General features: G+C 47.9%; 6 protein-coding genes across 10 annotated transcripts; 5 read left to right on the top strand and 1 right to left on the bottom strand.

The window, feature by feature from the left end:
- Positions 1 to 246: 246 nt before the first annotated feature.
- On the top strand, positions 247 to 27,204 carry GDF10 (growth differentiation factor 10). Its single transcript, XM_007069111.4, has 3 exons — positions 247 to 870; positions 10,796 to 11,703; positions 26,113 to 27,204. Exons 1-3 carry the CDS (start codon positions 576 to 578, stop codon positions 26,302 to 26,304), a joined length of 1,395 nt encoding a protein of 464 aa, XP_007069173.2. The 5' UTR covers positions 247 to 575; the 3' UTR covers positions 26,305 to 27,204.
- Positions 27,205 to 33,549: 6,345 nt separating this feature from the next.
- Positions 33,550 to 36,777, top strand: GDF2 (growth differentiation factor 2). Its single transcript, XM_007069112.2, has 2 exons — positions 33,550 to 33,895; positions 35,831 to 36,777. The coding sequence occupies exons 1-2, from the start codon at positions 33,550 to 33,552 to the stop codon at positions 36,775 to 36,777; spliced, it is 1,293 nt and encodes a 430-aa protein (XP_007069174.2).
- Positions 36,778 to 56,732: 19,955 nt separating this feature from the next.
- On the top strand, positions 56,733 to 79,343 carry RBP3 (retinol binding protein 3). Its single transcript, XM_007069136.3, has 4 exons — positions 56,733 to 59,836; positions 67,196 to 67,386; positions 75,256 to 75,398; positions 76,828 to 79,343. The coding sequence occupies exons 1-4, from the start codon at positions 56,789 to 56,791 to the stop codon at positions 77,154 to 77,156; spliced, it is 3,711 nt and encodes a 1,236-aa protein (XP_007069198.2). The 5' UTR covers positions 56,733 to 56,788; the 3' UTR covers positions 77,157 to 79,343.
- Positions 79,344 to 87,157: 7,814 nt separating this feature from the next.
- ZNF488 (zinc finger protein 488) lies at positions 87,158 to 121,793 on the bottom strand. Of its 5 annotated transcripts, XM_037905729.2 has the most exons (6): positions 121,527 to 121,793; positions 110,847 to 111,036; positions 104,074 to 104,222; positions 98,437 to 98,659; positions 91,046 to 91,274; positions 87,158 to 88,570 (listed from the first exon to the last, which is right to left on the bottom strand). In XM_037905729.2, the coding sequence occupies exons 3-6, from the start codon at positions 104,148 to 104,150 to the stop codon at positions 87,405 to 87,407; spliced, it is 1,695 nt and encodes a 564-aa protein (XP_037761657.1). In that variant the 5' UTR covers positions 104,151 to 104,222; positions 110,847 to 111,036; positions 121,527 to 121,793; the 3' UTR covers positions 87,158 to 87,404. The 5 variants fall into 5 exon arrangements, with proteins under 5 accessions (XP_037761657.1, XP_043407879.1, XP_037761658.1 ...); XM_043551944.1 differs by lacking the exon at positions 110,847 to 111,036 and having other exon boundaries at positions 121,527 to 121,740; XM_037905730.2 differs by lacking the exon at positions 104,074 to 104,222 and having other exon boundaries at positions 121,527 to 121,738.
- A 9,862-nt stretch (positions 121,794 to 131,655) lies between these two features.
- Positions 131,656 to 209,109, top strand: ANTXRL (ANTXR like). Its single transcript, XM_007069137.4, has 18 exons — positions 131,656 to 132,334; positions 152,812 to 152,883; positions 153,011 to 153,082; positions 155,162 to 155,243; positions 155,350 to 155,383; positions 157,697 to 157,776; positions 158,160 to 158,228; positions 158,412 to 158,492; positions 158,597 to 158,657; positions 170,361 to 170,459; positions 172,305 to 172,374; positions 175,551 to 175,629; positions 178,806 to 178,901; positions 180,286 to 180,324; positions 182,106 to 182,204; positions 183,770 to 183,937; positions 185,056 to 185,136; positions 203,911 to 209,109. Exons 1-18 carry the CDS (start codon positions 132,078 to 132,080, stop codon positions 204,130 to 204,132), a joined length of 1,761 nt encoding a protein of 586 aa, XP_007069199.3. The 5' UTR covers positions 131,656 to 132,077; the 3' UTR covers positions 204,133 to 209,109.
- Positions 209,110 to 220,556: 11,447 nt separating this feature from the next.
- LOC102936239 (annexin A8) lies at positions 220,557 to 239,206 on the top strand. Its single transcript, XM_037905177.2, has 12 exons — positions 220,557 to 221,161; positions 226,438 to 226,528; positions 226,799 to 226,893; positions 227,807 to 227,920; positions 230,180 to 230,270; positions 230,975 to 231,054; positions 231,690 to 231,749; positions 232,085 to 232,178; positions 234,486 to 234,581; positions 234,796 to 234,854; positions 235,799 to 235,921; positions 238,264 to 239,206. The coding sequence occupies exons 1-12, from the start codon at positions 221,141 to 221,143 to the stop codon at positions 238,321 to 238,323; spliced, it is 984 nt and encodes a 327-aa protein (XP_037761105.1). The 5' UTR covers positions 220,557 to 221,140; the 3' UTR covers positions 238,324 to 239,206.
- Positions 239,207 to 287,194: the final 47,988 nt, after the last annotated feature.

The raw sequence follows: 287,194 nt of genomic DNA, 5'->3' as shown, positions 1-287,194 counted from the left end.
TTACTAGGGCGACTTCCTCCTAGCTGTCTTCCGATGATTCTGTTCTAATCTCTGCTCCCTCCTTCCCCTGGCTTTCTGGAACCCAAAGTGCTCCCCTGTTCAGGTTGGGGCCCCAGCCCTGGCTGTGACATGTGTCTCCCATCAGTGGCTGAGCTCGAATTAATGCAGACGCTGTATTGGAAGCAGAGGGAACTAACTGTAGCGCTCCCTGCAAACTTTCCCAGCCCCCGGAAACCCTCGCCCCCCGGCGAGTCAATTTCGGAGCCGCGCATGGTCGGGTGTGTGTGTCCCTCCCCCCGTGCCCCCAGCCCAGCCCGACCTCCCCCCAGCCCCGGTGCCAGCGCTGCTCACCTCGCGGGCCAGGGGATTGGCCGAGCGGGCTCGGCATCAGCAGCGCGGAGGGGTCGCTCCCACCTCCCCACCCCAGCCCGCATCCCGGGGCACCAGGAGAGCGGCTGCAGCAGGGGGAACCTGGAGCCCCAGCCAGCGGGCGCCGCTAGCCAGGCTGCAGCATCCCCGAGCCGGCGCGCGGCTCCGCAGCTCCCCGCGGGTCTCGGTGCAGCAGGATCCCCCCGATGGCCGGCCGCCTGGCGTGCTGGCTGCTGCTCTGGGCGCTGGGGCAGGGGGGCTGCCACACGCTCCCCGCGGAGGAGGAAGGTGCCAGCCGCAAGCCCAGGCCCCCAGCGGCTCCCCTGGCCATCGCCTCCCCCAGCAGGGACCCCCCGGGGGGCTCTTCGCCCTCCCCGGCGCTGGGCAGCCTCGCTCAGGACGCGGTAGCTGTCCACATGCTTAAACTCTACGAGAAGTACAGCCGGGAAGGCAGCCGGCCTGGGGACGGCAACACGGTGCGCAGCTTCAAAGCCAGGCTGGGTAAGCCCCTTGGGGAGATCCGCGTGTGCTGGGGGGGTCAGAGGCACTGCGGGGATGGGGGGCCCGGGATCGTGGGCAGAGCTCCCGCCCTCCGGTGCAGGCGGACCCCTGCGAAGCTGTCCCTAGCTGTGCGGAGTGTCGGTGACGGGGGCTTCCTTGCCTAGATCATTGAATCCTAGACTAGCAAGGTTGGAAGGGACCTCAGGGGTCATCTAGTCCAACCCCCTGCTCAAAGCAGGACCAAGCCCCAATTTTTACCCCAGATCCCTAAATGGCCGCCTCACAGATTGAACTAACAACCCTGGGTTTAGCAGGCTCATGCTCAAACCATTGACCTATCCGTAAGCAATGCTGGACGTTTCCCTGCTAGTAACACTTACGCTGCCCCGTCGCTTTGCTCCGGGAGCCACGTCCAGTCTCCCTGCGTGTCCAGAAGCCGGCAGAGGACGCATTTGTTTACCAAAAAACTACTGTCCGCCTTTTTGAGAGCAGCCCTTGGCGTGGCAGAAAGCTATCAGCCAGGGGGAGCGGTTGCCCAGAGGGCCTCCCGCTAGTTCAGAGGGGTCTCCTCGCTCCTAAGATCATTACATAGTCCCCAACTAGGATGACAACTGTGCAAACTTCACCGATTTTTTTTTTTTTTTTTTTTTTTTTTGCATCCAAGTCTTTCAAAGACTCCCAGAAGGTGCTGTTAGAAACAGCGCCACCTATGGGACTTTCTCTAACGGTTCGCTCTCTTCCTGCCTTGTGGTACCTAGTATTAGCTCTAAAAAGAATAGAGCGGGTGGGGGAATCTGTCTTCCTTTGATGTGAGCAGCAGTAGGAGGCCGGCTGCATCCAAAACGCTTTATTCTGAAACGCGTTTGATAAATCAATCTAGGAAACTGTCCGTCACTTAACTGAAGAAAAGCCATGTTCAATATTTAGACTGATGTAATTTTTTTTTAACAAAGTGCCAAATAAGCATCACTGACGTTAGTGCCTGGGCCAATGGCATCTTTGGGAAACCTTTTCCAGCACAGGGTTAAGATATTGTTTAGACTAATTAGGAAAGATCAGCAAAATAAAATAAAAAAACCTCCCTTTTGGAATTCCAATACATGTATCATTTTTCTCGCTTCAAAAGAGGCTTTTCATTTTAGTGCATTCAGGATGTTTTAGATAAGCACATTCAAAACTTGAATCTGTGTCAGGATTTCTTAGGTTTTTAAAGACATTTGCATTCTGTGAAGTGCAATGCAGTATGTAAGATTTTATAGTAAGCAGTTATTAGCAAGTCATTGCTATAAAAATGCATGTTACTTACAATGCTGAAAAGTAAGTTATCTGTAAAATGTCATTTAAAATGAACAACATTTTCTGCACAGAGCTGATGCTCAGTTGAATTCATGTAAGGTTAATGTGCACTTCTAGAGTTTTATTAAAAACCCCAGACATTTGGAAGGGAGATGAACCCTCCTGTATCAGAGCATTAGCCAACCACTTACTGACAGGGCCTAGGAAGAAACTTCCCCAATGGCAGATGATTCCCTATCGTCCTACTACAGCATTTCTTGCACTTTCCAGTGAAGCAGTTAATACTGGCTACTGCCTGAGACAGGGTCCTGGACCACTGGTCTGATCTGGTAAGCCTATTCCTTCTTTCCTATGATGTAATCTTACTCATACTCTGGTTAATCTGTTTTTAAAGTAACTTGAATAGACTTGGGTGGCTGAGTTTATTTTAAAACACACACACACCATTTATTGAAATGTAATAGTACTTAGCATTTAAGTAGGAGCATTTCTTACCCACAGTCTCACAGATCAACATAACTTCACAAAGGCGGGTATTTTAATATCCATCTTATTGATAGTCCAGCTGAGGCACAGAACATTGGAAGTAACTTGCCCAGACTCACACAGTGAGTAAACTGCAAAGCCAGGTCTGAAACCAGTGTTCTGACTCCCAACCTAGTGTCTTCTTTACTAGATCTCCTTTCTTCAGCAGCCTGAAAGAGGAAAGCCCCTCCACCAGGCCCCTTGTGGCTGAGTTATTAAGGAAATAACATTCTTTTCTCATTATTGTCCCTGGTAATTTACAAAATATGGATCACTATTTTCTGAGATTAACTATAAGAGTGCCCAAGACCAGTATGGGAGAAATGATCTGATTTTCCCCTTCCTTTCCCTCATGCTATTCTAGAGTTCTTGGAAGAGGGGAAATTTTGGGGGCAGGGAAGCATCACTTTCTTTTAGCAACATACATGAAATTTCTGTTCAGATCACACCTATGGCAACCCTTTACTGTGATAGGCAAAACAATGTGGCAGCTATAAAATCTGTTCATTTCCCTCTTCCAGTGTTAGCTCTAGGTTAAAAAAAAATTCTTGGGTACACCCTTCCTAAGATTCATATGGTCCGCTGTAACATAAGGCCGTTTGCATTAGGATATATCACATTACATATTTAAAAGACAGTTGCATCAAGCACTCTGAAGTTAAGAAATGCCAGAATTAGGGTTGCCCATGTGATCTTAATTTGTCCCCCTGGTACATATACATTATGAGACTGTCTTTAATGACAAGATCACTTACTAATGTTTTCCTCCACCGGATCCCTGCCTCATTCACTGCATAGCATGCATGGTGCTCACTGACTGAGTAGTGATTCAATATTTCTCATCTTCCTCATTCAAATGTAGCTCTGTGCCCTATTTGCTACACACCGTCTAAACTTTGCACCAAATACCAAGTTAACTTCCTCGTGGGCTCATCTGTAGTGCTCCTTGCTGTAATAAGAGTGCTGCACAAAGACCAATGGCATTACCTCACAGGGGTGTTGGACATCCGGGAGGCACCAACCCTATGTTCCAAATGGGGATGTGAGGCAAACATATTAAGGCCCAAATTGGCAAAAGTATCTGCTCACTTCGGGCTCCCAATCTGAGACTCCCCAGGCTTGATTTTTGTTTCCAAGCACTCAGAACTCCATATGTTCAAAGCACAGCGCCAAACGGCTTCAGCTGCAGTCGTGAGTGCTCAGCAGTTCTGCAAATCTGGCCCCAGATGTTTCCCACTGGGCATCCAGAAAGCCGGACGCACAATTTATGACCACCTGTGACTCGCTGAGAATCACCTACGCTTTTGCAGCAGACAGAATTCAGTTCTCCTGGGCAGTATTCAAGAGTGTCTAAACCACGAGACCATCCTTTCCGTTCATGTCTCATTACTACACGCTTCCCAACTTCGTGAACAAACAAAGCAGGGCTCCAACACACACCAGCCTCCTTTGCTACACAACCCCGACTCATTCCCTGAGTACCTCCATCTTATGCACTGAATAAGACAGGGGTCATGCAGATGTGGGAATAGCAATGGAATCATGTACTTAAAGATTGCATCATAATGCACATGCACAAAGAGATCCTAATAAAGGCACAGGCAACTTGGTCTCCTGCCACTTTGCCCACATGGCTCTTCCAGGGTCCCATTCCATTTTGTGGAGAACATCAAAATTTTGGACTTTTTGTCCTGAATTGGAATGAAACCAAATTCTGAAATGTTGAAATCCTCCTCAAAATGCAGCCTAGCTCTAGTCTGAAGTCATGCAACTGCTTTGGAGTCCCCTAGTGGAGTGTCTGCTGAACAGCCGGCCTCCTTCATCTGGACCATGGACCTCTATATTGCCAAACCAATGGCTATGTCATCACAGAGAGAGACTTTTTTCCATGCTTTCCTGAGTGGAGCAGTGGCCACGCCTGGTGTCCAGCAGGACATGGAAGTGCTAAGAGGCTGTTTCTGCTTCTGCTCATGGTAGTTGGTACGGGAAAGCTTGTTGATATGTCTAGCCCCACTTTCCCAGTCTCTAGAGGCTTGAATAAACTGGGGCTACCCAAATCAAACCTGAATGCTGACCCTTTGGAGGGTTACCTGTCACTAGACTCCACCTTGTGATTGTATGACTAGACTTAACCCTTGAGACTGGAGCTGGCTGAAAATTTTCCAGTGGGAAAATTGTTCTGTCGGAAAATGCTGATTCAACAGCGTGACACTTTCTCGGGGATCTTTGGATAAATACTATAAAAGCAATGTGTTGGGTGTAGTGAGTTCATCAGGCCTCTCAGGAGCTACTGTTACAGAACAGTGAACCCTTTTGTCAGGTGGCATTTTGACAGATTCTTAGGTTCACAGACAGAATTTAAATGTTCTGTGAGAATGTGTCAATTCTGTCAACAGGTTCAAAAGAAACCAGCCAGCCTCATTTCCAGCCTGGCAGATGGGCAGGGCAGGCAAGCTGGCTGGCTGCAGGTATGTCACCTGGTAAGCCAACACAAAAGTGGATTGTCTCATGTCATTGGATCACCCCATTTCAATGGAAATTCCACAATGTCAGTGTCTTGTTTTGCCTTGGAACGAAGTGTCACAACTGTGGAATTTCCAGCTAAATGGAAATTCCCTTTTCCAGCCATCTCTGCTTGAAGCACTGTAGCCTTTGGACTTCTTTAAGGCACTGGGCTGAAACTTGGGAGGTCCAGGTTCAGTTCCTGGCTCTGCCACAGGTTTCCTGTGTAACCTTAAGCAAGTCACTTAGCTTCTCCATGCCTCCATCCCCCTTCTATACAATAGGGCTAATACTTCTTCCTTGGTGTCTTTCAACTGTAAGTTCTTTGGGGCAGAGACTGTTTTTTACTGTGTGTGCACCACACTCAGCACAATGGGGCTCTGAGGTTGGTTTAGGCATCCAGATGCTACTGCTGATTAGATGCCTATATTAAAGTGTGAAGAACAGCGGAGATGCTTTGGCTAGCTAACATCAACACTATCAGTTGAAGGCCTGTTTTTCAGCCAGGCCAACTGATGTCAAGGTAGATGTCAATATGATAAGGGGGCAAATGACCCACTACTTCAGAGACTATTGTAAGGCTGATGATGGTGTTTTTAGGGGATGCCATATGTTCTTGGAGCAAGTAAAAAGTTGAGTTTAGCAGGTAAAAGTATTCATTTTGCTGTACACAGCACCAGAGACATCAGATGGAAATAAACCGATTAGGGAGTTTACTCCATCAACCCTACCCCAAGATATATGGCATTGTACCCTACAAGACATTCTCCAGTGTAATGCCCAGTCTTAAATGTCTCCCAGGAGAACAGAGTGGAAGCTGGACTGCTTGAGGCTATTCCATAGCCTAACGGATCTAACAATTAACAACCAACCTAAGCTTTCCTGTGCTTGCTTTCATCCTGCTACTTTTATTTATATTACCCTAGATCATCCTAATTCTTGCCCTCCTTGGCGTGCTACATTCTGTTGTCAGCCGTGTCCTTGGTTTCCATTGTCTTCAGTGGGAACCCTATGCTATGGGACTCCAAGGACAGACTTTCCCTGTGGTGTTTACACCTTTGAGATCCATGCAGCTCTTGAATATGTAAATGCTTTACACCTAGGGCTATGGATAAATTAGAAGGGAAGCTACCACTCTTTTGAGCCTGGAATGCCCTTATGGCTGTGTCACAGAAATAAAAACACCAAGATTTTGTTTTGATATATAACAGATTGAGGGCACGGTCTGCTGATTCTGGTGCCGTTTTTAAACGGCCCTCTAAAACTTGAATAACTGTACCTTATGGGACAATTCAGGGGATGGTTTGAATAGCTACTTGCTCCACGGAATAACAGCACACTGTACAAGTGCTAATTACACAGGTATTTTGCATGCAGAATGTTGCAATGCTTAGAGGTTAAGAGTCAGGTTTGAATCCTAAGGATTAAATCCTGTGTAATAGGAGTCTTGCCACTGACTACAGTAGGACCAGAACTTGGACATATGTGCCAAATCAAAGTAAATTTTCCCCTGTGCATTAAACTAGACCCCCAAATGCTGCATACAGGGAGGAAGCATGGTCTACTGGCTAAAGTATAGGATTAGAAGTCCCACTGTGCCATAGGTTTGGTGGGTGACCTCAGACAAGCTTTATAGGTAAAAATCTTCAAAGGTTAGAGATTTACATCTATTTTAGGTTCCTAAATGTAGAAGTACCTCATTTACAGATATGATGAGTTCCCACTGTCCCGGGTGAAGACAACAGGAGCTGTGGGTACTCAGCACCTCTGAAAATCAAACACCCAAGTTTGAAAACATTGGTCTTAAATAGAGAAATAGAAATGAGAGAATGTATTTGTAAAATAGGGAAACATACTAACCTGACTTATAGGAATATTAGTTTTAGTTCCTATCTAAAATACTCTGGGAACCTCAGATGTGTTTCCTGTTGTCAGCTGCCCTCCCAAAACAGAGAGCAATATTCCACACCCTCCCATATTCTGCATTGCATCTTCCTTAACCTCCTGTCTGATTATTCCCTGGAAATAGTCATATTAATTACCAGTTGATTTGCATACTTACAAGAAGGCCTGGATGAAGGTTTATCTTCCATTCTGTACTGCAACTGGTGGCTCTTTGGATCAGCTGGTCCCACTGGGACTCAAATCAAGAACCTTGAGCATGTAAAGCAGACATAAGCACTACGCTGTGTGCTTGTGGCCGATAGCACCTTACCGCCGATAGTGAGTTCCACTGGGAATCAGCAACTGATGTTCCCCACTGAGCATAACTGATAGGATGGGGCAGAAGGGGAAAGGTAGCCTCAGAAAAAAACTGGGTCCCAAGTAACTTCAATAGGAAATGAACTGGCAGCCAGCACTGTGATCAGTCTGGCCTGGTTAAAAGTCTAGCAGCTTCATTTCACACTAGCTAAAGCTGTTCAGAGGCCTTAACCTCCCCAATCCATTTCACCTGGGTCTCTTGCTACTACTTGGCCACTGCAGAAGGATGTCCAACATCTCTTCAACATCAGCTGTGTGCTTGATTAGTGTGATTATGAATTAGTTTCTGGTGGAGAAGAATTAGCAGAGCCCTGATTTCATGTCCATATCCCTAGTAGTTGGGGGGCGGAGAAAGGGGGTGATGGGGAGAAGGGGTATGAAACTATATTGCACTGAAGTTCTGTGTGTGCACCTGCGGCTATCAAGGCATTTTGTAAACAGTTGCAGCAGAGTCTAGCAGATATCGAACTGGACTGTGAGTAGAACCTGGCTACTAGTCTCAGCTCTTGAGCTACTGTGTGACTGTGACCACTCACTTCCCTTCTCTCTGCCTCTATTCTCCCCTCTGTCAAACAGGAGTAGTTTTACCCATCACTTGTGTAAAGTGCCTTCCGATCAGTGAATGAGAAGAGCTATAGAAGAGCTAAGTATTAAGTCCTGGGAAGTAGGTAAGCACTCATCTCTATTACAGAGATAGGGAAGCTAAGGCAAGGAATATAAGTGACTTAGGCTACAAGTTAGGAGTGTGATTCCCCAGCCCACGTACACATACCCATGGTAGCCCAATGAGAGCTAGTATGTGTATAAATAGTGTAGCCACGTCGAGTACAAACCTGCCTGAACCCTGTGTTGGCGTAGAACCCATATCTCCTGATTCCCAGTCCTACACTCTGGATCAGTAGATTACTTTCTCTGCAGAAGTGGGAGGGTGGGAATGGGGGGGAGGGTTAGAACCTCCACATCCTTATACCCCTAGGACTGAGTGTTCTAGGGTTACACACCTCCGATCTGTTCTCACTGGCCTCTTTTCCCCCTTGCATCTCTCACCTCTGACTCCCTCTTGCTGCCTTGGCCCTCATCTGCAAAGAAGCTGGAGTACAGACAGGCCTCTCCTGCAATGAAGCTGGTAGCCTTGTGCTGCTGCCCCACCTGTTGTGGCCGCCACAGCCCTGCCCCACTGAGCTATACCCATTCCTCCTAAGGAGGGCTCTGCTTGTTTCCTGTTGGGAACTGGCACTGGGGCAAGGGGGAAGCAGACAGGCAGACGAGTTGCCTGGTAAGGGGAGGCAGAGTTGCTAGAACTCACATAGGGCAAAAATCCCAGCTAGCCCCACTACCTAGCAGCCAGAAACCCTCCCTCCCTGTTGGGTTGACTCTCTGGTGGCTCCTCCTTAGTGCCACATAACTGGAGATCCTCTAAGGTACACATGACCTATGAACTACCCAACTAGTAGCCATGGGCAAGCCCCAAAGCTTGGAACTGGCTCCCAACCTAAATATCCCCAAGTCTCACTCGGGCTGGTTCTGGCCCATCTCCAGTTAGAAGCATCTCTATTGCCTCAGTCTCAGAGCTCCATGGGACTTTCCTCGTCCGAGACAAATAGTCCCTTCTTCTTTGCACCGGTGCCCAGAGCAGAGGGAAGGGCGTCCGGGGAGACTGGAACCTTTCACCTAGCAGAAGCAGTGGGGACAAAGCCAGGGATGGCTGAGGGCAGTTATTGGGAACCAGAGGGCCTCTAGGCCAGATGGGGGAAGGAGCAGGAGAGCATGAGGAAGGTCAAAGGGACGGATGGGAGAGCTTGAAGCAGCCACCCAATCCTGTCTCTGCTTTGCACTTCCCCTCCCTTGTGCCCCATCCTGTTAGTCTGCCCTGTCCTCACTGCATTAATACCCAGCTCTGCCTAGCATTCTTCACACATAGATCTCAAAGCATTTTGCAAAGCAGAGCAGGATCCTTGTTCTCATTTAAACTGAGGCACAGAGAGATGAAGTGACTTGTCCATGGTCACCCAGCAGGGCAGTGGCAGAGCTAGGAGTAGAACCCAGGTTACCTGAGTCCCAGGCCACTGCTCTGTCCACTATGCAAGGGGTTCTCAAACTTATTTGATCGTGCCCCCCTTCTTTGTGTCTGTACTATCTTGTGCCCTCCTTGGATGCCCAGCCAGCACCCACCGCTCTCTGTTCTCCCAGCTCTGAAGGCAGAGTGGAGAGCGTCGGCTGTTAGCTGTGCACCAAGCTCTGGTATGGCATTGGAACCCTTACTTCTCTGCTGCTGCTGATGGCAGCGTTGCCTTCAGAGCTGAGGGCCTGGCCAGCAGCTGCTGCTCTCCAGCCACCCAGCTCTGAATGTGCACAGTAAAGTTTTTTCGTAACGCTTTTCGCGTTTCCACCAGAATACGTTCCATACCCACTGGAGGGGCATGCCACCCACTTTGAGAACCTCTGCACTATGCCACTCTGCACGCAACAGTCAGGTCAGTTCCTCCTTCTCCGTGCTAGCTGGGCACTCATAGAGGATGCATTATGAGCACAGGAGCTACTGTCTCGCTGCTGTCAGTGCCAGCATCAGAGTCCCTGGTGACTGGGAAGAACCTGCTTGGCTCCAGCACAATGCACAAGGGGAGGAGTAACTGTCATGGGGGGCGTGGCTGCTTTGTCCCAGCCAATGGGAAGATGGTGACACAGCAGCAGAATGACCCTTGGGCGTGCATGTGTGTATATAGGCTGAAAGCAAATCCTGGGTGCTGGCTTCCTGAGCTCTGGGCTTGTTGGATTCAAGGCTGTTCCTTCTCTCAGGATGGGGGAGAGGACCTGTGGGAGGGATGTAGCAAAGAGAGCGAGGTAGGGAAGGAATAGGAATGAGGAAGCGCAGAAGGAACTGGGAGGAAGGCTGGTCTTTTGGTTAAGGCAGTAGGCCGGAATACAAAAGATCTGGATTCAGTTCCCATCTTTGCCACACACTCCCTGTGTGACCTTGGGCAAGTCACTTAATTTCCCTATGTCTCTATTCTCCATCTATATAGCAGGGATGATCATCTTTCTTTTCTCTGCCTAGACTATAAACTCTTTTGGAGCAGGGAGTCCTGTGTGTTTACACAGAGGCTAGCACACTGGGGCACTGACCTTGTTGGGGTCTCTAGGTGCTTTGAGTCTCCTCTCACTTAGCTTGGTTTTAAGCTGGTGTAACTCCATTGAGCCCAGTCACTCTTGGCCTACCATGGGGTACATGAGAAGAGCATTGGGTCTGTAAGCCCAACTATTTAGCGACACTTCGCATTCATGGTTAATTATATATTGTCCCCGAGTGTTGATCTGTTGGTCTCTCTTCACTCTCTTGCAGAGCTATTGGACCAGAAGCCCCTGTACTGCTTCAATCTAACGTCCATGCAGGACTCAGAGTTGATCCTCACCGCCACATTCCACTTTTACTCGGACAAGCGCCCCCGGCACCGGGAAGCGTTCTGCAAGCGCTCCAAGAACTCATCCTGCCGCCTCCTCCACTTGCCCCAGATCCCACGGCTCAGCCTCGTTTTCCGAAGCATTCTCCAGAACTCCGCCTATGGGCTGGTGAAAGGGAATGTCACAGTGTTCCTCCACAGACGGGGGGCTTGGCAGATGAAGGACATCTCCCACATCATAAAGGAATCTAAACGGGATGGTGAGCTCATCCTTTGTGCGGAGCTTGACTCTAGAGAGAAATACCAGGGCTTCCCCAAACAGCAAACCAATCACTTACCATACATACTGGTTTATGCTAATGACCTGGCCATATCAGAACCCAACAGTGTGGCCGTGACTCTACAGCGATATGATCCATTCCCTTCCAGTGATGGGGAAACCAGCCTATCCCCCAATGCTTCCACAGACACCCGGGTGAGGAGGGACATATTTCTTTCCAGCTCTATCCAGAACAACGAGCTGCCAGAGGTGGAATATAACAACAACAAATACAACAAACATGACATATGGGAAAGTGCCTACAAGTCCCTAAAACCCAAAACCTCACGCAAGGACCGAAGGAGGAAAGGGCAAGAAAACACAGAGCTGCTCTCAAAATCTCAGATGCTACATTTTGATGAGAAAACCATGAAGAAAGCCAGACGAAAACAGTGGAACGAGCCCAGGATTTGCTCTAGAAGATACATGAAAGTGGACTTTGCCGACATTGGCTGGAATGAATGGATCATATCTCCCAAGTCATTCGATGCATATTACTGTGCTGGGGCTTGCGAGTTTCCAATGCCCAAGGTAGTATGAGTCTCTAGTGCTGATGCACTTGTCTTTATTTGCAATAAGTTGATTTAAGATTACTTAGTCCATCTAACTGCTCCTTCTACAGTGGGATTTTTCCCTTCTTCACAATGCTGAAATGCGCCGCCCAATCTAGTTTAATGCAAATAACTAGCTCTTCATCCACAGATCTCAAAGCCCTTTTTAAAGTAGGTCAGTATCACTATACCCATTTTACAGTTGGCGAAACTAAGGCACAGAGAGGTGATGTGACTTGCCCAAGGTCACCCAGCAGGCTAGTGCTGAAGCCAGGAAATAAACCCAGGTCTCCTGAGTTCCAGTCCAGTGCTCTGTCCACTATAGGGTTTCCACCAAATTATTCGGAGCCTATTCTGAAACCTAACAGATATAGCCATTAAGGCATTTTTCTTAATATGAATCTGCAACTTACACTTCATCCCAATATTTCTAGTTTTATGACCTCAAACCACAGGCATACGCAATAAATTAAACTATTATCACCAAATCTTCAACTTGCTTTTGGATGGGAGGGAAGATTCTACATTAATGGGGCTCAAGAATACATCTTACAATAATGTTACTGCAGTGTTCTGAATCCCTTCTATAGAAGTAGATGAAACTTATTAATAAAGTTCCAAGATGAAGTCCTGTGGGAGCTTTGCCTTCTAGATTTGACCCAAGATGTACATTGTGGTTATGATTTCCTGCTTTTCCTCTTCGCTGCTAGAACCCACATATGTCAAAACAATCATCTATCTAACTCCTCATTCAGCAGTACCAGACAAATGAGTTTTCTACACTCACTGGAGATGTCCTTCAACATCCAAATGTGTAGATATCATTTGTTCCCTCAACAGGGCACCATAATACTAGAAAATACTGGAAAGGATAATCTATGGAGTTCTTATGAGATATGGAGAGAATTAATTTTGTAGAGACTTGGATTTTTAAATAACACACTTTCAAAGCAGGGCACAACTTATACAACTTCAGAAACCTGACAAATGTACATTTGTTGGGGAAGAGTCCACATGGTTTTTGTAAAGGGAAATCATGCCTCCCCAATCCACTAGAATTCTTTGAGGGGGTCAACAAGGGTGATCCAGTGGATATAGCGTACTTAGATTTTCAGAATGCCTTTCACAAGGTCCTTCACCAAAGGCTCTTAAGCAAAGTAAGCTGTCATGGGATAAGAGGGAAGGTCATCTCCTGGATCAGTAACTGGTTAAAAGATAGGAAACAAAGGATAGGAATAAATGGCCAGTTTTCAGAATGGAGAGTGGTAAATATTGGTGTCCCCCAGGGTTCTGTACTAGGACCAGTCCTAATCAATATATTCATAAGTGATCTGGAAAAAGGGGTAAACAGTGAGGTCACAAAATTTGCAGATGATACAAAACTACTCAAGATAGTTAAATCCAAAGCAGACTGCAAAGAGTTCCAAAGGGATCTCACAGAACTGGGTGACTGGGCAACAAAATGGCCGATGAAATTCAGTGTGGATAAATGCAAAGTAATGCACATTGGAAAACATAATCCCAATTATACTTATAAAATGATGGGGTCTAAATTAGCTGTTACCACTCAAGAAAGAGATCTTGGAGTCATTGTGGATAATTCTTTGAAAACATCCACTCAGGGGCAATCAGAAAAGAGAACAGAATTTGAGAATCATCAGGAAAGGGATAGATAATAAGACAGGAAATATCATATTGCCTCTGTATAAATCCGTGGTACACCAACATATTGAATATTGCATGCAGATCTGGTCACCCCATCTCAAAAAAGATATATTTGAATTGGAAAAGGTACAGAAAAGGGCAAAAAAAAATGATTAGTGGTATGGAACAGCTTCCATATGAGGAGAGATGAAAAAGACTGGGACTCTTCAGCTTGGAAAAGAGACGACTAAGGGGGACATGATAGAGGTCTATAAAATCATGACTGGTGTGGAGAAAGTAAATCAGGAAGTGTTATTTACTCCTTCTCATAACACAAGAACTAGAGGTCACCAAATGAAATTAATAGGCAGCAGGTTTAAAACAAACAAAAGAAAGTATTTCTTCACACAACACACAGTCAACCTCTGGAACTCCTTGCTAGAGGATGTTGTGAAGGCCAAGACTATAACAGGGTTCAAAAAGGAACTAGATAAGTTTGTGGAGGATAGGTCCATCAGTGGCTATTAACCAAGATGAGCAGGGATGGTGTCCTTAGCCTCTGTTTGCCAGAAGCTGTGAATGGTCAACATGGGATAGATCACTTCATGATTATCTTTTCTTTTCATTCCCCTTGAAGCACCTGGCATTGGCCACTCTTGGGAAGACAGGATACTGGGCTAAATGGACCATTGGTCTGACGCAGTATGGCCATTCTTATGTTCTTACATAGAAAATGCTTGTGTACATGCAAACTGCTTAGATGAGCAGTTAAGCATAATGCACATACCGAGGACTTTTGAGTAGCAAGGTTGTATTACCTCTGTATTTGGCAACCACTTCTGCAATACTGTGTCCGGTTCAGATGTCAACAGTTCAACAAGGATGTTGATAGATTGGAGAGGGTTCAGAGAAGAGCCACGAGAATAATTAAAGGCTTGGAAAACATGCCTTATAGTGAGAGACTGAAGGAGCTCCATCTATTTAGTTTACAAAGAGACGATTAAGGGGTGACTTAATCACAGCCTATAAGTACCTTTATGAGGAACAAAAATTTGATGATAAAGCAATCCAGCAAACAAACAAGATCCACAGGCTAGACAAATTCATACTAGAACTAAGGCACAATATTTTAACCATGAGAGTAATTAACCATTGGGGAAAAAATTACCAAGAGTTGTGGTGAATTCTCCATCACTGGCAATTTTAAAATCAAGATTAGATATTTTTCTGAAAAGATCTTCTCTAGTTTGAAAAGGAATTAATTGAGGGAGTCCTATGGCCGGTGTTAAGCAGTGGGTCAGGCTAAATGATCACAGTGGACCCTTCCAGCCTTAGCCTATGAATCACACAAATAACGGATAATGCTTTACATCAGAGAATCTCCAAAAACTGAAATAGGTGTCATCCCTTTTTACAGATGGGGAAACCAAGGCACAGAGGCACAGAGGCCACCTGTGAAGTCTCTGGCATAGAATGTACATCAGACTCCCAATCCTGTGCTTCAGCCATAAGCCCCTTTGCACCAACAAATCTGGGTTCTTGTGAACAAATTGATTATATCAGTTTTTCTGTGTTAAACCTGCTGTTCCAGGCCAAAAGTAAGTGAATAATTCTTAGTTGGAATACAAAAAAAATCTTAAATCTGAAATATATCATAAATAGGCTAAGTTGTTTCTAGGGTAAGGAACAGCAAACTATAGACGTAGGTCCCTCTAGTTATTCAGGTGTCAAAACAAATCCAGTTTTCATGCTGTCACTACTTGGCCTTCAGAAGTATTAGGCATGTAGATGTATCTGAGCCACAGAGTTGAAATTCTGATAGATGCAGATCCAAAATTTGTGCGGGTTCAGATCTGTGGTTTTGGTTTGGGCCCGTCTCTTGTTATATCCCACTGTTCTGGAAAGTCTGCTTGCTGGCTGCTCACAACTTGTATTTCAGAGAAAATAAATACAATACTGAGATATAAAGCCAAATTTTCTGTCATTGCTTCTAAGTTTGAGCACCCACAATTTGAGCACAGAGAAGGGAAACTAATTTCTTGGATACAATCTTCAGCTATCCACTTCCAAGCAGGCAAACTACTTAATTTCCAGCATTTGGGGGGGGGGGAGGGCGGAGAAATACTATTTCTAAGGGCAAATACAAATGTTGGGACATGTAAAAACATGGTCACCCAAAACGAGGTGGTCAAAAATGTGGGCATGTGATTTTGGATATCATAAAAGTTAGAGGTCAGGGTCAGGCTGCTCTGAAAACTTGTTCTAGACCAGCCAACACGGGAATGGGAGATTGATATACTGTAACTAAAGAACTAAGTGCTCTATTTGTGGAATACAGTGCTGGAGCCATGTGGTACATCTGGGATGCTGAGCATCAACAAATCAGAAGAGAAGTGTTTTCCTTTCTGCTGGGATCTTAATAATGAACTGACTAGAGAGTGAAGTCCTCAATCTATGGCCAAAACACAGGAATCAGCACTGCACACTGATACACGTTGCCCAAGTGCCTCTCCCCTGCCCTGGAGAGGCTTCCTGTGAGGTAAGGGATAAGTCCCTTTTCCATGGCCTGTCAATCACTAGCCTGGCTACCGGTATTGCCAAACAATTGCAACTTCTGATGGTGGCCAGTTTTGATTGTGTGGACGCCTGTCTGCTGGGAATTGAGTCCCACTAACCAGTTCACTTTGATCCCCCCAACAAAAGAATCATAGAAATGTCGGGCTGGAAGGGACCTTGAGAGGCCATCAAGTCCAGCCCCCTGTGCGGAGGCAGAACCAAGTAAACCTAGATCATCCCAGACAGATGTTTGTCCAGCCTGTTATTAAAAACTTCCAGTGACATGGATTCCACAACCTCCCTTGGAAGCCAATTTCAGAGTTTGACTATCCTTAGAGTTAGAAGGTTTTTCCTAATATCAAACCTAAATCTCCCTTGCTGCAGATTAAGCCCATTACTTCTCATCCTAACTTCAGTGGACCTGGAGAACGATTGATCACCATTCTCTTTATAACAGCCCTTAAGATATCGGAAGACTATCAGGTCCCCCCTCAGTCTTTTCTCAAGAGTAAACATGCCCAGTTTTTTTAACCTTTCCTCATAGCTCGGGTTTCCTAAAGCTTTTATAATTTTTGTCAGTCTCCTCTGGACTCTTTCCATTTTCTCCACATCTTTTCTAAAGTGTGGCACCAGAACTGGACAGAATACTCCAGCTGAGGCCTCAACGGTGCCAAGTAGAGCAAGACAATTAGCTCCCATGTCTTACATACGACACTCTTTTTAATACACCCCAGAATTATATTAGCCTTTTTCTCAAAGGCATCACATTGTTGACTAATATTCAATTTATGATCCACTATAACCACCCCTCCCCGGCCCCATCCTTTTAAGCAGTATTACCACCTACCCAGTTATTCCCCATTTTTTAGTTGTGCATTTGATTTTCCTTCCTAATTGAAGTACTTTGCACTTTATTGAATTTCATCTTGTCCAATTCAGACTAATTCGCCAATTCGTCAAGGTCGTTTTGAATTCTAATCCTATCCTCCAAAGTGTTTGCAGCCCCTCCCAGCTTGGTATCATCTGCAGATTGTATAAACATCCTCTCCACTCCCTTATCCAAGTCATTAATGAAAATATTAAATAGTACCCAGATCCAGGACTGAATCCTGCAGGACCCCATTAGATATACCCACCCAGTGTGACAAACAATTGATATTGAGTACGGTCTTTCAACCAGTTGTGCACCCACTTTATAATAAATTCATCTAGATTACATTTCCCTAGTTTGCTTATGAGAATGTCATGTGGGACTCTGTCAAAAGCCTTACTAAAACAAAGATATATTACAGCTACTGCTTCCCACCTATCCTATCCAGTAGGCCAGTAACCCTGTCAAAGAAGGAAATTAGGTTGGTTTGGCATGATTTGTTCTTGAAAAATCCATGCAGGCTATCCCTGATAACCCTATTATCCTGCAGGTGCTTTCAAATTGATTGCTTAATAATTTGTTCCAGTATCTTTCCAGGTATCAAAATTAGGCTGATTGGTCAATAATTCCCAGGGTCCTTTTTGTTCCACTTTTTAAAGATAGATACTATGTTTACCCTTCTCCTGTCCTCTGGGACCTTGCCCATCCTCCATGAGTTCTCTAAGGTAATTGCTAACGGTTCTAAGATTGCTTCAGCTAGTTCCTTAAGTACTCTAGTATGAATTTCATCTGGTCCTTCCAATTTGAATACATTGAGTGCAGGGTCGGACTCTGGGATGGAGTTTGGGTGCAGCAGGGGGTGAGGAATGCAGGCTCTGGGAGGGAGTTTGGGTATGAGGGGGTGTGGGACCTGGGAGGGAGTTTGGGTGTGTGTGGGGGGGGTGCAGGACCTGGGAGGAAGTTTGGATGTGGGAGGGGTGTGGGCTCTGGGAGGGAGTTTGGGTGCAGGAGGGGGTGCGGGCTCTAGTCTGGGGCATGGGGTTAGGGTGCATGAGGGGGTGTGGGCTCTAGTCTGGGGCATGGGGTTGGGGTGCAGGAGGGGACCAGGGGGTCAGTGCTTATCTCAGGCAGATCCCGAAAGTGACCGGCACACCCCTCTGGCAATGGCTCCTAGGCAGGGGGGCCAGGGGGTCTCTGTGTGCCGCTGCCCACAGGCACCAACCAATAGGAGCTGTGGAGTCGGCGCTCGGGGCAGGGACAGCACATGCAGACCCCCTCCCCAGGGCTGCAGGGACGTGCCGGCTGCTTCCGGGAGCAGTGCGGAGCAAGGGCAGGCAGGAAGCCTGCCCTAACCCCACTGTGCTGCTGGCAGCTGCAGCTGGGGGCCCCCGGGCCCTTTTAAATCTCCCGGGCCCCTGGGCAATTGTCCCTTTTGCCCCCCCCCCCCCGTCGGCGGGCCTGCCTTCAGATTTGTTACCAATTCCTCCCTGTTGGTCAGAATCAAGTCTAAAATGGATGTCCGCCTGGTTACTTCCTCCACTTTCTGAAACAAAAAGTTGTCCCCAGTGAATTCCAAGAACTTACCGGAAATTTTGTGTTTTGCCATAATACTTTTCTAACAGCTGTCTGGGTAGTTGAAAGAAAAGGAGTACAGCTCACTAGTAGCTCACGAAAGCGTATGATCAAATAAATTTGTTAGTCTCTAAGGTGCCACAAGTACTCCTTTTCTTTTTGCGAATACAGACTAACACGGCTGCTGCTCTGAAACCTGTCATTGGGTAGTTAAAGTCCCCCGTTACTATCAGGTCTTGTGTTTTGGGTATTTCTGTTATTTGTTCTAAAAAGACCTCATCCAGCTCCTCTTCCTGCTTTGATGGGCTATAGTAAACCCCTATCAAGATATCACCTCTATTTTTCCCCGTTTTATCTTTACCCAGAGATTATCAACTGATTTTCCTCTCACCTCCTTCTGGACCTCAGCACAAGTGAATATATTCTTGAAGTATAATGCAACAAACATCTCCTCCTTTTTATCCCACCTGCACCAGCTGTAGCCCTCTATACCAGTATTCTAGTCATGAGACTTATCCCACACAACTGGAACCCTTCCTCATGCTGGCAAGCAACCTCTCAGTAGGACTACTCACATAAGTGTTCACCATCATCAGTGAGAATTTCACAAATGAGCCTCATGACTTTCAGTCACTCTGGATTCTACTCCACTTACTAAGGGGAGCAGCTCTGTAGCCACTTACCAACTCCTAGGCCATCCAGTCCCCTCCAGAGAGGCATGGTTTATGTCAGGGAGGACATATTGCTAACAACATCTCCAGGACCGCACCCTTGTCAATGTCAACCACCTAGACCTTCTAGTGATGTAAATCATCACTGCTGCATTGACTTCAGTGCCGCTATGCTGACTTACACCAGCTGTGGATCTGGCTCTGTGTCTATAAGCATCTACCTAGCATTGAGTCATTGTGGAAAAATCAGTGCTGTAGTGTGAGGGTATGAACAAAGAGCCACGCTTTAAGCAGCAACTCGAGAACTCCCTCTGCCAAGAAGTTCCTGTGCTTATTAAGCTCCCTTCTACAACATATCCTGGTTCCCTCTGGAGAACCAGGAACTCTACAACCATGCCACATGTGAAAGATTAAAACTTAAATTATAAAACCAACATGTGTACTCCCAACCATTCAAAATAAGCTTATTTACTCTACTGTGTCCTCTTATCAATTCCATGTAAATAGTCCTGAACAGTACTTTAAAGATTAAGCCTTGGAGGTGATCTGATGAATCTCCCAGACTATTTCTCACTTCTGTTGAGAGAGAGAGAGAGTGTGCGAGTGTGGAGTTCCCTGTGTAGGGCACTGGGAAATATTGAAGATGAACCTCTGGAGAAGTCCTTTTAGAGTCTCCTCTAGGTAGGATCCAGGAGTTTCTGCCAAGTTTCAAATGTCTGGATGCTTTTGATCTCCATTTTGTTCCCTGGTCTCCGTTCAGGTAGTGCTTTTGTTATGTGTTGAACACTGATGTTTTGCTGCTGCTCAATTTTTATTTCAGCATCCCATTTTCAAAATTCCTTCAGGTCAGGCCACTTAGGTTCAAGCTTGATCAGTGACACAGGTAAAGCATCTTCAGTCATCTTCCCAGCAGAACTTCTGCTGGAGATAGTCAGGATGTAAGTGGTGGTTGACCAAAATGCCAAGAGTGCTTTATATGGGTCCACTTATTTTGCAGAAGTCTTTTGAAACTCTGCACCGCTCTCTCCTCCTCCCTGTTGCTCTGGGTTATTGTGGACTACTAGTATGTTGTTCAAAGTCCTGTGAAAGTGCTAGGAATGTTTCAGAGGTAAATTAAGGTCCATTATCTGTTATAAGGCCTTCAGGAACTCCATGCTAGCTAATATTGACTTTCATTTCTGGATGACCTGTGCTGATGGAGTCTGTGAAACTATAGCCAAGTCAATATATCTGGAGAAGTAATAAACTATAATAATATATGTATGTCCTTTCCAGAAAAATGAATCTGTGACTACCTGCTGCCAAGGCTGGTCTGGTAGCTTTGTAGAAAGGAATGGTTCTAGTGATTGTTTTATTTTGTTTTGTTTTTCTTGTTTCATATCTTGCAGCCCTAAGATCCGAATTTGCCTACTCAGACCAGGCCACCATATGAATTGTTTTGCTCATACCCCACATATGTTTATACCTTGGTGTCCCTTATGGATTTTGAAGACCACCTCTTTCTGAAGTACCATGGGGATAAGAATGTGGTGTCCTTTCAGAAGCAGGCGATCAGCCATGTGAAGGTTGTTTTGTTCCTGCCTATATGGTGATAGGTCTCTTTAGAGTTGCCTCCTTCCATCGCACCCTCTTTAGCAGAATTGAGTCATTTTCCTGCAAGTCTCTTCCTTTAGTTGTTCATCTCTAATTTGCTGAAGTCAGCTAGCAGATGTTGAAATTGCTGCCAGGACCAGATCAATGGAGACTTTGACATCTTTCTTTAAAGCCTTTTCTTCTTCCATTGGTGGCTGCTCAACTGGGGCTCTAGGTAGCACCTGCTGCTAGGCACGCTTTCCTTGATATGTGTTTAATGTTGAAAGAAAATATAGCATCAGCCATAGTGAAAATCTTTGAACCCTAGGTGGATGATCATCCAGTGGTTTTGAACCCAATGATGAGACTAAGAGTGTTTGGTCCGCTTCTATGTTAAAATTCAAGCCAAACAGTTATTAACTGAGCTATTCAAAAGCACAAGTGATTGCTAGAGCTTCCTTTTCCACCTGAGCATGGTTTCTGTGAGCCTTCTTGATATGAATGCAATGGGTCAGACCAAAGGTCCATCAAGCCCAGTATCCTGTCCTCTGACAGTGGCCAATGGCATGTGCCCCAAAGGGAATGAACAGACAGGTTATCATCAAGTAATCCATGCCCTGTCACCCAATCCCAGCTTCTGGCAAACAGAGGCTAGGGACACCATTCCTGCCCATCCTGGTTAATAGCCATTGATGGACCTATCTTCCATTAATCTATCTAGCTCCCTTTTGAACCCTGTTATAGTACCGGCCATCAAAACACTCTCTGGCAAGGAGTTCCAGAGGTTGACACTGCATTGTGTGAAAAAATACTTTCTTGTGTTTGTTTTAAACGTGCTACCTATTAATTTCAGTTTAATGCCTTCAGTTTGTCTAAGTCCAGATGAATTCCCTGTTTTCTAATTATGTGTCCTACAAATTTTATCTTCTCCTTTCCAAATTTACACTTCTCATTCAGAGTGATGCCAGCTTGTTGGAAGCATCTCAAAACTGCATGTAGTCGCTCATTGGATTCATTTTTATCTCTGCCAAATACCAACACATCATCTCCATGGCAGAGGCCGCCAGGCTAACCTGACAGAATCTGTGAGATTCTCCTTTAGAAATGTTCTGGTGCTGAAGATATGCACAATGGAAGATGATTGAAACAGTACCTTCCAAATTGGGTGATGAACGTAGTTAGCCGTATAGATTCTTTAGCCAGGGTTATTGGATAGAAGCCTGCTGTAGCATATAACTCTGAGAGGACTTTCAATTCCGATAACTGAGCTAATGTCTGATCAACTATGGGAAGCATGTGTCTTTCTCTGCACATGCTTTTTATTAAATTATGTAAGAGCCACACTAATGCAGATTTTGAAATTGGGCTTTGGTACTACACCCATCCCTGCACACCAGTCAGTGGATTCTTCTGTCTGGAACATAACCCCCATATCTTTCATTCTCTTTAATTCTTCTTTGACTTTCCCTCACAAAGGTATAGAGATGCAGCATGGGTCTGAGAGAGCAAAAGGAGTCGCTGATGGCACCGGTTTTATTTTGTACTTTTTGACAGCTTTCCTGGCCCTGTAAAGATACGTGGAAACATCTCCTGTATAGTTTTTGCCATCAAGGCATTCCAGTTTCTCCACTATGTGTAGTCCTTATATTGCTAGCAACCCTAGTAGGGGAGTTTTCAGTCTTTGTTTTACATATATATATGTTGAAGAACTTTCTGTCCCATCTCCAGTTTTCCAAGGAACTAGCCAGAAAACATCCAGTGTTCTAGCCCCACATACAATTTCATATGGTCTTTGAAGATCTCCAACCCGGGATCAATTACAATTTGTATTTGGAATTGCAGTGACTGTTGCCCCAGTATCAATATTCACTTTAAGATTTTGACTGTTTATTTATGCTTATGTACCAAGGTGTTGTCTGTTCTATCGGAGATGAAGTCCCTAGAAGATTGGATTCATTGTCCTCTGATGATAACACTCATTCTTGGATTGTTTCCGCTACTCTTGGTGACCTGCACACTATTGCAAAATGCCCCTTTTGTCGCTTCTCCCATGTTCTTCCTCTTTTGCTGAACATTGTTGCCGTTCGTGGCATGGTGTCTTTCCACAACTTCCACAACTTTTCCAAGCTTCCCTACTATAGCAGTTCTTTGGCCTCCCCTGCCGCAGTTGTGCATTGTTCTTATGTTGTAAATTTGGTCTGACTGCTCCATTCATATACATTCTTTTCTGTTTGCTGTGTCAGTGTTTTCTAATGCAGTCTCCCCTATGCTGCTAGCATGTAAGTCACATTGCTATTTCTTTATGGTTTCTTGAATTCTCACTTTTGCTATAGCTTTTGCTAGTGTGAGATCAGGATCTAACTGAAGCTGTGCTGATAAATTGGTCTTGCTTATACCAACAACTATCCTGGGTCTTATTAGTTCCTCTAACATTCAATATTTGCAATGTTCTGCAAGGCTATGAACTACTATTACTCCAGTAATAAGTCTTAGCTGTTTCCCATTGTTCTGGGCACCACCTATTACATTTGGCCCTTTCATATAGAATATTCTGTCTGCCTATGAAATGGACATCAAAAGCTTCTTTCACTTTGGAGTAGTCTTTCTTTTCCTCATCAGTGACTGATAGGGCACATAATTTATCAGCATCACCCATGGCAAATATCAGGGCATTTACCTGCTACTCTTGTGTTTTTTCTGTTAAACCAGAAATCTATTGGAATTGCTGAAATATCCAGATCCAGCCAGGCCAGCTGCCTGAGTTGACAAAATCAAATTTCTCTGATGGAGCCATTTGCATTATGGGCTCCATTGCTGTGCTGAGATAAGGCTCTGCCTGCTTTCATAGGTCTCCTCTCTGATTTTCCAATTCTCTTTTCTTTCCTCTACTCCTTTAGAGAGATCGATCCACTGCTGACACCATGTAGGGTGAGGTCGTAAACACAAGAATCATGCTTTCAGCAACAAATAGAGAACTCCCTCTGCCAGGAAGTTCCTATATTTATTAAGCTCCCTACTGCAACACACCCTCGTCCTGTCTGGTAACTGTGGAGGACCAGGAGCTTTATAATCATGCCACAAGTGCCTGTCTGTGAGATCTATGGTAGCGAGAGCTTTTTCACTTTCAGCCTTCGTGAGATTTCAAACCCATGAGTTTCACTTTGTCCAAGGCTCAAAGCCAAAAGTGAAACTTTCCTGAAACTAGTTAAGTGTTGCCTGGTTTTTCTGTTTTCCAGGGGAGGGGGAAGTCAAAACCCTAAGATAACACCCAGTTCTTAGGGTGGCGTGAGTCAGGAAATTGGCATAGTAGGTATAATTTCTTACCTGGTGGGATTGTAGAAGAGGAAAGCAATTAATGAGGGTCTGAAGGTGTAAGATAAAAGGTGTGGGGTGGCTACTTTATCTTACACCTCCTGGTGGTTTTTTTTTCCTGCGTCAGCCCCACCCTTCTGTACTTTTAGGACCAAATTGCTCCTGAAGTGGGACTGGATAAGGAGTAAATGAAGACAGAATTTGGCCTGCAGTGTGTAGCTTAAACTCACTACCATGTAACATCTGGACCATGACTATACCACTGCCTCAGCACCATCTCTGCTGTGCCTTCAGCTCTGACTCTTGCAAGCTTTCCTGTAAGAGCATGCACTGGCACAAAGATAAAGCAAAATCTAGCTCACAGTTGCTCAAAACTTGGGCCAGGCTTCCTGCAAGACTGGCAAAATTCTAAGCCTGGACTGAGTAAGGATAAGGCGCTAGACAAGACTTGTTGTAGGGACACTGTCTTGGAACCTGAAGGACCAGCACATAACGTACCCTCATAGTAGAGCCAAGTTCCTTGGTTTAGTTTGAGAACATTTGAAAATTTTAGCATGGCTGAGTTTGTACTGATGTGCAGCTGTAGCTAAAAAGCAGCAAGAGATATTATGTTATGACTGTTAAAGTAAGAGGATCAAACCTGTTCTCCTAAAACCCTTCCCTGTATATAAAAAAAATCAAATGCATGCCAGGTTTTTCATTTCAGTGAAAGCAGCACTGTTCTTGTTATGGCAGGGAAAAACTAACTCTACCTTCTTAAATCATTCTACAGTTTCAGCTGCATGTGGTATTGTTTCTATCCTAAATAGCTGTGTAATGCTGCTGTGTGCTGTTCAACAGCTGCCATGTTCCATCCTAGAGGTTGCTGCATTTCAATAGTGGGTGAAGGGACTTCCTTCATATGCAACCCTGGATTTTCAGATCTGCAGGCATGTGTTTGCGGAAACTGTGTGCACCAATTTGGTACACAATTGTTCATGGCAAATGTTTCCCCATATGGCCAGATCGAGGTTTGACTATCAAATGTAGTGCTAACTAAGATATGAGCATCCCCAAGTTAAGACAAGCCTGAACAAGGAATTGCTGAAACAATTAACTCTTGTTAGTAAATAAGGGAGGCAGAAACTAACAATTGTGGGTATGTTTATAGAAAGCAACTATTGTGGGTATGTTTATAGTAAGCAGAGTAGGAAGGAATACCCTGAGAGGATGAGCTTGCCTTAAATCTGCAAAGCGATTGGTCCTTACATGCAAGAAGTACAGATGTTAGTAGCTAAGAAAGTTGTACGTAAGTTGGGTAGTGTATGACATGAATTGGAATTGTGGTACCACCTTGTATGTAAACCTCCCTGCGGCTGGGCTTGGCCAGCATAGGCGAAGAGCTGTTATGTACCTAATAAAGTAGCTGAGCAGCAAGCCGGAGCTGAACTGCGTTTTTTGGATTGCAGAATACTGGATGAAGTGTGCTTTCAGTACCTGGATCCAAATACTAAGAACTTATTCCTGGCTTATTTTATTACCTTGTACTTAACTATTTCCATTCTGTCATACCTTTTTAAAGTCTCCCCATTGCTGAACATCACTGGTCTGCTGCTATTAGAAAAGCAGTAGTAAAAGTAACACAAGCTGGGTTTAAGTCGTTTAAGGCACCACTATTGCACCAGTTGAACTGCAAACTCACTTCATACCCCTTTTCCTTTTGAGCCAATGGTTTCCTCCAAACATCATGTTAGGCTGCTGGGTGCCAGAGGCCTGCTGAGGGGGAGGAAAAGGGAGAACCTATTGTGAGCAGGCAGGAGCTGGAGGCAGTGAGACCTGTCTACATAGCAGGAGAGGGAATCGCCTCACTCCAGCTGCAAGTTGTAGTAGCCTAGCCATGCCCCCATCCTAGGTCATGGAGTGCTAGCCGTACTGCCAGTGCTCTCCTATATGCACAAGCTAAAGGGAGTATGAGCACTGCAGCATGACTGATAGCTGCCTCTTGGGTAAGAATCCAGTCCAGGTAAGGGGGCAGGGGGTGTCTCTGTGCTTTGCACCCCTCTGGCTCACTGGCCTGAGAGAAGCCATGATCTGGGCTCATATTTTCATTTGTTCAAAAAAGAAAAAAAAAAACCCTACTGTTCTTTTCCAAGCCCATGGGAAAGTGACTTCCCGTAAATGAAGGGGTAATTTATTTCCTTCTCTGTTCCAGATTGTGCGGCCATCGAATCATGCCACAATCCAGAGCATTGTAAAAGCCGTGGGAATCATTCCAGGCATTCCCGAACCCTGCTGCGTTCCTGACAAGATGAACTCCCTCAGCGTCTTGTTCTTTGACGAGAACAAAAATGTTGTTTTAAAGGTGTACCCCAATATGTCTGTGGAGACCTGTGCCTGCCGATAAGTCTACACCAATGCTCCTTTAAGGAGACCAGCGCCCCCTGCCCAGCTACACTGGGAAAGTTGTGAATGGGAAATCAATTGGCCTGTGCTTATGAATGAATGCAAGTCTACAACTCCATCCACAGAAAGAATGAGGAGACTCTAAAGTAATACACAAGCTCCCCTCGAAAGATCTCCCTTATTGTCACCATGTGTCTTGCAAATTAACAGGGATTCATCAGCCAGAATTCCCTCACTTTTAAAAAACAAAAACAAACAAACAAACAAAAATCCTCTTCTTAACCTTGCTAGCTAAGAAATCTGGCATTTAGCGTAATCACTTCTACTTAAACAATTTGCCATAAACGGAAGACTAAGATACATTCTTAGGTGCTATTTTCCTGACTGTTTTATCTCTTCAGCTAACCAAGAAGGTGAAAAATGGACTCTGCAAAAGCAGGCTTACTCTAGAATCATATTTTTTGTACAAAAATTGTAAGGTTTTTTTTGTGCCTAAAACACTCACTTATACCTTTTAATCCACATATTTATACTGAAAAAGAATGCTGTAATAAAAGGCTTAATAAGTACATTTTTCTTTGGGATTCAAATGTAGTGTACTGTATAAGCTTTTATATATACAGTATGTTAATATAACCACTTTTGGTTACCTTTCCCTAATATATATTTTACAAAATTCGTATGTAACTCCTTCCCACAGTCACTTGTTTGCTGGTTAATTTCAGATTGTTAAACATATATATTCTCTGAATAACACAAACTATATAGTAATATGTTTAAATACTAAAAATAACCAAGATTTATATTTTTGTAAGTTATACTTTATATCCTCTAGATCGATTGTTAAATGCTTTTAACAAAAGCTAAATAAATTAAAGGTACAGTAGTATCTAAACTAGTTAAAATGGTTCTCTAAATCTCGTGCATGTTTCATGTCTCTAAATATAGATTATTGCATTGTGCTAATTAGAAGGAAAGCAAAGTTATCTTACTTGGAAAAGCCTAGTTATGCTTGTCATTAATAATTTTTAGTAGCTTAAGCTAGAAGGGACCGTTATGATAATCTCTTCTGGCCTCCTTCATAATGCAGGCCAGAGAAAAATGCCCCAGTAACTTCTGCATCAAACCCATAACTTCTGTTTGGAGCTAGAGCAGGTCTTTGAAGGAGATCTAATCTTGATTTAAAGCCTTCAAGTGATGAAGAATCTATCTTTTCCCTAGGTAAGTTGTTCCAATGGTTATTCCCCCCCCCCCCCCCCCCCCCCCCCCGTTAAAACTGTGCCTCATTTCTAGTCTGAATTTGTCCAGCTTCAAATCACTGGCTCTTATGCCTTTTTCTGCTAGATATAAGATGTCTACTATCAGAAGTTTCTTCCATGTAGGTACAGTAGTTACCTCAGAGTTACGAACTGACCAGTCAACCACACACCTTGTTTGGAACTGGAAGTATGCAATCAGGCAGCAGGAGAGACAAAACAAAAAATCCAAATACAGCAGCACAGTACTGTGTTAAATGTAAACTACTAAAAAAATAAATAAAGGGAAAGCAGCATGCATAGTAAAGCTTTAAAGCTGTATTAGGGTTTGAGTCAATGTTCAGTTGTAAATTTTTGAAAGAACAACCACAATGTTCAGAGTTAGGAACAACCTCCATTCCTGTGGTGTTCGTAACTCTGAGGTTCTACCGTACTCATATACCATGATCAGGTCACCTCTTACCATTCTCTTGGATAAACTAAATAAAGTTTCTTTAGTCTCTCACTAAGTAGTTTTGAGGTCTGGAAAAATCTCTCACCTGGCTCTTTTCCGAACTCCCAAGTTTAATATCATTCTTTGGCAAATGGAGACCAAACAGGACACGGTATCCAGAAGCGGTCTCACTAATGTCTTATGCAGAAGTAATACCACCTCCCTACTCCTACTTGATATTCCCCAGCTCCTACATCCAAGGCTCTCTAAGCCTCTTTTTTAGCATCACTGCATTCCAGAAGACTGACCCCATCTTGTTTCCCACTTCCACTGACTTGCTGTATAGTGAGACTATAGGACCAGGATTGTAGGTTTTGTTGTTGTTGTTGTTAACTCCACCCACTGAAGTCCATGGGGGTAAGTGAGAGCAGGATGTGGCCCCGTAGTGGTGAGATCTCCCGGCACAATCTCCCTAGACTGACTCCTCTGTCAAAAGCTCATGCACCATTTAATTCCAGACTTGTACTGCCCCTCCCCGCTGTGGGGTGAATATTACACCGTAATTCACCGCTCTCTACTGAATGTCCCTGTGTGGAGAACACTGCGGGTGTTGGAGAATGTAAGTAACTTAGATAGAAGGGTAAGATCCAAAGGCTTTTGTTTGATGTGAGTATCTACATCTTAGGCCAGGGTGCTGATAAGAGTCTTACTTAAAAATACAGGGCCTGATTCTCCTCCCACTTATCTTGCTACAAATCAGGAATAACTCCACTGAAGTCAATGGGAGTACATCTGGCACTGCTTCTGAGGCACAGACTTGCTCACCAAATCATGATGATGCAGGCAGCTGTGAGAAACAGCTCACTGATCCACATAAGGCCTGTGGTCTACAGGTAAAAATTCCTCCCCTATACACAATGGGTGCACTTAAAAAGCATGAGACCTGGTCTACACTTACAAGTTATGCATGAAGAGCTATGTCAGAAGCGTGAACAAAAGAAATCACAACCCCTGCCCAGCATAGCTATGCCAGCAAAAGCCCTAGTCTAGGCACAGTTGGATACCTTGCTCAGAGAACTGGTATAAGCCATCCTGGCAAAAGAATTCCTGCCTGCTACCAGCTGCATCTCCATTAGGAGGCTTTACCAGTAGAGATGGACTGGCGAATCTTTTATGTTTTTAAGGCCTAACCCCAGATTTTCAAAATTGATTACTGATTTCTGGACCCTTAATGTTTGGTTGCCCAACTTGAGACATCTGTGCAGAGGCCTGATTTTCACACAGTGCGGAGCATTTGACAACTCAGAGTCAGGCCCCTTTTTCGGCATGTCAAATTTGGCATACAAAAATCACGAGTCACTTGAACATCTAGACCCTAAGCTGATGACCTTTGAGCAATAGCACTGTGAAGGGGAATCTGGAATTGGAGCACCTGAAAAAAAATTGCTTCTGGCAAACACTCTGCTGCTTCCGGTGTACTCAGCTCCATCCCTACCTGGCAGCAGGGTGCTACCCATTCCAGGCTTGAATGAACTCCTGTGGACAGAAGCCATCAAGCATTGCATGCTTCCCATCATTGGCTTCAGATTCTACTTGTTTGCTATTTAAACCCAATACAGCATTCCCCCTTCTACACGCAAGTTTGGGTCAAAATCTATCCTTCAAAATGAGTGATAACATGTGCACACCCATCTCGGAGCAGCACTTGTCCTGTGACTCATTGTGCTCTGCCCTTTCACAATGATGGTGGCCAAACATTTCAATTATTGGTGTCAAAACTTAGGTCCCTAAATCTGTATTTTGGCTTGTAGTGGCCTTACTTTCAAAGATGCTCAGGAACTGAAGCTCCTGTTGACTGCAGAGGGAGTTGCAATTGCTCAGAACATCAGGAATTTATTAAATGCCTAAATATGGATTTAGGAGCTAAAAGCAGCTGTGTTTGAAAACACCGGCTACTGTGCCCGGCATAAGGATCCCCAATCCTTACTGGGGCCTTTGGATGTTACCATAATATAAAAATATTTGCTATTAAACACTTTGGTTTAGTAGGAGTTGGGTCTGAACCAATGAGAGTTGCCTAGATCCTCGTGGCAGTTGACTTTGCTGTAATATGACCATTTTAGCAACTGCACTTGCTCTTAATTTAAGATGTCATCTCTGGTCCATTTAAAATCATTCTTAATGGTGCAGCTGTCACCAGCTACAATTGGGGGAATGACAGCCTTGCTCCTGTTCCCTGTGTCTGGTCTTCTTTTGAAGAGGATTTGCTCAACCCACTTCCATTCAGGTTCTCTTCTCTTGCTAAGAGTATCCCATAAGCCATTTCGCTGATGACCAAATGAACTGAGGAAATACTTTCCAGTCTGTTAGTTACTGAGGAGGATGTTAGAAACTATCTACTGGGGTAAACATTTTTTTATATCAGCAGGCCCTGCAAACTTGCACCGAGTGTATGAAAAGAATTGGATGAGGAGACCCACTGATTTTAACGTTTAATAAATTGTAGAATACCTGAGCAATTCCAGAAGACTGGAGGAGTGCTAATGTTGTGCCAATATTCAAAAAGGGCAAATGAGATGACCTGGGTAACTACAGGCTGGTTAACAGGAAATCAGTCCTGGACCATATAATGGAAAAGTGATCTGTGGTTCAATTGCTAAAGAACAAAAAAATGAGAATAAAGTTATGCCAGTTAATGTGGCTCTATGGAAAATACATCTGGTCAAACAAACCTGACTAGATTCAGATTAGAAATGTGGTCGATAAAGGTAAGTGCATGGATGTGATATACTTGCCTTATCTAAGGTATTTGACCAAGTACCACACAACATTCTGATTTTAATAAATCCGCACTATACAAAAATCAATGGAGACTGTGTTAAATGGATTAAGCTCTAGCTAACTGATAGATCTCAAGTAATAGTTATAAATGAGGAATCAGCATTGAACAGGGCTGTTTTACAGAGATTATTATTAGGCCTGATGGTATTCAACATTTTCAATGATATCTGAGTAAACATTAAAAAAAATCAATGACAATACATTTGGGGATGACAAAGATTGGTGGAGTGGTTAATGATGAGGAAAGGGCAGTCACACAGAGCAATCTGGATTGCTTGGTAAAGTGGGTCCTTTCAAACAAAATGCATTTTAGTACAGCCAAAAGCAAAGTTCCGCATCTAGGAACAAGCCATGAGGTCCATACCTAGAGAATGGTGGGCTGTGTCCTGAAAAAAGAAAAGGAGTACTTGTGGCACCTTAGAGACTAACCAATTTATTTGAGCATGAGCTTTCGTGAGCTACAGCTCATGCTCAAATAAATTGGTTAGTCTCTAAGGTGCCACAAGTACTCCTTTTCTTTTTGCGAATACAGACTAACACGGCTGTTACTCTGAAATGTGTCCTGAAAGTGGTGAGTCTGAGAAGGATTTAGCAGTCAGTGTGGACAAAGAACTGAACATGAGCTCCCAGTGCAATGCTGTGACAAGAAAGGCTAATGTACAGTTAAATGCATAAACAGGGGACTAGTAAATAGGGAGGTGATTTTCTCTCTTGGTGAGACTAATACTGGAAGACTGCATCCAGTTTTGGTGTCCATATTTTAAGACAGATGTTGAAAAATTGGAGAGGGTGCAGCAAGGAACCACAAAAGTTATTTGAGGGCTGGAGAAAATGCCTTGGGGTGACAGACTTAAAGAGCTCAACCTATTGAGTTTATCAACAAGATTAAGAGCTGACTTGATTACAGTGCCTAAGTACCTTCACAGGGAAAAGATACCAGGTTCTAAGGGGACCTTTAATCTATCAGAGAAAGGCATAACAAGAACCAGTGGCTGGAAGCTGATGCCAGTCAAATTCAAATGAGAAATTAAGCACAAATTTTTAACAGAGAGGGTGATCAACCACTGGAATGAACTCCCAAGGGAAGAATAGATTCTCCATCTCTTGGTGTCTTCTGATCAAGACTGGATGCCTTTCTGGAAGATATGCTGTAGTCAAACGCAACCTGTTGGGCTTATCACACAGGTACATGGGTGAAATTTAATGACCTGTGATAGACAGGAGGACAGACTAGGTGATCGAGTGGTCCCTTCTGGCTTTACACTTTATGAATCTATGAACCCCCTAGGAACTGCTGCAGGAACCAGAACCAAGGATTCTAGGTCTGCTTTGAAGAGAAATAGGTGGAAGTAACTGAATTACAGAGAGCTTGCATTATGCAATGGGCTAGATATGTCCTGCGAGAAATCTGAAGAATGACCAGCAATGAGACCTAGTTAGAGGCAGAAACTTTCATGAGTCTTTGCAATGAGATATTTTGTTTAGGTGATCTGAGATCTCATAGTACCAATAAGACAACATAGCACCCAGGCACTAGGGGTTAATTGGTTCTCTAAAAATAATACGCAGATAGATTAGGTAAAATGATTATGTACACTTAGATTAGAGCATTAGAATGATTAAATTAAATTAGATTAGATTAAATATCAGGTAATATTTTTAATATTTTAACTGGAGTTTTTCCTCCTTAAGGCACACAAATATATATCATAATTCTTATTTTTTGCCTTGGCCTATATTCACATGGCACACAAACATATCCTTGGCTAGTCTTCAGTGTCTTCATAGGGACTTTATGTTTCACTCAGGCTTAGTAGGCCTGGCTTTATCTTCAAGAACAACCAGTTATTGTTGCAGTGACATAGGAGTGAACTAGTTTAACCAACGACCTCATGTACAAGAATCTAGGAAAATACATTACATAACATACTATAAAGCCAGATTTTTTTTTACCCCCTCCACCAAAGGATGTAAACTTTGGACAAGCTGGCAAACAATTTGAGGCAAACTTGACACAAAACAGATATTTCACTGTGTACAAATAATAGCTCTTGGATGATAAATGGAAGAAAATTTTAAGGCTGTTTCTATTGTCATGAGATCACAGCTTGCAAAAGAACAGGGTTCCACCAGATGATTGATTTTTGGAGGACATACATTAAGGGACCATGGTATAGATTTGAGGGGTGATATTTGCCCCCGCTAATAGAGCTGTTTGTTCTTACTCCCTATTTTTTATTTTTATGGAGGACTGGGGAAAACCAGTCTTATTCCTCCCTCCCCTTCCCCCCACAAAAAAAGTTCCTCTGAAGCCCTCTCAAAGTTGGCAAAGAAATGATAAAAACATAATTAAGCAATGATGACCCTGAAGTGAAATGTGAATTCTTTACAGTATACAGTGTCCAGCCACATGTGTTTTTTCAGATGTTTATAGAATCTTCATTAACTAAGAGCTTTGCTAGATAACAGAAGCTGAAGCATGGCATCAATGGCTGAGATAAGGGCAAGTGTACAACCAATCTGCTTGACAACTGACAAGAGGCTGGGGTTTGCAACAGACTGCAAGAGAGCTCAAGAAAGTGTTTTGCAAAGGACACTCCAGTTGTTCGCCTTCTGTTTCCCTTTCTTCTGCCTCTAAATGAAAGGAGAGCTCTAATCAACTGGAATATCCCTGTCTTTTTTCCCCCTCCTCCATTGGAAAGTGAACATATGAAATATGCACTATTTTGGGGTGATGGCTGCATTGTCTGTTTTCAACATCATCACTTGTTTGGCAAGAGGCAAGCCCTTGGAAGCCTGGGGCAAATTATCAGCTATGGAGAACTCTGATAAATCCTTTGGTGATCCCGGAGAGGTGGAGGGTGAGACCCATTTCAACTTTAAAACCTTCCTGGAAAACATGAAAGCGGATTTCCTGAGGAGTTTGAACTTATCGGGTGTCCCTTCGCAAGAGAGGTCTAGAGAGGAGCCACCACAATTCATGATTGACCTGTACAACAGATATGCCAAGGACAAGTCTTCCATCCCTGCATCCAATATTGTGCGGAGCTTCAGTACTGAAGGTATGAGATGTTTTAAGAATATAGGCTGGGGTTTTAAGAGAAGCATGAGAGTCAGTTTCAAATCCCATTGAAATTCAAAGGGAGTTGGGAGCTTAATTCCCTTACGTTTCTTTGAAAATCCCAGCCATACTCTGTTTTATTATCCTTTCCACCGCTCCCCATTTTATTATAATTTTCAAGGTCTTAAATCCTTTTCTTTGATTTCTCATCAGACCATCTCCCCTTTCTTCTCATACTGATTCAGTTGAGTCACCACAACTTGGTAACCCAGCATTTGTTTCTCAAAGCTAGAGATTTTGAGCTGAGCTGCACAATTTGGGTCTAGATTTTGGAATATTTGAGGATGTTTGGCTCCAGGATGTTGCTCCAGCCCTTTATAAAGAGAGGAGCTGAGCAGGAAATATGGCTCCAGAGTTCAGTTATGAACACCAGCCCTTGCCCTCAGAGTTCTGGAGTGTTTGGATTTGGGGTTTTGGTTCAGGCCCAGCTCAGTTAAGCCCATCAGTAAAATATCCATCCATCCAGTGCTTAATTTGTGCCAGGGCTTGCCAGGGCTGAGCCCCAGCACTTCTAGGCTTGCTGCATCAGTTATGAATGTAAAAAAATTTTCTTGAGCCCCGGCACCTCTTTCATTACAAACTAAGCACTGCATCCATCTAAGATAACATACAACTCAAAGATTTTAAAAGCCGCATCAAAAGAAGCAATAAAAGCGGGGGGTGCAAGTGTTTTAAGTGAATTTAGTGCTGGCAAAAGGAACCAGCCAAGAAGAATCCAAGCTTCCATTTATTTACAGACTAGACACAGCACAAACAGCACCACAGCCATCTCCACGTTCCCCCACAGCCATACCCAACCCCAATGCAGAAGGACCCTTATAGAGTGCAGTCTCCAGGGACACGTCCTCTGCTCCTCTGGCCATTGTGAAGATGCTTTTGGCAAGGTGGACACTTGTCCATTAGAAACTGGACTGACACCCATCCACTCATATAGACCAGTAAACAGCCATCAGCTGGGGGTAACTTACCAAAGCACAACCAGCCTGATCTTCCAGACATTCCTAGCACCTCCAGCTCCCATGGACTTGAGCAGGAATTACAGGTGCTCTATTTACCTCTGAATATCAGGCCCTACCAATCTGGGCTGGACCTGAACCATAGACTTAGAGGTGAAAGGTTCCATATCTGATTGCTGAGCCACCAAGCTAGCCAGAACCTGGAGCTTCTAATTCAGACTTTTAAAGGATTGATTGTCTTCTCTAATTCTTCCCCAGTGCAAGATGATTTTTGCGCTAGCTGTATTGGGGAACTCAGCTAAGTTGGCCCAGGGGGTCATAAACTAGAGATATAAATTACAGCTCCCTACACCTGAGAATCCCTCTCCATTGGAAGGGGAATTCACCCCAGGGCAGAGTAATGGCAGTGGAATTTGTATTATAAACCTCCTTGGATGCTTACAGCTTTAATTCCTGCCAGTGCTCTTTAGGAAGGCCACATGGCAGAGCCTCTATGGGAAGCCATTACATTCACAACCCCCCTCTCCCCTCCCCAGTCATGTCCCCATTATAAGCCAACACCATCTACTTTTGAGGCAGTGCAGGCTTCTTATGTGTGAGCATGCCACACTCATGCACGCACATACAGAGTGTAATTGAAGGTGTGGTTATTGTGGACCACCGCAACTTGATCCCCGGTGGAGTTGCCACCATTAGGAACCGCCATCTGGGTTTTTAACCCATAACTCTGAAGTGAAGCCAGTCCGTTTAATTTAATGCTAGTGGCCATGGTGTAACTTCACTCCCAGCAGCTCCTAGTAGAGGGTGGGCATTTCTTCTGAAATATAGTATGCAGCTTGCTAAGTGCTTTCGTCCTCCTCATTGGATTAGCCTCTCTTATAGGAGGCAGGGTGACAGCTTTTCTTAATTTCCTGTTGCAGATGTTGTTTCTCTGGTTTCCCCGGAAGAAAACCCATTCCAGAAACACATCTTGCTCTTCAACGTCTCTATCCCACGGCACGAAGACGTCACCAGGGCTGAGCTGAGAATCCACATATCCTGTAATAGGGACATTGGGCCTCTCTCTAGACTGGAAGGCAACATGGTAATTTATGATGTTCTGGATGGAGACCTCTGGGAAAATCCAGAAGGCACCAACTCATTCCTTGCCTCCCAAGATATCCAGGAATGTGGATGGGAAATGTTTGAGGTGTCCAGTGCTGTGAAAAGATGGGTCAGGGCAGACAAATCAAAGACTAAAAACAAGCTTGAGGTTGTTGTTGAGAGGAAAACCCTGGGTGACTTCGCTTGTGGGAAGCTGGACATCAGTGTTATGCCCGACACTAAAAATCTGCCCTTGTTAATAGTGTTCTCCAATGACCGAAGCAATGGGACCAAGGAGACCAGAGTGGAGCTCCGGGAGATGATTGTTCATGAGCAGGAGAGCGTGCTAAAGAAGTTAGCAAAGAACAGCACTTTGCCCGAAGAGGAAGAGGAGGCAGAGGAGAAATCCTTATCCGTCACTGGACTCCACCAGCCTTCATCAAGAAGCAAGAGAAGCACTGGTACGAACCACTGCCGGAGAACCTCCCTCCGTGTGAACTTCAAAGACATCGGCTGGGATTCCTGGATCATTGCGCCCAAAGATTACGATGCATTTGAATGCAAAGGGGGATGCTTTTTTCCTCTGACGGACAACGTGACTCCGACGAAACATGCTATCGTCCAAACTTTAGTGCACCTCAAAAACCCCAAGAAAGCTGCCAAGGCCTGTTGTGTTCCTACCAAACTGGATTCGATTTCCATCCTCTACACTGATGATGCTGGGGTACCCACTTTGAAATATAATTACGAGGGGATGAAAGTAGCAGAATGTGGGTGCAGGTAGTACAGGGCAGCAGCTTTGAGAGCAAGATCCAACCTTTCTGCTCTTTTGTAAATCTGTATATTAACGATGTAAATGTAAATCCACACAGGCAAGCTTTTTTGTTTTTAAAACTAAAGCTTTCCAGAATGGCAGTCACTGTAAATAAATTGCACATAACGGGGTACAATGAAACCCGTGTTACAATATTGTGCAATTGAAAGCCCAATACATTATTTAATAACAGACACCAATTCATCCTGCAGAATCTGAATATGGTTTTCTGTTAATTTAATTAAACCTTGTGATTGCAAATCACAGGATTTGCCAACCTGGTTCCTGATTGTCAGAGCAGCCTAAGGGATTGGGAAGCCCAGTTCATTTTAATGGGAACTGAGGCTCTAAGGCCAAGATCCACAAACGGACTTAGGCACCTACAACCCAGTGCCTAAGTCCCAGTTTCAGGTACCACTATGATCCTAAAAACCCCTGCTCAGCTGCCGCCTAACCCTACAGATACCTAAACTCACTTGGCACCCAGGTTTTTGCTGTTAAGGTTTCCTAGGTGCCTATCTCCCACCTAAGCCCCAAGCAATCCATGAGCCAGGAGAAGACAGGCAGAGGAGTGCCTCTCTCACCCCGGGGACCTACTCTGCTTGGCATGCTCAGTGGCCACCGGAATTCACCCAAAACAGTAGGGGGGAGACCAGGCAGTTAGGCTGCTCAGCTGGGATGTGGGAGACCCTTGGTTCAAGTCCCCCACTCTGCCTGATGAGAACGGATTTGAACAGTGACCTCCTACCTCTCAGGTGTGGGCCCTAACCACTGCACTAGAGATGGATTCTTGTGCTCTCTGGCCCAACCAGTATTTTATAATTAATGTGGAACAACCTCAATAGGAGAGACACCCATCAGAATAGCCCAGTGGCTAGGCCACTCACCTGAGAAGCAGCAGATCCATGTTCAAATCCCTTCTCCCTATCAGGCAGCCCTACGACTTTAACCAGGGTTCTTCCACAACCAAGGCTAGTACCCTAGCCACTGTGGGGAAGGCTAGGAAGGAGCACCTCCTCCATTGTCGTTGTGCGTGGAGCGAACCAGGCACCTAACTCATTCTCACCAGCTGCGCATCACAAGCAGAGACAGGTGCCTCCCTGAAGTCTGGCCTTCGTCACTGAGCTCCATGACAGCACTGGGGATTAGGCCACAACCTTCTCATCAGGATCTCTGATTGGCTGGCTTCATGGGGGAGCTTAGGCAGCCTAGCGTGCTGGCTTTTGTGGACCACATTCTAAGGTGCCCCCCCACCCCCCGAGATTGTATAGGAGCCTTTCTAGCCATAAGTATAGTTAACACTGGAACAGGTTGTCAAGCTGCCTACATCACTGTAGTAACCTCAGGGCAGATTGTTAAGAAGCAGGGCACAAACCCCAGACTGCTTGTGAATTCCATCTTTAGATTTCACCAACCAATTATCAAGTGTAAACTGCTCAGGCACTGTACAGCCTTAACATGGAAACAGACAGTCCCCTTGGGTACTCCAATCTGTCTTGCCACCCAGATACACCTGCCTTGGTGATAGATGGTCCCTTACACCAAGAATCACAGCAATATTCAGGTTACTCCCAGAGGACCAGTCACTTACCCCAGGTCAATTGCAGCTTAGATCTCACACCAAAGACAATGCTTGTAGCCAAACTATATAGAGATGTATTAATAGGGAAAGGAAATGGGAGAGTTTACAAGATTAAAGTAGGTAAACAGACATGCTAATTACAATCAACTTCAAAAAGATAACTGAAGCTTCTATAATCAGCAAGTTCTAGGGCTAACCCAGGCTAAACAACTGTGGACCTCTGGCTTATGCCTAGAGACCTTGCCCTCCAGAGTCAAGGCGGCATGGAGATACTCATTTCCTTCTGCTTGGGGTTTTTATGCCCCTACTGCCATATGCACTGAGCTGCAAACTCAGCTGATGGGCAGAATCCACTTGCATGACTCATCTTCATGGTGGGGGCAGGGCAGAGCAAAAAAGCCTTTTGTTCTGTTTAATGTTCCACAATATAATCTGTCTGGTGTCGATGGGCTTTCCCTTTGGGGCAGGACATAATGCATTTGGTTGCCGATCACACTAATTAACGTCTCCCTCCTGTCTGGTGATTTACATAGTTACGGAGGTTTATAATACCAAGGCAGAAGTATTATCTTACAATAGGAGAAACAGATGTTGCAAGTGAGATTAATGCAGGCAGCAACTCACAAGCATTTCAATAAAGATTAAATTCTTATAATTCTCCTACCGATTTTAACACACAGGTGAGCCAAACTGATTCCAGCTAAGTATTTGGCAGTGTTCAGGTGAGACATGGGGACCGCAGCATGGTCTGCCAGCATCACACAGGTTAGCAAGGGCAGTTGTGGGAACCCCCATCATTGGAGCTTTTTAAGAACAGGTTAGACAAACTTAATCCTGCTTTAGCACAGGGGATGGACCAGATGACCTCTTGAGGTCCCTTCCAGCCCTATATGTCTATGATTCTGACTTATTCCTTGTAAGTGACAATTTGCAGTATTCCAGCTGAGGTTCTCAAGTCTTAATTCTTTCCAGTGGCTCCCTTCTGCGTGTGGCAGGTGCCTTGCTTCAGCTTTCTTATCCTCCATGTCCCTATTTTTAACCCCTTTACCACACGTCCTTGAACGATAAGAAGTGCAGCCTTCCGCCTCTAAGACACGGTTTCTTCGGAGGAGCTGCATCCCTTCTTATCTCCACACACAGATAAAGAGCCACTTGGACCTGCTGTACATTCTTAGTACTTCCGCAGGAAAATATGCAGGCAAACGAGATTAATAATTAGAAGCTGCATCCGGCTCCCATTGACGTCAGTGGAAGCTGTGGAGCATTCAGCACTTTTGAAAAGCAGGCCATCTTCTTCAGTGCCAAAGTGTGGACTTAGAAGCCTAACATTAGGCTGCTGTTTTTTAAAATCTTTGTCATTTACCATCTAAAAGCCTCTCTTCCCTACGTAGAAGCTGAACCATGTTTGGTAAGACATGGCAGCATAAGGGAACATCTCATCATACAATTTTCCTCCAGTCTTTAGGTTTTTGTCCACTAATCAAGGACCCATTCTTGATGCCTTTAATCAAACAAGACTTATTGAATTCAGTGAGTGTTTTCCCTGAATAAAACCAAAGGTGCTTTCAATTGGGCCCAGCTGGTTGGTTTAAATACTGCACATGCAGTCATTATTTCCTCTCCCCACCCCCAGCATTTCTGCTTCTCGTGCAAAGCCTCCCATGAAAATCCTAAAGAACAAAATTCTGTATCTCTAGCCCATAACAAACTCGCCATCTGTTCAAACTGATGTAGCTATCAAGGAGATAAGAATCTGAACAGTAGCTGAATGTATGGCAGGCGGTGTGATTTAAATGGTTACATGTGTTTTAAATCAGGGCAGCCTGAGGATAAGACAAATTCATTTGACAAGAACCATTCCACTCCAGAAACCAATACACAGTTTATTTACTATTGTTAACTTGATACAGAGCAAATTACAGCCACCTCTGTCATGGCTGCCTGCTATTCCATCAAGAGCTTCCGGTGACATCATAAGCCACGAGAACAAAGCTTGATTCACTAGAATGCTGGGATTGATTTATAGCCCTTTTGTTCAGAACTGGCTTGCAAGACATAGATCGGGGATCTGAAGTCATGCGCGCCCATCACCCACCTTCCACCTCGTCCCCCTCTGGGTTTCCATTGTCTCTTCTCTGCTCCCTCCCCCTGTGTCCTGCTATCTTCACTCCTATTCATTATTGCAACTCCCCTCCCTCTAAGCACCCACTGTTCCTGCTGCCTCGGTTTCCCTACTGTCTCCTAAGAGCCTGATCCTGACAGCAGCCTTTCCTCTCCCCAGTGCACACTTCCAGAAACACACAGTAACATGTCAAGGTGCTGGTAGCTGATAGCTCCCATGTGGTTCAAACACAAGGCCTGATTCCATTCCGATTGCAACTGCAGAATGGTGTCCGGAATCAAATAAAAAAGGGGGAGGGAAGAGACACTGTTTTCCTGATAGTAGCTGGGAGAAATGTAATGAGCATCGACATTTCTATTTTCTCTAGCCTGAAGTTATATGTTGATATTTGTTTACAGAGCTCATTGGTCCCAAAGGCCAAAATACACATTTTTGGACCCATAGTCAAATTTCAGCCACCCTAGCCTAATTGCAGAGTAACTCCATTGAGCACTCAGGATTTACATCAGTGAAACCAGTTCATCAAGAAAGACGCAGAGCCAGATCCTGGCCTCTAATAAGGCTGCTAAAGTGATGCAAAACAGCCTGAAAGCTGGAGATTCTTTAGGCATCGTGCAATCCCAAACTGGTGAGGAACTGACATACAGCTAACTGATTTTAGGACGGTGGCATGGCCAGGGGAATACCTGTCTATAGGAATGGCCCCCTGAGAGCTTTGCCTGAGTAAAAATCTCAGGATTTTGTAAAATAATTAAATAAAACAATTAATTAATGACTGATTTTATTAGAATTTTTTCTGGAGTCTCCTTGAGGCATTTGAGAACAGGCATGGTAAAGCACACAACTGTGTCCTCATTGTTCCTATAGATTCACATTTCATCCCAATGTCCAATAATGCTAAATGCGCTTTAAAAACTGATTACCATCTCTACTGAAATGCAGCCAATTCTTTGGCGGAAGGTGGCAAGTAGTTAACAGTGCACAGGAACACAGGGCTACAGATTTTAGGAAGGGAAGGGAAGCCTACCATATCCAAAGGAAACCATGAAGGGCAGATTTAGGTTGGCAGAATGGAATCACCCATTTCAGATTTGGCCAGGACATCCCTGGTCTAGTGAGTGCTATGGGGTCTTTTGCATCTTTTTACACATCACAACATTTTGGGAAGCGGGGGTGGGAGGGGAATTCTTTTACCTCTAATTCATGGCACGCAGTTGAGTTTAGCTTATATAAGTTGCTTCTCCACTACGTATAAGGGAAGGAGTTTTGCCAGCTTCAGAAGCTGGTTTAAGAGGTTCGCCTAGCCCTGAATACTGCCCATTTCCAAGCTTCACTAATCCATGTCTCTATAGCTATACATTCTCCCCCCAAAAAACTTTGATAGCTAGCAGCCGAAGTTGACAAAACTCTAAGCAAGACATCACACAAAGCTGGTGCAGATACTGGGCCATGTCTGCACCGTGCTTGACACAGCATAGCAAAGGGTGCTGCAATTGTGCCACATTTATGCCACCCTGATCCTGACCCAGCCTGGTGCAATATACAACCTCAGGGCTGCTCTAAATTAAATTCATCTTCCCCTTTCCAGGCTGCTATGGCAGCCAGGGAGCCCTGGAGATTAGGAGTGCATATCCCATTCCTGTCCCCTTCCAGTGGTGGCTCAGCCACTTAGAGGTTGATAAACATGTTCCACACTCAGCTAACAGAAGGGGGTGTTTAATTTTCAGTCAGTAGCAGTTCATGCGTTTAAAACCAGAGATCTGGGATTCAATCCCCATTGCCAACAATCCATCCAAGGCACAGATGCTCCAACCACACCCCCAGTGTCGTTCTTGACGTTAAGGTGAGGAAAGCTTGTGTTAGACAAAGAAGTTCTTTTATGCATAACTGTACATCCACCTAACAGCTCACAAACCTGAGCCTGATCCAGCTCTGATCAGCATTCAGAACCCTGTGCGCCTGTGTGAGCAGTGACCCCTGTTACTCTCCAGCCATCCCATGCACACACACACCCTTGCAGAACTGTTACTCCATAATGCCCCCATGCCTGGGCCTGGCTTGGAGTTGAGCTTAGGGTGACCAGGTGCCCAGTTTTCAACCGGAACACCCGGTCAAAAAGGGATCCTGGCGGCTCTGCCATTGACCATCTGGCTGGCGGCGCCGCACAGCGGGGCTGGCAGGCTCCCTGCTAGCCCCCACGCTGTGCAGCTCCCAAGAAGCAGCCAGCATGTCTGGCTCCGAGGCTTAGGGGCGACCAGGGGGGTCCATGTGCTGTCCCACCCCCCGCCCGCAGGTTGAGCTCCCATTGGCCAGGTCACGGCAGGAGACAAACTAAAGCGACTCACAAGCGCGGCTGTTGAGGGGTCTTGGCGCACGCCTCTCCTGCTGCTGCCGGCCCTCTCCTCCTCGCGCTCCTCCTGTGGCTGGGCTTGAGCTGCGGCGCATGCTCCTGTGGCAACCCCGCTGTCTGTCGCCCCATCGCCAGCACCCAGGAGGTGGAGGTATGTATCCCCATCTCCGAGTGCTGGGAATGGGCCTGCTGGAGAAGAGGGGAGGAGAACGAGACGAACCCAGTGCCCAGTCTGCCCTGGCTACCTCTGGGAGTCAGGGGTGGGCCCGGCCTGGCAGCACCACCCCAGCACCGCCTCCACCCCCACAGCACCACCCCCTTATCCTGAGACAGTCCTCCTGAGTCCGCTGCTGGCCTCAGCAGCCCCGGACTCTGGGCAACTCCTCCCCCGCAGCCCTGCACCCCCATCCCTGCATCCCTCCCCATCCCAACCTCCCCTACTCCCCCATCCCAACCTCCCCTACTCCCCCATCCCCCTCACTGCATCCCTCCTTGTTCCAAGCCTCCCACGGGGACAGGGGCTCGGGAAGGGGCGGGGTGTTCAGTTTTGTGGAATCAGAAAGTTGGCATCCCTAGTTGAGTTGCCTCACCTGCTCTGTGCCACCTGTATGCTTTCTTAAGCATTCTGGCTGATTTGCACTGCCAGAGCAACCCCAAGCAGCGGCAGCATCGAGGAGAAATCAGGACCATTGTTTTTCTGAAAAACCCACATGTTCTAAACTATGGAAACAGCAGCTAAGACTAACATATACAACACTGATACCAAACATCACATACCATTCATTAATGCAGCCCCCTGCCCCCCCCCCAGCCTCCCTTCTGCCCCCCTCAGCCCCTGAACTCCCCAGCCTTCCTCCTGACCCCCCCCACCCATCCCACTGCCCTTCACAGCCCCTGCACCCACCTCAGCCTCTCCCTGCACTCCTACCCAGCCCACTGCCCCACAAATCTCCCTGCACCTCCTCAGCCTCCCTCCTGCCCCCCACAACCCCTGCACCCCTCTCAGTCTCTCCCTTCCCCCAGCCACCTCACAGCCCCCTGCACCTCCTTTAGCCTCCCTCCATAGCCCCCTGCACCCATCCTTAGCCTCCCTCCTGCCCCCATCCCCTGCACCCCCCAGCCTCTCACTGCCCCCCTACCCAGCCCACTACCCCCCACAACTCCCCTTAGCCTCTCTAAGTCTACCTCCTACCCTCACACACTCCCTCCATCTCCCTTTCACAGGATCTCTGTGCTCCCCTCATCCCATGTCCTGTCCAGCCCCTTGAGCCCTAGACTGGCAGCCATCTTGTCCATGGGCAGCTTCAGTCTTGCTGAAAAACGGTGGGACATGGCAGCAAACTGTACTAAGGGCGGCCTCCCTTCCCCATGCGGGCAGGCTGTGGGGGATGGTGCCCATCACGCTGGCTTCAGCCCATTGACAATACTAGATGGTGGCCATCTTGAATAAGGGAAAAATTCACACGTTGGTGCCTTTCACCATGTTTTCACGAGGCAGGAAAAAACTGCCTGGAGTGGCTGGAGTTGCAATAAAATTGCAAGCATTAGTCATACTGCATCATGTTCTCTTTCCCAGGCAGGGCCATTGCTTCTGGGGGAACAGGCCCCAACTCTCCCCAAGCTCGGCACCTTTCCCCCAAACTGAGTGACTCGCCTCTTTCCCTCTCTGGAGCTATTTTCCCCTTAGCACGCCTGCAACAGTCCCTGGGTTCCTGGGTGCTGCATCTCCTGCTCTCTCTGCAAAGGCATGGGTCTGCTTTATATAGTCCCCTTCCCCCTCCCCCCACCAGCAGCCTCTTGAAAGGACTGGTTCATGGGAGTCAGCTGTCTGGTTGCTTGTTTTCTCCCCCAGGTGACAAGCCACGTCTCACACACACCTGTGCTTTGTCATCAGCCCAGCCAGCTAGCTGCTGAGAGCTAGTGATGTCACAGAGGCCTGTGCTTTGTCATCAGCCCAGCTAGAAGTGCTGAGCTAGTGACATCACAGAGATCTGTGCCTTGGCTGATCTAGTGATGTCAGACAGGCCTGTCCTATGACATCAGTGCAGTGCACTGGAGTTTGGGAGCCAATAACCGCTCAGAGGCCTACTTCCTGATACCAAACGAACTAGCTAGAGATTCTGTCAACATACATTGGGCACGTTCCTCCTACACCAGAGTGATGGCTAACAGCTCCAAGATCTGTTTGACCTGGGTTCAAAACTGGCAGGCTTTCAGCACGACATGCTCTTAGAATCTGTTAGGCCACAGTCATCTGTGAGTTCTGGCAAAAAAAAAAACCCCAAAGAATATTGGGAGTCACTGGAATTCTCATTGTTTCATGTAATAAGCTAAGAAAGAGAACACTTTATGAGGGTTTAATAATTATTATTTGGCTAACTCTGGCAGTGTGTACCAAACGTTTATGATCTAAACTGGACAAACAAGGGATAGGAAGGTGCACACCAATACACGCTTATTCCCCAGTTTCTTTGGAGAATTACTTGCATCAGGCCCATAATTCAGCATATGGGTCCAAAATTAGTCCAGGTTGTATTGTTGCAATGCATTTTACTTGAAACCCACTTAGAGGTGTCTATTGGTGAGGTACATGGCAGCTCACCTGATAGGGTTGCCAACTTTCTAATGGCACAAAACCAAACACCCCTGCCCCGCTCCTGCTCAGAGGCCCCACCCTTGCCCCTCCCCTTCTCCAGGGTCCCGCCCCCGCTCACTCCATCCTCCCTCCCTTCGTTGCTTGCTCTCCCCCACCCTCACTCACTTTCACTAGGCTGGGCAGGGGGTTGGGGTGCAGGAGGGGAGTGAGAGCTCTGGCTGGGGGTGCGCGGGATGAGGGGTTTGGGGTGAGGGAGAGGGCTCCAGGCTAGGGCAGGAGGTTGGGAGGTGTGGGGGGGTTAAGGACTCCCGCTGGGGGTGCAGGCTCTGGGGTGGGGCCAAGGGTGAGCAGTTTGGGGTCCAGGCTGGGGCCAAGGGGTTCAGACTGGAGGAGGGGGTGTGGGCTCCCACTGGGGGTGTGGGCTCTGTGGTGGGGCTGGGGATGAGGGGTTTAGGTGAAGGAGGCGGCTCCGGGCTGGGGCAGAGGGTTGGGGTGCAGGGGGGTGAGGGCTCTGGGGTGGGGCCAGGGATGAGAGGTTTGGGGTGCAGGAGGGAGCTCTGGGCTGGGGAAGAGGGTTGGGGTGCAGAAGGGATTGCAGACTCCCGCTGGGGGTGTGGGCTTTGGGGTGGGGCCGGGGATGAGGGGTTTGGAGTGAAGGAGGGGACTCCGGGCTGGGGCAGACGGTTGGGGTGCGGAGGGGTGAGAGCTCTGGCTGGGAGTGTGGGCTCTGGGGTGGGGCCAGGGATGAGGGGTTTCGGGTGCAGGAGGGGGTTCAGGGCTGGGGCAGGGGGTTGGGGTGTGGAGGGTGCAGGGTGTACGTTCTGGGAGGGAGTCTGGGTGCAGGACAGGACTCCGGGCTGGGGCAGGGGGTTGGGGTGCAGGTGGGGGTTCAGGGTGCAAAGTCCCGGCAGCACTTACCATGGCTGCCGGGAAGCAACCGCCAGGTCCCTGCAGCCCCTAGGTGAATGGGCGGCCAAGGAGGCTCTGTGCGCTGCTCTCGAGCTGGCAGATGCTGCCCCTGCAGCTCCCATTGGTCACTGTTCCTGGCCAATAGGAGCTGCGGAGCTGGCCTTTGGGGTGGGGACAGAGTGTGGAGCCTCTCTGGCCGCCCATGCACCTAGGGGCTGCAAGGACCTGGCGCCTGCTTCCAGAAGCCACGAGGAGTTAGGGCAGGCAGAGAGCCTGCCTTAGCCCCGGGACCCTGCTGTACCGATAACCAGAGCCACCAGGGTCCTTTTTTGACCGGGTGTTCTGGTCAAAAAATGGATGCCTAGCAACCCTATCACCTGCTCACGGGAGTAGTTTGGCATGAGCTTGTTATATCTGTGCTCTCTCTGTGGCCTACATGAGCTCCCCACGTGCTTCTGATTGCAACACAAAGTCTTGGCTAAAATTGGAGCTGGTTGAAAAATGATGAGTACATTTGGCTTAAAATTTTGAAATTTTCCAACTTTTCACCAAAATATGATTTTTTAAAAAAAATTTCCCCCTTTTTCTTCCTGTTTTCCTCTTCCCCTTTTCCCTTTTCTCCATTTTGCCACTAGAAAAGGGAAGGGAGTAAAAATTGGAAAAATACCCCCAACAAATGGAGGAGGGTCATATTTTCATCAAAAAATTAGAAAGTTTCAAAAAGAAAATTTGTCATGAAAAAAAGTTTCAAACAAAAAATTTCAGCTCACTCTAGTTTTAATCTATAAAGGCCTGTACAGTCTGGGATTTGATCGCCTCAGGGACTGTCTCTCCCCACACAACATCATGACAGCAGAAGACCATTTGCTGAGAAAGCCCTACCTAGCCTTAGTTCTTTCAGGTTGGGATAGTTAAAGGAACCTAGGGGAGTTATTAATTATTAATTAATTATTATTATTATTAATTATTTGTATTACCATAGCAACTAGGAGCCCCAGTCACAGACTCCCATTGTGTTAGGTGCGCTACAAACACAGACAGTTACTGCTCAAAGGAGTTTACAATCTAAATATAAGACAAGAGACAACAGATGGATACAGACCACCAGGACAGTGCTAAGAAATAATGGGATGATATTGGTCAGTGTAATAGGCAGCAGTCTTAGCACATTAGCAGCTGAACCTCTTCCCTGAGTATGTGGGAAGTGTCAAGTTTTTTGTAGGCATCATGGCAAAGGAGAATTTGAAGGAGGGATTTGAAGGAGGAAAATGTTTTGTGGATATTTATGGGGAGCTCCTCCTAAACATGAGGGGAAGCATGGGAGAAAACTAGGAGCCCAATTAATCTTGCCTCCTATTAGTCCAGTCCCCTGGTGATTTCTTTTGCTCTTCCTGGGATTCCATCACTTTGCAATGTTGCAGTTGTGTTGGTCCAAGCCTATTAGAGGGACAAGGTGGGGGAGGTAATATCTTTTACTGGGCCAACTTCTGTTGGTGAAAGAGACAAGCACACAGCTGTTCTTCAGAGCTTCTTTTTCAAGCGGCGTCTCTCAAAAGCTTGTCTCTTTCACCAGCATCAGTTTTGTTGACATTTGAGCACCATGGTGGCCCTATAAATTATCATATCTGACCCATAATCTACTTTTTTTCTATTTAGCATCACGGAAACTCTCATTGCCTTAAAATGACTTCCAAGCACATTTCTGTCTATGATACAATATTCTAAATATAGCCATGCTCATTTTCTCAAGCCAAAATCAGTTTGTGTCAAACGTTTGCCTTTAGCCTCTTGACATGTACAACACAGTGCGGAACGTACCAGACGGAGTCAGTGACTGATCTTTATTGATGACAAAGCTGCTCTTTCTGCCACCTTCAGATGACTCTGTTGCTACTGCAGCTTTGGAATGAACTAGGGTCTTAGGATTGGCCTTATAAGAAAAAGGATAGCAATGTTTGCAAAGAGAAGGAAAGTTCACAGGAGCTGAAAATGATTAAATCTGCCCATTGTGGAACCCGTTGAGTGTATGGGCTGAGAAATTTGGGACAGGTAAAAGGATGTAAGTCTTTCCTGAGTATGTGGGAAATTCATACCTACAGGATGTTAGAGAGTGAAATACTTGTGGAAGCTTTCTTAAAAGGGTCACATAATTTTATGATCTATAAAAACTAGAGCTGAGCTTGAGCTATAAAGCTCATATCCAAACTAGATTAGTTCAGAACTGGGTTTTTGCTTTAGCTTATCATAGAGGTCAGGCTCAGTTGTGAAGTTCGAATAATGGCATAGAGAGTACACTTATAAAGTTTGCAGACGATACCAAGTTGGGAGGGGTTGCAAGTGCTTTGGAGGGTAGGATTAAAATTCAAAATGATCTGGACAAACTGGAGAAATTGTCTGAAGTAAATAGGATGAAATTCAATAAGGAAAAATGGAAGGTGTACTGCAGAAAGGGGTATGGGGGTCATAGTGGATCACAAGCTGAATATGAGTCAACAGTGTAACACTGTTGCAAAAAAAGCAGACGACATTCTGGGGCGTATTAGCAGGAGGGTTGTAAGCAAGACACGAGAAGTAATTCTTCCGCTTTACTCTGCGCTGATTAGGCCTCAACTGGAGTATTGTGTCCAGTTCTGGGTACCACATTTAAGGAAAGATGTGGACAAATTGGAGAAAGTCCAGAGAAGAGCAACAAAAATGATTAAAGATCTAGAAAACATGACCTTATGAGGGAAGATTGAAAAAATTGGGTTTGTTTAGTCTGGAGAAGAGAAGACGGAGAAGGGACATAACAGTTTTCGAGTACATAAAAGTTTGTTACATGGAGGAGGGTGAAAATTTGTTCTTAACCTCTAAGGACAGGACAAGGAGCAATGGGCTTAAAATGCAGTAAGGGCAATTTAGGTTGAACATTAAGAAAAACTTCCTAACTGTCAGGGTAGTTAAGCACTGGAACAAATTACCTAGGGAGGTTGTGGAATCTCCATCATTGGAGGCTGTTAAGAACAGGTCAGACAAACACCTGTCTAGTTCGGCGGTTCTCAAACTGTGGGTCAGGACCCCAAAGTGGGTCACAACCGCATTTTAATGGAGTCACCAGGGCTGGCTTAGGCTTGTTGGGATCTGTGGTGGAAGCTGAAGCCTGAGCCCCATTGACTGGGGCCAAAGCCGAAGCCCGAAAGTGGCAGTGCTTGGGTGGGCTCAGGCTTTGGTCCCCCCTCCTGGGGTCATGTAGTAATTTTTGTTGTCAGAAGGGGGTCCTGGTGCAATGAAGTTTGACAACCCCATGTCTAGTTATTACTTACTCCTGCTTTGAGTGCAGGGGACTGGACTAGATCAGTGGTTCTCAAAGCCGGTCTGCCGCTTGTTCAGGGAAAGCCCCTGGAGGGCCGAACCGGTTTGTTTACCTGCCGCGTCCGTAGGTTCAGTCGATCGCGGGTCCCCCTGGCAGCAGTTCACTGCTCCAGGCCAATGGGGGCTGTGGGAAGGGCTGCCAGCACGTCCCTTGCCCCGTGCCACTTCCCGCAGCCCCCATTGGCCTGGAGTGGTGAACCACGGCCAGTGGGAGCCGCGATCTGCCGAACCTGCAAACGTGGAAGGTAAACAAACGGGTCCGGCCCGCTAGGGGCTTTCCCTGAACAAGCGCTGGACCGGCTTTGAGAACCACTGGACTAGATGACCTCTTGAAGTCCCTGCCAGTCCTATACTTCTATGATTCTGGATCAGGGTACTCAGAAACAGGGCTTTGGTTCAGGCTTTTCTCTAATAAAAGTATTAGTAAGGTACATATGTTAAGAAAAGAGGAAGTCAAATTTTGTGCTTCAAGGCACAAGTGTTCCTTTGGGGTCAGAAAGGATTTCCCCATATAAGTGGCTATGAATATAATGGGTCATTTCACCTTCCTCTTAAGCATCAGGTGTTGGCCACTGCTGGGGTCAGGGCAATGGAACTGATGGACCAATTGGCTGATCCAGTCTGGAAAATCTTCCGTTCCTGTGTCATGGATGTTGAGTTGTGCAAGTTGGGGAATTTTTCATCACCCATCATGTAGAATTTTTATTGCGTGCCCTGTGTGAAACTAGTTCTGCCTGCATGCCGTTACACTCTAATGTCGGGGGGGCGGGGAGGGACAGCGATCTGAAATGAAAGAATCATCCAGACTGAGATGAAAGCAGTGTTGCCAAGTCTTGAGCTTTAGCATGAGTCTCATGATATTTGGTATGTTTCTTAAAGCCCCAGTGCCTAGAGTCATGTGAATATGTGAGACTCTCAACTTCCACTGTTTTAAAGTAACTTTCTAGCCTTGATGGTTGCCCAGAAAAGCTTTCAACATAACCAAAATGCACCCTAAAGGTTAACAGAAGGCAATAAAAAGAACCCGAAATGCTTCTGAGCCAATCTTAAAATTTTTTGGTTCCTGACTCATGACTTTTGAACACATAGAGTTGGCAATGTTGGATGAAGGCATTCAGAACCAGGTAGGACCAGGCCCCAAATGGGTACAGGAAATTAAGTAATCAGTTTAACTGTGGATAGACAGAGATCATGTGGGTTTAGGTTGCTACACAGCACTTATTCTGCTTGGGTTCAGTTTGAAAATGCTTGGCCAATCTCAGAGCACAGGCCACACAACCTCCCATCTGTGTCTTGTTCTGTTCAGAGAAGAACAGGGAGAATCTGTAAACTTCTTTTCATGGCAAGTTGAAGTAGAGCTAAGCCAGGTAAGGTTGCGTCGATGTCATGCTACATTACCTAGTGTCCTCCCGCATCACAGAAGCAGGAAGTGACGGAGCACAATGAGCATAACTTGATGTGACAATGCAACACCTCTCAGATATTTTTGAAAGCCCCGTTCATTTTTTGGTACTTTGTTGTGTTTTAAATGGTGAAGAGATGGGACCTCTCCAGACACCAGGGAACTTTGAGTTCCCCTTGTTGTCATTTAGCGCTTTTACTGCCCTTCCCCATACTGATCACCTATCCCCATATGAGCAAGTCTGCATTATGCACTATGTAGTAAAAGATTTTAAAAAGCCATTGTAAACATGCAACACCATTAATGTTTTCTGGGATGGAAAGGTGGATGCTTGAAGCATTCAGGCTAATGTACAGATGGACAGGAAAAGAGATCGGTGCTGACACATTCTCAGGGACATGGGTTATTGTACTTTTTTTTACTGATTCCTGTCACAATGGATCCATTTTGCAACCCTGCTCTGTGGCTCGTGGGCATACCCTCTTGCAGCAGCATCACTGAAAGAAAGGAAAGAAAGACAGAAAGAAAGAAAACCCAACACCCAACCCCAGGAGGGAAAACATGTTAGTCTTTCATGTTCCGTGTCATTCAGATCACAGGTATTTTGTTCTTAATAATCTTTTTTTTTCTTGTTCATAATCAGCCTTGGCCAACATTGTGTTTTCTTTTTCAAGTGAAGGTAATGCAGGCAAAAGGGGCCATATTGCCAAACCTGGAAACTGACATGCTCTGGCAATTGACAAAGGCAGTTCAATTTTCCCACAGAGTGGGCCTCAACCCTGATCTAAAGGGGCCACATCTAAGGCCGAGAGGTTAAGTTGACCTGCCTCGTTCTCTCTCCAGCCATGGCTATGGGGGCCAGCGTAGATTGGGATAAGGAGCCTAGGAGTGAAGGAGACTGGGACTGGATGCTGGTGGTTGATAGACTGCGTGGGGGAGGCTACGCAAGGAGATTGCAACCCAGGAACTAGGAGGACTAGAACCAGTGGAGGGGAACAAGGAGTCAGATGGCCTTTTCCATCAACAAATAGCTATGAAACCCCCTGCCAAAGCGTGTGCCATGCTCCTCTAGTGCCAGTCAACAATAGATGATAACCTACTATTGCTATCAGTTACAATGTTAGCTCAACGGGTGAAGGTCTATGTGGTGGATCTAAAGGTTCCAGCCCTGCTCATGATCTATGTGGATGTTGATTTGATTTCACATGATGGAATTTCTGTTTGCTTTTTATAAAAACCTAAGAAATTTCATGCATAAAATTACACTAAAAAAACATTTCTAAAGGTTGCAAAGTCAAGCACTCAAAAGTTAGGACGTGCCAGAATTAAGATTGTCTGTGCAACCTTAATTTGGCCTCTTGTGCATATGCATTATGAGAGAGTTTTAATTATGTGATCATGTACTATTTTTTTCCCACAGGTCCCCCTCCCTCATTCAGTACAGTTCTCTAAACATAGTGTTGTGTGTGTAATTACTATTATTATTATTACAGAGATCGGGGGCCCATTGCACTATGTGCTGCATATACCCCTAGAATGAGACAGGCCCTGCTCTGAAGAGCTTACAAACTAAACCGACAAGACAGACAGTGGATGGGAGGGGAAACAGAAGCCCCAAGAGGTTAAATGACTTGCCCAAGGTCACATAATGGGTCAGTGGCAGCGCTGGGAGTGCCATGACAATCTTTTGAGACCTAATCCAGTGCTGTATCCACCGAAGCAAGGTCCCTGGGTATGAAGGTACCATGGTTTTGCCCCACCTCTAAATGCCATTTTTTAAAAGGTATCAGAGAATTCTTAGTTAACAAGCAACCTCTTCTAAGCAATCAGTTTTTGTATCGTTGTGCCAGCCACTCCTGGCCCTTTGGGGTAAGAGGGTTCTGGAGGAGAAAGGGAGCACGCCAGGGGTGGGAAAAAGACAATGTGCTTTGGTGATCATAAGCAGCAGGGGGAGCCATTATCTACCTGCACAATTTAGAGCAGTCTCCAGGAGTGGGGGGTGTGGGTGTGTGTGAAAGGTGACTAAAAGCTTCTTCTGCCCCTTTCCACCAGGAGTCACCAACCCTGCTCTGGCTCACCCAGGCATCTCACCCTACACCATTACTAATAAATGATCAGCAGCAGCTTTAGCCTCATCTCAGTCCTGCCTTTGGTGACCCAGCCGGCTGCCTTTCTGAGAGCAGGACTGAATCCTGACTGACGCTGGCCCAGCTGCTGCCTGAGACAGCAGCAGACAGAACATCCTGTACTCAGCACTTTGGCCACAGAATGTTCCTTCCTTCAACAGCCTCCTGCCCTGGCTGCTCTGCAGGGCTGCAAGCCGTTGGGGTTTCCCCCTTCCCTAGTTAAATCCCAGGGGTGACACTGTGTATTTACGGGAGACGCATCATAACCTTTAAGGAGCGTATTCTTTTGGTAACGGCAGTGTTCTCTATCAGTTTGGATAAACATGGCAGGCCCTGAGTTTCGCAAGCAAACTGAGAGTAGCTCAAAAGGCTAAACTGTTTGAGTCACTCTCGCAGCCTGCAGCACTTCCATTAGCTGTGATTAGGGTTGGCACGTCTCTGAGTGCCACTGCAGCAATAGGCTCGGCCTATATATTGTACGTTTTAGGGCCAGGATCAAAGGGAAGTCCTGACGCTCTTGTGCAATTGGAGATCCCATTGCTTCAGGGACCAGTCAATAGGTCCAGCCCCGCAATTCACTGGTGGGATGAAAGTTAATGTTACATTTGAATAGTTAAGACCCAGAAGGGGTGAATACATACTGGGTCATATCAATCCACTGGGGACCTGGCTCATTGAATCCAATGGGGCGACACTGATTTACAGTGGCTGGTGTAAATTAGCATCGCCCCATTGGAGCTAATGAGCTAGCTCCTCAGCTGGTGTAAATCAGTGTAGCAGTACTAAAGCTGAGGATCTGGCCATTGGAGTTCAGGTTCAGGGTGGAGATGCTTCCTCGGGGTCCAGCTGCTTGTCAGTCACAACCTCTTGAGTCTGCGAAACTGGACTGGAAATTTCATAAGAACATGCTGTCTTGCCAGATTTCTGGCACTGTGATTCTATTTTTATCTTGGGTTCTTGTCTGGCCCGCCCCATCACCACAGCATCTGAGCACCGCACAGCCCTTAATATATTTATCCACACAGCCCCTCTTTGAGGCAGAGCAGTGCTATTATCCCCATGGTACAGATGGGGAACTGAGGCATGGAGAGACCAAGTCATTTATCCAAGGTCACACAGAAAGTCTGTGGCAGAGCCAGGAATTTAATCTGGGTCTCCCAAGCTCGTGGCCAAACCGCTGGACCATCCTTCCCTCCTAGGGTACCGCCTCTTCATAGTATTTCAGTAGTTTCAAGTTGAATCTATCAGCGCTGAGTCCTCAGGAAAAAAAAATTGGCCAAACAGCTCTAGACCTCATGCGTTCATTTCTCAACATGAGCCAAGGTTCAACAGGGAGCCAAGGTCCAAGATACCAATGACCAGAAGTGAAGCTAGACACATTCAATCTGGAAATCAGGTGTAAATTTTTTATAGTGAGGGTAACTGGACCAACTTACCAAGGGTCATGGTGGATTCTACATCACTAGTGATTTTAAAATCAATATTGGAGCTTTTTGAAAAGCTCTGCTCTAGCGCAAACAGAATAATTTAGGGGAGATTCTCTGGTGTGTGTTGTGCAGGAGGTCAGACTGGATGATTACACTGGTCCCTTCAGGCCTTGGGAGCTATGAATCTATGGTTAGACATGGCCAAAATTCTTTTTGCTGAAAAAAAATGGAAAGCAAAAAATGTTCAGAAGAAATTTTCAAGTCTGAAACTCAAAAAATATCTATATTACCAAATGTTGATTTTTTATTTTATTTTATTTTTTTTACTGAAAACAGTTTTTGTTTCAGCTTTTTATCAAAAAAATTTTCATTGGAAATTCCAACGAAAATGACAAAATTAATCCCCCCCCCCAAATTTCCTGAGAGAAAATTATTGGTATTTTTTAATTATCTCAAGCTATTATTAGACATTATCTCTGTCTATGTCTATGAAAATGATTTGCCTCCTTCCCTCCCCCCCCCCCCCACCCGCCCAGCTTACAGCGTGGTGGAGAATTCAAATTTGTGACAAAAACCTCATGGAAATGTTTCTGCATTTTTCTAGCAGCTCCGGTTATTCTATTAGCTAAATCCCCACCCTTACAGCTAATGCACACTCATGTGTGGCATAAACTACATTCATACTAGCCTACAGAAAATGCCTGCACCACTGCCCATAAAGGACACAGGCAGAATATGAGTCACTGGTGAAGCAGATCCCAAGGCCAGGTAGGACCAGTGTGATCATTTAATCTGAGCTCCTGTGTAATGCAGGCCGTAGAACTTCCCCAAAATAATTCCCATTTGAAGTAGTGCTTTGATCAAAGCAGAAGTCAGCTAGAAGTCAGTCACCACTTCATGACACTGAGTGGGGATGGCCAGAGCCCCTGTGCACCCACCGGAACATGGCAACAGGTTGATGCACATTCTTCATTCTGGAAGCAAGTGAAAGGGCTGCAGCTCCTTCTCCCTAGGCTATTCTTGCATCTGCCGCATGGCTCAGAGGATCATCACTCAGCCAGCACTTGTCTCAAAGGTAAAGCCAGAATCTGGCCCCGTCGTGTATCTTTATTATGTCACCCTATAGCTCGGTATGTTGACAGTTCAAATGGATGCCACCAGCAGCTGCATCCCGCTCGTGCTGATCCGCTTTCAAACTCTTAATACAATGGGGTTCCGAAGACATTGGAGAACAAAGTTCTATTTTAGTATATCAAGTCGAATGTCTATTGGCTGGAAGCTGTCGCCAGACACGACCATATGTTACCCAGTGGTATTACCAGTAAATCCTCATTGAGTGCAAATTATGAAGATTAAAGTCACCTCAGATTTAGCTGCAGTATGTTGAGGCAAATGTATTTTACACAGCTCCGTTCAAAATTATGGGAATTGTCACCACTGAAATGAATGGGCTGTTGTTACCTTGCATTTAATAGGCTGTTTCCAAATGTTCTGTGTTTCCAGTTGAGACGCCGTAGTTGCAGACTGTAAATAGAACCTGTTGCAGTCAGTGGGCTGGAAAATACCAAGGACAGAGAATTATAAGTAATCACCAGGGCAAAAATACCAAATAATCTAGCCTAATTCAAAATGTTCCAGGTATTATTTTGCCACAAGTGACAATAATAGATTGGATTATTGCTCTTCTAATTGTGGTTCTCCGCCAAATGGCTCTGCATTTAAATGATTTGAGGTTGATAAGTCTAGACCAGTTTAAAATGGGCAGTGGTGTATTGAAAGCAGTTAACTGTCAGAGGGAGACCGATAAGTCTAACAACTTGGAATAAACATCTCCTTGAGTGTTCTTCATTACTGTTTCATAAGAGGTTTGGAAAGTGGCATGATGCTGAACTTCATCTATTCATGCACTTTGGCTGATGCACTCCAGTTTAATGAGATTAGAGGTTTAATGCAGATAAAAGACTTATCGAGTCGGTACTCCCAGATTTAACACTGGGCTTTCAGTGCTGATTCACAGACAGAGAGGGTCAGTGGAGAGCTAAACGCGTCTAGATCTACAAGCGTCTCTGGTTTCTTATCAAGGTGCAATTTATTTTCCTCCCTCTAATGATTCAAAATGATTGGGGGACCTCTCTGGTTGTTATCAGCTCTGGTTTTCTGCAACGTATGTACTGAGGAAATCTTCCAGCCAAATCTGGTGCTGGACATGGCCAAGGTCCTTCTGGATAATTACTGCTTCCCTGAAAACCTGGTGGGGATGCAAGATGCTATCGAACAGGCCATCAAGAGTGGGGAGATCCTGGACATCTCAGATCCCAAATTGTTGGCCAATGTCTTGACGGCTGGTGTACAAGGTGCCTTGAACGACCCAAGACTGGTGATCTCCTATGAGCCGTTGGCTCCTGTGGCTCCAAAGCAAGAAGATGAGGCTTCCTTCACTCAGGAGCAGCTCCTGGATCTTATCCAGCATGTGGTCAAGTACGAGCAGCTGGGGGGAAACGTGGGCTATCTGAGGATTGATCACATCATTGGCCAAGATGTTGTGCAGAAGATTGGGGCTTTCCTGGTGGACAAGGTGTGGAAGACTTTGATGGGGACCTCTGCCCTGGTGCTAGACCTGCGCTACAACACTGGGGGGCAGGTCTCTGGCATCCCTTTCATCATCTCCTACCTATACGAAGCTGGCAAGGTGCTGCACGTGGACACGGTGTACAACCGGCCCTCCAACACCACCACGGAGATATGGACCCTGCCCCAGGTGCTGGGTGAGAGGTATGGCAAGGACAAAGATGTTGTAGTGCTGATCAGCCGGCATACCACTGGGGTGGCCGAAGATGTGGCTTACATCCTCAAGCACATGCACAGAGCCATCATCGTGGGGGAGAGGACAGCTGGGGGCTCACTGGACATCCAGAAGCTGCGGATCGGTGCCTCCCATTTCTACATGACAGTGCCCGTATCGCGGTCTGTGAGCCCTCTGAGCGGGGGTGGGCAGAGCTGGGAGGTCACTGGGGTGCCGCCATGTGTAGCCAGCCAGATGGAACAGGCCCTGGAGAAGGCACTGGCCATCCTGTCAGTACGCAGGGCAGTGCCTGGCATGATCAGCCGCCTCATGGGCATACTACAGGACTATTACACCCTAGCAGAGCGGGTGCCCGCACTGCTGCAACACCTCTCTGCCTTCGACTACTCCTCCGTCCAGTCTGCCGAGGACCTGGCCACCAAGCTCAATGCCGAACTGCAGGCTGTGTCCGAGGACCCACGCCTCCTGCTCCGGGTCACCATGCCAGGTGAGGCTGCTACCTCACCCATGGAGGAGGAGACCCCGGTGGCTGCTGACCTGCCCGACAATGAGGAGTTGCAGCGGGCCCTGGTGGACACCGTGTTCCAGGTGTCAGTGCTGCCAGGCAAAGTGGGCTACATGCGCTTTGATGAGTTCGCTGATGCCTCCGTGCTGGCTAAGCTGGGCCCCTACATTGTGCACAAGGTGTGGGAGCCCCTCCAGGCCACCGAGAACCTGATTGTGGATCTGCGCTACAACCCTGGGGGCCCATCCTCAGGCGCCGTGCCCCTGCTGCTCTCCTACTTCCAGGACCCCACCACCGGCCCTGTCCACCTCTTCACTACCTATGACAGGCGCACCAACCACACACAGGAGCACAACAGCTGGACTGGGCTACTGGGCCAGCCCTATGGGGCCCAGCGTGGCATCTACCTGCTCACCAGCCACCGCACGGCCACTGCCGCTGAGGAATTCGCCTACCTCATGCAGTCCCTGGGCCGCGCCACTCTGATCGGCGAGATCACAGCGGGCAGCCTCTCACACACCCGCACCTTCCCTCTGCTGCAGCCAGAGGAGGACATCACCCAGGGCCTCAGCATCACCGTGCCCGTCATCACCTTTGTCGACAACCATGGAGACTGCTGGCTCGGTGGCGGCGTGGTGCCGGATGCCATTGTGCTGGCTGACGAGGCGCTCGAGAAAGCCAGGGAGGTGCTGGCTTTCCACCAGGTCATGGGAGCACTTGTGGAAAGCACTGGACAGCTGTTGGAGGCTCACTATGCCATCCCAGAGGTAGCTGGGAAGGCCAGTGTCATGTTAAACACCAAGCAGGCCCAAGGTAGTTACCGCTCAGCTGTGGACTTGGAGACATTGGCCTCCCAGCTCACCAACGACCTGCAGGAGGCCTCAGGGGACCACCGTCTGCACGTCTTCCACAGCCACGTGGAGCCCACCGCCGAGGAACAGTCCCCCAACAAGATCCCCACTCCAGAGGAGCTGGCCTACATCATCGATGCCCTCTTCAAGGTTGACGTGTTGCCAGGCAACCTAGGCTACCTGCGCTTCGACATGATGGCCGAGGCAGAGACAGTGAAGGCCATCGGGCCGCAGCTAGTGCGCCTGGTATGGGACAAATTGGTGGGCACTGATGCGATGATCATCGACATGAGATACAACATGGGCGGCTACTCCACCGCCGTGCCTATCTTCTGCTCCTACTTCTTTGAGCCCGAGCCCCAGCAGCACCTCTACACCATCTTTGACCGCAGCACCTCCCACAGCATTGAGGTGTGGACCGTCTCCCAGGTCACTGGCCAGAGGTACGGCTCCCTGAAGGACATCTATATCTTGACCAGCCACATGAGTGGCTCAGCGGCCGAAGCCTTTGCCCGCTCCATGAAGGATCTGCACCGGGCCACGGTCATTGGTGAGCCCACCATGGGCGGCTCGCTCTCGGGGGGCATCTACCGGGTTGGCAACAGCTCCCTGTATGCCTCCATCCCCAGCCAGGTGGTGCTCAGCCCCCTCACCGGCAAAGTGTGGAGCGTGTCGGGGGTGGAGCCGCACATCACCATCCAGGCGAGCGAAGCCATGGCTGCAGCCCAGCAGATTGCCGCCTTGCGCGCCAAGGTGCCTGGCATGCTGCAGACAGTGGGGAAGCTGGTGGCGGACAACTATGCCTTTGCAGACATGGGGGCCGACATGGCGACCAAGCTTACTGCCCTTGCCCCCAAGGACACTTACAAGATGGTTAACTCTGAAGAGGAGCTGGCCAAGAAGGTGGCAGCTGACCTGCAAGCCCTGTCTGGAGATGCGCACCTGAAAATAGCCCACATCCCAGAGCCCTCCAAGGGCCACATTCCGGGGATCGTGCCAATGCAGGTGAGTCTCTCACACGCTCAGCTAGGGACTCGCTACCATCTGTCACGTGGGTTCTAGGACTGTGTGCAGCGAATTAAGGACCCCAGCTACATTCCTGGCCCATATTTCTAAACCTCCCAGGTTTCCCAGGTTCCAGCACAGAGGCGAAGGCCCAAATGGGTATAGGGCACGCAGGGCTTTGTAGGGGGACCTTGTATGGCCACTGCTCTGGGGCTGCTGAGCTGAGCTCTCCCATGACCAGTGAACATGGAGGGGTTGCTGGGGGTGGGGGGTAGGGAGCGTACCACTGATTACATGGAAGATGTCTCATACCAGGTGACTTCTGACTTCTTCTCAGATGCTCTAGTTTTGCCATGTTGTATTATGTTGGCCTCAGTAAGTACATTACTTGCATGACCAAGCCTGATGGCATCGATTTTTCGATCTGAGACGAAGTGGTTGCTCTAGGGGTCTTTAACAAGAGACATGTGCATGCATTTTGTAATCTACCCTTCTGCACGTATAAGATAACCTCACCCACCATCTCATTTTCTGTGACTCCCAGGATTGTAGGGAACTCCCTTATATTGACCATCCTCTCCTAATGGGTCTCCTAATCAACATTAGAGAGCTTGGCCGTGCTTTGCCTTGAAAACGTGGCTGGATAGACGCTAGATGACCTCAAAGAGAATTTGATTTTTAATAATCCACTTTTGCCCCCGCTGTGCGGTTTGCCTGGCAGTGCTTCTGCGTCGTTCTCAGCTGAGCTGCTCATACCCGTGGAGTGCCCCAACAAACCCTTTTCTTTGATGTGCTGGAGGGAGCTCCCAGGAGTCACTTGTTAAAATTCCATCACAGATGGACTCAGCCCCTCCTTGGTTACTGCTGTAGCATCCCTGACCCAGACAACTTACCCCTAGGGCTCTTAATGTTGCCTTTGGAAGAGCGCCTTATTTTGCTTTTGGAGCGGACCACATGGTCAGGCATCTTCCTGAGGAAAGAGATCCCTGAGCTTCTCCCTGTGAGGTCTTTGGCTTGTACAATTTATCCTGGGGGGTGACCCTGTGCCATGCTCTCAGCCTCTGTGCCTGGGGATCACGATTGAGCATTTCCAGGGAAGCGCACTTGTTTTAGGTTTGTTTGCCCAGAGGTGCTGCCCCTGTCCTTGGCTGTGAGAAAGAATTTGTGCTAAAAATGGGGAAACTAATCAATGGATTCTCCGTTCCATTGCTCACCCACCTCCCAGTGGTACTGGGGCATGGGGCATATCCCAGGCTAATGGGGAACTTTTGTGGGAGCTACTTGCTAAAATATGGGCTACACCTTACTGATGATCTGCTGTCAGGTCCGTAAAAGCGCCATCTAGCAAGTCAATCCCCCTACCCCTGCATGTAATAGTTATTTATGAGTGTCTGTTATTGCCTGGTGAACGCTGATTGTTGGAAGCAGATTCATAGGATAAAAATCTAACTTAGCACCTCATAGGTGAAATTCCAGCCCCGTGAAGCCAGTGGGATCCCACACTCAGTAATGCTTCTGTTCAGTCCTGCTTGTCCAGGGCAGGCATTGGAAGAGGTAGGATGGCTCATCCGTAACAGTAGAGGGGGAGAATGGAAAGGGTCGGTAGCCTCCAAGAGGGAACGCATATCTCAGGAGCAGGGAAGGTGTGACAGTCAGCAACGGGTGGGGAGCAGTCTGGGAGCAGACTCTCTCATGGTAGAGTACGAACCAGGAGAGGGATAAGGGCTGGATAAGGGGAGGCTGGGCTTGGGGAGTTTCCAGAGCCGAGAGCAGGAGTGGACTAAGAGGTGGAGGTGAAAGCCTCAACCTGGTGACAGAGAGAGAGCAGCAGAGGCTGGGGACACTACTGTGCGGAGCACTGGGGCAGCAAGAGGGCCCACGACGCGCCAGCAATGTAGCCTCTTCTCTCTTTCCATAGCCAACTACAGCAGCTGGCCAAGTGCCAGCAGTGAGCGGGCTCAGCCCAGAGTAGCACCATCGCCCCACAACTCAGATGCGGCCCCCGCTCCCCTCTTGACCCTCTTTGCGGGACGGACATTGGCCTCTGCCTTGCTCTAGCTGCCACAAGGGGGTGCTGTATATGCATTTTTCCTGAGAACCCCAGTGCCACTGTCCAGAGAGCACATACCTCAAGGTCACGTTGAAGCTCGCATTCCCAAGTGGCAGACTGTAGTAGATGAATCTTTCCCAGGGCATCTTCATTCACTGCCATAATAACCCCTCCAGCTTACTGCCTACATCCTTCCTAACACGAAAGGCACCAACCTTCAGAGCCAGCCAGTCCCTCAAAAGTGGGGTTTGCTTTAGCTTGACCCTGATAATAAAGCAGAAGAAAGTGATGGTGTGCGGGCGGAAGAAGGGGAAGGATGCAGGTGACATGCATGTAGCCCTGGTGTGGCCACCCCATTGAAATAGCTGCTAAACCAGCATTTAGCGAGTGAAGAGATCTCCTCTGTGACAGCGGCAAGGTCAGTGCTAGCTGGAGTTCCCTGGTGCAGAAATGCTAGTTGCCCCAGTCAGGTTTCCCAGGGGCTAGCATTATGTAGGCGTTTGCTGTTCAGAACATAGCCCACACTTTTGCTGTGAAGCAGGGTTCCATATGCTCACAGATGCCTGCTCAGCAACCCCGGCTCCAACTCCCCAGGCTTATCCTCTGGGCTGATTCTCTCGTCTCTCTCCCCCACCCCCAAACCACAAAGTCTCCAAGGACTTTTCCCTTTGCGTACTGAGACGTCCATGTGAATGAACACCCAGGCCCTGTAAGTTGCATGGGGCTGGGGCAGAAAGGACATGCTGCCCAATTTTTTCACACGTGATGCACTAAGTTCAGATGACAAGGGTCACAGATGGGGCCCTTGCCTCCAAGCTCCCACTAACCCCCTACATTTGGGGTTTAATTTTCTGAGTCTCCAGCTGAGAATAGGGCCCCTAGTAGCCTCCTCACTGCACATCTCTAGTAAGCAGGATTCATTTTAAACAGCAACTGTCCTTGCATCTCAAATCTTCCCTTTCCTAGGTAAATATTACATATGCACAGTCTCTAACCCCAGGGGTGCTTTCTGGGGTATTGTCAGTATTTGGGGAGAAACGAGGGGGTTTATGGACAGTTCAGTGCGAGTGGGGAAGGGAAGCTTATGTCTTTTTGCTTGGCTACACTAATGAATAAAGGCATAGCACTTTGCTTAAAGGGACAGTGTCAGGACAGGGGTAAAAAAATCAGTACCTATTGTATTACCAGCAGATGAAAGAATTTAACTGTGGGCCCAGTTCTCATCTGATGTATACAAGTGTAACCCCATTAAAGTCAATGGAACTGTGCCAGTTTACACCATCTTAGAATCTGGCTCCTATACAAATCTAATGGACTCTTTGCTGTTTATTTCCTTTTCACATTTCGCTTGGGCTGGACCACGGCAACGCATTGACCCAGATCTCCAGAGCTCTCTTCCAACCCTAATCTTCTGTGATTCTATGTCCCTTGCTTTTGCCTCTCTCTGATCCTCACACACTAGCACAATGCAGTTACATGTAGGATTCACAACAACGCAGCCAGAGCCATTTTTTAAAAAAGTAAAAACACCACACACAGTCTGTTTAAAAGTGCCTGTTCATTTTTGGGTTTTGTAAAACTGATTTTGAATGAAATCCTAAATTTGGCTGCCTACAGTGTACTTGCAAGCTTTCCTTTCTATGATAATATGCCACTGTATCTGTCTGGAAATAAAAATGTTGCAAACTAACTCCAGCCAGAATATTAATTTACAGGACACCTGTTCAAATAGCTCTGTAGCAGTGGGCCGGCTAGTGTGTTTGTGCACCACTGCTCCCTGCTGGGTGGAATTAGAACAGCCCAGTTGTGTGTTTTTCTTGACGCTCTGGCTGGTAGAGTGCTGTGATGACATGAGAACCTCAGTTCTCATTTTAAAAAGAAATAAGTTTCTAGCCTTGCTGGTTGCAGAGAAGACATGACCTGAATGTAATTCTCATGGTTTAAAAACCACATGCAAGAGAAAAAGAACCCAAAATGTATTTTTTTAAAATCTGATGATTTTTAAGCCATCAGGATTTCAAGGCCGTATGGCCCATCATTTTTGGATACCTGGAACTGGCAATGCTGTTTGTTTATAGTACAGAAGCACCTAGAGGCTCTGAGATCAGAGGCCCATTGTGCTAGGTGCTGCACAAACACATAGTAAGAGACATTCCCTGCCCCAAAGACAAGAAAAGAGTGGGAGAGGAAACTGAGGCAGGGAACAAGGAAGTGATATGCCCAAGGCCATAGAGATGATCAGTGGCAGAGCCAGGAATTAACACCTACTCTTTGAAGGCCAGGCTGACATCTTAATCCTGCATCAAGCCACACCATCTCATTCGCGTAGCATTACTATTGTGTGCTCAGTGTTTACAGCACAGGGCCCACAGACCCTATCCTGTTAGTTAACAGCAATTCTTCTGTCACTCAGGTGGCATGGGCCTGGTCTGTTGGCACGGGAAAAATCTCCATTCTAATCCCCACTGCTTGCAGTGTTCTTCTTATTAAGGCCCAGAGAGCTTATATGTAACAATTCAACCCTTTTAATTTAACCATGCTGTCATGAATTTCCAATTGTGTAAGAGGAAATAACTCACTACTGTCAACCACCCATGTTTAAAAAACAAAGCACGCATCAGGCCACTCCAAATCATGAGATTTAGAAAGAAAGGAAAGAAAAAAAGCTTTTTATTTGCCTTCCAGCTTTTGAGCCATTGGGATACCCATATTTTCCAGCTTTTCACTGCAACCATCAAGGCCAGGTGGAGATACTCTCCTGTTCACATGACTCCAGGAGCTGGGGCTTTAAGGCAAACACCAATTAAACACAAGACTAACAATAAAGTCAGGAGAGCTGGTGACACTTCTAACAAGTGTGGCGCGCCGAAATGGGCACTGATTGGTTACAAGCATGTTCAATGAGCGGGTAAGAAGCTAGATCATAAACCACATAAGTGTGAACAAATACAGAGCTTATTTTTAACCAACATGCTTAGGGGCAGTGGGTCATCCCTGATATAGAGCAAGGCCCCACTCTCAGCTCACTCTTACTTCTCCCAGATAACTTGTTTGCAGTCCAAAGTACTCACAGTAACATTCCCCTACCTAGCATCCAATTTACAGAGTCTCGAAATATCCAGTTTCCTCTAGCCCTTCCCCCCAGCTAAGGGATTCCACAGCCTCCTTTCCCAGGGCTGTGATATAGCTCAAGCCAGCTTCCCCAGCAGTCACATTCCAGCCCCACTTCATAGAGTTTCCCTTCCAGCAAGTCAACTAACAGCTAGGTTTTGATCCTGGTCAGGTGATACCTCTCTAATTACCACCTGGTCCCATTCACTAGCTGGTCCTCTCCTCCCTCAAACACCTAGTCCTTAAAGGGGCCATGTCATGGAACAGGGTGGGCTGGCCCAGAGGTCCCCCTTACTCTCTAATGGGGCCAGAACATTGTGAAGGTATATTCCAGGGATCTGTGCTTACGGATGAAGTCTTATTTGTAGGGTAATTCTTACTGAGAAGAAACACATCTGTAGATGGGGTTTTTTCTGACCTCTCCATTGCAAGCAGGGGTTCAGTATTTCTGCACCAGACCAAAGCAGCATCAGAAAAATGCAATGAATGCTGGCTTTTTTCTTTAAACCCTGGGAAAATCAAGTTGCATGGCTGTCACAGGCATGAGTGACAAGGTCAGCAGCGTTGAACTGATATGTCTGCAGCCCAGACAGCGGGGTTGTTTTCCAGAGGGCACAGAGAGAAAGAGGGGCAGAAAGGGAATCCACTAGGCAGCTCTTGCATTTAGGTCAGTAGCTGGTACCAGCAGGGACTCGGGATCAACAGTCAAAGTTTTGGCTTTGCAAAAGGCAGTGGGATGGTGGCAGCAAATAGCTTCAGGAGCAAAAAGGAAGAAAAGCCCTGGGCCTCCAAGTAGCACTGCCTAATGGGCTAGCACTCAGGAGACCTGGTTCATTTCCTACCTTGGGTGACAGGTTTCAGAGTAACAGCCATGTTAGTCTGTATTCGCAAAAAGAAAAGGAGTACTTGTGGCACCTTAGAGACTAACCAATTTATTTGAGCATGAGCTTTCGTGAGCTACAGCTCACTTCCTCGGATGCATCAGATGAAGTGAGCTGTAGCTCACGAAAGCTCATGCTCAAATAAATTGGTTAGTCTCTAAGGTGCCACAAGTACTCCTTTTCTTTTTACCTTGGGTGAGTTACTTCCCCTCCCTGTATCCCAGTTTTAACATGGGAATAATGATACTCCTTTGTGATGCAGGTGGAGATATACTGCTGGGAAGGGGGCATTTGTACTTGCAGAGGCAAAACCACGATCAATAATGTACATTTACCTTAAACTGTTGGGCTGCATTCAGTCTGGGCAGGCTTTTCTTATCACTGCCATAGCTCAGTGTCCCATCAGCATTTATAAAGGGAGCCTCTCAGCTCTCCGGTAGGGTGGGGACGTTTAATAGGGGGAATAAGGGATTTGCCCAAGGTCACATGGACACTGTGGCAGAGCTGGGATGTGCATCTAGGGACCAAGGACGTTGTTCCATTCTCAGAGGCGTGCAGGCAAAGCACTGAAGTCTGACTGGAGGAGCAGGCTGTGGCCCCACTATAGACGGGGTTACAGGGAGTAGAGCCCTGCCCCCGAACCCGACAGGACCCTACAACAAGTGTCGAGTCTGGGCTATGCCGGGTGGGAGAACAACTGGATCCTGTTGGACCCGACTCAGATCAGCTGACCTCCTCCTGCCTGTGGGGTTGTTGTGCTGGCATCTGCATGCCCCGCTCCTGCCAGCCATTGCCACCTAGTTGTGCTGCGAGCGTGCCGAGGAGTGCTCTAAAATTAGGCCCAAGCAGACCTCACCCACGGACACAGTTCTTCTACTCGTTGGCTACACCTTGTCTTTCATTATTTGTTTTCTACGTTTGCCCTGGAACATCCAGATGAACAAAATAAAGTTAATCACTGCCCTGCATGTGAGATTCCAGACATATGTCCCACATAGAAGCATCTTAGCACAAGGGCACCACATGATATTCCTGACACATGTACCACGTATAGGAATCGTAGTACATGGCCACCACATGATACTCCTGACACATGGCCACCACATGACATTCCTGACACATGGCCAACATATCAGCCTCTTAAAACAAGTCTCCTACATGACATTCCTAACACATGCCCACCACATGACATTTTTAACATAAGATTCCTAACATATACCCAGCATGGGCTAAACCTGACACATGTGATTCCTCTCCAATCTTATGCCAAGAGTGCAGTGCCAGATAATGATTTTTTTTTTTTTGCAACTCTTTCAGATCCCTTCCCCAGAAGTATTTGAAGATCTGATTAAATTTTCTTTCCGCACCAACGTATTTGAAAACAACATTGGCTACCTGAGATTCGATATGTTTGGAGACTGCGATCTTCTAACCCAGGTGTCTGAGCTGCTGGTGGAGCATGTGTGGAAGAAGATCGTTCACACAGATGCATTAATCATAGACATGAGGTAAATTCTGGACAGAAATTCACCACATATTCTGTTTAAGTATCATTTTATTTGAAACAGTGAACTCACAGATTCCAAGGCTACATAGGACCATTGTAAAAAGAAAAGGAGTACTTGTGGCATCTTCAAGACTAACAAATTTATTTGAGCATAAGCTTTCGTGAGCTACAGCTCACTTCATCGGACCATTGTGATCATCTAGTCCGATCTCCTGTGTAACACAGGCCAGAGAATTTCCCCAAACTATTTCGTAGAGCAGAGCTTTTAAAAACACATCAGATCTGGATTTAAAAATTGCCAGTGATGGAGAATCCACCACGACTCTTGCTACACTGTTCCAATGGTTAATTACTCTCCTTGTTAAAAATGTACACCTTAGTTCCAGTCTGAATTTTCTTCAGAACTAGATTTATGTGGTTCACTGTCATGCCATGTCAGCTAATACTGGGGATGAAATGAAGAAAAGGAAAATTCAGGGTGAATATCCAAGGAAAATTTCCTAACAGTGAGATCTATTAGCATATGGAATGATGTCTCAAGGGAAATTGTTCCATCACTTGGGACATTGAAAACTAGATCGGAAAACTAGGAAATATACCATAGGACAGCGTTTTTCAAAGTTCGGGTCGCGACCCAGTACTGGGTCACGGCATGTCAGGCACTGGTTGCTCTGGTCAGCACCGCCAATCAGGATGTTAATAGTCCCGTTGGCAGTGCTGCCCAGCTAAGGCAGGCTAGTGCCTACGTGCTCCGACACCGCGCTGCGCCCCGGAAGCGGCCAGCAGCTGGTCCGGCTTCTAGGCAGTAGGGCCATGGGGCTCTGCGTGCTGCCATTGCCCCGAGCACCGGCTCTGCACTCCCACTGAGAGCTGGAGAGGGGTGGTGCCTGCGGGCGAGAGCCGCACAGAGCCGTTTGCACGCTTCCGCCTAGGAGCCGGACCTGCTGCTGGCCACGTCAGGCGCAGCGTGGTCCGCGGTGCCAGGACAGGCGGGAAGCCTGCCTCTGTACCCCAGCGCCGCCGCTGACCGGGAGCCACCAGAGGTAAATCCGTGCCCCAATCCCTGACCCAGCCCTGAGCCCCCTTCCCCCCCAAACCTGGAGCCCCCTCCTGCACCCCAACTCCCTCATCCCAGACCCCACCCCAGAGCCCGCACCCCCAGCCCAGAGCCCTGACCCCCTCCCACACCCCAACCCCCTGCCCCAGCCCTGAGCCCCCCAAAGCCGGAGGCCCTCTTGCATCCCAAACCCCTCATCTTCGGCGCCACCCCAGAGCCTGCACCCCCAGCCCTGACCCCCTCCTGCACCCCAACCCCCTGCTCCAGATCAGAGCCCCCTCCCACACCCTGAACCTCTCATTCCCAGCCCCACCCCACAGCCCTCACCCCTGCATCCCAACCCTCTGCCCCAGCCCTCAGCCCTTCCCACACCCCCAAACCCCTCATCCCCAGCTCCCTTGGATTGCAGGCATCAACAATTATCTTCAACTGGATCCCCAGAAAAAAAGTTTGAAAAGCACTGCCATAGGAAACAACCCTGAACTGACACAGCGCTGGGACCTCCCAGCTGTTTTCCATCTCTGATCCCTATACAAGCACTGACTGTATATGCCTTTGTTTACCTGCATGTGTTGGTTAATGATATATTTTATTATAGGTGATGGTCAAGCGATTCACTAGTAGAACAATAGATACTACTATGGGCTGCACTAAGTTACACCAGGGGATCAGTGCAGATTGGTCCAAGAGTGAGGAGTACGGAGGTGGCCCACCCACCTCCCATTAGCCCTCCGGAGCCCGGTTGCAGCAAGGCACTTAATCACATGCCTAACTTTAAACAACAACTTTACTGAGCCGCCCAATGTATGAAAAATGGTACATGTTCTTAAGGGTGAGTTGCTGCTGCTCTTTGTCTTAGCAACCATCTACAGAGGTGCAAATAGTTCACTTTTACACAGCACTCCCCTCGGTGGTTTTCTTGCCTCAGCCCAGAGCTACCGTATATGAGGCCCCAACACAAGTGGCAAATATTTACCTAAAAAATAAACCCAGTGTCAGAAACGGTTTCAAACTCTCAAGAAATGCACACATCAATTACAGTCAGGAGTCTCGCCGTGTTCGGCATTTTGCTTAAAGCCTCAGCCTCTGGAGTCTGGTGGTTCTATGAGAATCATCTCCGCTTTCATTTTTTAAAAAGTAGATTTCTAGCCCTCGTGGGCGCAGCGAGAAGCTGGAAAAGGAGACACAAGCACACGTCAGGGCACAGAATCCAGTACAAAGGACCCAATGTTTATTATAGTTTTAAAATCTTGTAACTTTTCAGCCAATCTCGCGTTTCTTTGAGGGGCCCAATGTCTGATTTGTGAATGCTGGGGACTGGCAATCACATTGTTATCTAGGTCTGGCCCCCATCCCTGTGCTATCTGAGCCCCTCACCATCTTTAATGGATTTATCCCCGCAACGCAGAGCTGTTGTCACCATAGTGCAGACAAGGAACTGAGGCACGGAGAGACTAAGGCCCAGATCCTCAAAGGCCTCACTCCTTTTGATTGGGACCTAAGTGACTTGCCTCCCATCATACAGGAAGTCTGCGGTCAAGCAGGGACTTGCACCCAGGTCTTGAAAGTCGTAGACTAGCGCTCAAACCATTGGACCATCCAGGCTGGATTTTCCACCGCAGCTCATATTCCTAGAAGCAGGACACATGTACAGTTAGACACACAAGGCGGGGAAGGTGATATCTTTTATTGCACCAACCTCTGTTGGTGAGAGAGCTGAGTAGCTCAAAAGCTTGTCTCTCTCACCACCACAGGCTGGCCCAATGAAAGCTATCACCTCCTCCGCCTTGTCTCTCGGATATCCTGGACTGACACGGCTACACCACCACTGCGTATAGACAGTTAGTGCTGCTGTATTATTATTATTGTCTTGTCAAAACACTCATCATCCCAGAGCTCTCAACAGTGGGCTAGAAAATTTGCAGCGTCCCCCCCCCACACACGGATTTTCACAGACAGGAGGCATTTGACATTTTCTGCTCCTTCCATGTCCTGTAGACTCAATCAACTCAACACCATGTGAAATCCGCACTGCAGGGCAGGCAGCTGCTCTGTCATCTCACTGCCTGGCTTCAGGATGGCTTTGAAGCTTTGTCTCTTTCTTCCCCAGCCAGCTGCTCTAGATTTGCATTCTGGGGACTCTCCTTAATAGCATCCTGGTGAGAAACGTTTGTCATCCTCCCTACCCGAAGAAAGTGACCTCAATGATTCAGATAGTCAAAGATCGGAAGGGAAACGGCCAGGGATCTTTGGCTGAATTAAAGTGGTCTTGGATTAATGGCATATGAAAAATAATCACTTTAATTTACAAAGAGGCGTTCCTACACCAAAGGGCTTTACAAGCTGGTTTCAAGGATCACTTCCCCTCTCTCTGAAAGGGGCACTGCCTGTGGGGGGAAAGCTTGTAACTGTTTAACAACACTCAGCAATGCTACGGGGCAGTTTAAGACAGGAAGTGAAGAAGATTCTCCTGCAATTGTAGGGGGAGTTTAGGCAGGCAGAACGTAATTGCTTGAGATAGACTGGAACCAGGGATGTTAGTGAAGAGGTTCCACTCACTGCTGGTGCACCTCCGTGAGGCTAGGTGTGGGATTAGCTCTCACCCCCTCCTGTCAGTTGCTCATGCTGCGGCCCTTCTCTCGCTCTGTGTGACTCAGGGTGCTCTCTCTTCATGACTCGGCCCTCTGGCCAGGTCACTCTAGTGTCCCCCCCACTTGTGGGGTAACAAAGTCACACCAGACAAGCTGTCTCCGGTGGTCTTTTGTTCCATATTGCCAGGTCCTGTGCCACTTTCCCAGTGGCTGGTAGGGGAACCCAGGCCCACCCGCTACTCCGGGTTCCAGCCCTATGACTAGCAATCCAGATCTGCTCAATCTCTGTTGCAGTAGCTGTGTTCCTGGGCTCCTTCCTACCCCATTCTTCTCTCTCCTGGCCTATCTCTGGCTTTACCACCAGAGATTCCTCTGCTCCCCCTGGCTACTTCACCCCTCTCAGCTGCTTGTCAAGTTCCCCAGTCCAGGGCAAGACCAGCACTTACTCTCCCCCTGGAGCTTCTCCTTGTTCCTGGCCAGATCTCTTTCCCTCTAGGGAGTTTCAGAGTAACAGCCGTGTTAGTCTGTATTCACAAAAAGAAAAGGAGTACTTGTGGCACCTTAGAGACTAACCAGTTTATTTGAGCATAAGCATCCGATGAAGTGAGCTGTAGCTCACGAAAGCTTATGCTTAAATAAATTGGTTAGTCTCTAAGGTGCCACAAGTACTCCTCCTCTAGGGAGTGACTGCAGACCTCCTCCCTGCTCTCACTTCCTGGCTTTACACTCCTAGCCCTGCTCCCACCCCAGCTGGGCTTCACCTGTCATTAATGCTTAGCAATCCCTGATTCCCTTCCAGGTGCAGTGTCTAAGGTTAACTGGCCCATCCTGGTCCACATTAACCCGCTCAGGGCTTGTGTGGGGTAGACACCCCATCACTCACCCTTCCTGCAAAGGGATCAGAGGACACCAGTTCTCGCTGACAGCACGTTTTGAGGCTTCAACTTTGTCTGGGTTCCATACTGGAACAAAACCAAACCTGTCTGCATTAAAGCAGAGCTGGGTCTAAATGCCTCAGCGTGGGCAGTCAGGCATCGGCACATGGGGAAGTCCAGGTTCAAATCCCAGCTCTGCCTGATGCAGGGCACAATTTTTCATTCCCAGATCATGCTGATTCCAACAGAGAGATACTTGAATCTGGGTTTCCTATACCCCCAGGGCAGCACCCTACCCACCACCCTAGAGAGTGTGAGAGATTCCCTCGCTCCCCAGCCTGACAGTCTTCAGCAAAACTGAAACATCTCGGTTCCAACATTTCATGCTGTCAGAAGTGGTCTGACCCGCCCAGCCTCACCCTGGCCAGCACCTCTAGTAGTATGGCTCTGCGCTCAGGACTGCTGTACACCTACTGACGAGGAAAATGGCATGTGCTGAATTACCAATATCCCTTGCTGCAGCCACGATGCTCTTTAGTGTGAGTTCCTCAGTCCAGCCCAGCCTAGCCTGATATAGAGCAAAATTCTGCTCTCTGTTACACTCGTGTAAATCTGGAGTACCTGCATCGGAGTCAGCAGAGTTATTCTCAATTTACACCGTTGTAACAGAGAGCAGAATTTGGCCCATGATTCCCCTTCCAAGCCCTTTCTCATTTCATTGTGGGGGGAGAGAGGGGGAGCTCATCTCCTGCCCCCAGCTGGCAGTGAGCTCGTAATGACAGTCCTGCAGGAAAGGGACCGTGACTGGAGCCCAGTGTGGTTCAATGGTGTTCATGGTGCATGGCTAGTGGCAAGCTAAGGGTCCGGGCTTATCCGTTCACATCCATTAACCATGGCATTGCCTCCTGCACCCCATTCAGAACCTTCCAGCACTCTGCACACCCCTCATTACAGTGACAACTGCAGCAGCTTGGGCTGTGACAGGTACAGCTGGATCCCTGGGATGTACTGGCAGCAGAGCCTCGCTCTACTCTTCCCCAGCATTTTTCATCCTTAGATCTCCACATGCGTTACAAAGGAGATCGGAATCATTATCCCCATGTTACAGATGGGAAAACTGAGGCACAGAGTGACAGAAAGTGACTTGCCCAGGGTCACCCAGCAGGCCAGTGGCAGAGCCAGAACTAGAACGCAGGTCTCCTCTGAACCCCAGTCTAGTGCTCTGTCCACTAGCACGCAGGAGAACCGTGTCTCAGGCTGATTTGGCTATCACTGACTCCAGCATGAGTCCACTGTGGCCGTTCCCACATTGCGTAGGAAGCTGGGCTGATTTCCCTGTCTATGACGGAGTCACCCCCCTGGATTCTACTAACCCCTCCCTGGGCTGGAGAGCCATTTTTTGCCTTGGGGTTTGGCTGGATTGCACTAAATATCAGTTACCGCCAGACCCTACTACAAGGTCTGTGCCTTCCCCCGGATGTTAAATTACAGCCCGGGAACACCTTGCCCTCACTAGCTGGGGAGCAAGGGCTAAACATTTCCAATACAGTGCACCAGACAGTGTTCTGATTGAAAGGGGAAAATAAATTAACTCATTCTCCTCCTCTACACCAGCATGTTGAAATCGGCCCTGGGATGCAGGGCAAAGGGGAAATACTTGTAGCAGCCTCTTGTGACATCTCTGTAGCATATTACATTAATGTGTGTATACGTCTGCTGTGCATGCTGTCAGATATACAGATTAGAGATGCTCCGGACTGCCCACTCGGGGGCGCTTTACACCACAGCACATATGGCATTTATTTACAGGAGAGAAATGGCTGGTGTCATTAATGGGGACGTGTTTAAAAGGAATGGTGTGTCTTTGCGGCAGGAGCTCCATCTGGGGTGACACATCTATGACTTATATCTTGAGCTGCTGATGTAGAATTAAAAGGGAGACGCTTAGTTTAAAAATCGTGGGCCAAAATTCTCAGCCTTGCATGCCCTCAGTTAGGCACCTGCATGAATATTTAGATACCCAAATACGCCGGCTGATTCGATGTGGTGCTGAACACTCACAGCTCCGATTGGCTTTCGTGGGTCGGGCAGGGGCTGAAAATCAGGCCCCTTATTCTGGTGCCTAAAAATGGAATCCAGCGTCTAGATTTACACAGCCAAGTTTGAACGGATTGGCTCATTTTTAAAGGCCTTTGCTTCTGCTAGTAAGAGCCTTAGGTTAATAAACCCAGAGAACTATAAGAATGTCATGTCCCCATTGACGCTGCTTGTTTACTTTGTGCATTTTGGGGCCGGGGGGTGACCCAGGAAAATAAACCTAATGACTTTCACTTCTTGTTTCTGGTCAGGTTCCCTTTCAGATTCTCAAGGGCCAGCACAGTTCTGCAACGTTAGGGGTGCAAAAACTGCGGGGCAGAATGCACTATGTAAATGGAAGCCATGACGTCTAGGCCATATTACTGGAGGTGTGCAAGCAGTTGCATTTGCTGCCACAGCACCCCCTGCCATCAGGTCAAGGTACTGCAGGGGTCCTCACCTCTAGCACACCTGTTGCTCACCTCTTTGAGCGTTTCTGTCCACAGCTTAGCCCTCTGGCTCAGTCACCTGTAGTCCAGCTCCTTCTGGGGCAACAGAGAGTCCAAACATCCCAACAAAAGACCCTTTCACCCTCTGGAGCTACTCCTCCAAACACCTGTCCTGAGCGCTGTCCTCAGCCCCATTCCAGGTACAAAAATCCTGGTGGAGGAACTCAGACCCACCTTCTGCCCTTGGTGCTAACCAAGCTAGGTCTGCTCCTTCAGATATGCTGCTGCTTCCATGGGCCACATCCTACCTCCTAGCCCCTTACACTGCTTCCCCGCAACCTGTGGTTCACACAGTCTCTCTTCTGGCTCGCAGCCCTCTCCACCTTTTCCCTGGGTCTTCTCAGCTCCATGGTCCTCCCCTGGAACCCAGGACTGCCCCACTGCCTTTGCCAGGGCCCACCAGAGGGACTAGGTCCATCCCTGCAACCCTCTTCAGCTTATCTTCACCATGCCCTTCCCAGAGAGGGGAAACACCCTGCCTCTTCTGTCCTGGCTCTCCTTCTACTGACTGGGTTCTCGCTCTCTTTGTAGTCAGCCTTGACCCGGTCACAGCTGCCTCACTAATGGTAATTAAGCCACCAGATCAGGCTCAGCTTGGGGGTAGCTTAAAGGGCCAGCCAGCCAGTGACAAGGCACTACAAAGCAGACGCTTGTGGGAGGGAAATGGGCAGGGCAGGGCAGTTGTACTATTTGCCACAAGTTTTCAGTTATGTCCTTACATGCTTCTGATGAGGGGTTTTTTTTTTGTTTGCTTTTAAAAAGGTACAATATTGGAGGCCCCACTTCCTCCATAGCAGCCCTGTGCTCCTATTTCTTCGATGAAGGGCACCCAGTTCTCCTGGACAAAGTCTACAACCGACCCAATGACACGATAAGTGAGATCTGGACCCAGCCGCAGCTCGCAGGTGAGTTATCAATTGCTCTTTGTGAGAGCTTTTCCTTTCAGGTGACGACAGGTACTCTCGACCTATTTCCCACACCCATGGAATGCTGGTTTCCTAGCAATCCATCAGAGACAACGTTCCCCTACCACTAATGGCCAAGCCTGTACGGAGAATGGAAAAGCAATGAGCAGAGGAAAATGATATACTCCAAAGGTCTGAGCTCCCTGAATACTGATCTTCATGTTAAGGGGGGAAATTGCAGACAGTGCCGGTGCAAGGTGCTGCACTGTCGGCCATAATTAGACATGGTGAGCGCTCTGGAGCAGCGTGAATTGGTGACTGTTTGAGCATGCTGCAAACCCCGAGAACGGACAGAATCCCATTGACTTCAGAGGGAGTTGGATCCGGCCCTACGTATCCGCTGTGATGACTGGGGATATCTTCTGGGAGGTGTTCGTTTGCTGGTGGCACGGGTTGTTTTTAAAATGAATTCTCTAAGAGAAGCTTCGAGCATGAGGCGGCCCCCTTGCTTATCGCTCAGAGCTGGCTATCTAATAAGCTCCCAGGATTTTCACTCTGTGCGTGGGTCACGCTGACGTCTAGAATGTCTGTACGGTCCACGTGAAGCAGCTACAAGCACTGCCGAGAGCTTTTTGTTCAGAACATCGCCAGGTTCCATCATCACTGGGTTTGGCGACCGTTCCCGACCAATTTGCATGTTCTCTGCTTTTTCTTTACACTTAATGAATTTGAGCCATGCCACAGCCTGGGCTCTCGCCTAATCATTAACTATAACACCATGGGCACCTATGACAGACAGATACTTAAAGAAGCTTTAAAAGCTTTAAAAAGACCGGATTTTTAAAGGAGCTTAGGATCAGATTTCCAAGTGCTCAGCTCCCCTTGCAACACCTAGAGCTTAGCACCCAACCAGCACTCAGTGTGCTGAACTATTTTGAAAATCTGGCACCAAGAGAAAAATCTACTGCTCCCATCTGGTTATGTAAGGGACACAGCCAAGTCAGTTCAGATCCCAATTCCAGATTTTCTATAAAAGGGTTTGGCAAAACCTCTGATCAATGGAAATGTTGTGCCTTTTTTTTTATTGTGTTTGAGCTCCACAGAAAGCCCTGTGAATGTAAAACATGTCCCCCCTCCCCCACATCCCCGTTTTCAACTCAAGCACCCTGGCAGTCTTGTTACTGCAGGAGAGCTGGAGAGGGAAACTGACTCTGCACCACAAGTGAAACTGACCGGCCTTGCTTACCATGTGTCATTTGTGGGCAAAAAGCAAATTCATACCCTTCAAGCTAGGGAGTGAGTGAGGGTTTCAAAATTCTTTCAGGGGCTGTAATGCAAGGTGGGACGGGAAAGGGTCAACCTTTAATTGTGCCTCGGCAATTTTTTGAAAGTGGAACTTTGTAAGGACACTTGCTCTTGCCTCTCACAGGTGAGCGGTACGGCTCGCAGAAGGGCTTGATCATCCTCACCAGTGCTATGACGGCTGGGGCAGCCGAGGAGTTTGTGTATATCATGAGGAGGCTGGGCAGAGCTTTCATCATTGGAGAAGTGACCAGCGGCGGCTGTCACCCCCCTCAGACATATCATGTGGGTGATACTGGCCTCTACATCACCATCCCCACCTCCAGATCCGTGACCTCTGCTGATGGCACCTCCTGGGAGGGCGCAGGGGTGGCTCCGCACCTGGAGGTGCCAAGCGAGACAGCTCTCATCCAAGCAAAGGAAATGCTCAATGCACACCTGCACAGCTCCCAATAAACTGGCTGGCGCAGCGAGCTCCCCGCCAGAGGGATCTAGGTGGCGCTTTTCAAAGGCGCTTAAGGGGGTTAGGTGCCCAAATCCCATTGATTTCCTAACTCCCTTCAGCCCCTTTGAAAATCGCAGCCAAGGCTCACCGGGGGCGTGATGCACCCCTCTATGGTGGTGTTTGTGCGTGTGTGACGAGGACAGAAAGTCCATCGTGTCTGCTTTGGAAAATAACATGTATGTTCCCCCTCCTGTGTCCTGAAGAGGAGTGAGAAATAGATGCAAGGGCCCAATTCCCAGCTGAGTTCATCTCCCGCCTGGCTCCTTGTTCACGTGCTCCAGAAGGACCCTTCTCCATCAGCCCCGGCACAGCCTCCCTGTATTTCTGGAGTTGCATTCCTAGTACTCACTCCCCCAGCTCACAGAGAGATGGGTGGGGAGTGGGCAGGGAAAAGGCAGTGGTGTGACTCTGCCCCCAATGTGCCAGCTGGCATAGCTAAAGCAGCAGGTCAGGGTAGGAAGAAAGTAACCACCTTCTAGTCAAAGCCAAGAGCAGATTGTGCCCAGCCCAGGGGCAAGGGGGAAAGTGGCGAAGAACCTACCTTGCCAAGGCACAATTCCCTCGCTGGGCTCATCCTGGGATGGTGCAGTTACATGCTTCTCTTGGCCCGGAGTTAGTTAAGGGACAAGCGAGCCCATAGCACCCAAGGATGGTAACTGACATGAGCCCCAATCAACTCAATACATCTCTGAACTTCAGGAACCCTCTGATCTAGTAGTTTGTCTGCCTGTGTAGGGATTTATACATACCCTCCGCTCACTGCGATCTGGGTCTGAACTCTGTTGCTCAATCCCATCTCCACTAAATACCTGTTTGAAGGCCCTGAAGGAAGTAGATGAGCTAGCGTAGGCACCCAGGTTTGGAAACTGGTCTTCAGAAGCTGAGTTAAACGTCGCCTTTCTGCAGTATGTAGTGGTTACACGTTGGGTTTGTTGAAACTCAGCGTGCAGATTTAAAAAGAAAAAAATGCTGTGTTTTAAACACTGAATCACAAAGAATATATTCAAAGATTGACCTGGAAAGAGTTTTAACCATCAAATAGACTTTGTACCATTTCTGTGATGTTCACCTTTTCAACGTCACTCAGTGAAACCAGACTGCTCAGACTTCGCTTTCCATTCATTTTCATGGCTGGGTTTCTAGACGCTGCAGGGGGCTGTTTAAATGGATAAAAGTTTGTACAGGACCTTAGCTAGTCAAAGCACTATATAAATGACAAGTATTAAAAACACTAAATCTGGCAATGCCCACAGTTGTCAATGCATTCATAAAAAACACCATGAAAATATTTGTATCCGTACTAGGTTTTGTAAAAGCCCCTTTAAAGTCTAAATGAGCTAGCTTTGCTTCTTTTGTTTTCCGAAACACAAGTCTATATTTCCATGTGAACAAAGGTCATCAAGTGTGAATGCTCCTATTTGCTGTTACTTACTGGCTATTTATTAATTATTTTCATGTTTTAAAAATTTCAGTCATCCAGTCAGGGGCCAGAAATTCTGCCATGTGACTTAAGTGACAGCGCTAACAGCAAATAGAGTTAATACTTCAAAACACACCCGTGGACCAAAATTTGTTCCCATGAACTACATGGTGATGATTTACAAATGACAGACACATGACAGAAAATGGGATCAGTCTGGGAAAAGAAACAAAAAAGTTGCATTTTCTAAGCTAATCTATTTGCAATGGATAACTCAGCCAGCTCTGCTGAATCCCACTGGATTTGTCTTCACTAGAAAGTTAGGTCATGTGAGAACGTGACCTTGAAGAGTTGTGTTAACTTACACAATGTTAATCATGATTTAACACTTAATGGACACAAGTACAATTGTGTTTAACACCCCGTCAGCTAGTCATGGTTCACCTCTACAGGGCTTAAAATGGACCAGCTGATGGGGTGTTAAACATGGCTTGTCCCTGTCTACACTGACTGCTAAGTCATGATCATCATCATCTATAGTAACACAATGCCCCAAGGTCGTGTTCTAACATGACCTAATTTCTCAACAAGAAAGATGAGGGCCATTGAAAACCATTTGTACGAAGAGAGATTGAAAAGGCTGAGGCTGTTAACCAGAGAGAAGAGATGAATAAAAGGGGATGTGATAAAAATACTCAAGATAATGCATGGGGAAGAGAAGGTAGCCCAGGAGCTCCTGTTTCCCATCTCATAATCCACAAACAATGAAACTGAAAGGAGGCAAATTCAAAATAGAGAAAAAGGAAAGACTTGGAAAGGGAAGCCTGTGGAACTCATTGCCACAACATGCCATTGAGGCCAAGAGCATAGCAGGATTCAGAAAAGGACTGAACACTTCTATAAACAATTGTAACATCAGGCGTTATAATGGTAAATACTAAAAAAACTTTGATGTAAACTCTAAAGATGGAGGGTTTAGATCCCATCCAATCTCCAATGGCTGGGAGTCAGAAAGAAGTTTGTCCTGGGGCAGGTGTCCCACAACTGGCTGCTGCAGGGACCTTGAACCTTCCTCTGAAGCATCTGGTTCTGGAGACAGGATACTGGGCTAGTCTGGGAAGTGCCATGTTCCTCGTAGAGAGGAGCCCTGGGTGCAAAGGCACCGCGCAGGGTTGTCTCCCAGACAGCGATGGACATCCGAGAGCACACAACCCCATCCTGAGCAGCGCGTGCCCCAGGCGGGGTTTGTACCATGGGGGAGGTGGGAGAGAGAGACAGGAAATGGAAAACGGAGTACCCTAGGGGTTGGTCTTGGGGCTGGTTTTGTTCAACATCTTCATTAATGATCTGGATGATGGGATGGATTGCACCCCTCAGCAAGTTTGCAGATGACACTAAGCTGTGGGGAGAGGTAGATATGCTGGAGGGTAGGGACAGGGTCCAGAGTGACCTAGACAAATTGCAAAAAGAAAAGGAGGACTTGTGGCACCTTAGAGACTAACCAATTTATTTGAGCATGAGCTTTCGTGAGCTACAGCTCACTTCATCGGATGCATGCTGTGGAAATCGCACAAGACATTTTATACACAGACACCATGAAACAATGCCTCCTCCCACCCCACTCTCCTGCTGGTAATAGTTTATCTAAAGTGATCATCAAGTTGGGCCATTTCCAGCACAAATGCTGGAAGTGCCACAAGTGCTGGAAATGGCCCAACTTGATGATCACTTTAGATAAGCTATTACCAGCAGGAGAGTGGGGTGGGAGGAGGTATTGTTTCATGGTGTCTGTGTATAAAATGTCTTGTGCGATTTCCACAGCATGCATCCGATGAAGTGAGCTGTAGCTCACGAAAGCTCATGCTCAAATAAATTGGTTAGTCTCTAAGGTGCCACAAGTCCTCCTTTTCTTTTTGCGAATACAGACTAACACGGCTGTTACTCTGAAACTAGACAAATTGGAGGATTGGTCTAAAAGAAATCTCATGAGGTTCAACAAGGACAAGTGCAGAGTCCTGCACTTAGGACGGAAGAATCCCATGCACTGCTACAGGCTGGGGACCGACTGGCTAAGCAGCAGTTCTGCAGAAAAGGACCTGGGGATTACAGTGGATGAGAAGCTGGACATGAGTCAACAGTGTGCCCTTGTTGCCAAGAAGGCTAACGGCATATTGGGCTGCATTAGTAGGAGCATTGTCAGCAGATCGAGGGAAGTGATTATTCCCCTCTATTCGGCACTGGTGAGGCCACATCGGGAGTATTGTGTCCAGTTTTGGGCCCCTCACTACAGAAAGGATGTGGACAAATTGGAAGAGAGTCCAGCGGAGGGCAATGAAAATGATTAGGGGGCTGGGGCACATGACATATGAGGAGAGGCTAAGGGAACTGGGCTTGTTTAGTCTGCAGAAGAGAAGAGTGAAGGGGGATTTGATAGCAGCCTTCAACTACCTGAAGGGGGGGGTCCAAAGAGGATGGAGCTCAGCTGTTCTCAGTGGTGGCAGATGACAGAACGAGGAGTAATGGTCTCAAGTTGCAGTGGGGGAGGTCTAGGTTGGAAATTAGGAAACAACTATTTCCCTAGGAGGGTGGTGAAGCACTGGAATGGGTTACCTAGGGAGGTGGTGGAATCTCCATCCTCAGAGGTTTTTAAGGCCCGGCTTGACAAAGCCCTGGCTGAGATGATTTAGTTGGGGATTGGTCCTGCTTTGAGCAGGGGGTTGGACTAGATGACCTCCTGAGGTCTCTTCCTACCCTAATCTTCTATGATTCTCAGGGGCCAATAAGGGCGAAGGAGAGAGACGAGGGAAGGGATGAAGCAAGTGGGGGAGTGAACACGCTGAGGAGATGGGCTCAGAGGCAGGCAAAGGGCAAACCAGAGGCAGAATGTGTGGACGGACAGGGGGAGGGGAGTGAAGGGCTGGAGAGAGAGGCTGAGGGGAAAGGAGGGAATGGGAGCAGGAAGGGGAGCGAAAGGGGCCACACGGTTTCAAGGAAAATGGCAGAGCGGGGAGGAGAGGAGACGGACCGGGATGGGGGGCAGCTATCACTGTCTCACTTGGGCACTGCAAGTTTCTCTCTTCCTGCACTATGAAGGTCATGGGCCAGATCCCCAGCTGGTGTAAATCAGCATTGCTCCCATGAAGCCTGTGCAGCTCAGCTGGTGCCCGCCAGCCAAGGATTACAGCTGGCAAGGCAAGTCGGCCAGAGTAGCCGCATTCAGCGCCGACAGCTGCCGGGGCTTAGGACAGGACGCATGCTGCAGTCCCTGCATCTCAGGGCAGGGGCATCCTGCAGCTCTGGCGGAGATCACTGTGTCACAGTGAAGAGCCACTGCTCCCAGCGGGGAGCGGGTCCCCTCTCACCCATCCTTCAGATTCCCTGCCTGGTAGTTTCCCTTTTCTTGGGTCCATCTGACTCTCGCTGCTCGGGGACGCTGGCCCCAGGTTCCTTGGCCCGAGCACACAGGGCAGGTGACAGGAGCTGTGTTTTGTGGGCCCGGACAGGAAGAGGGACTGTGTATGGATGGCAACCTGGAGCAGTGGACAGGACGCTGGGCTGGAGGCAGAAGATGCAGGCTCCATCCCCAGCTCTGCCATTGACTGGCTGGAGGATCCTGAGCAAGACACTTGTGGCCACATTTGCCAGTGGCCTCCGATTTGGGGTGCCTCAGTTTCCCACACTGCAGCCATATGACAGCTCTGAAATGGAGCTGTGAGCTGACAGTGGGGACCCCTCAGGCCTGAAGAGCCCCCCTAGGGCCAATGGAGACACCGGAGATCTCCCACTGCAACCCCAACCACCAGCACTTGTTCAGAGAGCTCTGCCTGAGCCTACTGACCTCCATCTTTGGGCTCCCGTAGTGCCACCCACTTCCAAAGGGGCTAGGAGCCCTGGCATGTTACTGGGGTCAGCAGCTCAGAGCACAGGGACTGGTCTCCCTGACCCCCACCCCTTCTGAGGACCACAGATTTCCACCAAGGAATGGCTGCCGCTTGATTTATTAGCTCTTTGCAGCTATGGACAGAGACAGTCTCATTCCCTGGATAGTGACCTTGGTGCCTCCGTCTCTGACCACAGCACAACAGCCCTAGGATCACACCTCCCAGCCAAACACCAGCTAATTCACTCAGCCTCCCAACTCCCCTGCGACTCGCATCTCCCAATTGACTGACTGAGACAGAGAGGCCCAGGGAGGTAGCGGCAGAGCCGGGGCGGAACGCAGAGCTGCTGACCTTCGGTCACAGCCTTTCTTCTCCAGCTTAAAAATCCTGCTCCTTTCCTCCTTCACTCGGGCCTGAGGGGGATGCACAGAGCTGCACTGGACTTAGTCCTCAACCCCTCTGTTAAGTCCCTCCACCTCCCCAGCCCCTTCTCTGCTCCCCGGAGTGCCGGCTGGATGTCCTTTCATCTGCACCAAGTTAAATGTTCGGACTCCTAGATGTGGACTGAAAACACTTCCCGGGTGATACGCTTGTAAGAAGTTTGTTTTTCTTTGTCCCGTTCGGCTTTCTCCTCCTTTCTCCAGCAACAGCTGGTTCTGCAAGAAATCGAATCCCTCCATTCTTGGGCGGACACACTGGATTATGTTAGCAGGCTGAGACGAGAGGCTCTTTAAGCATGGATGCGTGAGGAAAGATGTGGTCCCTCCTTGCACTGGGAGCTTTATGTGTAAGCTCATTGTGCGTCCTGGGGCTTCACCAGTGCTCTCTCTTATCAGCACAGGTGGGGCTGACAACTGAGCTGGGACCATCAAGTCTCTCATCAGTCAATGGTTTGTGTGCATTCCAGCCCTGCTCAGGAGAGCACTGCTGCTTCTGCTTGAAAATAACCATGTACTTTGGTTGACTCAATGTCTGAGATATTGATCACTATTTGCTCCAGCTGCCAATAAGCAAGGGCAACACAGCAGAGATCTGCAGTCTGGGTCCTCCCTATGTGCAAGAGGAAAACTCGCAATCCTCACATGCCAGGGGGCTGCTTTCACTCACCCTTTCACAGGGGAGAAGGGACACGAGGAGTAAACGCTGACCAAAATCACCCTAGCACTTGTTGGTTTTAAATTCTGGACTGCAAGCTGCTTCTGCCACTGTTCAGATCTGGTTCTATTTTCTATTGGTGTGTCTAATATAGGGTGACCAGATAGCAAGTGTGAAAAATCGGGACAGGGTGGGGTGTAATAGGCGCCTATATAAGAAAAAGCCCTGAATATCGGGACTGTCCCTATAAAATCAGGACATCCAGTCACCCTAGTTTAACAGATGGCACTTTAGTGGAGCCATATTCTACCAGACTGTGCAGTTCTGTTGAAATCTAACAGCGTTGTGAAATTAGGTCAATTTCACCGGAATTCCATTGAAGGGAAAACAATTTCCAACATCCCGGTTCAAGATCTTCAAAATGAACCATTTCAGGTTTTTATTTAGAAATGACTTGTCACTTCAATTGTTTTTCTGTTGTATCATATTGCATATTGTACTGCAATACACAACATTTTTAAAAGTTAACATGGCCATTAAATATTTTGAACGACTCCAAATGCTTTTTTTTCCCCCTGGAATTTTGAAATTGCTGGGTTTTGTTCTGATTTGGAACACAGCCAAATTTCAAAACTTCAAAGTCCTTCATAAAGTGGAACTTCTGTCTCCCCCCAACCCCCTTCTAATACCGGAGGTATTTACACAGTGCTAAAGGCTGAGTTCCTATGGGCAAGGGATTCCCACAAACGGGTTAGCTAAAATATGATTTTTCTCCTCAAAGAAAATAACGGCATTGCATAACCTGTGAAGAAAAGTCTTCAGGGCACCCAAGATGCAGGGCCTTACAGAATCTGGCCCTTTGAGCTGGTATTGAAGCAATTCCCCAACACAGGGGTAGAAAGCAGTGTGCCGCTGGAGGGGCTGACTTCCATGTGACATGCAAGACCAAGGCCCTAACCACATGGTCACTGAAGATCCAGGATTTTTTTTTACAAGAGCGTGAGAAAATGTTATGTCACAACTGCATCAAATGCCCTTTGTCTTACTTATCCTGGGCCGACTCTGATCTCAAAAGATGCAGATGTCAATCTGGAATAGCATCCTGGATTTCAGAGGAGTTATTCCTGGGTTTGCACTGGGGTGAGATCAGAAGCCATAATCCTCCTCATATGTGAACGCTTCTACTCTACTGAGTTCTTCACTATGCTTTATGGATTTTGACTTCTCCTTGACAGGCCAGCTCCCAGCTAAAGCCAGACAGAGCTAAGTTTGGCCCAGAAAACTTAGACATGAATAAATTCCTTACGTGATAAATTTCATTGGACACAGACGTTAGAGGTGGAAAAGATGCAGGGGGCGAGTGGCTGGGGGGGAAATCACATCTCGCCCTGCCCAATGCAGGATTATTTCTTGCACTGCGTGTTCAGTTCTAAATGACTCCAGGAACAGAGCTTCCACCACATCCCTTGGAAGACGGCTCTACAGTCCAACAGACCTCCCAGACTCAATTTGCTTCCTCTCAGTTCTAGAGCATAAGCCGCAAGCTGTCACATGTAATCATTCTCTTGCCTTATCTTGGGTAAAGCCTGGGCCTGTCTAGCTTGGTTTTTGGCCTGCATTTCTATGGATGGGAAACTTCCACCCATGAATGCTGGGAAAAAGACACCCCGATTCATGGAACTCTCTCAAGAGCTGACAGGGAGTGTAATAGCGCATTGGATCCAACTGCCAGCCACCTAGGCCTTCACAGGTGTGCTCCTGACCACTCCAAATTTCCCAGTGACATCAAGGGAGATCGACTGCTGAGCCACTTGCCCTATATACTTCAGTGGGACTCCTTCAGTTAAGACACCAGGTGCAGCTCTGGTTCCCCAGCTCCCGCAGACTATAGTACAAACAGAAGGGGTTCAGAGACAGACAGCCAGAATTAGGGGCCTGGAAAAGTCACCATCTGAAGAGAGACTGAATAAGCTGGAACTGTTTGTCTTAGAAGATGAGTAAGAGGGGACGTGATAAAGGGATTCAACATCATGCGTGGTATAAAGAGGATCGAGCACTTATTTTTACCTTTGGCATGATACGAGGGCAAGGGGCCACGCAGTGAAACTGAAAGATGACGGATGTAAAAACTGATCAAAGAAAACGCTTATTTTAAAAACACAACATACCATTAGCCTGTGGAACTCACTGCTACAAGATAAAGGTCAAGAGCTGAGCAGACCTAAACATTGACAGCCTATAGTGAGACCAGCCACAGTACCATGAGGTAGCATTTCTTTTCATACGGGACCTAGCCCTCATGTTTCAGGGAATAAACTGAGCACTAATTGATGGGGGCTGGAATAAATTTCCCCAGCAGCAGGTTTTTCCATAACTGTCCATTCCTGGGAATTTAACACCTTCTTAACAAACAGCTGTCCCATGTCGGAAATGGGCTATTGGCCTAGATACTCTGCTCCAGTACAACAATTGCTATGTTTCCTTATTACTTTGCAAAAGAACTGCTAGCAGTAGAGGGCCCGTAACTCAGAACTGAGCAGTTCTGATTCCATCTAGCAGAGGGCACTGGTGATACATTCACCCTGGCCAGGGCATTAACATGGCCAGTAGTGAACAATGGACCAAATTCTGCCTCCATTGTATCTGTACAAACCCAGTGAATTTCATGGCTGAATTTGGGCCTGTGTCTATTTGGTAACAGTGAGCACAAGCCACAACATAGAGATCTGGATCTCAGTTTAAAGAAAGACGTTTCAGAGTTTGCAGAGTATGAACAGAACCCAGATCTACTGATGTTCAATCACATCCTCTTCTGAATTTGGTTTGGTCCATTACAGAAGAGGGGTGTTTACACAATTCAGACGGTGTTTGGATCACAACTCCCTTCAACAGCCCTGGGGCAGGCCAGAGTCGAGGTTTCGTTTCAAGCCGATCACTGTAATCAAGTATGTTTATTCCCTTTACACAACCCAAGCTAGGAAAGTGGCACCCTCTAGAGTCTGGTCCACAAAAGAGGATAAAAGTCTACTACATCTGTCAGCAAATGGTGTTATTCCTTTAGTTTAAGTATTTGAGTCTGAAGCTTTTTAATGCTGAGTGTCCCAGGTTCAAGCCTGCTGGCACTCAACCAGCCCCTGTTACTAGAGGTGGGTGAAAATTTTCTGTCAAATACTAAATTCACTGAAAAATGGAGTTTCGGTGCAATCAAAACACTTGACAAATTTGGGTTGAATTCAATGAATAATTTTGGCCAAATAAAAAATGAGGAAACATTTTTTTCAAAAAACTCAAAACGTCATTTCAAACCAACGTTGGAACGTTTTGTTCAACCCAAAGAAAGCATTGTCATTTTTTTGTTTTGGGGAGAAAAATGGGGAAAAAAATCAGTTTGGATACAAAACTAATTGATTTTTTTTCAGATGATTAAAAAAAAAATCAATTATTGGCTCAGCTCTAATTGTTGCGTATGCATATAACGGCACATCTCACATGCGGCTGCAACAGATTGTTGTCTGTAAAGCAGCAGCTTCTAGCCTAAATTAATAAAACATTTCAATTAATTTCATCATTTTATTTCCTCAAAAATATACCAACAAGCGCTTGGCTGCATTTTCAAAACCGCCGACCCCTTGGTCTCATGTAAACATATATTTTTTGTGAAGCATCGATTATAAATTATTGTAAACAGCTGTTTCCTATAAGAAATTAATTTAAACACTGGAAAAAATAATAATGATACCAACTAATGTTTTCCCTCCCCGCCCCCCCAAGCTGGTCCTACAGTCAGATCAATCTACCCAGCTCTAATTATGAGAGGTCATGTGTCGGGATAAATGGTGCCGTTCCCGAAAGTACTCGTGGCAGATTGGACATGTCAGCGCCTCCTCCCGTCTCCTCTTGCACTGAGACTCTGCCGAGGAGTAGTCCTTTTTGTGATGGGACCGCATGTGGAAGACTAAGTCGGACGTCATGCGGAAGGAGAGGTTGCATTTTGCGCACCAGTTCTGGGCGGCCACCCCGAAGGATGTGAAAGTGGGCGGCAGGAGAGTCAAGGAGGAAGAAGAAGAGGAGGAGGTGGTGGTGGTGGTTTGCAGCTGCCCCCCAGTTGGTTTTGGCCACGGTTCTGAGGTACATGGGAAAGTGTTGCTCCGGCTGATGCTCGTCTGCAGTGCCTGAGAATTACCCAAGTCACCGACAAAGAACGTGGAATTCAAAAGGTTGCCATAGCACATGACATCTGCTGTGGTGATGAAGCCAGACAACTCCCCCAGGCTCTTCGGTAGCTCGTTCATGAGATGGGAAGAATTCCCGGCAGGCTTGTCCACCAGACACTTGGTTGGCTTGCTAAAAGCACTTTTCTGTTCCCCCCGGGCTCGGGTGGGCCATACGAAGGAGAACGCACTACCTGAGGAGTTCAGTACCACGTCCTTGGGCATCTGCTCTTTGCCAAACTGGCCCAGGCCACCCCCTTGCTCCACCTCCTTTGCTCTCTCATTCCTCAACCGGTCCTTCATCCTCCTGACCTCGGTGAAAGCACTCTGTTTCTGCTCCAAGGCATCCTTCTTCGCCGACAACTTCCCTGAGCTGAGCTTCCAGACGGGGCCAGCCAAGGCGTGTTCCCCCACCGCCTCCTCCTTGCCCCCATAGCTGTGAGCTTCCCCCAGGTTATTTGTCTTCTCCAGCAACACAGATTTCCTGCTCCTGTTGTTCTCTGCCTCTTCCGACTTTGTTCTCTTCTCCCCTGACAGCCCACGGGGGTCATCTCTCCGCATGGCTATTTTGACCTCCAGATCCCTTGCCAGGCTGTGGAAGTTTGTGGCCTGCTCAGGCAAGTGGCCCTTCCAAGCCTTCTGCTCCTGCAGATTTCTCCCCGGCGGGGCGTTCTTCTCTGGGACACAGAGGAAGCGGACATGGGCCAGATAGGAGTGCCCGCCTTTAAAGGCCTGCTCGCATTCCGGGCACCTGAGCTCTGCGGAAACAGAAAATAGCCATTGAGTTTTGCGTAGTCAGAGTCCCGCCTGCTCCTAAGGCCTGGCTGCTCTCGCTGACACTAGTCTAAACCAGGAGCAACTCCATTGCTGGGTCACTGGGGTCAAGCTAACTGGAGTGCAGGGTCAGGTGCCATCTTGCTACAGGAAGCACCTTGCATACATTTCCTTCCACACGCTCCACAGCCCGATGCTGGCTGCTGAGTCATGTGCTCACAGCAGACACTGGCCTGAATCGACGCTTCAAACTCTGTGGCAGCTCAAAGCCCAAAACCCAGATCTGCGCCTGATCTTGCCAACAGCCAAATCATCTTTACAATGGTCTCAATGAGAAACCCAGCTCCAAGCACCCTGTGGAACCAAAACCAGAATCCAAACGTGGCTGCACCTCTCTCTACTCCATAGATCACTCGGGAAGCCTGCGTACAGGGGACAGCCCTACTAGTTATACGGACAGAGTTATGCCGGTGTTCTTAGAACACTCCTATTCTGGGATAAGAGGCCTTTTTTCTATTGCATTTACATCCCCTCCAAAGTGACATAAGCTTAACTGATAAAAAGGCTGTCTTATACTGGATATCTATGTGGGAGGTGGTTATACCAATATAACTCTACTGATTTAAATTCACACCTTAGGTTATATCAAAAAAACGTTCCCACTTTGAGTTGGTGTGATAGGGCCCTCAATGGCCGCGAAGCCTAGTGGCTAGATCGTTGGTTGGGGGGCTGTAGGGAGACCTGAGCCCTCCTTCTCCCTCAGGTCCTGGCCCAGGGTCCTGTGTTGCTCAACTTCTAAACAGGGGAGATGGCTCTTTCTCCCAGCCGTGGCGGGGGGTGTTCAGGGCCTGTTTTCCTGGCCTGCTCCCTATGCAAGTCCTTTTAGTTTGGGGCGTGGCCCCACTAGTCCAGTTGCCCAGGGCCATCCCTACCCATACGCAAAGCACGCAGCTGCGTAGGGCACCAGGAAATTTGGGGCACCAAATTTCCTGATGCCCTTTGCAGCTGCGTGCTGCTCCAGCCCTTGCTTTGCCTCTTCCCCGTGGCCCCGCCCCTGCTCCACCCCTTCCCTAAAGCCCCTTCCCCTGCTCTGCCCCAGCCCCACTCCCACTCCCCTGAGGACTGCAGCAGGCGTCGGGCCTCCACTCACTGGCAGCAGTAAGGGCAGCGACCCGGCCCCAGCCCGCTCCCAGCCGTGCCACTGGTGAGTGCTGGGGGGTGGTTCCCTCCTTCCCCCCCAAGTCCCAAGCCTGGGACCCATGGGAGCAGAGCGGAGCGGGCTGGGACCGGGTCGCTCCACTTTCCGCTGCCCGGTGAGTGCAGGGCCGGCGGGGGAGGTTTCCCCCCTGCCCTCCAAGCCAGCCCCCCACGGAGGCTTGGGACCCCATACACCCACACGGGGCTGCGTAGGGCACCAAAATGACCTTGACTGAGCCAAGCTCCCTTCTTTTCTCCCCCTCCAGGCCTGGCATTGGCTGCAGATATAACGGGGCGGGGCTATTTGAACCCAGAGGTTTTCTTTAACCCCTGCTATGCCCAGCAGCAGGCTTTCTGCTCCTTCACAGTTGGTAAATTTCCAGGCCACTATAACCAATTTTAAACCGCTCTAAGTGTGTCTACACACACACACAAGTTGCACTGCTTTCACTAAAATCAGTTTGAAAGCAGACTGGGTGCAGACTCCTGTGTGGACACACTTCTATCAGTTTAAAATGGGTTATAGCAGACAGCGAATTTACTAACACAAGCTATCCTGCTACAAGCCAGATTTAAATTAATTCAAGACCCTCCACACTGGGTTTAGCACCAATTTGACAAAGTCCATTTAAATATCACACCATAAGTTACACTACAGCCTTGTGAGTAGATGTGGTGTGAAGCTGTCAATCTTTCCTTAATGCGCAGTGTTTCTTAAAAGATTGTATTGCTTTCTGTGTTACTCATTTTCAAAGCAATTCATGGCGTATAAGTGAATCTCTCCCAGCCAAATGTGTTCCCAAGAGCCCCTGAGAATCAGGACCATCTGCACTTACCCAGGTCTCAGCTAATTTAAGCAGACTGAGCTGTATCAAGAAGTGTTCAGACCATGAGCTGTTTTCTGTAGCCCAGTTCAGTTACATCATTCGAGCTCACCTCTGACCCTATGGCAGCACACCTGAACCCCTAGGCTCGAGCGGCTAGCCCAAGTCTCCACCGGAGCAGCTATCCTTAGTGAGCTAGCTCAAGCCCTGTTAGCACAAGACTGTCAACCATGGCTGGAAGACTCCCTTCATTGACTCCAGCTCAGTGCACCAATAAAAAGATTTGCTTCTAACTGCCCAGCCCTGAAAGCCCAGCCTGGGATCGGAGAGTCAAGCTGGTCTCTTCCCCGCTTGCCCAGCATCACCTGTAACAAAGATCTTGCTCTCAGTGATACCCGCACAACCTCAGCGTCTGGCAATTTTCCCTTCAGTACTCACCAGTTTGGAGAGTCCTGGCTTTGATGGCGCTGAAACCCAGGAGCCTGGAAAGCTCCTCATCGTACCACACAAGGAGCTCCTCATTTTTGCCTATTTTCCTAGTAGATCGATAATACAACTGGCTGTTTTTTAAGTAGGCTTCCAAGTTCTGTTCCTTGCTATTGGCAGCTGCTTGAACGAGCCTCATCCAGGGCAGTCCAGCGGGGCTATGCACCGAGGTGACATCTACCTGTTAGACACAAGGCAAAAAGGGAGACAATAGGGACCAAGGATGCATAAATTCATCAACTCTCTCAGCAAAGGCTGTCCTTTCTTGTCTTGCACATGATCCATTATGTAAGGGCCATGGCCCTGACGCAGCAAACGCTTACACAATGGGCCTGATCACACTGTCTGCAGCCTTCCTGAACTACACCTCGCGCCCATGGGACCACAGAGCCTGCAGCTGTGGGAAGGCTGGCGAGATGGTGGGGCCATCTGCATCAGCCCACGGAGCAAGACAGAGACACCAGAATGCGGCAGACGGCACCCTCTTAAATGACGGAGAATCCTGTGCTGTCCTGCTCAAAGAGTGACTCACCCTGCCCCGATACCCACCCTCTCTCCCTGCCCTGCTGCTCCCACTCCGCCTCTCCCCAGTCTTCCTCTGCAGCATATGTGCTCTCAGCCCTGACACAGTCATTTGGGAAATCTCACCTGCCCACTTTCCTCTCTCCTCGGGCTGCAAAGAGAAGGAGCCTCCCCAATACACACAAACACACACGCACAAGGTTCTTCCTCCATAATTTCAGTATCGCCCCATCTCCAACAGGCCATGTCAGGGCAGGGCTGTCTTCAAGTGATTGTGACACTGCTGTTAGTTTGCTGCTCTGGGACAGCAGCTCTTTCCAGACCTGACACACTCACTACACCTAACACACCGTTGTCACAATATATACCCATAAGGTGGCATGTAATATATCACTGGATAACTAATAACTCACTGATCATTAATATTCTTGAATGGTACATGTAGAGGGTCTGTACAAAGAGTTATGGATGTGTTCTTGGATTACGTTATTAAAATGTGTTTGGCAAGCAGTGCGTAAGTCCAGCCTGCGCTAGACAAAGGAATAAGTATCTGATTGACAGGCAGGGAACACAAAGGTATGTTTAAACAAAGCCATCAGCCTCATGAGTGTGGGAGATAGCCTCCGGATTATAAAGTCAGGGGGCCTGAACTTCAGCTGAGAAGTAATTGAATCAGCTGATTACACACAAGATTACTGTATTATAAAAGTGCATCAAGTCAGGTCTTTTCTGAAAGCTAATGACACACTGGTGATTAATATCACTTTGAAATGTCTGTATTAACACTCCATGAGGAATTATGGCTACTCACTGATATTACGCTTTAAAGTCTGTGACCACAGGGAGAAACAGGCTCTCTTCCAGACAGGAGGCAGGGAAGGCATCTAGCTACCTATCTCCAGTGAAATTAAGCAAGCCCCATTTCCATACAAATCAGCAGGGACATGAGAAGTTCACAGGAAGGGAAGCGCTGAGTCTGGAGACAAAACAGGGAGCTTGAAAGAACATAAGGAAAGAGAAGAAGCCATCTCAGTATCCACAAGGGGCCAGACTTCTTGCAAGCAGAGAAAGACAGGAAGCTGAAGTCTCTGCAAGACTTGCTATCACTTAACCTAAGCCCTTTTGTTAATAAACGTCTTTTATTTTTACTGGAACCCAACTCGGTGCTGTGCTAGCAGGGCAGGGTGTATTTTCCCCAGCTGTAATGTGCTTTTGTCACTTTAAAGGAGCAACAAACCGTATTCATTCTCGTAGTGCTCCAGTACAGAGCTGGCAACTGCAGGACAAATGGTCTGGGGGAAATTCAGGACTGACGGGTGTTGGGGTCCCCCAGCAAGTAGTAACCCAGGCTGGAGGAGAGCAGAGCAGGGCTGGGCTGTTGTGCTGTAGACAGGCTGCTGGGGTCGGAGCGCTGAACCAGGGCTGCATGGCACACAGACACTCAGGGGACTGCACGCTTGTCTGCTGGCTGTCGGCATCCAGGTTGTGAGCCCCCGCAGCAGAGCACTGAAGGCACCCAGGGTTACAAGGCTAGCAGTGACACTCCCCCCTCACTGGTGTGGGTTGCCCCCCCCACCCCGAACGTCAGCCCTCCAGGCCCTGTGATGTGCGAAGAGCTGCCCAGAGCAGCTACCTGTTCCTTCCCCTCCCCTGGGAGCCCCTCTCCCCTTGTGCCTGGGGTGCAGCGTCTGCCAGCCAGCGGCACACACAGGTAATTCTAACCCAGCCACTGCCCACCCTCCCAACTGGCAGCTGGCTCCTGCAGTCCCCATGCCAGTCCAGCTTCCAGCTTCCTCTGTCCATCCAGCCCTCCAATCTCTCCTGGCCAGCCTTGGCCATTTTACTCAGAGCTCCCTGTGCTTCCTGCTCCCCACCTGGCTGGCCTCTCTCCTGCTCTCCAGCACCCACTCCCCTGGCAGCATTCAGATCCCCACCGCTACCAGAAATGCAGAGTTCCCTGCCCCTGCAGAGCTCCTTCCCTGAGAGGCTCTCGGATCACCACACTGCCCAGTCATTCAGCCTCACTCACACCACACCTGCCCACCCCAAGATAGGCCAGGACCGTTATCCTTGTGGTACAGATAGGGAAGCTGAGGGAGATGAGGTGACTTGCCCAGGGTCACCCATCGAGTCAGTGGCAGAGCTGGGAACTCAAGATTCCTGGTCTGCTCTCTAGTCAATAAGCCTTGATCCGGAAAGCATGAGTATGGTATACCAGATAGAAACCAGAAACTCCATTACATTGTTCTCTGTTGTCAATTCACTCCAGAAGAGAAAGTCATAGAGAAATTAATGTAAAATGATAGCCTCTCCCTAGGCTATAATGAACAAGCCTATAGAATTTAATAAATAACTAGATCCCTGCCCACTGAATCCTATAGGACAGTTCAAAACCCCTACAGAAATTATCTCATTCTCCATTAAATTGTGGAGGGCTTCAGAATTATTACTGCAGAACCCTATTAAACATCTGTAGAGTTCTTTGGATTTCATCTCTACTAATGTCTACAGGGCTTTTCCATACAGGATATTATTAAATACAACTAATAAGCACTTATACCTTGCTCTGCAGCTTCAGAAATAGTGCAGTTTATTCATATTTTTGCATCAAGTAAAAAATTCAAATTTATTTCAAGGTATCCATAAAGGACAAGCACTCAACAACTGAACACTGCAGACTCAATTATTTCTGAAATAATGTAGTATCGCCTAGTGGTTCTCAACCAGGGGTCTGGGGCCCCCTGCCGGGCCGCAAGCAAGTTTCAGGGGGTCTGTCAAGCGGGGCTAGTCTTAGACTCGCTGTGGCCCAGGGCAGAAAGCCGAAACCCCACTGCGTGGGGCTGACGCCTGGGGCCCTAAGCCCCACCAGAAGCCTGAGCAACTTTGCTTCGCAATGCCCCCTGTGGCATGGAGCCCCGGGCAATTGCCCTGCTTACTACCAGCTAACACCGGCCCTGGCTTTTATATGCAGAAAAACAATTGTTGTGGCATAGGTGAGCCATGGAGTTTTTATAGCATATCGTGGGGGCCTCAGAAAGAAAAAGACTGACAACCCCTGGTATAGCCGGTAACAGCTAATTATAATATACGTGCAATATTACATACAACCCCCCCGCCCAAAATAAAAAGAATTATATTTAGGTTACAAAGTCAAGCACTCAAAAGTTAAAAAATGCCAGAATTTAAGGTATTTAATGTTACCTGTGCAATCTTAACTCCGCCCCCTTGCACATCTGCATTATGATACGCTCTTTAATTACATGATCCCATACAATTTTTTCCGCAAGACCCCAGCTCATTCAGTGCACAAGATGGACGATGCTCTGAGAATGACACAGCTATTCAATATTACTTTTATCCTCATCGCTCTATGTGCGGCCCCTGCCTTATTCACTGCATGCCATTCTAAACTTGCACTGAATAGGGAATTATTAGTTTCCTCATGGGCTTTCCTTTGGGGCTCATCACAGCAGTATCTAAGCCTAACGAATATTAATTGCAAGGTAGAGAGGGTTTCCACAGCTTGCAAACAGAGGCACAAAGCGATTAAGGACATTTGAAAAAAAAAAAGTCTGCTAATTTTTGAGCGCCTCAGTGGTTTTGAAAGAGAGAAGTTTGGAAATGAAGCATATTTAGTAATAAGAATGATTTTAAGTTTCACCCCAAGTGATTTCTCTCTCGGTTTCTCCACTAAGTGCCTCGCAGCTATGCCATGGGGTTTTGTAGGAGAAACAGGGTTTTGGACATCGCTGCTCTGTTTTTACCCCTTGGAATGCAAGCAAAAGTATGAGCACATTAGCAGCTTGGCCAGAAGAATGAACTATTAAGAGACAAAAAGAAAAGGAGTACTTGTGGCACCTTAGAGACTCACAAATTTATTTGAGCATAAGCTTTCGTGAGCTACAGCTCACTTCATCGGATGCATTCCTCATGAAGATGATAGATTTCCACTCCATACGGCTAAATTCAGTGCCTTGCATAATGACAGGTTTCAGAGTAGCAGCCGTGTTAGTCTGTATTCGCAAAAAGAAAAGGAGGACTTGTGGCATCTTAGAGACTAACAAATTTATTTGAGCATAAGCTTTCGTGAGCTACAGCTCACTTCATCGGATGCATTCATTGAATGTAGCTCACGAAAGCTTATGCTCAAATAAATTTGTTAGTCTCTAAGGTGCCACAAGTACTCCTTTTCTTTTTGCGAATACAGACTAACATGGCTGCTACTCTGAAACCTGTTAAGAGACCATTAAGGTAAGAGTTAATTAGTGTAAGGGAGAGAATAAATTAGCATGCCCTGCAACTGGTTCTCTTTAAACTATATGGTACTTAATGATGATTGACAAATATGGAAGTCTGATGCCCCCCGTGGTTGTAACTAATAGCTAGGACAAAGGCTGTCACTAATTAAGGCCTTATTGTCAGAAGTGCCCAGCACCGACTTCCCACTCTGAGCACAGTCAACGGATGCGCAGGATCTCTGGAAATTAGGCCCTAAGAGAGAGGGCTGAACACATGGAAAGGGGACAGGGAATAAGTGAGAGCACAGGACAGAGCAGAAGAGACATCAAAGCCTAGCTCAGGGTGTTTTGGTCTGCATGTGGACGTACTGCAGCGCCCAAAGCCCAGCTCCTCTGCTTATGGGTCCTTTGGACAGTGTGTGTACCTCCCTTGTGGAGGGAAGGGGAAGGCGTCAGTGGCCCAGAGAGGCTCAATCGCAACTCCACTATAAAGAAGTTTGGCTTTCAAGGCCCCTCGGGGAGGGAAGAGAAGGGACCTTTCAGGAGAAGGCAGCTGGCAAAGGACACTGTAACTGGCTGGGCATGGGGCAGGTTGGGTTTAGCAGGCCTGACTGATTTACAGATGGCTGGGAGGAGGACATGGGGGAGATCAAGTTGAGGGAAACCTGTTATTTCTTAGGTCTGGGGTGCAGAAAACATCAAGGGAACTTGTTAAATTGAGGGTCCTGGGACTCCATGGAGGTGACCCACTGAAAAAAACAGCAAGGGGAGAAGAAAAGCATATTCCCTTTGGGACTCAGAGCTAAAGGCTCTCCAGTTGGATAGTCACTGGGCCAGAGACTGAGCGTGAGAATGACTCCATAGCCTGATGGGTAGGGCACTCCCCTTGGGTACAAGAGACCCACGACACAGGCCTCCTGCTCCAATAGCTATTTAATTGTTTAGATACAGTGGAGCAGCTCCAAGAGAGAGAGTGAGGAAGCCCTCACACTGGAATACCCTATTGCTCAGTGATAGGGCACTCATGTGAGAGGTGACAGAGCCTGGTTCAAATCCCTTCTCCCCAGGCAGAGGGAAGAATTAAAGCCAGGTCTCCTCCACCCTTTGTTTCTTTTTGCTTTTGTCCAAATGCACGAAAGTGGAAATGTCTCAGCTTCCAGAGGTTTGGGTTTTGTGACGCTGCAAGGTTCCGATTCACAATTGGGTGGCAATTTTTGTTTCGACTTCTCGCTTCGCTGGACTATTTCATAAAACACTGGTTTGGGTTTGACCCAAATGATTTGTTATTTTTCTAAACTGCCAGCGAAACAAGAAATCCCTTATTCACCCTGCGCCTCTCACAACTCCCAGCCAAAATGCCCACGAAGTGTAACCCCTGCTAGTACTATGCGGCTGTGCCACCCTCTAATAGCTGGTCCATGTAACTTAAAAGCCTACTGCACATTGTCAGGAACTCAGCCAGAGGCTGTGTGTGCACTACAGGAGTGGGTGAGTGAGGTCTGTGGCCTGCAATGTGCCGGAGGTCAGAGTAGATGAGCTTGATGGTCCCTTCTGGCCTTCAAGTCTATGAGCTAGCTGCTACGGGAGGGACTTGTTCAGCTCAAGCAGTAGCAGCTTGCATTTCGGGGGCTGAAGGTGCCAGGTTCAACCCCCCCACATCCCCCCCAACAGCACAAAAGGGGCTGGTTATGCAATGGGGAACACCCTGGCTACACGTGGAAAGGGAGGTGTGTTTAGCCCAGGTGTGTCAGCTGACATGGTTGCTAAGAGACAATAGGGCTTTAAGAGGCCTCTCTGGCCGTACAGTCCAGAGCTGAGCCTCACCCTGCCAGCCCCAGGCCACTCCAGGGCATCTTTCTCCAGACAGCCCAGACTCCCCTCTGGGCTCTGGTGGCAAAGTCCCAAAAAGCAGCCTGAGGGTCTGGTCCTAGAGTCCAAACACACGCAAACAGCCCTGACTCCTCCCTCCTGGTGCCCAGGCTCCCTCCAGAGATCTAATCTGGCCGCTAGAGGCAAAAGCAAAGGGGAGGAGACCCCCCCATGGGGCTGCAGCTCCCCCTGCGGTGCAAGGAGAGACAGGGTGGAGAAGCATGCTCTGCTCACTCCTATGCTCTGTCTGGACAGGAGCAGCCAGGGCCCATACTCAGACTTCAAACCACGGCCCCAGAGCCACTCGCTCTCCCTTGGGGATGGCAAGCAGTCCCTGCAATGGGATAGTGTGACCCCTCCTCCGCCTTGCCAAGCCCTCTTGGATGTTCATCTCCGAGTGAAGACATGCCCCTCATTCCCCCCCATCCCAGATCACTTCAGCGGCAGGTCCAGGGTGTCTCAGAGTGGGACGGTACTCATGCTTTGGGCTCTTTCCCCCACAGGAACAGTCCTTGCTGGGATCCCCTCAGAATCCAGCCTCCAGGTCAGCACCACGCTGGGCCAGTTTCCCCTCTTGGCGGAGCTATTAGCTGTGCCAAACCAGGGATAAAACTATATCCCATGCCAACGCCACCGGCCGAGAAGAGCAATCCAGAGCAGGCGGGGAGAGGTGACAGCCTTTCCAGTACAATATAAAATACCAGGCTCTCCTACCTTAAATACATAATGGATATTTCTTCTCTCGGAGCATTTCAGGGCAATAAAAGCGACAGTGTCCAACAAGGTGTTCTGCAGCATACACGGTCCGAAACTGGCTTCCTCTGGGATGTCTTGAGTGGTATGGACAGTTGCAAATACATCTGGGAAATGATGATGCAGGAGCTTGTTGTCACTCGTCCAGAGGAGTTTAGGCCAAGATGTCAGTTCCATCCTCAGTCTGCAACAAAGCAAGGAATCACTTACACTGGGGATAGGAAATTGAATGGGGGGAAGGGGTTAATACCACAAAGGCTGTAAGGAATTGGAATTGAATTATAACCGGATGGGATCTTTAAAGCTACTTTAAAGCTACTGGGGACCAACGCATTGGCATTGGTGGAGATTGCCTGGCACATGGGAGCTTGCGGCTTTATTGATATTCAGCCCAGAAAGAGACAAGCTATTCCGCACTAAAGCAGCAATCTTAATCTGGTGAATAAACCAGTCTATTTTTTCCAGGGCGCTCAGTCAGCTGCTCCCACGGCCCAGTAGCTCCCACAATGCTGACCGCTTATACCCAGGATCATGAAGCTTTGGGCACAGTAGGGAAAATCTCCAGTTGATGAAAAGAAAGCCAAGCTAGTCCACCCTAATCTCAGCCCTGTCTATTACAGGATCACAGGCTGTCGGACTTTCTCAAGACACAGTCATTGTCTGCTTCCGCCCCCCAAAATGGAAATGCTGGGATTGTTCCAAACACTTGTGGCTTTTCTACATCAACTGAAGATTTCTCCCACTGTGTGTGCTGCCTTTTATGTCTTGTTTGTACTTTGTAGGGTGTGAGCCCCGGTGTCCTGGCCAGATTCCAGCTGGGGAAATTACGGTCCATTACCTAAGATGCCCCTTTCTTTCCTGGCCTGCTTTGTTGAGCCTTGATGCTGTGTGCTCTTAAATGGCTGCCGTGCTGCACCCCTGAGGTGGCTGCATTTCAATTTACATTCGATTAGTTAGTAAATAAAGTGATTTGAGATCCTTCTCGGTTAGCGTGAAAGGCACGGTGTAAATTAGAGGTAGAGAAGCAGGAGTGGGTTTTGGTTTGGCAGAACCTCCTCAGTCCAGGTTTGGGTTTTGCAGAACCAAACTAGGGATGGTTTAGATCCGAAGTGGGCAAACTATGGCCCACGGGCCACATCCAGCCTACAGGACCCTCCTGCCCGGCCTCTGAACTCCCGGCCCGGGAGGCTCACCCCTGGCCCCTCCCCCACTGTTCTCCCTCCCCCGCAGCCCCAGCTCACTGCTCCACCAGTGCAATGCTCTGGGCGGTGGGGCTGCGAGCTCCTGGGGCAGCACAGCTGCAGAGCCCGGCCTGACCCGGTGCTCTGTGCTGCACGGTGGCGTGGCTGGCTCCAGCCAGGCGGCGCGGCTGCAGTGCTGCCAGCCACTGGTGCTCCAGGCAGCGCGGTAAGGGGGCAGGGAGCTGGGGGGGGAGGGTTTGGATAGAGAGCAAGGGAGTTCGGGGGGGCGGTCAGGGGGCGGGGGGGTGGAATGTGGGTAGGGGTCCCGGGGGGTAGTCAGGAATGAGAGGAGGGGTTGGATGGGACAGCAGGGGGCAGTCAGGGGCGCAGGGTCCGGGGGCAGTCAGGGGACAGGGAGTGGTGGATGGGGCAGGAGTCCCAGGGGGGCCATCAGGGGGCGAGAAGCAGGGGGGTTGGATAGGGGGCGGGGGCCGGGCCATGCCTGGCTGTTTGGGGAGGCACAGCCTCCCCTAACTGGCCCTCCATACAATTTTGGAAACCTGATGTGACCCTCAGGCCAAAAAGTTTGCCCGCCCCTGGTTTAGATCCAGATTGCTTTCAATCTGAACACCCAGAATCCATGAGGCTTGGATAAAAGGGTTGTTTTGTCGCATTTTATTCTGATTCATTTGTGGCAGTTATGAAGGCCCGGGCAGACTGTGACTCCTCTGCCTATGTCCCGACATGGCGATCTCAGACATCGCTAACAATATAGCCGGGGCAGTAGGTTCTTGCAGTTCAGCTGGCTTGCAGGGATTAGTCAGTGACTAGTGGGCAATGCTATTAAATGAATCAGAGCTCAGGGGCTCTCTCTAGCACCTTGGGGCTGGACCTGGGAATTCCACACATGGTTAGGTTGCAGGATTGGGCCCTTAGCCGTTTCAGGGTTCTGTGGGTTATTTACAGAGACACAGCTCCATCAAGCTCCACTGAAGGCAGTGCAAAGATCCTCATTCACTCCAGGGAGAGCTAGATCAGGTCCATAAAGCAGAGAGACTGAAAGAGAACAGTAACAAGCCCTGAAGAGCTCTTGGCCTTAGAAATACCGAGATGGAAGGACAGATGAGCCAATCTAACCTCTCTCACTTTGTGCCAATGGGATTGTTTTGCTACAATGTGATTTAGAGCTTAAGCTAACGGGATGTAAAGCACTCAATACGCAAGGGAGCGGCACTGACCCAATTCCGGTTCTACCTCAATTTAATCAAATCAGAACAGTTTTCTCATATAGGCAAGGTCTGCGTCCCCGTCCTGCAAAGATTTTGCGCTTAATATAATGCACTGTGAGTAAGTCTTTGCAGGATCTCGGTCTAAACAGACAAGATGCTAAGACAGACAGCAGATGGGAGGGGAAACAAAGGGACAAGGCGGTAAAATGCCAAGTGCCCACAGTTACGTGGCAGGTCAGTGGCAAGATGGGACCAGATCCTAAGTCTCCTGACCCCCAGGGCCAGAGACAACTCACACTGGTGCACGCTGCCTCTGGCTGCATTACGCGCCTCATGGCTGGTGGTGGAGCCAGACTGGACAGTTGTGCTTTCAGCTGATCAGTTTCACTTCCTGGTTCCCAAGTACTATCCCATGCCCAGTGCTGCTGTGTTTGTGTGACACCCCCACTGGGATACTATATAGCTATAGAATTTCTTTAAACACTGTTTTCATTTAAATGTGTGGGAGGATGGGGTTTACTTAATGAAAACATTCTGCTCACATTCGTTTTCAGAGAGCACTTCAAAAGAAAACAACAGAGCATAAAAATTTTGGCCTAAATTACTAAAAAAAAAAAAAAAAATCTGTGGGAATAAATTGTGGGCCCTGGCCCAGATCCTTTGTCTAGCAAGGTTACTCCCTTATCAAGGCAGGTAAATGCCACAAGCTGGGAATGGTGTTGTCTTCCTGGTATTATTCCATCTACCTACCTAAATTCTTAGAAAACAGCTCCCCTCCCTGTAACTGGCCAGACCAGTGAACTGGCCTGACTAGTACAGTGTTGTTCCCCTTCCCATGCAATGCAGATAGCAGAGTAACCCTCTCGTGAGGAGTAGGGGCATTCCAGGGCAAGCCCGCTCCCTGGTGGAGGAATGTCACAGGCTGACTGGCCCTTTAAGGCAAGAGAAGCTCAGCCTGGCCCCTGGCCTAGCAGCAACACCCCTCTCCCCTCCCCTGCAGCTGATGGTAATGTGGCAACTGAATGATAATTAGTGAGCCCAGGTGTGAAAGGGGAGGACCAGACTATACAAGCTGAGGGGGCAACCAGCTAGGGGAGGGGCTTGGCTTGTAGAGTGAAAAGAAAAGAAAAAAGAAAAGAAGCGAAGCAACGCAACGCAACGCAACGCAACGGGGCATACTGGTGTAGGTGAGTGGGAGCTCTGAGACAGGCCTAGGCAGGACAGACCGACCCACAGGGTGCAGATCTGGCTTCTGTGCAGGAAGCCCTGGGTGAGGGCCTGCAAGGAGCAGGGGGATCCCCAGTGGGAGGGAGTCAGTGAGGGAAGCCCTGCTGAGACAAGAAGCAACAGAGGGAAAGCTCTGCGGGAGCAGGTCAGGCTCCTGTGGGAGAGGCCTTAACATAGGGTCAGTAAAAGCACTTCAGTGGAGCCAGGGTGGGGTGCAGGAGGAGAGTTACTAGCTGGATGTTTAGCTTTGACTTTCAGTTGGACCTTCTGTTACCCTGGAAGGGAACTGAGCTTTGTGTGGCTTGGTTGGAGGGCTGAGCCCCTGAAGACCTGGTGAGATGCAGGCTGGCCAGCAGGAGGCCCCGGAGACAAGGACCCCTTGGAGCATTGCGCCCTGATACTAGGGGTGTTGAGAACGCTATCTTACAAGGAAGAACCACTGAAGCTGGGTATATTTGAAGTGTAACTTGCTTTACTTCACACAAACACACACACAGGTTCTGGAACAGAGGTGGTTGCAAACTGCACCCAGACAATACCCACTTCTGGAAATCTCAGCCCCTGCACCAATGACTAGTTCCCAGGAAGCTTCTCTGTCCTGAGAATTGCCTCCAACTAGGGCAAAGCGTAAACTGTCTGCTACCTGCCACTTCTCTTCGCTTAACTTTTTCTCCAAGGACTATATACTACATCACAAAACCAACAACCTGCAAGCCTGTCTGCCAAATACTGAAAACTTGCTCATGTGGTAAGAAAAAGAGCATGTGAGGCTGTGTAACAGTGCCATCTGGTGATAGCTGCCATAATATATTTCCCCAAGACCTGTGCATATCTGGAGTGGTCCACAGAGGCACAAGTCAGTCACATGAAGGCTCAAGGCCTTAGCAGTGCTGCCCAGCCTCTTCTTTGACGGCCCCCCCCCAGCAGCCATGCTGCTGGGGCACCCCACTGAGTAATGCCCTCCGGGTACCCCCAAAAGGGGCCTTTCCAAACTGCATAGGGAAAGTGGGTGTCCTAATACTGACAGCTCCACAGCGTGTGTGTGTAGTGATACAACTTCTGCCACAGGCCCAGCCCATCTCCTCTCCTCCAACAAATCCCAACCAACCACGGAGGGTTTCCAGAGGTTTTGGGTCAGAGGAGGGAACTATGTCACGGAGAGCGCAATCCCTACTTCTGCGCCCACTGCCCAGCAGAACCTGCTGGCTGCCTCCCACTCATCTCTGGCCATGGAGGGGAAGGGAAGTATGGCCCCTTGTTAAAGGGATCGTATTGTCACACACACGGCTATAGGGAAGGTTGCTGCAGTGTTCTGTTACTACCCGGGATGACTCCATCTTCTGTAACGCTGCACTCTCTCTGCATGACGGAGCATCAGGGAACGAGGATTGATTGGGAATCTCAGCTAGTATCTCATTAGCCCATTTTCGCCCCATCCCACCTCTAGCATCTCTCCAATGCAACACGCCAGCTTTGTTTGCTTGTTGCTCAGTGACTGAAATATCCAAAGATCAGTGGCAGACAAAGTCCCCATATCCCGCAGGATTGGATGCCAACGCCTGTGAGTGACAGCTACGGCTGTATTCATACACTGTACAGAGAAGCTGGTTATGTGAAAAGCGGGAAGGGTACTGTCTGTATATAGGAAACAGGCTTGTTGTGGCAAGTCTTGTACTGCCTGCTGGTGCTGAAAGCATCCAGCAAGTGAAACTCTTTAGAAGTTGAATAATTGATTAAATGCACCACCTAGTGTTTTGCCTCAGCATAACACCGCACTCTGAGATAGTCACAGCAGGGCAACCTTCTAGTTTCTGTAGTATACAGGTTCTTATCCTGCTCTCATCACCATGGTATCTGAGACCCAGATCCACGAATCTAAGGAAGATAGGTGCCCCTCCACCTAACTCATCTGTAGGGCATCATCCTGTGGATGGCCTCTGAACATACCCACTGGATCTGACCTGCAAAGACAGATGTTCCTCCACCCATCTTCTCCTGGTTCGTAGATCGCTCTGGGGCTTAGGCAGGAGATAGGCATCCGGGTGCCTACAGGGAGCCAGCAGCGTCCAAGCCCAGAGACTGGAATTTAGGCACCAAGGAAACTCTTATCCTGAAAACATAGGCACCAAGTGAGTTTAGGCACCTACAGAGTTAGGCGAGAGTTTTGTGTGTTGCAGTGATGCCTAAATTGGGACTTAAATGTCTACGTGCCTTTGTGGATCTGGGCCAGACCTCCTTCCACTAGTGCATTAAGCAATGTGTCTAACATCTATCCCATGTGGTTTGTTCTCTCTCATCCTCTCCCTGCAGGGAGAATTGTGTGTGCAGTGGGGTGGCTTATTGGCGTAGAGTTTTGGTTTGTGGGGGGAGGGGGTATGTTAAATGTACATGTGGTTCTGGGTTTATGTTAGAGAAGGCGGCTGGAACTTGTTGCAGAAGATGGGGAGATCTCGGATGGTCCTTCATTCCTGGGGGAGTCTGTTCCGCAGTCTGGGACTGGCCCCTCAGAAGGCTCTGTCTCCTGCCCAGACGAGCTTTACTCTTGTGGTAGAAAGTTCCACTGTACCTGAGGAGCAGCATTATCGACCATGAACTTATGCCAGGGCTACAGGCTTTGAGAGACCTGGTACGCCTTGAAGATAAGGACCAAGACCTTGAACCTGACTTGATAGTGAGAGACTGTCTCCTCCTTGACCTTTTAACCACCCTCCCCTTGAGAGATAAAGGTAAAGGAGCCTCTGCAAAGGAATTAGAGAGAGAAAAGAGGGCTAGAGGAATAGTGTTGAGTGATGGAGAGGAGCCAGACCTCTATGGACGCTTATCAGGCATCGTGGACAGGAGGTGGGGCAGGGTTTATCTGCTGGGAGAACGGCAGTGAATAGAGGGACAAAGTTACACTTTAATGGAAAACTGGCTTTTTTTTTGTCTAAACCAAATTTTTTTTTTTTTGCAAAAAAAGTGTGGCTATTATTGAAACCTTTTGGTGGCATTTTTCATAAGTTAAAAAATGATAAATACCATTTGTCATGTACAGAAAGCCACACTTTGCTGTCTGATAACCCTTCCAATCAACATTTCTGGTTGTTGGGTTTTTTTAAAAAACACACAAAAATTCATGAAACTCCCAAATTGGGGCCATTTCAAACCCTGCGAAACACAAACAACTTCAATATGTTTCATAAACTTTTGTTTCCATTATCTGAGCAACTCTAGCATTGAGGGGGAGAGGAGGAAGAGGACTAGGGTGGAAGACGCTGAAGAATGGAGAAAGAAGGACAAAACTCCATCATGGCTGAAAGAAACTAAGTCTCTGGAGTCAATTCTGCCTCAACTAGCCCAGTGCCGCCCCAATGGAGTCAAAGCACTCAAGTCAATGATGTGACAGAATAACTCTCCTTAGGGATGGGCTATTACCAGCAGGAGAGTGAGTTTGTATGTGTGTGTGGGGGGGGGGGGGGAAGGGTGAGAAAACCTGGATTTGTGCTGGAAATGGCCCTACTTGATGATCACTTTAGATAAGCTGTTACCAGCAGAAGAGTGGGGTGGGAGGAAGTTTTGTTTCATGGTCTCTGTGTGTATATAATGTCTTCTGCAGTTTCCACGATATGCTATGCATCCGATGAAGTGAGCTGTAGCTCACGAAAGCTCATGCTCAAATAAACTGGTTAGTCTCTAAGGTGCCACAAGTACTCCTTTTCTTTTTACGAATACAGACTAACACGGCTGTTACTCTGAAACCTCTCCTTGGAGTATGAACACTGGACTGCTCAGGAGCTAATCAGCCCCACACTTTTCCTGTTCTCCCACCACTCCTTCCAAGTCCAAAAAAATACAAACAACTAAGGAGCGGACGTCTGCAAGGTCAGAACTGACTGCTGTCACATAGGGATCTGCTAAATTCTCTGGAGGGGTTTTCAGCAGGTATGTGACTCGTCTATAGCAGAGTGTGATGATCTAATACAAAAAAGCTGCAGCCTAAGAAATGCAATGCAATGTGACAGCTTAACATTGCAAATACACACCGACCCTTATTTAGCATACACACTAGAAAGAAAGGAGCCTAACGGTAAGGTGGTAGAACAAAGTTCATTGTTAGGGATGGGCCAAAATACGGAGCTGAAATATAAATGCCTTTAAATCTAACCTTCCACCAAAATTAAATTCCTGGATATGAACCTACCTCTGTGGGTCTGATTTGCGTTTGGATCCAAAGCCAAAGGGAACACCTGAGTAAGTCTTTGCAGGATCACGGTCTAAACAGACAAGATGCTAAGACAGACAGACAAGATGGGAGCTTGAAATAATCTCAGACCTCAACCTTGAACTTATTCAGCCACAACCCCAAATTCTGAAACACCCTAAATCTCATTTGGGTCCTGATCCAAACCTGGTGTCCTCAGCAACAGAGTCAATACTGATTGAGGAAAGCCACCATCATTATTAATTGAGCACTTTCTATGGGACCATAATTAATGAAGGAGAAGCCCTATTCAGACACCTAACTTCTCTTGGAAACCAAAGTAGGTGTATTGTTCAGACGATACAGTGATGAGCACAGGAGAGAGAGAGAGAGAGATCTTGTTCTCTGTGGCTTTGTCTAATCTAGCCTTAGCTGACTCAAATGCTGGGACCACCACCACCACCTTTACATGGGAGCTATTTCCTGATATTGAACCATCCCTTCTCTTTGCTCACGACTATCCCATTATTCCCAGATATACCCCGTTAGAATATACTGAACTATTCCTCTCTCACTTTCTGGCACTTACACCTGTCAAATACTTGCTGATGATTATCAGCGTCCGCCTTACTCTTTGTTTGCCCAAGGTAAACACATCTCCTTCTCCTCATTAGTTTCTCAGAAGCCAAAGCTTCCAGCCCTTAAATCAGTCTGCTTGCCCTTCTGTGAAGTCCCTCTGGTACGGAAGTGCCTACAGCTGAACACAGGTTTTCTGACTATGCTCAGACCTAGATACTGCATTGCCAGATCTACAGATAGATGGGAAGGAGTTCAGGAAAGAAGAACACAATTGAGCAGGCAGCCAGAAGGAGTGATTTGTAAGGAAAGGCAATGTGGCTCATTTAGTGAAGTGACAGCCAAGAGGTGGCATGTTAAGTCTCCAAATAGCTGAAGGCATGGACACCAAAAATGAAGGAGAATTATCTAAGGTGGTAGCCAGGGATACAACTAGCAGCCACCAGTTGAAATTGAGAGGTAAATTGTAATAGATAGAATCTACCTCATACACAGCACACTTCATCAATAGATCTCAAAGCACTTTACAAAGAAGTTCAGTATCATTATCCCCTTTTACAGATGGGGAAACTGAGGCACAGAGGGTGAAATGACTTTCCCATCATCACCTAGCAGGCCAGCGTCAAAGCCAGGACTCAAACCCAGGTGTGTTGAGTCCCAGGGCAGTCTGCCCTCTTAGGGGTCAGCCATCCCAGTCACATGGCATGGCCCTTTAAGATTCTGGGAGGTTTTGATGTAGCAAAGACCTAGGAAATAAAAGGTATTGGTGCAGAGGAAGCGGTCCGGGGAATAAGTAGCTCGTGGAGAAAGTCAGTTCCTGTTTCTTTAAGGTCCTGTGGCTAGGAGCTTTGCAGAGCGCTGAGCTGGGAGAAGGGGACGGGCATATATGCTGCTTCATGCCTCGGAGCATCAAAGACAACTGTAGGAGATGACTGCCTTCTGAGGCTGAGGACCAGCTGAAGGAGAAGTTGGCTAAGGCCCTGGAGGTGGCCTGAATTATAACGCAGCCCCAGGGAGAAAGGCTGGGGACTCGCATCTCATGGAGAGGGACTGTTGGAAGCACAAGTTGGCTCCTGGAGGAACTGGGGCACAGAAACCTATTGGGGCTCTTGTATGGACCCAGAGAGGGCATGAACTGGAGCAAGTAAACAGTGAGTGAAGCACTGAAGAAAAGTTGATAAACCAGCCCCACCCCCAGGGGACAGATGTTCTGAACTAAGCAGGTCTGGCTGGCTGACTGAAAGGGCACTAAAGACAATGCACCTGCAGGGCTGCAAGGGGGTGTGTGTGACTGCAAACCCCCCCACCCTATAGAACTCCCCCCAGAGGCTGAATAGCAGGACAAACTACCTGGCCATGAGTTCTATTAAGGCCATGCTGACGCCCCTCCCCAGCTTGGGCAGTGCGGGAAGGAAACAACCCTGCAAGGCCCCACACAGGCACCAGCACTAGATCCTGTGGTGCCCCCACTTCTCCTGCTGCAGGCATGAATTGCAGTCTCCCCAGCAATCCTGACCTGTGCCCCCTTCGATGCAGTTACGTTTACAGAACCTTGTGGCATGCCTCTTGCCACCTCGACAGTGGCGTGCTTCGGTCCAAATGCCACTATTGGGAATGTCCTCACCTCCTGGAGAGACAGCCCTCATGCGACAGCACCCTGCCAGCACCCTTGCTCCTTTTGTATAAGCAGCTCCCACCTCCCTGTGCTCTCTCTTCGCAAGGGTTTCTCCACCAGTGGGACAAAATGACTATTGACAGGTACTCTCCATACTATGTCACAACTGAAAGCTCTTCATGTGGATGAGCGTAGGGGCTCATTGCTTTATGGATTCCTTGTCCCCCAGAGAGTATCTGATACCCCCGTGTCATGTCCCTGAGTATAGATTTTGCATCTTGATTTTGGAGATAACTGACAGATCTGTCAAACAGCCAGTACCTGTAGGCAGGCAGCTCCCGATGGAGTGTGCACCTGGGGACGTCCCCGTGAATTCTTCACTAGACTGTGCACGAAATAGATGGTGCAGGACCAAGACAACTGCTTGCTCACACTCCCAAGAGCTTTTGTTTGTTTCTTGTGGGCCCAGTTCTGCTACCCTCGTTCACAAGACAAAGTAGCCTCACTGGAATCAGTGGGGCTATAGCAGGGTAAGTGAAAGAGATTCCTCAGTGAGTAAGAGTGGCAAAAGCCAGCCCCCAGAGCCAAGCTCTGGCTGTATCTATTCAGTGGAGCTGCCTTTCAGCTATGTCATCTCATCTGCCCTGGATCTGAGGTTCCCTTAGTGTCCCAGGTAATGCTACTCTAAGCAGCCTGGGGTGATCGAGTGTGGTCATGTTTGACATGGATAACACTATACCTGGCACTCACGGAGCTAGTACTTTCCACCCACAGATCACAGTGATTTACAAGGCAGTGCCACTATTGGACACACAGGAGAGTGGGGCTGCACACAGACAAAGTGGCTTGTCTGAGGTGGTACAGCTCGTCACGGTGGCAGAGTTGGGAACAGAGCCCAGGTCAAAGCACCTGACTGTGTTGCCCTGTATCTAAGCACTTAACTGCCCTCATCACCCCAGGACCGGAGCCCCTGTTTGCATGAGATCTTTGGAAATTAATAATACTGTACATTGATTTGGCACTTTTGATCATAAATCATCCTAGAGGGCTCTACAGACAAGAATGGACGAGCAAACTACATGCAGGGATTGCTTTGTCTACGCCAGGTGGTGAAACCGGAACAGCACTGAACGGCCGAGCCAGTTGAAAATTTTCCAGTGGAACAACTGCATCAAAAAATGCTGATTCAAAACGTTCCACAGGAATGTGTCAATTCTATTGAAATTTCCTATGGGAACCGGGCAGGCTGACCGGCCAAGCAACCTACTTGCCTGCTCTCCTGCCAGTTCACCTGCCCACCCACTTCCCTGGGCTTTCCAGCTCCCTGGCATCCCTCTGGCAGGATCCTGGGCTCTCAGACTCCCTAACAGCCCACCTGGCAGTCTGCCAGCCTCCCTGGGCTTCCTCCACAGCCCACCTGGTAGGCTGCCAGGGCTTTCTGGGCTCCCTGAGCAGCTTGCCGGGCAGGCTGCTGAGCTCCCCAGCTGGCAGGCAAAAAGATGGGCTCCCCAGCTGATGGGCTCTCCGATGCTACCTGGCTGGCCAGCTCCCCAGCAGATGGGAAGCCGGGGATCCCTGTGAGAATCTTTCATTTCAGAAACCCCAAAACGTTCCTACCAGCTGGGCCACCCCTGGAAACATTCTAGGGTGGGTTTGTTTGTTTTTTAAACTTTTTGTCCTTATTCAAGATGCATTTTCCCCCCCAAACACTCAGTTTTTCACAGGATAGAAATACATTTCCTGGCCAGCTGTGCTGAATAGTCCCCACAGGGTACACTACACAGCAGCACTAGCCCATAGGGCAGAGCGTGAAGAAGTATCCCACCTCCAACTGAAGCTGCAGGGCGAATTTAAAGCAGCTTGAATCCAGTTACATACACTGGATCCTGGGTAAGACACCAAAGCTTTAATGACCACAAACAAGGAGGAGTCACGATCTCAATTCTAACACCCCAACCAAAAGCCAGCGTCTTAAGCACTCGACCAGGGGAGTGACTGTACACACTCTATGGAAGAGTCCCAGATTATCCTGCTGAACACAGCAGGGCTGGAGCTGTCCGGGAGTCATTGATGGCTCCCTGATTCTCCAACTTCTACTGGCTACTCCAACTTCTACTAGCTGGCCACCGTCCGTAGAGGGCCCATACACTAGCTGAGCATAGCCAGAGTGCAGTATGCTATAGCCACACCCCCAACATGCACCCTATACCAGATCCAAAGTGTAGGGAGAAGTGGCACAAGGGCTGGCTATGCCAGCTGAGAGCCCCCTGATGCTGGGGGAGTTCTCAGCAAATGAGCTGGAGTGCAACCAGGAATCTGATCCTGAATTACCAACACCACTGGGTTTTCCTTAGAGGACTCACCTCTGCTTCCAGACCTGACCTCACTTCTGTTGTGAGAGATGACAGCACAGAGTCAAGTGGCTGGCAGACACTGGGGATAGATTTGGCCCATTAAGTATTTCCACTGCTGTATTTACACCAGAGGTCAGTCAGTCAGTCTTGTTTCTATGACTTCCTTGCTTTCTCTCAACAGTAAAGGGATGAACATAGCCTGCAAACAAGGAAAGGCAATGATCACAACCACTAGGCCAAGTTCTGTTGTGAGTTAGTGGTGTAAACAGAGTAACTCCACTGAAGTCAGTGGAAATTAAACCAGTGTAAAACTGATGTGTGAGAGAGGAGAATTAGGCCCTCCAACTTGCTGCCCACTTTTGGCCTTCGAGAGACAGAGCACCACATGGAGCGGGTGTGGGTTTCATCTGAAGTGTTCAGGGAGCAGGAGAAGTTGGCAGATCTCCTTTGAGAAGGAGAGAAAAGGACCAAAGAGAAGACAAAATGTTAAGCCCAGAACTAAGACAATACTTTGGTCTGCAAGGCGAATTTCATGCAAGGATCTCATTGAACTTTCCAGGCAATTACTTAAGACCCACTACAGCCTTATAGAACAGATCAACATTGCTACCCCCATTTTACAGGTGGGGGAAAACTGAGGGGGTCGTGACTTGCCCAGGATTTCCCAGTGAGTCAGTGGCAGAACTGGGAATGGAATCGAAGATTTGAAACCCAACCTAGAGCTGGGAAGTCAACTGCTTCCCCGATTTTCGGCCCTTTGCACAGGTCAAAAGCAAATTCACAATCTACTGGTTTTGGGTTTTGCTTGATGTTTTTTCTAATGCGAGGCTCAGCTGGAGGGGAGATGATTTCATATGAAGCCCATAAGCAATTTGTCTGTGTTAAGACACAGCCCTGTCACTGAAACATTTTAAAATAATCATTTTCCTGACTTCTCTCATACTTCAGATCCCAATCCAGGTAAGCCAGCCCCTCTCCCAAGGCAGAACACTAGTGCAGATATTTCCTCTCTCTCTTGTAAATGTCTACATTTCCCAGTTCTTGCATTTCCTTTACTCCCATTTGCTAGGAGAACATCTTGGGGTGGCCTGGGAATTTTTCAGGTTGTTCCCTGAGAGATGAGCAAACGCTTTCTCCCCCCTACCCAGAAAGGGGAAAAAACAAAACAGTGAATTCATTTTCTGTGCAGCCCTGACTTTCCAGTGTTTGACCTTAAGATGTCGCTAGTAGCTCTTGGAAACAGCCTGACTTCCTGCATTTCATCTGTGGGCTTAGTGAAATAGCAAGCTAGAGGCAATCCTAACAGGCGTTCCCCCACCCTCCAGCCTTCATAGAACTTGTCATCATGAAAAAGAGAATAGAGGCAGTTTACTTATTTATTACAGGGAGGGCTGATAGCACCACCTATTAAGTTTGCTCGATGCTTCCCATTATCAGACCCTGTTTTCAGTTGCTTATAACTTTTTCAAACTTTAACCATTTGGGCTGAAGTTTTCCATGCCAGGTGTCTACCACAGGCTGAATTGCTTTGGATAACTTCAGCCAAAATGGTTCAGTTGTTGCCAAAAATGAAGCTAAGGAAAAATACATTGTTTCACCCATGCTATAATCTTCCGGTGACTTTTTCTTTGAAAAGCTCTAGCATCCCTGTGCTTTGGAGCAGGGATCTGAGACATGTGGCAGAAGGTGACATTTGTGACAGGGCTGGGCCTTTTGCTGTCACTGTGAATGTCTGCCCAAATTTGGCCAAGTTACAAGCCTGGTGGGAGGGGGGGAAATGTAGTTTGCACATGCTCTGTAGACTTATTAGATTTTAGTAGCTAAATTCCCCCAAGATTCCATCTGCAATGGGCATGCTCCAGCAGAGGGCTACAATTGCAGTTCTGGGCTGCTGAGGGCCTTGCTGGGTCCAGGGTCTGAACAGAGAACAGGGAGACTGGCTCTCCCGCGCTCTTAATGACCTTCTGCTGGGCCCACGCAGCGCAGAGGAAGGGGCTGCCTGATTTGAAAGTGGATGGGAAAAAAGCCAAATCTGCAGTGGTGTCAGAGGGAGTAGCGTGTGTGGTGAAGACGCACTATGCTGATGTGACAGGGCTCTCCCATCGGCATAATTACTCCACCTTGGCGAGAAGGAGAAGCTATGTCAGCGGGAGAGCATCTCCCACTGGCACAGCGCCGGTGTGGACAGCACAGAACTTGCATCACTCGGGGAAGGGAGGGGCTTTTTCACACCCTGAGCAACGTAATTTAGATCGACTTAAACAGTAGTGTAGATCTGCCCTGAGTCTCACCATTCCTCTGATGTCAGCAAATATCAGTGAAACCTACGGGCAAAGTGTTCTATCCTCCACCAGTGCTGCTCCACATAAAGGATGAAAACCTATCAATTCCTTTGTTAGCTCATCTGGCAGAGATCTGTGTGGTGGATTGAAAGGTCTCAGCCTTGCTGATGATGCATGTGAGTGTCAATATAATGCCACATTCTGTCTTTTAAGTTTGCTTTTTTAAAAGCCTACATCTCTCACACACAAGTCTATGTTAAAGGTTGAGAAGTCAAACGCTGAAAAGTTAGCAAATGCCAGAATTAAAGTTGTATATGCAACCTTAATTCAGCCCCCTTGTGCAAATGCAATATGAGGCAGTCTTTATTTACATGATTATGTAGGACTTTTTCTAAATTAAGGTTACATAGGAAGTGCCAGAATGAATATTGCCTAATGTTTGAGTTCTTGGCTGTGTAACCTTGATAATGTTTTTTAAGCTTAGGTTTTGTGTATATATAGTATGTAACAGGCAGTCTCTGCTCCATATAAATGAATACAATTGTCTCTTCACACTGGGGTTTGAGGAAACATAAATTTAAAATAGAAAGGAACAGGTTTCTGAGAGTTTATGTTTGAATTTATACAAAACTATGAAAAAGTCTGCCACCTGATTTTTGTGTTTTTATTAGCGGCTGTTAACAGTTGGCTACCCCCATTCTCTAACCACTAATAAAACTCTTAGAGGGCAATAATAGTGAAAAGACCAGGATTTGGAAAGCTGACAAAAAGGGTAAAGGTGAACTGATTGATCGAACTGGTTACTTTGTCACTGTAATAAATTAACACTCCAAATCACAGAAGCACTTAAGCACATGCTTAACTTGAAGCCCATGAGTAGTCACGCTGAAGTTCAAACAGTGGTGATCACATGTTTAAAGTTTAGGGTGACCAGATGTCCTGATTTTATAGGGACAGTCCCGATTTTTGGGTCTTTTTCTTATATAGGCTCCTATTACCCCCCACCCCCGTCCCGATTTTTCACATTTGCTATCTGGTCACCCTATTAAAGTTGCTTAAAGTGCTTTGCTGAAACGTGGCCTATTAACCCGTTATAAGAAACATGCACTGTTAGGGCCCAGATGAGCAGTGGCTGTATTAAAGAACTTATTATAAATCCCTAGAACTGGTCAGAAAATACCAAAGATTATTGAAATTTCAACAAAAAAGAGGGGGTGGAAAGCTTTCCCCAAAATTTCTTTTTTCCATCCAGTTGTGTAAAATTTCATTGAAATTGGAGGAGGAAAACTCTCAGTTCCCTTCCTTTTTTTCAACCAGCTCTAGGAAATACCCCTGTGACCCATGATGTCAACTAATATTGGGCAAATCCAGCCACAAGTATTTAAAATTATCCTTGAGGATGAAACTTGCCAGTTAACTTTGCTGATATTCACAAACACGTTAATTCCCATTCATAAACAGGTAAGCAAATTTTGTTTGCAAGAAAGTGCAATGGAAAGCAAATTCATCCTGGATAAATTATTGCTCATATATTTACACTGGCTTTACTTTCTGCAGTCATTTTGAAAACTTGATTATTCGCATCGATTAGTCAGATAATTTTGATTGATTGCAGATAATTTGTGAACAAAAAAGGGACTTTTGTTTATAGAGTGTTGTTAGATTTGTTTCAAATACTGTGGGGGAAATGTTTATATGCAAATAACTATTTCTTAAAAGCAGGTTGGAAAAGGGAAATTCTGTCATACAGGAAATTCTGAAATGCTGATACTTGTTTTCATCCTGAATTGGGACAAAAACTTGAAATAGCATACTTTCATGGAATGAAAAGTTCTGAAAAAAATCTATTTGGAAATGTCTAAAATAGTGGACCTTATTGATCAAACTAAATGTTTTGACATTTCAAAACAAAATATTTCATTTCAAAATGACAATTAAACAAAAGAATTCATTTTGAATTTGCGCTGTTGTTGTAGCCATGTTGGTCCCAGGATATTGCCCTACTATAATTGTAGAGTTATTAACTGCCCACTTCACCCTTGAATGGTCTTTTACAACATGTTAAGTTAACTCCTTATGCTAACAATCTGTTCTACCTTGTTTTTAGGTGTGACACTCTGGGAATGTCTACACTGCGTGCCCACTGACTTGGGCTGTTTCATTGCACTGTAGACTTCCAAGCTGGGGCTTCAGCCTAAGCTCTGGAAACCTTCCACCCTGTACGGTCCTAGAGCCCGGGCCGCTGCCAGAGCCTGAAAGTCTCCACTGTAGCTAAACAGCCCAGCAGTCCAAACTCTATGAGCCTGAGTCAGCTGACACGGGTCAGCCACAGATGTCTAACTGCAATGTAGACATACCCTCTGAGTACCTTTCCCAGATCTGGAGAAGAGCTTTGTGTAGCTCGAAAGCTTGTCTCTCTCACCAACAGAAGTTGGTCCTATAAAAGATATTACCTCCCCCACTGTGTCTTTCATTTTGAATTGATATTTTGACTTAAAATGACTGTCAATATTGATCGGAAACAAAATTTTTCATTTAGATTTTCCTGACAGAAACATTAAAAATTTCATCAGTCGACATTTTCCTATAGAAAATTTCAATTTCAACTATATCACATTCTCTGATGAGAAAAGCGTTTGGTCAAAAGTTTCAAACAGCTCTACTGTTCCCATTAACATTTATGGGGGGCAGGAATCATGAAAACTTATTTACTTTAGATTTTATAAAAACTTTTAGCAAATCCTTAAATTTGGGTCTAAACTACTTGACACTCAACTTTACTTGAGGCACTGAAGTAAATGGGTACATATTGTGCCATCAGTTCTTAAGCATAACTCCCCATTGACATAAATTGGAATTTATGCTTAAAAACCCTTGGCAGCATATGTCCCAAAGTACATACAACCTCGCTGTCTCACCCTAATCATTTCTCCAGGGCCTGGTGGTTCTTTATCAGCCGAGCCCTGCCTGGGATGTTCTAAGCAAGGCCAGAAAAGCACTTTATGTAGCGGAATCTTCATTTCCTTAGCCTTTGAACTTATTCCTCTAAACTTAAATGTACTGGCTATACATTCCATTTTGCCACCACCCAGCTAAAGGCCTGTGCCCTGGCCTGTTAAGTCCACAGTACAGCTAAATGGGATTTGAGTGCTGTGTCTGTTTCTGTTGACCCCATTGCACAGGTGTGAATCCTAATCCTACCCTTAGAATCCAATCTTTCAGCCTGCCCCAAATCACATTAGAGTCAACTGAAGTCTTTCCATTGACTTCAGTGGGCCTCTTTTGTGTCCCCATCATGGTGAGAAGTGCCCTGATGAGCAGACAGTCCTGGCAGATCCACAGCACGGCCAGCCCAGCTGTGGTGACTGTATTGTTTGTTGGGTCCCAGACCCCCCACCTTCTTCTCCCCACACACATTTGGGACCTAGGCATAGCCCTAGTTTGCCTATGTGATAATCCCCTCTGGGGGCAGGTGAGGAGAAAAATGTGATTGAACCAGCCCTGCTCACGAGAGTAGCTGTTCCCAAGGGATCTCCACTATTCCTGTCTCCCCAGCTGCAGCCACTTACCACTGATTTGGCAGCTTCCCTAAAAAAGGCAGTGGAGGTAGCAGCTGGCTGGCGCAGCCAGGTGAGACATGGAAGGCTTTGAATAGGGGCCCAGTTTGCACTTCAGAACCTCGGGAATGGAAACTGACTGGACAGAAATTGGCCTGTCTGGAGGGGATGGGATCCAGTCCGGATCTCTTATTCCAGATCCAAACACCTCCAAGCCTCGGCGGGGTTCAGACTTTTTTAGAGCTATGATGTCATCAACGTCCAGCCCTGGAGCAACTGTGGATTGTAGACCCCCCCCACTTTTTAGTCAGTCTCCATTCCCCATATGCCGCAGTACACACCATACAGTCAGTTGGATTAGGATGAACCAGCAGATCTCAGCTAGATACGCAGCACAGTGACCCACAGTCAAGTGGAATCTCCCCAGAAAACGGTGCGGGGACCGCCACCCTGGATCAGAGTAGGGAGGTGATCTCATGGACCACCGCAAGGGAGCAATTTCATCTGCTGAATCAGAGCCGGGCAACTCCCCCACTGAAGCCCAGAAGTGACATTTCTGAGACTCAGCACTGACATGCGGCTAGGTGAACTGCCTGTGATGCTGTATAAATAGTGAGCCGTGCCCATAAATTCAAAAGGCTGGGATTTGAAAAGAGCCTAAGGACGACGGCACCCAACTCCCATTGGCTTTCAAATGGAATTGGGCACCTAACTTCCTCTGGTTCCTTCGAAAACCCCAGGTAGAAACTTTACATGGTTTAAAAAGAGTGAATTCACTAACCCAGCACATCGTACCGAACGGTTGTCTCTTCCCCGACCATACACGACTGCTAGAGCTGACTGAACTATTAAATGGGAACAATTTATCCACTGGGTTTGGCCCTTTCCATTCCAAGGCCTATACACCACCTAAGACCTCAAAATAGAGCTTAACTGGGATTTCACATTGGCTTTGTGCCGGCCCCATGCCCTCCATGAATTGTCTATTAACATATCTTGAATTTTATGAATTGGTTTGTTATTTCTAAGTGAGGGACGAAGGCTTTTTGTGCACGTATTTAGTCTCTGGTGGTTTGCAAACTATTCAAAGCAAGTAGTCCAGAGTATCTGAAATTCAATATTTGAGCTGTGTGCCTGGCCACCTCAGTTGCCTGGTCTGGTTTCTGGTTACCCTGTTAAGCTCGGATAACCCGACCTCTATGAACACAACTGCCTGACTGCATCTTTGGGGTGCTGGATCACTCGAGGAGGGGAAACAGCAGGTCTAAGAACTGTCTATTAGCATTTTAAATCTTTTCTGTCCCCTTTTACATGAAAAAATATATATATATCTGGCCAAATACATGGACCTTAGCTTTTTAAATTGCCGAGTTCTCTGGCTGAGGGAGAGAGAAAGCTATAGCCTTGATTTATTCCCCGGCAGAGAGAGGGGAGGGAGGGAGGGAGAGAGAAAGTTACAGACAGTCCCTTGAGTCGCTTAATTGAGAGTCCCGGAGCTCTGGCCAGCATGGTTTGGAAAGCTGCATTCAGCAACACAAGCCACTTTGCATAATTGCCAGCTGCACAGAGTGAATTCACTACTATGCACCACCATCGTGTGTAGCTTGCGTGTTATCAGGCAGATGACTGTATGGTCCCAGGACCATCTGCATGATTCCACAGAGTGATTTTCCTCAACATTGACTCTCCTCTGTCTAACTGGCCCATATATCTGGGTAGTACCAGGAACAAGTGCAGAGTGCCTTCGGGCAAAGGATCTGTCTGCTGTTTGCGCATCCCGCCACCACCCTCCCTACTCCCCCTCTCACTTCTGCGCATGTTGAGAGATTGCTCAGTTGTTTGCATGAAAAAGATCACTGACTTTCTCGTTCTCCTGCTCCCACACAAACACAACCACACAAGCAGACAAGGTGAGCGCTTCCAGGACCAAGATCCTTGTTCTCACAGTTATGTATGTTCACTCACTAGACAAACTGAGCCTGGAACGAAGATATAAATTTTTAATAGTGAGAGTAATTAACCATTGGAACAATTTACCAAGTGTGGTGCAGAATTATCGCTGACAATTTTTAAATCAAGATTGAGTGTTTTTCTAAAAGATCTAGTCTGTTCTAGGAATTATTTTGGGGATCTTCTCTGGCCTGTCTTATACAAGATGTCAGACTAGAATCACAATGGTTCCTTCTAGCCTTGGAGTCTATGAATAGCTAGATGCACAAAAACATCCGCACAAACAAAAATCAGTTTCATGAATATTCAGAGAAAAAAATGATCAAAAAAGGTACTAACAAGGTCAGATTCAACCAAAATTTGTAACTGGTGAAAATGGTCACAAATCATTTCCTTTCACTATTCATGCAATTATAATCCAATTTATAATCATCTCTTTTTCTTTTCTTTTTTTTTTTTTTGACGTTAAAAGGAATTTCATCCTACCGGTTTACAAGATTTTTAAAGCACATTTGTGTTGAACAATATTTGTAATAACCAAGAGCTACCAAAGATACCAGGATTAATATTGGGTTGGCTGTGTGTCTGTTCCTTTCTGAAAGTTCCATACATAGCTATTACATCCTTGGCATACATATATACTTTGAATATTATAAATTATTCTCATTTTCTTGTTATGATGGGGGATATCTGAAAGCAAACATCACTCACTTTTAGGTGCCTAATACTGAAGTGATGGTTGAGGTGAATACTACTATGTAATGTGAAGATTTGGTGAACAAGATAAATACTGAGTTTAAATTACTATGATGAGCAACTTTTATTTTCCTATGAAAGATTTATTTGCAAGAAGCTATGAATAGACTTAAAATAACTTATGATACACTATTTGCTTTTTCCCTCATGATATTCTAAATAACTTCTAAAATAAGCAGTATATCACGGTGTCATGGGGACATAATTGTACTTGTATTAACAAAAATATCGTTACAAACATTAAAAAAATCTACATATAATATGCTAAGATTTTAGCTAGCCGTTTTCTTTAAAAATTAATTTGTTTTCCTATTCTCTTGTTAAAATAATCACATTCAATTAGCAGAATAGAGTATATTTTGACTTTGCATTCATGTAATGGTAATAATGCTCAATCCTCTTTTTCTATAGGATTTTGGTTCCATTTTGCAACACACATGAATTGTCTTGAAATACTGTAAGTCACTTAAAGCCAATCTATTTTCTCTTTATGATCCAGTTTTTTATTTGATTTACTTGCGCACAAATGACTGACCCAAAAAAATCTCAATATTACTCTCACAGTCTTCATATTGCCTAGAGAAAAATCTCTCTCCCACTCTCGCCTTCTGTGGTACCAATTATTTTTATTAAATGGTGACCAAAGCTGTCAAGCACCATATTTAGTAATTTTTGTGAAAAAATTTTGTGAACACAAGGGATATTTCCTGAGTGATGGCTCACATTCAAATACTGCATTAACTACAACTGTAACTGATTTTTTTTGGACAACTGAGACCCTAAGAAACAGCTGTAAATTCCCTCTATCAAATGTCTATTGACATCCGTTTCAAGCAGCAGGTGTTTGATAACAGAAGACATTATTCAAACGTTTCACACACCCATACTAGACTGTTTTCTACCAAGTAAACTCTTCCATTGAAGGACTGGGAGATTTAATGGGGGTTTTTTTAATTGACAATGGAAACAGATTCTTATTTATTTGGCCAGGAGATTTTTGCTAAATGGATTGAATCAGATTTAGAGGTCAATAGGAAGTATAGTTGACCTATGCCACAGAAAGTTCATCAATACTAAATGGCAATTAGTCTCTAGATAAAAGTGTCTAAACCATGATCCTATTGTGATAGTCGCCAGACAGTGTTTTGATGAGCTATTGTGGTTGTAAGGGTGACAAGAAAAAAAAGGGGGAAATGATTATTTAAACGGCTCCACTAGAAAACAGCCTATGGGGGGGGGGGGGAGAATGAGAATTGGTTAAAGATTCATGGGGGGGAGGGAGTTAAGATAGGTTGTTTTTGTGGGGTAACTTTCCCAAAGTGCCTTCTTTCTGCCCTGCCAGAGGAGAGAGGAGATCTTCTTTGCACAGAGAGATGTGCTATAAAAGAAACACGAAGCTCGGAAAAACACTCCCAAGTGTTAGGGAGGTAAGCTAATTTGATCGTCCTTCTCTGATCATTTTCCCTGCTCCCCACGAGTCCCACACATCTGCCCCTGTTGAGATCTTATCTGAGGTGCAGGAAGTTCTCCCCCACCCCCATCACTTTCCTTGGCTTGAGTTAAACGGGCAGTTCCAAGGAAAGGCCGAGCGAAGGGAAAAGTCTGAGTCCAGGAATGCTTCAGAAGAGCAGCTCTCTGGGACCTTCCTCACCCCTGCTCTGTGCAGGGAGGCAGGGCTCGTTCACACGCTGCCCACAGCCCTTCCCAACCCTCCTGGAAGACCAGGGTCAGTCCCCCGAGGAAGGGGCACCACAAAACCCCTCCTGATCCCGCAGTCCCAAGTGCGGGGGGAGTTCACCCTAGACTCCCTGCTGCTCTGGCGGCTCAGCCGGGCTGCCGCCTCCAGCCCTGCGAGCCCCAGCCAGCTGCCCTCTCCAGCGCCGGCAGCGAGCGAGGCCAGCCCCAGGCCAGAGCGATCAGCTTTCCCAGGTGTCCCAGCGGGCTCCGGGGGCTGATCCCTGCCGCCCGCCCGCCTGCTGGCTGAGCAGCTGCTCCGCACCCGCCCATCCCATGGGGCACTGCCAGCGCGGGGATGCGGGAAGGGCCCCGGCCCCGGCCCCCGCCAGGCGCGGACACACGCTGCCATGCCCCGCGGGGAGCCCGGAGCGCAGCGCAGCGCCCGCCCCCTCCGGCCGCTCGCTTACCAGCTGCCGCCGCCGTTCCGAGGGGGAGCGGGCGGGCGAGGCTGCCACTCAGCAGCGCATCCCGGCTGCGGTCCCAGCCGGAGCGGGAAGCGCCTGGGGGAGCTGGGCGGAGCGGGGCCGCCGGGCGAGGGGCCAGAGCCAGCTCCGGGCGGCGGCTGCAGCCTGCGGTGCCTGCCCCTCGCTCGCCCTGCGCCGGGCTGGCGGAACTCAGCGGCGTGACAGCCCCGGCCCTGCGCCCGCCCTGGTCCCGGCCCCTCTCTCCCGCACACCACCTGCTCCCCCGCCCGCCTTGGACCCGCCCCCCACGACACAGCTCCACCCACAAGTCCCCTGCACCCGCCCCCCTACGGCACACCCCTTTCCCCCCTCCCTTCACTGCATCCGCCCCCTGCACTCCACTCCCCTGCACACACACACAGCACAGCCCCCCCCGGCACACACCCCAGCTTTCCCCTTGTTCCCCCCTCCTTCCCCCAGCACATCGCCCACCCTCCCCCTGGTCCCCACCTCCCGGGCACATCCCCCTCCCATCTCCATCCCGCCCCCCCATGCCACACCCACAGGTCCCATCTCCTGCTTCCCTAAATCTCTTCCTGCCCCCATCTGTGGTTTCCATCTTCCCCTCTCCCTATGCTCTGTGTCTGCCGTGCTCCCAGCCCTGTCCTGCCGCTTTGCCCCCCATCCCCAAGACCCAGTCACTGTGCTCCCCATCACCACCTGTGCCCCTCTCGTGCGCCCCATCTCCACTCCCACTGCATCCCGCCCTCGCCCCCCCGAATCCACTCTCACCCATCACAGCCCCTCCCCGCCTCAATTCCCCCCCGGGCCGTCTCTGATTGTCTTTGTGCGGGAGGCGAGGTCCCCTCTACAGTCTCCGGACAGACACAGGATCACCGGGGCAGACAGATGCTTCCCAGCGAGTGATCGCTGCAGTTGGTAGCCTGGCACTATCATCGTCTCAAGGAGTTTGATAAGCAAGGAGATCCTCCGAGTGCCTTCCTGGCCTGATCCCCCTGGAATCCTGGGATTCGCCCTCCCCAACACCACACCCCACTGGGAACCCCTGCCCCAGAAACACTCCCACGAGCTAGGGATTTCTCCCCCATACTCCCCTCCCCAGGAACACTGCAGCCTTCTCACCAGAAATGCCTTCTCTCAAGTCACCCCTTCTTCTCCCAAGAGACACCCCATGGAGACCCACCTCTCCCCCCAGGAACTAACTCCCCTGCCGGCCCCCCTTCTTCAAAGAAACTGTACCCCAAGAGCCTGGGGGAATTCTGCACCATTGTGCATGCACAGAATTTATGTCCCTTGCAGATTTCTTTGCTTCCCTGCAGAAAAGTGACATTCTGAAATGGAACCAAAGGGAAACCACAAGAGCAGTCTTGTGACCCTTCCCAGCAGTATGTTTCGGGGCCCAGGGCAGCCGGCAAAGAGATAAATCACTATGATGCAGGAGGTGGGACTGGGGAAGACCCAGCTGGTGGCTCCGATCCTGCACCGTGCTCAGCTGCTAGTCCAGGCTGGGCTGGGGAGGATGGGACTGCCTCTTCCCTTGCACAGCATCCAGGGCCGGGTCAGACTCACTCCCAAATTTCTCCCTCAGCTGAAGGAAGCTCTGCAAACTCCGGCCTCGCTTCCTGCACCCATCGCTCCTCAACTGCAGGGGGAGGGATCCCTGCACAAGGAGCTGCTCCCACATCCACTCAACCCCTGAGCCTCCACACCCCCTCATACCCAGACCCTCCCACCAAGCCCCACCCCCCTGCACTCAGACCCCCCTCCGATGAGCCCCACTCCCCCCTGCACCTGGACCACCCCAACGAGCCACCCGCACCTGGATCCCCACTCCACCAAGCCCCAACCAGCTGCATCTGGATCCCACACTGAGCCCCCCACACCCATACCCCCTGCTGAGCTCTATCTCCCCCCAGATCCCCCCCCACTGAGCCCCAACCACCTTCACTTGGACCCACTGCAGAGACCCATTACCATTGCACCCAGAACCCTACAACAAGCCCCTGTGCATCCATATCCCCCCACACTCGGATCCCCCACTGAGCCACCCACACCCAGATTGCCCCACACAGAACCCTCTCAAGCCACACCTGGATCCCTCCACACTTGGTTCCTGCCTTGCTGAGCCTGCCTGCCCACACCTGGTGCACCTGGAACAGAGGGGCAGAGCCTTGGGGTGTTTCTGGGGCAAGCCCAGTCCTTGCGCTCTGCCAGGGTTGGGTGAGGCCTCACCGCTGAGTCCGTGTCCCAGGGGGAGCTGCACAGTGATCTCCCACCTCTGTGCAGCCAGTGGCCTGTGCTCCCCAGTGTCATGCTGGAGCCTCCACATTTATTTGACAAATAAAATTTGCAGAATTTTGCAGAATTTCAAAATATTGTATACAGAATTGTTTTTATTTTTATGTATTTATTTATTTGGGGTGCAGAATGCCCTCAGGAGTAGCCTTTGTATATTACAGGAGGTCAGCACAGCCAGCCTTCCAGAGCAGCTCGGGCCTGTGCTGTCACATGTCCCCTGGTGCCATTGCCGTTCCCAGTCCTGCACTGGTTAGACTGGGTCCTAGGCACACACCTGGTCCTGATTCTGGAAAAGGTGTCAAGAGCTTAGTGGAACTCCTTGATGAATCGGAATGCACTTCTGATGAGGAATCCTTTATCTCACAAGACGAAATGCAGTCATTTATGGCAAACAACAAGTCTTTTTACAGCAATAGAGAACAGTACCGACAGCGTCTGAAGGAGAAATTTAATAAATACTGCCGCTTAAATGATCACAAGAGGCCCATTTGTAGCGGTTGGTTGACAACGGCTGGAGCGAAATATATACAATAAAATAGCTCTGTCTTTCATTGACATCCTCAAGATGACTACTGCGCCTTCTCTTTCAAAAACTTAATTTAGTGACTTATGGCAAAATTTTATCTTAAAATCAATGTGATTCTTTTTCTTTTCTTTTTTTTTCTTTTCCTTTTTTGGTGGGGAGATTAGTGGAGGTGATTTTGTTAATTTCACCCCACTCTCTTCCAGTCTGCAGAAGATTAAGGGGGTTAGAAAGCAGGTGTTTATTAAATAGTTAGGTGCTACTAGACACGCTGCTCAATTCCTCTGGATGGGACTTGGAAAAGAGGTTTCCTTTGGGGCTTTCTTAAAAATGTTCTGTAAATCAGACCCCCCAATCTCTGACTGAGTGCTCTGATTTACAGGGCTAGACTAGGGATTGTGGCGACGTCTGGTCTGATGGTAAAAAATGTTTGACAATAAAATAATCTTTGCTTCACAGGAGGCACTCGCAGGAAAGAAATTATGGATCTATTTGGGGTATCAAACGATTTCTGAAACAGCTGGTATGTAAAATAAAACCATCAGCTGTCTTGTCATGATCAAATATTCCCTAAATCTGGGCTAGCAACATTGCTTTTGAAAGATGTCGTTCCCTATAAATGCCTTTAACGCCTGGTAGAAAATTCTTGTGAACATGTTGACAAATGAAATAACCCGGGTTATTTGATTAACGTCCATGTAATCTAAATATTGGCTTGTATTGAGAAAGGAAATGTCAGCTTTGTAATGCTTTTGAAAGGAGGGATTTTCGCAGCAATTCGAGAGTAATTTTATACCAACAAAACCTACACTACGCGAAATATACTGAAGGGATTAAAGAGAGGATAGAGCAGGGATTTTAACTTTCTATAAGAATTCCGATCATGCAGAAAGGAACATAGATAATCTGGTAATGGGTCCAAACATTGCATCCAGCTATTATTCCAGCGGCTCATCACCAATCAAGGGATGGGTTTATCTGGTGCTGCGGCCTTTTAATCTCTCTTTGGACACGTTTTCTGTAATTGGATGTATGCGGCCGATAAATGAGATCAGCAAATTCCCATTGCCGGAGCTGTTTGTTTATATTTCTCAAATTGCATGCAAATAGGTTAATAATAGACAGGGAACTCATTAAAAAAACACCCCAAAACCCCGCCCTTTGCATTAGGGCGCGGGAACCATTACAAGAACCTGTGCTAAGATTATTTGTGTCGATTCCCTGATGGAAACAGGATCTAGAGAGGTTAGTGTCAGATCAGCTGAGGGGATTGGATGCAGTTGGTTTGGTTTTATTTTGAGCAATGCATGAGCAAATGAACACAGGCGTTCTTGTCATTTTCAATCGTGCAGCTCCCCACCCCACGCCCTGTCCCCTCCCGCCCCTGCTACCCGCCGCGCGCCCAGTTTGATTAGACAAAGGGGTTAGACGCCATCTCACCTACTCACCAGTCAGAGGAGTTGTCAAGTTTGCACAGGGCATGAAGCAATGAACCGGTCATCTCTCTATGCTGATGCTGATTTTATACTCAGAACGTGAACCCTGGAAATATCAAAATGTGAAACAAAAATATAAGCTCTGCAGAGCTGGAGTGGAGCAAGAATTAAGTCAAAATCTCCCCTAACCACTGTGCTGTGCCCTGGCACACATTGGTATTTAAAGTATGAAGAAATCATTACCGAGTAGTTCTGTAATATCTGGACACAGCAAAGGGGGGTGGGGTGGGGTGGGGAGTAACAGACTTTTAATTCAGACAGTTCTTGATTCTCAGCTCAATAATTATAGTTGCATGATTATTACACTATCCCCAATTTTATACAGGCCTTCAAGTATGCCCCACTGATGCGCTGCAGGGTCCCAAGGGGCATTAATAGATAGTCGCTGGGGTGTTCTGTTTACTGTCTCTCTGCACGTGTACCCCGTGTATATACAGGAGCAATGCAATCGATTGTTTATGAGGGAGCCGGAATGAAAAAGTGATACCCTGCAGAACGGGTAAGAAACATGGTGAATGTGCACGAGCCACTTAAATGTCAAGAGATACGCGATGCATACTCCGGTTTATTCCAGGTTGAAAAGCACGGTGTGGGGTAATTATACCTGCAACACTGACAGGACCCAGATCTTTGTCGCGCACCAAAGGGATCCGAAGCGATGAGCATTTGGCTTTGATTTTAAAAGGCAATTTACTGGATGGATTTCAATGCATGCAGAGGGGTGGAAATCTGTTTCTGATCTGCCCTTGGCACATCTGCGCTTCGGACACGTCTGCAGCAGCCCGGGAAAGAGACATTTCCCTTGGAAAGGACGCCTAGTGGGAGGGGATTCTCACTGCCCTGAAGTCACTTTTTCATTTTGTGTGTGTGTCAACATATAGGATGTGGGTTGCTTTGATTTCCGTCTCCATGATTTAAGGGAACCATTGGGGCTGAAATGGCCAGGGCAGCAAAAGTGGTTAACACACTCAGTGCATTCAACTTCCGACGGGCATGGTTTACACCGAGCACATTGTCTGCTAAAACCATTTGATCCTCTTTCTTGCTGACCCGCCTACAGCCAGGGCGGTCGGATTTTCTGAACTGGGTCCAGTGAGGAAATGTGAAACGAAATCGGAGCCGGTTTGCTTGTAGCTTTAACGTTGGCTCAAGATTTTCTAGCAGTAACTTACCCAGCAGAGAGGGGAGGTGTGCGTCTGCGCCCAGATGTGAGTGTGATTGCCTATCCGCGTACATGGGAATGTGTGTGCTTGTGTTGCAGGTGTGTGTGTGTGTGTGTAAGCGGAAAGACTGTGTGTATGTGAAGGCTGTGTGTGTCTGTGTATATGGGGAGGGCTCCAGGTCTGTGTGGGAGGGCTGTGTGTGGTATTTGTGTGTGTAGGCAGAAAGGCTGAGTGTAGGTGTGAGGTCTGTCAGTGTGTGTGTGTTAGTGGGGGTGTGTAGGTGGAAGGGCTGTGTGTGCAGGTGAGTGTGTGTAGATGGGAGAGCTATGTGTGTATTTTGTGTGTGTAGGCAGAAAGGCTGTGTGTATGTGTAGGTGTGAGGACTGTCTCTCTGTGTGTAGGTGGGAGGGCCGTGTGTGTATTTTTGTATGTGTTGGTGGGAGAGCTGTGTGTGTGAGAAGGCTGTGTGTATATGGGGAGGGCTGTGTGTGTATTTGGGGAGGTGTAGGTGGGAGGGCTAGGGCTGCGTGTATATGGGGAGGGTTGTGTGTGTATTTTTGTGTGTGTTGGTGAAGGGTTGTGTGTGTATTTTCGTGTGTGTAGGTGGATGGGTATAGGTGGGAGGGCTGTGTATTTTGCATGTGTTGCTGGAGGGCTGTGTGTGTGAGAAGGCTGTGTGTACATGGGGAGGGCTGTGTGTGTATTGGGGGGGTGTAAGTGGGAGGGCTGTGTGGGGGCATTAGTGTGAGGGGGTTGTGTAGGAACAGTTGTGTGTGTGTGTGGGGGGGGATGTAACAGAGCCTCGGGCACTACGTTCCCGAGCCCCAGTCTGTATCTGGGCAGTGAAGTGACTTGCTGGCCGCGTCTCCCAGCCTGGCCGGGCTGCGGCTGTTGGCGAAGGGGCCCGGCGCCCGCCGCCTTAGCTCGCTCCCTCTCTGCCCCGCCCGGCCGGGCCGGGCCGGACCGCGGGAGCCCGCCGCGAAGCTGGGGGGAGGCTGTAGCCATCCCTGCGCAGAACTAGTGCTGCGGAGCCCCGGGACCCGCCGGCAGGGGGCGGGCGGCGCGGCCTGGGACAGGCGCGGCCGGTGCCGTGTGAACACATACACAGCTACACCCCACATACAGACACACAACAAGCACAAGACATGAACGGCAAGATATGCACAGAGTCCTGCACACACACAACACACACTCCTGCACATAACACCCCCAAATGCAGACACAGTCACACAGCACACATACACAACACTGAGTCCTGCACGCACACAACACAACCTCCTGCACATGCACACGGTACACACAACACGGTACACACAACACATGCCTGCACACGCCACACATACACAAAGCCCAGCCCTAACACTACATCTACACACCCTTCCAAATACAGACAGAGACACAACACACACTCCTATGCACACCATACACAACATTCCTGCATGCACACCCCACATACACACGCAACACACACACCCAGCACACATCCCTATACATACACAGAAATATACACACACACTCGTGCACACACACACAACACACACTCCCACATGGTCACACCAAACACCTTCTGCTTCCTATCCATAGGCACAGTCAGCCGCAAATATACACACTCTCTTGCACCCACGCACCTCACACAGAAATACACATAATGGTGCATAGAGGCAGCGGTCATAGGTACACAAACACAGCACATCCATACACATTCACATACCACAGACATACACCAGGTTCATATATTCACTGGCAAATCTGGCCCCAACACACACACATACACACACATGAACGGCACACTGAGACAGCGAGCAACAACACAGAGGGAACCTGCCCTGCTTAGCTTCCCTATAGCAGTGGTTTTTGACCTGTGGTCTACATGGACCCCTGGGGGTCCACAGACTGTGTCTAAGATTTCCAAAGTGGTCCACACCTCCATTTGAAATTTTTTAGGGGTCTGCAAATTAAAAAAGTTTGAAAACCCACTAGATCAGAGGAATCTTTACCTTGGATCCCACAGGATTGGAGGTGGGAGGACCAGACTGCCCTTCTGATAGTTTCAGCACTAAAGAGGCAAGCATCAAGGGATCAGGCTACAACTGAGAGGGATTTAATTCCCACCCCAGTGCACACTTCAGCTCAGAACTTTGCCTCTGGCGCTATCTGTTGTGCGACCCCAGGACAGGAGATGCTAATGTGACACTGTGAAAAGGTTGCTTTGGAACTTAGGAAAGGCCATACTGGGTCAGACCAATGGTCTATCTAGACGGCTATCCTGTCTTCTGACACTGGTCAATGCCAGGTGCCCCAGAGGGAATGAACAGAAGAGGTGATCATCAAGTGATTCATCCCCTGTTGCCCATTCCCTGTTTCAGGCAAACAGAGGCTAGGGACACCATCCCTGCCAATCCTGGCTAATAGCCATTGATGGACCTATCCTGCATGAATTTATCTAGTTCTTTTTTGAACCCTGTTATAGTCTTGGCCTTCACAACATCCTCTGGCAAGGAGTTCCACAGGTTGACTGAGTGTTGTATGGAGAAATACTTCCTTTTGTTTATTTTAAACCTGCTGCCTATTAATTTCATTGTGTTATGAGAAGGAGTAAATAACACTTCATGATTTACTTTCTCCCTACCAATCATGATTTTATAGGCCTCTATCATATCCCCCCAGTCGTCTCTTTTCCAAGCTGAAAAGTCCCAGTCTTATTAATCTCTCCTCATATAGAAGCTGTTCCATACCCCTAATCATTTTTGTTACCTTTTTCTGTACTTTTTCCAATCCCAATATGTCTTTTTTGAGATGGAGCGACCAGATCTGCACACAGTATTCAAGATGTGGGTGTACCATGGATTTATAGAGAGGCAACATGATATTTTCTGTCTTATTATCTATCCCTTTCTTAATGATTCCCAACATTCTGTTCGATTTTTTCACTGCTGCTGCACATTGAGTGGATGTTTTCGGAGAACTGTCCACAATGACTCCAAGATCTCTTTCTGGAGTGGTAACAGCTAATTTAGACCCCATCACTTTATATGTAGGGGGTTATGTTTTCCAAGGTGCATTACTTTGCATTTATCAACACTGAATTTCATCTGCCATTTGTTGCCCAGTCATCCAGTTTTGTGAGATCCCTTTGGAACTCTTCAGCGTCTGCCTGGGACTTAACTAGCTTCAGTAGTTTTCTATCATCTGCAAATTTTGTCACCTCACTGTTTACCCCTTTTTCCAGATCCAGACTCCTCTTTGTCACTGAGAGCAGGGAAACAACCAGACCCGCTCCTGGTCCTCAGAAAGAACTTTGCTCTCTGCAGGGGGGGGCGATCTCACTTGGGGTTGTGATGAGAGGCCGGCTAGGAGTCTTTGGGACAATATAATTGCAGCAATTTGCCTTCCAACCCCCACGATCGCTCTGGGTTCACTCTCTGACAGTGAGCCTTCCCCACCAAGAAAGAGCAATGTCCGTTCCCAGCTCTCTCATCCAGAGTGACTACTCGCATCCTTCCCTGTGGCTCTAGGCATTAACCAGGTCATATAATCCCAGTCCCTTCTCAGGAACTGTGACTGGTGGGGGATTGAGGGAGAGTTAGTTCCCTGCTTGGAGATGGGCGGCTGGAAACTGCTAATTATTCAGATTTCATATGCAGCATCCAGATGAATGCGGGCTTTGGCCAGTTCTTTAAGGGGCATTTTTTGGGGGGGAGGTCCAGGCTGTGTGTTGTGTGGAGAAATCTTAATTCAGTGATTTATTTTAACCGTACCAACACTGCCCATCCGCCCCCGTATATAACACCCACAATACATAAGTCTCTAGGTGTGTGTTCGTTTGTATCATTAGAAGAAAACATTTAAGCGTGGGGTGGCATGACGGGGAGAAAGCAGCAACCTGTACTGCTGTACAACCGGGCATTTTCCTTTGCACGCGGATGGAAAAGGCGTGTGGCAGGGGCAAGGTGGCTTGATAACAGCGGCTGAAAGAGGCACCGATTCGTTATGTTTCGGAAATCGCAAGGCTGCCTCCCGGGCGTAAAATGTTCCCCCTCATCCGCCTCCCTGGGGACTCTTTCCCCGACTGGCAATCGCGAGGCACAGGGGGTAATGAGCAGCTAGGGAGCGGACGAGTGTACTGTTATTGACCAGAGGCGTTTGGGCGACTAATCCATCTGCGGCCCAGCCGGATTGTTTTAAAAGCAGCGCTTTAAAAACAATCCATAGCTCGGTAGGAGCCCGAACTGTTTTCATGACACTGGTGAGGGTGGCACCAGTGTTGATTAAATCGATTCCCCTTGAAACAAAAGGGCAGCAGCTGAGTAAACATCCGTGGAGCCAACAGCCTCTCTGCACGACCCGTTCCCAGTGCTGGGGTCCAGACAGATCGCTCCAGTTCGTTTGCCTGCGGTCTCGACACATCGCTGCCATTCTTCCTCCTAGCCCGTTACCTGTTGCATGATTCCAGAACGGAGCCCCGGCCGTGCCCATGGCACAGCGGTGACCGGTCCTAGTTGCTTTAGGGTCCCTAAACACAGAGCATGGCTGTGAAACCAGCTGCCTCCGACGGGAAGGGGGAAGCTGCAACAAGCCTAGAGGGAGAGACTTCTAGATTTGCCAGCAAACGAATCCAGAGCTGACTCTCAGGGAGGGAGACGAGGCAGACCCGAGCTGTACCCTGGGCATAGCTCTGGTGTTTGGTGTGTGTGTGTGTTGGGGAGTGGGGGGCATCTCTTGCTAGTTTGCAGCCTTGCTCTCCTTTCCCCGCTCTGGAGCCCGGAACAGGAAAGTCCCAGCTCCGCTTCCCCACCATAAGATCCTGTCTCCCCCTCCCTACGAATCTGTTCGCTCCCTATGGGAGGAGGCACGCAGGAAATCGGGGCTGAGTTGCTACTCTAGCAACCAAGCCCAGCCTGTTAGCGCGGGGCGGGGGGATGGGGCTTTAGGTACCGTCCGCCCGGACCCGTATCCAAGCCCCGCTTCCACCCAAAAATCTCCCCCACCCCCAGCAGCAGCTCTGCCCTTGCATGGACCAGTGGGGTGGGGGAGCCGAGATCTGGTTCTGCGCATGTTTGAGAGGAGATCGGGAACTTTTCCTTTGCTTCTGGACAGACGCCGAGGGCTGCGGGGCGGGGGAGGGGGGCAGAGACTGAGGAAGAAAATGGCGAGTCGTGGGAGTTGCGTGGAGAAAGCGGCTTTCCTCTGCGCCTTCCTGCTGGCCACTTGCAGCCTGGCGTCCTGCGCCCAAGCAGAGCCGGAGGAGGAAGGGCGAGACGACCAGCGCTCCTGTCACGGGGCCTTCGATCTCTACTTCGTCCTGGATAAGTAAGTGACAGTCCCATTTAAAAGCGGTTATTCACCCTTCACTGCCTTTGCGCTGCTGCTCCTGCAGCGGGGATCTTTGCTGGTCTCTGGGCGGATCGCCGGGGCATGCCGGCCTCCCACGCTGCCCGCGCCTTGTGCACAAAGGGGGCACTGTGCAAAGCAAAGGCACCCCCCAGCCAGGGAAGCTACAGGTCACACCCACAGGGGCCCCGGGCTTTTCAGCGCCTCGGTGGCCCAGCAAAGGCAGCCATGCTCCGGAGAGCCCGTGAATGCCGCTAATCCGCGGTTAAGTAGCGCATCATGCGCGTCTTGCGTTATCTCTGGGCTGTTGAAGGATTTGGTGGGCTCTAGGCTGTAACCCGTTGCATTTACTTAGTTCTAGGCTTAAATCCAAAGAATTTGCTTAGTTCTAGGCTATTACCCATGGCCTTTGGTTAATTCCAGGATACCGTAGAGCCTGTGCAATCTGGTTAATTTTAAGAATCCAACCCGTGTTTGTCCCCATTGCTTACAGCCTTACAGGCATGGTTTAAGGTATTTTAAAACGTGTTAGCTGGTCATGGTTAATATCTGAGGGGTTGTCCACACTAGTGTTTAAAATCTGTTAGTTAAAACATGTTGGCTAACACATTTTTAGACACTATCTGTTATCCTAGTTTAAACATCACCTAAGGTATGTCTACACTGGAATTTGTAGATATGTTTTAACACGTGGTACTCAAGTCAACTGTAAATTATAGTGTGGACACTACACAAGTATTAGAGGACATGGGTGCTCGTTCCTAGTTGTGTTTAACTCTAGCAAGCAGCCTAGGGTTCAACATGACAAGCAAGAAATGTTTGTGTCCCGTCTACAGTAGAATTTACAATTGTGCTAGTCAAGATGCTTTAGTTAGCACATGTTAAAACATGATTAAAGATTGGAGCTTTTTTTCAATGTGAATCTGACCAGGTGATGGCTCTCTCTCTCTCTCTCTCTCTCTCTCTCTGTGTCTAGCAGGGGAATTGTTCACTCTGTCAGGCCTTCTGCTGAGCTTTGGGCCAAAAAGCACCTTCTCAAAAAAAGATGGTGACTTTGTTTTGCTCTGAAAGCAAAAGGATGCAAAGACTTCCTAAGGCAGTTGTTGTTGTTGTTTTGTAGCAACCTGCATCACAAAATACTCTACTTCCTACTAAGGTTTATTACAAGGCTTTCTGACTCCAGCATCAAATGCACTCCTAGCAAGATTTTGAATTGTTATTATCAATGTTGTCATGCTGTTCTCCAGCACGTAATAAAAAAACTTTCAGTAAAAATGGATATTGGTGTTTGGGATTGGGGTACTCTCTATGGCAGGATATGGCATGTGTATAACTTTATACAATGTAATTTCCTTGCCTTAAAATGTCATTGGTATATGCCTAGTCAAATCTAAGGCTTTAGATACTGGTTAAGGTACTGTCAAACCTATACATTGAAATTGTGTTGTAACTTGATCCCCAGACTTGATTGTGACTGTGGTATGGATGATCTATGTGTAGGGTCCAGTCCTGCTGCTATTAAAGTCAATAGCAAAACTCCCATCCACTTCAATCATAGCAAGATCAGGCCTTGAAAGCCTGCAAGAGAATAAAAGCCGAACTGTTTGGAATGAAAAAATGCAAAAGAGGTAATTTGGCCATTTAAGTTGAAAGAGTTTCTTGTGGTTTTAAGGTCTGAACTTGCTCCCACGAAACCAATGGTGAAATTCCTGTTGGCCTTTTGGGAGTAGGACTGTTACAATCTGCAAGGATTACGTGAAAGCACCACAGTCTATGGGCTATGCGCTGCCCTTGCGTTGTAGCAGAATGTCCAGGGATGTTGGTGGGAGCTGTGCGTACAAACTGAAGTTGTATTTGGCCCTTACTGCTTTTCTATGTGACTGGTGGTATGGCAGCAAGGGGGTTTCTGAGGGCAGATCTCATGGGTGGATGGACTCTGGCTCTTGGAACAGTTTAGCCAGATGGAGCCAGATAATAAGTAAGAGTTGACAGGGTGGGGGGTATCACTGAGTGTCGGAAGGGAGGATGGCCAATCAGAGGGGGATGGGTGAAACTGAGACTGTAACATTCACATTTTTGGAATCATATTTATTCAGATGTGAATCGGGGAGCGTTTCTGGTTCCAACTTCTAATGGAATAACCCCCAGCAACAATCAGTGCTAGACATTGTGGTGCCAAGTGGTGCCATCACATCCTATACAGCACATTGTGGATTGCCTTCCTCCATTAAAAGAAAAGGAGTACTTGTGGCACCTTAGAGACTAACCAATTTATTTGAGCATAAGCTTTCGTGAGCTACAGCTCACTTCATCGGATGAAGTGAGCTGTAGCTCATGAAAGCTTATGCTCAAATAAATTGGTTAGTATCTAAGGTGCCACAAGTACTCCTTTTCTTTTTGCAAATACAGACTAACACGGCTGCTACTCTGAAACCTTCCTCCATTGTGCCTGGCCAGTTCGGAGTTAGAAACATTCAGCCTTAATTAGATGGATAACAATGGGGTTGAAATGTTGCCATTAAGAAATGTCCCGGCTTGAGTCCTATGGCCCTGTGAGGCCCTCTCTGAATGAATGTCTGAGAAGTCAGCCTGGGTGAACCAGAATGACTTTGTCCTCTCTGTTGGTTTGCTCCCTTATGGGAAGATGTTATCTCACATCAAAAGCAGGCAGACTGAAGGAATACAACACGTTTCTTCCCTTATTGGTGCAGGCACTGTACATTACTGCAATAACTTTGTCAGGGCATGATTTTCTTTTTCATCCCGCCATCTGGCGTCTGCAGGGATCAAATGCTCAAGACGTCAGCCAGCAGAGGGGAAAAGATCATGCACTGGTGAAGTTATTGGTATAATATATGGTGCCAATTAGAAAGAGAAACTTGCTGAGTTTGTGCAGTTTTTCCTCCTTCTGATGTAGATTACGTCTTCCTGTATTAACTCTATGGAATAGGCAGCTTCGGAGCAAAGAGACTGAACTGTGGGTATGTGAAGGCTTGACATGGGAAAAAAGCAAAGACCTATCTCAGACCTCCTAGATGGTGTCATGCCACACACAGCAGAAGGTCAGGGCAAAGCTCTTATCCCTGCAGACAAACCTCTTGAAGCTACCACAGGTAGATACAGTCTGCCCTCTGGGTTCTGTATTCTTACCATGGTATGTTGTGCTGGAACAGCATTAGCCTGTGTTGGTTCTTGGAGGGGACACCTTCAAGTTATGGACAGTGGTGCTGGTGATTCAGAAGGTAGGGCTCTTCTGGTTCAGACTGATACTAGGGGGAATGTCGCAAGGGTAGGGCTCTTAACTCCAGTGTGCTGGTTACAGGGGGCTAGGGGACTCAGAAATCAGAGGGCTGATCTCCAATTGCACTGATGTTTATATAGTAATGCCCTGGTTTTCAGAGATGCTGAGCACCCACAGTTCCTGCTGTAGGCCATGGAAGCTGTGTGTGCTCAGGAGTTGACACTGGACTGGTGCTTAGGTTCTGCCGAACCCATTGCCACAGGTCCCTCAAGTTTACAAATTCACAGCTTCTTGGGGTAGTGGCCTCCTGGCTGCTGCTGACAGCCCTCAGGCTGCATAAGAATCCAGCTGCCTGTCTCTGCACTACATCTTCTGCTCAGGGGTTTGGTCACTTGACTCTGTTCAGATCACATGGTGACATCCTTATGCTGTGTTATCCCCCTCTCCTCTGCTACGTTGTTGCTGTTGACATCCAGCTCTTGTTTGCCACTGTGTCAAAATGCACTTGCAAAAAACCAACTGACCTCTAGTGTTTTCTAATTATAGCGGCGCCTGATAGCATCACTATAATTGTCTATCAGTGCAGCAATTATAAGTCCTTAATTTAAAGGGGTTTCTAACTCTGCCATGAACATCTGCTCCTGGCTAGTGCTTGACATGACAGGTCTGAGCCACGTAGCTATGTGTATTTTTATTTACTGAATGTGAAGAAATCCTTTTGCTTATTTTTGAACTATGCGGCTGGAGAAAGAAGGAACTGGAGATTTTTGGATATATTTTTGCATTCCTCTAACTGGGGGGTTTCACAAAGATAATTTATATTTTAAGCAAAATTGAGTGGGGCAGACTTGGGGGTTTCAGACTTCTGTTTATCCACAGGACAGACAATGGCTGTGCAAGCTACCCCCGCAGTGTTTTTGCCAGTGTGCATCAACCCTGCTCTGGAAGTGCACTTTCAACAAGGAGACCAATTAGTCCTCTGGGGAAATGGATTAAGACTCATTGCATCCAGGCCACACAGTCACCAGATGGGAAGGTCTTTCTGTAACTATTGCCCTTGGTCAGTTTTGGACTGATGACCTAAAGGTTCCTGCAAGCTATTGCCAGTCTCCACAGTCACCCAGTCCCTACACACTGTGTGCTTTATTTTCAAAAGCCCAGGTTGGCAAGGACATTGTATGTGCCAGGAAAGCCAAGAAAACCATCGTTTTGTTTCAAACGTTCCGAGTGAATGTAGTATTCACAAAAATGATGGACTACGGGCACTGGCTAGAGCAGGGGTGGGCAAACTTTTTGGCCTGAGGGCCACATCGGGTTTCCAAAATTGTATGGAGGGCTGGTTAGGGGAGGCCGTGTCTCCCAAACAGGCTGGCATGGCCTGGCCCCCGCCTCCCATATAACCCCCCCTCACCGCTTCTCGCCCCCTGACGGCCCCCCCCTGGACTCCTGCCCCATCCACTGCTCCCTGCCTTCTGACCACCCCTGGATCCCCCACCCCTGACTGCCCCCTGCCGCCCCATCCAACCCCCCCTCCCATTCCCATCCCCCCAGGACCCCTGCCCCATCCAACCCCCCTGTTCCCTGCCCTCTGACTGCCCTGACCCCTAGCCACACTCCCGCCCCCTGACCACACCCCCAAACTCCCCTGCCCTCTATCCAACCCCCCCTGCTCCCTGCCCCCTTACCGCACCACCCAGAGCACCGGGTCAGGTCACGGCTCTGCAACTGCGCTGCCCGGCTGCCCAGAGCGTTGTGCCGGTGGCGTGGCGCACTGAAGCTGCGGGGGTGGGGGGACAGCGGGGGAGGGGCTAGGGGCTAGCCTCCCCAGCCAGGAGCTCAGGGGCCGGGTAGGAGGGTCCCGCGGGCTGTAGTTTGCCCACCTCTGGGCTAGAGCAAATAGGAGCTGTGCAGGTTTCCACCCGCAGTCCTCTCTATGAATCTTTGCCCGTCTTGCAACATTCCCACTGCTCTGGTCCAAGAACTTGACTTCAGCGCAGGGTATTGATCTGTCTCCGGTGCGTCTCCAGCATCTCTCTGCAGGGTCTCTCTGCACTGACTGCCGTTCTGTGTACTGCTTGTGTGCACTGGATCAGAGGGAAACCCACTAGGTTTAGGTAAAAAAATTTAAAAAATGGATGGCTAAATCCAGGCTTGGACACCTAGGAAAGTGGCTAATGGGAGATGCTGGGCTCAGCACATTTGAAAATCACACTACTATTTTAGGTCCCACACTATGGACTCAGTCACCTAACGTTAGCCTCCGGTTTTGAAAATCTTAGCCTCATTTCGCTCATGGCCTATGTTAAGATGGGATCAACCTATCTAGAAGCCCAAACATTAATATGCCTAACCCTAATTCATCAGCACATCTGGGATCTGATCCTCAACACTGACGCAGAAAGATTCCCACTGAAATCTATGGGACTTTTCATGTAAATAAGGCGAGCTGAGTTTGCCCCTTCAACTTAATTGATTATAGCAAGTTTAAATTTCTGAATATGGATCTATCTATCTATCTATCTATCTATCTATCTATCTATCTATCTATCTATCCCCATACACCCTATCCATCCATTTATCAGCATACACCCAGTCCATCCATCCCCATCCACCCCATCTATCTATCCACATACACCCTATATATCCATCTATCCATCCCCATCTATCCATCTATTGATCCCAACAAACCCCATCAATCTATCCATCCCCATCCATACATCTGTCTTTCCTTATAGACCCTATATATACATCTATAGATCCCCAACACCCCATCCATCCATCTATCCCCAAACACCCCATCTATCTGTCCCCATACACCCTATATAAATATCCATCTATCTGCATACACCACATCAAACTGTCTATTCCCATACACTCAATCTATCCATCTATCTATCCCTATACACAACATCCATCAATCTATCTATCCCCATAAACCCCATCTATCCATCCCCATACACCATCTCTATCCATCCATCTATCCCCATACACCACATCTATCTATCTATCTATCTATCTACCTATCTATCTATCCCCATGCACCCTATATATCCATTCCCATGTACCCCATCTATCTATCCCCATACACTCTATGTATCCATCTATCTCTCCCCATACACTTAATCTATCCATCTATCCATCCTCACACACCCCATCAATCTATCTATCCATCCCCATCCAACCTTTTATCTATCCCCATACACCCTATATATGCATCTGTCTATCCCCATCTATCCCATCCGTCCATCTCTCTATCCCCATACACCCCATCCGTCCATGTATCTATCCCCATCCATCCTATCTCTCTCTCTATCTCTCAATCTGTCTCCATACACCCCATCCATCCGTGGTTCCTGGCCAATGGGAGCTGCATGGGTGGTGCCTGCGGATGGGGCAGCATGCAGAGCAGCCTGGTCACTCTTCAGAGCAGGAGCGGGGACATGCTTCTGGGAGCTGCTTGCAGTATGCACCGCCCGGAGCCTGCACCCCTGAGCCCCCCCTGCGCCCCAATCCTTTGCCACTGCCCTGATCCCTGTCCTGCCCTCCGAACCCCTCAATCCCAGCCCAGAGCTCCCTCTTGTATCCCAAACCCCTCATCCCCAGCCCCACCCCAGAGCCCGCACTCCCAGCCAGAGCCCCCCCCCCATGCCCCAACAGCTTGTCCCATCCCTGATCCCCGTGTTGCCCTCTGAATCTATTGGTCCCAGCTCGGAGCACCTTCCTGCACCCCAAACTCCTTCATCCCTGGCCCCACCCCAGAAACCGCACCCTCAGCCGGAGCCCTCGTACCCCAACCCCCTGCCCCAGCCCTGATCCCCCTCCCAACCTCCAAACCCCTCGGTCCCAGCCTGGAGCTTCCTCCTGCACCTTAAACCCTCATCCCCAGCCGCCCATCCACCGCCCCCCCCACAGAGCCCTCAGCCCCCCCCCCCCCAACCTGGAGCCCCCTCCTGCACCCTGAACTCCTAATTTCTGGCCCCACCCCAGAGCCCGCACCCCGAGCCAGAGCCCTCACCCCCTTCTGCACCCCTATCCCAATTTTGTGAACATTCATGGCCTGTCCTACAATTTCCATACCCCGATGTGGCCCTCAGGCCAAAAAGTTTGCCCACCCTCTGTCTATCCCCATACACCCTATATAGCTATCCATCTATCCCCATATACCCCATCTATCTATCTATGTATCTATCTATCTATCTATGTATCTATCTATCTATCTATCTGTCTATGCCTTTCTCTCCCTCAGCATAATGTAACCTAGTCATTTATACCAAATTTATCACTATGTCTGAGGTCAGATTAAATGATCACAGTGGTCCCTTAAAAATCCATGACTCAAGGAATCTGAGTGCCTGCAGGTAATATTATGCATTATTATCCAACCCTGATCTGACGGTATTTTTTCCTATCTGCCTTTCTTCGCTGGGGTATAGTGTAGCTGATGTTTAGATTTTATGTAACCAGGTACAATGGCTGGAAAGTTTTGCTGCAAATGTTTGCTTTGTTTTGGACATAGCTTTGTTATTGGAAGCAGGTTGTGTTTCTTTGTACTCTATCCAATATTACACAAGCAGAGCTGCCTTTTGGCAAAAAGAAAAAAACAATTAAATCCAAAAAGAAAAAGCATAAAGACAGTACAAAGCGAACCAATGAACAGTGATTTTGTTAGATGGCACATGTATATTTAAAAGGGTGAGGAAAAAGGCATAGCAGCATGTCAGCATCTTATCTGCAATATTTAAATAAGGGCATATATCTGTATGGAACTGCATTTAATATAGTAAGAGCCCGAGCCCTACCCAAGGAAGTAAATTGAAAGACTCCGATTGACTACAGTGGGTTTTGGGTCATGCTCCATAAGCATATAGTTGTAGGGAGTAAGTTATCACTTCTGGGTGTGAGCTTGCATGCCTGAATCTCACAATGTGAATTTGCACAGGGCATGCGAGGACTGGACCCTTTATGCACAAACGGCGAGAAGAAGCATGGTTCTTGCGCATTACACTCAGCAGAAGTGCCTGTTTCCTGGTCAGCAGCAGTGCCTCCTGAGTGACGGAGAGCAGCGGGGAGTAAGGGCCTTGGCTTTGCTGAATAGAACCAGAACTGCTTAACTGTGTGTCCGAGGCCCTGTACTGCGTATAGCAAAAGTTCTAAGAGTAGTGGGCTGGCTGGCGAAATTCCGTGTCTGGCTTTGGGTTTCCTTTCCCCGCGTGCTGCCCATTTCTGTGGGTAGATGTTGGGGAAGTTGCAGGAGGGAGCTGGCTTGGCTGCATGGTCAGACTGATAGTGATCAGACCAGTGACAGTGTTTCGAGGGGGGCACAGAGAGTAGATAACAATGTGGAGCTGGGAAATTTTACTGCCATTTTATTTCATGGGAGAAAAGCTCTCTGCAAGGGAATAGTGTCCTGGCCTAGCACTGGTTCCACTCTTAAAACCTTTTGGACTCAGCTACCTTGAGAGGCAGTGTGCATCAGCAGCTAGCCTGCTGGACTGGGACCTAGAAGATTTGGGTTCTAATCCTGACCCTTGGTGAGTTGCTTTTCTGTGCTTTTGTTCCCGCCCCCATCCTTTGTCTTGTCTATTTATGTTGTAAGCTCTTTGGGGCAGGGCCTGTCTCCTACGTTATGTTTGGACAGTGGCCAGAATAGCGCAGTCGGATCTCAGCTGGTGTGTCTAGGTGTTATTGGAATACAAATGCTGGTCTCTCCTACCTTGGTGATCCATCCACAAAGGGTCCTTTCCAGGCCAGTGCTCAGGAGAGGAGGAGTCTTGTCACTTCTGATACTCTGCTGGCTCAGGAGAACAGAGCCGTGGGATGGATGGATGTGTATGTGCATGTCTGAAACCATAACAAACTCCGTGCCCTGAGGCTTTGCTTTTATTCCAGAGCCACTAATACCGACGTGCAGAATTCCCCTGCTGTCTAGAATGTGGTTGTGGCTGCAATTAGGTCTCGCCAAATAACAACCAAGCTCCAGATTTCAGTGCAAGGGGCCCTACTCAGACACATGTTCATCCCTGTGACGGGCTGGGCCAGCTTTAGCCCCGGGGTAAGCAGGTACTGCACTCTGGGAGTGCAATGGCCCAAGCTAAGCCCAGCACATCTATAGAACAATGGGTTAGAACGGTGGAGTCCATTCTTGCTTTGAGACCACCCTGGAATGCTGCCTTCAGCTTGGAGCGCCTCCATATCAGATAGGCAGGAACTCAGCAAAAAACCTGCTCCCCCACCCGTTTTCAACCTCCCCACTCTTTTCCCACTCTCAGTAGGGGACAGCAGGTCTTTGGCATTACCACCTATCTGTCCCCAGTTGAAGCACTGCCGTTTACATGTATCTGTTGGCTGTAAATGCAGCAGAAAGAGGGACCCTTTAAAGTAGCACAAAAGGGGGTGTATCTAGGAGCAATGGGATGAAACGAATCAAAGGAAACTTCAGGCACAATCTTCGCGGCATTGATATCTATTGTGTGGTGGAATGAACTCCCCATGGAAATCCATTGCTTGGGACGTTTAAAACTAGCCTCCATGAAGCGCTGAGAATTATATGCCTGATGCTGCATTTACAGAGGTCAAAAGCAGATTAGGAATGGATTTTAGTGGCAGCAGGATTGGGGATGGAATAGATGATCTGCAGAAACAGTCCCTGTTCCTAAGTGTGTCCTATTTGTCATAGGCGATCAGATGGTATTGGAAATAGTTACTAGCTGGCAAGACCCAGGGCATCCACTTTCACTGCTAAACTATGGAGCTCATACACACTGTACCCTGTTGATCTACTTGGTCTCTTCAGGGCAGCCCCTGCCTATATGTTGAGTCACATACGTTCCAGCGCAGATTCTATGCTGCGCCTCTCAGGAGATGCAGAGATAGAGGGGGGCAAAGATGGCTTTATGGAAAGGGGGTTGGGGGCTGGAACAGAGATCATCCTGCTTTCTGCACGTTGCTGTAAATTGGCTGTGAATGATACCTCTTCTGTGCCAGTTTTGCCTGCCTGGTTTCAGCGGGTATCGGCTTACGCCATTCCTTGAGGAGTTGCGCTCTTGTTGTGATCCACTCAGTCTTGCACCTGATCGTCTCACAGACATCCCTAAGGACAGGACAGGCCGGACTGTGATAACAGTCACCCCAGCTGTGACACAGATATAAAACTCCATTGAGTTAAAAGGAGTCACTCCTGGTTTACTAAGGTGGAAGCAGGGGCAGAATCAGGCCCTGCCTCTCACAGTTCTCCCTTTCCACCCCCTCAGATGCTGATTCACCTCAGCCCCGTTGCCCCAGAGAGGCATCAGGGGGAAATTCAGGCAGGCAGCTGCTGCTCAGGGCTTTCAGTCCCAGATGGGACAGGGAGTGCATTCTTAGCCAGGCTGTGGTTTGCTGACTCTTCTTTTTGTGTCTTGGATAACAGAACTGCACTCCCAGCATGGGGAGCTCACTCGCAATGCATGGCTTTTGTGGGTTTTGCATTCATTGGGCCTGATCCTGATCTGGTCCTGGCCGCTTCAGCCTGTGATTGTATTGGGATCACTCTGGATTTACAGCAGAACCTGACCTGGAATGTCTCTTCCGGCACGTCACTGCTCACAGCAGCTGCTTGCTGCCTCATCTTCTGCTCCCCCATGAGGATGGGATGGCATGGGGAGGGGCCCAACACATTGGGTAAAGTGTTGCCTCCTGGCTGATAGGCTGCTGCTGAGGGTGATGGCGTGTCTCCTCCCCTGCCCAGAAAGGCAGTGACATAGGCGCTCGGGGTGCTACTGCTACCAGCTGGGGGGGAAGGGGGGCACTGCTGCCTCCCTGGGGATCTCCAGGTGCTGCACATAGGGGAGGAGAATGCTCTGGGCATGCGGTAGGGGAGGGGGCAGACCAACGAGCCAGCTCTGGGGGCGCCATCGGGAGGGAGGCCCGGATGCTGTATCTAGTGGTGCAGTGCCGGGGGAGGCCCGGATGCTGTATCTGGTGGTGCAGTGCCGGGGGAGGCCCGGATGCTGTATCTGGTGGTGCAGTGCGGGGGGAGGCCTGGATGCTGTATCTGGTGGTGCAGTGCCGGGGGAGGCCCGGATGCTGTATCTGGTGGTGCAGCTGGGGGGGAGGCCCGGATGCTGTATCTAGTGGTGCAGTGCAAGGGGAGGCCCGGATGCCGTATCTGGGGGCGCCATGGGGGTGGGGAGATGCCGAGGAGCCGGCTCTGGGGGCATCGTGGGGGAGGGGGCAATAGTGGCCTGGGGAACAGCATTGTCACTGCCAGGTCTTTTTTACTGATGCCATGAGTATCACAGATACCGTGAGCCACAGAGAATATCAACTTACTGGGTCGCCACAGCTCCCTGTGGGCAGTGAGGGGGAGTCAGTCAGGTCTGAGGCCTGACTGATGTGACCACGCCACCTGGGCTGACATGTGAGTGAACCAGGGACCTTCCGAGCCAAGAGCACCAGTCTACAGCTTGAGCTGGAGAGTGAGGCTGTAACAGACTCTTATGCTCTAGCTCAAGCACAGAGAGGGACCCAGACCACTCTGAGCAGTGCTCTGCAGATGCACTGTATGATCCACCACCCATCCAAATCCCCAGGCCAGGGACCAGCAGGATTTAATTTCTGCTGCATCTCCGCATGCCTTCCACGAGGGCCTGTGTGGGACTCAGGACTGCATTGTTCAGCGCTGCCATCCGTTCTGCACTCTCAGCATGGACTGGCTCCATTGCCAGCGTTCAGGAACCTGATTCTGTCATGGCTCTCTCCTGTCAGAACTGTGTGATTTTGCTGATGGTCTGATGCTTGGACAGGCCAGGAGCTCTGCCTTTCTATGCGGCAATTGTGGCTCAGGCATCGGAAGACAGTCATAGAATCATAGAATATCAGGGTTGGAAAGGACTGCAGGAGGTCATCTAGTCCAACCCCCTGCTCAAAGCAGGACCGATCCCCAATTAAATCATCCCAGCCAGGGCTTTGTCAAGCCTGACCTTAAAAACTTCTAAGGAAGGAGATTCCACCACCTCCCTCGGTAACGCATTCCAGTGTTTCACCACCCTCCTAGTGAAAAAGTTTTTCCTAATATCCAACCTAAATCTCCCCCACTGCAACTTGAGACCATTACTCCTTGTTCTGTCATCTGCTACCACTGAGAACAGTCTAGAGCCATCCTTTTTGGAACCCCCTTTCAGGTAGTTGAAAGCAGCTATCAAATCCCCCCTCATTCTTCTCTTCCGTAGACTAAACATCCCCAGTTCCCTCAGCCTCTCCTCATAAGTCATGTGTTCCAGTCCCCTAATCATTTTTGTTGCCCTCCGCTGGACTCTTTCCAATTTTTCCACATCCTTCTCGTAGTGTGGGGCCCAAAACTGGACACAGTACTCCAGATGAGGCCTCACCAGTGTCGAATAGAGGGGAACGATCACGTCCCTCGATCTGCTGGCAATGCCCCTACTTATACATTCCAAAATGCCATTGGTCTTCTTGGCAACAAGGGCACACTGTTGACTCATATCCAGCTTCTCGTCCACTGTAAGCCCTAGGTCCTTTTCTGCAGAACTGCTGCCGAGCCATTCGGTCCCTAGTCTGTGGCGGTGCATGGGATTCTTCCGTACTAAGTGCAGGACTCTGCACCTGTTCTTGTTGAACCTCATCAGATTTCTTTTGGCCCAATCCTCCAATTTGTCTAGGTCCCTCTGTATCCTATCCCTACCCTCCAGCATATCTACCTCTCCTCCCAGTTTAGTGTCGTCTGCAAACTTGCTGAGGGTGCAATCCACACCATCCTCCAGATCATTTATGAAGATATTGAACAAAACCGGCCCCAGGACCGACCCTTGGGGCAGTCCACTTGATACCGGCTGCCAACTAGACATGGAGCCATTGATCACTACCCGTTGAGCCCGACAATCTAGCCAGCTTTCTATCCACCTTATAGTCCATTCATCCAGCCCATACTTCTTTAACTTGCTGGCAAGAATACTGTGGGAGACCGTGTCAAAAGCTTTGCTAAAGTCACGGAACAACACGTCCACTGCTTTCCCTTCACCAAAGAACCAGTTATCTCGTCATAGAAGGCAATTAGATTAGTCAGGCATGACTTGCCCTTGATGAATCCATACTGACTGTTCCTGATCACTTTCCTCTCCTCTAAGTGCTTCAGAATTGATTTCTTGAGGACCTGCTCCACGATTTTTCCAGGGACTGGGGTGAGGCTGACTGGCCTGTAGTTCCCAGGATCCTCTTTCTTCCCTTTTTTAAAGATGGGCACTACATTAGCCTTTTTCCAGTCGTCCAGGACTTCCCCCGGTCGCCATGAGTTTTCAAAGATAATGGCCAATGGCTCTGCAATTACATCCGCCAACTCCTTTAGCACTCTCGGATGCAACGCATCCGGCCCCATGGACTTGTGCACGTCCAGCTTTTCTAAATAGTCCCGAACCACTTCTTTCTCCACAGAGGGCTGGTCACGTCCTCCCCATGCTGTGCTGCCCAGTGCAGTAGTCTGAGCAATAATCCAATAATCCAGCCTCGTCTGCAGCAGTTATCCAGTGTTCATTTGCTGCTGATTTAACCTACTCTGATACTGGCCTGAGTGATTTTAAGGGACTGACAAAAACAGCCAAGAGCAACGACATTCCAGTGCAGGTTCCGATGGGCAAATGTCCATTTATACCCAGTGGAGCTGGAACATTTTTAGTAGTGGGGGTGCTGAAAGCCAGCCCCCTTGCCCCGTCTGCTGTCCTGGGAGCAGGGCCATGTCTCCGGGAGGGGGAGGACCCGGACAAGGGTAAGAGGGCCGAGGCTGTGGCCACAGCTGGGGGTGTGCGTGGGGCCAGGAGCAGAGCCCCGGGCAGAGGCCGGCAGCCGGGACCCCACGTGTGGGGCCAGGAGCAGAGCCCCAGCTATGGGGCCGGGCGTGGGGCCCTGGGAGTGGAGCCCTGGAAGTCGGGGGCCAGGCACTGGGCCTCAGGAGTGGAGTTCTGGGAGTGGGGGGGTGGGGCTCGGCACAGGGCCAGCGGCCAGGGAGTGGGGCCAGTGGCCGGGACCTGAGCCCCAGGTGCTGTATTGGGGAGCGGAGTGTGGGGCACAGAGCCAGAGGCTGGGGAGCGGGGCTGGCGGCCGGGGGGTGGAGCCGGTGGCTGGGGAACAGAGTCCCGGGCGAAGGGCTGGGAGCTGGGCACTGGGCGCGGAGCCATCGGCTGGGGAGTGAGGTGTGGGGCCAACCCCCGGGAACCGAGCTGGGAAGTGGAGCCCTGGGCCTGGGGCCAGCAGTCCTGCCTGCTGCAGCACCCTCCCGCACCCTTACTTCCTGCGCGTATGTTTATACTGCAGTACTCTCATGGATTCATAGATTCCAAGGCCAGGCGGAAGCACTGTGATTGTCTCGTCTGCCCTCCTGTATAACACAGGCCCAGAGAACTGCTCCATTATAATTCCTAGAGCAGAGCTTTTAGAAACACATCCAGTCCTGATTTAAAAGTTGTCAGTGATGGAGAATCCAGCACTCTCACTGTTAAAAACATACACCTACTTTGTGGTGCAAAGCATCTTTCAAAGGCCTGCCACCTTCTCTATCCTCGGGCATCAGGAGATGGGTTCAGAATGGGTTTTGCCGGCCTTAGACAGACACGCTAGCTAAGGCTTGCCTTGCAGTTGTTAGATGCTGATAAAAAAGTCTCAGTGATTCTGCAGAAGTAGGGCCCCAAATCTGGCAGCTGCTGAGTACCACAGTAATTTCAGCTGGAGTTGAGGGTGCTTAGGTCCTCACCGGAAGCACTCAGAACCTTGCAGAATGGGGCCTTAGTGCATAGTCTAGCAAATGTTTTACTGTTGTAAGCCCTGTTCTTAGTTGTATTAAAACTGTCATTGATGACAGTGGTGCAGGATCAAGCCTTTAGGGCAGAGGTGGGCAAACTACAGCCCGCGGGCCATATCCGGCCCGCGGGACCATCCTGCCTGGCCCCTGAGCTCCTGGGTTGGAAGGCTAGCCCCCAGCCCCTCCCACATTGTCTCCCCTCCCCCACAGCCATGCCGTCATGCGGGCAGTGCGGCTTGCGCCCTCCCACCTCCCAGGCTTTCCAATAGGCCTGTCCTGCCGCTCTGAGCGGTGTGGTAAGGGGGCAGCGGGGGGGGGGGGGGGCAGCCAGGGGACAGGGGGTGGTTGGATGGGGCCGAGGTTCGGGGAGGGGGGCGGTCGGGAGATAGGGAGCAGGGGGGGTTGGATAGGGGTGGGGTCCCAGGGGGGTCAGGGAGTTCTGGGGGGGAGACAGGGAGAAGGGGGGGTTGGATAGGGGGTGGGGTCCTGGGGGGACAGTTAGAGATGGGGGTCCCGGGAAGGGGTGGTCAGGGGACAAGGAGTGGGGGGCGGAATGGGTTAAGGGTCCCGGGGGGGGGCTGTCAGGGGGTGTGGATAGGGGGCAGGGCAGTCAGGCGACAGGGAGCAGGGAGGGTTGGATAGGGGTGGGGTCCTGGGGGGAGTGGTTAGGGGTGGGGGGTCCCAGGAGGGGGCGGTCAGGGGACAAGGAGTGGGGGGGTTTGGATGGAGCAAGGGTTCTGAGGGGGGCAGTCAGGGGGTGGAAAGTGGGCGGTGTGAGGGCAGGCTGTTTGGGGAGGCACAGACTTCCCTACCTAGCCCTCCATACCGTTTCGCAACCCCGATGTGGCTCTTGGGCCAAAAAGTTTGCCCACCCCTGCTTTAGGGTAACAAATAAGGATATATATATATATATATATATACACACACACATCTATATGGACTTATATATGTAAAAGCAAAAAGACATGGCAAAAACAATGCTATATAGGAAACAAACAGGTTCTTACCTAGCCCGGCCCTTGCAGACCAGCTGTCTGCTCCAGTTGGATTTTGGTGGGTCTGGCATCACCAGTGTAGTCCATACTGGGAGAGGGATAGCTCAGTGGTTTGAGCATTGGCCTACTAAACACAGGGTTGTGAGTTCAATCCTTGAGGGGGCCATTTAGGGATCTGGGGCAAAAATTGGGGATTGGTCCTGCTTTGAGCAGGGGGTTGGACTAGATGACCTCCTGAGGTCCCTTCCATCCCTGATATTCTATGAATCTATCACACACAGCAAGAGATGACAAGTTTGGACTCTTAGGGGCAGGGTGGGGCAGGTCCTTTGATGTTAACTTTGTGCTGAACACTCCTCTGGCGCTGTTTATTTGGAGGCATCCACCAGCTGATTTTCAAGCAGTTGGATTTCCTGACATCTATTTGCAGCCAGCCCTAGCGGTGCTTTCCAGGTGGGAGGGATGGAGTAAGGGATGCATTGTATGGAGGTTTCAGAGTAGCAGCCGTGTTAGTCTGTATCCGCAAAAAGAAAAGGAGTACTTGTGGCACCTTAGAGACTAACAAATTTATTTGAGCATAAGCTTTCATGAGCTACAGCTCACTTCATCGGATGCATACAGTGGAAAATACATTGGGGAGATTTTATATACACAGAGAACATGAAACAATGGGTGTTACCATACACGCTGTAACAAGAGTGATCAGGAAAGGTGAGCTATTACCAGCAGGAGAGCGGGGCGGGGTGGGTCAGGGGGGAACCTTTTGTAGTGATAATCAAGGTGGGCTATTTCCAGCAGTTGACAAGAACAGTGTGTGTGGGGGGGGAATAAACATGGGGAAATAGTTTTACTTTGTGTAAAAAGAAAAGGAGTACTTGTGGCACCTTAGAGACTAACCAATTTATCTGAGCATAAGCTTTCGTGAGCTACAGCTCACTTCATTGGATGAAGCGATGCATCCAATGAAGTGAGCTGTAGCTCACGAAAGCGTATGCTCAGATAAATTGGTTAGTCTCTAAGGTGCCACAAGTACTCCTTTTCTTTTTGCGAATACAGACTAACATGGCTGTTACTCTGAAAACTTACTTTGTGTAATGACACATCCACTCCCAGTCTTTATTCAAGCCTAAGTTAATTTTATCCAGTTTGCAAATTAATTCCAATTCAGCAGTCTCTTGTTGGAGTCTGTTTCTTAATTTTTTTTGTAGAAGAATTGCCACTTTTAGGTCTGTAATCGAGTGACCAGAGAGATTGAAGTGTTCTCCGACTAGTTTTTGAATGTTATAATTCTTGATGTCTGATTTGTGTCCATTTATTCTTTTACGTAGAGACTGTCCAGTTTGGCCAATGTACATGGCAGAGGAGCATTGCTGGCACATGATGGCATATATCATATTGGTAGATTTGCAGGTGAACGAGCCTCTGATAGTGCGGCTGATGTGATTAGGATTATAACATTCAAAAACCAGTCAGAGAACACTTCAATCTCTTTGGGCACCCTCCTCCCCCTACTTCCCCCCGCTCTACTGCTGGTAATAGCTCACCTTTAATGATCACTCTCGTTACAGTGTGTATGGTAACACCGATTGTTTCATGTTCTCTGTGTATAAAATCTCCCCACTGTATTTTCCACTGAATGCATTCAGTGAAGTGAGCTGTAGCTCACGAAAGCTTATGCTCAAATAAATTTGTTAGTCTCTAAGGTGCCACAAGTACTCCTTTTCTTATTGTATGGAGGATGCCCCTCAGTGGCAAATCCCACCTGCTGCCTTTTGAAGTGTCTCCAGCCGAAGGGTGGTAAAGCACAGGGATCTGGCGCAACCCCCTTTCGGAGCATTGCAGATTCTCTGGGAGCACCAAATATAAGGACTCCAGCCCACGACAGATCTCAATTGCTTTTCAGACGTAATCCTCTCTCCCTCTGTATGAATCTGATCACAGTCATTTCCATTCACATGCCCCTAGGTGTGCAAAACTCCAACTGGTGTTACACGCTCATATGAATTCCAGAACTAGGGCCTTCACTATAGGCAGAGCACATAGCAATGCCTAGCACGAAGGTTGCCTTGCTTAAGCATTTCTATTCTAATGGGCTATTTTCAGCAGCTGAAACATTTCTCCAGCTTTCACCTTCCAGGCTGATATTTATAGGTCTGTTCTCTGCCAGAGGGTGAATTTTTCTTTAAGATTGAGCAAAACCAGTTCAGCTATTTTTGAGTAGGCAGTGGGTGAAAAAGATACATTTTTGGCACTGTAAAGAAAACCTGTTGCGACCATTGTTTTCAAATCGCAGTAACCCCTCAGAAACTTAAAATCCAGCTCAAAATAGTCTCTGAATTGGACATGTGAATAATAGCAGGGATCACACTTAGCTCTTAGATGGTGCTTTTCATTAGTAGCTCTCCGAGCACTTCACCAAAGAAGGCAGGATCATTGTACCCATTGTACAGATGGAGAAACTGAGGCCTGGGCAGGCTTGTTCCTTGCAAAGACCCATTGGAAATCTTTTTTGGGTTTAGCTGAGCTATCACGGCTCAGAGTGGATTTTCAAAGGAGCCTAATGGAGTCGGAAGGACATACTGCATTTTTTAATTCACAGGAAAGGGTTCCTCCACTAGCACGACCCCACTGTTCTGGGGGCACTGCACATGCATGCGGGAGCGGGTGGAGTAGAATTTCTCTTTCGGCATGTAGGTGCCGTGTGGAATCTGATCTCGGAGTGTGCGCCAAGGCAGAGCTCCTAGCTTGGGAGGGCGTGCCTCATTGCAACATGTGTTTGTATCCCCACTGTACAACGCGGTGCCTGCTGTTTAGTACATGGAATCTGATTTCTGCAGTGAATGAGGCAGGGGTCCCCCAGAAAACAATAGCCTGTGATCGTAGGGGCAGGGCTAGATAAGGAGTCCCGTTCTGTCTATCTTAGGTAGTTATATGGCCCCATTACCTTGATAATGGATTTGTCTTCACATCACCCCTTTGAGATAGGACCAGACTATTCGCCCCATTTTACAGAGGGGGAACTGAGGCATAGAGAGACCAAGTGACTTGCCCAAGATCACACAGAAAGCCTGTGGTGGAGTGGGGAATTGAACCCTAAATCCTACGCGAGCACCCAAACCACTGGACCATGCTTCCTCTGTCAATGCCTGCTTTTCCCATGTTCTGGCAGAGCACAATGGCTAAGGTCAATAAGATTGGCACTTAAGGTAGAGAGCAGTTTATCATGTCTTGCTTGGTGCTGGTTATGCTTTAGTTTGGTTACCTCCTTGTATTTCCCCCTTGCATAGCAGAGGAATTCACATGGTTTAATAAGCCCTTGCTCTGTGATCCTGTGGCAGATGTTGTTTGTTTATGTAACTTTCTCCCTGTGGTTTGCATCTCCTCTGCTTGTGATTCAGTGCTTGGGACACAGGACACATGAATTTGCCCGGCAAAGAGAGCGAATCCAAGCGTGATAGACAGTAGAGTCCAAGGCAGGGCTCCTAAACACTCTGATATCTCACCCTTCAGAGACTTTATAATAGTCTGAAAATGTTCATTGCTACAACATGGGGTAAAATACTCCTCTCTGACCCACACAGTGGAAGTGTACTTCTTATTTGCTTTACAGTAACACCTAGAAGTCCCGCTGCGCTAGGTGCTGTACATACACTTAGTAAGAGACAGTCTCTGACCCAAAGAATTTATAGTCTAAATGGATGAGACACTGGAGGTAATATTATCCCCATTTTACAGATGGGGAACTGACGCACAAAGACTTTTAAGTGACTTACTCAAAGTCATATAAGAAGTCTGGGGTAGATCCAGGAATTGAACTCAGATCTCCTGGGGTCTAGACCTGCACATTAACCACAATATTAGCCTTCCTCTCCATATTACTTTGAAAGTCCACTCTACCTAAATGAGCAGGAATCCATGGATATTTTCTCCCATATATGCTGGGAGAGCAGAAAATCAGAGCTGAGATTCTTCAGTGCAGCTCTGAGAGCAGAATTGCACCCTGGGAAAGCAAATCCTTCATTTCATCACAAGTCTTAGCAAAATAAAATAAAAAGAAATTACAGTTTAAAGAAAGGACAGGAATTTTTACACTGTAAAAATGAATAAAAACAACTGGCAGAACACTCTCTTCACGTGGCTTAAAATACGCTATGTACAGTAAAATAATTACGACACAATCCTGCTTCCCTTTAAGTGAGTGGGGAGTTTGCAGTTGATTTCAATGGGTACATGATTGGGCCCACTGTTAAAGTTTAGAATGGAATTGTTGTATTAGGGTGGTATTTTCAAAGGAGCTTCAGCAAGTTAGTTGCCCAACTCCCACTTATTTGATTCTTACTGCCTTAGAATATCCCATCCTAAATATGCAGTAGGTTGCAATCAATTCCACTGAAGGGGGAAATTAACCTAACTGGTTATAATTTGCATTTAGGTCTGGAAGTGTCAGAAACCACTGGACAGAGATCTACTCTTTTGTCGAGAGCCTGGCTGAGAAGTTTATAAGGTAAAGTTTTCACAAGCGGAGACTTCAATTACAATATACATAGTGTTTCACCTGCTGCTTTCTTAGAGGCTGCCAAATATGCTGAGACGATCTTGCGTGTGACGTGGATTTGTTCTGTCTGTTTCAGTCCAATGCTGCGCATGTCCTTCATTGTCTTTTCCTCGCGAGGCACTACCATCATGAAGCTAACAGAAGACAGGTAAGTACTTCACCTCCTTCAACCCAATAGAGCTAGGGACTCCTTAACTACTTCAAGAGCTCAGGACTGGCTAACGTTAGCTCCTGTGCCTATTGGAATCAACTGAGGCGCTCCCATTGGGAGCAGGATCGAAGGTCATATGCAGAACAGCCCTTTGGTATCCCATTTGCAGCCCTGTGACAAGCAGGTAGCTCAATGCGCTGGTGCTCTATCAAGCAGCATTTCTAAGGCAAGCCCGGCACTTGCAATCCTGGAGCCAGTTGCCCGCTTTAGGTACGGCAGCGCCACCCCACTGATTTCAGAAGGGCAGTTCTGGGGTAAGAGAGAGCAGGCCCTGGCACTGTGTGCAGAAAACACGGTGTGATAAAGTGCTGCAGTGTTCTCCAGGAGCGGTCCAAAGCATTTCAGCAACCAATCCTGCATGGTTCTGGACCACTGCTAAAGGATATGGCTGGATATTGTTTTGCAAGAAGTGCTTCCTACTCGCACCATCTGCTTCGAATGCCGTGCCGCTGCAAAGCCAGCCAGAGGAGAATTCCATCCTGTGCTCCAGTGAGAGAAAGGGGAGAATCTGAGACTGCAGCAAACCTCCTTTTTCTGCCCTCCTTTGCAACCAGATTCACTCTCTGTTGATTGACTTAGGGCTGAACTTTTGCCCTCACACAGTCTGTTTCCCTCTCCCCTCCGCTATGTCTATCACACTGGCCATCTCTTCCTATGTGTCTGGTGCTGGTAGTGCTGTGTGCCTACGTCACTCTGAAGCACCTCTTAAAGGGAGGAGAGGGGAATTGGAATGGTCTAACCAACATCTGGAGACAGCCTCTCAGATCCTTCTTCTGCAGATTCTGGGGCCTGGCCCTGAAGCCAACTGGAGTGTTTCCATTGACTTCACTGGGCTTCGGATCAGGCCCCAAGTGGGGGTCTAGAGGCCGGAGCTAGCTTGTGTTTACCTTGCTCAGGTGGATTTGCCCTTTGCAAGGTGAAAGGTCGATGCTAACCCTGTGGCGATGTTGGAAACTGGCATTAAAACAGTCCCTGATCTAACCCCCCTGCCATATGCCGTTCCCCAAGTGCCATTTGAGCTCGTCCTACACTTTGAAAGGGCAGAATGCACTCCTCGCCCCAGGGACATCCCTTCTCACAGCCTCAGATTTCACCTCTGTCCCACAAAAACTCACACTGCCTTGCTGTTTATTACTGTGCTGCCCAAATGGCTGGATCACCAAACAAAGGCTGGGGAGAATGTCCCGGGTGTTTATGAATGTTTCTCCACAGCATCTGACTTTTGGCCTTCCTAGGTCCTTCCTTTGGGGTCTTTGTTCCACACTGTTGTTGTTAGTGGCCTCAAGACAGGATCAGGGCCCTATTGTGCTAGGCGCTGTACATACACAGACAGCTATGATTCTGATACCCTCAAGTTGAGTGGTACCTTCCATGAGTGGACTTTGAGTGAACCTTCATGGAATAAGGTGCTATTCAAGATAAAAGTGACAGTACCAGAATCTGTCCCATGATAAGGAACAGTTTGTGCCCCAGATGTTTATCGGGGGAAAGAGGGTTGATCACTTTTCAGATTAGGAAACCCACAACATTCGGATGCTATTTTCATACACTTTGGCCTCTTATCGTTATTTTGGGTCAGATCATGACTCAAGATTTAAGCCCTGAGGGCTGTCCAAATCATGAGTTTTGGTTTGCACTTTATAGTGATTGGGGCCGTCGGATTTTCAACCCCGGCTGAAGTTTGCCAGAATTTATATGTTTGTTTTTTTTAATTTGGTCCGATCCCTAATTACAATATACCCCCACTGCAACCACAGAACAGAATCCTTCAAATGTCTTTGCCATGACGTTATATCTTGGATCCATTTCTATATGCCATTGGGTGCAGGGCAGCTTTCAGAATGTTGGGTTGTAGTGATGCTGTTAGTTACTGACCCTTTGGCCCATGTGTCTGTGGTGGTGCATTGTTCTATTCTGATCAAATGCTCTCAGGGGCTGCATATCTTGCTGGGTTTCAGGAATGTCTCAAAGCAGGAAAATGAGATTTTTTTTTTTTTTAATTCTTCTCTTTTCAAGGGAAGCCATAAGACGGGGGCTTGAGATTCTTCAGTCTGAAGTGCCTGGAGGAGATACATTCATGCATGAAGGATTTAAAAGGGTACACACTGTGGAAACTTCTCGCTTTGATTTATACTTCTTAACTTCTGCTTCTTTTGCCCCTGTTTACCTAAAAAGAGATAATAACTTTTTACTCTTTGTTGCAGGCAAATGAACAGATTTACCATGAAAACTATGGAGGTAGGGACACTTATCACTGCCATAATTTATTTTCACTGAGAAGCTGGGGAGGATGGGGTTGTCAGCATGACCTGTAATTAACCCGTGGAAGAAAGAAATGTTGGGGGAGGAGCTAGTATTACACTGTCTTTCCATTCCAGCTTGATTAAAGCCCTGCTTTCAAATTCATAGATTCTAAGGCCGGAAGGCACCACTGTGATCTTCTAGTCTTGACTTCCTGCATAACACAGGCTGGAGAATTGCACCCAGTGCTCCATGCAGTGAGCCTAGTAATTGCTCATCTGATTGGACGCAGTCTAGAAGTATTGGGCTTTACATGTATCATTCCATTTTGAAGCATCCAATCTTGTCTGCCTGATGTACCCCAAACTCTCATTTGACTGTCAGCATTGCTGTGAGTGCGATCTGACACCCATTGCATTCAGTCGGAGATGTCCCATTGATTTCACTGGGCTTGGGATCAGGCTCTCCATCCTTCTGAACTTAAAAGTAACCTAAAGTAGGGGTGGGGGAGTATGTTTGTGTCCTTTTTTGCTTCTGTGCATAAAGGTGGCTTAACATTTAAAGAATGTCTTTTTCCTGCTTGCATTTTACCTTGGCTATATCAGGGATGTCAAGACTTTTCTTCCCTATGTTGCTGGAGGTCTCCTGGAAGGATGCAGAGATATGGGTTAGGCACTCGCTAGGATCCTAATTGAATTAGTGGTGAAGTTTTAACAAAAGTGCCCTTCTCCCAAGAGTTTCTCTGGTGTTTGAGTTAAGTAGGTGTTAAGAAAAACAGAATTCTGAAGAGCCTGCATAAAAATGGCCTCTCCTTTCATTCAGTCAATGAACCTACTAGTTTTCCAGGGAAAAAAAAGAGTCGACATGACAAAGTAAAGTACGAAGAAGAAGAAAAATGTAAAACATAAAATAACAGCAACGATCTTCCCAGCCTTCTTCAACTATTAAAAAAAAAAAAAAAAAAAAAGCGAGGTCAAGACCCATTTTTCCCAGCTGCAGGTCACCTTTAAGGCTTCATGTTTGTGGCTATGACATGACATGGCAAGGACTGCATGGCATAAGAAACCTGTCAAAACTCATCAGGCTCTTAAATTTCCGGTAATACTGGAAAGACATTTGAAACAGAAAGAAATTATTTTAAAAAACAACATCCCTGGTCTCCCCCAATGCTTGTATTTTAACTGCTGGACCTAAGAAGTGACATCAGATGTGTGTCTGAGCCACAATTTACGTACTGGTTGGAAGTAATTTTTCTAGAGCGCTATATTTGGCTGTACATTGCTCTGCTGTATACTGGGCTACTCACTGTGGCTAAAACTCATCTGGAACAAAGCCGGCGCACCCCTTAAGACCTATTTTGAAGATTTAGGTGGGATGTAAGGGGTGCATCAACCATGTGCTGGATCGCCACGCATGGGTGAATTTTATCCCCTCGGCCTGCTCCTGCATTCTTTGCACACCTGGAATCCCCACTGACTTCAGTGTGCATTCTTGCACAAGGAATGCAGGAGTTCTCACACAAATCCTGCTCACTATACTCACCTTGGTGGGGGGGGGGGGGGGGGAAATTGCTCCCCTCTGACCTGCAGGAGGAGACATTGGGATGGCTGGATGCATCCCTTAGGGAGATCACCCCAGCTTGCTCTGTCATGGCACAGGAACTGGCATCCCCTTCTATGAATGAACCCCCTGAACCACAGATCCCTGCTGCCTTTCTCTGCAATGGTCACACTCAGAAATGCTTGTCAAGGGGCGATTCCCCCCTCCCTTCTCCCTCTGGCCTCACCCCACCACAAGGTTCACTGGAGGATCCTCAGTGGGATCCAGGCAGGAAAAGGGGTGACCTGAGGCAGCAGGCTTCTGGGGAGGTCTGTGCATGGATGCTGCTGGAGCAGTACCCTCCCGACCCCCACTGATTCCCTTAAGGAAAAGGAGTACTTGTGGCACCTTAGAGACTAACCAATTTATTTGAGCATAAGCTTTTGTGAGCTCTAAGGTGCCACAAGTACTCCTTTTCTTTTTGCGAATACAGACTAACAAGGCTGTTACTCTGAAACCATTGATTCCCTTGTGCTGCTTGTATGATGAAGATGAGCAGGATTTGGCTCATAACACTCTGTTCTGGGTCAGATCTTCAGCTGGCATAGATTGGCATAGCTCCATTGCAGTCACTGTACATCAGCTGAGCTTCAGAGCTCTGTATTCATTTGTCAGCAAAGAAGGATGCATTGCCTAAACTTATTTATCCATTGCCAAAGCTTCTGTAACAGCCATACCTAACCCCAGCCATTTTCACTCTCGCCCCTGCAGGACTCCGGACAGCTAGTGTGATTATTGCTCTGACAGATGGGGAGTTGCAAGAGGTTCAGTTTTATTATGCTGAGAAAGAAGTAAGTCCTCATTGAGTTTACCCAAGTAGCTAAGGGTATGTCTACACTGCAATTAGACACCCATGGTTGGCCCATGTCAGCTGACCTGACCTTGTGTTCCTGGGGCTATTTAACTGCGGCATAGACGTTTGGCTTAGGCTGTATCCCCAGCTCTGGGACTCTCCCACCTTGCAGGGTCCTAGAAACCGGGCTCCAGCCTGAGCCTGAACGTCTGCACTGCCATTAAACAGCCCTTCGCCCGAGCCCAAGTCAGCTGGCATGGGCCAGCAGCGGGTTTTTAATTGCAGTGTAGACATACCCTAAGTGGTTCGTGTCAAACTTGTGAGTATCTGCTCTTGGTTCCAGTTTATGTGGCTTTGCATGTAATGGTGTCTTTCATGTAGGCCGACAGAGCCAGAAGCCTTGGAGCTATCGTTTATTGTGTTGGAGTGAAAGACTTTAATGAAACTCAGGTAATTTGGGAACTTTTTTTTTTTTGTTCTCCCCACCCATTCACAGCATCAAATGAGGTCATTTACTTAATTACCGGTGCATAAATCCATACCTGTCAGAGCTCTGCCTGTGAGCAAATAGGCTCGGTTTTAGATGCTGCAATTTTGTTTGTCTTGTGCATTTATGATGGTCTTTCTTTGCAGCTGTCGACAATTGCTGACAGCATTGATCACGTTTTCCCGGTAACTGGCGGCTTTTATGCCCTGAGAGGCACAATTGATTCGGTGAGTGGGGTATTCCAAAAGCGAGAGAAATGCGCCCTTTCCCACATTCATTAAGTGGCGAAACAACACCAATGATCAAAAATCCCATTATCTTCATCTCTTAGATTCTGAAGAAATCCTGTATTGAGATCCTGGCAGCTGAACCATCCAGTGTCTGTGCAGGAGGTGAGCTTATATTGAAATCAAATGATATGGCAAATGAGAGTGGAATTACAAAAATGTCTGATAGCTCCCTACAAAAGCACCAGATCCAAAGCCCATGGAAGTCAATGGAAAGTCTCCCACTGGGCTTTAGATAAGGCCTAGTGAGTCCGTGCTCAGCTCAAGAAGGAAGCTACAAATGTAAAGATAGGGTCAGCTTTTCAAAGCCACTGAAGGGAACTGAAATTAGTAGGAATTGGGGTAGTGTTTTCAAAAGTGCCCAAGTGACTTAGGAGCCTATCTCATTTTCCAAAGTGACTCATGGCTGGATTTTCAAAGGTGTCTGGGTACCTAAAGATACAGAGAGGCACCTAGGCACAGATCCTCAAAGGGTTTTAGGCTCTTTACTCCCATTGGCATCCCACCTGCATAGGTGCTTTTGAAAACCCCACTAGATGCCTGTTTGTATCTTTAGGCACCGATATAGCTTTGAGGATCTGGTCCTTAGGAACCAAATTGTAAGAGAAAGGCAATGGGATTTAGGCTTCTGGGTGGTTACACCATTTTGGGACCTAGATTCCTATATCCCCAAGCCAACTTTGAAAATTTCAGCCATTTATTACAATATTAGGCTCTGCTCTTATAGCCCTTGTATAGATAAGCAATCTTTACTCACGTGAGTAGTCCCAGTGACTTAAATTGGACTACTCAAATGAGGAAAGATTGCTTTGTCTGGGTTTAGAAGCCACACCCATCACTGTACTAACTGAGTAGTTTTCAGGCTGCTTGTTCCTGCTAGCCCATTTCTGGATACCTCCCATCCACAGTCTGACGTAGGCCCAGCCTTGCTTTGCTTGAAAATTAAGCATGAGTAAAGCACAAGGTGATATGATTTTGCATGCATCAGGGGAAGATATTTACTCGAGGAAGGGTTTGCAGAAACAGGGGCATGCTCAAGTGTTACAATCATGGAAAAGATTTTGGAAAGTACTTTGCATGAAATTACAGTATTGTGTGGCTGAAATTCAACAGTCCTTACTCAGGAAAAATCTCCCTTGAAATCAGTAGGCGTTATACCTGGCTAAGGACTCCAGAATGGAAAGTATTAAGTTGGTTATGAAGGTCAAAAGATTGTGAGCCATTTTCCAGAAATGTTTCCTGATTTATTATTTTTTCAAATTCAAAAATTGTTGACCAGCAATATAACTGGTCAATTAACATAAGGAAATTTAGTGGCAATTTTGTTTACATTTTTCCTGATCTTTTCCCAGCATACTGAAATATTGTCAAAATTTCAAAATTTGGAAAATGATGACCAGCTCTGATAATAATGACAGGTTTCAGAGTAGCAGCCATGTTAGTCTGTATTCGCAAAAAGAAAAGGAGTACTTGTGGCACCTTAGAGATTAACCAATTTATTTGGGCATAAGCTTTCGTGAGCTACAGCTCACTTCATCGGATGCATGTAGCTCACGAAAGCTTATGCTCAAATAAATTGGTTAGTCTCTAAGGTGCCACAAGTACTCCTTTTCTTTTTTCTGATAATAATGAAAATAATAATGAAGACACCTCATATCTTGCCTTTCATCTGAAGAATGCCAAGTGCTGCTTATTTTCTGAACAAAAGACCCACTTAGTGTACCAATAGATTTGCAACCTGTGTCACAATGTTCAGGAAATATTAGAGTGTTTGGCTCTATTAGAAACTGCAAGCAGTCAAAGCGATGATTTTGTAAAACACACACGGATGTTTCAGGTTTAAGGAAAGGTGATCGGAGCTTTACTGAAACAGAAATAATGAACTGCATAGACCAAGATACCTGGTGGTTTGTAAAGTGTTAGCATTTTGCATATTCGTAATGAAAGAATTGCTAGTGTGTTTGGTAAATGCAAAGTATCCCCAGGGGAGCTGGTGCTAATGACATGCCTTTCGTGTTTAGTATATTGAACATGTAACCCTTCTGGTTTGTGTTAGCAATTCATTTGCTGTGTTTTTGTCTGTTTAGAAGACTATTGCAGCAGAGTAATAATGACACCATAAGCTTGCTGTAAGGTATAATTTACAGCATGGTTATTTAGAGCTTATGCTACCGTCTTGCATTCATTTGCTTATCCATTACAAAAATGAGCACATATAAAATAGCAATGGTGCATGAAAGCTGATTCCGAGCATGTCAGACCAACGATGTAATTTGAGGAAAATCTAGTAAATATTGCAGAGAAGAGAAATTTTTGTTCAGTCTTCATTCCCACACGTCAATTGCTGGAGGATATTGCATTACATATTTCATTTTAAAACATCCTCTGGTGTTTCCGCTATTCTTCTGAATATTCCCAAAGGAGAAAAGGCGGAGAAGATATTTGCCACAAGACATTATCCGTGAATTATTAAAAATGGAAGCTTACTGATTAAAAAAAAATCCTAGTAGAGCTGGTCAAAAAACAGAGGAAAAACTTGGTGAAAAACCACAAAATTTCAAAGCTGTTTTCAATTAATAAGGGTTTGAAATGGACCCATTTTTTGTTTTATTTATTTGGCAAACATTTTCAATATAAATGTGTATGGAAATGGTTATCAGATTTGTTTGTTTGCTGAAAACCTGGTTTTGTCAAATGAAAAATTTCAGTAACCATTTCAATAACATGCTTTTATACATTTTGATAAAACAGTTATGAAAATTTCATGAAAAATGAAAGATTTTGCAAAGTTGATAATTTTTCTTGAACAGTTCTCTCTCTTCTTTTTTTTTTAAAAAAAGCCATATTTCAAGAAAAATTTTTTCCTGTTCCTCTTCCTGGTTTATTAGTTCTACAACTTTCCCCATTTTGTTGACGGAAATAGATTAAAAGATTAACTGAAATACATATGTGACTTTCGAGGTGAGCAAAATGTTTAATTCGAGCCAAAATGTTTTTTTTTTTTAATTTTTTGATTTGCTGAACATTTCTGAAAAATGTTATTTTTGGGTCAGCCCAAAACACTTTAAAATTCAATCAAAATTCAGCAAAACAATCAGTTATTTGCACAGTGCTGGTGGGTCATTTCATTGAAGCGGGGGCCACTGCTCATGGTTCTGTATGAGCTCTGTGCCTATTAATAAATATTTGGAGGATCCAAAAACCTTGATAAAGTGGCAAATCCTTACCTGCATCAATATCCCTGGACAACAATATACAGTTGTTATTTTGTTTAAATGCAGTGTAATTTATACAGTTTATTCCTTCATCTTTGTTAACGTCTAACTCATATATGCACACACACACACAGAGATATAGTACAGACAGTCAGATATATAGATACACACACACACACACACAGATGTGTACATATAAATTCCTATCTCTAGATCTTTTGGAAGTTTCCTTAAACCAACAGTAAAGCTTGTTTGTTTTCAGCGCTGAAATATGCACATCCTGGAGCCAGCCATGCATTTTGCATGAAATTCACCAAAGTGGGGGCGTAGTGGTTAATTGGGGGGTTATTCATAATTCTCACTGACAATTTTTAATCTTTATTCTATAATGCCAGATTCTGTGTTACTAAGTCAATGGGACTTTTGCTTGAATAGGGACCACAGCAGGTTTTGCCTGTTCATTATGAACAATAATTACCATTATATGTGTATTTACTATTTAGCAATGATCTCAGATTTGCTTTTGAGGTGCCAGTGGTTTAATAAATTGCTGAGGAAATGACTGCTACGTGGCGTTAGCTGAATTCTGACTAGTTCCAGTCTGGGGGCTGTATGTCTGAGATGGAGCTGGCTGGTACATCCATTTACAAATTGATCTAGCCGGGTTATGACAGCTCTCTGATGCTTAATTCTTTTTGACCCTGCAAATTTATAGTTCCTTATGTGGGGAAATGTACTTAGGTCTTTCTGTTCCCTCTGATTGAAAGTGACCAAGACATGCAGCCTGTAAACAGGCGATCAGTGTGGAATTGGAGGTGCTGGGTCTGCTGTTTGACAGCATCATTGCTTTGATTAGGCTCTCGGTACACAGATGTGATTGAAAGGTTTTGCTGGATGTGGCATCCTACTGGCCCCGTCAACTCCCAGGTGTGGATGCAAGCAGTCAGCTCCTCATCAGAGTCAGAGAAGCGAAGCCGACAGCACAGCCACGGCGCACCAGCTTCAACCCACCATCTCGCTGCCAGCGCTGCCCAGTTATTTCACTGCTGACCTTTTTCCCTTCGCTGTCTTGTCAAAAGCAACAATCTAGAATCTGACAGTAACTAAGAAAGAAAAGGACGCAGCCAGAGCCAGGGCCCAAAATTAAATAGAATTAGCCATTTCAACAGGCCATCATCCCGAATATATTAATGCTCCATAGCATCTGAAGGGGGGACTGCTCAATAGCAACAACACAATCCAGCCTTGACTGTTTACATTTCCATACAAGACTGTTATTGAAACTATATTGTTCCCCATGTGCTCATGTGGACAGGTTATTATGGGGGCTCTGGGCTGCTGTAGGAAGATCTGTGCAAAGTTGCAGTGACAGTGAGAGGAAGGGCAGGACGGATAAACTGTCTTGACAAGATTAAACTCCCAGATGAGGCCGTTACTGTGAACATTTTGCATTTAGAGTCCTCTGTATTCACAGTGATGGTGTTTTTTTAAAAAAAAAAACCCACGAACATTAATAGTAATTACACCTTTGTGGCTGCTGTATTTGAAAGCCTGTTCCTTCAGCAAAGCAAACAGCTGTTTCATTTTAACGTGTTGCTTTTATGTACGGACAAAAAAAATATTATCTTGCCCAGATGGTGAGATAATTTTGAAGTTAGCGGCTGAAGAAACGGGTCAGAGGGCAAGACTTGGTATGCAAGGATATACATGTACAGCTGCCACTAGAGCGTGCCATGGGCCGAGAGGGGAGTGTAACCCACGTCCACATTCTGGGTCAAACCCTGCTGTCAATTACCTTGGTGTCAAGGAGCAGTCTCTGATTCTGATCAAGAGTAACTGCAGTGAAGTAAGTTGGTTTACGTCAGTGTAAACTGGTGCATGATATGAATCAGGCTTGGAGTAACTCGATTATCGTCACTGGAGTTAATGCAGGTTAATACTGGGGTAACAGATAGTTAAATTTGGCCCTCAGTCTGTTTTAATTTATTTTAAGGAGCATTGGGTGCTGATGCGAATCATGACATAATAAACAGGCCCACTTCTGTGCGTTCAGCTCCCTGATTCAGACCATCCATCTGCAGTAAAGCACCAAAGCACATGCTTAACTTTAGGCAAGTGCTTGAGCCCCACTGTTTGAAGCACCGGTTTAAACTTCAGCATGTATTTAAGGAGGAGGTTTTCCAAAGTGCCAAAGGGATTTAGGTGCATCAGTCCCATTGGACTTCTGCATCTAAATCCTGTAGACACTCTGGAAATCCTCTCTCTAAGTGCTTTGCTGAGTGGGATGGGTTTAAGCACATGCTTAAATTGGGGCCTGAGAGTACAATTTTCAAAGGTGCCTGAGTGACTTAGGGATCTGTCCCATCGACTTTCAAAGGGATTTGGGCTCCTAAGACACTTAGACGCCTTTGAAAAATTTGCCTTGAATGACTTTGCTGGGAGCAGAAAGTGAGTAACTGATGGTAGAACACGGGCTACATGCGTTAATACACAGCACTGAAGCTGCTGCAGGTATTTCCCGTGTGCAGCTCTGCTTTTGCAGATGGGCTGTTCACTACAGGAGCTCCTTTTTCTCTCCAAAATATCTTTCCAGCTCTTCACGTTCCCCTAAATCTTGCGTTGTCTCTGTAGAACACCATGCCAGAAAACCAGTGCCCTCTCCTAGCATGCAGTCTTAGATCATGGAGTACTGATCCACACAAACTCTTAGCAGTCACCTGAGCCACTGCCTTTGCAGATCCAGATGGAACTTGGTAGTAAGCACAGGAGTACATATATGTCCATAAGGAAGCGTGTCTTTGGGCCTTAACCTTTTGGTTGCAGGGCTAACTTGCTGCCCTAGCTGAGGCCCATTTGCATCTGTAGTTCTTAAGAACTTTGTACGATACCACATTTGAAATGTATTTTATGAGACACCGGAGTCCCATTGCCGCATTGCAAAGCCTTAACTGAGGACAGGAGGGTCTGATCCTGCTCTTGTTTGCGCTGGGGTCACTTCATTACCTTCAGAGGAGTCACTCCTGATTTACTCCAGTGCAAGTGAAAGCAGAATCAGGATGAGGCCCCGTGAGTCTGGGCTGAATAAGGAGAATGGCTTGGAGCATGTACGCTGGTTTGCAGTTGCTGAAGTAAATGTCCTGAGGAAATTGTTTAATCCATTATTAAATGTGGTAAACAAAGGTATCTTGGGCCTGATTCTGATCTCACTCAGACTGGGGTAAATCAGGTACAACTCCACTGAAGTCAGTCGGCCTGATTCTCATCTCATTTATGCTGTTCTGTCCCAGGGTGACTATTGGGTCCCATGGATTTAGCCCTGATTTATGCCAGTGTCACAGGAGAATCAGGCCCACTGATGTCAATGGAATTCTACCCTAGTGGCTACGGCGCAACCTGAGCCTGGCAGGAAGATTCCATCCTCACCCCTCACCATGACACCCCCTGGGCCACTCTTGGCTATCGTGGCACGGTACCACTTCCCCCAAGGAGTGTACCCGAGAGGGGGATGAGCTAATGACGGGTTGGGGATTGGAGCTCCTGGGTCAGACTTCACCTCTGTTCGGTGTGTAGGAGTGAGTGGCAAACCATGGTGTCACAATGGGAATGGTTGGAGACTCGAGGGAACAGTCTCCTCCATGTCCGTTTGGCTGTGGTTGTATCTGATCCATAGGCCCTGTGCATTGCGTCCTCCCTGTCACAACCGACAGCTCCTCAGATCTCCAGCCATTGCAATTCCAGCAGGAGTGTAGACTAGTAAAAGCAGAATTCCCATCTCATCCAGGTTGATGTCCGTGCCAACCTGCTACACAGACAGGGGAGTATGGTGTGGCGCTGGGCCTTTCACTTGTTTGTTCTATGGATGAGGAGTATTTGCCATATTGGGTCTTAGCACTGGGCTCCTGCCTCTAGCAATGGCCTGTGCTGGATGCGTCAGAGGAAACCCCAAATCACCCATTTACAACCATTGGGGAAGAACCTCAGCTGGGGTAAACCAGCATCATTCCAATTAAGTCAGTTGAACAATGCTGATTTACACCAGCTGAGGCTCTGGCTCTGAAAGAAATTGTAGCAAACTGGTGCGTTTTTTCACCATGGAAGCTGGTTGCGTTTGAGTCAGCTCAGACACTGAAGTGTCCCGGTTGGTTTCATGTCCTGGCTCGCAGGCAGTTACCCTGCTGGGTTTCTCAGCACGGCAAGGGAATGTTTGGGTGCATACCACTTCAGCTAGTGTGGAGGGCAATGCCAGGGGTGGGCCACTGAGGGAGCTATGGGTTCCACAATTAAAAGGATTGAGGGGCCCTAACACCCCATGCTAATGGCACAGGGAGTTGCACTACAATCCTGCATCCTGCTCCTTCTCTGGGAGTTGCATTGCACCCCTTGAACCTCATAGATTTTAAAGCCAGAAGATAATACAGGCCAGGGAATTTCACCCAGTGATTCCTGCCCCAAGCCCATATTCATCGAGTCATAGAAGCCATATCTTGGTGTTTGAGCCAGAGCATATTTTTTTAGAAAGAAACATCACATCTTAATGTAAAAACTCCAAGTGATGGAGGAATCTTTGTTGACAAGTTTGGGATTTTAGCTCCAAAGTCAGTTTCCATGCTCATAAGAATGGCCCTACTGGGTCAGACGAAAGGTCCATCTAGCCCAGTATCCTGTCTTCCGACAGTGTCCAATGCCAGGTGCCCCACAGGGAATGAACAGAACAGGTAATCATCAAGTGATCCATCCCCTGCAGCCCACTCCCAGCCTCTGGCAAACAGAGGCTAGGGACACCATCCCTGCTCATCTTGGCTAATAGCAGTCCCTAGCAGACCCAAACAGCAAGCAATAGGGTTACACTATTAGGTGGGTCTCTCATTCCTGTTTAGAGGCCTGCTCTCCCCATAGAACTTGCATTGTTATTATAATGGGGATTAATTTTCTCTCCTTCCGAGTGCACAACAGTCTATGACAATAAGAGTTTTGTGTGCCCAGTGAGAGCAAAGCGGCCCATTGATTGTGCAGTCCGTAAGCAGCTTCCATTTCCAATGCACACACTGTGGGCTGGTCCCGTGTTCAGTCGTGCTGTCCTGTGGGTTGAAGGTTTAAACCACTGAAGTGGGGGAAACATAAAAAGAAAGACTGAAAAAATCTACCCTTCTTTTCCACTGAATTTAGGCAAGAGCACTAAGAAGTAGAGATGGCCACATGCTGCGGAACTTAGATGCAGAATTTTGGACATCCCAAGGTTGGGGAGGGTTCGGCTGGAGGTCTTGGGTCAGTGCCTTATAGGGGCCACTTGCAAGATTCAGAACTGTATGTGCAGCGGGATTACAAACATCCTCCGAGATCAGGGGAGTTCAGGCTACGGGTGGGTTAGAAAACCTGACCTCTGAGGAAAGGTTGAAAAACAACTGGTCATGTTTAGTCTTGAGAAAAGAAGACTGAATGGGACCTGACAACAGTCTGCCAATATCTTAAGGACTTGTATAAAAGAGGACAGTGATTAATTGTTCTCCATGTCCACTGAAGGTAGGATAAGAAGCAATGGGCTTAATCTGCAGCAAGGGAGATTTAGGTTGGATATTGCAGAAAACTTTCTAATTCTAAGGGTAGTTAAGCTCTGGAATAGGCTTCCAAGGGAGGTAGTGGAGGTAGTCCCCATCACTGGAAGAGTTGATCAAACCCCTGTCAGGAATGGTGTAGGTTTACTTGGTCCTGGCACAGCGCAGGGGGCTGGACTTGACTTCTCGAGGTCCCTTCCAGCCCTGCATTTCTATGATCCTATGACTGGGTTTAGCCCATTATAAAGACTCGGGCTGTCTGATGATCTAGGGTTCCCATTTCAAACACGTCAAAGTCTGTGTGCCTTTCCGATCAGGCCCTGTTAGAAACAGAAGCTGTTTCTTATTCCCATGGGATCTAGTGGGGAAGTTTGAAATTTCCGCTGCCTTCGAAACCAGGTTTGCTAATTGATGAAGGCAACCCCCCTTTCAGTTCCTCATGTCCCTCACCACTGGAGTGTCTGAGCATCTCCCAGTCCAGTCACTGCTGTGAGGGAAGTACAGTCCCCATTTTAGAGACAGAGAAGCGACTTATCCAGGATCATGCCAGCAGCTTGTTGCAGAGATGGAAATGATCCCAGGCCCCTAAGGCCCAGTCCAGTGCTCTGTCCACTAGACCATCCTTCCTACCTTCTTCTCTTCTGTGCTTGCTTAGGTGACAGGTGGGGGCAATTGAGCTGAAAAGCCTGAAGAGGCATTTCCTGCTGACCGGAGCAAAACACAGTTACTTATGAAGGAAAAATATCACAGGTTTTTGTTTTTTTTCCCCCTTCACAACAGAAGCCGCACAAGCCAGAGCAGCAGCTTTAACGCTTGCTAGCGCTCTGACCAGCAGACAGCTGGGGAGCATCTGATGTGGCCAGCCTTTTCCTGGGCCACCGTTTGTTTCTGCTGGGGACAGGGTGCGGGAGGGAGGGAGAGAGAGCGTGAAGAAAAATGGCAGCTGCCAATCTCTTTGTAACTCCCACGAGGCTCGCACAGGTTGGCCCTTGTGTGGATAGAAAGGTCATGTTTCACCAGGGTTTGTACCAAGGCAAAACTCTCCTCTCTAATCCGCATTGTGTGGGGGAGGAGTCTCCACTCTGCCATTTCTCTGGGAATGGAGCTGCTGCTGGGATAGAAGCATACTGGTGAGGAGATCTCCCATGCGGGTCTGGGAGGAGTATTGTGCCCTGAGTTGTCATGCATAGTTGCCTGGTGCCTCCCTTATTCACATGGGTGTCAACCAAAGTGGAGTCACTCAGGAGGAAATCAGGACTAGTGCGAACCGAATCAGACCCATCATGCTATCATAGCATCTTTCGTCTAGGCATATGGCAGAGCCACACTTTCAAAAGTCACTAAATGCCAAACAGTTGGTCTTGGTACCTGGGGCTGGCCTGCTACAGGGTGGCCCCGGCCACTCCTTCCATAGAATCCTGGCCCTTTAAAGATCACCCTCTGGCCTCGCGGGCTGAACTCCATTGCATAGCACTGAGATCCTGTAGAAGGACCCTCCCATCCTGGTTGTAGTGGCTCAGAAGAGCGCCACCTACTGACAAGCCAGCACCACTTCCTCTAGCACCCAAAGGGGTTGTTTTCTGGAAGGTTGCCCATTCAAATACTGACCGAGGCCAGATGCTGCTTAAAGGTCTGACAAGGCCACGGTGGCAAGGAGAGTCAGCTGCTTCTGAGGAGTGTGCTTGCTTGTCCTGTCCATGGACAGGAAAGGAAATGATACTGGGATAGGGAGACAAATAGCTGCTCAGCTTGGCTCAGCGTCAACGCTGCATCCTGGGCAGCCAGACCTACCAGTCAGATCCAGAGTCCACTGTCAGCAGTCAAGAGTCAGCTGGGTCAGGATACCAGGGGTCAGAGGCAGGAGCCAAACCAGAAATCAGAACTGCAAGTCAGAGGTCAGGAGCCTTGTCAGGTCAGGACGCCTGGAAATCAAGCTGCGGGAGCAGAAGCAGGAGGCACCAGGTACATAGTCCAGAGCAGGGTAAATCCGGGGTGTTTGGACAGCTTCCTGTTGCTGGCTTAAGTAGGGCTGACGGGCCAATTGGCTGCTTTGGGACTCTGCTAACAGGACATAAGAGGCGGAGCCTCAAACTGGAGCTGGGCTTCATGCATCCTGGGTCAGCAGACTGCCAAGTGGAGGGCTGACACATGGCTACTCCTCTGGCCCCGGGTTTGAGGCCCGTGAGTCATGACAGTCAGAAAGATGAAATAGGTGAGGAGCATCCATCTCCCCTGACTCAGGAGGATCTAATTGCCCATGGCCACCTTCTGCTGTGAAAAGGAAACAAGTTATATACATCCATCCACTAAATGAAATACTCAGCCCTCCTCTGCTGTGGGACAGAACTATCCTCTAGGTCTCCCCAGGCATTCTGAGTCTAATTAGCATCCGCTGGCTTAGACTGTCTGTTCCTTGGGGCTTGTCTTGTACAAGGTCACTTCACACCACTCCAGCAGCACACAGGGGCCTCCGTGTAAATGGGGCTCAGGCTTTGTGTGTGCTTAGCTAATAAGGATCTGGATGCAAATCCCACATTTTGGATGAATATATTATAGGCCAGCTTCCCAGCTGGTGTAAATCAGGGTAGCTCTGTTGATGTCAATGGAGCTGTAGCAATTGACACCAACTGAGGATCTGGGCCTGTGTTTGGACTGACATATTATTTTGATCTTGAAATATTGGGGAGGAACAAACCCTGGGGAAATGAATTCGCAGGAGGCAAAACATGACACTGTTGAGAATGTTACAAGCAAATATCCCTTAGGGGACTAAAAAAAGTCCTCCACTCTTCTACAGCAATGGTCCATAAACAACTAGTTTGCACTAGCGACCCTGCAGTGCTTTGGGCTATCACTGCAGAGTAGTGTAGTCGTTTATAACAACAGGGTCAGAGTTAATCATTTGATTCAGACAGAGCAAGATTCAGCTGCTGTCATTTCCTACTTCAGATCCCAGTGGGATTAGACGGAAACACAGTCTTTGAGAGAGGAGGGGGAAAAGGTCAGTCATTTGTCATCATTCATTCTATTTACTCTTGCAGAATCCTTTCAAGTTGTGGTCAGAGGCAACGGCTTTTATCACGCAAGAAACATCGATCAAGTTCTCTGCAGCTTCAAGATCAATGACACCATAACAATCAGTAAGTTGATGGGATGGAGGTTTTATGCCCTAAATTGCGCAAGGATCCCGACCCAGCTCCTCTCAGAGTCAATGTGAGTCTTTGCATGGACTTTGGTGGGCATTCTTTAGGGCCCTAGTCCCATACTATGGGTCAAATTCATCCCTCTGCAATCCCAAGATCTGGGAATCACTTAAGTCATACTCTGAAGGTAGTGCCCAGGCTTTGTGCTGGGTCTTTCATCCTCACTGCAAGAGTGGAGATGGTTTGACTTGCTGTCCACACAGATACAGCCTGTCTGGTACTGTGGGGGGAGACGTGAAATTGCCCGCCACTCTCGTGTCCATTAATAAAACAGACTGATGCTGTCCTGATCCAGGGATGCTGTGCTCAGACACACGTCAGTTTCACTGGCTCAGGAGGGAGTGACCAAGTGTCCCTCTGTGAAATGAGTTTGTCTAAAGTATCATAACACAAAACCCAGCACAACTGTGCTAAATTGGGCCCCTTGTGGGCAGTCTCAGCACACAAACTAAGGCTCGAATGGGGCAAAGAGACGCCCCTCTCCCCACCACGTCTGAGAGCTGCTCCTCTCTCAGCCCCAGACGAGTAGGGTGTGGCACGCTGGCCAAGGGACGGTGTGGGGAAACTCACACAGCTGCTGCTTCTGGGGCTCACCCTCCCCTATGGACAGTATTTGGCCTCCAGGATTGGTATAGGCTGGCACCCCATGCTAGCCCTAAAATCACACCGGGTGGGAGCTCCCCTGGGGCCGATGGTTGGGCTTCTTTCTAGCCAAGCCTGGTTCCCCTGGGTCTCTCTCTGGCCATACATCTCAGCTGCTCCCTGGGCCCCTCTCCTAGTTCTGAGCTGAAGCTCTGTCTGGGCTTGCTGTGCACCTGCAGACAGCAGTACCAAGCCACCTTTTGCAGGCTCCGCCCAGCCCAGCAAGCCCTCTTCAAGGGTATACCTGAGCCAGCTGGCGCACAGCAGACCAGGTGGCCTGTAGCCAATCATCTGTCTTCACTTGGGTTGGCTGACCTACCCTCCGTGGAGTGACACTCCCGCCCTCCAATGGGGAGCTGCAGGGAGTGCCAGATCACTCATCAGCTGCAAAGGAGGAGAGGATAGCTGCTCTCCTCTGGCCATCCTCTCACCAGTCAGTGCCGAGGGGGCAGAGCTGGCCCCATCACGGGCATGCTTTGCATGTGGAGTGGGGGCTCCAGTCACAGAGCCACCAAAACATGGAACTGGTATCCTTATTCTGCTGCATCTACCACTGCACACACCCACTGGGTGGTCACTGTAGGACGGTGGCTAGAGACTTCTCTCTGACAGCATGGGACTCCTCAGAGTGGTACTGGGCTAGAAAACAAGAGGATTTGATTTGGAGGAGGCAGTTAGATGGACTTTGCAAGCAGACAAGATGCTCAATAGAGAGACGAGGGCGGTGAGGTCCCATCTTTTATTGGACCAACTTCTCTTGGTGAGAGAAACAGTCAAGAGATTGTCAGTAAAAGATGTGCCCTCGCCCACTTTGTCCCTCTAATATCCTGGGACCAGCCCAACTACAAGAACACTGTGTCCAATGTATACAATACTAAGCCAAACATTTAGGTGACCCATCCTGAGGGTGGCCTCTGAATGGTTTGAGCCGGGCGATGTCACAGCTGGATGTCACAGCTGTGACATGGAATGACAGGTAAGACAGCCCCTAAAGACAAGGACCAGCTCTGAGCCATGTCCACACTGGGCCTGATCTGGCATCTGCAGTTCTCACTGACGTCAACAGCACCCCTCCGGGTTGAGCCCGTTCGGGAGACGCCGCTCTTTCCGTACGTTACAGTCTGTCTTGTTTCCTTTTAGATGAAAAACCGACTATTGTTCAAGACACCTATTTGCTTTGCCCTGCACCAGTAATAGAAGACATTGGACAGTAAGTACGGCTCTGCAGCCTGGGCTGAAGGGGAGGGGGCGTTGGCGGTGGGATCAATAGGCATTTTGCCTAAAAAGGACTAAGCAAGGAGGTCAGGCATGTGCAGCTTTTCAGAAGTTCATTGGCAGGTTCAGCGCCATCCTGATGGACCAGACCCTCCCCTGGGGCGGATCAGCATGGCTCCGTTCAAGGCTGAGCACACTTCAGCGTGGGGCTCCTGCCCCCATTTGAAGTGGTGGTGGTAGGGGCTGCAGCCAGCCCCTCCGGCCTATATTCCCTAACTTGCCAGTGCACTTAGTCGTCGTGATGCCTCCTTGAGGAGCTGGGCCCTGCAGTGCATCATGCAGGAGGGACAGGGATCAGACTGTGCGATGCTTCTCCCAAACACATGGGCAGAGCATTGCATCTGGGTCCGCTGGTAAAAAGAGAGTCAAAACCAACATATCGGGTGTCACGGATCCACAGGGTCAGTGCTGCAGCCCCAGCTTTGGAACAGTCAGTGGGAGGAGCCCTGCAGTGTGCCAGACCCTCTGGGGGTCTCACTCTTCCCCCAGGGTAAGCCACGCAGCTTCACCGCCTCCTTAGGTGGGACCTCAGGGCCTTCAGCACTCCTGCTTCACACCAGGAGCTCAGCAAGTCCCACTGGGACAGACCCCTGAGGAAGACTTGTGCAGTCTTAGGGAGCAACATACACCTCCTCTGCTAGCACCTGCAGGGACATATCCAGCATTGTTATACTGCCGGGTTTATTAGTCGGCTGGAACGCACATAGGAAGGCCTTGGTTAGCACAGAAGAATGAAGGTTAAAGCACAGTCCAGAGTACAGCCAAGCTGCAGTGAACCCCACTGTTCAAGCTGTCTCCCCGTCTGTCTGACATGTGTGCCCCGGAGCCAACGCTTAATGTCCACCTCATCCCCTGCTCCCCCCTAGTCCTTTCTTCCTGACCTGAGGAGAGGCGGCTCAGGCCTCCCTGCTGAGAGTTGGGGCAGTCCATATCTCTCTGGGTCATTGGTTGCTAGGTGTCCATGTCTGGGCAAATGGCTTTTCCATTGTCTTCTCAAGAGCTCCATTGATATGGGACGTGAGGCCCCAGACAGCTAGGCCCTATTCCTACCTATGTCTTAGCCTGATCTGAGAGCAAACATGCCCTTTTCACCCAGTAGGTAGCAATGCCGCATATAGGGGAAACTGAGACACACATATTCTTCATACAAATATTCCAAAAAAATTCCCGCTTCGTCACATTGGGTTTGAAAGTTATGGCTTCCACATCAACCCTACCATAATCGGTTGTGCCACATTTCCATCACCACACACAACTTCCTGCTGTTCATGGGCATGCGGAATAGTATGGATGCATGAGAGGGCTGAATTTCTGGGCATCCTTCTGCTCTCATGTACATTGGTGTAAATCAGGCGTAATGAATGAAGTCTCGCACTAATGTGGAATCTGTGCCATGGGGCGTAGAATAGTTGCGTTCAGGAGCTTGGATCAGTGCCTCGTAGTGAGTTTCACCAGGGCAAAGAGTGGGTGTGAAATGCAGCCATTCTTACCTGGTGGCATGTTACATCCACTCTGCTTAGGCAGAAAGGACTACACAAGGTGCAGGGCAAGGGGGGGATTGAGCCCTTTGATCCTTTTTGTGCATTGTAAATAAAATCCCTACAAATTCACACCAGCCTAACTGAGGACAGAATCTGGCTCTCTGACTACACTGGCAAACGGCCACATTCTCCTCAGTGCAATGCGATTGATGGTAGTGGTGCTGCACCAGGAGATGTGAGTTCCAAGTCATCTGAGCAGGATGTAAAGCTGCAGATCTCAGAGGTTCGCTTTGTAGGGACCTGTACAGACTTTTCCTTCAGCTTTTCTTTGGGTTGGTTCAAAAGAAATCCGAAAGCAGAAAACTCCCAAGTATTATTTGGTTTGACCCTGCAACTGCAAATTACACAAGGTACCACGGGAACCACGTAAATTTGTCCATGTCTGTGAACCTTTTAGCGCATTCTGGGCTAGGCTTCAAATTTGCAACAAAGCTGGCGCTAGGCAAACTTTATGTGGTTTCAGGTTTCATCTCCCGGAGCTCTAGTCAGGCATTTCGTCTGTCTTCCTGCTTCATGGGAGGTTCAGTTTAATTCTCCCTAAACAATCTCTGGTAGCCGAGAGACTAGTCTGTGTAAACAAGACTACTGAGCAGAGAAGGAGGAATTGCTTTAAGTGTTGAGTATGTGCTCCATCAATTTTGAATATCGGCAATTCTGAATGTCAACTGAATGTATGTGATGTCCCCTCCTCCCCGCATTTTGCATCTAACTCTAGAGCAGATTGAGATTGTATTGAATTTCAAGCAAATTTCAAATTTTAACACCCCTCCCCCCCAAAAAAGAGGGGGGATGGATTTCAAGTGTCTTTATTTATGAATCAAATTTAGTTTCCTGTGTTTGGATCTTCTCTGCTCTCGCCAATGATGGTGACTCCTCCACCCACCTCAGCAACTTCCTTCATGACCCAACCCCCTGTTAAAGTTAAAGGGTTGAGTTGTGCCCCGTTTTATCCCCCTGCAATCCCATTGGGTGCTCAGATACTATAGTGGGGGTGGGTAGATAAGTATTTAGATAGCTAGGTGGGGTTTAAGCCAGAGCAGAATTAGACTCTTAGGGACAGGTGCTAAACTGGTGTACACCAATGACAATGTACACCAGCTGAGAACATGCCGTCTAACCTAAGGCCAGATTCTGCTCACAGCTACCCTGGCGTAAATCCAGAGGAGGTCTGTTAATTTCAGTGGAGATGCTCAGGGTTCATCCCTGTGAAAAGGAAAGCCCATTGTGACCCCACAGTATTCCCTGCTGCAGCTTAAACCTGTAGCTTCCCGTTCTAGCACAGGTCGTATTGCAAATATCTGAGCCGTAGCATTCTAAGTCACTGAACTAGTGCCCTGTACCCCCAGGGAGAATGGAGTCTCTTAATAAAGAACATATGCCCCAACTCAATTTAGCCAACGTAACAATGTTGGCTTTTGGGCAAGCGAACAGTCAGATGCAGGTGAGCACCTGCAGTCACATAACTGCATTGACTAGGCAGGACATGTGTTCAGGAGCCAATGGCCAGGAAGAAGGGGATCAGTGGGTATAAAGATGACACTAAAAATAAATGTATCTGTTTGTGCTTTAGGGTGGTTTTCCTCCAAGTCAGCATGAACAGCGGGCTAACATTCATCTCCAGTTCTGTCAGCATCACCAGCACACAGTGTGTAAGTATGGGATGGAGCCACCTTGAGAAGAAAGGGTTGCTCTCCGGGGAAGGCCTCTTCTCCATCGCGATTGCAGAGCCGATCCTGGCAGCACACTAAAAAGCAGCGAGGGCTGGCTGAGAGCAGTTCATGAGTGATTGCAACCCATGCATGGATCGCGACTGATTCATAAGTGCAAGAATATCCTCCCAGGAAAGAGAGAGAACTGCCGGTCTCAGACCTGGTCTGGGAGGGGCCCATGGACCCCCCAGAGGAAGCCAACCCCCCAGAAAGTATTGGCAGTCCACCAGTATTCTTCTTCTGTTCCCCTGTCTCATTCCCATTCATTAGGGGGTGGTGTTTGCCACTGGAATGGGGTAAGGGTTGGCCTTCCTGGCATGGGGAGGACCATAAAGGGACAGTAGCCCCAAGTGCTGGGATGAGCTTTTCCTGGAGGGGTTGTTCTGTCACCCAGCCAAGGGAGAGCTTTCTGTGCCGCTGATACTGATGGGAGAGGGGGAGAGAAAGGGCTGGGCTATGCGGCGGCTCCGTGGCTGGCATCTGTCTGCCATGGGGGAGCAGGACAGGAGTCAAGAGCCCCAGATGACCTTTTAGGGAAGATTAACTTTAGAAGCAATCAAATAATCCAAGCTAAGCAGCCAACTATGATGAGTGATCTGCTCACTGCACCTCAGGGGAGAAAATAGCCCACATCCCCAGCTGGCATAAATCAGCAGAGAAACAGTGGAGCTACATCAGTTTACACTAGCTAAGGATCTGTACCCATGAGTTGAAGTGACAGGAGGTTTGCCATAATAGCTGGATACCAAGCATTTTACACCCAGGTCATGGGTGTCAAGGTGAGCTTAGTTCTGGTCAGTGTCCGTGCCGCCTGAAGGCTATTGGAAGGGGTTGATGGTCTCAGGCTATGTCACAAAGCTGTCATCACACATGGTATTCCTTCATTGGGCCCCTTTGTGGCAGCGTCAGCGCAGAGGCCATGGAAGGAATGGGTCCCGAAATCCACATGGCTGAGGTGTCTGACTTTTTCAGCTACCACGCTGGGAAATTTAATCCCAGAGCTGTGGGAAAGTCACAGTGTTTAGTCACTTGGAATTGAGCAGGGATATTTTTGCTGTTTCACCTGGTTTCAAAACCCCCTCCAAACTTGGCAAGAATTGCAATGAGAAAGGGATTTGACACCCAGACAGCAAGCATTTTACACCTACGTCCCCTTCAAAGCCATCCCAGGCTGCTGCAGCAAAAGCTTTTGCAATGATAGGCCCGGTTTTGGGTCGGTAACGGACCGTGAATTTTAACTCGCTGTGTATTTGGTTACCAGTGCTTCACGCACTTCTAATGGAGATTGAACTCTTAGCTCTAGCGGGGGTCCCTGCAGGTCAGAGCTCAGCCAGGCTGCTGGGGAAGGCATGCATTGCCATTGCCTCGGGGTAAACAGAGGACTGCAATCTCCAAGGCTGTCAATCTGGCACTTTTCACCAGCCCTTCAAGTCACTTGTAGCTTCAAAACAAGCAAGAACAGGGGCCCGATTCTCAGCTGATGTGCAGCAGCCTAGCTCCATTGAAATCAGATCGCACCGCTGAGGGTCTGGCCCACTCTCTGCAAATATGTTTTCAGGCTTGTGCGGAATCTCATGCATTCAGGTCTTTCTTTATCGTTTTAGAGGATCCTTCCGTTTCCTTTCTCTCCTGTTTCCTTTGCTGTGAACAGCAGCAAGCTGGCCTCCTCGGCCCTCATTCTCAGACGGTTCCTCTGTCCTTTTCTGTACAGTAAGTGTCTTTTCTTCCCCTTCCTCCTGAGGTTTCCTCTCCGGCCCCTCCACCAACCTATTTCCAGCCTTATCTTACCGATTTCCTAACCATCTTATCTGATCGGCTCCTAGCCCCTCCTCCATTTCACTCCCAGGTTTTGCATCTTTTCAGCTGGCTGGCCCTGTTACCTTTGTGACACTGAGATCATCCAGCACAAACTTTGACATAATGTAACTGACTCTGAGAAGGTTTCCATTAGCATGGATAATAGGATCATGAGGGCAGCTGGGCTAAAGTTTTACTGCTAGTTCTTACCATCACCAGCTGGCCTGATGCAGCCCAGGGAAACTACAGATCCCATCATGCAACATTCCACCTTGTAGCAAGGGTTGCTTTTTGTAGAAAAGGCTCTTTGTTCCTTGAAGAGGTTGTGTTGGGCTGCAGGCTGTGCACAGGGGCCTGTGTGGTGTCACTTAGGGTGAGTGTTTTATTACAGAAAATCTGCAGAGGGATACAGCTAGTGATTGGTTTCACAAGACTTTCCAGATTAACTCACGAAGACCAGGATTTTCAGAAGGGCTCAGAACTCACAATCCAAAGAGCTCGACTCGGATATAGCCACCAAAACCAGCGGCTGTTTTTTCAGAAGAGCTCCGTGGCTTTGGGTGCATGTCTGCTTTGAAAATCTGGTCATAAGTTTCACAGTGAGAGCCTCTGGGTGTTGGGTGCTTTTAAAATCGTAGCCCCGGTTATGGGTGCTGAGCACTTGACAATGTGGCATTAAATGCCAACCAGGCTAGAACATTGTCTACACCAGGAAGCAGTTTGAATACAAGAGGCAAGAACTTAGTCTTTGTTCCAAAGATTGGCATAGTATGGATGTCAGACATGTCACCTGCACCTAATTTATTGCCCCATGAATGAGAGTATTGTAGCAAAATGGCCCATTAGCACAGTTAAGGGATCGGAAGATACAGTCAGTCATGGCTCGCTGCATGCCTGAGTATCCATAGCAAGATCCTGCAGTCAGAAATCAGGCAAAACGCCCCACCACAGACACTGGGGAATGTTGTCTTCAGGATCACATCCTTAGGTTCCAATTCAGCAAAGCACTTACCCACGTGCTCAAATGCCATTGAAGCCAAAGAGACACAAGCATGTGCATAAATGCCCTTGCTGAACAGGGATGCTATCCTGTATCAGGGCTTGAAATATTAACTCTTGTCCCTGAGCGTAGAATCCAGTCCCAATGACCATAATGATAAATTCTCTTTTCTTTGTATAATCTGATTAAAACCTGTAGTGAAGCAAACCAGCTCCTTTTCTCCAGGTCTAACAGCGCAGCCTTCGGGTCTCCTGCCGGTGTTAGCCTGCCAAGCTTGTGCCATATTAAGGTAACCTGGAAACAACTGTCTTGTTTGCAGCTCAGTGGGACGATCCTTTTCATCGCACTCTTAATTCTGTTCCTGTTGCTGGCCTTGGCGCTGCTTTGGTGGTTCTGGCCTTTGTGCTGCACGGTGGTGAGTATGGACTTTGATCTTTGTGGCTTAGTTTCCTCTGCTCTCTGCCGGAAGCTGGAGTTAAAAGCCTGGAGAGACGTTCAATAGACAACGAGAGGAGCAGACATGAATCTTCATCTTAGGATATAAACTGATCTATCTGTAGGGCTCTGATTCAGCAAAGCACGTAAACCTGTGCCTTCTCCCATTGACTTCAATGGGACTCACGGACACGCTGGAAGTTAAGCAGGTGATGAAGAGCTTTGCTGAATCCGAAGTGAGGCAGCAGGGTCGGTTTGTTAGAGTATAGGACTAGGAACCGGAAGATGTGAATTGCATCTGCAGCTCTGCCACCAAGCTGCAGGGTGACGTGGGCAAGTCACTTCCTCTCTCCGTGCCTCCATTTCCCACCTGCGCGGAATGGGGTTAAAGATACTGGTTTTCTTTGTAGAGTGCTGTGAGATCTAGGGATGGAAAGCGCTAGCTATGATGAGGATGCGTGTGTGTATGCTCTTACTTTCATTGGAAATGCATTTCATACGATTGACATTTCAACTCATGGGTTAATGTTTCGCTGTAGTGTTGGACTCAAATGACCTGTACAGTTAAGGGAAAGTTTGAACTCACAAAACCTGAGTCTATATTATGGGTGATTCAATCTGGTGTATAAGCATTGGGGACTCATCTACTCCAGTTTCACCCCAGTGCCACTGCACTGGCTTCAGTGCCATTATTCCTGACCGCTGGCCCGGGGGAAGCGAGAAGCAAGTCAGGCCCAGTAACGTGCCAGTCTAGATGGATAGGGCTGGCTGGTGGTAGCTTAGTTCATCAGCAGGCAGGAGAATCCCTGCGATCCCGTCTCTACCAGCTGTCGGAGATCACACGTACCACACTGCATGCCAGCCATTGTCCCAAAGGGAAGGTGCCAGCTATCCTGTTCTGCCAGCTGTCTCCTGCCCGCTGATCCATTCAGTGGCACAAAAGGTCACTGTCCAGGGAATGGTGTTGGGGGAGGCAAACAATTGGCAGGGGCCAGACAATAACCCGTTAATGACAGTTCACATTGAGATTCAAATTGTTAAAGCTTTATAACCACTAAAGCACAACTTGTCAACATCACAAGTCAAAATATACAAGGTAAATATCCTTAAATCAAACTCTCCGGCAGCATTGTTCTCACTTTGTCTATCTGTACATTTCAATGATTATCAATGGAAATATTTTTTCACCGGTTTGTGTGCGCGCAGTGAAACCGACGTTTACTGATAAAATTCAATCCTTCTGCGCCGACCTGTAATGTGAGCCTAAGGGAAAGAGAAGGACCGAGTCCAAGGGGACAGAGGCAGTGACAGGGATATAAGGTGTACCTTTAACTCTGATTCTTTGCATTGCCTGCATGTCGTAGGTCATCAAGGAGCCTCCGCCACCACCGCCCCCAGAGCCTGTAAGTATTTTATTTTTCAAACCATAATACTACTGTCTGCAGCCACTGCAATGTAACACATTGGCTAGGAACTTGGTGGGATTCATAATGTCAACTCTGAAGCTGTGAAAGAATGTTTCCTGGGATAGGGTTAGCCGTGCCTTCAGGTCCATATATATGCACACAGATGCTCTTCATCCATGGAAAAATACCTGCATAACCCCCAGCGAGATGCCTACAGAATCACTTTTTTAGTCAGACCGATATTTTGGTCCATGCTGCTGAGCATCACGCACGAATGAAAAACCATATTCCCAGACACTGTGCTCAGTGCTGCAGTCCTGGCTCAGGCAAAATTGCCATTGTTCTCAACGGGAATTTAACCTGAGGAAGGAGTAAAGGTTAGAGTCCATCATCAGGTACAAGGCAGTGTGGAGGCTGTTGTCTAGTGGATAGGTCACTGGGCCAGGACTCGGGAGACCTAGAGATTGTGTGCCTGGTTCTGCTACTGATGTCACTTCCTCTCTCACCCTTTGTGTGTTTCGATTGGAAGCTCTTTAGTGCAGGGTTGTGCCTCGCTGGGTGTGTGCACAATGGGGCCCTGATCTCAGGTGAGGGGGAGCGTCCTGCCTGTTTCCACTCCTTACACGCACACACAGAGTTAATCCATGGCAAAAATAACTGCCTAACCCACACAAGCAGGCTGCAGTTGGCTGCTAACTTGCTGTAACTAGGCATCCATCTGAGGAGGGAACCACAGCTGCCATTTTGAAGTTGCCAAAGGCCACCATTACTGTCTTTGGGAGCCTGTGATTTGTCCCGAGCAGCAACTCTGTGGCAATTTAACGTGAGGCCTGGGGGTGGGGGAAGAGGTTCTGTGGAGAGACCTTCTGAGCCCTTCTCTGTGTCATATGCATTCTGTGCACCAGCAGGTGTCGGGGTCAGACCTTCAGCTGGTAGAAATCGGCCCAGCTCCACTGAAATCAGTTCAATGCTCCGCAGGTGGAGTAAATTGAATTGGAGGCAATGAAGCTCCACTAATTTACCTCAGCTGAGGACCCTGCAACATGTCTCCCGGGGTGTCGGTGCAGGATCATTCACCAGCACTGAATTAGGTTAAGCAAGGAAAGAACTATGGCTCTGAAAGAGAACCAAGATCTGGACTTCTTCACATTTTGGGTTTGCTAAAAAACCAGCTCAAATCTTTATAATGGGCCAGATCAAACACCCCAGATCCAAGCCCCCCAAAGGTACAAAATCCAGTGCCTGATCTGAATGGTTGCAGCCTGAGCCCGTCGCTGCAAAGAACCAAACAGGGCAGAGGAGCCGGGTACAGCTGCAAGGAAAGAATGCTCCGACGTGCGTGTTAGTGAGCTCACAGGGATTGCCTTTTCTCCTGTTAGCAACGTACCGTTCTCAAAGCACAGCTAAGAAAGGGTTTCATTTGGTGAAGTGTTGGACATAGTCTATGGAACATAGCAGCAAGGCCAGTATAATGTGCAATTCATCTCCACTGTGCCTTCTACCCCCTTAAAAGGCAGTTGTGATTTTTGAAGCTTTATGCATATTTGACCATATATAAAAGCAGCCTGAAGAGACGAGAAGAAGGGAACAGACAGTCGGCTTTGGCTTCTCTAGGAAAAATTGCAGCTGCAGAGACAAGAGGCTTTTGTTCGCTGTCAGCACATAAATATAACATACAAAGCCACATAGCCAGGGATAGGGCCATAGGATGTTCGCTTGTTTACATCCCATGCTGTGTGCATGAAAACAACAGAGATCACTCTCCTTCTTTCCCGCAGGAATCGGATGATGAAGATGGATTGCCAAAGAAAAAGTGGCCAACCGTGGATGCATCTTATTACGGAGGCCGAGGTGTTGGTGGAATTAAGAGGATGGAGGTATCAGGCGCTTTCGTTTCCTGCGTTGCAGTAAACAATCAGAACCTTTTTAATTGAAAACCACGGCAAGATGTTTTAAAATGCTTTTTACAGAGTTATCATGATGGAATAGGGAGGCTGTTTTTTAATTAGGACCCATCTACCTAATCACACCTGCCAGCCCAGGAGTCAGCCATCAAGCTGCCATCGTTTGCATCGTGCAATTAATTGTGTCTGGAAGTATTAGTGAGTGCAAATTTGCAGATTGAGGAATGGGATGAGGACCAAACACTTTCACTTTATTGTATCAGATCCTCAGCTGGTGTAAATGGGTCTCACCCTATAACTTCAATGGAGTGAGGCCAATGTATACCAGCTGAGGGTCTAGCACTAATTGGCCAAATTGAACAGAAGTGATTGCTTCTTAGCCCCAGAGGCTGGGATTATACAATCAGGCACTGAAACCTGATGCACTATCAGTTTGGCATGGGAGATTCTGACTCTTGAAACCAAGTGGCTAAGCAGCTGCATAGGGTAAATCCTGCCCTGGGATGCATTCACACAGCTCCCATTGAGGTCAGTTGGAACCCAGGGGCAGAAGCATAAAACTATAGGGTTAAAAGGGACTGCAAGTATCATCTAGTCTAACCTTCTGCCAAGATGCAGGATTTGTTATGTCTAAACCACCCAGGACAGATGGCTATCCAGCCTCCTTTTGAAAACTTTCAGTGAAGGAGCTTCCATGACCTCCCTAGGCATTTGTTCCACTGGCCGACTGTTCTTACAGTTAGGAAGTTTTTCCTGAGATTTTAAAAAGGTAGTCTTCTATTATTGATATGAATTGAAATGTATTATTAGGGGAAATCCAGCCCTCTCCTACGCAGCTATGGAGAGTCCTTTGCTGAAGAACACAGTGTAGTGAACTAGGACTAACTGCCCACCAAGTCTGAGAGCCACTGCTCAAAAGAACCCTTCAGGGCTTTTCCTCATTCCTGGATACTTTTGTCACCTCTGAGTTGGAGGGCTGCAGTGCCCTCTTCTTGGGGCTATTGGTGGAGACCACCCAGGAACGTTAGCTGCTCCCCTACCATGGGAGACCATTCGTGGCATTTGTGTTGCCAGAAGATGCAGACTCTAGCAGATTGCTGCCAGGCTGTTTTCAGTGGAGGATCTTTGACTCTGGAACCTTGATAGACCATGTCTGATGACCTTCAGGGTCCAGTGCAACATGCATCTGACTACCCTGGGTTTTTCCCAAGTAAAGATTTGGATGGGAGGTGCCTGCTGGCTAAAGAGCTAGCTGGGAAATTGGGTGGGGAATTGATTTTTTGGAGTTTCCTCTTTACAGTGATGGTTCATTCGGGGATTTTCCTTCTTCATTAGTTGGTGGCTGCATGTCGTGATGGATTGTTCTGACAGTAATTTTGCTTTCAAGGAGGTCACTTCTCCCAGAGGCATGAGCGATTGGTGCATGTTTCACAGACACTGATAGAAACTAGATTAAATAGTAGAAGTGTCTAGTTAAGACATGTGCCAGCACTGCTCACCAAAGCTTCTGCATCCACGATGTGCTCTTACCACTTCAGGTGAGGTGGGGAGACAAAGGATCAACGGAGGAAGGGGCCAAATTAGAGAAGCCCAAAAATGCCGTCATCAAATTGCCAGAGCAAGAGTATGAGCCATGGGAGCCCAAGCCGAAGAAACACAATGTGAGGAAGCCACCTTCCCAAAGGAAATGGTACACTCCAATCAAGGTAACGCATCTGCATATCAGCTTTAAAATGTGGGTCATTTATGCCAGGCATGTTACCACGGACAGGTTCCTGAGCACATTTCTCATGGTTGGCCGTGGGGTGGGAGAACTATTGTAGGGGTCCCCATTTCTGGGACCAGACATCTCAGTAGGCAGCAAAGGCTTGGGAACTTCTTTCACCTGTTTTCCTGTCCCTCTGCACTGATTGGATTCCAGCAGAAAATCCCAGGATCTGTTCTCAGTACAGCACCGGCTCGGTGATGCACACCCAAGAGAGACAGACGATGTAGAGGAGGTGGGAAGGATGGCCGTGTAGTTATGGCCCTGGATTGGGACTCATGGATTTCAGCTCTCGTCTCACCCAGCTGTGCCAAAGACGCAGTGTGCACCTTGGCAAAGCCAGTTAGGGTCAAGTTTTTAAAGGTCTTCAGGTGCCTAACGGTGCAGAAAGATACCTAGAAGGCTTTTCAAAAGTGCCATTGAAATCAGTGGGAGTCAGGTGCCTGTCTGCATCTCTAGGTCTCTAAACACTTTAAAAATCTTAACCTGTCTCAGTTGATGCTGCTGCTGATAATGCATCTTTATCTCCCAGGGTTGGTTCACCGATGTCCGTGTCATACACTGAAATCCTCGATGGGAGCAGCCAGTGAAGTTCAAAGTGTTATGAAAATTGACTAAGCGATCCGTCTTTTGGATGCTTATCTATGCCAAGTCTGCTCTCTTCTCCTTTATGGGGCCACCCATCATTGGACTTCCCACAAGCTTCTTTGGTTCTTCAAGTCTTTTCTTAACGCTGTCTAACCCCGTTCACCTAACTGCACCTGCTGGTCTATGTTAACTGTTCATAGTAAGCCAGATGCATCCTTGATGTGACTCCAGTCGGATGGATTTGTTCCATTGTGTGCAATGGCTGGTTCCCCTAGGCACTATGTATTACAGTGATGGGCATGCTATAAATACACAGACAGATAATAATGAGTATACAAAGAGCAGCGGCCTCCGGGCCAGCCTGTGTGCCGACGGTTAAACACACAGTAATATCACAGCAAGTCGACTGTCGTTTAATTTCACATTGTTCTCTCAAGCATTGTTGGTCATGTCACGTATGTTTGATTCCAGGGCAAACTTGATGCGTTGTGGGCTCTGGTTCGTCGAGGCTACGATCAAGTCTCTCTTATGAGACCACAGCCAGGGGATAAGGTAAGTTGTCATGGACGCACTGTCATGTCGATTCTTTGTGGTCGGCAGTAATGCTCATTTTTTTCCCTCTTCTTGAGAGCTTGTCTCTCTCTGGATTACCCTGAGGCTAAAATCCATCACTAGATCCTGAGGTTTAACAATGAGCTAAAATGTTTGCAGTGGCATCTGTTTAAAAGCATTGCCCCTAATGGTCAATCACTGTCTCTCTGGTGCTGTCCTTTGATCAGACGCACGTAGAGACTGGGTCATTTGAAGATGCCGATTCATCTCTTGACTGAAGTTACTTCTCCATGATGCGTTTCTTGCCTTTACTTCTGTAAGCAGAGATGCACTGGAATTAGGGGTTGGGTTTCTTCATTTGTGCACTCGAATAGATTGCTGTTGTCTAGTTTCGTATAGAATAGTAAGTGTTAATAGATATTGGATCCTGCATACCAACGGCTCACAAAATGTTTTACTCATTCAATAGCAGAATTCAATGACAGGTAAGAGAAATCATAAATCACACAGGGTCCCATCCTTCTGGGAAAATTCCCTGGAATTGAACAGAGAATAACCTTCCTGTGGGATTCTAGTGCAGGGCTGTAATCTGCACACAATCCATACGTGGGCTTTAACATTCTAGAGAGAGGATCTCCTGCTTTATTCAGTTCCATGGGCCAGATCCTCAGCGGGTGTGAATCACAGGTATGCCAATATGCACCAGCAGAAGATCTGGCACGATAGGATCTATAGAGTGTAATTTCTGAAGGACCCTGTTGGTTTCACCCCTGTTACATTCTGTAGGACTTTTCCATAAGGCAAGCACTCCTCTGCAGGAATGATCCACACAGGGGATGTTAGGTTTCAGAGTAGCAGCCGTGTTAGTCTGTATTCGCAAAAAGAAAAGGAGTACTTGTGGCACCTTAGAGACTAACAAATTTATTTGAGCATAAGCTTTCGTGAGCTACAGCTCACTTCATCGGATGCATTCAGTGGAAAATACAGTGGGGAGATTTATATACATAGAGAACATGAAACAATGGGTGTTACCATACACACTGTAACGAGAGTGATCACTTAAGGTGAGCTATTTGCACTCTTAGGTTTTCCTTCATGTGCAAGTGACAGGGAGCTCCCATCCCCAGATCTTGCCACCAGCCCAGGTTTTTGACACAGATGCCCTGTGTCTGCATACTGCCTCCTGATTTCCTTGGCAGCAGTTCAGTCAGGATCCAGGCACCATCAGGACCTAATACAGTAATACCGACTCTGTCAGGGATCTTCTGAGGGGAACCGTTGCCCAGATACTGGCTGATCCTTCCCTGGGCCCTCCCACCCTCTGATCTGGATTTGTGCAATGGAGATTTAGATGGGCTGCGCGGAGAAGACTGTGAAACTATTTCTCCCCGTTTCTGTGCCCCTCTCGGGCCAGCGGCCCTGGGTTTCAGCACCCCGGCTCTCAGTGGGAGTGTCTGGGTGGGAGTTGCCGAATCCTGCAGCAGAGTTACATCCAGTACAATAATGAAGTGCCTGCCACAGGGGCTGAAGTGGCCTTGTGCTGGGCTTCCACACCTGGGTGAATTTCACCCTTAGTAACCAACAGAAAAGGTGGCTCCGATTTTCTTTTAAAGCCAATTAGGTGCATCACTCCTGCTCATAGCAAGACGCTGCTGTGCCCTGGACCAGGAACTCTCCCGCATCAGTATTTAGTCTTCAGCATTCTCCACTTTTCCTTTTACCATAAATGCAACTCAGCTTCCTATGCTGCTCTGTAAAATTGCCTTTTAACTGGTTTACCAGGCTGCGTTTCCTTAGGCAGCTGCACTAGAGTCACTTATTTACTTCTTAAGCACGGCCCTGGGCTTCTGAATAGACCATTGAGGCCCAGCTGTATTTTGATAGCAGGCACATTGTATAGTAGGGTTCTATCCTCCACCTTTCAGTCGCGCTGCTGGTAGGTTTCTATCCCTGCAGAGCACAGTCCTGCCACTGTCAGAGCAGTCAGGAAACATGCAAGGGGCTGACTCAAAACAGGGATTCTCAGTTACTTGCCTACAACCCTGCTGTGTGCAAAAGGAAAAGAAACCAGCAAAGAGGCTATTTAAAATGGAGCGAGCTGAAGGATTGTTGTATTCAGGGGAACATTAGAAAATCAACCGTGCATCTGGGGAAATAGGCTGGAAAGAATCTCATTGAGTTACATTCAGTGGAAGAATAAGGGTCATCTCTGTTCTATGGGCTGTGAAATTAACTATCGCTGAAGAATATTGAAAGGGAAACAAGAAAATGACTGGGCACGGTTCTGTTTTCTGAAAAAGGCACTGGCGGAAGTTGCATCTCAATTCTTTTATTCCATTGCAAGAGCCAGCATTGCAGGGAGCAATATTATTGTATATTATTTGTATTCCAGTAGCTCCTACGAGCCCTGAACGAGATGGAGGTCCCGTGCAAAAATATACACCCAGCCCCTGACCTGAAGAGCTTACAGCATTGCAGGACTTTTCATGTTGACAGAACCTCTACCAAGCAAGCTAAAGGAGTGACACAATTAGTTGTGAGTCAGTAGCAGGTTCTCAACCCCACCAAAGTCAGCCTCTAGAGGGAGACATGGTCATTCTCTCACTCGTATGCACACTGACAGTGCTAAACCGATTTTCTCATTTCATGCTCCTCCAGCTCGTAGGGTGGGCTTACCAGGCATCACAGTTAGAGCTGATCTGAATTTTCTAAATTTGGAATTTTTCACAAGAATTTTGACAGATCCCTGTTCCCTCCCTCCCAGGATTTTGCCGTGTTGCCAACTCTCACGGCTTTATCCCGAGTCTCACACTATTTGGTGTTTTTCTTTAAGCATCAGCTCCTGGAGATTATGCAAGAATCTCGGTTTTCTTGTTAAAAAAAAAAAGAATAAATTTCTAGCCTTTGTGGTGGCAGAAAAAAGCTTGAAAACATGAGCCCTAAAAGCTCAAAACCCAGCAGGCAAAAAGAACACAACATTGATTATTGGTTTAAAAAATCTCATGATTTTTTTAGCCAGCCTTGTGATTTTGGGAGGCTCGGGGTTGGTAATGCTGTGTTTTGTGAGCAGCTTGAATCATGATGTGTCTCGAATGCACAAAACCAGCTCAGACTTTGAAGGAAGATTGAAGGTTTCTGTCCGTCAAAGATCTAACAGACAGCACAAGGTGTGAGTTTCTGGCCACTGGGGTGTGTGAAACACAGGGATTTTTTTTAACTCAAAAAGGAAAGTTTTTTGCATTTTGTTTTAAATTTTCAAAAAGCAGCCAAATTTCTCCCTCCCTTCCAAATCCTTTTCTTCATTGAATTTGTAGGGTTCTGTTGGGGGGTGTTTTGTGAAATGATCTTGTGTGGTCCTTTTGTTGAGCAAAACAAATGTGGTTTTCCAATGTTCCAATTCCGTTATTCCTCTTAGGCTTTGCCTGCACTTGGAGCCGAGCGTGTCATTCCCAGCTCCCATAGATGTACCCACAGCAGCACTGCTCCACCTAGTGCGCTAAAGCTAGCAGTGGAGCTGGGGGGAGCACAGGCGGCAGCTTGGGCCAGCTGTCTGAGCTGGGGCAACGGAAGCTGCCTAAAAGTGCACAGTCAGCGCACAGTCAACCTGTGGAACTCCTTGCCTGAGGAGGTTGTGAAGGCTAAGACTATAACAGGGTTTAAAAGAGAACTGGATAAATTCATGGAGGTTAAGTCCATTAATGGCTATTCGCCAGGATGGGTAAGGAATGCTGTCCCTAGCCTCTGTTTGTCAGAGGGTGGAGCTGGATGGCAGGAGAGAGATCACTTGATCATTACCTGTTAGGTTCACTCCCACTGGGGCACCTGGCATTGGCCACTGTCAGCATACAGGAAACTGGGCTGGATGGACCTTTGGTCTGACTCAGTATGGCCGCTCTTATGGTCTTATGTCGGGGAGTCACCAGTGCCCGAACTGCTTTTCGACTCAACAGAAATTTTCTTGAGGAAATTTCTATTTTCACCCTCATTGTTTAGGGGGGTTTTTTTTGGAAAAACTGAAAACATAAAAAATGTTTCGGCTTTTTCATGAAAAGCTACAAAAGGTTTTTAAAAAGAAACGCTGATTCCCTCCCTCCCCCGGAAAATACACTGCATGTTTTAATGAGTTCATGGCTTTTTTGCAGCTTGTCCTACAACTCCCGCAGCATAGAGGGTGCCCGGGTCAGCAGGCTCAGTCTTGCGAGGCTCGTGCTTAGCTCTATAGACGTCATAGCTTGGGCTCTGAGGCCTAGGGAGGGGGCTGGGCTCAGAGCCAGGCTCCAGCCGGAGTCGCAGCTTAAAAGTGCCATCTACACAGCTGTGTTTAGTGCCGACGTGCGAGTCTGTTGAGCTGGGTCGGAGGCTCGCTGCCGCTGGCTTTGTAAACGTACCTGAGGGGAGCGTATTAGGCGTCACCCCTGGTTGGCCTGTTCACTGTCCCATCCACGTGGCCCTCTTCCTCTTCTCCCTGTCCTGGGAACGCCGGAACCCCCAAGCAATTACCAGATCGCCAGCCCCAGGCATTCAGAAATCATGAGTTGGGTCACGAGATCAGCTTACCATACAGGAGATTTTTTTTAAAATTAAAAATCTGTGGGAGGTAGGTTTATTTGCCTGGTCTCTTTTGAGCCTTGTTTGGGGAAGCTGCCCACATCAAAGTGTGCGTGAGCATCTTGAGGGACAAATTCAAGGTGACAGAGAATTCAGAAATTCAGAGCGCCCTGCTGGCTGCTGGGAGGGGACTTGCCGCCTCCTCCTCTGACAACCCTGCTGCCTCTCCACTCTCCTCCTTCCACACTATCCAGTCTCCCCGTCTGGCCCAGTCCCTACAGTCACCTGCCCCCACATTTTCCCCTCCCTTTCCCTTTACAGTATCCTACCCCTGACGCTTTCCCTCTGCCACCCCCAATTCCCCTGCAGCCTCCTCAAGCAGCTGGGTGCCCCCACTCCCACCTGGGCTCTCAGATCCCCTGCCAAGGTTTGCTGGGGGGGCGAGCCCCGCCCCACAGCCCTGCCCCACAGATATAGTTCCAAAGCGGTGGCTCTAGGCCGGCCCTCTGCAGCCGTAGCAATAGATCACATCTGTGGGAATCAACCCTGGCCTCTCGGTACTGAACAGGTTTCGGGGCGTCCCAAGAGGAATCAGCATCTCCTTAAGAAAAATCCAATGGCGCTGGGTCAGACCCATCCCTGCTGTAACTCCACAGACTAAGACCAGGGATGAATGTATCCCTCCTCTCCTAAGATCAGTGAGCAGAGTGGCACAGCCCTGGAATGACCACATGGCAAAATGCTGAGTTTGCTGCCTGGGGAGATGAGTGATTATAACACATCCCCGTATTCCAGTAGCACCAAAAGGCTACAGCCGAGATCAGAGCCTCATTGTGCCAGGCACTGTGCGAACACACGTTGATCCTCAGCTGGTGGGAATGGTCATAGTGAAATGGAGCTATGCCCGGGTCCACCAGCTTAGCCTCTTCTTCGGAAGGAGAGAGAGCCCCTGCCCCGCAGAGTTCACAGTCAATATAGAGGAGGCAGGCAAAGGTGTGGCAGAAAGGAAGAAGTATCCCCATTTCACAGGTGGGAACTGAGGGCCCCTCTCCCTGAAGCATCCGTTGCTGAATGCACTGCTCACCCGAGTTCCCTGCCAGGAGCTCCTCTTCCCCTAGGGATCAGACAGTGAGGGGGAAACACACACACAGCGTTAACCCATCATTACCAGGCAGGCCGTTGGTTGTGGGTGGTTCTCTAGAGGCAGAGGAGGGAACAGAGTGTGTGTGGCTTGGGTTCACTCTGGGGTTCTCCTCAGCAGTCTGGCCACAGAGGGACCCTGCTGCTGGGTTTGTAGTTATGTTATTTTAGTGCTGGCGAAAGGTGCCGGCTTGATAGCCGTGGGGACCAAGATCCTTCTGAACTACACAGCTGGGAGTGCCAGCAGGCCTTGTCAATGAGGAGGTGGCATGGCCCTGCAGATAGGGCATCAGAGTCAGGGTGCTTGGGTCCTATTCCTCACTGTCATTGATTTGCTGTGTGGCCATGGGTGGCTTGCTCTGTGCCTCAGTTTCCCCTCATATAGTATGGAGAGAAGGACACCCCTGCCTTTGGAGAACACAAGTGTGTGTGTGTGTGGGGGGGGTGTTACATTAATGTCGGCAAAGACAGAGAGCACTGTCTCCCCTGCAATTCACACATACTGCCCTCGGTCTGCGGGAGGAGCATTCTGAGCAGCCCCACAGGTCTGATCCTCCTTGCTCCTTGTGTGCTCGTCTACACCAAAGTGGGTGTGATACATCATGGCTGGTACAAGGCGGGAGAGGAGGGGGTCTCCTATGGGCTTTGCACAAGTGTCCAGGATGCCCCAAGGTGGGGAAGAATCTAGACCCCTGGGAGGAATCCACTGGTCTCCTTTGGCATGGGGCAGCTGATGGAAAGGGGTCCCCTGCAGGCGGCTTCCCATGGGACCTGCAGAGCCAGCAATGGTGACTCTGATGTCCCCGCTCCCTCCTGGAGGAGATCAAAGTGTGTGGGGCTGGAGGGGCAAGTAGGTGGAGCACAGTACCTCCCCCCCCTTGCTCTCCTGCATCTGGTGCCATAGAGGCCATTGCAGGAGGGGGGTAAGTTAGAGCAGCCTTGGGGGATGCCGTAGCCTGCCACCAGGGGTCACACCAGCTCCCAGCAGCCCCTGGGTAGGGGAGGAGCCAGCCATGCCCCCTTAACCCCTGGGCTGGCATCATGGGTCTGCCTTCCTGAGCTGCGATGTTACAGATGTTGTCTCCCCACCCCCTTTGCTCTGGGATGAAAGTGAGGTGCCCCGTCCAAGGGCCGGCTTAGTTGCTGCTTTCAGCAAATCCACTCTGGTTTGCAGTTCAGCACATACTGTGCCAGGAAATTCTCCACTGCTCGGTTTACCAAAAACCTCAGCTGAAAAAAAAAGAGACATTCTTTTCCCCCAGCTGAACGGCTTTGGTTTACTTGAAGCTTTTAGAAAATTATCTTATTTTTGTCTCTGAAAATTACCTGCAAGGAGGTGAGATCTTACACTAGACTGGCCGCATCCTGCTCTCACTGACACCTTGGGTGACCCCAGTGCCTTCTGCTGTAAGTCAGTGATCCTTCCCCAGCATTAGCCAGCAGTTTGCACGTTCAAGGTTCATCCCAGGGGAAAGGAGTTAGCAACCAACTTCACAGGAGAATCTGAAAGCTGCATTTAGCCTGGATTTTTCTCATTCCTCAAAATCAGAGGAACATTTCACAGGCATCAAAGGCTGGCCGGCTAGGAATATAATGGGCAGCCAGGACTCCTGGATCCCATTCAGAGCTTAGCCATTGACTCCCTGAGTGAACTCGAGTGAATCACTGAGGCCAGTATTTTAAACAGTGGCCTGAGATCTTGCGAGTGTCACTAGTTGGGTCCCTGACTCTGTCCACCTTGGGGCTGGGTTACAAAGGGGCTAAGCCCCCCACTGAATTGGATGGAGCGGTGGGTGCTCAGCATTTCAAGGCCTCAGGTGTCGCTGCAATTGGGCTGTTGCTTTTTTAAAATGCTGGCCTTAACTGCTCTGTGCCTCAGTTTCCTCACCTGTAAAATGGTTACGGGATGGTGGCAGGCTTATTTAGTTAATCGCTATCAGGCACTTAGGACCCATCAGGTGAAAGCTGCTATAGAAAGACAAAGGATTATTAATTGCTAATAATTATTTCCAGGCTGCTACCCACAGGTGGTCAGCAGGTTGGATCCAGCCTGTGTCTGGTGGCAGCACATGCCCGTCAGGCCTCGCTGGCTGCCTGCAGGACAGTACTGTTTGGAGCTCATTCTAATTAGCTCTTTTCAAGTCCCAGAAATAGCCTCTAATAGGATTGGAGCCTGATTTCCTGCCCCTTGCTGGGAGACATGCTGTAGCCACCCCAGTAGCGATTGGCAGAGCTACACGAGGTGCTGGGACTGCAGAGTTTGCCTCTTTCGGACCACATTCGTCAGAGATCTCTGCGTGGATCTGGGGCTTGCTTTCTTCCCGTAACCCTTGCGGAGCCATTTACTTTCATAAGCTGCTGAAAAATTCAAGAGACGGGACGCCAGCTGCCACGATAGGTGATCTCACGTTGTCACTTCCAATGAGCATGTAACTTTTTGCCGTGGTGACCGATGTCTGTAACGCCGGGCTCAGCTGTAACAGGCACCGTGGGAAGCAAAGATCCACAGCACATGGCCAGTTGCCCAAGTGCGGCCACAGCTGTGCAGATGGGCTGAGCTCACAGCTGGAAACATCTCATCTGTGACCTAAGGAGTTTCCTGTCCTGCAGGGAGCTCCCACGCCGGCATCGCTTCTCTCAGGCCCTCTTGTATGATTTCTGACTTGGAAAAGGAATACACAAGTGGGCTTGGCAGCATCTATCTGTCCTGGGTATATCTAGGGCTAGCCAGCTCCAGAGCCCAAAAGCTCTCTCCGTAATGACAGCTCACGGATGAACCTGCTGCCTGCATTCTAGGGCCAGAGAACAGAACCAGGGCTGGGTCTACACTAACAGCAGCATGCCCCAGGGAAAGCAGCGGCTGCATCCACACTTGTCACTGTGGTGTGTGGCCACACGTGGCAGTGAATGGCTCTGCCAGGGCAGGCAGCAGGGAATGGCTCAAAATAGCATCGTAGCTGTTGGAGGCACTGCCTGGGCGTGTACAGAGCCGATGTAGGATATTTGTCTTGGGATTCAGAGGCATAGGGCATCCTACTCCCCTGGGCCGTGCCTCGCCATCTACACTGCTAGCTGGGCCCAGCGCGGCTATACTCTGCACACCACCGTCAGAGTAGACGTTACCCAAAGCACAAGCAGGAAGGGAGGAGCTTGTGGCTAAGGCGGTGTGCTTGGAGACCCCAGTTCAGTTCCTGGCTCAGCCACAAACTCCCTGTGTGACCTTCACTTCACGCCTCTGTCCCCCCTGGCGGAACTGTGATAATAAAACATCATCCCATGGAGAATGTTTGTAAGGCACTCGGTTACTTCGCACAGGGGGCATGTAAACTGCGAGGAACCTCGGCCTGGCTTTTTAAACCTCTGCTAGCGCAGTGATCTTTATAATACCCAATGAGCCTCACTGTGAGCAGCTGGCAGACCACAGTCTGAATGCCCCCAAACAGCTGGGCTGCAGAGTCAGACGGTCCCTTATTAACTAGATCCCCCCCACTTTAAAACGTCTGCCAGCATCGAGAGCCCCCAATAGCTCATTGGGTCTCAGCAGGCCTGCACTGCAACTGTACAATCTTACTCCTGCCTTCTTAAGTGCAGCACACACCAGCAATAGTGAGTCTGATCCAGAGCCCATTGGTATCAATAGAAAGACACTCCCACTCCACACCACTTGACTATAGTGGGCTTTGGAGTGGGCCTATAAATCAAAACACTCCGGGTCCTGATTTTTAACAAAGCTAGGCTCACAGATGCATGTGCATCTGCGCACCACATGCAGATCAGGTATTGGCACAGGGATATGGCCAGTTATGCATCTCACTGGTCACGCACAAGTACCCAGCACAGATGCACAGTCCTAGTAATTACACATGCAAATTAGGTACACAATTGCACCTGCATTCATATGCATACATTCCAAATGCAAAAATACCCCTCAGTTTAGAATGACAATCCCGCATAAACTGAGCTCCATTTACATCAGCAAGGCTCGCCTGTGGGTGTCTTTTTCAATCCACTGCTGGGGTTGCAAGTCCCTAAAACTTGGCTGGCCAGTTTTGCATCCAGGCTGTAAAACTAAATAGACTGGTGTGAGCTGAGGTCGTATCTATAGCCTGAGTAGGTGACAAATGCTGTCTGATTTTTGTTTGCATTTCTGTGATGCCTTCCAGTTGAGGATTTCAAAGTACAGTGTGGCCTAGTGGCTAGAGCATGGGAGTGGGATTCAGACAATCTGGGTTTTATTCCCTGCAGGGGAGACCTTGGGCCAGTCACATCACGACTCCGTGCCTCTGTTTCCCGGTATGTAAAATGGGGATAATGCTATCAACCTCCTTTGTGAAGCAGTTTGAGATCTACTGATGAAAAGCTCTAGATAAGAGGTTTCTAACCATCAGAACAGTGAAGTTCTGGAACATGTTTCTAAGGGGAGCAGTGGGAGCAAAAAACCTAATTTGTTTTAAGACAGCTTGATAAATTTATGGAGGGGACAGTACCATGAGGTTGCCTACCATGGCACATGGCCCATCCATGAAAGTTATTAACAAATATCTCCAGTGGCCAGAGATGGGACACTAGATGGGGAGGGCTCTGAGTGACAACAGAGAATTCTTTCCCTAGTGTCTGGCCAGTGGGTCTGGCCCACTTGCTCCGGGTCTAACTGATTGGCATACAGTATTTGGGATCAGGAAGGAATTTTCCCCCAGGTCAGATTGGCAGAGACGCTGGGGGCTTTTCGCCTTCCTCTGCAGCACAGAACACGTGTCACTTGTTGGTATGAACTAGAGTAAATGGTGGATTCTGTGTCTTTGGAAGCCTTTAAGTCATGATTTGAGATCTTCAGTAACTCCCCCAGAGGTTAGGGGTCTATTACAGGTGTGGGTGGGCGAGGTTCTGGGGCTTGTGACGTGCAGGAGGTCAGACGATGAGTCTAGAGAAACTGGGCCTGAATCTCCCAGTGATACTTAGCTGTACCTGGGCCCAGTTTTATTTATTTATTTGGACTCTTCCTGGCAGTTTTGCCACTTTACTTTCCTGTTGATCTCCACTGGCCAGGGAGCTTCCCGCTGGGCCTGATCCTCAATCACCTGAAGGCAGCATTGGGCCCTGTATTTCAGAATCCTGTGTGATGGTATGAGGCACAAGGAGGAAAATGACTGCTCCTTTGATGTTAATAAATGGAGCAGCAGCACATGACCTCTACTGGAGACATCAGCAGTACTCCATGAGCAGTAAATAGGGAAGCCAAGCCGTCCTCTGCGTTCTGGGGAGTGGGCCTCAGGCGAGCTGGGTCCAGTTTCCAGTATTGCAACAGCCCTCGGGCCAGTCAATTTGATCTCTCTGTAGATGGGGGGATAATGCTTCCCCCACCCTTTATCTCTTTAGGTCCTGATTCGGGAAAGCATTTAAGCATGTGCTACCCAGAACACGGATGCGTTCCTGAACTGGTGCCTTAATTATAAGGCAGGATGGTCTCTTACTATCTAGGGCATGTCTAGACTAGGACAATGGGGTGTATTTTGAAATGCGTTAGACTAACAGACGTATTGGAGCATAAGCTTTCGTGGGTGACGTCATGCATCTGACGAAGTGGGTATTCACCCACGAAAGCTTATGCGCCAATACATCTGTTAGTCTATAAGGTGCCACAGGACTCTTTGTCCCCCTCTACTGTAGTATTTGAGCTCCTCGCAATCTTTAAGGTACTTATCCTCACAGCACCCTTCTGAGATGGGGACCTGCCGTTATCCCTGCTTGTGTTCTGTGAAACCAGCTCCATTCATATAGGAAGAGGCCCAAGAAGAGAACAAACAGTTAAGAAAGAGGTGAAATGGATTTATTTTTCAAATGCCTGGGGGAGTGAGGGGGCGCAGGTGGAAGAATCACATCTTCCTTGTTAGATATCAGCACCTACTTTAGCTTTGGTGTTTAACATTCCCTCACTCTGGTCCACTTCTGTTTATCATACCATTTCATAATTTGCAATTGCAATGGCCAGGAGCCACCTCCCCAGTCATTAGAAAATCATTATCCAGGAGAAAATACTTCTTACATTAGGAGGTATTTAAAATACCCAACCTCTGGGTGGACAGGGGGGAAAAAACCCAACCATTTGTGGTGATTATTTTTAATGCTCCAAGTTGAGACGTAAAAACTGAAAATGCAAAAAAATGATCAAAAGCTCAATCAGCAATCAAGTTGCAGCTATTTTAAACCTCTCACATTTCCCTTTATGTTTGATAAGCTTTTCTGTCCTTTAAATACAAAATCAAAGCCCCAGCCATGAATGTAGCAGTTTTCTTTAGTAAGAGTTTTTCCAATCCTGCCTGACGTCCAGGCGTACTTGGTTCAAGTGACAAGGAGTTTCACTGCTCCACTAATTTCTAACCCTAATGCTATGGGCTAATCACTGCAATTGCAGGGAAAGCGGGGAGGGTTTTAATGAGCCTTGGCATGTTCAGCACACAGTTAGCATGAAGCGATGCAGTGCAAGGAAGCTTTTGACAAACACTGATTTGAATAGATTGTGGTTCCTTGAAACCGCACGTTATCGGCCTGATCCTGATGCCATGCCTAGGCAACGTGAACAGCAGATGTTCAGCACCTCTTTGGATCAGCTCCTTCCCCGTAAAACGATTACACCCAAAACGGTTTTGGTGTCTGATCCATGAAGTAATCAATTTAAAGCAACCCGTTGATCAAAATGGACTTTGGATCAGGCTCCGATTGTATATTCTGAATTGAATTTTTAGGGAGCAAGGTTCAGATGCTGCCAGCTGGAGGGTTCTTGTTCCCTTAAATCTCTGTTCACTAAAGTTTCCGAAGAATTAATGTCTTAACATTAACTTAGGACCCACAAAGGTCAAATTGCTGAGACCTCCCATTGATTTCACTGGGCTTTGAATTCGGGCTTCTGGTCAGTTCAGTTGATTCTGTGACTCAGCTTATGCATCCAGTCTCAAATATCTCATGCTTTGTAAGTTGACTTGTTCATTTTATTTTTAACAGCGACCTGTGTTCCTTTTCTTTTGGGTTGGTAGACAATATTGAGTCGCTGTTTGTATTCTTTCGACCTGCCTATCTGTGCTTACAAACAGAAATATCAATGACATTTTATTTTTTTAAAGCAGTTTATAGAGAGTGAAGATGAATGTAGACCTGCTGTGCATATAAGATAAATGTACCCTCGGTAAAAACCTATTGACCTCAATGAAGATAAAATAGTGATGAATTTGGCCCATTTATTTACAGAGACCCAAACGAAATTACATTATTCTCAGTTGTTAATTTCTTAAAAATAACATTTTGGTTGGTTTTAAAATTATATTTATACAGATATACCAACAGATTGTTTTATTCTAGAGTGACCAAACTTTAAAGGGATGTTTTCAAATAAAATTTTACCCTAAAATTTAAAGGCAAAACAAGATTTTATAAAGTCTACGCCCCTCAGAAATGTCCTCAGGGCTTAAAACAAAAATTCCGGTGGAAACAACTGAAACAAATGAAAAGGAGTACTAGTGGCACCTTAGAGACTAACCAATTTATTTGAGCATAAGCTTTCGTGGGCTACAGCTCACTTCATCGGATCCGATGTAGCTCACGAAAGCTTATGCTCAAATAAATTGGTTAGTCTCTAAGGTGCCACTAGTACTCCTTTTCTTTTTGCGAATACAGACTAACACGGCTGCTACTCTGAAACCTAAACAAATGAGTATTCCCTTCCCCAAAGTCAAAATTGCAGTACTAAGAATGTTTAAGTGAAATTGACTATAAATAAAAATTAAACTGACTTTCTTTGCTTTTCATTGTGCAAACTGAGAGTAATGCAAAAAGTCTACAAAATGGCAAATGGAGTAGACTTTTAACCATCCCCTTTTAATAATCAAAGATGCTGTTAGTACCATAAGGAAAGGCATTTGGTTGTTTACAAGGCATGATTTTTAAGTTGTTGGTGTCCCTTTAAATAGTGCTTCCTATTTTATTGACGACTTGTTGCAGATGAAAAAGGGTTTGAAGCAAAGGGTTGGGAATCTAAACACTCAGCACTATGGTGAAAATGACCAAGAAACAAGTTTTAGTGGCTTTCAAAAGTTTTTCCCCCCCTGATAAACCACAGACAAAAAACACATCCTAGGTGGTCAAAGAGGCAAAGCAATTGAATTACACATGTGATTGTTACACTGGGATAAAAGCTGCTTTGAATTGCCCTGATTGATCTGGCTAGAGTCAAAACAAGGGCACATTCTGCAGCTTCAGTATTTGTACCTATGAAAAGCCAATTTGGCGAACAGCGTAACAAGAGACTAACAAGTGGATAGACATATGGGAAGGCAAAATAATAGTGTATTATAAATACTGTGTAGATGGGAACTGAAGTAAGGGCATAACTCCATATGGCATATTGCTGATCTGCAGTTGGTCCATGAATGACAATAAAGATTTACGGGTCAGACCATCTGAGCAATTTCATGCCAGCAGTGAGGGTGGAACCAGACAGAACTGGATTTATTCAGATCACTTGCTTCTTAGAAAACAAAAAAGCGGCTACCAACAGCTGTCGAAGTTGGGATCTTTGTGGCATTACCACAGTTGACAGCTCTGATACCTTCCCTTAAAAGATTTAATGCTGCCATACTTAAGGGGAAAATAATGATAGTTCCACCACTGGTGTGATTGCAGCTGTCAATCCTTAGTTGATCACAGTCCCTCGATCATAGGTGTGTGTGGGTAGAAACCTGAGGAAGGAATGCAAAAGCTGTATTTAATTTAATCTTTATTCAAATGCACTTTGCAAGCGGTTGGGGGGAGGAATACTTAAATCAAATGTAGGGTATGAAAAAACCCTATAATTTCTGTCTCATAATAAATGGGCTTTTTGTTACTTAATGTATATACTAACCCTGGGCTGCTATAGGACTGTGTAACAAACACAAGGCCCTGCAGCCCTTACTCACGAGCATAACCCTTGCCCACAGAAGTAACCGTCTTGGCACCACTTGTTTGATTACAGCTTGCAGGATGTGGCCCGTAGCTTATTGCAAGGCTGAATTCCTCAGCACCGGTAAAGCACTTTGACATCTGAGGAAGGTGAAAAGCATGACTGATCAGTCGTGATTATCTGCTCCTCTGACTCTCTCTGTAATCCTAATGTAAGGCATCAGTTCAGCTTTGATTGATCAGTGGCTGCTGCGGGTGCTCGGAGGAATTTGTTTTAGTATTAACCAATCGCTTGTTGCCATATGAGATCGGAGCCGTGCGCCGATAATCTGTTGTGAGGAAATGTCACAGTATATACATCGATCATCCCAATTGCGCTCTGTCAAACTCCAAACCCAACTTTATTTTTCATGACACAATGTGAGGCCTGGCCTTTAAATTACCCAGCTGTCTGACAAATCCAAGAGTGGGGCAGAACCTGGCAACAGTTTGACGCCGCCTATCGCTTTAACTGAAGTGAAAGTAATGCAAACAGATTTCTGGGCTCCCCTTTGATTATACACTATGAATACATTTGAGACTAATGGTTGGGGTTGAGGAAGGGCACGGGGCAGGGAAGACTTGCAGGCAAAAATACTGATGTGCATTTGAGGCTTTGCACTTACAGAGAGGAAGGGTTCTTTTATTTCATTTTGTATCTGACTTTTTCTATAGGTTGAGCAAATAGACTTCACTCACAAAGTGATTCTTCTAAACCCCTGGCAAATGCACAACCTTGTAAATGCAAAGGCAAAAGCATTAGTGTACTAAAGTGGATTTGTGGGGCATGCTGCATGGCTGTAGATCTTGGTGGCTTTATCAGGCATCATTTACTAATCTAGCAGGGAGCAGATTTTGAATATAAAGGAAACCAGTGGAAAAGAAAACAAGTGGCCCTTAGAGACAAAGAAGGATGATGCAATGGTTTGGGTGCTAACCGGGGACTCAGAAGACCCGCGTTCTATTTCCTGATCTGCTACAGGCTCCCTGTTTGATCTTGGGCTTGTCCTTGCTGAAGAGTAAAGCCAGGCTCTTTGCTGGGTGTTGCTCCTGTCCATCTACAGAAACCTCTGACCCAAGTGTGGTGGTGTTTCAACATGGCTACCTGTCTTGGTGGGGCTATAGAGTAAAGCCTGGGTATTGCTTTCACCTGGCCACTTTGTAGTTAGGATGCAGGCTAAACCACTCAGTGCTGGTAGCCCTCCAGTGCCTTCCCACAATTCCCTTGGGTGCCCAGAAGGGCAGGAAAGTTCTCCCACAATTCTCTGGGAAAGAATCACAGGGCGGCTCAGCTCAGGGCAGCACAAACAACTGAAGTCCTAGCACCTCCTCTGGGTGAGTACAGCACAGTGTGGCTGCTCGCCCCCAGGCAGGACCACCCAGGGTGCAGATCCCCTCCATTAACTCTGCAGCGCAGACATAGCCTTAGCCTCTCTGTGCTTCGGTTCCCCAGCTGTACAATGGGCATAATATTCCCACTCTGCCTCATCGGGTTCACAAGGATAAACACAGTGGCGATTGTGCGGTGCACAGACACTCTAGCAATGGGGGTCCCGGACAGAGAACTATATGTGTATACGTTTAAACATAGCTGCCAAGTCTTGCGCAGCTCCGGGTGTGATATTCAGATATTTCATTAACTAATTGGCATAGAACCCTAAACTTCAGCTTCAAACGCTGGAGGCGTTAGTATCAGTGAAAGGCATTAGTCCTTTGTCTGTCTACAGGATAGCAGCCAGGCAGGCTTCCCACATGTGCTGCTCTCAGCCCCTGGTCTGGGAGTAGGGGTTCGTCTAAAGGTAACAGGTGCAGACCAGTCTCCACAGCCCGTTCAGGACTTGGCCTCTCTATTCCCTCGGCCACTTAATGCAAAGCCTGGTGGTGAGTTTGTGACAAGGGAGCTGGAACTGAGACCCACCAAACTCATCTCATGCAGGGGCTACCTGGAGTCCATCTGAGGGGAGCAACTTTTAATCACTGTTGAGCTGGGCTGGATTACAGGGCTCGGAATCTCATTAGGAAAGCCTGGAGCCAGGTAGGCAAGTGTAACATTGCCCCGTTTGGGTCATCGGCAGGGATTGAGCCTGGGAATGTACACACCTCCAATGAAGCTATACCCTAACTCTGCTGTCCCGTGCTTGAGTTCCATCCGGGCTCTAACGGGTGATTTCAAAACCCCGCCAGCAAGATGGTCGTGCAGATCGCTTCTTGAACAGCCGGGCAGTGGGCGGAGCCTGCCGCGTTGAATGTTCTCAAGCCTAGAGCTGGGCGGGAAATGGGTTTCCCATCCCACGAACATTGCTGAGATTTCAAAAAACAAATTCCTGTTCTGCAGAGGGATGGCACCGAGGCCTTTTCTGTGAGAAAACAGGGAATGAATGACATAGCCCAGTGGCTAGGGGACTCACATGGGAGACCTGGAATCAAGCCTCTCCAAAGCAGACAGCTTGGAGGGGGTGAATCTGGGTCTTCCACAGCAAATCCTGAGTTGGAGGGATTTGATCCTGGGTCACCTACATCCCAGCTGAGTGTCCTGACGGTTGGCTACTTGGAGCGGGGGCTTACTTTTCATACTTATGGGCGGTGTCACTCCTGCATTTTCAAAGAGCCATCATCTTTAGCCTTTTATTTGCTGGTGAGGAGTGTGGCTCACTCTCATAAGCACAGACTCTTGCCACGGTTAAAGCAACAACTTTGCTGCAAAACTCTCCCTCCCTCCCTGCACCACCGGGAGGATGCAGGGCCAGATCCACACCCGCCGAGTTTAGCAGACCAACCTGGGACACTGGGAATCTGCAAAGGATGTAAGGAGTTTCCCCAAGCTGCGGCAGGGGTAGGATGGGGAGCCATGCAAGACTTGGCAGTTGCAAAGCTGGGCAGGTCAGGAGGTGGGGGAGCGGCTGGGGTGCTGGCATGTGTCTGGGATTGCTGGGTGGGCTCTGGTGCTGGCTGGGTGCTTCTTTCCCTCTTCCTCTCTGGAGCTTGGCTTGAGGGAGCCCAACAGAGCTCTGTTTTGGCTGGGAGAAGCCCGGTTGAAAATATGTGTAGCCCTTAAAGAAGTAGGACATCCTTCAACATTTCCTTCTGTTTCCTCTTTGTTTCCCCACGCACTATGGTGTTGAAATGCCACTTAGGCAGCACCCAACAGCCCAGCCCACACGATAGGACACACCCATTTCAAAATCCCCTGAATGGGGAAACACGTTACGCTATCACATGACTTGCTGATGTTCTCGGTGTGGGACTGGAGGGCTAAGGACCCTAGGCCATGTCCTGCATAACTGCACCAGCAGGCCTCTTAAGGCGGCTGGTTTGCAGTCCAAGAACTGTGTTGCTTTTGAATGCTAGTGCGTGTGATGTGCATGCGCCCCATAGGGGTACTTTGCCATACCGTGGGCCTTGTCCAAAGCAGGACTTGGACTAGTTTTGGGGCGTTGCCTTCTGCCAGGTCAGAGCTATCGTGCTTTCTCCAGCAGTCTCTTGTATGCACAGAAGAAGGGTCGATGTTAGTGTAGATCTAAATGGAGAAGCAAGGCAAGGTGTGGGACTCCTCTTCACTGAGCATACATTGACTTGTCCTGTGTATATCACCAGTCCTGAGACACAGTGAGGTCTAGTGGTTAGAGCAGGGGCCTGGGAGTCATGAAACCTGTGTTCTGTCCCCCGGCTCACTGCTTTGCTTTATACAAGTCTGCCCCCGCTCTGTGCCACTGTTTTCCCAGCTGTCAAATGGCGATACCTGCGGGAAGGGCTTTCAGATCTGTGGCTGACAAGGGACAGTGGAAGTTCAAAGTACTGTAGCATGACTGTGGCAGAGCCACCCACTCAGAGACCCCTTTTCCAATCCCCGCTGGGAGACTTCAGCACAGTAGCTGAATTTCAGGGTGGGCCTTTTTCTCACTAAGAGGCTCAAGCAAAACCTGCGTCAGAACCGTCCCGTGTTTGATAAAGCAAAGGGCTGAACTTTGCTGGTGGGGGCCCAATGAATGTCCAGTGGATGAAGATCGACAGGCATTTCCATAGCAAAAAACAGCATTGCATCCCTTTGGCACTGGGCTTGCTAGCTGCTGCAAAACACATGGAGGTTTTACAAATAACTATTTTTCTTTTAACCAGGGACGATGCATAAACTTCACCCGGGTGAAATCAGACGGAAGCACCACCCCATACCGCCCGCCGCCGAAGCACGACGCCACCCCCCTCAACAACGCTCTGAGAAGTGCCTCGCCTTCGGCCTCTCTGCAGCCTCCTTCCAGGCAGCCGCCTCCTGGACCTCCCCCATCCCGAGTGCCCCCGGGACCTCCTCCGGCGCGCCCGCCCCCACAACCCCTGGCTTAGAGTGCGGCAAAAACCAAGATTGCTCTCTGCTGAGCATGGCATATTTATTGAGGCTTGGTTTACAGTCGAAAGATAGAGAAATTTGTTGCTGGTCAGCAAAAAAAAAAATTGCCAAGTGTCAGTTTTACTGTATAAATATATTTATGCCACACGTGCTGAGTAAACATTCAGTGGATAATTCTGGAGCTACTGAATGTAGAACAAAACCAAAACAATCATCTAGACACAGTAGCAGTGTTTATATAGACAGACACACACACACACATTCTTCGGATTTATCCACACATGACGTTTGTATGACATTATATGTCCTATCATACATGAAAACCCAAGCCAGATACACATGCATCAGTCAGTACAAAGGTGCCACCTGCAAATGAGTTGGGTAAATTGAAAGTCGCTCTTCTCCCCACAAACACAACGCAAACAGGGAGCAGTGATTACAAGGGAGCATTCGCCTTGCTTTGTTCTGCAAGGGGAATTTCCTGGGTAATGACAACAGAGCAAGGTGAGGCTATGCACCATGCAGTTCCAGTGATGTAGGGTGTGGAATCTGCCCTGTGGTTTCTTCCCCCCCCCGCCCCCCGGAGAAGATCAGTATTGAAACCAAAATCTTTGATTTAACTAGATTTGGCCTTTGTTCTTAATTTCCTCAGACACAAGCCATAAAAGCTAATTTGCGGGTCTGAAAACCTCAGACTGGGGCAGATCTTTCCAACGTTCAGGGGAATGTGGAAAAAAGTTTCTAGGTTTTTTTGCATTTTTAAATTTTCATTTACATAGAAAGGCCTCCCACATGGCACAGACGTATATGTCCCTTATAGGTGACTGCTACTGTATATAAGTAGCATGTTTGATACACCAGACATACGTGGGAACACATAGGGACTGATCCCACGTCTGTTTCCCATAGACTTCACTGCTAGCAGGAGCAAAGGATCGAGCTCTTTTGTGATTCAGATGAAAACACATCTGCGTCCTTTTTTTTCACAGAACCTCCCCGTTTCCCCAGTATGGAACATTACTATTTATCTGTGTGTACAAAACACACAGCATCTGACTTGTCAGCATGGGCTTTTCTTTTGTTTTTTCTTCATGCCAATCCTGTGGGACTCCCAAACATTGATGAGCCTCAGTTGTGCCTGACATTAGGCAGAGACATAAGTGCACGCACGTAGGTTGGAATATCTGACGTGGGATTACGGGGTGCCTCATGACTGGGGCTTGCTAAATGCTAAAGCCTGAGTGGGTTGTATCCAGCTCATCCCTAGTGAAGCAAAATAACTCCTGGACTTACATTGCTGCCCCCATCCTGTATTATTCTGCATCAGAAAGGGTGTCTGCAGATCCACATGTAAATGGTATTACTGTAGTCGTAGAGAGGATGTCCATGTTGCATCATAGAATCATAGGACTGGAAGGGACCTTGAGAGATCATCTAGTCCAGTTTCCTGCACTCATGGCAGGACTAAGTATTATATCTTATTGGAATGGTCGGTCTATTTGTGTGGGGGAGCAGATATAACCTTGCACCTGTTCTTGGCCATGTAATCCCAAGAGGAAACTGTAGTAATGCCTTGCATTTACTCTCGCTTTATGGCATGTGCACTCCTGGTGCGACTTAAAGAGGCCAGATCAGGGGATGATAAAGGGCCCAACAAGGCCTAATTGGTAAAGACACGCAGCGCTATGGCATGCTATTGGGCCGTAAACTCAGCTCACAGGAATCAGCATAACTCCATTGAAGTCAGGGGAGCAGCACCCATTTACACCAGTTGAGGATCTGGTCCCATTGACTGCAATGGAATTGCTCCTGATTTAGACCTGAGACAGCAAAGCACTAAAGAATGTGGTTAAGTTTAAGTCTGTGATTAAATTTCATTGAAGTCAATAGGATTATTTGCATGCTCAAATTGGGGCCTCACACTGCACTGAGAGGAGAATCAGATACATTACTTATAGCTTGGTCCAGTCCTACCTCCCTTACCACACATGAGTGCGGTGTGCTGGGTTGGCCTATAGGTGGCAGAGACAGGGGGAATGGCTTGTGGGGGGTTAACATCTCCATACTTCTATCTGGATTGCTCCCCCTCCATTTAAAGCATTTGCTTTGAGAGCAGCACTCCCACATCTGCAGCCAGTGTGACATCTAATTAGTCATCAGTTGTTTGTTCTCACTGCTTTGAGTTGAAAGGCAAAAATAATGTGTCTTACTCTCCATTTTAGTTATGGCAAAACTCCACTGTCTTCAGTGAACGGGACTGGATGAGCCAGGGGGAAAGTGGGAATGGGTTGCCAAGTTTTCCATGGCAAGACCATCCATTTAGTCCAGACTGGGAGTGACTGGAAGTTGGTATTGCCTGATATCTCTTTGGAGGCCTTTGTGGAAAGAGTTTGGTGGGTCTCAGCCCAGCCCCTAGCGGACAGGTGTCTACATCACAATAAGCAGTTGGCATTAACCGCCCCTCTTATTGGCAATCTCAGCGGAGGCCGATAATTGAAATGACAAAGGACACTGAACATCCCTCCCAGCCTCAAGCGCTGTCATCGAGATCTGGCACATGGGTGGCGAAGCTTGTGCGGCTACTGCCTGTGCATACAGAAAGGACATCAGGGCTGTCAGACCTTTCACCAACACTTAATTCACCACCGGGGGGGCTGAGGTACTAGCGAGACCCACAGTGCTGGGAGCAGATAACGAGCAGGGAAAATTAACTTACAAAAATAGGTTCCATTTATAACGTTTTTCTTGACTGGCCAGGACTACTTTTAGCCAGTGATTAAAGCAGGGTGCCAAATTCTGTCATCGCTTACTCCTGTGTAAATCCAGAGTAGCTCCAATGACTTATTTGGAGTCACTGCAGATGTACACCAGTGTAAATGCCAGTGGAGTTTGGCCCAGGGATCTGTGTTACATATGCCAATGCCTAGAGGTTTTTCACAAGCTATTCAAACAGCTGACTCATCTGCAGATTGACAGGTATCACAATACCGTTACCTTTGCAAAAATGTGTCTAGTCTTGGCTGTGCAAGGAATCCATCTTCAATAAACTCAGGTGCACAGCTGGGATCACAATTGTTTGGGATTCCAGTTGATGAGATCTGTTCGCAGTGCTAAATTCACCACTGCATCACCCAAGCTTTACACTGCTCTGACTCCATCTCTTCTAAAACTATCCCAGCATACGACTGGAGGAGGGCAAGGGGTTTCCATGAGTATCAATAGCTAGAGAGTTACATTCCCAGGAAGTCAGCTTTCGGTTTGTATCGCAAACCTGCCCCTGCAGTGTCTGCCACCCAAGCACTACAGCACTGTGTGAGAGCTGGGCAGTGGAATTGGTGAGAAGCAAAAGTGAAACTGACCAGTCTATTTTCATCCTTCAAGCTGAACGCAGCACTAAATGTAAACCTAGGGCACTGGCTGCAAAAAGGACATTTGGACTCGTACAAATCTTTTCCATTTTTATTATTTCAGGAGTTACAATAACACGGGTGTTAAGCAATTTGGGCTTTTTTTTTTTAATCTATTTCATCAGATCCTCGGCTGATTTAAATTGATGTTGCTCCATGGACTTCAATGGAGCTATGCCACTTTGCACCAGCTGAGGATCTGGCCCAGGATTTTTAACCTGACAGTGTGCCTTTCACTGGCCTGACAGTTGAATATGCTATTGTTGTTTTCATCTGTATGTTTGGCCAGTTGTGATTACAGTGCTCCATAGCAAACACTGTAAGGAAGTGTTTAAAAGGGAATGATTCGCCAGTACCTTGGAGCCTCCCATCTCATTTTCACCTGTGCACCGTGAGTGTCTAATGCTTTCCCTGGCGTGAGTGCAGAATCTGGATTTGGGAGCATCTGGCACATACTTAACACTGGTGTAAACAGTAATGCAAAATGCAAAGCAGTGGAGAATCAGACTCCAAGTGATCAGGATTCATCCAAGATCACTGTGGTTTAGCCTATTAAGGGCTCCATACCAACCGCAGTTCCTGATGCATCAAGATCAAGGCTGTGGGTCAAACAGTCCTAAATTTACAAAGCTTCAGCTCCTCTTATTGGTGAGTGAGCTCAGTGATGAGTAGATTCATGAACTGTACCAGTTCAGATGCACATGCACCTGTTGTTCTCTAAGCCTTTGTATTCTTGTGATGGCTTTTGTCAATGTGATCGGTACCATCCTTTGACTTTTTCATTTAAAAAAAGCATTTTCCTGAGAAAACAGCCCAGCTTCTGTAAATATAGAGAGTTTAACACAGAGGAGACAGGACACTTCTGGACTTTACTGCTGGACAGTTAGAGTAATTTATTAAAAGGGACTTAAGGTGAATAAATACAGGTGGCCCAGGATGTTATGCATGTGAGTGTGATAATAAGGTATGGTATTCTCAAATTGTTCTCTTGTAGCTTTGGGAAATGGGAATTATTGGGTACTGCCTAGTACATTTAGACATTTGTTACTGACCTGATGCTTTTGAGTAATGCAAAATGTAGTATAATTAGGAAAACCAGGAGATTTCTAACCTTTAACAATGCTTGAACTGATATGTAGATAATGATAGATTTACATTTTGGGGAAGAGAGAAATTGCTTGGTTTATAAGGGAAAACAATGTACTGTACAAATATTTTCTAGAAAGAGGTACGCTCTCAGAAGTAGTGGGGATGTGGGCTGACATGACAGCCATAAAACGCTGGGGACAGAGGAAGTTGATGGATTTCTTATTGCTAAAGTTTAAGGGGGTTCTTCATGGGGGTTTGTTGCCGGTACATGTGGTACAACTTTCTGTAACTAACATGCTGCTTCCATGTTATAATTGTATAACTTTTATGCATTTTGTGCGCCTGCTCCATTTCTCTGAAAAACCCTGCAACAATAATATCTACATGCAAATGTGGGAAATGTAGCCAAAATCTCATAATCCAACGTAATGTAGTCTTAATGGATTTTAAATCAGCAATAAAAGTGCTTAACAGTTACCCATTAGAGCAAATGATTTCACTCCAAGGGACATTTTAAGTGGCCGCAAGTTTATCTGACCCTTTAATATACTGTTCCTCATTAGTACATTCATGTTGTGGGTAGAGCAAGGAACTGGGAGTCAGGGCTCCTGAGTGCTAACCAGTGCTCTGCTGCTGTGCGAAGGAGTGTCCTGCCTCTGAATGGACAGCCAGGTGCTCACAACCACAACAGGAGATTCCCTGCTTCACCCTAGGGCTGACGTATTTAAACAAAACCAGGGAGCTAGAAGCTATGCAGGTTGTCGGGTGTGTGTGAGCTCCCTCTCCCTGGCTACAGGAGACTAACCCAAGCAAGCAGAGACTTTCTCTAAGGACTTGGGCAAGGAGCTTTGAACCTGAGGCCTCCGAGCTGTGACTGCAAATGCTCCTGCCATGAGACTTTACTAAAGGAGACACACCTATTTTGGTTTTTGTTTTTGGCTTCCTTTGGCCCTGATCCTTTACAGAGGGAATATTTTGATGCACCAACTGGAAAATAAGGTAGGGTTCGCCTGCAGTGCCACACCTGATCCCACGGGGATGTGCAGGAGGGGCCCATCCCTTTACATACTGACCCAATGAGCAGCTGTGTGCCAGCTGCTTGTTCTATGACTCTCTTTTCCCATTCCTGAATGGGAATGACAATCCTTGCCTATCTTGCAGGGCTTAATTACTTAGGACCACGTTTTGATCTCAGGTGCACGGCTGAAAATTCAGAGTAATTCCACTGAAGTCAACCGCCACATCAGTTCACACTCAGGTCACAATTGCAAGGGTATTTTGCTACCTTGAGGGCTTGAAGTATATTTAAAACAAAAATGAAAGCTGAGATTCCAGAGCATAATTCTGCAGCATGGAGCAAACTCTAGGGCAAATTCTATAGCCGCGGGATCATGGGACACACAGGGCTCTTCCTGTGCGGGAGATCTTGCATTTCTTACTCAAGCAAAGCTCCCACTGATTTTGGGAGTCTTGCCTGTGTAATGACAGAGGGATTGGCCCTGTAATTTCCCATCCCACGCAGCCTAGCAAGCCCTTTATTTTCTTGCTGGGAGCATTTCCTCTGAACCTCTCTGCATCCCCATGGGGATAGAGACACGGGCTTTAGCAGAGACGCAGTGGAAGTGGAGAGGTCATGGGGATAGGCCACAAAAATCTCCAAGCCAGGCAAGCCACAATGACTAGCAACCAAGGCTGTGGCAAAGCTGCACACGGTCCGCACGGCATGTCAGCCACAGCCCCGTATGGAATGAGAGTGGCCAAGAAGCTGATGCATGCAGATCTGAGTGGGCAGATGCAAGCACGCAGCCAGCTGGACAATGCAGAGGCCACAGGGAGGGAAAGCCAGGGAGCACAGAGAGCCAGATTCATCCCTACACTGGCCTATTCAGGGGCTGTTGTCTTGCTTCACAGTCCAAACAGGGCTTTGCTGGGGCACAGAATCCTGGGGGGGGGTGGGGGCGGGAAGAGAATGCCCTGACCACACCCTCTTCCCACCCCTTCTACCCCCCACCACTCACTGACTACTCTGGCCCTCCCTCTGCTTCTGCAGAACACCTGGGTGTAGAGGCTCTGTGACCCAGGGGAGGGCTGGACACCTGACCTAAGATCCCTTTGCACTGTGAAGGGGTTGCAGGCTAAGGGTCAGTCAGGCTCAGGAAATTGCATCACGCCTAAACCCAATCCTGCTCCCCAGGAAAGCGCCTGGAGTTGGCTTAGTGGATCTGAGTGCAGCATTAAGTCCTTGCACCAAACCAGGGGCAGGCTCAGGCAGGCAGAGCCTGTGCTGTGGCCAAGGGCAGGGGCCGTTATTCTGTTCGTCCCTTTAACCTGAGTCGATAGCTTTTGCCCCAGGAGCTCATCCCTTCATCAGCAGCATTGTTGTCTCTGACAAACAGCCTGGCCCAGGACACAATTCACCCAGTTGGGCTGCATGGCCTCCACTGTCTTGCCCAGCTCTAACTAACGTTGTGCCGTTGGGGTATTATGGGAAAGGCAATCCTGAGCTCTTGAAAGAGTTCAGATGCACAAATCTCTCCCAGAGCCAGTAACAAAAACCAGATGCTCGCTGCAGCTGTTGCTGGTTAGTATTCTCATAACACTAGCTACAGGCCTGAGATGCAGAATTCAGCTCTGACCTGAACTCCTCTAACCATTTGGCTCCAGGGTTTTGGTTCCAGCCTCTCTATAAATAACCTGTTATGCTGATTTAGCATCTTCCAGCCCAACATACAAAAATGTACCCTAGCCTGCTGCCTCTGAAATCAATGGCAGGACCCTACGGGGTGCAGCATTTGGGGCCAGGAGGTATGCTGCCCTCTAACAGGCAAAGCCAGGTTTTACACTCTGACTCCTATCACATAACCTTCTCTAGAGCAGACTGTGGGGTAAGCGACCATTGAGAAGCCTCAGCCTCCAACAGCCTCCCAGCCCCCTGTCTGCTCTTGCTGATTGCAGCTGTCCCTCCCTGAAGTAACCCACTGAACATAGGTGGGAATTGGCTCTGTTGCTGTGTAGCTGGCCCTTTAAGAGGGAAGTGGCTTCAGCCCCATCTGTGACACTGCCCACTCTCCCCCTAGGAGGGAAAAATGAAGTTCATGGGCCCCAGGCAGACTGCAGGGGTAGATATGGGAGAGGCTGTGAGGGGTACAGCAGGGCCTGCTGTGGAAAAGCTGCTGAGAGGAAGAATGTAGCCAGTACATACATGGTCTCTGGAGGGCTGTGGAAGCCCTGCTTCAAGGGGACTTATTTTGGGAGTTGGCCTAGTAAAGTGAATTACATCTGCCTTCCCCCACCCTGCACACTTGTGGGGAATATTGTTTTAAAGCTTCTTTGCTGTGAGTGGATTATTTCTGGGACCCCTGGAGGGAAGTTGAAGTGGGGGGGCTGCAGGGCTGCTCCTGGCCATGCAGGAGGTGCTCTGAATGTGGTAACCCTCTTACAAGCCCATTTCCTTCTATACTTAGCACTGAGGAGTAGCTTGTGTGCTCCGGCTCCAAGGCAGATGATCCCATGAACGGAGAGGGGAGCTCCCAGCAGGATAGTGTCCTAAGTGACCCCAGGTTGTGGGGCTGGCAGTACCCCCTGAAGGATAATGGTTTTGAGGTGATCCTGCTTGGGTGGTGTTTGCTCTGGGTTCTTGGATAAATTTCTTTGTGTTCCTTTATTAGAGGCATTTGCATAGGCTCCCTGTTCTGTAAGGGCCTGATCCAAAACCCATTAGAGCTGACAGATAGAAGGGCTCCCGATTCAACATCAGTGGCCATCTGTTCCTACCCACCTGCTGTTGCCTCAGTCCCTTGGGTGGGGCAGTTCTGAGCGGCAGGGCCTGGCTCACACACTGCATGAAGCATAAGAAGGACCAGCTAATAGGGAGTCAGGGCTTTATCAATGCACTGCACACGCTCATCACCCCCCCCGCCCCACAACTTCCACTCCAGCCAGCAGGGGCTGTGTCAGCTCAGCACCCTGATCCTTGGGTCCCTTTAATTTGGGCATCAGAATGTGGATTTAGGTGCCTCGCTGCAGTGACCTGGGGGGTGGGCTGCTGAGTGCTGATCCCAGTTCTGGCACTAATGTACTTCATGGCCTTGGTCAAGCTGTTTTTTGAGTGCCTCAGTTTTCCCATCTGAAATGCTGGGCACTCCAGCCTGAAGCTTTGGGCCCTGGTTCTCAGTGCTCAGCACTAGACACTGCTGCCTCTCCCAAATAGGAGGGTTCCCAGCAGTGCTCGGTGGGCAGCAGCAGCTCTTGGGGTTCACTCAGGGCTGGGTTCCCTGGGGGTGGCTCATGTGTGGCACTGCAGCAGGGACTAAAATGATATGTAAATATGGCCTGTATGTGTGTTTGGAGCTAAGGAAAGAGCCTGGTGTATGCCTGCTTTCCTGGGCTTTGCTATCCAATGCCTGATGCTTTCCCCAGCAGGAGGCTGCAGCAGTCTGGAAAACATGGGGGTAACATGCTGAGGAGAAACACTGACCCCCATGATCCTGCTGCCTCTGTCTTCTCTGGCTCTGCTGCGGAGGGGTAAATTTCACCCTGTTGCTGCAACCTGCTGACTCTGGGTTTGTTGGCCCTGCGCTCTGGGCTGGACATGCTGGTTTCACATCTTTGTTATTCAGTCCAAAGGAGATGGAGGAGACTGAATTTCTCTCCCCCCCCACCCCAAAACAAGGACTGGGGGTGGCTCTCCGCACCCTCTCTGGCTGCTCTTCCGGGCCCTCAGCTGGGAAAGGGGCCATAGCGTTTCACGTTTCTCATGTGGCTAGGGTGACCAGATGCCCTGATTTTATAGGGGCAGTCCTGATATTCAGGACTTTTTCTTATATAGGTGCCTGTTACACCCCCCACCCCCCTCCCCGTCCAGATTTTTCACACTTGCTGTCTGGTCACCCTACATGTGTCTGGCTCAGATTAATCACTGACTCAGTGGTCAGACCCTTGTCCCATCCCTCCTGCCAAACCCTCCCTGCAATGGATTCTGTGGGGCTGATGTAGCCCAGCTCTCATGGTAGGCTTTCTGTGCCCTACAGTGCATCTCCTCTCCCCATATTGTCTCCCCACTCTGCCATCTGATGTGTGAGGGGCTAGATTTAGTCTGGCAAGGGGCCAAGTTTCAGAATCCAGGAATTGCCGGATTAGGGGCATCTAGTCCAGTATCCGGTCTCTGACAGTCACCAATGCTAGCAGCTTCAGAGGAAGGCTCAAGAAGCCCTGCAGCCGGGAGTTATGGGATCTCCCCATCCCTGGAAAATTCCTTCCTGACCCACAATAGCCAGCTGTCCAGTCATGACCTGAAGCAGGTGGATTTATCCCTTCCAGAACTCTTGAGTACATTTTAGTCCTTACTCTGGATATTCTTGTTATCCCTATAAATGATGCGGGTGGATGGCTGTTTTAGTTGACTCAGTGCTAGCAAGGGGTTGAGCAGAGGGCCTTAAGCAAAACCCCCCATCTGAGCATAACTGTGGTGATGAACCTTTGGCCCCTGTGGCCAACACGGACTGACCCGAAATCCTAGATCTGACCATCCGGCATCTCTGTGGCTCAGGCTCCTCTTATGATCAAAGCTGTGTGTTCCCCTCTTCCTAACAGCGAGTCTCTATGCCTTTGGAATGGGCTGGGCATGTCTCTGTTTCCCAGCTGGGTTCCTTTCTCTGAATTTCAGCAGATGCTGGCCTAGCATCAGAAATACTTTACAGCCTTAAACCGCCCCAGCTACATGGCAAATTCTGCCCTCTGCTAATAAATACATAGGTGCAATTCCTATGGCCTTCAGTGGAAGTTGCATTCCTTTCGATAAGGACAGAAATGGGCTTCTTAGGTCTGGGACACTGATGAGTGAAACAGTGCTATTTTTAGATTAGCCACTGGAGGCCAGTACATGACAACGTATTTCCATTAAAGGCACAGCAAAGCCCTGATGTTGTGATTCATAGATTCCAAGGCCAGAAGGGTCCACTGTGATCATCTAGTCTGACCTAAACACCTGCCGGAGGCACCGCTGGGATCTGAATCTTGGCTCTCCTGTTTATTAGGCAGGCACCTTAACCAACTAAATCACAGCACCCTCTAAAAGTGCTTCACTGGTTGATTGTGTGTGGAGGAGGCGGGGCAGCCAAACAGAGACACAGCACCTACCTGCAGCTTGTGTCTAGGAGAGCAGTGTGCTGCTAGAAGAACTTGTTTCAATTTATTAAGACTAACTTATTGGAATTACAGCAGCTCACAGGAGCGCCAGTCATGGACCAGAATTGTTGAAGTAGGTGCTATGCAAGTACTAAATACAGTCCCTGCCCCAAATAGCTTACAATCTAAGCAGAGTCAATATTGCTGTCGGCACGGCAAATGTAACACGATCTAGAAATAGTGTGCTGACATGCAATACTAGTCCAATTAGAAAGGGACCATGCCACCTGAGTAATGTGTACCACAGACCACTGGTGACCTGTGGTGTTCGGAAACCCCCATGCTATCCCAGGCTGTCGGATGTGCTGTGCCTTGCTAGAATGAGTATGGCTGGGTGGAAGGTTTCCAACAATGTTTTTCTGTTGGAAAATGCGGATTTGATTAAATGGACACACGCGGCGGGCATGTGTCGATTTCAGTGAAATTCCTCTGGAAACCAGGCAGATTTCTGCCTGCCAGACAGGTTTGCAAACCTACCTGGTTTCTCATAAGCTCACCTTCCAGATCCTCAACAGCCTTGTTCTCCCAGGGCTTCCTGGCTCCTCAGCAGTCCAGAAGCCCCAAGAACCTGTTCCCAGACCCCTGAGCTGTCCTGCTCTTCACCTAGTGGGCCGCCAGGGCTCCAGGCATCTCTCAGGAAGCCTTGGAAACATTTCAACGGGGAGAAAATGAACTGTCGGGTTTTTTTAAACAAAATCTTGGAATTTCTTTTCTTTTTCGGTTCCATTTCAGAACAAAGTGGCTGGTTTTGTTCTTTTTTTTTTTTTTTTAATTTTGAAATTGCCCACTGAATGGGGTTTCCAGCCACTCTAATAATGATCTGCCCTCTTCCGCGAGGCAAGCATTTAATGAGAGATTGTCAAGGGGTTTGGGGAATCCAGAAACAACGGTTACTCCTCCATGTTTTTAAAACTCATGGGTGCTTGCAAATAACATATTGCCTCACCAATACTTCCCACCTCTGTGCCACCATGGCAGCACACTGAGAAACAGGGGTTGTATATGCTGGGTGGTTGTTGTTGTGTTGCTTTATGTAATGAATGCTAGATATAAGGAATCAGATTCTCTGCTGGAGTCATCTGGTGCAGTTCCGCTGAAGTCAGTTTCTCCCAGCCCACGCTTCTACAGGCGTATCGTCTCAGAGGTGCGTTTATAAGATGCATATGTACTTAAATACATCTGTACATGTCAAGAGAAAGTATTGCTCTTCCTTAGTTGTGGCCAATTTATAAATCCCCTTGGCTAAAAGCTAGGGGAATACTTGTTTTCCTTATGTGGCCTTATGAAGCAGCCATTTTTTTATTTTTTATTTTTTTGGGGGGCGGGGGGGGGGAATAGGCTCCTTGCTTCACTCCCACAGGAATCGCATTCGTCACTGAAATCCGGCGCTGTGGGTCTCAAACGTCTGAACAAGCGGAACGTATCAACAATAGCAGGCTTTACAGATGCAACAAGCAAGAGTATGCTGCTCTCCTGCAGTCACCGCAGTGACTCGGCAATGAAAAAGAAAGCGACCATCTCCTTATCGTTGGGCAACATTTCCAAATGTGGATGCCCACACGTGTGCATACAAGGCACCTCAATCAGAGTGGTCTGATTTTTTTTTTTTTCCTTCAGGGCTGTTCAGCTCCTGGATAAGCTAATGAAGTGGGAGGTGCTCGGTACTTCTGATGGTCTACATGGGGAAGTTCACCAGCAGAAGGACACTGGGCTAATTATACCGCTAGATTTCAGAGTAGCAGCCGTGTTAGTCTGTATTCACAAAAAGAAAAGGAGGACTTGTGGCACCTTAGAGACTAAGTGAGCTGTAGCTCACGAAAGCTAATGCTCAAATAAATTGGTTAGTCTCTAAGGTGCCACAAGTCCTCCTGTTCTTTATACCACTAGAGTTATAGCATATAACTCCCCAGGTGGACACACACTCCAGAATAAGTGTCCACATCATACGGCACTCTACCAGTATAACTTCAGCAATAGAACTATCCCAGTGTAGTTCTGCTGGTCACTTTTCCCCATGTAGATAAGCCTTGAATCTCAGGCCACTTTTATTTGGATGCCTAAATATGGATTTAGCCTAATTTTAGGCTTCCGAGTTTGAAACATTTGGCCATTGTGTACAATACTTGTGATAAAATTAGTGCTGAGACAGTCACAAATTTTTTTCCCCGTTTCCCATTACTTTTTGCAATTGGTGGAATTTTTGCAACCCTTTCAAACTGAGTAAGGCTGGGGGTCTTATAGCTAAGGCAGTGGGCTGGAATCCAGGAGATCAGGCTCTGATTCTTAGCTTGCCCTCTGATGTTGTGAGGATTGATGTTTGCAAGGTGTTCAGATATTATGGTGACAGGGCGCTATAAGGATGCACAATTTATGGGAAACTGGATATTTTTTTTTTACTTTTTTTTAGCAACAAAGCCACTCTTCGCTTTTGCAGAAGACTTAAAAAACTTCACTTTTTTAAATAGCATTTTTGGGGACCTATTTTTCCTTCTCACTGGTGCACAAATTATTTGTGCACCATGGCAATTCCCTGCCTCCTCCCAATCAGTCTCCCCCTTTTTGTTTTTTGGTTTTTTTTTTCTTTATTTGCAAGTTCACAATAAAATGTAAAAAACCCTGTATTTCAAGTAGTTTTGTATTTGTCCAGACAAAAACCAGTACTCGAGTTGCCTCAAACAGGACTGTCTGGATTTTTGTTCTACAAGCAAGCGTCCATGTTATCAAGAGATCTACCATGAAGAACCACCCGTACCTTTGAACTGCAGGTTGAGCTCACGGTTCTGCTGTGCTGGGCCTACTAAGTAGAAAATGAGCCCTTACCATTGCAGGGCCCAGTTCTCCAAGCCTTGTTCATATCAATGAGTACTCTTGCCAAGTGTCAATGGGACAATGGTCAATCTGACTGAAGTGAGGGTTGCAGATTCAGCATCAGAGAGAAAGCAGCAGCATGTGTCTATTTATTCCTGCCTCCCATTGCCAAAGGCTTTTGAGAATGCTATTGCCATGATCTGCAGAACATCTAAATGTATAAAACTGGAGGCTGGATTCTGATCTCCGTGTAAATGGGGCATAACTGCACTGACTTTGATGAAGTTGATCTGGTTTTCTAGCGATGCAAGTAATGGAAATCTGGCCCCCAGAGCTTAGTGTCTGGTCCAACACCCTTTGAAGTCGGTACTTCTCTTGACTTCCAGGGGCATTGGATCCAGTCCTCAGTCAGGGAACATGAAGAAGTAGCTGCTAAAACAAGTGATTAAGTAACCTGTCTGTAATGTTTAAAAAGGCCTGTTTCTGCTGCTGAAGACATGATTTTATATAGTATCTTATTACGTTGTCTCTGCCCCACAGAGATGACAATCTTTTTGTTCTGTGTTTGTACACCACCTAGTGCCTTTCCTGTTCTACTTATAAGTTTGCCGTTGAGTTCACCATTATCCTAGGCTACTGGACATAGGTACTCCACTTCTGTATCTTTGGTAGTGGCTAGCGCCACAATGCTGGAGTTAGCCCCTATTTTTACCAAAGGAATCCTCAGTGACCACATAGTCTTGGTTTCTCCTCTCATCTGCTTTATTATAGACTGTTACTGATTAGTGTAATAAACCTCCTGGCTTATTACTACATGTAACAGTAACTTGCGTCCCCATGATCATTTACAATGTATTAATACACTATTGTTTCATTTCCAGTATCTTTTTTTAAGGTTCTCTCTTTTCAGATGGATCAGTGCAAATGTAAGAGATGCTGCTAGATTGCATTTGGGTTTTGTAGAAATATCAGGCTAATTCGCTTCCCACTTATGTCAGTTTACATTCATGGCTAGCCATTGACTCGCTCCTAATTCTCACCAATGTGAGAGTGGAATCGGGTGTCGGGATTTTACTAAGCCTTGGTTTCCATGCTTTCTGAACTTTCTTCTATCCTGTTTGCTGTCCTAACACAGCAGTGTCTGACTAGCCTGTTGCAGTAGCCCAGGAAAGTGAATGACTAGAGATAGGCCATGAAAATCTTCACTGTGAAAAATGCACAAAAGGCAGAAGAGAAGTGAACAGCATGGATGGTGGAACGGAGGTAATCTGAGTTTTTAAAAATATCATTACACTGAAAATTTTTAAACATGACAGCCTTCCGCAAGCTACAGCCAGCCCTGTGTGTTCTGCTTTCTGCAGGCCAAATCCTCCATTACTTCGTGCAGAGACACCCACATCCTTACATAGCAATGACAGCTACTCCACCCAATGATCTCAGGTGCTCTTAATATCCAAGGTAAGGAAAGTTTGTTTAAAAATGTGGTTTGTTGGGTTTTTTTTGTTTTGTTTTTTTTAATGAATGACATGTGGGGTCACATCTTCCCATGCAGCCAAATAGCTAAGTGGGCATTTAGGGCCACCTGGTGACACAGGGGATGTGGAAGGGGGCATGACTGTGCTGTCCCTACACCCTAGTGATTCTTCATTGGCTTTGGTATCTTTCATATTGTAGCAGGCTGGACCAGGTCGAACAGAGCAGCTCTAAGTTTGAGAGGGCAAAGGTCTCTTAAAGCAGCCTTAGCACCTTCCTCTCCTGAGGGCCCCCACTTTAAAAAATATATTTTAAATCTGTGGAAATTTGAGCAAACTCTTGTCAGTCATTCTTGAATTCCCCAAAGCTGCCAGTGGGGAAATCAGCACAGAGTTTAAACACCACAACCCCAAACCTCTGGCAGTCCTGACAGCAGAACTGAAAAAACTTGAGCACAGATCTGACCCCAGGGGTGGCCCAGAACTCCAGAGACCCCTGACAATCTGGGGCAGCTTGCACAATAGGCCAGACTCTGGCAACTTCTGCATAATCCTGTGATCATCATGGGGAAACAATGTGAGGGGTGGAGCTGCAGCTGGCAGTGTTGTTCGCTAACTCAGGGCGTGGATGTTGGTCTCCAGAAAGGAATGTTACTGAGACAGTTATTGACCCTGGAGAGCTGGGCACCGCTCCGGGGCATGGGAGGAACCACTCCCTTACAATCTGTCTTTCAAAGCCTTGCAATAACTGCAATTCCCCCATGGCAGCTTGAGCACGTGGTGCCTGGGCCCAGTCTCTGAAGGGGAACAGGGTCTAAAGCGGAGATCAGTCTCTCCAGGTTGGGCTGGTCTGCCTAAGTCAAGGTGGCCGAGGCTGAGGAGGTGGGAGGGCTGAGAGGAGTAGCCGCTAGTCCCTCACTAGAGGGGCCTTACAGTTCACAGTAGTCCAGTCCCTGATTTTCATTGGGCTGCCTGGCATTTTGAGAGCTGTGGGCCCATTACATCTGTATCCATCTTGCTCAGCATGGGCTGATTCCCTCCCCTTTCCCCCCCAGGAAGGCACATGTAACCAGATCTGTGTATCCCACCGAGGGATTTGGAAAAGCCCCAAAGTTTGGCCAGCTTTAGTGGGAGGGGGGAGGGCTCATGAGTCCATCACCCCGAGCGTAGGTGATAGCAATGGAATCTCCACAGGGCTACATCTAGTTGCTTTGGGCCTGGCTAACAGACCACTTCCCTCCTCATTCAGGTGCTGCTGTGATTGTCAGAGGCCCTTGAGTTCCCAGACCTTGCTACGACAGAGAGGGTGCATCTCGCAGTGCCTTCTCCACGTGGGGCTCTGGAACGCCCTTCCCTCCTGGGTCTTCACAGCCTCAACGTAGCGAGCTTCAGTGCAAGCTGTAGGGCTCCTTTGTTTCTCCTAGGCTTTGCTGGGAGGGATGGGGCACTGGGTGGGGATTAGCTGACGGAATTAGTGTCTTGTTTTGTTCGGGTACAGGTAGAGAGAGTCCTTTAATAATTAGAGAGCAATTGATCTGAGTGTTTTAGGTGCTCTGGGCCACACTGGTATCTTGACATTATCTGGCTGTCATTTCCATGGTGCACAAGCCCCTGGGGCTAAGGCAGGCACACTGCAAGAATCAGAAGGGGAAATTCAAACTTTAGTCAACCAAGTTTGAAAGTGAGGCTCTTAACCAGGGAAGTCCTGTTACTAAGCAACTGCATCTCTGCCCGTGAGATCATATGTACAAAAACCGGTCGAACCATGTCTTTAAGGTGTTGCCTTGTGGGGTGTATAGAAGAGGAAGGCATATATTTGTACATTTTTTGGTGCAGAGGTGCCAGTTAGACCCTGCAGCGGCCAGTGTGAATAGACCTCCAGAGAGCAGAATTTTTTTTTTTTCTTATTTTCTAGTGGTGAGTTTGCAGGAAACTTTTTTTTGTCTTTCCAGTTCACACATGCTCAAGACCTTTAACTTTCAAAAGATCCAACATGTAACTTCCTTTATTTACAGGAGAAAAGAATTGCTACCAAGTGTACCATGGCATGGTGGAAGGGCTGGGTAAGTAGAGGAAATATTGGTGTGTGAAATTCTCTGTACATGATTTTAGAGGCGCATTGTCATGCCTCAGACAATATATAAATTCTATGTGTAGAGACAGAGTAAAATCCTTCCACTTACAAACTGACCACACCTGATGCATGACCACTCTGTGTGCGTGTGTTTGATTATGAGGAATTTGTTAAATATGTGTGCTGGTTTTTAAGCAACAGGCTAGCACTTTTATTGGCTGTTTGCTTATGAGAAGGGGTTAGGTGGGTGGAGACTTTACTGAAGGACAGCTAAGCTGAGGAAATGAGTTCTGCATTTAGTTCTGAGAGCTGTGAACAACTTGGTCAGTCTCTTCCCTTGTAGGAGTGAGTTACATAGTCTAGGTCCAGCTCCTGCAAACATTCGACCTCCCATTGTCATCAGCCTCTCGATTGTCCACCGGGTTGATTGCTCCAGCTGTGGTGGTAGATCCTGGTCCTGGAAGGAGATGTGGTCTCAAGTAGCTATTCAAAACCTTCCATGGCAGTGGCCTATCAGTACGGGGAGCTGGACTCAATGGGGAGCCAAGACCACAATGTTCCTTTAAAGTTCACATTACTTTGAAAATGTACATTTCAAATCTGGTCCAGTGGCTGAATGGCTTTCACTGAGGCAGACCCATTTTGTACCTGAGGTCAAAGTGTGGAGGGCAGCAACTGATCAGGTGTGTAATTTAGGCCCCACTGAAATTAATGGCAAAATTCCTGTTACCTTCAGTAGGTTCAGGATTCCACCCTGAGACTTTGTACTGATTTACCAAGAGCTGGAGATAAAGAGGAGACCTAGATGATGATGATGATGATCTGGTTACTGGGAAAGTGTTTACTTCCTGAACGCAGTCACCTACCAGCCACCAGAGTTACCAGGAGCCCCGTCCACAGTCGAGCGGGTCAGAAACATTTTGATGACACACTTTCATTTGTTCCATTGGAAGCCTGGCTGGCTTCCTGCCAGCTGGGCTGTCCAGCACCTTCCAGAGCCCACCTGGCAGGCTAATGGCAAGCCAGGGAGATCCAGCTCCCCAAACTATAAGGCACATGGCTCTTAGGCAACCTGGGTTCTTGGAGCTTCCAGGGTCTCTGGCTCTAGGACAGCCCATCAGGCAAACTGCCCCAAAGCTGGGCAGAAAATAATTCCCTTCTGCAGAGAACTTCAGAGCTTTGGCTTTTGTTCCAAACTGGAATGAAACCAGATTCTGAAATCTCAAAATCCTCCACAGAATGGTGTTCCAGTTCTCCACCCAGCCGCATTCCAGACACCAGCGCCAAACCGTCATTATCCTGATGGGGTTTGTTTAGCTGTCTTCCATTAACTGTTTTTGTCCCAATGCTGCCTCCTCTTTGTATTGCCCGGTAGCTGGACTCTATGGTTCTCATGTGATACAGATGGTGCTTTTACTCTAGCGAGTATAAAATATGGAGAACAGTGAGGGCCAGGATTCTACTTCAAGTGGGAAAAACATTTTGCTCTGGTTTTTGACTGAGAGCATTACTGGTAGAGTTGGTTTGAAAATAGACAAACCATTTCATGAAAAATTTCAAATTTGAACCCTGTGAAATGGAAACAAATGAAAGTTTCCTGTGTGGTTTTTTTTAAATATTGTCTCATTTTGCCCCCCTCCTATTTCTGCATGAAACTTTTGAAATGTCAGCATTCCTCTTCCACCCCACCCCGTTTCACCACCAGGTCCAAGAAGATGAATAATGGGGGGGGGGGGGCATGACTTTTTTTTCTTTTAGTTTTTAATTTTGCTGCTCTGTCATTCTTCCAAAATTGGAGACACTTTGAAAAATGAGAGTGGAAAGAGGAAGCAAAGCACAGAACCACGACCACTCCAAAAGCCCTGGAGATTGTTCCCCCTCCCACACTTTTTTTTTTAAATGGACTAAAGTTTGAATTTTCTTTTGCTTTTTGAAAAACAAAGTGAACATTTCAATTCAAAATTTTGAAAAATGAACATTTTGTGAGAAACTTTCCATTTAAAAAAATCCAGGCAAAACCCACATTTTCCCACAGAAAATTTAGGTTTTGGACAAAATGCCACTTTTTCGTGAGAAGAAACTTTGTTTGGAAAATTGTAACTAGAGATAGTCAAGTAAAAAAGCCTAACTGAGGAGCATGTCAGGTGGAGTAGATCCCGCTGCATGCCTGTCTAATGGGGCTTGTTCGCTATGGCAGTGCTGCATATATGGACTCTTTTCAGTCAGCTACCTCTGAGGAGTCACCTGGAAACAGAAAGCCGGATGAGTCGCAGCTGGATTCCTGTCCTAACCTGATATGGCCACACCTTTCTCCCTCCCTCTGCTATGACAGCCAGAGAACACAAATAGAGGACTTGTGTGGCTGTGAGTCATGCCTGATTCCTTCTAGCCAGAACTGACTCAAATCCCTGATTGGGATTTTTTTTTCATAAGGGTCATTTAAATTTGTGTGCCTTGCCCCAAGAGCCCTATAAATTAAAACTCACCTTTGCACTTCCCCAATCTCGGAGTCACAGTGCACCAACCGAGAGCATTCCCCAGGCTGCTCTAACTCACACCCAGGCTGCAAACAGTCTGCAGGGACTGAAGCCGCAGCCAACAGTGGGGCATCCCAGTCTTCCCTCCTTTCTTCATCCACATCCCCTCTGCCAGGAGCAAGGAGTGAGTGGCATAGGAGTCTTCATGTTGATTATAAGCAACAGTGTGGTGATCCTTCCGGGGTCAGGAATGCCAGCTGGACCGCCACCTTTCACTGGAAGTAAAGCACAAAGTGGCAACACCTCACTTGAGGATCTGGCCCTTCACATGGTTCCGGAGGAGTGTGAAAAGGAGGACAATGAATTTGAATTTCATGCAGTGGAGAAGTGTGAGTGGGAGGACTGGGGAGACAATGCAATCAACAGGGAGGAAGATGTTTAGCAGGGCAGCTAACTTTGGGTGCTCATACAGGGATTGATGTAAGTATGAGGATAAATAAAGACAAACAGGAATAAACCTAATATTCAAACTATGGGCTAAGTAAACCTAACCCTAGTTAACTAAATCTAGACAGAGGAACTCTATAGGCCCATAATATAGAAGGAAGCAAGCTTCACACACAAGAAAAACTATGCAAGTAACTCTCACTATACCAACTGCTTCCTGTCCTAGGCTGTGTGTCAAAGGGAGCTAGATATAGTAGCATGGACATACGCAGACAACTTTCCATCCACACAGATGTTTGCCTTTGTTTCTTTTGCATAGAGCTAGGCCACCCCAACAGCTGCTTTCAGGCAAACATAGTCAGTTGGCAGGAACCTTCGATTCATAGAGAATAAGGCCAGAAGGGACCATTATGATCATCTAGTGAGTCTGACCTCCTGCGTGACATGGGTCATAAGCATTTCACCCTGTGGTTCCTGCTTAAGTATGAATCCCTTCTGCTATTGCCACTGGTGCAGCCTTGGACTCCATGCCTCTTTTCCTAGAGATTTACCAAGTAGTCCAAGTTCTTCCCACACACAATCCCTCTTCTGCCCACATCCTTCCACCCCATGGCCGTCTCCAAGTGAGCCTTGCCAGGTAGAAGAGCTTGAGAAAGATTCCTCCAGGAATCGCATGCCTGGTTTCTAGTGAGATTTTGCAAGGTCACCAGCATGCAGCTCTGCCCTACAGTTACTATGGGCATAGTTCCCATCTCCTACCTGGCAGGTAGACCTAACAAAAGCTGAGTAGGGGTGACTATTGGTTCCATTAGCTCTTCATTGGAAAACGGAGTTCAGTGTTGGCAATTGCCTCTCATGGAGGAAAAAGAATGTCAATAAATGCATTTGACTAGTCAAAGAAGAATGCTGACTTCCCTTGTAAGGTTCGGGATAGGCGGGAAGGAAGATGATCTGAAAGTCTAGCAAGATACGACATGTTGCTTTCACAAAAGCAGTCTCCTAGGCCTGAGTCCAGCTGATCTGGAGACTTTGGGGTCTTCTAGATGGGAAAGTTTCACCCATTATATTGAGATGGCTATCCTATATGGACTCTTAGTCTGGCATGAGTGCCTTTTTCGGGTTTAGCGTCAACCCCTTCGCAAGCAACATAAACTCACCTGAAAAGGCCCTCTTATACTGGAATAAGGCTGTCCACTGGGGGGTAATACCAGAACAACTGTACTGGTGTAAGTTCACACGTTAATTTGTATCAAAAATCTTTCCCAGGTAGACAAGGCCTAAGGCCCCAAACTATTGGGAGTTGGTGGGTAAATCCAAGCCTGTCCCCAATTAGCTACATTAGGTGAACCCTACACTGCAAGGCTGGGTTTGGGATGTTTGCATCACAAGGTTGGGATGTATTGAAATGCTACCACTTAATAAACAGCACAGGGAGGAGAGGGCTGGCCATTTCCTTGCGGCTTGCCCAGAGACCCCCCTCTAAGTCAGGACCCCAGGCCGGGGATGGAGGAAAGAGATTCTCGCTCAAGTTTGCTAAACCTGAACGTCTCCAGTTTCATCCACCCTTGCAAAATACACTGGTTCCTCTTGCTTGGCCTGTAGCTCTCCTTTGGGATGCCACACCCTGTGAAGCCAGTCGCGCCCAACTCTACCTCAATCAGGAGCCAGGCATGTGAAACTACAGTACAGAAAAGCCTATGTTTTCAACTGGGATATGCCATGGAACGAATGAAGTTATGTATAAAACTACCCTGCATGATAACACTCTGGTTATAGCAGTAATGTAGTATCACACACAAATACTCAACTGTATTAAACTGTGTTTGTGATTTACGTGGTGCTTGGAAAACTGTGTTTAAAATGGCAAGTGATCACTTTAAGATCGAAGGGTTTCTAGGTCTTGCTTGCAGGCTAGGTAGGGAAATTTGTGATCTGGGGCTTGCAGAATCAGTCTGCAAAAAGGCAGCCTAGAACAAAGTGGGGAGAGTTGTGCCTCTGTTTTAGGGAGCAGCCTGCTTTGTCTCTTTCTGTTTTGGGTTCTTGTGTGTTATCATTCTGGATTCTAAGAAATAAAGTTGTTACATTGCATCCTTTCCAGCAAGAGTATTTTGCATGTTTATCTAACTTGTGCGTGTATACGCCACGAACATAACAAGATACCACCTTTCAGGGCAACAGGAAAGTCCAGTTTCGATAGTCAGGTCTTTCTGCTGGGACTGCCATTAAGGAGTTAATCAGCACCTATTGCAATAGTGTAATCTGTGCTCTAAGTCCACTGGGACCTGGACTGAGCCCCATCAAACTAATTTCACATGGGATGCATAGTTGCCTTTTCTTACAGCGTGATGAAGATGGCAGCTCAGTGAAAGGCGCCCTGAGCTTTGACCCCACACCCGATGCCCAAGTTCTGTATAAAGCCATGAAAGGACTCGGTGAGTTGACTCTATCTATTACCAGCCATGTTTTTAAAACATTCTACACTTCGGTTATAGCATTAGCACAATTCCCTACAGAAAACCACAGCCATTTGTGCCATCACATGGGAATTCAGAATCCAAGCTGCTCCAAAATGTTCCTAAATCCCCTCCTTGTGAGGGCAGTGAGTTTGGGAAGGTTGGATGGGTAATACCCTTGAGAGTTTGACATGTCTTGCCTTATTCTCCTGCACAGTGTGTTTACATCCTATCATCGTTTGTTTCCAGGGACAGACGAACAGGCTATAATCGATGTCCTCACCAAAAGGAGGAGCGCACAGCGTCAACAGATTGCCAGATCGTTCAAGGAACAGTTTGGACAGGTTATCCAGAGAAAGGACATGTTTGATCAATTTTCTCTTTGCACTGCATGATGCTTTTCCTGAGAAGGGAGGTGTCAGAGACCATGGGAGCACTGCCCTCTGCTGGACAGAATGTCAGATGTTGTGTGTTTGTGTCACCCATTGGTCTATTGGCACTGGTGTTGTAGCTGTGTTGGTCCCAGGATATTAGAGAGACAAGGTGGGTGAGGTAATATCTTTTATTGGACCAACTTCTGTTGGCAATAGGGACAAGCTTCCAAGCTTACACAGACCTTTTGTCTCTCCCCAATAGAAGCTGGTCCAATAAGATATTCCCTCACTCACCTTGTCTCTCTCTAGGTATTTTATGGAAGGGTACAGAGGTTCTGGGCACTGACAGTACTATAACAGTGCAAGTCTACCTTCTTAATGGAGGTCTGTGTTCTTGGGACCCAAGGTTCTATCTACTGCACGGATGCAGTGTAATTAATGACCATGATATTCTGCAGCATCCAGATTTCTTGTCCAACATCAATCCCCGGATTTATTACCAGGCCTGGGCTGGCCAGGGCATGTGTGCGTGAAGAGCAGAGCCAGTTGGAAAGCCACAAACTTCCCTATGGGAAATTTCAAGGATTTGGGTTTGTGGAAGGGTTGTGGGGATGAATTCTATAATGTTTGTGAAGTGCCCAGCTATTGCAGTTATTGGAGGAGGCACTACAGAAATACCTAGACACAGTCCACTCATAAGGGTGGCCCTCCTGATCAGCCCCATAGGTGCTTGTATAATAAGCCAGTCAACATGACACTGTGCATCAGCTTCATTGCTGTAGCTCATCATGGGGGTTACAAATGGAGATTCAGGGAAAGTGACGTGCAACGCAGTGAGCATTGGATGCACTCTTCCCTTAATTAGATCTTTCGTCTTTAACAGGATCTTATTGCCAGCTTGAAGTCTGAACTGAGTGGCAAGTTTGAGAGGCTCATCATAGCCCTTATGTACCCACCGTTCAAATACGATTCCAAGGAATTACATGATGCCCTGAAGGTAAATCAATGACATGCTGCTTATTAAGTGGTAGTAGGAACACTGTGTTAATTTCCTGTGCTAATACAAGTGCTTAGTAGCTGAACTGGATGAACCCTTTCCACTGTATTGTTTCTCAGCAGGCCAATGTTTATAGCAAATATTTGGCTGGATAAGCTATTACAGCACGTCTTTGGTGGAAAGGGCACCCTTTAAAATATTATTTATGCCTTTGACTTGAGGTCAACAGCAGAACTGTGCAAAACTCCGTATTTCTGGTGAAGAATGATTGAAAAATACAGATCTCTATTGCCACTTCTTGCTCTATAAAATTCCAAAGTTCCTCTTCTTTCTGCCCAGACAGCCACAGCTCTCATCTAGGCCCTTCTCTGCTGTCTTGACAACTGTAACCTCCTCCTCTCTTGGGCCTCCCCAACGAAATCAGGTCCCCACAAAACACAGCTGCTAAGATCATCATCCTCACCTTCAATGACCACATCACCACCTTCTTTGAATCCCTCCAAAGGCTCAAGTTCGAAGTCCTTTTCATCCCCTTCCAGGCCCATCACATACGAATGGATATACTGGGTCACACAAAGGTCCATCTAACCCAGTATATTGTCTTCCGACAGTGGCCAATGCCAGGTGCCCCAGAGGGAATGAACAGAGCAGGCAATCATCGAGTGATCCATCCCCTGTCACCCATTCCCAGCTTCTGGCAAACAGAAGCTAGGGACACCATCCCTGTCCGTCCTGGCTAGTAGCCATTGATGGGCCTATCCTCCATGAACTTATCCAGTTCTTTTTTGAACCCTGTTATAGTCTTGGCCTTCACAACATCCTCTGGCAAAGAGTTCCACAGGTTGACTGTGTGTTGTGTGAAAAAAATACTTTCTTTTGTTTTGTTTTAAACCTGCTGCCTGTTATTTTCGTTTGGTGACCCCTAGTTCTTGTGTTTTGTGAAGGGGTAAATAACACTTCCTTATTCACTTTCTCCACACCAGTCATGATTTTATAGACCTCTATCATATCCCCCCTTAGCTGTCACTTTTCCAAGCTGAAAAGTCGCAGTCTTTTTAATCTTTCCTCATATGGAAGCCGTTCCATACCCCTAATAATTTCTGTTACCCTTTTCTGAACCTTTTCCAATTCCAATATATCTTTTTTTGGGATGGGGTGACCACATCTGCTTGCAGCAGTCAAGCTGTGGGCGTACCATGGATTTATATAGAGACAATGTGGAATTTTCTGTCTTCTTATCTATCCCTTTCTTAATGAGTCCCAATATTCTGTTCACTTTTTTGACTGTTGCTGCACATTGAGTGGATGTTTTCAGAGAACTATCTGCAATGACTCCATGATCTCTTTATTGAGTGATAACAGCTAATTTAAGACCCCATCATTTTATATGTATAGTTGGAATTGTGTTTTCCAATGTGCATTACTTTGCATTTATCCACATTGAATTTCATCTGCCATTTTGTTGCCAAGTCACCCAGTTTTGTGAGATCCCTTTGTAATTCTTCGCAGTCTGCTTGGGACTCTCAGCACATCCCCTCCCTGCTTGTCCCCTGTTGTCTACTGCAGCCTACTCATCAAATTTGCTCTGCAAGGGAGGCCATCCTCAGCTGCTCATTCATCAGTTTCTAACACCAACATCCCTGCACCACCTCTCAACCTGCCCTTTGTGCATGGGATGCCCCCCTTGGACCAACCCATAAGGCTACTCCCCTCTCCTCTTTCAAATCCCTAACCTCTGACATGAAGCCCATAAGAAATCAGCCAGTGATGATGGCTGGAGGGGCAGGATGGGCTGATGTCTTCTTCCGGGTCTGAAGAGGTTGGTATGGGATGTTTGCATCCCAAGGTTGTGATGTGGGACTTTATTTCTCTACTTCTAATTATTTGCAAAATTACAAGTGGAGAGAAGCTTATGAAAATTGTATGTAGATGGATAGATTTGATTGCATCATTCTCCTCACACCCTTCTAATGCCACTTGTCACTGAAAGCCTTGATGAATGCATTGTACATGGGCAGAGCCCCATAAAATCAACCTCAACTCTAGGATTGCTCAGAGGAGGAGTGAGCCTTAGCAAACAAATCTGTACTGAAACTGAACAAGTTGAATGTGGTTCCAGGTTTCACCGTGACAATTTATCACAGCTCGGCACACAGCCTATGACAACCCTCAGACACTTGAGGGCTATTTTTCTAAAGATAGCTTTAATTGCATGGCAAAGTATTTTCTCCCACTCTTTTTTCCTTTTTCCTCTTAAAGGGTCTAGGAACAAGCGAAGGGGTCATTATAGAGATCCTGGCATCACGGACAAAAGTGCAAATTAAAGAAATAATCAAAGCTTACAAAGAAGGTAAAGCAGCTTACACTACACTGTGTGTGACGGAAGCACTGTGAGGGGGTTTCGTGGCAATTGAATGAACTGCTAACATTTTCCTTAGTAAGGCGGGATCTTCAAAAGAGCTTGGTGTTGGCTTCCCAATGGAGTCAACGGAAGTTGGGCCAACTCTGGCTGCTTCTGAAAAAATCCCACCTTTAAATGTCCCATCTAGTAACGGGCAAACCTCAAAGGTGTCATGGGTTTAGTTCATGTGGGTAGCAAGCAAACCAATGTTGGTGTAATGGAATCTTCCTGTCAATGGAGCTGTATTTGTTCACCGGGTTTTGCTTTACTGGGACATGCCCCAGTTGGGACTCTGTCAAATTTATGTCCATGCCCATCCTTTAATCCCTTCAAGGCTCCAGGGCAGCATTTGGCCTTGAGAGAGGGTTTCAGAAAATAAGGCCCAGATTCTATAAGGTACTTAATTAAATACATGCTTGGCTTTTGAGCATATGCTTGGCCCCTTGACTTAAAATTAGAAACCCTGCTGACGCATGTTCCTGAGTCGGGGCTAAGTGAGCTGCTCACAGCCATGTGTTTCCCTCAGGTTACCTTCTTGGGGCCTGCCAAGCATTCGTTTGGTTCTGGAAGGCATGGTGACACCTCAGTCATTCACTGTGCCTTTCAGTGAACATGTCACCCCCCCTCTCTTCTTGGTCCTCTTTCCCTTGCAGAGTATGGTTCTAACCTGGAAGAGGACATCAGATCGGACACAAGTGGCTACTTCGAGCAGATATTGGTTTGCCTCCTTCAGGTAAGGTTGTGATGAAAGAATGGGGATCCAGGACTCTTCATCTCCCCTTCTTCTGATTGGGACTAGCAGTGAGTACAGGCCTCTTATCGCAAGCCCACCTGCTGCAGGTAGCCATCAGAATTACGAGATAAATCACCCGCACAGAGAGACCCCTTGAACTAGATCTCTGCTTTAAAAGCTGATGCAGAGTCGAGAGTTCCTTTAGGCACTAGTAGTTAGCCTCCAAAACTGTTTCTGTGAGCTCCGCCACTGGGGGCACCATCCTATACACCATCCATTCCTATACAGCAACCAGGGCATTGCCCTCCAGCTAGTTTCAAAAGTGATGTACCCCAATTGCATTGTGCTCCCTTTCTATACCCTGCCCCACAATCTTCAGAGAGCATCTCCATGCGTCAGAATTATTGACCTGAGTTAAGCAATAGCAACTGATCGGCTAAAACCACTCATATGATGAGGCGCCAATCACCAACAAGGATTTTTCTCTTGTATTGTATGTCACGATAAGGCTTATCTACCTGGCAAGGATGAAGGGCTGGGAGGATGAATTCATCCGTCTGTAAAGTGCTTTGAGATCCTCATGCGGGCAACACTGTAGGAAAGCAAATAACCGTGTTTCCATTGTACCCTCCTAGGGCGAGAGGGATGATCCAAGATGCTATATGGATTCAGCGACGGTGCTTCAGGACGCACAGGTATTTCTATAAAGTGACCGGTCCTTTACCATAGCACTGATTCTTAGGGTGTGACCTGAAGGCCCTCGGTAGGGAATGGAATTACTCACCCTGCTGTAACAATTAGCTACTATCCCAGTTTAAACAAAGGCAAGGGTTGTGGTGTGAAAGGGTCTAGCTTGCCTGGCAGCAAGTGGCATGGTAAAATCAGTTATCCAAGCAATACAAGCAGTGCCCCAGCACACATCCAGCGGGAGCGGAAATGCTGCTTTGCACCAAGCCACATGAACCCCTCCCCTGTGAGATCCATGCCTGGAACGTCACTGGGAGCTGTAACCAATGTGTTTCAATCACAGGCTCTTTACGATGCTGGGGAGAAGATACGGGGCACCGATGAGATCCAATTCATCACCATCCTGTGCACCAGGAGTGCCACCCACTTGCTGAGAGGTACAGAGCAGGGGGTGTATTTTCACGCACGGCAGCAGCTTCCAAAATGAGAAAGCATCCTCCACAGAAAGCAAGGCCGCCCAGGCCAACCGGGACACCCAAAGTTAGGCAGCTAAATCTACATTTAAGCACCTGAATACGTGCCCTGACTTTTTTTTCCAAGGTGTTGAGCATCCAGAAGCTCCCATTCGCTTTGGTGGGAGATCTGAGCACTCAACACATCTACAAATCAGTCCATTTACTGAAGAGTTCAGATACCATAGAGACTGGCGTGTTAGACAAAGATGGCTGGAGAGAAAGACCAGGTGGGCGAGGTGATATCTTTCATTGGATCAACTTATGGTGGAAGGCATAAGTTTTTGAGTTTCATAGAGTTCTTCCTCAGATCTGAAGATGGTAATCGCCGTGTCACCTTCTCCAGGCGTGAGGAAGAGCTTTGTGATGCTCAAAAGCTTCTCCCTTCCACCAACAGAAGTTGGTCCAATAAAAGATATCACCTCAGTGAGAGACAGAGAGAGTGTCACTTTCTAAAATGCATTACAACATGCTGTTCATACTTGTGGCATGGTTTTATGTTGAAGAATCACAACACACCCAGGTAGAATCCCTGCACCATGCTCCTAAGAACATGATAGATATCAGTGACAGAAGGAAGTACGACATCAGACCGTCCCATGAGCTGCATAGAGCTGCCGATGACCACAGACTGTTCAGCCAAACAGGCTTTGTTACGTTGGCTGTCGTGCCCGTGTTCATAATAGGCCAGTCACCTGGTGCGAAGTCAGACCATGTGCCTGCAGCAGGTGAACCTGAACTTTGCTTCTGTGGCCTCTTGCTAGGAATCTGAGGCCAGCTCCCTCTTACATTTCCAAATGTAACCTCACAGAATCAGTTCAGTATTGCTGACCTCGAGAGATCAAAAATCATGAGGCAGACCCCCCCCCCCCCCAAATCATGTGTTTTAAAAAATGTTGATCAAAGAAGGGCTGGAGGGTAAATAGTTTGAGATCCACTCACCTAATTAAATGTGTCATGATTCACATGCACACATGGCACTTATATTACTTTTTAAGGTCATATTAAAGAACATTGATAGAGGTTTAATCATTCAAATAAGTGATCATGTCACAGTAAAAACAATATGGGTTTGGTTTAGCCTTTTGCAAGAAGCAGTTCTTCCCTGATTTCCCCCCACCGCTCTGAGAGCGGAGTAATGGTATCTATTTAAAATTCAGTTTATTTCAACTCTGTTCCAGCTAAACTTATTTCTGATACAGGCCTGAGCTGAGAAGCTCATCTCCAATCTGTTAGTGTCTTTCACCATAGTATCTAAGCACTGAGGTTAGAGGAGATAAACTTGAACGCTGCCCAGATTTAGATTTGAAGCTCACTGTGTTACATAGAACCACAGGGTTAGAAGGGACTGTAAGGGTCATCTAGTCTCATCCCTGCCAAGATGCAGGATTTGTTGCATCTCAACCATCCAAGACAGATGGCTAGCCAGCCTTGTTTTGAAAATCTCCAGTGAAGGAGATTCCATGACTTCCCTAATACACAGGTCTTCTTTAACGGCTAGCTCTGTGTGCAGGTCTAGAAGTCAAACTTGAGTCTTAATAATTCCTCACTTGCAGTGTCTACACTCTACCTAGAGAGAAAACAAATCTTCACTGCTGTGGTTCAATATGAACTTTCTACAGGAATCTGAGTAAATCCAAAGATCTTGGAATTTACCTCTGTATTTTTGCTTATGGTTTTCTCACTTAGTGGTTTTTCTTTTTGCAAGGAGGAAAACAAGAAATTTGAGCTTCCCCTGGTGTTTTTCCCCCATCCAAAAACTGAAGGGCCACGAGCAGCCCAGATCTTGTTAGTTCAGTTTTACTTCAGTTCCCTGAGCCAGTGACAGCAGCAAACACAAAACTGAATGCTAGAGCCATGCAGACCCCTCTGGAACCAGATATAGATCAATAGTCAAACACAGGGATTAAGGGCCAGATTTCCAAATGAACATGCAATGAGCGAACCTGTACTTCCAAATGTAAGCCAGTAATTACGTACACTAGTGCCCATCTTCGTGCATACTTACCCATCATATGCACATACAGAAACTTACTTGTGTTTGTGTGGTGCCAGTATTTTTGTGTTTCACATTTTTTGGACCTCACCTGAAGTCAATGGGAATCAGGCCATCCACTTCTGTGGGCTTTGGGTCAGGCCCCTCAGAAACGCAATCAGTGGAAAAAAGGCACAAAATGCCTGGGGAATTGTTTGGCCTGGATTTAAAAGTCCTTCATTTGTTGTTTCCCATAGTCTTTGATGAATACCAGAAGCTCGCCAGTAAAAGTCTAGAAGACAGCATCCAGAGTGAAACCCACGGCTCACTAGAAGATGCCATGCTGGCTATTGGTAAGGGACACCGGACTCCCTTACTTTTGTCTACGCTTCTCTTCTACTGCGGTAGTGGGCTAAGCACATCCATCCCATAATACCAGGGCACTTCTTAGCCGCCATGATCTCATGGGGAGGTTTAGGGAAGACGATAGGGAGTTGAATTACTATAATCTGCTGTCCCTGGGTTAGACTGATCCTGGGCACTAACTGAATGTTCTCCTGTGTCTAGTGAAATGCACAAAGAACATCCACAGTTACTTCGCAGAGCGGCTGTACCATGCCTTGAAGGTAAGACTGTTCTACTTACGGGCCTACTTCTCCTCTCACTTCAGTCCGAAGCGCTGAAGGGGCAGTGGGGTAAAACTGGTGCAAGTGAGAGCAGAGTCCGGCCCAGCCCCTTTGGAAGAAGAGGGACATGTAGAGTTAAAGTCCTGAAGGAGCTTGCTTCTGTGGAGTTGAGACTGGCACAAAGAGTCTAGTTCTACCCTCAGCTACATAAGTGCAACCCCCACAGAGGTCATCGGATTTGCACTGGGTATAAATTAGGGCTGGGTTTTGTCCCTAGTGGTGGTTGAATTGTTCTGGTACCAATAAGTTTCCTGTTTTTTTTAGGATGCATTTTTTCTCAGTGACATTAAAATAAACAAAAGAAGTCCAGGGGGAAGTACATGGAAATCCCTGAAGCCTTTGGGGCTGAATGTGTCAGCGCTAATGGGGATCTTTAGCCCACTGAGCATAGATGTAACAAAGAAATGTGGGGCCTATGCAGTCTCCTTCCCCGGAAGACTGCAAATGAGAGACGCTTCCCCCAAGTGTTTTGCAACTGATGAATATCCCCTTCTTAAGGGTAAAGGACTAAATGGATTGGCTGGAGTCCTGGGCAGATGCTCTGTAAAGCTATCACGCTTAGCTGTGCTGTATGCACCAATAAACCTCCGTTCCTGCTTGCAACCCTGCAGGAGTTTGCTCCAGAGTTTTTCATGCACAAAGATTGGCAGTCACACCAAACTGCAGGATGGGTTTTGTCACATGAATAGTGAGGCAGGATGAGAGGCAGAGATGTGCTAAGTTCATTCCCAGCAGCATCTGAAACCTGGTCTCTTCCATCTTGGACCAATTTGCAAACACTAAATCTGCTTTCTCTTCTCCCCACCCCCCTCCCCCAAAAGAGAGAAAATTAGATCATGCCAACACTCGGTGGCACTGCCAAAGTGATAAATGTGTCATTGCAGGGGGCAGGCACTTGTGATGGGACCCTCATAAGGATCATCGTTTCCAGGAGTGAAATTGACTTAAATCTCGTCAAGGCTGAGTTCTTAAAGATTGCAGGCAAATCCCTCTCCACCATGATTCTGGTAAGCAGTAGCTTTGTTGTTATGAATCACTGACATGCCTTTCTGGTACATCCATCACCGTGGTGTCTGACGACTGGGTGAAGGACTACCCCCCCAAGTAAGATCGTGAGTCTCCCCCGTCCATAAGTCCTCTGAAAAGAGTCGAAGTCCCGAGGGAGTTGGGGATCCCTCCTTGCCCATTATGGAAACACCTGGCTGAGCAGGTGAGCCATGGAATGTCAGCTGCAGGTGACAGGACTTGTGCTCAGACTAGTTGCTGATGGAAGCTGGTTCTACTGCCATAGGCTCTGCACCAACCAAGCTCTGCTCCCACGTGCTTTGAGCTCTGCCAGCTGAAGCTTCATGGTGGAACACAGTCGCCGTCCGCTGTCCTAGCTCCCTTCCCAGCCCGTGTGATTCAGCACACATTGCCCATTCTGCTCTAGTCTCTCTGTCAAGCTGAATGCCACCAGCAGGCCTAGCAGAGCACTTTGGAGCCAGCAGGGGCAAGACAGTCACCCATTTCATCTCTGAGGTTTTGCAGCCAGAGGATGGAGCCAAGCGCAGAGTTTTGCAGAGGGCCGTGGCCCTGTTTGGGTTGGTCAGAAATGTTGCAGGCAGAGCTTTCTGCCTGTCCTCTCCCACGCAGAGCCAAGGGGCATGAAAATCTCTTGGACCAACTCCTCCAGGGGGGAACATCCATGTTGTTCTGTCACAGATCCTAGTGAGCACCCCGTCCAGCCACTCTCTGGGGCTGCAGTGAAGGGAATGCCAGGCTCTGGATTGCCCAGAGTTTTAAGCCCCTGGAGCCTAAATAGCGTCCAGCCATTGCCCTGATGCTGGATTCCGTAGGCACACTCTCGGGACACAGATCTTCTCTCTGGCACCTCCTGTGGGGAGCTGGAACCGGCTGTCCCATTCCTAGCCCCTGGGTACAATGGTGACTCCTCAGACTCCAGAGTGTTTGAACGCGCCCTGTCCCAGAACTCCACCCCAGAGGTGTTTGGCTTAACTCACTCAGAGGCACACGGCAGCTGTGAACATACACTTTGCACAGTCTAACGCATTGACACTCTTATCCTTAATCATGTAAAGCACAAGAGGGCACTGATCATATAAAACAATAAACACCAGATGCCGGTCCCTGCCTGTTTCCTCTCCACTCTAGGGTTTTCTTTGGGCTGGGGGAGAGACTCTTGCATTGTCCAGAGGCCTTTTGGGTGGACTGGAGGAAAAATGGCTACAGTGAGTTACAACTGCCGGGGATCTGGCCCATATACTGTGTGTGAGAGATCTAGAAACTGAACATTTTCCAACCCCCTGTCCCCCCACGGAATACTTTGGAGTTGGATTTTTCTTTTTTGGTTTCCAAGCTGGTTGCTCATCCCTAGTAAAAAGCCACATTCTACAGTGGAGTTGAAATCCCAGCATTCTCCCATTCTATCATTCAGGGTTGTTCCGTTCCCCTGTGCAAATGGCACAGAGGCCCCTGTATGAGCAGTCCCCTGGGAAATCTTTCTGTAATTAAGGCCCCTTCTTCTAATCTACATTGTCAGTATCTGTCATGTTGATTAATGATCGGTCGTCGATGGTCCTGACTGAATAATAATTCCTGCTGAAACATTGCGGAAGGTCCCCCAAAATATCCCGAGAGGATGAAATGAGCATCTCATCACTTTCTCGTTAACACTCCCCTCAACAGAGACTGAGAGATTTGTCTGTTTCCTAAAAACTTGACTTACAAAGCACATTAACCAAGGAAGAGTTCTACACTGCCAGCGATCAGGGGGGCATTAAAACTTTGGTGGTGCAAGGTGATAATCAGTGACGGACGTAGATTGAGCAGCCAGCCAGACCATTTTAAGGATGCTCTGTAGGCCCTTGATCCGTAAGCAGCAATACTCTATGCCCCTTTGGGAGTTGCGGCAATGATGATACCAATTTGATGCTTCACAGTTAAGTGCTCCACTCATTCTTCGCCAGTGAGTGGGGAGAATGGTGCGTAAATGCTCAGGCAGTTTGAACCTTGAGTACAACTGGCTTGAGTCTACTTTACTTTTCATTTACATGATTTTTTTTTTACTCCTGAGTTACTCCATTGACTTAGTGGAGTTAGTCCTGATTGGTTGCAAACCAGTATAAGTGAGGGGAGAATTGGGCTCAATATATTACACTGAGGGGAAACCCTATTAGGCCTGTTTCTCCTCTCACTTACAACGGGGTGTAAATCAGGAATAAATCCATTGAAGTCAATGTAGTCTGTCTTTCTCAAAGCCCCTGTCGGATGCGAGTGCATTCTATGGGGCTAGAATGCTAGCACGGTCCTCCACCTTCCATTCTATTTTTGCTCTTCCCTCTGTCAGGAGGACACGAGTGGTGATTACAAGACAGCCTTGCTGAATCTCTGTGGCAGTGATAAATGAAGAAATCTGAAGGGAAAAGGCAAGATGTTGAAATGGAGGCACGGAAACCGTTGGCAGTGAATAAGTGTCTAGGAATGGATGTCTAGAAAATCCCTAGCACTGAATAAATAGAAAATGGAAAATCTGCTTTAGAGGCTAAGATTTTTAAAGGAATCTATGTGATCTGGGTACCCAACAAAGAGCTGCTCAGGAATTTTTCAACAAATCATTTTTCTCACAGGAAAAGGCCAATTTGTCAAAGTTGAAACGGTTCACAAAACAGTGCCCGTTTCAACTCGATAATTTTTTAATTTCAGAATGATCAAAACATCCCAGTTTGACACTTTCTGAACAAAAGTTCTGGCGTTTTGGCTTGAAATTGCTTTTTTGTTCATTTTGAAATTGGAGTAAATTTCGCCTCAAAAAAAGGTTTGAAATCAAAATGAAACATCTTGGAAGGCTTCAGCGGGGCTGCTCCCAGGAATAAGGGGTGCAGGAGTGGGTGGGTGCTGAATTCATCGTTACAAAACCAATGGAGCTGATTCCTCCCTTGCTGACACCAATGGAAGCCAGGATAACTCAGCTGAAGACAAGGGAGTTACATCCAACTAGTGCGAGATCAGAACTGGGCCCGATATGTTTCCTGTGAACCCACGTTTAGCCACGTTCTGGTCTCAGTGGGCCTGATTCTGCTCCCGCGTACGGAATCGCTCCATTTATCTCGGTGAAGTTCTTCTGCCTTTACTCTGCTGTGACCGAGAGCACAAAATGTGGCTCAGGAGCCAGACAGTGGCGCAGGGAGAACAAGATGAAATGTTCCTGCAAACTCTGTTCTGCTCTGACCAGCAGTTCACCCCTCGGCTCCTTCCTTGTTCCAAGCAGGCAAATTAAATGCATAATTACCAAAAGCCATTATGTGCAACCTGGTGATTTTTCTGATGGGGCAGAGGAATCTGCCTGCGGAAGCCAGTCTCCCTTTTTTGCGCGCCTGAAATTAACAAGGATATGTGCATTTAGGATGGGGTGTTCAAAGCGTCCTAGATCCCCTTGAGCTGGGCCTCCAACTCCCTTAGGAGCCTTTGGTGATGCCATCCTGATACATGACCCTTCCCCCACCCGGACATCCCCAAGGTGGTTGTGCTTGAACATATTCACGTAAGTCACATGGACTGCAATGAATCATCACAGTCTCCCTCATTGTAAGGTTTCCATCTAGTTTTACAAGAGGGAGGAGAGTCAGGAGGATAGGAGGATGTGCCCCCAGCCAGGGTGACAACCCCACTTCCTCAGGAAGCTCAGCACCACCTCCAAGCTGTGTGAGCATCGTGTGACTCGCAATCCACACTACGCACCATTGGAGCGTGAGCAATCACACAGGTGTTTCAACCTGTCGGGTGGGGGGCAGGGAAGGTCCTCATGACCTGCCAGCCCGCTGCAGCTGTGGCAACATGTCTCTCCTCCGCAGATATTTCCCTTCCTTGGGGGAAACACTGTGGCAGGAGATCCGTGGGTTTGTGTTCACCCTTTGTGTCACGGGAATGCCTGAGGGGTTTGCCAGCTGGCAGGGATTAGAAGTCAGGGCTTGCTTTCAGGGGGATGCGTGGAAAAATCTAGAAGGGGTGTGGATGCAGAAATGTTACCCAGCCCTTGTAGGCGTCTCAGTGTGAAACTTTTCCTACCCCGTGGCAACAGGGAAATGAAGAGGTTACACAACTCTACCATTAGTATATAGCAGTTGGTAACCCATCGCTTCTACTCTGCTCTCCTGGTCTAGAGGTCAGAGGTTGCGGCGGTAGCGGGGGCGGGGGTTGTTAGACCAAGAGCCCTGTGCTCTAGCCCTCACTTTGCCACTGACTCATGTTGTGATCCATGTTGCTGCTCTGTGCCTCAGTTTCCCCATTTGTTCAAGGGTGGTAATTACACTTATCAGTGCTGTGAGACCGAACTCCTCTCTGTAGAGTTCTGTGATATGCTCAGGGGCAGGAGAAGCTCTTCTGAGGTGTAGGGCAAAGCAGTGCAAGTCAGACTGTGCCATCATGGTTCATGCCCTATGGTAATCCGCCACGGGGCGGGGAGGGGGAGGGGAGAGACGAAGAACCAAACAAATGCGAACAGGGCCCTGCATCAATGCCGTGCTTGCCGGACGCAGGTGAATGGGGCTGTTCCACCAGAGGCACTTTCCCCTGCTGATAAACAAGCAGGGGCTGGGGGCCACTTACCAGCACGAGATCATGGCTGTGCAACTGGCACAGAGGAGCTCATCTCTTCCCATTTGTGTGGCCGGCTGGCATCTTTTCTAATGGCCACCTGCACTGTCGGGGTCACATCGGTCTAGCCCACCCCTCTGTGCTCCAGCTGGGATCAGCGCCAGTGGTCCCAGCCGTGCTCTGCTCCTGGACTGCTCAATGTATTCACTCCATTAAAGTAAGCAAAGCAAGGACAATCTCATCACCACCCCCCCCCCCCCCCGCAGTGGGTGCCAAATCAGGGAAGGCCAGAGTGGGGCTTGGAGTACACACCTCTGCAGGACAGGGGAGTGAGAACCCCCCCCCCCCACAGCAGGATGGGGTGGAGAATGAGTGAAAGCTTGGCTTCAGCCCCCCCCTGCTTGCTGGCCATGCAGGGCCTGTCCTAATTTGTCCCTGGTATAAGCCAGCAACATGTTACTGGAGCAAGGGGCAATCAGAGAGAGGGCTCTGAGCAACAGACCCTCCCCACCCCCACCACGGCAGTTTATGCACCATCCCTCGCTCAGGGGTTGTGACGAAAGGCACAAAAATCTAGCCCTAAAACTATAACCTTTGTATGCCGTCCCTTTAAACGAAAGCCCTGCACAACAGCTGCGGTCAGGAAGGAAAGATGGACAAGGCCAGCGTAAGCAACTATGGTGCTCTCTAGCTGCAGGGCTTAAAATTCAGGCCCTGCTCTTGCAGTCGGATTCATGGGGCTCCACACTGGAGCTCAGTGCAGGGGTCCAGACTGCAGAATCAGGGCCTAGGGGTGTAGCAGTAACCTATCCCCACCCTCACTGGCCCCAAGCTCTGATGCCCCGACAGCTGGTGGGCTCAGCTCTGGAGTGAGGGGCTGTATGATGTGTGTGCCACCGCCACAGGGCTACACGCATCGGACTACGTAGGACAACGAACATCTTGTGCTGTGGCAGACTCAGCTGCTGTTTTTGGGGACGATCCTTCTGTCGTTGAAGTCAACGGCAAACCTCCCAGTGACTGCAACGAGGGCAGGATCAGGCCCTTCACTTTCAAATAAATGGGTGAAAAACCGATCTATTTCTCGGAATGAGACAGCGAGACAAGTAGGTCCCGAATGCTGGATGCCACCAAACAAAACTGGACTTGCAGCACCACCTTGTGGATCACTGGGGTCGGGGAATAACCCAGGTTAGAAAGAACCAGAGATGTGGGGTGAAATCTTCAAAGGGATCTGGACTCCCTGGTGTCCAACAAACTTAATGGGAACTGGGCACTCAAATCCCCCAAGTGATGCTGAAAATCCTATCTGCATTCTCTAAAAGAATGTGAACACCAAGCCTGTGCTGGGAACCCCGAAAAGGGGGCAGAAGCAGCCACATTATCCCAACTATTATTATTATTTGTGGTGTGATAGTGTTTAGATGTCTCAGCCATGGACCCAGGCTCCCAACAAAAAGACAGTCCCTGCCACAAGGAGCTAAAGATCTGTACCTCAAAGGAATTTAGGTGCTTAACTTCCATTGGATTAGGTGCCTAAATACCTTTGAGGATCTAGACCTTACTGTCTAAGTAGCCAAGACAGACTAAACTCTTCAGGGCAGGGACTGTCTTTTTGTTCTGGGTTTGTACAGCACCTGGTACACTGGGGTCCTGCTCCGTGACTGGGGGGCTCCTAGGTGCTACCACAATGAGGTGGGGGAAGAGAAAGTGACTTGCAAAGGTCCCACAGGGAATTAGGGGCAGCGTCGGGAAATGAGGTTGGTAACAGAACAACAGAGGGAAACCTGGCTTGAACAGCACAAGCACTGGGAAGCGGCATGACTGTAAGACATCGATAAGGATTTAATGATGTATCGATTGCTGGTAGAACATTCGCTAGATAAAAGGTGTTTTAATAAAGAGGAATCAATTCCTAATCACTCTGAGCTGGCCTTTTCAAACCACAAATATTTACACATGGGCCTTTCATTTCATTCACCATTTAATTAATGGGAAAAACTTGAGATAAACGCCAGCATGTGTTAGTGGAATGAATATTCAGGTCTCTGATCCTGTCCAAAATAAATAAACAAAATACAGTCATTGATTTAATTATCACCAAGATCCAGACAGTGTTTGTCATCCTACCTCCACTTACAAACCCTAGGTTTAGTTGGTGCACTGATCCGGAAACCGGGAGTTAGGGGATGATCCCAAACCAAAATGGGAGCATTCCTGCACAGTGATATTCCTTTCTGCTTCCTACAGTTAAAATTATACACAAATCTTGCAAGCATTTGTTGTGCAAGATAAATATGGCAGGACAACTTTCAGATGTGTACAGGCTATAATGCTTCCCAGCTGCTTACAAGAGTTAATCTACAATAAACCTTGGGGACTTCAACACCAACAACATTTAGCATCATTATCGGTTCCTCTAGAAAACCTATAGCACCTGGAGTGCTGTAGATTGGTGGGCTGTCCATGACTCGGCTACACTGAAAGGACTTTGCAGGCCCTGGGAATCTGCTTCTGCATTTCCAGCTGGATGAAAACAGCTATTATGAAATGGATACAGATTTCCCTAACTTTTGTAAGTGAAACAACAAAAGGGAAGGAATTTAACCTTTGGGAAAATAAACAGCTTACAGTCACTCAGAGGAACCAGTGCCAGTCCCCCAGTGATGATGAAGCCCAGGATGTGTTGTAAGCACACTATTAATAATGAGTGAGCACTGCATTGTGAGTCTGTAATTGGATGCAGGGTTTCAGATGAAATTGCTCTTTGGGGTGACAAATGACAATGAGCCTTCAAATCAAGTTACAGCCTCACCAGGAGCTGAATCATGGCTGGGATGGTTCTCCTGGGTAAAGATGGATGTTGATTACAGGTGCAAGAAGGCTTCTTTGGCTTAAACTTTGCCTGAAGTTTTCCCTTCCTTGAGCAATGAATCCACACAATTTCGTGGGAGTTTAAGTCCACTCTACAAAAACAAATGTCAAGTTTAAGGGGGAAAAAAGGGAAACGTAAAATTCACTTCAACTTTTTACTTTTCCAATGTTTTCCAACCAAAGATCTTAAAACACTTAAGAAACTCCCCCAATAGTTTATCTAGCGTACCTTGTTGTTTATCTTCTAGACGTTGACAGTTTTTTTCACTTTATTCTTTGCTCCATTATTTTATTAGGACACTGCCCAACTTACTTGGGGGTGGGTCTTTTGCTCATGGTTTGTGTTATGAATCTTGTTTGTGGTGTTTCCCCAACATAATGCTGCATTGTTTCCCTCCTTTATTAAAAGGCTTTTGCTACACTCAGACTCTGTGCTTGAAAGAGGGGAAGTATTGCCTTTTAGAGGCGCCCAGTGGGGTGGTACGTAATTGTCCCAGGTCACTGGGTGGGGGCTGAAGCCGGTTTTGCATTGTGTTATTGAAAAGGAACCGCTAGATACTGAACCCAGCCTTTGTTGCTGCCAATTCTGATGGGCAGAAGGGTTACATATGATTGTTTGCTATTCCTGATTCACTCTTCATATAGTGTGATTGGTCACCTGAGTCAGATGGCATTGTTTCTATTTTCTGATTGGACAATCTCAGCTTTATAAAGGGGAGTCTTGTCTCTAGTTCTGATCACACCTTAGATTGCTTACTGGTAATTCTTTGATGGACCTTTTGGGCAAATAATAAAAGAGCTTTTCAACATGACTGCCAGAGCATTCTTAGCACAAATACTCCTGTGGCTGTTTATTCACAATAATAATCCTGGTGATTTTGCTTGCTTTTTTTGTGAATAAAGTGTAGTTCACTCAAATGTTCACGATTGAGTGAGTGAATTAAAAGGAAAAAGAATTATCAGGTTTTATTCCTGTCAATGCTTTTGCTTCTTTAACACTTTTAATAGTGAATTAGCTGGTAACAGCCCACCTTAGGAGAGGGTATAAATGCACCAAACCCTGTCTATACTAGTTGCTAACATGTTTTTAAACAGCACTTAATTAAAACCTGTTAGCTAACACACCTTTTTCCTGGACTAGACAAGATTCATTAGCAGAAATGTGAAATGAACCCAGAGAATCCTGTCTCTTTTCCCCTTTTCTAGCTACAAGATGTAAAGGTGCGGATAGTACCTGCATGGCCCCTTGTGGTTGAGATTGGCACTGCAGGTGTGCCCCGTTGATTTCCTCTGAGTAGGTTCACTTTGACAGCAGAAGCAGGTGGGGAAGAGGAGAGGCCAATGTGCACTGACAAAATACCATGTTCTCTTTTAATAAGGCTTCAGGACAGACGCAATTATACCAAACAAGGTCCTCAGCACAGGACCCTTGTTCAGAGCTCCCAAACATAACACCATATCTTTGAGTTTGTAGGAGCCTCAGAGAAACCATTGCAGTCCACATGACTTCTACTCCCGGCTCTCTCCCCCAGCTCCCTTTTCCTGTTTAGACAGCCCATCCCTAGGGTGGGGCAGGGCATCCTTGATTGCATCCCCAGGGGTAGTACTCCATCATGTCAGACCGCACATAGTCACTTACATCCTGGGCCCTGGTTTTGTTACCGTTTTGCATCTGAGGGGTGAAACCAGATGTTTTGCTTGACCTGAACAAAAAAAAAAATCGCTTTTTCCATGTGAGACGATTTTTGAGACTTTGACTTTTCCCACCCAATTTGGTATGCAAAATTTTTTTGAACTCCTGAAAATATTCCCAGGAAGGGAAACCATTTCCTGCCCAGCTCTGGGCCTTATGTCCCAACAAATGTGTGGGGCTAGGGGCCAAAGCAAGACCCAAAGGCGCCGAACCCTAGACGAGAACACCCTGTAACAAATCACTCTGCAGCTGAAATTGGGACCGATGTCCTCTGGGCCAACGCACTGGAGATTGAACCAGGAATTTCCCAAGCTACAAACTCATGCCCTAGTGCTTAGCTTATCCCTGGTAACTTGAATTCTAGGGTGCAGCTACCATGCCCCATCATGCCTCATTCGTAGCGTCACGCTGGATAATCTTTCCCCTGCAAAACCTCCTGAGCTGGGGCACACGGAAGCCAAGTAGGTGTCAGTGTGAGACACTAGCATTAGCACACTAGGAGGCAGGCTGGGGCCCTTTCCACTGTTGCCACCACTCTGGATTTGGCACCATCTGTAATACAAGCACACGAGCATCCGGCTTTTCCTGGCTCATGGGTTGTTTTGTCTTTGTGTGTGTGGCTGGGGGCGGGCTGTGATTAACAGAAGCAGATGGGGGAAACTGTGGGAGTAGGGTGACCAGACAGCAAATGTGAAAAATCGGGACAGAGGGTGGGGAGCAATAGGAGCCTATAAAAGAAAAAGACCCAAAAATCAGGACTGTCCCTAAAAAATTGGGACATCTGGTCACACTATGTGGGAGACACAGGCAAAGGGAGGCTTTTTTTTCCTCCCCCTCCAACTGAATTGGCCAAATTATCCCTGTTCCTGTGTAGCTGTGATGGGAGTGGGGGACAGAAGAATGTGCACAAGGCAGCTGTAACTTGGCTGCAGGCACCAGCGAGTGCACAAGCTGGGGGTGTGAGCCAGATCCGCCTAAGGCAGTCAGGGCCCTCCCTGCAGACCAGCAAACACCATAAGGCCTCCGGGGGAGAAGCACTGCTGACACTTTTTTAAAGGGGTAGCAAACCCAAGGCTTGGGGACTTAGCTAAGCACACACAAACCGCACTCTCTTCGATCTGGCAGAGTGCTGCCTCGATCTCTGCAGAGCTCTTGTGGTGGTCCTTAAGCTTCCGGCAGGCCCTGTCTGCAGCACTGGAGTCTGGTTTGCAGCCGTTACAGGGCGTGGGATGGGGTATCCAGAGTGAGTCTCTACAGCCTGTAGACAACAACTGAGGCGAGCTCAGCTGGGCTTGGCCAAGCCACTTGGCTTGTTTTGGGCTCATCTGGTGCAGCTGGCTGCAGGGTCTCAGCTGGGGCAATGCGTGGGCCGCAGCCCAGCCAGCAGATGGAAAGGACTCTGCTGAGTGCTTAAGTCCACACTTGTGTCAGGCTGCCAGACACAGAGCAGTGCTTTGGCAACGGAGGCTTAGAGCTGCTGTCCTCTTCCCCTGGGGGTTTCCCAGAGGTCAGAGACCCAGAAGTGAACCTGGGGGGGACAGCAAAACTTTAGCTGTGCACAGCACAGCTATTCCCAAGCATTTCTTTACTCAAGCAGCACCAACCACCCCTAGACAGATCTTTGCTCCCTGGGCGAGAGTCATGTTGTAGTGTTCATGCCCCCCCTAGAGGTGGATGTAGTGGTCATGGTGACTGCCAAGAGCCACTGTTTAGATGGGCCACCAGAGGGCATTATGGGAAATCTATAGATGCTCTAGGCTGGCAGGAACTAAAGGTCACTCAGTGCCTCACACCCATTGAAGTGGCCCTTCTGTGCCATGGCTCAGAGTGGGTGAGAAGGAGACAGGAGTATAGCTTTGCACCTTTCCTCACTGTTGCCCAGCGTCCGTGACACAGAGGTGACCATTCTTTTTGAAGGGGCAACTTGCACCTCCTCTGTGTGCAACAGGGAGCAGAGGGAAGGACTGTGCCTCTGACAGTTAGGAGGCTCTCCAGTACCCCCAGCCCAGGGCTGTGCTTTAAAGGCAAAAACTAGCCCTACCAATGCAGGAATAGTGGTGAAGTGCCCAAGGAATGAGTGGGAACAGATGTAGGAATTGCTTGTGCCACCTGTGAGTGGAATAGTACAACAGCCCCAGGTTCTTGTGACTAGTGTGATTGTAGGAGTCAACAGGTGGTGCTGGGACACACAGTCTTACAAGTTCTTTTCCTTACTGTGAGAGCACTGGTCGGTCTTTGAACAAATGCTTGAATTATTAGTTTTGTGATCCAGTTTATTTTGAGGGGAGCTGTTGCAAATAGCAGGAGAGTTTGCCCCTGGCCTTAATCTAACTAGCAAACCTCTCCAACAGTTGTTGAGGAAGAGTTGCTCCCTGGGAACTGAGCATTGGAATTTGGCTGATGTTCCTTAAAGAGGGGATTGCCTGATGTGGTTTGTGACCACCTCTGTTCCAGGGCTAATGTATGTAACATACACAAAAAAGTTACAGTAGTAAAATCACCACAGTTCACATCATTGATTTCTCATCCAATAGGGAGCCAATCAGCAAGGCCTGCCCCTCTGCTATTACATGACAAAGAGACAACAATAGTTTGCTTGATGTCCTGATGCCAGGAAGGGATAGAACACTAAGGACTGGCATATTTAAGTCTGGATTTGGGCAAATGCGTTAATTTAAACTGAGTCCCCATACCTCAGAGAGCACTGACGAAGGCAGGAGGGCCTTTTAATTACAGCTGGGCTAGCTGTTCATGGAGAATAAATGATCAGACAGGTGTAGCCCTTTTCTCAGTTTGCTCTGAGATTAGTTTTCTCAGGTCATAGAATCATAGAATACCAGGGTTGGAAGGGGCCTCAGCCATGGAGGGGTCATCAGGAAAGATGAGGGGAGGCTGTGTGGTGGAGAAGTTCTGAGCTGTGAGGAGCAGCAGGAATGGGAGATGGATTCTGAGCCTGGAAAGGGAAAGGGAGAAGGTTCAGGGATGAGTGGATCAGAGCCTGACGGGAGGTGGTTCTTAGTGGTGGGGGAGATGGATGCGTGGGGGAGTGGGAGGGTTCTGAACAAGGGGTCTGGGTGGATTGGATGGTATCCAAGGACTGGTGGGACTGTGCTCAGAACCAGGTGGGGGATGGGTGGGTGTGATAGGGTGTTCACCCCCACACTAGCCCAGAAGGGGTTAGTGAGGCTGACAATTAACTGGATAGGCCGCAGCTGAGAGGAATTAGGTGGCCTAAGTAATCACCCTGAATGATGGGCTCAGCTAAGAAGGAACGGGTAGGGCTAGGATAAAGCCAGGAAGCTGGCAGCAGAAAGGAGACTGCAGTGAGGGAGCCTACAGCTACTCTCTCAACATTAGAGGGAGAAAGATGGAAACCTAGTGGAGAGGGTATAGGAAAAGGCTTGGGGGAAATGGCAGAAAGAGGTCAGATGGCACAGAGCTTAGCTGCTGATTAGAAGGTCCCTGAGCTGGAACCCAAAGTAGAGGGTGGGCCCCCTCTGTGCTCCCAGCCACTGGGGGAGTGGCACAGTCTGGGCAGTGGATGGGATGGGGAAGATTGCTGGAGGCAGTGCATATGGAGAGATTTTGATACCTCTGGAAGGGGAGAACTAGAGTGACCTGGTTAAAGGGCCACGCCATGAAAATAGAGCATGCTAAAGAGAGAGAGGTGGCAGGGCACACGAGCGAACAGCAGAAGGGGGTGTCGGACCTGGAGGGAGATACTCCCCTGAGCAGCCAGGAGGAGGGGCCCTAGAGGTGAGTGTACCCCATGACAGTGGGGCTGGCAGGTTACATGAGAGGTGTTGGCTAGAGTGAGTGGATGTATGACCCAGGGAAGTGGCTGGAGAGGAGACCTGTCAATGAGGGAGTGAGTGTGAGGGAACTTGTTGTGCGAGTGTATTGGGTGTGGCAGTATGAAGGGGGCCGGCCGCGGGAAGTCCCAAAGCAAGAAGACTTTGATCTCTGCTCCCTCTACAGGGGAAAAGCCAGCTGGGGTCAGCCTCATCTACATGAATGATGGTGTTGCTCACCCCTAGTTCCGCATGCTGTGTTTTGGTGCCTTAGCAGGAATTTGTCTATGGTCTGATTGTATCAACACTAACGGATTGTTACTGTCATTGTTTGCATGAGAGGGAATTAGGCAAGACATGCCCTGGAGAAAGTGGGTCACCCTGAGCATACAGGAGGTGGGCTCTGATTTGGGAATAGGATTCAAATTCAGCATGAGAGGTTGGAGAGCTCTGTTAGCAAGACAGGGAGTGCTATTTCAAGGAGCAGGGACTCTGGATTGGGGCCCTGCTTTGCTCTAGGTTCCTGTTTGGAAGTTCTGAGCCCCATGTGGAGTGATTTTGGGGGACCAGACTGGTGGCGTTGGCACAAAGCTTCCTTTGGACCAGGCCTGCATGGAGCAATGATGGTAGTACAGAGCTGGTTTTATAGTGAGCTCCAGCTGGAGTGCAGAGCTGGCTGCCCAGTGCCCTGACAGGCAGTAATGGTGCTGAGCTGATTTTGCTGTGGGAACTAATCAGAGCAGCTGCAGCAGAGCTGAGGTCACAGAACTGGCCCAGGGAGAGGCCTGTTGGAGTGGCTGCGGACTTGATAGATTTCTCTGGCCTAGACAGATGGGGAGGCAAGACACCTCCTGATGGCTGCCAGTCTAACTAGACCAGTGAGTGGGGTTTAGGGTGGGGGGACAGTTGTGTGACTAAGTTTTGGACCTCAGCAAACCAAACAATTAATCCTTGGAGCTGTGGGGTTGATGCAGTGAGGGTGCTCAACTCACAGTTGTATCTAAATAGATATCTACCTATCCTGCTCTTTGTGCTTGGTTATTCCACCCCCCCATTTGCCTTCAGTAAGACTTGAGCACTGGCTCCTAGTTAAGCGTGTGCTTTGCTGAATCAGGGCCTTAATATAAATCCAATATTGGGCTGGATTTTCAGGGGAGCTGGGAACCCCCAATTCCTACTGACTTCAATGGGAGCTTGCTCAGCCCTTTGACAATCAGGCTAGACTCTCAGAGCAAGGAGGGGCTTGCGGTGAAGTTGTTGGCCTGCAGTGCAGGAGAGCTGGAGTCATTTCGCAGCACTGGCATTGGCTCCCAGGGTACACTTGGGCAAATTAGAGCATCCACAATAGCAGCTCTTGAATGGACACAGAGCAGTGCACTGCGGGTAGCTGTCCTACTGGCCACGGGGTACTTTGGAAAGGGTTTGCAATGCTTCATGGGGGCAGGTACAGCATCACATGATGCAAGTTTCTCAATCCCATTGTTCCATGGGCATCCTACTAGATTGCCAGCCGCTTTTCAACTGGCCTGGTAACCTGTGAGCCAGCCGTCTGTGTCAGAAAGCATGGACTCTGCACTGCTGTTCAGTATTGTGCTCTGTGCCTTAGGATCACAAGGCTATAAGAGGAGACTAATCTGGGGGAGGGAGGCCTATTCGGCTGAGGAAGGCCTTGAAGGAGCATTTTAACACTGAGCCACAGGAATATTTATAGCTGTAGTGTGCTGAGCCTGGCATTGTTGTTTGCACCCTGTTATGACCCTCGTAATGATTGCTCTGAGGGCTCCACTATAACAATGCACACACATCTATTCCTATTGTCTGTGAATATTAGCAGCAGCCACCATGTGATGGAGAATAATGAAGATAAATTCAGTTTCCAAAGTACATTTGTATTCCGCACCCATGCAAACATACCTATGTAATGTGTGAAGTTTCCCTCAGCATGCAGGGAAAAGTAATCTTAAAGAAGGGGGATGGAACAGGGAATTCACAAGCACATACACTAACGAGGCTCTCGCAGCTGGGTGTACATGCGGCTGTCATTGTGTTCAATCTCCGGCGATGGAGTTCCTTGGGTACTGCTGTGACCCTGGAAGATATGTGGGAAGGGGAGAGAATGTAGGGAGGTCCTGGAAGGTGGTTTCTATTCTAATTAAGCTTTGATGATTGGAGAAGGTAAAGCTGTCTTGAAAACTGGATTTTGTTTTAACTTTCACAGCTTCCGCAGGAGAATTAAATCTCTTGTCTTCAAAACTTGTACCAATTTCCCCCCTTCCATCAGTAATTTAACCCTGCACAGTTTACATCCATATGAAAAAGTGAAAGGTAGTGGTATCTGCTTTTACTTGTCCAGGGAAGGTTTTAATTCTGTTTTCATTCTTCCTTTAAAACCATGCCCTCTCTTCCCACAGCTCGAGGCTAAGACCCTCACCCCCACCTTAACTGGTCTCCCCCCCCCCCCCACCCCACCCCCACCCTGACTGCACCCCCACCAGTCTCCCACCCAAACACCACCACCTGACCCCAGCCCTCTCCAGGTCTGCAGCTCTGCACCAGAGCGAGTATTTGCCTTCCTTGCCTTCTGCTATGCCTGCGACAGCTCTTTGATTATTTTACAGGGCACAGCTGCATGTCCCTAGCATAGCCCTTCCGCTCCATGCCCCAGGCAAGTCCCTGATGCTGGAGCAGAGCTGTACCTGCACAGCTTCCTCTGCCCACAGACCTAGGAGATCCACCACCTCCCACGGAGTCCAGGCAGGAGCGGGTTTGCTGCATGGACCCGGCATGCTCAGCAGGGCAGTTGCTATGTGGGCTCTCCACACTGAGGTAGGGCAAGTTCAAAACTTCCTGGGGTTTTAACCCTTCCTGAGGAGGGGCGTTCACCTGTGTACCCAGCTGCAGGGCAGTGGAGTTCAAAAACAGTGACCAGAGCGGTCACGGTGGGCATTGTGGGACACCTCCTGGAGGCCAGTTACATCGACATAAGCCATGCCATGTCGACACTGATGCTTCGTCGGTCTAACTACGGAGGCGAGTTAAGCGGTGGGAGGAGCATTGCAGGGTGCACGCCTCCATAGTTAGGTTGACGTAAGCTGCCTTATGTTGACTTGACTTTGTAGTGTAGACAAGCCCTAAGCCAACGAGGCAGTGGGCCAGAGAGCAAGTGTGTGAGAGTGACTGTAGTCTAGTAGCTAGGGCACTCCCCACTCCAGGAGGTGAGACCCTGGGCACAGTCCCCCCGCTCCAATTGCTCTTTAATTATTTATCCACCGTGGAACGGCTTCAGCAGGAGAGATTGAGGGATCCCCACCTCCGAGTACCCCACAGCCTGGTGGTTAAAGCCCTTGCCTGAGGGATGGGAGACTCCTGATCAAATCCTTTCTTCCCTTTAGGCAGAGGGGGGAAGTGAACCTGTGCCTCATGTCCGAGGTGAGTGCACTAACTTGTGGACTAAAAGTTATAGGGTGGGCACCTCCCGGATTTAGAATGGGACTCTACCAGATTGAGTTTCACAAGCAGGTTGTGTGGAGAAATGCCTCTCTTGCCCTGGTTCATGAATCACTCTGGGGCTAGGGTGCCTAGGGAGACAGCAGTGCTCATGCCCAGAAGCAGAAATGGAGGCACTGAGGGATCTTTCACTGCAGAAACTTAGGCACCAAATAAGTTTAAACACCTACAGGATAGGCAGCAGCCAAGTGGGAGTGTTGTGGATCCTAAAACTGGGACCTAGGCACTTCAATCTGGGGTGTGGGGGCCTGTGTACCTTTGTGGAGCTGGGCCTAAGTGGTCACTGGACACCACATTGTCCATAGTGAGAAGCAGGGCTCAGGATTTAATGATCAGTAGTATAAAGCCTCCGTTCCTGTGGCACAAATCCTTTAAACTAAGTTACTAAGGTGCAGCTCTCCCTGTTTTACCTAGATCACTGCGTTCTGAACCTGCAACCCTTCTCCTTTGTCTCTTTACATTTTTTTTCTGCCTCATTGTTCTTCTGGGGAAAGGTGCTGGCCTGACAACTGAGGGGACTGAAGTCCATCCCACATGCAGAGAACAGATACAGCTATGATTCAACCTACTTACACACATGCTTCAGACAAGCCAGGGTTGGACAGAGTTAGGGTAAAACTTTTCAGACAGCTCTAGCCACAACTCCAAATCCCTCTGTAAAATGTTACTGCAGCAGCAAACAGGGCAAAAAATAATTGTCTCAAGGATATTGTGTCTTAAAGCTCTCCCATTAGCTAAGAAATACTGTGGCTAAAAACTGGTAGCATTTGGATGACCTTCCTCTTGCTGTTCTTCCAGCTGATCCTAATACTTGACTCTAGTCTATACCGAGGTCACTGTCAGCAATAATAAACTCTCAAGTATTCTCAGCATTCTTGTCAGCAAGCTGAAGAAGTATGGGCTGGATGAATGCACTATAAGGTGGGTAGAAAGCTGGCTAGATTGTCGGGCTCAACGGGTAGTGATCAATGGCTCCATGTCTAGTTGGCAGCCGGTGTCAAGTGGAGTGCCCCAGGGGTCAGTCCTGGGGCCGGTTTTGTTCAATATCTTCATAAATGATCTGGAGGATGGTGTGGATTGCACTCTCAGCAAATTTGCGGATGATACTAAACTGGGAGGAGTGGTAGATACGCTGGAGGGCAGGGATAGGATACAGAGGGACCTAGACAAATTGGAGGATTGGGCCAAAAGAAATCTGATGAGGTTCAATAAGGATAAGTGCAGAGTCCTGCACTTAGGACGGAAGAATCCAATGCACCGCTACAGACTAGGGACCGAATGGCTAAGCAGCAGTTCTGCGGAAAAGGACCTAGGGGTGACAGTGGACGAGAAGCTGGATATGAGTCAGCAGTGTGCCCTTGTTGCCAAGAAGGCCAATGGCATTTTGGGATGTATACGTAGGGGCATTGCCAGCAGATCGAGGGACGTGATCGTTCCCCTCTATTCGACACTGGTGAGGCCTCATCTGGAGTACTGGGTCCAGTTTTGGGCCCCACACTACAAAAAGGATGTGGATAAATTGGAGAGAGTCCAGCGAAGGGCAACAAAAATGATTAGGGGTGTGGAACACATGACTTATGAGGAGAAGCTGAGGGAATGGGGATTGTTCAGTTTGCAGAAGAGAAGAATGAGGGGGGATTTGATAGCTACTTTCAACTACCTGAGAGGTGGTTCCAGAGCGGATGGTTCTAGACTATTCTCAGTAGTAGAAGAGGACAGGACAAGGAGTAATGGTCTCAAGTTGCAGTGGGGGAGGTTTAGGTTGGATATTAGGAAAAACTTCCTCACTAGGAGGGTGGTGAAACACTGGAATGCGTTACCTAGGGAGGTGGTGGAATCTCCTTCCTTAGAAGTTTTTAAGGTCAGGCTTGACAAAGCCCTGGCTGGGATGATTTAATTGGGGATTGGCCCTGCTTTGAGCAGGTGGTTGGACTAGATGACCTCCTGAGGTCCCTTCCAACCCTGATATTCTATGATTCAAGTGCTATTACTTCATTGCCAGCATCTGGATTGCTACTTGAGGGATCCAAAGTAATTTAAAAGGTAATAAATTGAAACAAAATCAGTCCGTTGATGGCCCTGCCTGTGGTACCTTTTTAATTCATTTGGGGAGAATGAAATTATCCTAGTCATTAGAGGCAGACACTGGTGATGAATGGGATAGCATGCCGCATGGATGGCATTAATTAAATCCTCATGAGCACAGATAATATCCCAGCAGGAAACAGGAGAAAACAGAAAAGTTTAATGTAAATATGGCAATAATAACAGGGCTACTGGCTGGCTAGGATTGCTGGCACCAGCTGAGTGTGGTTTTTTGTTTTGTTTTGTTTTGGGGTTTTTTTTTGTTTTTTTGCAGGGCGGTTTAAAGAGCAATTATTATTTAAAGTTGCCCCAATCAAGATTAGGGCCAAGTTGTGCTGGGAGCTACATGCACAAATAGTATGAGACAGTCCCTGCCTTGAACAGCTTACAATCTAAATAAGCAAGACATGTAAAGGGTGAGAGAAGACCATATAATTATCCACAGTTTACAGCGGGACTTAATGGAGAGTGAGACTAGATATTTCAAAAGCAGCTGTGTAACACAGGAGCCGAAGGTCAGATTTATTAAAGCATTTAGGGACAGACCTTTTTAGGCACCTAATGATGCAGACAGGTGCCTAATGGGCTGTACAAAGCACCTAAGTGAGTTTCCCATCCTGGATGCTGTTTGTTAACATTCTTGCTAGTGATGGGCCCAAACCAAATCTTTGCAATGGGACAGCCCCAAACTTTTGGGAACAGGAGTTTGGGATCCCAACCCTTATTCAGATCTGAATTTCATAGGTGGTCCCAGTGGGTGAGATTCTGGGCATCTCAGAGGCACAGCACAGGGCTCACCATCCAGGGAGAGGAGAAGCTAAGGTGGTTTTAAGTCCCTTTGTGCCCTTCTAGTTCTGGCTTGTTGTTGGGGCCAAAATGTTCCCTGGCATAACTTATGCAGCCCATCTCCTCCTACTTCTAACAAGTCCTTTCTATCCCTGGAATCCCCCTATTCTGGGGCTAGTTACAGCTGTCCTGAGCCCTGCCTGCTCCAGGAGGATTCTCTTGGGTACAGTGTATAGGAGCTGTAGCTGGAGGGAAATGTTCTGATTAGGTTGAGCCAACATTTTGGATCCATACACCCCCAAACTTTGTGAGTGGGATGAGGGGTACAAAATTTGGCTCTACAATAACTGGATTTTAAATAGAGCTTTTCACCTGTAGATCTCTCAGCACTTTAAGCAAAGTAAGCATCATTAGCCCCATTTTACATATGGGGAAACTGAGGCACAGAGTGGGACATGACTTCCAGAAGATGACCTAGCAGTCCAGAGAACCCAGGTCTGCTGATTCCCTGTCCAGTACACTACCTCTGTGTACTTACACCATTCTGTTTTCTTTACAACATGCTGTTTTCCTAATGCAGCTGTAGGAAAGTGCTTTCACAAAGAGGTTAGAAGAGGTTGAAGCTGTAATAGTCACAAACTGAATGACATGAATAGCCATAAAAAAAAAAAAACCATTTCAGGGCACTAATTTCATCAGCAAGCTAATTGCAACTATTGCATCTCTACATAGAGTGCTTCCACCGACGTGCACGGGCTGAAATTGTGGAAAAGCAGCATCACTTGCCCCATAACCTCAGCCGTGCAGAACACAATGCCATCCACAGCCTCAGAAACAACTGTCAGCCTTCTTGATTATGATGTCAAAGGAGGTGCTGTCGTCATCATGAATAGGTTGGAATATGAACAAGAGGCTGCTAGGCAGCTCTCCAACACCACTTTCTACAAGCCATTACCCACTGAGGGTTACCAAAAGAAACGACACCATTTGCTCAAGAAAATCCCTGAAAAAGCACAAGAACAAATCCGCACAGAAACACCCCTGGAACCCCGACCAGGGATATTCTATCTGCTACCCAAGATCCATAAACCTGGAAATCCTGGACGCCCCATCATCTCAGGCATTGGCACCCTGACCCTAGGATTGTCTGGCTATGTAGACTCCCTCCTCAGGCCCTACACTACCAGCACTCCCAGCTATCTTCGAGACACCACTGACTTCCTGAGCAAACTACAATCCATCGGTGATCTTCCTGAAAACACCATCCTAGCCACTGTGGATGTAGAAGCTCTCTACACCAACATTCCACACAAAGATGGACTACAAGCCATCAGGAACAGTATCCCTGATAATGTCACGGCAAACCTGGTGGCTGAACTTTGACTTTGTCCTCACCCATAACTATTTCACATTTGGGGACAATGTAAACCAAATCAGCGGCACTGCTATGGGTACCTGCATGGCCCCACAATATGCCAACATTTTTATGGCTGACTTAGAACAACGCTTCCTCAGCTCTCGTCCCCTAATGCTCCTACTCTACTTGCGCTATATTGATGACATCTTCATCATCTGGACCCATGGAAAAGAAGCCCTTGAGGAATTCCACCATGATTTCAACAATTTCCATCCCACCATCAACCTCAGCCTGGACCAGTCCATACAAGAGATCCACTTCCTGGACACTACAGTGCTAATAAGCGATGGTCACATAAACACCACCCTATACCGGAAACCTACTGACCGCTATACTTACCTACATGCTTCCAGCTTTCATCCAGACCACACCACACAATCCATGTCTACAGCCAAGCTCTACGATACAACCGCATTTGCTCCAACTCCTCAGACAGAGAAACACCTACAAGATCTCTATCAAGCATTCTTACAACTACAATACCCACCTGCTGAAGTGAAGAAACAGATAGACAGAGCCAGAAGAGTTCCCAGAAGTCACCTACTACAGGACAGGCCCAACCAAGAAAATAACAGAACGCCACTAGCCGTCACCTTCAGCCCCCAACTAAAACCCCTCCAACGCATTATCAAGGATCTACAACCTATCCCGAAGGACGACCCAATACTCCCACAAATCTTGGGAGACAGGCCAGTCCTTGCCTACAGACAGCCCCCCAACCTGAAGCAAATACTCACCAGCAACCACGCAACAGAACCACTAACCCAGGAACCTATCCTTGCAACAAAGCCCATTGCCAACTGTGCCCACATATCTATTCAGGGGACACCATCATAGGGCCTAACAACATCAGCCACACTATCAGAGGCTCATTCACCTGCACATCTACCAATGTGATATGTGCCAGCAATGCCCCTCTGCCATGTACATTGGTCAAACTGGACAGTCTGTACATAAAAGAATAAATGGACACAAATCAGACGTCAAGAATTATAACATTCAAAAACCAGTGGGAGAACACTTCAATCTCTGTGGTCACTCGATTACAGACCTAAAAGTGGCAATTCTCAACAAAAAAAACTTCAAAAACAGACTCCAATGAGAGACTGCTCAATTGGAATTAATTTGCAAACTGGATACAATTAACTTAGGCTTGAATAAAGACTGGGAGTGGATGGGTCATTACACAGTAAAATTTCCCCATGTTTATTCCCCTCCCCCTACTGTTCCTCAGACATTCTTGTCAACTGCTGGAAATGGCCCACCTTGATTATCACTACAAAAGGTCTCCCCCCCGCCCGCTCTCCTGCTGGTAATAGCTCACCTTACCTGATCACTCTTGCTACAGTGTGTATGGTAACACCCATTGTTTCATGTTCTCTATGTATATAAATCTCCCCACTGTATTTTCCACTGAATGCATCTGATGAAGTGAGCTGTAGCTCACGAAAGCTTATGCTCAAATAAATTGGTTAGTCTCTAAGGTGCCACAAGTACTCCTTTTCTTTTCTTTTTGTGAATACAGAATAACACAGCTGCTACTCTGAAATATTGCATCTGAGAACATTTCCAGCCATCTGCAGGAAGGGAATGTCATAGTGCTTGAAAAGCATCATATATATATTTATGATTGTGTCTTGCTGACAAATCTGCAGTAGGGAGTTTTCATTGAACACAGTCCCTTCCTTTGTCAATCTAAGGTACTTGCACGATCTCCATTACCACAGCATCTGAGCAGCTCTCAGCCTGCAATGTACTATCTTCTCAATACCCTTCTGAGGTATTATCCCCATGTTACAGATGGGGGAAACTGAGGCACAGAAAATTAAATTCATTCCCCATTGGGGAAGTTTTTGCCATTGAATTCAGTGTGGCTCAGAGAGGCTACAAGAGTAGCCCCAGGTCACAAATGACCATCCTTATGCCTTGCTTTTCATGACGCCTAGCTAAACATTTCCATTTTCCAAGCATCTCTTCATCAGAACAGAGAATAAAGTCAAGGAGTGAATGAAATGGGATGAAGAAACTCCTTCCCACCCCCCACACCTCCAAGGTGGTCTCCCCGTGTCAGGGCTGAGATAGTTACAGGGCAGTGTGGTGGAAGCTTGCGCAGTCACTGCCTACATTGTATCTGAACTGAGGCTAAATGGAGAACTTTATTCTCTAGAGCAGGGTTTCTCAGACTGGGGTCTGCGAGGCTACTCCAGACGGTCCACAAATCATGTCCAGGAGGCCACCAGCCACACTGATCAATCCCTCCTCCGCCCTCCCAGTGCCTCCTGGACACCATGGAACAGCTGTTCAGTGACTTGCAGGAGGGAGGGGGAGGAGTGGGGATGGGGTGTGTGCAGGGAAGGGGGGGCAGAGCCTTGGCGGGGGGGAGGTGTGGAGTGGGGGTGGGGCCTAGAGCTGAGAAGGGGGCTTGGGAGTTTGTGGAAAAAATCAAAATAGGGGTCCTCGGGTTGCTAAAGTTTGAGAACCGCTGCTCTAGAGCCATCTCTCTGGCACCTCTTACCAGCACCAAGTTAGGTAAAAGGTAAATAATTTTTTTTAACTAGCAGTTATGGCAGAAGTCCCCAGATAGCACGGTTACACGTAGTATTGCAAATGGAGAGTACGCTTATAAAAATTGTTGATGACTTGAACCTGGGAGGGGTTGCCAGACTTCAAAATGACCTTGACAAATTGGAGAATTGGTCTGTGTGGCCTTAAACTATGAATCTCTGAATGTGATGCAGCTGTGAACAAGGCTGATCATCTGGGGTTTAGTAACAGGAGCATCCCTGCGTAAGACCCAGGAGGTAATTGCTCTGCTGTAACTAGCACTGGCGAGGCCTTGGATGGAGTACTGTGTCCAGTTTGGGGCACCACACTTGCGGAACAAATTGGAGCAAGTCCAGAGAAAAGCAACAAGAATGACAAGAGGTTTAGGAAACATGACCTATGAGGAAAGGTTGAGAGAAGTGGGCATGTTTAGTCTGCAGAAGAGAAGGCTGAGGGAGGAGATGGTAAGTCTTCAAATATTTAAAAGGTTGTGATTAAAAAACAATGGTGATCAATTGTTGTCCTGGCCTTGGCAGGTATGGAGAAGAAAAACATTTGCAGCAAGGGAGATTTAGGAAAATCCTTCTAACGACAGTAGACCCTAGCTATAATGCTCTTCGCAATAGCGAACCTTGGGCTATAGCAAATGTGGTCCCTGGATCTCACCTCCAGCTCCGCCTGCTGTGGCGGGGGGCCGAGAACTTCCCCAGCCCAGAGGCTGTGGCAGGCAGCTGAGAGCTTCTCCGATCCCAGGGCTGCAAGGGGGAGGGGGCTGACCACTTCTCCAGCCTGGGGCTGCAGTGGGGGACTGACAGGTCCTCTAGCCCTGGGGCCACTGCCACGGGGAGCGCGGTCTTCTCCTGGGGCAGCCCTGGGGCTGGGGGAGGGCTGTCAGCTCATGCAGTGGCCCTGGGGCTGGAGGATCTGTCTCTTCCCCCTTGCTATAACAAACCCCTGGCTATACTGAACAAATGGCTTGGATATTAAAGCGAGGGTGTACTGTATAAGGATAGTGTCAAAGTCAGATTCAAGACTCACTGAATTTGTCAGACCACTCTGTTTATTAGCAAAGTGCTTTGCCAATGCACCCAGATATATGTGAGCCTCCTGCAAAAGCTCAAGCTAACTTATTTATACAGATAAGCCAAAGCTAATTTAACATAGACAAAAGGAAGCAGAAACTGACAAATATACATACATATCTTATTTGCATACTAACATTTACCAATCTCCTAGCTCAGTAGGAGTTCTAAGTTAATTAGTTTGAGGACCCATTGTCTCACACTCCTTAATGTTTCTCTTCCTGACAACTATATTTCAACAAACCTTTCAAGCAGCATTTCTTTAATGAATTATAATTTCAACATAATTCATTCTACTTTCACAATCCCTCCTTTTGGTCAAGCTACGCAATGACCAACAATTACTGGGTTCCACATATCAATTGTTCTTTATCTCTTTGTTCATCAGTGATATTTAAAATCATCAAACTAGCACTCTGGTTTGGGGCAACTATCTGTGTAGCATGCCTGACACAATTTTGGATACAACAGGAAAGTAACTGAAAACATACAAAAATTATTAGGTTTCCAAACAGGAGAGTTAGGACTCCCTGAAACAACCAGTTTCCTATGCCAGAGAAATTGAAAAGGTTACTTAGCGACTTCCATAAAGAACTTGGCTCTTCGTGGGGAAGATATGCAATTTGTTCTAAGTGGCTAGCACAATCTATTACCTCATTGGTGTTGTCTGGTATATACACACAGTAGTCTTTTCCAATGAGAGCACAAGTCCCGCCTTTTGCCACTATGTCCAATGCCTTATGGTTTTGGAGGGCCATCTGTCGGATTGCCTGTTTCTTTGGCCAGGGTTCTTAAACTTTCTCTGGTTTCATTTGCCATTTCAACTACTGCTTGTAACCTTAGGAGCCTTTTTGCATGGTGTATTACTCCCCCCTTCCCAGGTTAAGGGGCTTATGTTATTTACCTGCCATTGGGCATCTGTTAAGTCCCTTCTTTTTCGCCTGAAATTGCAGAGGCGTTCTCGAGGGAAGGTTCCTAGCACTCAGAATTGTGGGAAGAGTCAAGCAGAATAACAGATTCCTGACCAATTAGCTGGTAGTGCGGTATAAGCTCTGGTCCCACACCCCCAGTGATGGCTATTAAGGCCAGGAAGGGTCAGTTGCACTCATTTGTCATATAGGTGTTTGCAAAGGAGTAGTAGTATCCCCCAAAGGGTACAGGGTAATTCTCTTAACGAGGAGTGGTGTTATTTGCATGACATTGAAAGATTGTATTGTTTTCACTAAGGTTACTGTAGGGGGAACAAGAGATTGATTTCTCTGTTTGATCCCAGGCTGAGAAAAAAATTCATATCTCCATACCCGGCCTGCCACTTTTTAGTTTTTTGAATAATCCCATGCACCATTGGCCACAATATGCTGAAGGCAACGGCTTTTCCCCAGATCCAGCCCTGTCCCATTATACACCCAACACCAATGACCCTTTCCCTCCACCACACTTATCCATTTAGATGCATTTATTCCCACTGCTTCCCAAGTGTCATTACTGTTCCATATTTTGTTAAACGGATGAGGCCCTCCAGTGAGGTCTGGGGTAGCCAGGTCAGGAACACCAGTTTGAGAGTGGGCTGGGATGTGGCTGCAGACCCAGCAATTAGAAATATTAAGGGTCTGAGCTATCCACACCTGCTGCTGGATAAAAGAATTGTCATCGTGGTCTCCCCAGACCGTAAGATACCAGCAGCCGAGGAACAGGCAGAGGCGCATGTTGGAGGCAAGGCTCTTCTGTTTCTGACAACCTCAACTGAGGGAACCGCAGTCACGGTTTTACACCCACCAGGCAGTAGGCACTAGGCTTGCTACTTTTTTTCTTTTTTTTTCCGTCGTCTGCTTCTGGCAACCCTTACGAGAGCGTAGATTGTAAGGTGTTGCAGACTGTTCCTCTAAGTCTTCTTCTGGAGTCAAAATTGACTCTGCGTTGTCCTGAGGTGGTGATTGGTTCTCTGGGGATGGTGCCTTATTACACTGTGAAGCATGTATCCACACTGCGATGCCAGATAGTTTAACAGCCGTCTGTGTAGTGAGCAGTACCTGATGAGGACCCTTCCACCGGGGCTCCAAGGCGTGCTTTCGATGATGGCACCGTACGTAGACCCAATCACCTGGCTCGAGGTTGTGGCAAGCGTCGGAGGTGGGTTCCGTGGGCCAGGCGGCTCGAACCTGTGAATGGAAGTGACTTCCAGCTTGCATTAGTCCCTTGCAATACTGAAGGAGCGCACTGTGAGTCAAGTTCAAATCTGGAATGGGAGTAATGGTAGTCATAGCTCGCATAGGGTGTCCCATAACAATTTCAAAGGGACTTAATTTATGCCTTTGGGATGGAGTGGATCTCATGTCCATAAGGGCTAATGGTAAGGCTACTGGCCAGCTTAATCCTGTAGAGTCACACATTTTAGCAAGCTTATTCTTAAGTACACCATTTCGTCTTTCAACTGCACCTGCACTCTGTGTGTGGTAGGGACAGTGCAACAGGTGTTTGATATGCAATATACGGTCTAGGTGTTGAACAAGTTATCCAGTAAAATGTGTACCCCGATCACTGGACAAAGTAGCAGGAATTCCCTTGGCAGGCATAATATGATTTAACAAACATTTGGCAACAGACAGTGAGTCAGCCTTGCGACAAGGAAAGGCTTCAATCCAACCAGAGAATAAACATACCATAACCAATATAAATTCATATTGTTGACACCTAGGCATTTGTACAAAATCAAGTTGCCAATGCAAGAACGGTGCTTGAGGCAGGCCCCGGAACCCCTGGGCCACTTTTACAGGTTTACCAATATTATGGCTTTGGCAAATGGTACAGGCTGCACAGTGGCGGGCTGCAAAAGAGCTAAAATGGGGGGCCCACCATCCTGTCTCAGTTACAGCAGAGACCATCCCCTCCTTTCCGACATGCGAAACACCATATAGCAGGGCAGCCAGAGACAGGTAGAGCGACAATGGGGCTACAAAGGCGCCAGTAGGCGAGCGCCAAAGAGAATCGGGATGAAGAGAGCAACCTTGGGCAACCCAGGATTCTCTCTCTGTTTCTGGGGCAGAGTCCTGGAGCAGGGTGAGGTCAGTGAGGGACGGCGGCGGTATAGAAACAGAAAGGGAACCTAGAAATGCATCTGGGGAAGGTTCTATGGCAGCAGCATGTTTAGCAGAGATGTCAGCAAATGTGTTACCCTTAGCAACATCAGTATCCACCATTGAGTGGCCAGGGCGCTTAACAATAGCTAGGGCAGAGGGAAGTAAAACTGCATACAGGAGGGCAGTGAAGTAGGGCCCATTTTTAATAGGGGTACTGGCAGAGGTAAGGAAACCCCGAGTTTGCCAGAGGGTACCAAAGTCACGTACAACCCCAAAAGCATAGCGGGAGTCAGTGTAAATGGTGGCAGAGCGTCCCTCCGCTAAAAAGTAGGCATGGGCGAGGGCAACTAATTCAGCGACTTGTGCTGAGGTTACAGAAGGTAAAGGCGCGGCTTCCAGGGTTTCAGAGAGTGAAACTACGGCGTATCCTGCAAGGAGACGACCTTGGTCATCTCGAAAACAGGAACCATCAGTAAATAAAACAAGGTCAGAGTTAGGGAGAGGGACATCAGAAAGGTCAGAGCACGGGACGGTGACAGCAGAGACAGTTGACAGAGAGCAGTCTAATGACGGTGATCTGAGAACAACGCTTTATGGTGATATATGAAGCTGATAGTAGTAAAAGTTCATACCTGGTAAGGCAGGCAGAGGAGAGGTGGCCTGTGTTACGTTGTAGCAGGAGAGTTTCTACAGAGTGAGGGACCAGGAGGGTAAGAGGAGAGCAGAGAACAAGGGAATCAGACATTTTGACTAGGCGCGCTGCAGCAGCCACAGCACGCAGGCAGGGGGGTAAGCCTTGGGCAACAGAGTCTAAAGTGGCAGAGAAATAAATCACTGGGCGGTTCTTTTCTCCGTGCATCTGAGTGAGAACTCCAAGTGCACACCCAGATTGTTCGTCGCAGAAAAGGGTAAAAGGCCTAGAATAGTCAGGCAGCCCTAAGGCAGGGGCAGAAGCCAAACCCTGTTTGAGGGAAACAAAGGCAGAATTGGCCTCAGGGGGCCACAGCATGGGGTCAGGCACAGAGAATTGAGTGAGTTCCTGGAGAGGTTTTGCAAGGGAGGCATATTGGGGAATCCACTGTTGGCAAAATCCAGCCATGCCTAAAAACTTCCAGACCTGGCATGGGGAACGGGGTTGGGGAAAGCTAAGGATAGCTTGGACGCAGGTGAGAGAAAGTGCACGGGAACCCTGGGAGAGGAGAAAGCCAAGGTATGTGACAGAAGCTTGACAGAGTTGTAGTTTAGAGCGAGAAGCTTTGTGACTCTTATTTGCTAGGGCAGTAAGGAGCACTAAAGAGTCAGTTTCAGAGGCAGACAATGAAGGGGAACAGAGGAGTAGATCTACATATTGGACTAGTGTGGACCTGAACGGGAAAACAAGGTCAGCAAGGTCTCGGGCTAATGCTTGGGAAAAATATGACGGGCTTTCTGTGTACCCCTGGGGCAGTGTGGTCCATGTGTACTGTTGCCCCTTGTAAGAAAAGGCAAAAAGGAACTGGGAGTCAGGGTGAACCGGGACAGAAAAGAAAGTAGAGCACAAATCAACAGTAAAATGAGTTGCATCTGGTGGGATAGAAGTCAGAATCGTCACTGGGTTAGGGACAACAGGAAAGGCAGGTATGACAATGCGGTTAATGGCCAGAAGATCCTGAACAAACCGCCATAATTTACCATCAGCTTTTCGAACTGGGAGGATAGGGGTGTTACAGGGGCTGGAGCAGGGGATGATAATGCCTTGTTCCTGCAGGGCGGTCATGACTGGAGCAATTCCAGCCTCAGCTTCGGGGTTTAAAGGGTATTGAGACAGGCGAGGCAGAGGTTTGGAGGAATCAACAATAATGCAGACGGTGTCAGTATGTAAACGGCCCACTTCAGACGGGTGGGTTGACCACAGAGAGGATGGGACCTGTGAAATTAGGTGTTCAAAGGACGGGACCAATGGGCTGCAGGGGACCGGAGTGGAAAGGGGAGTTTCAGACAGCAGGGAGGCTACAGAATCACTCAGAGGACTGGGGGATTTGTAAGTAGACGCCATCTGGGGAACAGTAAATGGTACAGCCAAGTTTACATAACAGGTCCCAACCCAAAAGGTTCACCGGAGTGGAATCCGAGAGGAGGAATGCATGGTCCACGGAAAGGGGACCAACCTGGACTGGTAGAGGTTTTGAAAGGGGATAAGGGGTTGGGACTCCCTTAATGCCCACAGCGGATATGGTTTTTTTCGGAGCAGGGAACCTCAGGCAGGTCGGCAGTACGAACTGTAGAGAGCGAAGCTCCCGTATCAACAAGGAAAGGGAGAGAAAGATCATTAATAGTCAAAACACATTCACCCGTGGGAGTAAGAGGTAGTAAAGGAGCTAACATTTCCTGAGGTTCCCTGGTGTTCTGTCACTGGTGTGGGACAAAGTAAGTCTGGGGACTGTCGGGCTGTGCTGACAGGGGGTCTGGCTGGTTGTTTACAGAGGTATTAGGCAGGCGCGGACACTCGTTTTTCCAATGTCTGGCTTGTTTACAGTAATTACAAACACCCCCAAAACCCGAAAATCCAGTTCCACGGCCACTCCCGTGACCACGTCCCCCTCCCCGGTACTGTTTACCTTGCCCTGAATAATGCTGGATTTGCAGGGCCATTAACTTTTGGAAAGATTGTTCCTCCTTTCCCTTTAGAGTGCGATGGCAGTGTTCTGCCACTGATTGCAATTTATCCATGGTTTCAGTTTTCCACCCAACACTTATTCGCTTCAGCATACTGCCAGTAGCACATAGGAGGCAATTAACAAATGCATGAGCCAGGGCGCCCTTCCCATTTTCACTCGGTTGCTGTATACCAGAATGTTGCAGAAAAACGTCAGTCACCCGGGTGCGATAGTCACCCGGACTTTCTCCCTGTCACTGTTTACAGCAATGTATGGCTGTCCAGTTTGGTTTTGGAGTCCATACTCGAGGGATGGCCTCATGTAGGTTTTTAGCTCGGTCTTTACACTTTTTCCGGTATTCAGCGTCAGGACCAGTGCTGGTAAAGTTGAATGGTGCTCACTGATGGGCCAAATGGCTGCTGTGAGCCATTTTTCATGCTTGCTAGGGGTTACAAGTAGCTTACACAGCTGCAGGAGGTCTGCCTCAGAGGGTTCATAGGTGTCGCACACTAACAAAAATTCCTCTGCAAATGTGGTAGGATTTTTCAGGGGCTTTGGAAAGCCTTTTACAATGGAAAGGAGCTCTGTACGAGTCCAGGGTTTATAGCTCTAAGTGGGACCCTCTTGTTGGCCCCCAGTATGCAGGATTCGGAGGGGAGCCTGGATAGGTTTAGAGCCAGAGTGTAAGCGTTGGGCCCAATCAGTGTCCAGGCTATCTTCGTATGTATGGGGAAAAAGAGAGGAGTCAGGCAGACTGGAGGATTTCGGGGGGATGGGGGGTTTTTCTTTATGGGTCTGAGTGGTACCGGAGAAATGGGCCTGGGCGGTATTGGACGATCCGGACTGGTCTGAACTGGAGACCCCTGGGAGTTGTTTTGACCGCCTATTGATCCGATGCAAGGATGCCAGGCCAATTAATGCATCTTCCTCATAGTCATCCCCAGAATTTAACAAGGGGTTTTCTTCGTCCTTTCCCACAATGAGATGGGAGTATGAAGGGGAATGGGATTGATCCTGGTTTTCTCGGAGAACGGGATAAAGGGGAGCGCTCTGTCTGGCAGCGGGAGAGGAGGCTTCTAATAAAGCTTTTAACTTATCATTTGAATCTTTGAGAGAGGCAAGTTTTGATTCTATCCACCTCTGATTTGCCTCTTCCCACCACTGCATGAAACAATCAACCTCTCCTTTTGCCAGTTTAGTTTTAGGTTGGCCGAGTTTGTCTTTTAAGACGTCTACTCGGTCTTTGTCCCAAGATCCTAACAGTGGCCACTGAATTTTGGGATTCTCCTGAGTTAGCCTAGACCATTTTTCCAGAAATTTACAGGAGTCCGGACCCTTCCTAAAATACATAAAATGAGCCGGTATTCCTTTAGGGAACTGTCCCGACTTAGACGTCTGGTTACCCATACAGGAGGACTTTACACACCAATCACACAAGAAGGAAAGTGGGGTTTGTCAGAGCGATGCCCGGTGCAACACACAAAAGGAGCCCACAGGCTACTGCCTCAATCGCCCTTGCTTTCACACCAAGGGTTTTACCCAAGGCGCGGTGCGGCTGCGATTGTGCAGATTTCACTCACTCAAACCGTGGGGACAGGAAACCTTTGGTCAGCTGATCGCCGGATGGAAACGGCGCCCAGACTCAAACACACCACAGGGAGGATGCATAGACACAGAGACAAGACAGTCCTCAGTCCGGACAAAACACAGAAATAATTACCTGACCAGATTCCTGATGTCAGATCCCGGGATCCCTACCAGAACAGAGTGGGAAACAACAGGTTTGATGGCGTAGACTTCAGTGTGGTCATGCACCCATCCGTTCTGGCGGAAGACTGCTCAGGCCAAATGCCCAGGTGCCAGCTTGCCCTGGCCGTCCTAAGAATGGTCAGGAGTCACACGGTCCCAGTTAAGACGGTTGCCATCTCAGTGGAACCTCCAAATTGTCAAAGTCAGATTCAAGACTCACTGAATTTGTCAGACCACTCTGTTTATTAGCAAAGCGCTTTGCCAATGCGCCCAGATATATGTGAGCCTCCTGCAAAAGCTCAAGCTAACTTATTTATACAGATAAGCCAAAGCCAATTTAACATAGGAGACAAAAGGAAGCAGAAACTGACAAATATACATACATATGTTATTTGCATACTAACATTTACCAATCTCCTAGCTCAGTAGGAGCTCTAAGTTAATTAGTTTGAGGACCCATTGTCTCACACTCCTTAATGTTTCTCTTCCTGACAACTATATTTCAACAAACCTTTCAAGCAGCATTTCTTTAATGAATTATAATTTCAGTATAATTCATTCTACTTTCAAGATTGTTAAACACTAGAAAAAGCTACCATGGGAGGTTGTGGAATCCCTATCACAGGAGGCTTTCAAGTACAGGTGAACAAACACCTTTCGGGGATGGCCTGCGTTTACTTGGTCTGATCTCAGCGCAGGGGGCTGAATTAGATGACCTCTCAAGATCCCTTCCAGCCTTCCATTTCTATTATTCTTTTTCTTAGCAAGCCAGCCGTGTTGAGTCTTTGAAGAAAATGCTGAAGCATTGGTGGATTTCTGTTGTTTCTCATCGGGGAGCTGTGGCAAGTAGTAAGGGCATTACCTGCCTGCCTTAATCTCTCTATTCCTTGACACGAGTTGCTCCCTGGGAACCTGGAATTGGTATCTGGGCTGAGATCCCTTAGAGGGATTTGCCTGTGTGCCGTTTGTAACCACCTCTGTTCAAGGACTCATGTGTAAAATGCAAATAATACAAGTTACACTAAGAATATGCTCAGATTTCATGCCACTGTTATTTGGCCCTGACATAGCCCACTGCTTGGGAAAGGGACATGTCATGGTGCGCGTCTCACCCCTGCGGTGCCTCCTGCTGGTCTCTCAGTGAATCAGCTCATCCAGCCTCTGGAGCACCCTCTAAGGCTGGTGTCCCACTTGCTGCTGGCTCCCATGTCCCTCCCGGACCCTGGTGCCCCTTTTTCCAGGATGCTGCCCCCTGGCAGTAGCCCCACAGTCTCTGGGTCTCCCCTCCCCGGGGAACCCCACCCACTATCCCCACCTCACCTCAGTCTTCGGCTACTGCCAGTCACTCTTGAGCCCCCGCACGCTGGGGCAGACTGCAGTGTATAAGCCAATCATCACAGGCAAGGTGGGTTTGGACCTGCTGCTTCTGCCTACCCGTGGGCTGCCCCCTGCAACCCCAGTACCCTTTTTGGCCTTACACTAGGCCTTCAGCCTGAGGGGTTTCCAGGCTGGAGCTCCCCAGTCCTCTGGCCTTCCCCCAGCCCTGCTCCACCTTAGGTACCCAGATACCCTCTCCAGCAGCCAGGCACTTCTCCCTCTAAAGGTAGAGAGGGACTGCTCTAGGCCCACTGCCCTCTTATAAGGGCCAGCTGAGCCCTGATTGGGGCGTGGGCCACAGCTGAGGCTGCTTCCCCCAATCAGCCTGAGCTGCTTGCTCCCAGCCACAGCCCTCTCAAGGGCTGTTTTTAAGCCCTTTAAGGCCGGAGTGGGTGACCACCCTGCTACAGGGCAACTTAACAAATAACCCGCCAGATTCTCCCAACTCAACGCCTTCTCTGGCTTTGCAAACTGGCGCCTGCAAAATGGAGTAGGAAGGACTGCACAGCCTGGCAGTTCGTCACAGCCACGTGCCTGCCTATGAGCCTGCTGGGTTTGGAGGTTGTCCGGTCAAGGAGCTGGGATGTTAATGATGCTGCAGCTCCCATTTTGCTGGAGCTCTATAAAGGTCAGGCAAACAAATCTCTAAGAATGTTTATTGTGGGGTCAGTTCAACTTTCCTCTGCAGCAGCTGAAAAAATGATCAACAGAAACCCCCCGCCTCAAGAACACTGCTAGTGGCTTCTTACAATGGCTGCAAAGCTTGAACTGTGACTTGGGCATTCTGCCAAGTACAAGAGCATTGCTGTGATGGGACAAGGTCAAGTTCTTGGAACTGGGCTGAAGCCTGACTCATGCCAAGAACTAGGGTATTGAGGCCAACTTGGCCACATAGCTCTTAAAAACATGCCCCGTTTCCCTACGGGCTGAGCCTGTTGGAACAACTTGGAATTCCATGTTTATTTTAGCAAACCCATGTCAGGGAGAGCAGGAACTGAAGACAATTGTACAAGTAATGGGCTTTAAAAGGATTGAGCATAGGCCCCGATCCTGCAAGCTGTTCTGCCCAGACAGGCCTTGTAGCCACATTGAGACCTTGTAACTTTTATCTGGCCCTGTGTGGGTGCAGAGATCAAGCCCCAGGGGACAGTATGCAGCATTGGGGCTTATGGGTCTGATTCCGAGGGGTGCTGAGCATCTGTGGTTCCTACTGATATCAGGGAGAGCTGTGGGAGCTCAGCTCCTTTCACCATCAGGCTCTCTCAGAATGTGTGTGGATGCAATGGCATTGGAGAGATTGGGCTGGCATGGTGCAATGGAGCTAAGCTGGAGAACCTCTTGGAAGCATTTGCAAGTGACGAACCTGATTGATTGCTCGCTGAGTGGCACTTGCCCTGTAGATCATGTTATATACATGCAATGCAACGATCATCAGAAGCCCTAGAGCTGTTCTGCCCACCAACAGACTGTCCTGGGAGCAGAGCTGCTTTTGCTGACAGTCCCTGCCATTTAGCTTTTCCAAGCCAGACAACCCTCTGACCCTCAGACCTGGAATTTGCTTCCCCTGCTGCTCTGACACAGCCCGGGTTAGCTGGCCACCAGCACCCTGTGTTTTCTGTACATGTGACTTGAGGGTACGTTAGGTGGGATTTTGCAAATCCATTAAATAAGGATGGATTCAGGGTTCATGTTCATGAATGAACATCAGTTCAAGCTCACAGGCGCAGGTTCATGAACCCTCCCCACCCAGTCTCTCTCCCTCTTCCTAACAGTAGCCCCACCTGGACAGACTGCATATTGGGTCAGAGTAAGGTAGACTAAGATGGCCCTCTCTTGTGGCCCCCTGCAAACTTTGCAGCAGAAGGGGAGAGAGGAGCTGTGTGCAGCCCATGTGACCTTCACTGCTCTCCACATTATATAATGTTAGCTCTTGTTAATTATTAGTGTCGAGGCATGTACGGGTTCGGAGACCCATTTTGCTCAGGGATGTAAAAGGCATGGGAAGACACACTCAAGGTATCTACTCTCCAGTTATTCCTCTGAAGTTAGCCTAGCTTAAGTAAGAGCAGCCACACTGGGCATGTCCACACTGCAGTGTAAACCTGGGTCTGTGGGACCCAGGCTCCTGGCCCCACTGGTTCCAAGCCCACGCTTGAGTGTCCACACTGCATTGTAAACCAGCAATTGTAAAATGGCTGACCTGGGTCTCACAGCTGTGCTAATCATAGAATCATAGAATATCAGGGTTGGAAGGGACCTCAGGAGGTCATCTCGTCCAACCCCCTGCTCAAAGCAGGACCAATCCCCAACTAAATCATCCCAGCCAGGGCTTTGTCAAGCCTGACCTTAAAAACTTCTAAGGAAGGAGATTCCACCACCTCCCTAGGTAACACATTCCAGTGTTTTACCACCCTCCTAGTGAAAAAGTTTTTCCTAATATTCAACCTAAATCTCCCCCACTGCAACTTGAGACCATTACTCCTTGTTCTGTCATCTGCTACCACTGAGAACAGTCTAGAGCCATCCTCTTTGGAACCCCCTTTCATGTAGTTGAAAGCAGCTATCAAATCCCCCTTCATTCTTCTCTTCTGCAGACTAAACATCCCCGGTTCCCTCAGCCTCTCCTCATAAGTCATGTGTTCCAGTCCCCTAATCATTTTTGTTGCCCTCCGCTGGACTCTTTCCAATTTTTCCACATCCTTCTTGTAGTGTGGGGCCCAAAACTGGACACAGTACTCCAGATGAGGCCTCACCAATGCCGAATAGATGGGAATGATCACGTCCCTCGATCTGCTGGCAATGCCCCTACTTATACATTCCAAAATGCCATTGGCCTTCTTGGCAACAAGGGCACACTGTTGACTCATATCCAGCTTCTCGTCCACTGTAACCCCTAGGTCCTTTTCTGCAGAACTGCTGCCGAGCCATTCGGTCCCTAGTCTGTAGTGGTGCATGGGATTCTTCCGTCCTAAGAGCAGGACTCTGCACTTGTCCTTGTTGAACCTCATCAGATTTCTTTTGGCCCAATCCTCCAATTTGTCTCTGTCCCTCTGTAACCTATCCCTACCCTCCAGCGTATCTACCTCTCCTCCCAGTTTAGTGTCATCTGCAAACTTGCTGAGGGTGCAATCCACACCATCCTCCAGATCATTAATGAAGATATTGAACAAAACCGGCCCCAGGACCGACCCTTGGGGCACTCCACTTGATATCGGCTGCCGACTAGACATGGAGCCATTGATCACTACCCGTTCAGCCCGACAATCTAGCCAGCTTTCTATCCATCTTATAGTCCATTCATCCAGCCCATACTTCTTTAACTTGCTGGCAAGAATACTGTGGGAGACTGTATCAAAAGCTTTGCTAAAGTCAAAGAACAACCCATCCACTGCTTTCCCTTCATCCACAGAACCAGTTATCTCATCATAGAAGTCAATTTAGACTAGTCAGGCATGACTTGCCCTTGGTGAATCCATGCTGACTGTTCCTGATCACTTTCCTCTCCTCTAAGTGCTTCAGAATTGATTCCTTGAGGACCTGCTCCATGACTTTTCCAGGGACTGCGTCCAGACTGCGCTGCTCAGACCTTCTGACTCGAGTCTGTGGCTTGAGCTGTATCCACACTGCACAATGACAGGACTTGGACAGGAGTCTAAGCAGGACTTGGGCTCTGATCCACCCCACTAGCAGGGTCCTTGGACCTGGCTCCTGAAGGCTTGCTGACCTGAGTCAGACTGATTTGTGTGTAGAAAGAAGCAGGGCCTGGGCTCAAACCTGAGTCAGAAGCCGGGCTTATTGTGCAGTGTAAACAGACCCACTGCAAAATAACCCTCAAGCTGCTGTGTCTAGACTAACGCTTCGCTCACTCACATCTGGCATTAGGACTTCTGTGTTCACAGCCCATGGCTCTTTACACTGCAGCAAGCTGAGCGGCTCTGACTGCTTTCCCAGTGACATGTCTGTCCTTGCAGGGCACGTGGGGAGGATTGTGGGAAGGCAGCGGAGGACCAGCAGCACTTGAGTGGTGGGAGTTTGCATCCACACTGCCCAGCGTTAGCAACTTTGTAGTGAGGACAGGCCCTAAGGGCTAAATCCTCAGCTGTTATGAATCAGGGTGGCTCTGCTGAGGCCAGATAAGGAGTATTAACTGACTGCAGGGGAGCTCTGCTGATTTGCACCAGCTGTGGATCTGGCTCTACCTCCACAAAATTTCAGCACCCAAGGTTAGGAAAATTACAAGTGACTGAAAATAATAATGCCTAGATTTTATATAGTGTTTTTCAGTGGTAGATCTCAAAGCGCATCACAATCTTAATGTATTTAGCCTCACAACACCCCTGTGAGGTAGGGCAGCACAGATGGGAAACTGAGGCACAGAGAGACTAAATGACTTGCCCAGAGTTTCAAATGAAAATGCTACTCCAATCTTCCCTACAGGGGTCAGTCCTGCTTTCCAGATAATAATCTTGGCCTTGCTCCCAGGGCTGTTGTCTGGCATCATTAATGTTTGCAACACACCTGGTGATCCTCTATGAAGATGCTACAAAAGCATGAAGCACCGCTATTACTTTTAATGCACAAAAATCATAAATCAGGAAGTGGCTCAGTAGTAAGAAGTGGACATAGACTCATCAGCTCTGAGGTTGGAGTGTAGGGAATGGGAGAACAAAGCGAAGATATTGTTCCCATAGGGGAACAATGAAACCCTGGTGAGTGATTTATCGCTGAGGAACGTCTTTGAAGATTTGTCATCTGGCTCGGCTGCTGCAGAGGTAGAATTTAGGCTCTAGGGAAGCTGTATTTGAAAGCGGAAAAGGTCTGGAGCCACAGGAGTGGGACTGGCATAAGTGGTTGCTGCAGAATCTCTCTTTCATTACCAGAGTGTCATAAATATAAAGGGAACGGTAACCACCTTTCTGTATACAGTGCTATAAAATCCCTCCTGGCCAGAGGCAACATCCTGTTACTTGTAAAGGGTTAAGAAGCTCAGCTAACCTGGCTGGCACCGGACCCAAAGGACCAATAAGGGGACAAAATACTTTCAAATCTTGGCGGCGGGGAGGCTTTTGTTTGTGCTCTTTGTTTACGTGTGTGTTCTCTCTTGGGACTGAGAGAGGCCAGACAGAAATCCATCTTCTCCAACCCATCCTAATCCAAGTCTCCCATATTGCAACCAGTATAGGTAAGCCAGGCAAGGCGGATTAGTTTATATTTTGTTTTATGTGAATTTTCCCTGTGTTAAGAGTGAGGTTTATTCCTGTTTTCTGTAACTTTAAGGTTTTGCCCAGAGGGGGATCCTCTGTGTTTTGAATCTGAATACCCTGTAAAGTATTTTCCATCCTGATTTTACAGGGATGATTTTTCTTTTTCTTTTTCTTTTAAATAAAATCCTTCTTTTAAGAACCTGACTGATTTTTTCCATTGTTCCAAGATCCAGGGGTTTGGGTCTTTGATGATTTTGTAACCAATTGGTTAGGATATTATTCTCAAGCCTCCCCAGGAAAGGGGGTGTGTCGGGCTTGGGGGGATATTTTGGGGGGAAGACGTCTCCAAGTGGTCTCTTTCCCTGTTCTTTAACACGCTTGGTGGTGGCAGCATACTGTTCAAGGACAAGGCAAAGTTTGTACCTTGGGGAAGTTTTTAACCTAAGCTGGTAAGAATAAGCTTAGGGCGTCTTTCATGCGGGTCCCCACATCTGTACCCTAGTGTTCAGAGTGGGGAAGGAACCCTGACAGGGAGTAAACTGAGCTCTAGTGGAGACCAAGCTAAAGCCCAGGATTCCTGAGTGATTCTAACTCCCCTATTTGCAGCAGCTTATCGCTTTTAGAGACATTCACCAGCTGGGCTGGAAACAACCCGACCTGGTCTCTGCCTGACTGTGTATTTTCTTTGAGCAAGAAAATTTCCCATCATTTCTGTGCATGGAAAAAGATTCCTGCAGCTGTTGCTCTGTGCTGCTGAAAGCCAGGCCTGAGGTTTCTCATGCAAGGAACCTGGTCATGGAGGTGCCCTCAATCAGGGCACGCTTCTGAAAACTTGGCCGCCTGCGCACCTCTGGGAAGGGGCTGATTTTATCACCCACATAATACAAATGGAGGAACTGAAGAACTAGAGATTAAAGGTGGCGGGGCTGGGAATATCGCTCAGATCTTCCAGCTCTCAGTCTTAACCAAATGACAACGTACCATAGAGCTCATCTGCCATGTGGAGCCTACTCGCTGGAGCTGCCCTGTTCTTTCCAATATGTTAAAGGCTCATCATTTTTAGCTGTGTTCTGTGCAAGTGCCATTTCCATGGACCGGTCTCCTGGGACTGACCCCTTCCAAATCTGTTCATCTGAATGGCATTTTAAATGGTAGGGCTTCCTGCAGGGACTAAAAAAGGTTGGAAGGGTCATGAGCTAGTGTAAACGAGGGCAGGATCTGTGCATTCCCACATCTGAAGGAAGCACTGTGAGGAAGCCCATGGGTGTGTGAATAAAGCAAGCCATGTGGGAAAGCAGCAACATTAGGGGTTAGTGAAAAATAGCCACAGCTGAAGGGCTACTCTCCAGTCAGGGCATACTAGCTTACGATGAAGAAAGTATGGTCCAGTGGTTGGGTTGGTGCTGTAGAGGCCTAAGTTCAGGTCCTTGATGTGCCCCAGATTCCTGTATGAGTGCAGACGAGATATTTAGGCTCAGATACTTAGATTCTGAACTTTCACTGAATTCAATGGGAGTTAAGCACCTAAGACACTTTGGAGGATCTGTGCCTTAGTCTCTCTGTGCTTCAGTTCTCCACCTGTAAAACAGAGATCCTAGCACTGCTCTACTTCACTGGGTGTTGGAGGATAAATTCCGTAAAAGTTTGAGGTACTCGGATACTACAGATCTTGGATAGAGATGTGTAGAGCTCATGGAGTTATTGCTTGGGGAAATTGTGTGGTTAACTTTGCTAACTTTTCTGTTCATTAATAGTTTTACAAAAGGCCCTGATGACAAATACAGCCGTAGTTCATTCAAGCCCTCGTGAGTCAGAAACGTGAGCTTAGTGTGAACTCCTTGCTTCAGCTCTTTGTTAACAGAAAACAAGGCTAGTTTCACCAGCTATATTTACTTGTTCTGAATTGTCCCCCACAGCTCCTGGTGGACAGCAGCAGCTGTTTAACATCTCCCCAGCAGTTTAGGAGGGAAGGTTAAAAAGAAGACTATCTAATCCCACTGACACTCCATGGAGGAAGTGAGGTTAGTGCACCATGATTAGCTGAGCTGGAATATGCCCAAATTGCCCGACACACAGCTGGCAAAAAATGACACCAGTCTTTAATGACAACAAGGGAGCAGGACCTCAGGTCTATAGCACATTGGAAAGGAGGACAGGCCAGCTGTGACATTAAAACTATTGCAAGCCATATATATGTACCCTTGTACTACCTGGTGCTATGAGCCTCTTAAATATAGTCTGCTCAGCAGAATCTGCCTGGGCTAGTGGTGGGATGGGAGACCTCTGAAAGGGTTCCAGGTGGGGCCAGGAATTCAGCAGCAGATGCTTTCCCACCGCTCAGTGTTGCATCAATGTAAGAGCTGCAGGTGCCTTCTTTTTGGGGAGGTCTTACCCATTTGTAGCAATTAAAGATTCCACATCCTTCCCTGCTTCCCCCACACACCACAAAGTAGACTTACTAGTCCCAGTGTTTGGCCCAAATTCCAACCTGGGTGGTTACATTCTGCCTACCTATAATCCCCCCTGCATTTTCAGTAGGATACAATGTTCTTCAGTTCCCACCCTAAACTCTTGTGCAGCTTTGCTGAGAGCTGTTAAACAGCTGCAGTGTGTCACCCCAGAGTTGGCTGCATGTCATTGACGGGTACAGTGATTCCTGTCATTAAAGTTTCAAAATGTTTTTAGCTGAAAACTGCTGTGGGCAAGTCTTTATTACAAGCTATTATAATTATAGCATCCTCTGTTTAATGAGGACGTGTTTTCTCAGAAGAGTCATTTAAGTGGGATTTTTCCCAAAGAACCTGAGTTAACTAATGATATTAGCACTGTTTAATGAGGACAGCTTAGAAAAAATTCTACTTTTTAAAAATATTAACATGGGGAGGGGTGGGGGAAATCAGGTCCTGGCAGAGGAAAAGATCACTCAAACTCCTCCCAGAGTCAGTCCCTGGCCAGTGAGGGTTCAGCGCACACCATGAAGTCCCAGGACAAATTTGTATCCATTCCCCCTTGTACACCGGCTCATATGCCAAGTGCCACCTGATCTATTTGTATTGATTTCAGTAGAGTTTCTCCAAGGTAAAACTGGAGACTCCAGCCCATCCATCATATTCAGTCCAAGAGAAAAAGTCCTCACTAACCATATAAATGACAGTTGTAAACACCGTCATGTTTCAACTACAAAAATATTCACGAGGCTCAGGAACAAAATTGCAGGTGAGAATGAAGACATAAAGGGGGAGATTTCCAAGTCACAGAGGGCAGTTAGATGGCTCTTTCTCACTGAAAGCCAGTGGGAGTTGGGCACCAATCTCTCATTTGTGCCTTTGAAGAATCTCTCCAAATCATTTTGTTTTTGAAATCCATCCCATTATCTCTATTTGCTAGGCACTTCAGCTGCAACCATCTAATTAGTATTGTTTTTGGCACTATGAAAAAGTATGAAATGTTACCACTTAGTCTCAGTTCAACTAGGTACTTCAACATGTGCCTAACTTTAAGCACTGACCTCAGTGGGAGTATTCACATATTTTGAGTTAGGAACATGCTTAAATACCTTGTGGAATCATGGCCCATATGACCCAGTGAGCTAACAGATCCAAGATGGGTAACGATAGCTGGAGCAACCTGCATGGAACTAGGAAGGAGGAGCACAGGTGGCGAGAGGACAGAGTTTGGAGGAGGCACCAGAAAGCCAGTCTGTGTGCACATGGCTGGAATGTTAGCTGCAATTGCAGCAGCTTTGTAAGTAGTTCTCTTAATAAAGAGCCAGGTTAGTTTTAGAATCATGGAGTCCGTGTTATTACCCAGCACATGCCATGTGAAACAAAAGCGATAATTTGACCAGCACCCAAGCTACCATGCAGGTTGGAATTTCAAAGAGCTTTGAGATTTGGAGCCAATGAGTCTGAATTGGGGACAGAACCTCAGCTGATTGAAATCAGTGTAGGTACCCTGATTTACGCCACTGGCCCTTGGCCAGTAAAATGAATCAGTGATACTTCACTTAAGCAAGAGCCTGATCTCATTGACACCTGTGTAAGTCCATCAACTTCCTTGCATAGATTCATACTGGTGGAGCTGAGGTCAGAATATGGCCCAGTAAAAGCAGACATAACTGCACCGATTTTAATTAAAAGATGCAGACAGTTATTGCTATTCAACAGTACTTCTTAAGTAGTGTTCCTATGGATCTAGACTGGGGTGGGCAAACTATGGCCCGTGGGCCACATCCGGCCTGTGGGACCATCCTGCCCAGCTGGGAAGGCTACCCCCGGTCCCTCCCATGCTGTCCCGCCTTCCCCGCAGCATTGCCACCGTGCGGGCAGCACGGCTTGTGCCCGCCCACCTCCCAGGCTTTCAAATAAGCCTGTCCTGCCGCTCTGAGTGGCGTGGTAAGAGGGTGGAGGGAGGGGGAGGATTGGATAAGGGGCAGGAGGCCCCAGGGGGCAGTTAGGGGACAGGGGGAGGTTGGATGGGGAGGAGGTTCGGGAGGGGGCAGTCAGGAGACAGGGAACGGGGGGGATTGGATAGGGGGTGAGGTGTCAGGGGGACAGGAAGCAGGTGGGGTTGGATTGGAACGGGAGTCCCAGATGGCAGTCAGGGGACAGGGAGCAGGGGAGGTTGGATAGGCGTGGGAGTCCCAGGGGGCCTGTCAGGGGGCAGGGGTGTGGATAGGGGTTGGGGCAGTCAGGGGACATGGAGCAGGGGGGGTTGGATAGGGTGTGGGGTTCCAGGGGGGGTGGTTAGGGGCAGGGGCAGTCAGGGGACAAGGAGCAGGGGGGTTGGATGGGTCAGGGGTTCTGAGGGGGGCGGAAAGTGGGAGGGGGAGGATAGGGGGCGGGGGCCAGCTGTTTGGGGAGGCACAGCCTTCCCTACCCGGCCCTCCATACCGTTTCGCAGCCCGGATGTGGCCCTCTGGCCACAAAGTTTGCCCACCCCTTATCTAGACAGTGCATGTAAAGTCAGCTATTCCTTTCCCGGTTAGGTAAAGGAGGTCTAAATAGTTAACAGAATAGGAATAATCACACTGGAAATATATCCAGCAATCCTTGCACAGGAATGCATTCTTGGGGGACTGGAGGGCTCATTACTGCCACAAAGCCTACAAGACGTGAACTAACTCCAACTAAGTTCATTGCAAAATCAGATGGTTCCCCGAGAAATGCACCTGGGCTGACAGTGTCACTGCACAAGCTTATTAATGTCACCTTGTACTGTTGCCTTGTCTTTGTAATCCTCACACTCCTGGTGTCTAGGCTGAACTCTAGATTGTAAACCGGCAGGCACCAGTCTGTGGGCAAGGTAAAGGCAGGCTGGTTCAAGTAGTTAAAGAACTAGCCTAGGACTGGGGTTCAAGTCCCTGAACTGCTTCAGGCTTCTTTGGTTGTCACCTACCCCCTCTGTGCCTCAGTTTCCCATCTGTACATTGGAGATAATAGCACCCCCCATGGCCACTCCTAAGGATGGAAGAAGGTGATGGTGTTGGAAAGATAACTACCTTAGAGAGGGGAGGTGCTGAGCTAATATGGTAATAATGGGGTACCTCAGACAGGAGTACCACAGACAAGTAAATAAAAGTATCCTGTCTCCAGAACTGTCAAGCCAGCATTGTTCAGGGTCACTAAAAGATTTTTCCCCTTGATTACCCATTGCCACTCCTGGTCATTTTCACTTTCTTCCATCATTAGGGCTGGCAGGTTCTGGGGGGTCAGGGGAGCACACACGGATGCTTTGTGGGGGTGGTGAGAAGTGTCTCTGGCCACTGGGAGGAGGGGGCTAGTTAGGATTCCTGCATGAACCCCTCCCACCTCACATCCCATTTCTTTGCTAATAACCCCAGCCCACAACTGCGGATCCCACACAGGATCAATAACAAAAGAATCACTGGGCCGGAGAGAGCGGTCGAGAAAGCAAGTGTGAGAATGACTCTGTGGCTGGTGGTTAGAGCACTTGCTGAGAGGTGGGAGACCTGGGATGCAGGCTTCTGCTCCAATGACACTTTAAATTGCGTATCCACAGTGGAAACAGCTCTAACAGGAGAGAATGAGGATGGGTCACATCACATCCCATGTGAGTACCCTCACTACAGGGCTAGAAGTCATCTCCGCCACCATGTTACATTTGAGTTTGTCTACGAGGCCCAGTCCAGGAGGTGAGCTCTGAGCACGCTTACCGGATCAGGTGAGCTAGGTGGAGGAACGCCCATCTTCCTCTAGTTCAGGAATTGCTCTGGGGCTTAGTTGGTCCTCAGGGGTCGGTCCTGGGGCCGGTTTTGTTCAATATCTTCATAAATGATCTGGAGGATGGTGTGGATTGCACTCTCAGCAAATTTGCGGATGATACTAAACTGGGAGGAGTGGTAGATACGCTGGAGGGCAGGGATAGGATACAGAGGGACCTAGACAAATTGGAGGATTGGGCCAAAAGAAACCTGATGAGGTTCAATAAGGATAAGTGCAGGGTCCTGCACTTAGGAAGGAAGAACCCAATGCACAGCTACAGACTAGGGACCGAATGGCTAGGCAGCAGTTCTGCGGAAAAGGACCTAGGGGTTACAGTGGACAAGAAGCTGGATATGAGTCAGCAGTGTGCCCTTGTTGCCAAGAAGGCCAATGGCATTTTGGGATGTATAAGTAGGGGCATAGCGAGCAGATCAAGGGACGTGATCGTTCCCCTCTATTCGACATTGGTGAGGCCTCATCTGGAGTCCAGTTTTGGGTCCCACACTACAAGAAGGACGTGGATAAATTGGAGAGAGTCCAGCGAAGGGCAACAAAAATGATTAGGGGTCTGGAACACATGACTTATGAGGAGAGGCTGAGGGAACTGGGATTGTTTAGTCTGCAGAAGAGAAGAATGAGGGGGGATTTGATAGCTGCTTTCAACTACCTGAGAGGTGGTTCCAGAGAGGATGGTTCTAGACTATTCTCAGTGGTAGAAGAGGACAGGACAAGGAGTAATGGTCTCAAGTTGCAGTGGGGGAGGTTTAGGTTGGATATTAGGAAAAACTTTTTCACTAGGAGGGTGGTGAAACACTGGAATGCGTTACCTAGGGAGGTGGTAGAATCTCCTTCCTTGGAAGTTTTTAAGGTTAGGCTTGACAAAGCCCTGGCTGGGATGATTTGATTGGGGATTGGTCCTGCTTTGAGCAGGGGGTTGGACTAGATGACCTCCTGAGGTCCCTTCCAACCCTGATATTCTATGATTAGGAGTCTGGACGCCTCGAGTGGGGCTGAAGTGCATGTGCCCAGAGGCAGAAACACGGCGCTAAGGGACGTCAGGCATCTACAGGATTTGGCAGCAGCTGAATCCCAGTGGGGCCTGATTCTGGGATTTAGGTTCCTAAAGTGGCAGTCACCCAAGTCCTTTTGTGAAGTAAGCCCAGGGTACCAGAAGGGTAGCTGTGTTAGTCTGTATTCACAAAAACAATGAGGAGTCCAGGAGCACCTTAAAGACTAACAGATTTATTTGGGCATAAGCTTTCATGGGTAAAAAACCCTTGAGAATTCCACATGGATTTCAACAATTTCCACCCCCCCATCAACCTCAACCTGGACCAGTCCACACAAGAGAGCCACTTCCTGGACACTACAGTGCAAATAAGTGATGGTCACATAAACACCACCCTATACGGAAACCTACTGACTGCAATACTTACCTACATGCCTCCAGCTTTCATCCAGGACACATCACATAATCAATTGCCTCCAGCCAAGCCCTAAGATACAACCACATTTGCTCCAATCCCTCAGACAAAGACAAACACCTACAAGATCTTTATCAAGCATTCTTAAAACTACAATACCCACCTGGGGAAGTGATGAAACAGATTGACAAAGCAAGACAGGTACCCGGAAATCACCTACTATAGGACAGGCCCAATGAGGAAAGTAACAGAACACCACTGGCCATCACGTACAGCCCCCAGCTAAAACTTCTCCAACACCTCATCAGTGATCTACAACCTATCCTGGAAATGATCCCTCACTCTCACAGACCTTGGGAGGCCGGCCAGTCCTCGCTTACAGACAACCCCCCCAACCTGAAGCAAATACTCACCAGCAACTACACATCACACCACAGAAACACTAACCCAGGAACCAATCCCTGTAATAGACCCCATTGCCTACTCTGTCGCCATATCTATTCAAGGGTCACCATCATAGGACCTAATCACATCAGCCACACCATAAGAGGCTCGTTCACCTGCACATCTACCAATGTGATATATGCCATCATGTACCAGCAATGCCCCTCTGCCATGTACATTGGCCAAACCAGACAGTCTCTACATAAAAGAATAAATGGACCAAATCGGACATCAGGAATGGTAACATACAAAAGCCAGTAGGAGAACACTTCAATCTTCCTGGACATTCTATAACAGATTTGAAAGTAGCTATACTTGAACAAAAAAACTTCAGAAACAGACTTCAAAGAGAAACAGCAGAACTAAAATTCATTTGCAAAAGTAACACCATCAATTTGGGCTTGAATAAGGACTGGGAGTGGCTGGCTCGCTGCAAAAGCAATTTTCCATCTCTTGGTATTGACGCCTCCCCATCAATTATTGGGAGTGGACCACATCCACGCTGACTGAATTGGCCTTGTCAACACTGGTTCTCCACTTGTAAGGTAACTCCCTTCTCTTCATGTGCCACTATATTTATGCCTGTATCTGTAATTTTCACTCCATGCATCTGAAGAAGTGGGTTTTTCACCCACGAAAGCTTATGCCCAAATAAATCCATTAGTCTTTAAAGCCCAGGGTGTGTGGGCTGCATTTGGAGCAGGTGGGACAGTCCACTGCAAATGGATAGCCAGATGGATCCCCATCTCCATTAATTTAAACCATCTGGGTCAGATCTTCAACTGGAGCAACTCCATGTAGCTCTATTGAAGTCAATGATGCTATGCCAATTCATACCAGCTGGGGGTCTGGTCCTCTAGCCACATAGACATTCATTTTGTCTTCATTTTCTCCTTTCCCCCAACACATCTTCCCTCTTACCCTCCATATTATTTAATACTGGTATTGGGGTGCACCTAGAGACCAGGGCTCCAGAGTGATGGGCACGTGCCATGTCTTCTTCCTTGTATTTTTCACTCAGATCTCGATGGGAAAAAACATCCAGCTAATTCAGGTATTAGTGTCCCAGGCCTTCGCAGGCGGAGATGCTCTCCTTCCCAGTTCTATTCATCTACAAGTCCACAGCCCTCCATGCTGCCAGAGCTCCCAGGCAGGCTCCAGTCACTCAATGTTGTTGTTTTTTGTATTGTGTCTGTGCTTCTGACAGGTTTTAATGGCCAATGAGGGGGAAATTGCAGGGGTAAGAATAAAGCTAAATATAAACCATGGGCTAACGTTTCTATAGCTCCCTGCTGGCTCCCATTCACAGTGTGTCTCTGGGCTCTCTACAGCCTTCCCTTTTGTTTGTGCACAGAAATAACAAGCATGGCTCAGATCCTCATCTGGTGTAAATCAGCATAGTCCCATTGGCTTCAAAGCTGCAATATTGATTGACGCTAACTGAGGATCTGGCCCTGTATGCTGAAGATTTTATGTCTTTTTTTTCCCCATTGTCTTCCTCACAGAGGAAGGGACAGCAACTGCCCAGACAAGTTTACAATCTGCATAGACAAGTTTACAATCTGCAAAGGGGGAGAGGAAAAGTGAGGCACAACTAAGTGTTTTGCTCAACGTCACACAGCAAGTCAGTCAGAGCCATCGAACCTATGTCTCCAGACTGCCAGCGCAGTGTTTTATGTACTGTATGCTGGGGGAAAATGTGAAAGGATTCCATGCTTGTCAAACTAAACTGTGGCTTTACGAGGAGAACTATTTACAGGGATGCTGCAACTGCAGTTGGCATTCCAGTCATGTGCACATGGACTGGCCTTCTGGTCCCTTCTCTAAAGCCTTCCCTCCTGCAACCTCTGCTCCTCCCGCCAAGTTCCATGCAGTACCCTATCCACTAGATCACACTGCCTCTCCGTTGTGTAGAGGGATAATAGTGAATAACTGTGAAAAAACTTAGTTTAGTACCCACTGTACTTCCAGTTCACGAACCCCACTTGCTCTCATGGATTGGGGGTGGAGGGAGGAGGAAGAACCATGGTTCTTGGATCTTCAGGGTTTTGAAAGAAGGGAGATCCCAGGGAAGGCTGGCTCAAACCAACTCAGAAATCAGATGGGATTAAAATGTTTAAACTCTTTTGGGGGAGGGACCATCTTTTCATTCTATCTCTGTACAACACCTAGTATAATGGTGGCCTGATTCCTAAGGGGGGTCTCTGGGCACTAAAGTAATTGGAATAAGAAGAATCCATAGGGGTGTGAAGTCTGAATTTACTAAAAAGAAGAGAGTCTACTGAGGGCCAATGTATAGCCTGCAGCAGTCTCCAGTCAAGGTGATTCCAACCAGGGGGATATGGGATTATCCTGGGGCAGGAAGGATTGAAAGGATCACTACCATTCTTCCATGGCTCCCAGCTGCAACATTGGAATCCAGATCTGCACTGTGCCCAAGTTTGGATTGGGGCTGTTGGGTTTGGCCCTGGTCTCTCTTCTGAACATTAATGAGCCCACAGGCCCCAAACTGTGTGTCCTAGGTCACTTGGGTGCCAGGCCTTTGGGCAGCAACAAATCTTCCCCTGAGACTTCTCTGCCTTGCTGTGAGACTCTGGGAATCTTCCTGAAAGAGCTACTCAGCCTGTAGTCCTAGGCAGCTGGCTAGGCTGAGAAAGTTCTAGCAAGCACTGGGCAGGAAGGAAAGGAGGAGGCAGGGAGGGCAGCTTGCTGCATCTTGTTAGCCATGGAGAAAGTGCTCCTGCTCCCCACTCTCTCCCTGCCTCAGCTCCCATGGGGCATTGCTCCTTGACCCAGCATTGTGCCTACTGACCATCCATCCCCATTCCCTGCATAGCTCTGCCTCTGAACTTCTCTGATCCAAAGCCCATTGACATCATGAAGTCTTTGCATTGACTTCAATGGACTTTGGATCAGGCCCCAAGGGCATAATTCAGTCCTTTTCTTTCCAGCTCCTCCATTCCCCTTTGAGTCCTGATGCCGGGGTAGGTGCTGGAGTTGGGGGTGGAGGTCATGAGCAGATTATCTGACTTGTCAGTGAATCTGGCATCAGTGCTGGGGGGTCTGCACATGTGCTCATCAGGAGCCCATGCAGTGGAGAGGGAAATCTGGTTCACTGGGACAGGAAGAGAGACCACCCCACAAGGGAATCTGTACCACAGACTCAAGGGCAACATGCGGCCAAGACTCCATCCAACAAAGAAAGTGCTAGTATCAGACCTCCATTGACTCCACAGGAACTAAGCTGGTTGAAAGATCGGGGCTCTCAGATCTGGGTTCTCAGTGCCCTGCTCTGTGGTGTGAAATGGGTGAGAAACCTGGCCGTGAGAGCAGCACATACCTGAAACACAGATGGAACGAGAGGCAGGGGAAAGGTCCATCAGAATGTACGTTGGGTGGGAATACAGCTGGCCAGAAAATTGCAAATCTTTCGAAATTTCGATGAATGAGAAGTGAGGGGTGGAAAAGTTCGGTGACATTTTTGCAACTTTCTTTCTTTCTTTCTTTCTTTCCCTGCTCTAAGTGGGATGGGTTTTCAGCCAACAGGACAGCTTCCAGTTGCTAAGATACACAAGACATTGTCATGCTGTTCCTTAGCTTTTTGTCCGGCTTGAAGTTATTCAGTAGAGTGCATATGGGGAGGGGGAACGTGTTTGGTATTTTTTCTTTTAATTTTGAGATGGCCCTTGTCTGGTTTTATTTTGAGGGAGCAGAGCAAGCAACAGAGAAATGAAGGATGGTCCCATCTTTAAAGTGGCTAGGGAGAGTCAGTGTCTGGGAATTATTGGAGCTGAAGCATTTTTGCACTGCAGTGCCATGAGGAGGCAAGGGCTAGCATAGTGAGGTTCATTCCAAACAGGTCAGTGATTTGAAAACCCAAATTGTGCATTTGGTTGTCTCCTCTTTTCCGTACCAGTTATACTGGGGAAACTGAAACAGAGAGACTGAAGGCTCAGAGCCTTAAAGGTATTTAAGTGCCTGTCTGCCTCTTTAAGCACCTAAGTCCACCGTGTAGGCTCCCCTGATATTTTCAAAGCCAGCACTCAGCTGACGCCTAACCCTGTACCTTAGGGTACGTCTGCACTGCAATAGAAAATCCATGGCACTACGTCTCAGAGCCTGGATCAATTGACAGCCTCGCAGGGCTAACACTTGCAGTGTGGATGTTTGTGCTCAGGCTGGAAACCAAGTCTCTGAGACTCTCCCCTCTTGTGTGGTTTCAGACCCCAGGGGCTCCAGTCCAAGCCTGAACATCCACCCTGCAATTTCATAGTCCTGCAGCCCAAGCCCAGTGAGCCTGAATCAGCTGACTCAGGGCAGCCGCGGCCGTGCTGTGGGTCTTTTATTGCAGTGTAGATGTGTACTAACCTTCCACCAGTCAGGATTTTCAAAGCACCCTATGCTACCCTATCGCTAATGAGCTGCTCAGAGCCCTTGCTCCAGGGCAAGCCTCGGAGGCCCTGAAGCCGGAATTTTAAACTAGGCAGGGGAATGCCTAACTCCCCAATGGGGCCTGATCCAGTAGGTGTGCTATGACCAGGCCTAAGGCCTGGTACCCTTCAGATCCTGCAGCAGAAGGGCCAGATGCCAGTCAACAGGAAGAATGGGGGCACAGGGAAACTGCATGACACTTGCACAAAGGAGAGCTGGGGGCACAGGGAAATGTAAGGTGAGCATGAAAGGTCTCAAACACAAGCAGGAGATAGACCGAGAGAGACTGTTTCAGCTGCTAGGACATGGATTGCATAAGGCAGGTTAGCCACTTAGGTCC

The sequence above is a fragment of the Chelonia mydas genome, chromosome 7, assembly GCF_015237465.2.
Source record: "Chelonia mydas isolate rCheMyd1 chromosome 7, rCheMyd1.pri.v2, whole genome shotgun sequence".
Lineage (NCBI taxonomy): Eukaryota > Metazoa > Chordata > Testudines > Cheloniidae > Chelonia > Chelonia mydas.
This window is presented reverse-complemented; position numbering and strand designations above follow the sequence as displayed.

Coding starts and splice junctions, on each gene's coding strand:
- GDF2 (XM_007069112.2), top strand. CDS start 33,550: ATGCACTATTTTGGGGTGATGGCTGCATTGTCTGTTTTCAACATCATC. Junction 33,896..35,830: donor GCGGAGCTTCAGTACTGAAG/GTATGAGATGTT, acceptor TTCCTGTTGCAG/ATGTTGTTTCTCTGGTTTCC.
- GDF10 (XM_007069111.4), top strand. CDS start 576: ATGGCCGGCCGCCTGGCGTGCTGGCTGCTGCTCTGGGCGCTGGGGCAG. Junction 871..10,795: donor CAGCTTCAAAGCCAGGCTGG/GTAAGCCCCTTG, acceptor ACTCTCTTGCAG/AGCTATTGGACCAGAAGCCC. Junction 11,704..26,112: donor GCGAGTTTCCAATGCCCAAG/GTAGTATGAGTC, acceptor TCTCTGTTCCAG/ATTGTGCGGCCATCGAATCA.
- LOC102936239 (XM_037905177.2), top strand. CDS start 221,141: ATGGCATGGTGGAAGGGCTGG. Junction 226,894..227,806: donor TCAAGGAACAGTTTGGACAG/GTTATCCAGAGA, acceptor CGTCTTTAACAG/GATCTTATTGCCAGCTTGAA. Junction 231,055..231,689: donor TATTGGTTTGCCTCCTTCAG/GTAAGGTTGTGA, acceptor GTACCCTCCTAG/GGCGAGAGGGATGATCCAAG.
- RBP3 (XM_007069136.3), top strand. CDS start 56,789: ATGATTGGGGGACCTCTCTGGTTGTTATCAGCTCTGGTTTTCTGCAAC. Junction 59,837..67,195: donor CGGGGATCGTGCCAATGCAG/GTGAGTCTCTCA, acceptor CAACTCTTTCAG/ATCCCTTCCCCAGAAGTATT. Junction 75,399..76,827: donor GACCCAGCCGCAGCTCGCAG/GTGAGTTATCAA, acceptor TGCCTCTCACAG/GTGAGCGGTACGGCTCGCAG.
- ANTXRL (XM_007069137.4), top strand. CDS start 132,078: ATGTTTGAGAGGAGATCGGGAACTTTTCCTTTGCTTCTGGACAGACGC. Junction 158,493..158,596: donor TGAGAGGCACAATTGATTCG/GTGAGTGGGGTA, acceptor TTCATCTCTTAG/ATTCTGAAGAAATCCTGTAT. Junction 180,325..182,105: donor CACCACCGCCCCCAGAGCCT/GTAAGTATTTTA, acceptor TCTTTCCCGCAG/GAATCGGATGATGAAGATGG.
- ZNF488 (XM_037905729.2), bottom strand. CDS start 104,150: ATGCCTATCTCCTGCCTAAGCCCCAGAGCGATCTACGAACCAGGAGAA. Junction 98,660..104,073: donor AGGAACATCTGTCTTTGCAG/GTCAGATCCAGT, acceptor GCTTTGTTGCAG/ACTGAGGATGGAACTGACAT. Junction 88,571..91,045: donor AGCCAGGACTCTCCAAACTG/GTGAGTACTGAA, acceptor CTGTTTCCGCAG/AGCTCAGGTGCCCGGAATGC.